The sequence below is a fragment of the Anguilla rostrata genome, chromosome 11 (assembly GCF_018555375.3).
Source record: "Anguilla rostrata isolate EN2019 chromosome 11, ASM1855537v3, whole genome shotgun sequence".
Lineage (NCBI taxonomy): Eukaryota > Metazoa > Chordata > Actinopteri > Anguilliformes > Anguillidae > Anguilla > Anguilla rostrata.
Window position 1 is genome coordinate 7467019 of NC_057943.1, and position 285078 is coordinate 7752096.

Here is a 285078-nt window from a genome sequence, read left to right on the forward strand (position 1 = left end):
GAGTCATGACCCTTGGAATCGCTCTAACTTTTTTAACACCCCCCCCCTCAATCCAATACAGTGCCCCTGCTGTGCCCCCCCCCCCATCTCTGCATGAGCCACCCCACCCTCTCTCCATTCTCCCCCCCCCCTACAGACATGTCGTAACTCCTCCTCTCCCACCGTATGGCCCAACTGTGCCCTGCACCCCATCCCTTCATCTCTCCTCCAGTCCTTCCATCCTAACATCCTCCTGTTTATGTCCTTCCAGGTGAACTCCTCCTTGTTCTCTAGATGAGTTCCTTCCACCCTCCTGAGCTATGTCGCCCCTACATGGGGCGACATAGCTCAGGAGGTAAGACCGATTGTCTGGCAGTCGGAGGGTTGCCGGTTCAAACCCCGCCCTGGGCATGTCGAAGTGTCCTTGAGCAAGACACCTAACCCCCAACTGCTAACTGCTCTGGCGAATGAGAGGCATCAATTGTAAAGCGCTTTGGATAAAAGCGCTATATAAATGCAGTCCATTTACCATTTACATGACGGATACGTAATGCTGTACACAAACAGAAAGACTACTGACTCACAGACCCATAAAACAAAGTTAGCCTATGAACTACGCCTCTCAGTCAAGCGTCCCAGATTTGGGGAAATTTCTGTGTTGAACGCTTATGGCCGGAGCTGGATATCTGTGGTCCTAAACCAGAATGAACCACGGGAAACACCTAATTGCAGACCAAGGGTGGGGTAGGGGGGTTAGGGGGGTGTTGCTGTTGGCTGTTGCCGTTGTTGTCGGCGATTGCAGACTGGGAAACTAGTGCAAGAACAATAGCACTGAAAAGGGAATTGCCATCCTGTGAAGATTACACTTTTGAAATGTCTTTTTTTTTAAAACAAACAAAAAATGTCTTTAAAAAAAAAAAAAAACTAAAAAAAAACACCATTTAAAACCTGAATTGTGTGGCTCGTGGATGGCTGTGGTGCTGCATAGAACGTTCATTGCCAGCAGCTGACTCTGTTTACAGTGCACAGAACAAATCTCCTGGTCCTCTTTCTTACTAAGGTTAACAATAACCACGGGCAAAACTAATAAAATACTCATTCCCACAATCAACACTGTTACATCCGCGTGCTGTATTGAATGAGACAGCCTTTTCATTACATCACATTACATTTGGCAGATGCTCTCATTCAAAGTGACGTACAGAACAAATGAATTGCAGTGCGTGTATAACTCTCACTTTTCAATACTGAATTGTGGACAAATATGTGCAGCTTCAAAGTAAACAAATAATTTGACCAGTTAGAAACTGGAGAACTGGGGGGAAATGCTTCTTATGTGGGGTGTCTCACAAGGTCTTTAGTCACCATTGCAACAACCCCCCCCTCCCTTTGTCTCACAACACACCCACAATAAACATTCTGTTCTTTCTCTGTTCTCCAAAGGAGATAGACATCTGTGGGTAGCCTTCCACTTTCTCCTTTTCAGTTTATCTCTTCTGAGGAAGAACAAACGCCCATTGTGTTGAATTGCTGTTGTAGGCCAGTGACAGGCACTAGTTTATAGACCCATCAGTTAATTGTGAATTCATGAATGTGTGTTTTTCCCATGAGATTTTTAAATTCACCGGGGAATATTGTTTTATTATTAATTAGCTTGTCTGGCTATTGCGTGTAGATATTTGTTAGGCTTGTTCTTGAGCAACATCAGTTGTTCAGTGCAACTGTCTCCTTACGGGTTTCAGTGTAAACAGTCTCTATGCTAATAGAGAGGCACTTCGTCACTCAAGCACTGATATGTGTGTGTGTGTGTGTGTGTGTGTGCATGTGTATACATTTGCATAAAAATGTCACAGCTCATTGATGAAATATTATGTATAGTATTACGTGCATTTTGAACCTTCATTTGACTGTAAAATTATGTACTTATTCTAGGTTTGATGTTAGAAAAGAAAAGCAAATGGATGTGCAACTGCGTGTAATGGAGGAAGTAAAACCTTATTAACCTGATCAGATTGAAGTCTAAAAAGAGTGGATTCATTTTCTGATATCATCCATTGATTGATATTCTTGAGTTCTTTTATTGGCTAAACCGTGATTAAACATATCTTCTTCCTCCTCTTGAATGAACAAAACTGATAAATGATAGGAAAAAAAAACAATGTTCATCAAATTATGGGACTTAAGATTACTTATTTTCCTTTACATCACAAATTTTAGAAGATATAACTTGGGTAGATCACTGTTTTCCAGTAATGTCTTTGAAACTATGATCATCAGTGGAGATGCTCAGTGGCCAACAATAGAGGATTGTGGTTGTACTGGGCGGCTCCCAGGTGTGAATGTGTATGAGTGTGAAGCAGGGCGTTCCTACGAAAGAGCATCTGTGCTCAGCGAACCTACCTTGAGCAAATAAAGGGTAAATAACAAAAATATATATATATATTTTAAGTGGAACAAATCTTATTTTCCTGTTTCCTGATGCAACTGTTGGCCTTGTACACATGTTGTAATCAAAACTTGAACCAAGACCAATTGATGTTATTTAGACTGTAGTTCCACTAAGGACGCTGAGTACATTAGGGTATTTCCAGATAAATAAATTAAATTAAATTAAATTAAATACTTTGTAATATTTCAAGCCGTTCAAATACAACTTAATTTACTTTCTGACCATTTCCAAATACACTAAATTAACTCTAATTTAAATAATGTGTCAAACTAATTTTATGGAAATGCATTTGAAAGCAATTTTAATATTGACCCAAGTGCGGTGGGGACATATAAAAACAAGTAAGTTAATCTGACTCGAAGTAATCATTAATCTGACTCGAAGTCAACAATCAGCCCATATATAATTGTATTTCAATTAGCGTATGTTGTAATGTCAACGTTATCAATTCATCGTGATGTGCATTGTCTTAGCAGACTGAACAAATTGATCAGGGAGGGGAACCACGTCGAGTGCCTAGGCTGGAGGGAAAGATAGCGCGATTACGCTGTTTTAGAAAGCATACATGCCTGTCCGTAATGTATTTAGCCCTGTGGTACAGGGGTCTTTGAGACATGGGCATGATGTTTATCATGAACAGTAGGCTACAACGTGAACAGTACAGAAAATATTTTCCCTCCGTCTTCTACATAAGAACTGCACCGTGGTCTCCCGGGCAACTGCTTTTCACTGCAACTATAACAACGGTGCAGACTTGAAATGGTAGAGCAGTCATTACTGTAGGCTACTGTTCTGTGAAACGACACACGCAAAGGCTGAGCTTAAACATCATCCCATTCGGTCACTGGTTTTCTTGGTGACTTTTTGTAACCTTTGGGCTACATGGTATCAGTCAGCACGAGCCTTGTGGCCAAGTCGTGGACAACCCTTATGAAGATTTTTTAAACAGTATGCAATTAGAAAATGATAATTTGTGGTGTTCTATGAGGTGAATTCTAACCGCAGCGTCTTCTCCACTTGCCTGAACACAGGGTTAGTAAACTGTGTCCACCACGCAGCCAAGCCTTCCCATAATAACATTACTGACGTCACCAAGCCATCGCTCCCGTAGGAGATACAGCTGCAAAACTGCGAGAGAGGGGTGATTGAAGGGAATTGCAAAGCGGCGGCGGTGGTGGCGGCAGCCATCTTAGATCCATCGCGCTTACCGAGCATTTATATTTGTATTTTCTTATTTTGTGTGAGAAATTGTTTTGTTACAGCTACAACTCGAGTTTTATTTTGTTTTGGTTCGTTCAAAAAGCAGCATGTATTTCCGACGGAATAAAATACCAGCATCCATTGTCGGACTGGTCCTTGGACTATTATGTTCGGTTCATACAGCTAAAGGTAAGCCGTCAAGCTTGCTATTTGTATTTATTGTCACCGCATTTCCTCTAATTATAACTCCGGGAATTATTGCGCTGCCTTTTTGTGGCTACCGTGCTTAGTGGTATATAGCCTAACCTCCTGTAATTATGAGTCCCGGAGATAGCGGAGGGATGCGTTCTCATCCAGCGCATGACATATGTAACAGCAAGCCACCGTAGCTACAATATAGTTCTGTGTCGTGCTAAGCAAACATAGCGTAGCTAACAAGTGTTTAACGTTGTAGGCTACACAGTAAATTTGGTCTGAATTGACGAGGTTAAACAGAACTTGTGTTGCTTTAAATCAGTTGCATTTTATAATCGTGTCGTATCTACTGTCTACACACTATGTATGAATGTACGGGCTTCATCAGTTGGAATCCGCATGTGTTTGTTTGTTTGTGCTGTGTGTTTGCCAGTTATTCTGCAGGATTGTCTCCACCCTTTCTTGCCAAACATTGCAAGTTACATTCTGTGCTTTACCTCCCTAAACGGTCTGCGTAGCACTCGTGACTGCTAATTTAAGGGTACATGAGCCATGTGTTCAAACCACTTCAAACAAGTGCACACGACGTGTAGGTTTTGTATTATCATGTCGTATCAATAAGACTTTTATGGGTTGATATTGTACATGTCCTGGACTTCCGACGGGTGTCAATTGCTTTAAGAATAGCTATGAGGCATGATGAATGAATTATCTTGGCTACGCATTGCAGAGCCGTCCACAAACACTGTTGATGTATAGGCTATTTAAACATGTTATGTGTCGCAGAGTTATAGATGGACTGAAATAAATATTGTGAGGACTTCCCTGTTTTCTCTTACGTGCATAAATTGTGGGCTGTTTAATTTTCAAGTCCAATATCAAAGTCCACTGTAACACTGACACACCTCAAACCTAGTAACTATCAAAATTGAATGGCGTTCTTGACGAAGTTACTGCAGTAGCTAATCGGACATGGTTGTTTTCTAATAATAGGCTATTGATGCTTATCTTAAAAACGGTGGAGAACAAATGCATTAAGCGTGCTACTTTTTTTTTTTTTAGGACACAGTGCTTTGAATGTGTAATTTTGATCTTTAATTTAGTTAGATTGCATGGGCTGTAACCTATGTAGCCTAGCACACACCGTTTTGATGCAATTTCACACAGGACGGGAAACTTAATTGTCCTTCACTGGCACACCCTTATTTCATCCGCAAAGTTTCTGATTTCCTTATGAAACAAACGTGGGAAGATGCCTGTAGGTCGTTCCTCTCTTAACGAGGAGCACGTCCCTTTAGGACGATACATTTCATACGAGATCGAATTGAGAATGTTGTCAAAGCGAGAAGTGTAATGTGTAATGTAGCCGCTCCTCCTGCTACTGTGCAAGAAACCTTGGTGATTCCAGGAGTCTTGCGTGTTATTTTGCACGCTGGACAGCTGAGCATGCTTGACAAATGAGTTTGCAGGTTGCTTTTACGTATTTAGTCAGTAATAATACTTTCATAGCCCTGTCGCTTGGATTCGGGTCCTGTAGCCTAGATTATGTAAACTGGACTGGAGTAGCCTAACTAAATGGCGTTGTTACAAACTTGGGGAAAGCAGGTCTCTTGCTTAAAGGCAGGTCAATTTATTTTTCTCCTTGAAAACCACAATATCCTTTAATTAGTTCGACGTCTTGATTTGTGCGTATTTTCCATTAGCTGTGGTGGTGCGCACAGTGTTGGCATTCAACACTTGCGTCAGATGGTGGTGCGTTAAAATGTATGGTAGCTAACGACAGACATCTGTGTAACAATGGCCTTTTTAACGAGATGAATGGTCACAAAAGATAAGGTAAACAATGCACGATGTGTCGGCTTTTAGCCTTTCTCATCACGTTAGCGTCTCCATCTTCATTCCCATCTTTCTGGATTGCACAGTGTGTGGTGGGAGGCTTTCAACGGACCCGTTCCGACCCTATCGTTCGCACCTTCAAAAGAGGGTACTCGTTCCAAATCACTTCTTCTGTCTTTCTCCACGGACGTTCGGATTCGAATATCAACCAATCATTTCTTTGTTTTGGTATTTTCCTTGGAAACCCCCCGGGAATTATCCACCAGGGTTTAACGGGCCATTCTTAAATCCTTGGATGTGTTCTAATTCTGTGGTATTGCGCAGTATTTAATGTATGAACATAATCCGTGTGCACAGGGACATATTCTGCCACAGGGTAGTAGTATCCAAAACAGTCAACAAAAAAAAAAAAAACACAACAGGCCCCGGTCAGTGAGGTGATACCCAAAGCTGACATTGTATGCTCTTGACTGGCAGTGGATATAACGGTGCTTTCTGAACACAGATTTGTGGGAACAATTAAGGTATTTGTCTGGGTGGGTGCCTGACACACAAAAGAGGAGGAAAACGTGCTGAACTCTTACTTGGGATCTGTTGCAAGGCAATAACAACAAACAAATACAGATCTGATTTCATTGGTGTGTTGTTTTTGCTCCGCTTCAGCTTTTGTAAAGTCTTCCTCCAATGTTTTCTTTTAACTGCCTTGTGTGTTTTTCATCAAAACAATTAATTCAGCTATTCAACTATTGCCTTGAACCCTTTCGTTTCACTCTTTAAGAAATTTGAGATTTGGCCTACCCTTTGCTGTTCATTCCAGAATATTCTTTGGATTGTGGAGAATTGGCATTTTTTGATTAACCGTCGCTCTTGACACCACAAATGACAAATTACTTTTTTTTTTTAAAACTTCTGACTGAGCAGCTCATCATTGTGGCACCTGGAGGGGTTGGGAACATTACGCAGATTCAGCTATACGTGTTCAAACCTGAATCAGATTCTGAAGACAACACTATATAGACCCCAAATTTAAAAAAAAAAATAAAAAAAAACTACTTACAGGTGTCAGTGTTAATTTACCTTATTGTACTGCCAACATTTAGCCTACTTCAGAGATTTGATTTCAGCAGGCCAGATGGGGACTTGTCTATTGACATGCAAGGGTGATCATATTGGCAGCCAACACTGTGTATTAATTAGCCTACATTCTACACGATTAACTCAACTATAATTATTACATGCTCGATATAATGGATTTTTGCTTGGATAGGAGATTTATTATGTCTTTAAATTGATTTTAGATTCATGCATTATCTAAAATTACCTGGCAGGCAGTCAGCTAATAATGTTTGCATTTGTGTGATAAATCAACAATAAGTCAGTCTGTAAAATCAGAACCTTGGCAAGGTCCATCGGGTTCTACGTCAGGTTTTAGAAGCAGTAAGTCTGCACGTCTTAATCCAAGTCTTATCTGGAAGGTTGGGTCCAGCCCAGTCTTTATTTATGAAGTTCATTCTCTTCTCTCAAGTTGTGGGTCATTTGGTAAGTATTGCAAAGAACCATAACTTGCCATGTTGCAACTGAACCACACAGCTTTTTTTCATAGCAATAATGGTAACACATTAGCAAGTTCAGCACTTGTGTCAGACTGGTTGTCATGTAAAAAGAGTAAAATTTGGTGGGCCGGTTTTCTCTATCATGCTAATGTGAAACCGGTACTAAATCCACCTTTCAAATCTTTTGGCTCAGTATTTTCAAAGCTCAAGTATTTTGCACAGTACATTATAACATGAGCACTATTAGGTCCAGTTGGTGCTGTTTGTTGCTGTGTCAGCAGAACAGGTGTGCTTGGCTGTTGCACCTGTTCACTTTCCCGCTGCTATCAGGAAAAGTAACACGTAAAAAAAAAACCCAAATTTGGGTGGGAGTTTCTTTCCCTTTTTTTAGGACTAATGGCCTCACCTGCTGCCAGTTGACCCTATCCTGTCCATCTGTCAATCATCTGACATCTAGGCCTATGTGCAAAAAAACGCAGTGATGACAAAATGGACCAATTGTCTCAAAAATGATATCACATAACTGCCGTTTTTGCTTCCTGTATTGTAAATGCATAAAACAAATACATCTGTATTCTTTGTCCTCAGATCTGGGCTAATTGAAGAATGTTCTGGGCTGTGTTCCAGTGTTGGGGGTGGCATGGGATTGGGATTGGTTTTCTATCTGGTTGACCTTTCCGAAGGAACATTCATAGTTCTGTCTTCACTGTGTGTATTTCCTGGTTGGGCTGTCTTGTCTCAGTTTCCTGCGGGGTCAGTTAGGAGCTCTTGCCAGTGATGAGCCTGAGGCCATCTAAAAGCCAGGCTACTTAATGTGTGAAAGGTATTAATGTGGTAACGGAAAGTATTGTATCTTAGCAAACCCATTTTGGAATCTGCTATGTTCACTAAAACTCTTTTTTAACTTACGACGGGGGTCTCCAGGATGCCTTTGAGCATGTGTGGGGGATCAAAACAGGTTGAAAACCTCTTGCATTAGGCTAAAGCCCTGCTTGATGATTTTCCAGGGTGTCGATGACTCTGCGGTGAACAGTCCTGCCTGCCGTTTTTGACTTGGCTGTGAAGTGATCGTGTCTTTGAAAAGCACGAGTGTGGGGAGGGTGTGCTTGATCCCACAGTCGGTTCAGACGAGATGCGTTTTGCTGCTTTTCTGGATTTTTCTCAGGTCCAAATAAAACATGAGACACTGTCAGGCCTGTCTTGTTGAGGCTTGTAGTTGGAGTAGATATAGTTGAATAATTGTTCAGATGTAACAGAGCTGAAAGACATAAAAGTTATAAGGTTTGCCTATAGCCAACAATGCAGCCTATAGCCAACAATAATTACACTTTTATTTTTTGCTCCTTTTGCTGTGAATTTAAAGAAAAACGATCATTTAACATCGCATTAATCTCAATTGTAGATCTATTTCCTTTCTAGTTTCTCTTTATTCACGGTGCTACATCATCTGCTGTCTGGTTATATTAGCCTAATATCACGTTTAATAGGCTTTTTTTGTGGAGGGTGGAAAATGTGCGCCGTTTAATTTTAATGCAGCGCGAGAGAAGGCTGCGCTTTAATTGAGCAGTTCGGCACGGCGCGCGGAAACGGCGGCGCGAGAAGCACTCGGCACAGCATGTGGTAGCCGGCTGAGAAACATCAGACGCGGGCTGAGGGTTTATGCGTTACCGCAGCCCACGGCAGATGGCAGATTTATGCGCGCCTTTGCGGTTCATAATTTATTGGAAATTGTTGTTCAATGCGAATGCTAAGTAATGAGGAAAAGGGACCGAAAGCTGTAGCAGCAGAGCCCTTGTCGGTTAATTCTCAGCATCGTTTTCTCAGAGGGTGATTCTAGGACCTTGCCTCCGCTTCTCTTCATGGTTTCCTGAAGTTTCCCCTAATAGGCAGTGTTTGCCAGACGCTAAGCGTACTGTGTCGACGGCGCACACAGAGCGACGCGTGTCGGTTATAGACTGATGTCTTCCGTCGGTGTGCTTCCTCGAAGCCAAACGCTGAGTCTATTTCTACCGACGCCTGCTGTGGATGTTTCTGAAGACACGCGGCGCGCGTCACGTCTTTGGCTGCCAGTTCTCAGCGGAGCTACTAGAATAAAACATTTGTGAGTCAATGTGGGGAAAACAGTGTAACAAGCTCCTCACAAACGGTTGGATAATGGAGCCTTCTCCATTTGCTATTCTCTTTCCTTGTACAGAACAATAGCCACTCTCATAAATCTAGGCACCGCACATTCTTTCTGGAAGAGAAAAAAATGGAAATAAGGTCCGATATATAGACCAGGCTTTTATTAAATATGCCACCTTTTTAAAGATTTCTTATACTGAGGACATGTCCTTTCTCTTACGTTGATGTGTACAGTTTTTTAAATTTTATTTTGATCCAGGTATTTCCGTCTTATGTAAGACTATGTTGTTCTTTGTTCCTGTGCAGGAAGACACTAAGAAATAACATGGCAGTCAGCCCTAGCTAATCATGACTTTCAGTGCGGGCCGTCTGGCGCACTCCACACTTCCCGTTGAAGCCTGGAAGATTTCAATCCCAAACGGCCTTTCCAGGTTTTAGAACAATGCTGTTTGGAAAGGGTAGTTCGGGTGCATCCTGGTAATTGTGAAAAAGATTTTGGGAAATGATTTTAGCATCTTGGGAGCACTGCCAGTCGTACAGAGCAAATCAATAGGCCGCTCTGTTCAGCAAGCAGAAATGTGTACCATCAGCTGGGGAGTTAAAAAGTTGGGGATGCATTTTCTTGTGCGAGTAAGCTTCAGGGATATCTTGTTTCAGAAGTTCTCCTCCTCCTGTGTTTTTGCTGTGTGGGGGGGGGTATTGTTGAGGATATTGTTTTCTACTCCGAGCCGTTTTGTTGTTTCGGAGAAGCACGGACATTTCTCGGCCGGATTCCTCCCTTCAAAAAACGAGTTTGTTCTGGGGCGTGTGACTTCCCTGACTCTGCATCAACTCTTTATTCGGTGCCCCATTTATTCACGGAGTCCAAACTTCGGGGGAACAAAGGGCTTTTTTTTTTCGGCCGGGAGACGGAGTGAGTCTATCACAATGAGCCACTGTGGCCCGGGGCACGAACACAGGAGCCCTGATCCCGTTTTGAGAAAAATCTTACAGTCCGCAGGAGTATGTAAAGGAGTCTTAACTGGGGGGAGTTTGTGCTGCTTTCCATTTTGTGGTGTAAAAGGTGAAGGGTGGGGATTTCCGTACACCTACTTCAGCAAGAGCTTTTTTTGGCTTGTTTTTAAAAAAAAAAAAATTTTCTGATTCCCCTTCTTGCCAGTGACTTGCCCTGACTGACTGGCGGAATTGTGGAGAGTCAGTGATCTGGCACAAATGGGTAATTTGACTGTGAATATGGAGTCTGTCTTTACTCAGGGGGGGGTGGGTGGGTTCTCAGTTATGTGGAACCGTCTGTCTATCTCCAAACACTGTTCCTTTTACGATATTAACAACATGACTTTAAAATTAAATATGAAAAGCAGAAACCAGTTTTGTGTTATGGAGGGAGTGAGTTTTGCCCCCCCCCCCTCCCCCCACTACTCTGAAAGCCTGAATGAAACTAAATCCCAAAAGTACGGAGTCTGATGAACATAAGCACTGGAATGCCCCGGGTGGCTAGTGAGAGCCTGCAGCATCATATTTGCATTATTGGACGAAAAAGGGACACCACTGTGGTTCATCGCTGCTCTCAGTTACAAAACTCTGAGGAGGTGGAATATCTGATTCATCTAGCAACTCAACTTTATGACACTGGCTGCATAGTGATAATGTTTTATAAGACACCCAGATAAGGCCAGTAACGGTTGGATTTATTACTTCTTAGAAAAAGCTCAGGCGGAACTCCTGCCCCCAAGCCCAGGCCCGCTCCCATCTAAACTACAACATTTATCATTCATGATAATGGGAAATGTTGATTAGTTAATATAATATTAGTTCTGTTTGTAACGAAACCCCTAGTCAGCTCCGCCTCCGGCTGCGTTCGTAGTGACGAGGGACTTGGGGGCACGGCCCTGTGCCTGCGGGGAGCCGAACGCGCCCGTCACCTGGAGCCAGCAGCGCAGTGCGTTACCCCCTCAGAGAGGCTGAGAGAGCGGGCCCTGTGTGTGTTTTTTTTTTTTACCCAGGATTACCCTGGCCTGGGCGGGACCCGCTCTCACTGGGCCTTTGTCTCCATTCACAGAGACTGTGTGTGTGAGTGTGTGTTGGTGTGTGTGTGTGTGTGTGTGTGTGAGTCACATTCAGCACCTCCCTGACCCCACCCCCCTCCCCCACTCCCCAGGGCGAAAACACATTTGCCCTGTTGTCTGAGTTTTGACTGCGCGGCGAGCAAACAAGCGTTTCCTTGAGCACGCAGTGCGCGTCTTTACCAGAGCGCCAATCAGCTGGGGGCAGCCGGGCCTGATGCCCTGCTGTTGGCTTTGCTTAAAGGATGGGGGGGTGGGGTGGGGGGGGGATTTATTAGGAAAGGGCCCGGGGTCCGTGTTTACCCAGACTCCTGGACTGCAGTCAACACAGCCAGTGAGGAGTGGCCCTTCATTACTGCCCTATAAACACAGGAGTGTGGCAGAGTTTGGCTGTGCTCTGAGCGAGCGTTTGCAATCAGATTGAGATTTTAAACCAAGCGTACAGCCAACTTCAGCTACTGCTAAAGTCCTGAACTGTGCAAATCTGATGGTCATTTATAATAGTGATCTCATTTATTCACTCTGTAATAATGCTTGTCCTGTCTGGTTGAGTAGCTGGTTGAGTTCCGCTGACTCACCCCACGCCCTGTGTGTGTCAGCTGGGAGGGGGCAGCACTGTTATTTGGGAAAGGCCGTGGCGGTCTAGTCTGATTAGATCCTGTCTGGGGCTTCACTGGCGCTGACCGGAAAACCGCGGTCATTCCCCCCGGTCCCATTCAGATCCGCCCGAGCCACGCAGAGTGGGAATGCCGATGGGAATGAGCACGGGAATGCCGACAGGAACGAGTGCTGGAATTATAATGGGAATGCCGGTGCAAATGAGCACGGCAAGTCTGATGGGTATTGTGTATGGGAATGCCATTGGGAATGAGCACGGGAATTCCGACGGGAATGTGTATGGGAATGAGCACGGGAATTCCGACGGGAATGTGCGACAGTATAAACACTTACAACCTCCTCTGGCTTTGGGATACCGCCATTCTTCTGCTTTTAAGAGCATGGCGATGTGTTGAGCACAACACACAGGGAGTGCTGTCGGAGAAAACGTTTGGGCTCGGTTTACAAGACCACACAGGCTAAGTGATTAGCGTTTAACATGCTAATGGAGCGGTGCGCTCCCTGGTCTGTGTGGAGGGTACATTACTGTGGGTGAAGTGGTGTGTATGGTGTTCACTCAGCACTGCATGCACTGAAGGGCATTAATGAGCCCTTCTGTGTGGGGCGGTGAGTCAGGGCTCTGAACAGAAGAGCTGGCACAGCACTGAATCGTGTGGATCTCCCCGTACCGCCCCCCCATACAGCCCCCCCCCCCCCAGACTGCTACAGGAGTCACTGCACACGCCCGCGCACTACCCGCTTCCAGCACCACTCTTCCCACACACACACACACACACACACACACACACACAAACACGTGCATGCGCACACACACACACGTACACACACATGCACATACACACACATGCACATACACACACACACCTGCACATGTACACACGTGCGCGTGCTGACACACACACACGTATCACTACCCCCTTCCAGCGCAGCCCTTCCCTTGTGAGCATCCGCCCCCTTCCCCCCCCCCCTCGCTGTGTGGCATTTGAAGCACTCTTTACCCGCCTCTGTTAAAACAACGAGAGCAGCAGACAGAGGGCGGGGCCACAGGGCCCCGGGGCATCAGCACGGCCCATTAAGATGCCCCGCCGCCCGCCCCCACGCCGCCGCCGTTCCGCCGTCGCTAGGCTGCGTTTACTCTGTATCCGTTTCCCAGCGCCGATGACCCCGGCGATAACCCGTGCACTCGCCCGGGGAGGCTGCTCCCAGTTAATGAGCCAATTGCCTTCAGTCTTCCCTTTCTTTCTCATCTTTTCTTTTTTTCTTCTCCCCCCCCTTGTCTCGTTTCCGGAGAGCTTCTGACCCCGCGGTCTGAGCCAGCGTGCGTCTCCTGAGGTGGTTTCCCGAAAAACCACATTCAGATCCACAGCCAGACGACGACAACAAAACAACAACAAAAAGAAAAAACAACAAAGCAAGAAATGAAAGCGTTTCAGCCCAGTAATCCGTGCAATTCTCCCTGATTGCTCCAAGCTGAATAGCAGCGCTTCCAGTATTCGTTTTGTTAAGGGAATGAGAAAAGGATGGGATATTGTTAGAAGCCTTTTGCTTTTTTTTTTTTTTTACCACAGCGGATGCGTGGATTCAGGATGGGCGCTGTTTGAGAAACGCGTTAGCTTCTCGCGGCTACCCCTGTGGCGAACTTTCACCTTTGGCTGTAAATTCTCCCTCTGATCTCTGTGCCCTTTCAGGGTAGCGTGTCACACACCTTTGGCCCTTGTTAAACTCAGACTCGTGACCTTTGTGAGAGAATGAGCGAGGGAGCATTACACTGAAGGATTAACCCTTTAAGGTATAAGATTACACTAGTGTGTGATTAGACTGTTCTGAACTGAATGTTCTAACGCTGATGTAACAATCTTGGCTGGTAACTGAAAGCAACGGAGTTCTGGAACACTGACTTAGAATTTTGAATAAGACACTTTTATTGCACCAGCGGTGTTGCCGATGCACATATTGAGCATTTGTTTTCCTTCATGTGTATATCAATTAGCTGTACAGGCGGCTAATTTTAATGCATTTTAGAGCATATATGCTCCTGATATGCATCACTTTGGGCGACCAAATCTCAGTGGTAACAAAGATGCAGTGCATGCTTTATCACTCTGAATTTGCTTTTATTTACCTAGGTTACCATCTCGTGATATCCAGTTTCTAGACGTATTGTTTAGTACGTTTACTGTACTGTAGTTGCACCATTCAGTGGTTTCGGTCACGGTAGCAGCATACAATGGGTCATTCTAAGGTTACATTCCAAAGCGCCACGATCTACCACCCCAGCCCCTTAATCCGCCAGGTCCTGGGATGACTGCTTGATGATGTCATAGCACATGATCAAAACGAGAGCCCTTGCTGAGGGCTTAAGAGGGTTTAAAGGAAAGAGTTCACCCAAAAATGGTGAAGTACTTTACTGTCTGCAGACGGTGCATTTGAATCCCTGCTTTATAAGGTAGCCTTCTGTAGCTTGTCCTGCCTCCTAGTTTCACTTTGCATAGGTTAGACCAGAGTAATGTTTACTGTGTGAACTGGACTTAATGTGTTTATGGCTATGCATATCTGTTACAAAATGAGTACTGTACCTTATCGGACCTGTGTTTTGTAGTTGTTCCAATGACCTTTGGTATGCACTTACTGTACATAGTTTTGGATTAAAGTTTCTGCCAAATAAATGTAATGTAATGAGGAAAAAATGTACATATTATTCCTGATAACGTACTGTGTACGAGCCGCTGTTTAATATGAAAAGTACACGTACGTCAGCATTGCTGCTCTCCGCGGGGTAATTAATTTTAATTAGTTTTTGATTTCAAAATCGATCCTGTGCGCTTGTGCGAGCGCGCGCTTGATATTTTCATCCCGCGGGAATGCTGAGATTGACGGAGATGGGATGCGTTTCCCTGGCTGTGTGAGGTCATGGGCACTGGCGTTCCGGATTGCCCGCGTGGGAATTCCCAGCTGGGAAGACCCGAGCCTGTTTACCTGCTCCGCGCCCGGGGTTCCGCAAAGAGGTGCTTTCCAAAACCGCGACTCCTCTCTGGAGACGTTTACACTGGCGCGTATCGCGCACTTCCGGGGCGGGGGGAGGGGGGGGGCGACCTAGCTCAGGAGGTAAGAGCGGTTGTCTGGCAGTCGGAGGGTTTGCCGGTTCGATCCCCCCGCCCTGGGCGTGTCGAAGTGTCCCTGAGCAAGACACCTGACCCCTATCTGCTCTGGTGAATGAGAGACAACAATTGTAAAGCGCTTTGGATAAAAGCGCTATATAAATGCAGTCCATTTACCGTTCCGCGCGAATGCCTCCCTCAGCGCTCACGGTTCCACCCCCATCCGTTATTATCGCTAATTTAGTTCTGCCCCGCAGCGATGCCGAGTCATTTTGGGCCGATGTGGTTCTGCGAGCGCCGCGATTCCTTACTGTCGAGCTCCGTTTGTTTTGTGCCTGTCAGTCGAAATTAATCCTTCAGCTGGCGGTGCATCAGCAGCCAGAAAAAAATCAGGAAAATTAGATAAATACAGCGTTGTCTGGACCGGCCAGGGCGGGCACCCGCGTCCCAACAGGATGACTTGCTGTTTTTGTTGATATTTGCTCATTTTTTCCCCACTGCCCCCCTGCCAATGAAGAAAATGCTGACTCTCAGCAAAAAGAGGTTAAGTAGCCTCTTGGAGCTATGCAGATGGTGCTTGAAGTCAGCGCTAGTAACAGGTGGTGCGTGGAGCCAGGAGAGAGCAGGCCCAATAAAGCACTGCTCGTATGGCTGCTAGCATGCACAGCTAACACGCACAGCTAGCATACACAGCTAGCCCGCACAGCTAACACGCACAGCTAGCGCACATAGCTAGCACGCACAGCTAGCACACATAGCTAGCATGCACTGCTAGCCCTGGCGTTTGACGCCCTGTACAGTCCCAGTGTGTTTGTTTCTACGCAGTGCTTAAAGACTGCGGACTGTTGAGTGACGCGCATGCGCGCAGGCGGATTCTGCCTCTTACAGGTAAACGTTTAATTAAGCGTCACGCCAGTGTGTTCTGTTGAGGGATAGACTGAGGGACAGATGGCCTTGTGGTGTTAAAGTGCTCAGTGTTGCGTGTCCTACACGCTACACGGCTGTTGTAACACGACTCAGTTCCCGCGTTCGACATATTGCCCTTTGCAACAGTAGATCAATGTGTTTTACCTGGTAATGTGTCCTCGGTGATTGTAATTGACCCGGTTTTATTTAAAAGGTTACGTGGTTGACAGTTGACAGACCACTGGTGGTGGTGGAGCCTGGATCTGGGCCATCCCAAACAGTCAGACCGCGCGGGGGTGGAAAGGCCCTCCGAAATTATTTTTAACCACATCACAGCTCCTTCTGGGTAATCTCATTGCCATCGCAGCTGAAAAAGCTCCACACTCTCTAAGCTTAATTGCCGGTTTAATAGTAATAGCAACGAGGAATTGGCATCCGGACGAAACGTAAATTGTTTTAAAGAGTTTCGAATGGTTTAACGAGCCGTTTCGGGGGAAAAGGAAAAAGGAGTAACGGCATTAGAGGAAATTAGTTTTAATTTTCATGTAATTGCCCTTCCCTTTCCTCCCTCCAGTCGGCGTAAAAGTAGACGTTTGTGTCTGTTTTATCGCCGTCTCTCGAACCGTGACAACGCCATGTTTCTTAGAGAGGCTCTGACAGTGATGTGTCACATTCACACATAAATATGTTATCTGTCATCTGTCATATAAATCTTATATTTAATTATTGATTTAAAATGACGATGTTGGGTTTCATAGTGAAAACGTTCCCAGTCTGCGTTATTCTGCGGTATTTTATTCTTGGCAGGGAGCGTGGTTGGCCTCTGTATTGAAATTCTTCCAGGTTGCTACTGCTGCTGTGGCTACTGCTGACTGTACTTCTGACAATGCAATTCCTTAGCTTATTCGTTTTGGTGCAGTTCTCTTAACTGTCTTTAGAATATAGCCTGTTTCTATGCCAAAAAAGAAAATATCTACAAATAAAAAAACGTGAGCATTCTGTTTTTGGCTTTTGACCGCGAAGCAGAACTTCCCACCCCCCATATTAAAGAATAAAATTCCATTTAAAAGAGTTTGTGTGTTAAATAAATGTCAGTTTTTACACATGCGTGCACAGTGAGCGGATTGTCTTGGTGGCTTGCCTGGCGTGGTTTCCAAAGGTGAACACTACACTGAGTCACCTGAGGTCTTACGCCTGGACGATTTACTGGCTTACAGGAAATGGACTCGGTTCATGTGTACATAGGCTGACGATAATGTGTTCATTGTTGGCTCTGAGTACTTGCGTTAAGTGCACCAGCTGACCTCTGTAATCCAGAGTATTAGGCCTACCTTAAAGCGGTCACATGACCTCTCCCCAACGGGGAGTGAGTCAGTTGCAGATACAGGATGTTGTACGCTGTTGAAACTGTATCCCAGGATCTTTGATTATCTGCATGGAGGAGCACAATATAAGGAGTACATGCATTTACACTTGGTGCACACGTTACATTAACTGTCATTTAGCTGAGGGATATCTATAGTGTAACTTACCAAGACTGACTTACAACGTGGAAGACCAGAAGTGCATTTGCCTGGTTTACATGAATCATAGCGTCACTCCCAGGGGTGTAGTGCTTGCAGTGTTTTTAGCTACTGTCACCTACAAAATGGCAGCCACCAGAAATAATTGTGACTCACCTTCGGAAGGTGTTGTGTTCCTTCTCGTCACCCCTGAAACAACTGTAGCCTCAGTGCGACGTAAACGAGAGCAAAGCCGGAGCACAGAGGTTGCCCGCTGTTAGCTGCTTAGCTAAGATTGTTCCTGTAAATGCTGTTTTTATTGTGATTTTTGACTTGTCTGAATCATCACCCAACCTTTTTATAATGGCCCGCTGGAACAATTAAAAAAAAGTAATTAATATCATTACCACCTAACACTGTGCAGTGATGTCATTTTTTTAAATGGATACCCACCCCTAGTGCCCTACCCTTGAATTTCCAAATATGGGCATTTGAAGCAACAGCTTCTAGTGTGAGAACTAAAAGAACACACGTAGTGTTCTATAAGAGCTGCTTTTGTAGGGTGCATGCACCACTGATATTTATTAATTGGAGTGCGCATCCAAACCATGTGCAATGAAATGGGCCATCATGCATAATGTATGATGCAAATATATAGCAAAGTTATGTTTTTCATTAATCTTTCATTTTGAGGTTTTTTTTTTTCTTCATTTCAAAAGGTGCAAGGGAGAAAATTCCCCTTGGGGTGAATATTATTGCATCTGCAGTGGAGGGTGAAGTTGTGAGGCTTCTGAAAATAAACCACAGAGACTGTGTTTGTGTGTGTGTGTGTGTGTGCGTGTGTGTTTGGAATGTGTGTGTGCGTGTGTGTGTGTGTTTGTCTGGCACGTGTGAGTGTGTGTGTGTGTGTGTGCCTGCTTGTCTGGCGGGTTTCGTGCTTCATGAATCACATACAGATTGTGCTTTATTTGCATTCTGTGACATAGAAATACATACTCTCTTATATGTAATGTAGAAAAGGTGATACTTGAACACGCATGAAGCGCATTGCATCACTTCAAACAGGGAGGGCACTTCTTCCAGAACATGAACATTATACCTCCTTATTCCTGAAATGTATAACAAGTTTCTGCCTTGCTCAACAATGAGCTAGGCCTATATTCAGCTGCAAAAGTGAGATTTTAAATAAAATCAGTGAATTATAAAAAATGTATGCAGATGACATACAGAGGATTAACACATCACACATCTTTTATTTCCTTGTGAACTTGTGAATGTTGTCCCCGGGGACACCGTGTAGTCAAGCGCTTTCCACCAGTGACTCTGTATGCTTCAGTTGTTATTATGAGTGTCTGTGGAAAGGTCAGGTAGGCTATTCATTCATACTCGAGCAAGCTACATTTCCAGCTTATATAAGGAATGAAACTAAACAAGCTGGGCTCATTGTACTTACCTCAGTCTCGGTGTGCTAATGTGTCATAAGGCAGTATGTATATAAACACCGTGTGACCAAAAGTATCTGGACACCCTATGGTCTACGGCCGTTTTTCATGGTTTGGGCTAGGTCCCTTTGTTCCAGCGAAGGCAAGTCTTAATGCAGTGACGTTCTTGACGATTCTGTGCTTCCAACTTTGTGGCGGCAGTTTGGGGGAAGGCCCTTTGCTGTTTCAGCATGACAGTGCACCTCGGGAACTCAGCGAGGTCCATACAGAAATGTTTTTGTTGAAATCGGTGTGGAAGAAATTTACTGGCCTGTACAAGGCCCTGACCTGAACCCCATCCAACACATTTGGGATCGATTGGAAAGCCAACTGCATGCCAGGCCTAATCGCCCAATCAGTGCTTGACCTAAATCACTAATGCTCTTCTGGCTGAATGGAAGCAAATCCCCACTGCAATGCTCCAATATTTAGTATAAAGCCTTCCCTGAAGAGTGGGAGTTGTTAGAGCAGCAAAGGGTGGACCAGCTACATATTAATGCCCATAATTTTGGATGAGATGTTGGATGTCGGATGTCAGGTGTCCACATACTTTTGGCCATATAGTGTATGTTGTGTGTCTAAAACCTAAGACAAGAAAAGATAGTGTTGCGCAAGATGGAGAGTGTGCACTACTGTGTTTTCTGGTGGTGTTATTCTGCACAATAGATAGCTAGATAAAATGAAACGGCTGCTGCAGCAGCATTATGTTGTCGAGTGGTTATTCTTCATCTCCTGAGAGATAGCCGTGATCATAAGGCTGACACACACAGCCTCGCACACAAATGATTCCAGAAAAATATTGTCTAGTGACTCACAAATACATTCATAACTGTACCGTTATTCTGTGAGAAGGATGGCTGCTTGACTAATGGTACTGTGGCATAATCCTCAGCGTGTAGGGTGGAATAACTAGACGTGCATTAAGGATGATACGGGCTGTTCTACATTTCACTGGTTCCTTCAGAGTGATATATCTGCTTTATATGACATATATACTTACGGAATGTGTATGTGCAGCAAGCCTGCACACATGCTGGATAACTACTCAGATATGCATCGACTTGGCAGCTGTTGCTACCGTTTACCTCTCATTAAATACCCATAATTCATAAAGTCCGTGAAGAATTTTGGCTGAATTTCAGCTACGTTGCCTTTAACAGCAAGGCGTATCGTTAGATTTTTTGTTTTCGACGGCTGTTGAAACGGTAGTTTACTTTATTGAAGTTTTATTTGTATTTATCTCTATCTCCCTCCCTCCCTCTCTCTCTCTCTCTCTCAGTTAATAAACACAAACCTTGGATCGAGACGACGTATCACGGCATCGTAACGGAAAACGATGACAAAGTGCTCCTGGACCCGCCTCTGATCGCCCTGGACAAAGACGCACCCCTGCAGTACGCGGGTAAGAGAGAGAGAGAGAGAGAGAGAGAGGAGTGTTTCTCTTTATTTCCAGAAAGCACATGTATCTATTGATTTCCCATCTTCATTGGCCCCGCCCCCCTCTTCTCTCCCCATGTCCCTACTCGGGACCGTGAGACCCAGCGAAGCAAGGCCTGCTTTTAACATTCTCAATGAATGGTTTACATCTTTACCTGATATAAATGCAGAAGTGTCTCTTAGGGGCTGAGCGGGTCAGGGACTTCAAACTCGGCCTTCCCCATGGTTGGCTAGATGAACTGATTTTATGACTGAGCAAAGGCTCCTGGGTATTGCGGTTTTCCGGACGCAATGCCCTTTTTGCTATGACAAAGACGAGGACGTGGGTGTTTTAAACTTGCACACAAAGAGCAGTCCGCCCATCTTCAGAGAAGCAAGATCACAAAAGCAGTCTCTCTTCCTCAGTGATCATTATTCTGCTGAAAATGCACTTCTGGCTATGTTTGGACTTGTGATTTAGGCCTATTTCCCCACATTGATCCTGTGCCTGTTTACAAAACAATCTCTAAAAAAGAAATTGCCTCAGCACACAGTTCTAAGTATGTAAAGTATGCTTCCTTCTCCTCTAATTATGTACGGCCCTAATCATGTATCGCAATGTAAGAGCACTTGCATGTGGAAACCTGTGGCAAAAATCTAACTGCATACCAGTATCATTTGGGGATACATATTGTTAAGGCTTTGACCACTTAAAAAAAAAGGTAATTAATGTGTTGCTCAAAGTTAAGGACAGAGTGCATTGTTCATTATGGTTATGAAGGAAAGCCTGGATGTGAATTACAAGCCAAAGGTATGTACATAAATGGGAAAACCTGTAGGGTTAGAATTTGTCCATATCTTTAGCCAATGGTCACATGTAGTGGGACGTGTTCTCCACGTGCTCAAGAGTATTTTTTTATTTTTTTTAAGTCTCCTGTGAGAGGAGCAGTTGTTTCCAAGCAGCAGCAGCTTTGAAATGTTTTTAATCGCTCAGATTTACTGTGGCTGTGGTTCAGAGGCTGGTGTGTGCAGCAGGGCCTGGTGGAGTCGGTTGGGTATGGAATGCACGTGCTCTTTCAAAAGCGTTCAGTGTTCTGTGTTCAGTGCCGGCAGTCTTTAATGTAAAAACCTGAACAGGTGCGCTACTGTTCCCTCTGTACCGCAATTCAGGGGCGTAACAGGAAACCATTAATGAGAAGGTTTTTTTTTTTGGCTACTGTATTTGAGAACTTGCTGCTCTAATGATATTTTATTTATCTTATTACTTTATCTTATTACTTAAACATAAAATCTCTTCTCCTCAATGAAAAGAGAAACCACAGCCACAGAAAATGCTGATAAAACGGAGCTTTTCAGTGTTCGAATTTCACTATTCTTTATTTTTAATGTGGAGACCGTGTACACGTGCTGTGTGTTGTGTGCCCCCCCCCCCGCCTGTGTAGAACAGGAGCAGCCAAGCTGAGCTGCAGTCCCTGCGATCCGGCTCCCCAGGGGAGCTTTTCCCAGCGTCACGTGTCACCCTGGGTGACTGTGGCCGCTGCACCGCCTCTCCCCGCACCCTATTGGCGCAGGCCCGGGTGCACTGACCAATCGCGCGCAGCCGACGGCAGAGCTAGGGCCGTATCGCGCGCGTGTCGCGTCGCCTTCGTTCGTCAGAGACGAGCCTCCGGGGGGGAACGCGGTCGCGTGTCACCGCGGCGACCGAGGAAGTCAGCGGGTCGCCGTGGCGACGCTCGTAAGAGGCTGAGGCGGGTCGCCGTGGCGACGCCCGTAAGCGGCTGAGGCAGGGCTGACCTAGACAGGACATCTGCCGAGGAGGCTCGCCGCACGAGGAGGATTATAACCCAGCCTCAATTATTTTATTTATTTTTTAAATAAAATACTCTGATATTATTTACATTTTTTGTTTTGTTGTCAGAATTGGAAGAGGCCAGTTTTTTTTTTACTACGGAAATAAATAAAATAACTGATCCATCATTTTTTTGTTTATTTTAGCTTCTTTAGCTTATTTGTTTTAGTTAGTTTAGTTTAGTTTATTAATGCATTTCACTGGAGATTTGATGCAGTGTAGTATAAAAAAAAAAATCAGCCAGTAGTCCTGGAGTTTGTCTGTGGGGCTGGAAAGGTGCGTCAGATCCAGCAGAATCCTGCTGCATTGTGAGGGGAAGCCAGGAGATAAAAATATAGCCGTGCTCAATGCTGCCTCACCAGAGCTGTTATATCGTACCGTACCACCCATCGGAGCTGCCTCTATATTTCACTCTTATTGCTTTTTAGTGGTACCCGAAGCACGCTGTCCCATTTTTCTTCCCGCAAGGATACGAGCTGGTACTGAATTCCCGTTTGTCCTTAAATTTGACTGACAACTGAACGCAAGCATTTCACTTTTGTCTTCACACAAGCTCAAACTTAAGTTTGGTTGGCTTGATTTAGTCAGTGATTGCATAACTAAGTAAATAAATAACTAAAACTGTGTCTGTGACGCAAAAAAAAAAGAGTGCATTTGCATTTTATTGGTAGTAGAAAAGTTAAGGACAGGTGTTGATTGAATCCAGGCCATAGCATTTCTCTCAGCTGTGAAGATTTTGCATTTCATTTCCTTTGTTTTGTATTGGCCAATGGCCTCTCCCTTGCTTTGAAGGTTTTTTTTTTTTATCACCTTGTTATGAGTGACCTGTGGTACGGGTGTGAATGCCAGTTTTATTACCGGGCTGGAGGACATGAATGGCTCTATATTTCCTGAAATGTGGTGGAACGGTGGCAGGTTCAGATCCCCCAGTGCAGTGCGCAAACACAAAATCATTTCATGGAGGAAAAGAGGACAGGTCATCCATTTTTAGACCGTAGACGGATGCAAATAACAAGTCACCCAAATGTTCTTTCCAAAAAAAAAAAAAAAGGACCAACATTCAAAATTTTTCCCAAACGAGGCTGCTGTCGGTTCCCTTGGCTTCCCTTGATGCAGTGCTTCTCTGTTATGAATGAGCGTGCTGTGGCTGGTAAATAATTAACATCTGTATTAAAGTGCGTTTTTCTTCAGATAAAATATTTACAACATTTACAGCAACACGGGCACCTCCTTTATCTGACCAATCGCATGGATGTTTTCTTTCTCTTTTCCTCTAACAAAAAAACTTAAATTTACTGAAATTTCTTTAATTTGGGTGTCAGCTTGACCTTTGGGTTCTGTTCCATCTTGAGGAAATGACAGTTACTGGAAAATGAATTGTGGGATACCGTGGTTTCTACTGAAAACTGTCATCTGCTGGAAGTAGGTGGGCGAGCAGATGTTTGGACAGCTAAGGTTCTGCTGAACCTCAAATCCTTCTGTTCTTTCAAGCGGAAGACTGTGGGCCGTTTCTTAACTGCTTTTGGATGTGTACGTTTCCATACATGTGTTACGCTCATAATTCTGCCCCCTTTAATGAACTCTACATTTCTCTTTTTCTCTTCCTCCCTCCCCCTCTCCCTTTCTCTCTCTCTGTGACTGACCTGGGTTTGTCTTCTCTTTCCTCTTGTAGACAGTTTTGAGGTGACCCTCACCAAAGAAGGTGATGACGGGTTCTTTCTCTGGTCTGGTACTATAGCTGTATTAACCCACTAACTCAAGGGCTTCGGCTCCTTACACAGAAGCTGCTGTCATGCTCTGCAATCTCTTCCCCGGTTTTTATTTTTGTTTCTTTTCATAATTTGTTTTTTATTTAACCTAATATTCTTTCTAAAAACAGCAACTGGATGAAAAAGGTGTGGCTTGAAGAGAAAATTCAACTTAGAAATATCCGTGCATTGTTGTTTGTGGAGCGTAGTGCTAGTTTAGCTCCTGTTTAACTGGTAGTGTACACTAAACACATGTGAGCATATGAACGCATACTTGCATGTATTTATGTTTTTTATGTTATGTGTCTGGGGAAAATATCAATTAAACAAATGCTAGAATGCTATTTTGCCACTATTTAGCTACTGAAGTAACCCCCCACCCACCCACCTAAAAAAAACAAAATATTTATATATAACATTGGTTATTAAGATTTAATTGCTTTTCGCACACTATTGTGCTCTCACTTTAGATACTTTATCGAGGTGATTAAGACTCATTATAGCGGCTCAGAAACTTTTTTTTTTTCATCAGCCGTAAAAGAGAAAATGTATAATTTTAGATGGAGTTCATGGTTTGCTAAACGTGCAACTGAACCACACGGAAGTTTAATGGACACAAATAATGTTTAAATGTCTGTATTTCCTGTGAGGAGTTTTTGCTTTTCATCGAAATGAAATATAATGGTTACCGAAACCGACTAATGTAGTAAATTTATTTATTTTTTGCCAGCAATTACTAATCTAAATCACAGCATGGCTGCAGATGTTATTTGATTTTGTTTTTTATGTGGGTGTCAGGAAAGGTGATATTTCTAACCCTAGTTCTCATCCAGTGTTTTCGTTAAATCCCCTCTGCTGTTCTGATACCGTCGTTTTTGTCTCTCTTTTTTTGAGGAGTGTGGAGAAACGGACGCCATTGCACAGGAAGACTTTGGTTACCTTGACATTAAGATATAGGCTAAGCAGTAGCAGTATTTGGTGTCGAGCAATAAGAAAGGGGTCGTTTTATTGTTATTTAAAAATTATTATTTCCATGCCAATGCAGAATTTCGTAACATAGCTCTACCTTGGTACTTCTGTGTATAACTTAGTGCTTCAACCTTGATTCTTTTTGGGGTTTTTAACCTTTTGAAAAGTAGGGTTTTTTTTCTTCATAATTCAGTGTTTTGGAGCTCCATTGCATTCAGTTACCAGTGATCAGCACTAGAATGTTCAGTTTAGAACATTGTAATCACGTCTTACAACTTAAACGATTAATATGTTGTTGCCCTTTCAAGAATAAGAGCAAAGTCCAGCGGCTCTTGGAAGCCTAATACTTATATGTTCCTGCATTTATGATATTTACTCATACTTTATTAGCATAGCTTGAATTTCTTATTTCCTTAGCTATGGTCATATCGAGTACTCCTGTGAAATGCCTCTCCACACGTTTTTTTTGGGTTTTTCCCTGCATGTCTGGATGCGATGTGAACAAGTGGCTTGGAAGGGACACTCAATCCCCCATTTTTTTAACCGTACTCCCTCCCCCCACCCCCGGCCCACTCTTCCTCCCCGTAGTACTCACCCGTGGTCCAACACAGTGCTCATGGCTTCTTCCACAGACCCTCACTGTTCCAACCCCTGGCTGCCAAAAAGTTTTGTTTTTATTATTTGTTTTTTTCCTCCCTCCAGTTGTGTGTATTTATCAATAAATCATTTTTCACTTGGCTGTTATGATTTTGATTGACGTTGTTTGACTGGGCGTCGTGCGGGGGGAAATAATGAATTAATTTCCCCCCCCCACGTGTGCGAATTTGTTCAGGTGAAATATGCGGCTTCAGGATTCACGGGCAGAACGTCCCGTTCGAGGCGGTGGTGCTGGACAAGTCCACGGGCGAGGGCGTGATTCGGGCCAAGGACCGGCTGGACTGCGAGCTGCAGAAGGAGCACACCTTCACCATCCAGGCCTACGACTGCGGGGAGGGCCCCGATGGAGAGAACATGAAGAAGTCCCACAAGTAAGCGGGGAACCTGCGTGCAAAAGGCATGCTAAACACGTCAAAACCGTCAGGAGTGGAGGGAACCTGCGTGTTAAACGCATGCTAAACCGCAGTCCGGAGTGTAGAGGACCTGCATGCCTAAAGCATAAAAACCACAGTCAGGAGTGTAGAGAACCTGCATGCTAAATGCATCAAAACCACAGACAGGAGTGTAGAGAACCTGCATGCTAAATGCATCAAAACCACAGACAGGAGTGTAGAGAACCTGCATGCTAAATGCATCAAAACCACAGTCAGGAGTGTAGAGAACCTGCATGCTAAATGCATCAAAACCACAGTCATGATTGTAGGGAACCTGCATGCTGATCGCATAAAAAGCACAGTCAGGAGTGTAGAGGACCTGCATGCCTAATGCATAAAAAGCACAGTCAGGAGTGTAGAGAACCTGCATGCCTAATGCATAAAAAGCACAGTCAGGAGTGTAGAGGACCTGCATGCCTAATGCATAAAAACCACAGTCAGGAGTGTAGAGGACCTGCATGCCTAATGCATCAAAACCACAGTCAGGAGTGTAGAGGACCTGCATGCCTAATGCATCAAAACCACAGTCAGGAGTGTAGAGGACCTGCATGCCTAATGCATAAAAAGCACAGTCAGGAGTGTAGAGGACCTGCATGCCTAATGCATAAAAAGCACAGTCAGGAGTGTAGATGACCTGCATGCCTAATGCATAAAAAGCGCAGTCAGGAGTGTAGAGAACCTGCATGCTAAATGCATCAAAACCACAGTCAGGAGTGTAGAGGACTGGCATGCCCAATGCATAAAAAGCACAGTCAGGAGTGTAGAGGACCTGCATGCCTAATGCATAAAAAGCACAGTCAGGAGTGTAGAGGACCTGCATGCCCAATGCATCAAAAGCACAGTCAGGAGTGTAGAGGACCTGCATGCCCAATGCATAAAAACCGCAGTCAGGAGTGTAGAGGACCTGCATGCCTAATGCATAAAAAGCACAGTCAGGAGTGTAGAGGACCTGCATGCCTAATGCATAAAAACCACAGTCATGATTGTAGGGAACCTGCATGCTGATCACATAAAAAGCGCAGTCATGAGCGTAGAGGACTTGAATGCTAAATGCGTCAAAACCATGGTCAGGAGTGTAGTAATTTGGTCAGCTCTAGCCTACTTGCAAACACCGTCTTGAGTTGCGCTTGATCCACTGAAAAGATGTAGCAAAGGATATACAAGTAGTTTTCAGTAATCATCCATTTCTCAGTAAGTGGTCTTAGTTTTAGTCATTTTAAGAGGGCCCGGGGTTCCATATCAGTGTTACAGTTGCCCTCCATTGTGTGGAATGAGTTCATTCCTGATCTGGAGTAATACTGCACTGAAAGAGAGGTTAAACATCATTTATTTTAAGGACTGTGAAACATCTGTTTTTGTTTTCTTTGCAAATTCCTTGAACGGTCCCAAAGCATTTTAAAATCCGGTTACGCTGAAGGGTCAGTTCTGAATGTATTAGAATGGACAGAGAGCCCATTACCGAGCCCCCTCTCCAGCACTGATTAGATTTGGGCCTGATCGTGGAGTGTGTGGCAGACCGTCCAGATCGCTCTACTTCAAGGTCAGCTAATCTGTGGGCCCGCCTTCCCCACAGGGGTCCTCTTAGCCAGAGGTCCGTCTGAGAGCATCGGGGCAGACCGAGGGGATGGAAATTAGCGGGAGGAAGACTAGATAAGCCGAGCGCCGTCCGGGCAATTAAATTAGCCTCGAGTGAACCCCGTTGTTAAAATAATTTTATCGTGCTTCGCCACCGCTTGATTGTATTCGCATGATAAAATCATTGGTTTTCATTAGTTTCAGTTTTTGGGTCTTCATCAGAGTTGTGGTGTGGTGAATCAGTATGCACATAGAGTTCTGAAAGAACAGGGCGACATAGCTCAGGAGGTAAGACCGATTGTCTGGCAGTCGGAGGGTTGCCGGTTCAAACCACGCCCTGGGCATGTCGAAGTGCCCTTGAGCAAGACACCTAACACCTAACTGCTCTGGCGAATGAGAGGCATCAATTGTAAAGCGCTTTGGATAAAAGCGCTATATAAATGCAGTCCATTTACCAGAACATTGGTCCATTCTTGTTTTGGAGTGGTTTTGCGTGCCCTGCCACGAAGAGGCAGGTTGTCTTTGCTCGGCTGACCGAGTCAGTGGCGCCCCTTGCTGAACCGGGTCGGCCCGTACAATGCGGTACTGCTTCTCTGTGAGCGACAGGGAGTTTCAAAACCCAGCTAGTGCACAATGGTCCCCACAATGTCCCAGGAATGTTTTTTTTCCAGTGTTATAACATTGCCACAACAGGGCAACAACATTCCGAGAACATTTTGTGTTGGCCCGGGGGATCCTTACCCCGTTTCTCCTGCTGTTTCGTATTTTGTCGTCGTTGACGGTATCTTCTCCTCTCTGACCCCCCCACCCACCCCCCCACCCCTTCAGGGCCACGGTCCACATCCAGGTGAACGATGTGAACGAGTACTCGCCGGTGTTCAAGGAGAAGTCGTACAAGGCGACGGTCGTGGAGGGGAAGCGCTACGACAGCATCCTGAAGGTGGAGGCCGTGGACGCCGACTGCTCCTTCCAGTTCAGCCAGATCTGCAGCTACGAGATCGTCACCCCCGACGTCCCGTTCACCATCGACAAGGACGGTGAGGCTCCGCCCAAAAGTCGCTGTCGCTCCCCTCGTCCCGCAGACCCCGCCGAAAAATACGTGGGAGTACATCAGAACTGTAGGCCGCTGTCATTCACCTCGTGAAGTGCTTCAGGATAATACCGAGCTCCCCAGACTAGAGACACAACACTGAATTATAAATATCCACCGTGATCACAGTGATCTGCATGAATGCTGGGACTTGTAGTTCTTATGCAACATGTTTAAGTGGCTCACTGTGTTTTTTTTTTTGCAGGCTACATCAAGAACACGGAGAAACTGAACTACAGCAAGGAGCGCATGTACAAGCTGACGGTCACGGCGTACGACTGTGGGACGAACCGGGCCTCTGAGGACGTCCTGGTCAAGATCAGCATCAAGCCCACCTGCAAACCTGGCTGGCAAGGTGACTGAAGGCCCCCCCCCCCCGCCGATCACCCCCTCCCCCAATTTTAGCTGCTCATTATAGGGGGCGAGCAGGGGCCATTTTGGAGGTTTATTTTGTCCTATGCTTTCCTCACAGTGTTGCTGTCTCATGAGCTAAAACATCACGAAAGCGATTGAGATCACATTACACACTAACCCTTTTGTTGTATATAAGGATGGATGCACTTTAAACCCTAAAGGCATCTTTAGAGACCAGCGGTATATTCACCAGATTAGCAAATTGAGTTTAATATGACTCCTGAGGGGAAAATGGGCTCCCCCCTCATCCCCCCCCCCCCCCCCACCCCACAGCTTCTGATATTGACGTGAAATTAAATGGAGGAAATTAATGTACCCCATGAGAGCACTGACCCAGTGAGACGCTTCCTACATAATTGGAAGTCATAAAACAGGGGTGGGGGGAAAAATCATAAATTCGTTTGGTAATTTGGCCGCCCAGCGCCGTTCGCAGAATGCAATCAGGGGCGTCTCCCAGAGGAAAGCTCTAACACACACGTATCAGTGGTTTGTTCAGTCTGAAGCTTCTGCTTACCAGTATAATCAAGGGGCAACCAATTGCTGTCCGACCTGCATAAATTACCAGTGATCTCTGCCAATCAGATTTCTGCTATTTCTGTTCTTCCTTTCTTTTGAAAGTATATTAATCTATAATAACATTAATAATTAATTTTATTTGTATAGTACCTTTTTCAGAGCCCAAGGCCTTGTAGCAAGGTTATAAACAAGGGAGAGTGTGTAGAGGAAGCAGAACGGATGCATTGGACAGTACTGCAGTGGAGCGTAAAGTATAAAGACAAAACCTACAAGCACACTGTCATCTAGGGCCTAGAGAATGTGTTGGTAGTCCTCCAGGCTTTGACGCATCACCATTTGGTACAGAAGACGAGACTGCCGATTTTTCTGTCCACAATGAACAAAATGAAAATGGATTAAAATGAAATATAATACAAATGTGTGAGTCTCTTTCTGGCTGGTAAGCCTTCAGTGAGTGAAATTTGAGTGGGGTGGTGTTATTGATGTATAAGCAATTCAGGACCAGCAGTAGTGAGTGACATTTAAATGTGCCGTTGGTGGAACGTACCACATTGTCTTCTGCTGGCTTTACTGCTGGGCATAGACCTGTTTGGGCTCAAACCCAGTGCTCTTCTGTTCCCCCCTACCCCCTCCCTCAGGGTGGAGTAAGCGAATGGAGTACGAGCCCGGCACGGGAAGTCTGGCCCTCTTTCCCAGCATGCACCTGGAGACCTGCGACGAACCAATCACGTCCATCCAGGCCACCGTGCAGCTGGAGACCAGCCACATCGGAAAGGGCTGCGACCGGGACACGTACTCTGAGAAGTCTCTGCACAGGCTGTGCGGTACGTCACTGAGGACACTGCAGTGCCCCCAGCCTCTGATATTCCCGCTAATATCGCTTAGCGTTTCATCCTCTAACATAACTTTGTAGAAAGCAGCCCTTACCCATACAAATACTGCACCATTTGAGTACATTTAATCCTGTCTTGCAGTTCAAAGTCTGTCTTAAGTGTTTTAGTCTTGAAATATAATTGTTTTCTTTCAAGTAGAGAACATTAGCTTGTTGTTACTTCTTGCTTGACAAGTTAAATCGTCTTACCCAATTGGCATGTCTTGAAATGAGTAAAACTGTCCCAGCTTATTGGTAATATGATTGTAGAAATAAGATTTTAAGACTAAATATAAGACTAAAATACTTGTTGAGGTTGACTTTTTTGTGGCTTTTGCAGTGTGTTTTTTCCCCTCTTCATTAGAGTTTAATAATTGATGTGATTGCATGTGCCTACCCTAGGTGCCAGCGGGGGCGCTGTGGAGCTGCTGCCGGCGCCCAGCGGCTCTGCCAACTGGACGGCGGGTCTGCCCACGGACAACGGGCACGACAGCGACCAGGTGTTCGAGCTGAACGGCACGCAGGCGGTGCGGGTGCCCGAGGGCGTGGTGCGGACCGGCCCGGGCGAGCCCTTCACCGTGTCCGTGTGGATGAGGCACGGCCCCGGCGCCCACCACAAGGAGGCGGTGCTGTGCAGCTCCGACAGGACGGGTATGCCGCCGCCACCGCCATGTCTGCATCTGCGTGCCATGCACCCCCCCGCGGGGGGTTGAGCTGAGCTTAGTGTGTGACTGTCTGTGAATGTCCAGCCTTGCACTGCGTGTGTGTGTGTGCCTGTTTGTGTGGCAAATGCGTGCATGTGCATGTTTGTGGGTGCATTGTTAAATATTAAGACTAGGTTTTCACAGACACTGTCTGCGTGTGCATGCGTGTGTGCGCGTGCACAAGTTATTTGTGTTATAGAGTAATTTCCAGTCAGGCTCCAGCGTAAAGTAAAAGATAGAATCACTCCAAGTTACTGATGATCCAGTGATGCTCCAGCTCAGTGAGGCTGGCCACTCCGTGGTTATGTAAGTAGGATTAGTACATGGTGTCAGTTTTATTTTAAAATGATTTTTTGTTTTTTTTTGTGCCTGACAGTAAGCAGCAGACTAATTCAGCTGTTAGGAGAATTAGGCTAAATCCAGTTTTTTATTTTCTGTTCTTCTGGTTGGCAGTTGGTTTGGGATAAAAAATGGTAAACAAAAAATGGCCCCAACAGGAGCCAGCTTCCAATTGGCTAAGAGTTTGGCTGCCTGTTACAGGTTAGGAAAAGGGCTGATAACATTTCAAGGATGCGGGCGACATAGCTCAGGAGGTAAGACTGATTGGCTGGCAGTCGGAGGGTTGCTGGTTCAAACCCCGCCCTGGGCGTGTCGAAGTGTCCTTGAGCAAGACACCTAACCCCTAACTGCTCTGGCGAATGAGAGGCATCAATTGTAAAGCGCTTTGGATAAAAGCGCTATATAAATGTAGTCCATTTACCATTTACCATGCGGTTAACAGTCTTGCCGTCACCTGAGTTTCTCCTGGATAAGATTGTTTCCCAGTAAAGTATCGTAATGTGACAGAGACACTGTGATGGCGTGGCCTCAGGGCTGTGTAATGCTGTACAGAACACTGCAGTAGAAACAGGGTTGTGTCTGTGACAGTATCTCAGGGAGAATCTGCGGTGCATTATGAACACCGTCACGCAAAGCTGAACCCCCGAAGGACGCTCGGGGAAGGGAGCGGTGTTTCCCATCATGCAGTTCTCTCTCTCGTTCTCCGCAGGGATGAATCGGCACCATTACTCTCTCTACGTGCACAACTGTCGCCTGGTGTTCCTGCTGCGCCAGGACCCGGCCGACTCGGAGAGCTACAAACCCGCCGAGTTCCACTGGAAGCTGGACCAGGTGAGTCCATCCCGGACCGGACCGGACCGGACCATTCGAGGGCCCGGCCTGCCAGGCCGCCCAACCCCTCCCCCCACCCCACACACAGCCCCCACTGTTCCTGGGGCTGGCCGTGAGTGCGGACTCCAGAAAATGGCCCCATCTCTGTGCCTGGCTGAGGAGAGCTCTTGGCTCTCTTGGGCTCGTGGACACCGTTCACTTTGGTTGCTTTTGTTCCTGTTCCTTCTCCACGCGGTACAGAGAGAAACTGGTCCTGGGAGAGAAAAAGAAAAAGTTTATTTCTTTGTGCTTGTGCTTATTGTTACAATAAGTATTTACACGTACAGAGAATAGTGTGTTCGCCTGCACTAGGAGAATCTGCAGGCACATCGGTGAATCAGACCGTAAGTGCCTTTTGGTTCTGCCCAAGGCTGAACGTAGAACGCTCACGCTTTGTGGTTTCAAAATAAAGCTTTGACTCCTGAGAGCACTTGTGTTTTTTATGGTTATTATGAGGCTCCGTTAACGTTGCCCAGAATGCATCCCAGCGGTCTGCGTGCGATGACTGTGTGGTCCACTGTGAGCCGTTAAACCTTGTTTTTGGGGGTTTTTTTCCTGGTTTTGTGAGTGCAGATGAGTTTTTAAATCTGTGACTCATCTGCTGTGCGTCTCCCCACAAGGTCTGTGACAAGGAGTGGCACCACTACGTGCTGAACGTGGAGTCCCCGACGGTGGCGCTGTTCGTGGACGGCGTCACCTACGAGCCCTTCCTGGTGACCGAGGACTACCCCCTGCACGGCTCCAACGCGGAGACCCAGCTCACTATCGGCGCCTGCTGGCAAGGTACGGTCACTGCACCCGTTCTTTCCCGCACCCGGCTGCTATTTCTCATTTTATGATATCGTACCAACCCTTTTTAAAATCCATCGTGGTTGAAATGATAACTGCTGAAAGTATGCACCATGTATAGTGCTGTGTCTGTGTATTATGAGAGGAATGAATAAGAAAACTATGCTTCAAAAATACTGTGTTAAAAGAGTATTCATGTAATTTTGTGGCGTCGTCGTAGGTAGGAATCTATGCTGGAAATCCTACACAGTAAATGTTCAGTGTTAAATCAACTATTGCCGAGTGCATCCGGTCCCTATTGGGGATTCTACATTAACACTACATTGAGAATTGAGTTAACACTACATTTTTACTGTGTAATGTCTCTCTTTCTTGGATTAGACATTAGAAGCTTTTCCAGCTTCCTCCGTACCTAATTGTGTGTGAATAATAGACAGAATTTTCTCTTCAGTTAATGAACCCCCTCCTCTCCTCTTCCCATGCTCTCTTGTCTTGCCTCTGCAGACGATTCAGGACATGACAATGACAATGAGACAGTCTCTGAAAGTGTGACAGGTTGCTGCAGTCTTTCCCTCATATCTGACTACAGAGTGTACATGCAGCTCATGATCATTGGCTGCCCTGGGGCGCTGTAGGCACCCTACATATGCTTATATGAATAACGTGTATTGGCATGATGCCGAACTGAAACGGCAGCTGTGTCCTCCACCTTGCCTGCTGAATGTGCTCCTCTTTCACCCCCACGGCTGTACCCCTCTTTTCTGTTTTTCTGTCACTTCTGTTGTCATCTCAGTTGATTGAGCCGTATTGCTGTGGTGTAAATGCACTAGTGCTACGCTATAGACTGGTTGTGGTTCAGATTTGAGCTATGAGGTAACGAGAACAACGTGAACTTTGAAGCCCAGATCTGGAACAGTCGCTTCAGTGTCTGCTGTGTGTGTGGTGCAGCTGAGCCTTAAGGGCTTTTTGGACCGCGTTTGGGGTCACATGACCGGGCACAGTAGACAGAATGGAATCCAAGAGAGCTGAGGGTTCTCTGGCTCAGTGTGGAAGAATGTGTCTTCAGGCATTCTGAGTTCCACAGTGCGGGGGCATTATTACGTATTATATTAAGTCATGTGATTAGGGGGTTTTCAACAGGGGAGTTGCCAGACCACGTTTAATGAGGCACGTGCCCCAGTAGTAATTTTCTGTGCCCCGGTACAATGATCAAAATAGTGACCACTATCTAACTAAGGTGGGGGGGAGGGACTTGTCAGTTGTTAACTGCAGGTGTTTGCCAGTGCGAGTCTGTGAGTGGATGTAAGGCAGTGTTATGAGTGCAAAAATGTGATTCTCAGGGATTGTGAGTGCTGGAGTGTGTCTTAGTAGGGCTCTAGAAATGCCCCTTTTTATCAATGTACTTGATAAAAAGCAGTGATAACCAACCCTGTTCCTTGAGATCTACCGTAGTGTAGGTTTTCATTTCAACCCTAATAAAGCACACCTTATCCAACAGCTAGAGATCTCCTTGAGCTGCTAATTAGCAGAATCAGATGTGCCAAATTAGGGTTGAAAATGAAAACCTACAGGGCGGTAGATCTCCAGGAACAGGGCCGGTTACCACTGGTGTAGAAGATGGCAGACTGTAAGTTTGAGTTCATGTGAAATGGGTGGGGGGAAAGGAGATGCTTAGTAGAGCAGGTTCTGTGGGGAAAAGACCCTCCCGCTCTCTAGCCAGGAGCAGTGGCTGAGTGGTAAATGTGTTTGCCTGTGGCTCGTCGTGACTTTCTTTTCTGAAAACCATCCTCCGGCAGACTGCATGCTGGGAAGGGCTCGCTGCGGCTCATCCGTCATTCTTGCACAGGCCTCCCCCCCGGGGCCTTGTAAGGGCAGCGGCTCTAACATGCATGGGCATTGGTCACATGGGCCGTCGGCATGGAAACTGCATGCTTGAGTCACTGAGACCGAAGGGCACACCTAAACCCGCGAGCGTTGCGATCCCTGCGCTGACTTGCGGTTCTCCCGTGCGACCCGTAGGGGGCAGCGCGCACATGTCGCAGTTCTTCCGGGGGAACCTGGCGGGCCTCATGATCCGCTCGGGGAAGCTGGAGACCAAGGAGGTGATCGACTGCCTGTACACCTGCAAGGAGGGGCTGGACGTGCAGCTGCCGCAGGAAGTGGCCACGGCTGTGAAGGTGGGCAAGGGGAGGCGGGGCCTGGGGACGTCGGGAGGGAAGGGGTGTGTGGGCGGCAGTGTAGCACAGTGGGTAAGGAACTGGGCTTGTAACCGAAACATCATAGGTTCCATTCCTGGGTAGGACACTGCCGTTGTACCCTTGAGCAAGGTACTTAACCTGCATTGCTTCAGTATATATCCAGCTGTATAAATGGATACAATGTAAATGCTATGTAGACGTTGTGTAAGTCCTTCTGGATAACATCGAATGCTAAATGCCTGTAATGTAATGTAATGTAATGTAACAGCTCTGGCGGGTGGGGACGGACGGTGCGCTTCAACGTGTTGTCTTTCTCTACGGCGGCAGGTGCAGTTCAGTCCCAGCCAGTCCTCTCTCACGCTGGAGGGGGACGACATCGAGAGCTTCGACAAGGTCATGCAGCACATCTCCTACCTCAACTCGCGGCAGTTCCCCACGCCCGGAATCCGCCACCTCCGCGTCACCACCACCGTCAAGTGCGTGCCTCCCCAAAACCATGTTAAAGTAGACTTTCTCTGCAAGGTCCCAGCAGAGCAGAACAGAGCAGGTAGCGGGTGTCCATAGACTGTTAATCAGTCAGTCAGGTGGCTTCTGGTGCCACAGGGCTAACTGGCCACCGATGCTCTTCATAAGCTTATATCTCTTTTACTTTTACCTGTATAACACAGTGCTCTCTGTGCTGCCCTCAGGTGTGGCAGTGCATTTGTGATGTTTTTTTAAATAAATGATGTGGAATCTTGACTGTGCTACAGTCGGTATCTCAGTCTGTACATAGCGCTGTACTGCTGTGGCCACAGGTGTATACTGGTCTCTGCCAGCAACTGTACAGGTCTATACTGGTTCCCTTTAGCCTTATGCTGTATTATATGTTGCACTGGATAAGACAGGCTGTTCATGTAAACCCCCCCACCCCACCCCCAGGTGCTTCAATGAGGAGACGTGCATCTCGGTGCCGGACGCGGAGGGGTACGTGATGGTCCTGCAGCCGGAGGAGCCCAAAATCAGCCTGAGCGGCATCGACCACTTCGCCCGCGCCGCCCCCGAGTTCCAGAGCGCCGAGGGCGTGACCCTGTTCCCCGAGCTGCGCATCGTCAGCACCATCACCCGCGAGGTGGAGGCCGAGGGCGAGGGCGAGGACGACCCCACAGGTAGGGCCCGGGGAGGGGGGGAGGGGGGGAGGGGGAGGGACCACTGGCAAGAGTACCACTACCCAGGGAGGGAGGGGAAGTGGGGGGCGACCCTACAGGTATGCCGGGGAGGGAGAGGGGGAACCCTACAGGTGACGATCCCACTGAGAAGAGACCCACACCCGCTGTGTCATCTGCTGATGAGACGTGGGATGCGAGAGGGAGGAGGTGGACAAGGACACATGGGGGGTGGAAGTAGCGGAGGGTGCAAGAAAGAAAGAGCGTCGAGACTGGAGAAGGGAGGGATGAGAGGGAAGCAGAGGGGAGGGTGGAGAAGAGGAATGGAGGGAGGGATGGGAGAAGGAGGGAGGGAGTGGGGAGAAAAAGAGGGAAGGAGTAGGGATAGGGTGGGAGGAAGGAGAGGTCTAATGAGACAGAGGGTTTGGTTGGCTCTTGCTAAGCTATTAAATGTTTCATGAGAAAATGGAAAATAGAGGATGTTTTTTTATTAGAACTGTATTTTACAATTGATTGGTTGGTAAACTTTATGGTCATTCATAATGCATTCGTCGATTTAGTTGAACTGAATGTACATGCTTATATTTAAATACTTATGAATCATTCTTTGTACACATCCTCTCTGCCTGTTAATTTTGATCAGCCTTTAATTACTAATAAATCACCTGTGGGCATTTATATGATACTCTGCTAAGAAAAATGTACATCCCAGTAGCTCTCTCTCTCTTTCTCTCTCTCTCTCTCTCTCTCTCTCTCTCTCTCTCTCTCTCTTTCTCTCTCACACACACACACACACACACACACACACACACACACATTTGCACACACTGCTTTGTACATATGCTGTTTCGCCTATTGGGTGAATAGGAATTCACCAGCAGCGAAGTAATTGGCATTGGATACAAGCACTGGACATCACTTTAAAAATGTCTACACTCTCAGCCGTGTCAGCGCTAATGTGAGGCTCCCTTTGGGGCCCTGTCCCGGTGCAGTGCAAGAGTCGGTGGTGTCGGAGGAGATCATGCACAACCTGGACGCGTGCGAGGTGACGGCTTTGGGTGAGGAGCTGGACGGCGAGCAGGAGAGCCTGGAGCTGGACCCGTCCCAGGCCCAGCAGCACACGCTGGAGATGAGCTCGTCCAGCACGGGCCTGGTGCTCTCAGGTGAGCCGCTCTGATACACGCACACACACACACACACACACGCACGCACGCACACACACGCACACACACACGCACGCACACACACACACACACACATACACACACACACACACACACAGACCCACACACTCACACACACACACACACATACACCTCCCCACACACACACAACACCCCTCCCCCACACACACACACACACACACACACAACCCCCACACACACAACACACACCCACCCCCCCCCCCACACACACACACACACACAACACCCACCACACCCACACACACACACACAGGTGAGCCCCTCTGAGACAACCACGGACATACTCATCCCCCCTCCCCCCCATACACACCACCACACACATCACTCCCCCCACACACACACACACACCCCCCCACACACACACACACACACACACACACACACCCCCCCCACACACACACACACACACACACACACACATACACCCCCCCCCACACACACACACACCAGGTCAGCCCCTCTGAGACACACGCACACACACACACACAGGCAGCCCCTCTGAGACATGGTGTTAGCCTTTTTTTACGGTTTGACCCATATTTATCCCCCCCCCTCCTCTCCCCGCAGGTGTTAACACCATGGCCAGCTACGAGCAGGTGCTGCAGCTGGTGCGCTACAGGAACTGGCACCCGGAGGCCCTCTTCGACAGGAAGTTCAAGCTGGTCTGCTCCGAGCTCAGCGGGCGCTACATCAGCAACGACTTCAAGGTGGAGGTACGAGAGAGACGCGGCCTGACCTGTGAGCCTCACGTACTGATCCAGCCAAAGAACAGAAAACACACACTCGCACGCACACTTGCACTCACACACACACACACACACACACACTTGTGTGCCTGCGCACTCACAAACTAGCACACACACGCACTCACACACACATACACACACTCGCACGCACACCCTCGCTGACTCACCGACCCTTCACACGAAGCAACGTCTGCTCCGCAGGCGCTCACAAACCTAGCACGCCACCGACCTCACACACCACAAGACAGAACACACACTCGCACGCACACTTGCACTCACACACACACACACACACACACACTTGTGTGCCTGCGCACTCACAAACTAGCACACACACGCACTCACACACACATACACACACTCGCACGCACACACACGCTCACACACACACACAAACACACAGAAGAGGAAGATTATGGTTTTTGTGTTTCATTGCTGTAAGGTCCTCATGGTGTTAAAAGCTCTTGCTGTGCTGGCCATTGCCCCTGTCTCTGTGCCTTTCATTAGACTGCCTGTAATTACAGCTTTGGGTGACACGGGTAAAATATTTTCCGCTCTAATGTCTAAAATGAGCTGTAGATTATACAGCAGTTTTCAGGACTTTTTCCTCCCGTGTGTGTGTGTGTGTGTGCGCGCGTTGCGTCTCAGGTGAACGTGATCCACACGGCCAATCCCGTGGAGCACGCCAACAACGCCATGATGCAGCCGCAGTTCACCAACCCCATGCAGCATGCGTCGGTGGACCTGACGGGACACAACCTGCTCAACGCGCACCAGGCCTCAGGTACGCATTCCTGCTGCCTGTCAATCAAGCCGTCAGGCGTCCTGCAGCACGTCAGTCACGCCACCGCCAAGAATTATTTTACATCATGCTTTGTTTATTTTAATTTTTTTTTTTAAACATTGCTTCCTGTGTACGCTAACCTTCTGACATGCCGTTTTTGTAGCTCAGAGTGAGCTGCAAGATTGTGAGATTCTCTCTAACTCCTCCCCCCTCTCTGACTCCTCCCCCTCTTTAACCCCTCCCCCTTCGCTCTCCAGTGGTGCCCAGCGCTGCCACCATCGTCATCGTGGTGTGCGTCAGCTTCCTGGTGTTCATGATCGTCCTGGGCGTGTTCCGCATCCGCTCGGCCCACCAGCACACCATGAGGGACCAGGAGAGCGGCAAGGAGAACGAGATGGACTGGGACGACTCCGCCCTCACCATCACCGTCAACCCCATGGAGGTACCGCCCAACTGCCCCCCGCCCCAGCCCCAGCCCCCCCAAAATATGTTAGACACTACCCATATGAGTATGAGAGGGGCCAGAACACCCAGCTCCATCTGAAGTGCACAGGAAATGTTCCCACTTCAAAATTGCATTTGCTTTGTGTTTTGTCCACTTATGTTTTTTTTTTTTTTTTCCCCCAAAATAAAAATATGGTAACCTGTATGTTGGTTATATATACAGTTGATTATTAATTACATTTTTTAAATTTATTTGAACGATACGTATAGTAGCACAAAACAAATGGATTTCTCAGACTGATATTACAATTTGTTCACAAAGATAGTAGCGTTCGGCCTAAAGAATGTATTTTTATTGTCTGCCTACCATAGTACAAAACACCCAGGACAAGATATATGCAGTGCTCTACTTCACAAGATTTGGCTCCTAATATTTTATACCAATTTTCCTGATGATGTAGCTGGGAAGAAATCTACTCATATTCAAAACAATGAGTATATTTACATAAGAATTCATGCTCTGTACTACCTGTCATATTTGAGATTTCAAAATCAATCATCTACACATTTGCAGGGACTTTTGCGTTTGCCTCAGGCTCCCATAATTCCTTGTGCAGTATTTTCCTGTCATGTCTATGAGATTTCAGTGAAATGCTGGATGGGAATTGTATTGTAATGCTGAATCAAAAAAAAGACCAGTTTTGAAATGAGCAGGACTGAATTTTTAGAAGGCGTGATTCAAAACCTATGTAAATGAACCGAGCTATATTTGGTTAGAATTCTGCCGCAGTAAACACAAGTAACAGCATAAGAACTGAACCAACTGCCGTTAATTTTACCGGGGTGGAGATTTTCAACTCGGATGCGATTATTTGTATTCTTGGAATACAGTTTAATTTCCAGCACAGTTTGAATTGATCTGTACGCCATTATTTTATGTCACTATGATTAGCACGAGTTGTAACGGAAGAGAGATCCTGTCTCATTACTTGAAAATGTACCCCCTGTGTTTTGTTTCGGTATCATTAACGCGTTGCATAAAATTACCAATATTCTTGTTTTTCTCGTTTCAGGCACAAATCCTATTCCCTCACGGGCCACCAGTTCCTTTGTTTTAGATCCTCATTAGTCTTATTTCTGTAGCTTGTAGATGCTCGTATCCACAGAGCTTTACAGTTATAGCTATGACAACATCCATTCTAGAGAGTATCAGTCATGTGAGTCATGTAAGACAAACATAGAATTAGTTTTATTGAAGCAAATATATATATATTTTTTGTGAATGAATTCATCAAGTGGCCAGGGACAAGTTCCATGTGGGCGATGTCTCTCTCTCATTATCCATATCCTTTCTTTCTCTTCTTGTTTGCTCTGTAGACATATGAAGACCAGCACAGCAGTGAGGATGATGAGGAGGAAGAGGAGGAGAGCGAGGATGGCGAAGAGGAAGATGACATCACCAGCGCAGAGTCGGAGAGCAGCGAGGATGAGGAGGGTGGTGAGCCCGAGGACCAGCAGGCGGCCAACAGACAGCAGCAGCTGGAGTGGGACGACTCCACCCTCACCTACTGACCCCGCCCCTCTCTCACGTGCACACACACACACACTGGCGCACACACACAAACACACACACAGGCCCATGCGTTCACACACACACACAGGCACTCACACAGGCGCGCAAACACACAGGCTCACACACAAACACACACACAGGCACATGCGTTCACACACGCACGCGCGCGCACACACACACACACACACACACACACACAGAGCACCGTTGGAGCATTCCATCTCCCTTCTACCGTTTCCTTCCTCTGCACCCGTGGTGTAAGACAGAAAATGGATAATGATCCTTAAAGTAAAATACAAATCCTGTCTTTGGCTCAATATGCTGCTTCAGCTTAACTTCTATTGGTCAAGGTTTCCCTGAGTCGTACAGTTCAATATTCACACAGTAGGGCAAGCACAGGATTCGATTTCAAGTGTATTTATTATTATTGTTTTTTTTTTTTTGGGGAGACGCCCAAGATTTGTGTATGTTTTTGGCTCTGTTGGGAAACACTTGCACTTTTTTTTATTTTCCAGCTGTAACCGTTCCAACTTGAGGTTTTTATGTATATAACGTGCAGATGAAATTCCGATTTTCTCAGCAGACAAAGATGAAAAGACGCTCTTTGGCTTTTTCTCCGTTTTGTTTGTTTTGGCTAGAGAGACACAGCCCTTCAGGCTGATTGCTTTCCCTTTTTTTGTTTTCCCCTCCTTTTTTTAGTGCATGAGTTAAAACTTGCAAAGGTCATGCGTATAGAGGAATAAATTACTTTTTAATATTTTGTAAATATGAGAGAAATTACGTTATTAGTGAATGTGGTAGTAAAGACCAAGCCTAGAAAAAATGGGTCCAGCATATGAAAACGAAGAATGCGGAACACACTTGAATATTTGCGTTTCAAAGGCTGTAGCATGTTTGGAAACAGGCGAACCTCTTCTGTTGTGCTTGTGTAAAACGTCTGCTTCGGAGGAGAGGAACTGAGGTTTCGGTGAACGTTTTTCATTCGATGCTTTTATTTGGGAAGGGGTTATTCGGGAAGGGGACAGGGGGTGTGGTGGCTGGTGGCCGGTGAAGTATCGTGGCTCCATGGGCTGTGCTTTGCTGGGCTTGCACAAGTATAAATGACTTAGGCAAACGTAAGGCTTTGCTCTGTATCATTTCCAACATAATTCTCTATTTGGCCAGTGGGGGTTTTTTGGGCTTTGAGAACAGTAACCCTCGGGTGATTAGGAGCTTGTTATTTATGGAGGTTTTGCTGTGTTGAGTGTTTCAGCATGGTAGTTTTTTTTTTTTTTTTTTTACTCCTGTAGTGCATAGATGACTCATGGGAATCCAACACAATCACTTCACTTCTCTTCACAAGACAGTGTGAATTGCGGTCACCTGCCACGTTTGAAACTTTAACAAAATCAAATCAAACCAAACGATGAGAACAGACTACTGAAGGAGGAGCTGGGCTTTGCAGGTAGTTGGTGCTTCACAGTGGCGCGATAAAATAAGCTCGGTTGCTGCCATTCTTTGAGATCGGTGAGGCAAGAACATTTTCAGTAACTCCACTGCAGAAGTCAATACTCGAGCAAGGTTGTCAGATCACAAGATTTGTTTTGTCTTGAAAGGAGCATGTATAAGATTAATTTTCTGAAGTGTTTCCATGTTATATTAAAATAATTCTTATGACACCTTTTTTCTTAAAGGTTTTTTCCAAGTTTTTTTTTTTTTTTGTGTGTAGTGAAGCGATCGTGGTGATAAAATAAATGTGCATGCAATTTCTTTTTTAAAAATGCTTAAGAAAATCAGCCATATACATTCTAAATTCAATCTTGGGTCTCATTAAAACTATGAATACTTCTGCAGTTTACCTCTAGATTGTATTGTACTGTACATGAAACTGTAGAGTTTTATTAAGATTTGTTTACATTTGGTAAACTTGTTTTTCTCCTGGTTAAGATAGTGGCAATGAATTGGTAAGAAATGGTCTATATTTCCCAAAAACAAGTTGCCGGTCACCCTTTCATTTGTTATCTGAAACTTGGATTGAGTGGCATTATTTACTCACAAAAATAACCGTAGAATTCCCAGGTCTTGTGGACGTCTGAATGAATGAGTCTTCAGCTTCCTAATGTCAGGTTTGCTGACTTATGTGAGAAGGAGACATGAGGAAGGATTATACAGCCAATGAGGGGTAAACACGACCCGAGAAACCTCAGATATTAAAGGTACACATTTACACGAAAGTGAAAATATCATAGGCTTGACCATAGAGATATTTTATTCTTGGGGATGTTTAAAGTACAAACTGACTCAAATTAAAATGATTTTTTTTTAGTGTTCATTACTGTATGTTAGGCAGTTTTTATGAGACTTTAATATAGAGTTGAGGGTCTGGTAAAGCAGTGACTTTGTGTCACCCAAACAACTCCAGTGAAATGCAAATAATAATAATGACAGAAATGAACTGGTGCAAAGTTTGGCCAGCGATTTCCCCTTCGATTTGAATGGGGCCCGTAGGGAGGCCCAGACTCCATGAGTGGCAGTTGGGAGTGCCTTTTGCCGATCTCAGCACATTTTAACGCAACTAACAAAACACACAAAGCCCATGCGGTTTCAGCTGCGGAAAACCTATTTTTTAATTATGAAAATGCTAGATTTTCCCTCCAGTGCGGGGGGATCGATTTTATTTCAGTTTTGTTGTAATGATCATTCTGGAAAAAAAATTGCTAGTTTTAATAAAAAGTGAAAGTTGAAATTGTCTTACATAGATGTATTGTGTTCATGTTGATGTATAGATGGTAGATCTTTCCATATGATATCATCTGTAGATATGTTGTCAAGTTTGCTAAAAAAAAAAAAAAAAAAAACTACTTCTGAAAGGCTGTACATTGTTAAAATTGCTATATGAAGCCAGTGTGGATTTGAGCTAATTGTATGGTCAGAAGTTGGTCTGAATAATTTGTTAAATTTTTTAGGTGCATTGCTTCATGCACTGAGGTGAAAGAGGCTTGTGTGGATGTATAAGAGCCAGTGGACATATCCCCATTCCTTCTCGCACAATCTCCATATAATTCATTCACTGAAAATATTTGTCATTTAATATCTCATTTTTGAGGACTTTACCGGCTGTTGTGAAGTTTACAGACGCTTACAGACATTTTTCTCTCCATTACTGGATCCAGTAGTGTCATTCCATTCGAAAACCTGGCAGACACCGAATGTTATAATGCAAATATTTTCATAAGCAATTGATTACAAATATGCATCTGTTTACCAGATACTAAATTGCGCTGCTTTTTAAAAAGTGCTTACTTTTGATGTAGATCTCCAATCTTGAATCTGCATGTTGATAATACTCCGACTCGTGAGTTCTTGTGGTAAAATAGTTGTGACCTTGTGTGTCCATATATTATGAGTCCGGTTCTCATCGCATACACTCATTGAGGTTAGGGGAATCTCGTCTTTTGCACAGTCGGATACCGACTCAGTGTAAATTCTGTGGCATTGTGCGGCAGAACTCGGAGGGGGGTTGTAGCTCTTTAAATATTGTGAACCAGTCTGTAAATATACTGCTGATTCTCAGATAATGTTGTTCTACACTATCCTTACAACTGTCCGTTTCGCCATTCGAAATGTCCGTGTTCACCATTTTGTTTTATTTAAGTTGTTTTTTTGCTGTAAAAGTGAAAGGAACGGTGGTCTGAGGGCTGCTGCAAGCCGCCTTTGTGATTGTTTGGGGCGGTACTCGCTTTTTCGTCTTAGCTTGTGGCTAAGTTGGTGCTCGCTCTCGAACAAAATAAAGGACGAAGAGTTGGAATTAAAAAAAGAAAGTCGATTTTGCCTTCTTAATTTGTGAAATGTATTATGGTGTCATGAAACATGTCCTCGTATGCTGTTTTAAGATCACCCTTGGGTGGGTTATGTAATGCCATAGGGTGACTTGCTGTGTGACGCAAGTTGTCGTTTTTTAACCAGTACAAAGAATTATTTTTGTGCCATTGATAACAGTGAAAGCAAGGCCTCTAAAATTTTAATTACCCCCAAGAAAGGGATGCAGTGAAGTTGGTCCACCACATGCTATGTGCTGCAGCGCCACCTGCTGGCTGTAGAATGCCACAATATTACAGGCATTGCATATATCACTAGTGCCATTTATTATAATTCTTTTCCACAAAGTTCTAATACAACTTTAAAACAAACAAAAAAAATCAACCATTTTTACAAAAAATGCAAAACACTTACCACAGCTTACATTCCATTAACATTTCATATTGTGAAATAAAACGAGTATACAAAGACAACGTTAACACTTCCAACAATTAGTACTGCAATATCACAAGTGTTCTACGCTTTATTTACCGAGAGAAACCCTGAAATTCCTCACAGCAGAACACTGTCAACAACAAACCCCGCCCACGCCGATGATCTTGACAGGGATGAGAGACTTCTCGAAGCTGCTCGTATTACAAAAAGCTACAAATTGGTTTTGCTTGTTAGCGAAGAGCTAAAATCTAAGACCATTGATTTGCCTTCTGATCTGCCTTGTGTAAATGATGACATTAATATCAAGTGCCCCATTATTAGAAGACTATTGGTGGCTTTTCTCATGGTGAAACTTGCCAATGCAACATGGCTGAGACTGTCTATCCTGGATATTTTCATTTGAAAGTGCTTGGATGTCAGGATTTTCCTCGTCCGATCTAGCTTTACATGAGCAAAAACTCGTATATACGGACTGTTCAGCAAATTCAAGCTTTGCAGACTTCAAATATGCACAATATTCTTTTGCACACGTTGCAATTACAAGTCCTTCGTGCTTCATCCTATCAATGTTGTCCAAATGTTTGCTTCACATTTACACTGATTTAACCGCGATTAAGGCATGAACGAACGTATTACTCATTTAACTGAAGACCACAGAAGTTCAAATAAAAAGGAATCCTACGGAAATGCCAATGTAGTACCATATTTACAAGCAAGATGTTTGTTACCGAGATAACGACAAGCACGTGGATGGAGGTTTTGAATGATCTCATCTTGCATAAAAACAACTTTCGTACAAGAAATGCAATGGATGAAAAATGACATGTAAACAATTTAATCTACTAAAACACTGCTTGGACCGACTGCCAACTGTGACATGATTAAATTATATGAGAGTAAGAGAAGTGTTCTCTTCCCTCAAAAGACGTTTAGCAGCAGCCTACGCAGTTAAGTGGGTGATCTTGGGAATGGAGAGGAGATTCAAGCTGCTCTCTATGTCTTGGTTTTCTCCACACCAGAGCAAGCCAAGGCCAAAATCTTGTCTTCTGATCCTGAGGAAGGAAGTGTGTCATAACTCCAGCAGTTATTTTGACAAGCACAACCACTTTTTTCAGGGGGGGTTCATATGTAACCCAACACAAATGAGGATAACAAATTATTAACTTTGGTTATAAGATGCTTCTATTGGGAAACTCCAAATGAAATGTGTTTTGATGCGTGTATGGATGACTTTTACATGCGTCAATAACACACTGATAATTTAAAAAAGGAGGAGAACCTCACCCAGGTCTGCGGTGACTTTCTCAAACTGGCTGAGGGTGGCGCTAGCGTTCGTTATGAGAAACGCCTCGTCCTCGGCTGTGAGCTGCGAACCCAGAAGAAGGAAAATCAGCATTTTGAATCAGGATTTCTCCAGAGAACCATAATATAACATGACCTGGGTCACTACAGAACTGGGACTTTTTTTTTTTTTTTAAATGCATCTTAAACCTAGCATTTGGGCAGCCTTAGATCCTTAGAATCTGATAGCAAAATGTTTTGACCATGATGACCACTTGTTGTATGCTATGGAAAACAAGGAGTCTGAATGCATGGTCAGAAAGCATTAACCGTAGATGAGCTCTAAATTTCTGTACTTCCATTGCCATTGGTGTTTTTAACCTCAAAAGGGGGGGAAGCATTTGTATGTAACGGAACCACACCTTTTTTTTTTTACAGCTCGGTGATCATCAAAGCTGTGAGCCAGTAAAACCGCCTGGGCAGTAATGCAAGCTGTCTGCGTGTGACGTGTGGGTGAACACCGTCCACGCTGCAGTGCGTATATCTTTCCCATCCGAGTCCATTCACTCTCCGCAGCTGCAGCGGCCCCCTCACCTTCTCGCCCAGCTTCCTCAGCGCCGTGAGAATTTCCACCTTCTGCTGGGTGTACACGTCCCTCTGGAGCTTCCCCACCATGACGTCGCGGTCCATCTGCGGCGAGAGAGACAGTCGCGCGTCACGAGCGCCGCGTCGCATTTTCGACCCTCGCCCGAGCGCTGCCACTCAAAAACAAATCTCTTCTCTTCCCCCCCCACAACCGGGCATGTGCAGTAAAGTTCCACCTTTAACACAGAGTCTCTGTCTCTCACTTTGGCTTTAAAAAAAAAAAACCCTCTCTATTTTTCCCATCCACGTGTTAATTCTAGCAACACCTATCACTGGGGTGTTATGGCTGGACCATTGCACTCTTGTTAATTGCAGCTTGAGATGCTGCTGATTTACGAATTAAGGTCTTTGTCTTTTTTTTGTGCAGTAATTGTAAGTTTCTCTGGGCGGTGTTATTGAAGCAAGATTACTGAGTTAGCTGGGTAGCTGCGCTGAGTATAACCCAGAACTGCTCTATTTACTTCAGTCCACGTTCTAGATTTAGGTGGGTTCAGGGCTTTTACTCAGTGCAGTTATCCAGCCAACTGAGTGACCCTGCTTTGTGACACAGGGCCCTGGATAAGGGCGTCAGACAAAGGTGTAAAATGAAAAAGGTAAACGTTTCCCGTCTCACCTCGGCCAGCCGGGTCCTCAGCTGCCCGGGCTGTTTCTTGGCGAAGAGTCGGATCACCTCGGGGGTCTTGAACGCCTGGCTAATGGCTGCCTGAATGGCCTAGGGAAGCCGGAGAATTAACACTACATTACATTACAGGCATTTAGCAAACACTCTTATCCAGAGCGACTTGCACAACGTTTACACAGCATTTACATTGCTTCCATTTATGCAGCTGGATATATATGCTGAAGCAATGCAGGTCAAGTACCTTGCTCAAGGGCACAACGACAGTGTCCTTTAGGTTGCAAGACCAGTTCCTAACCCGTTATACTACACTGCCGCCCAGAGCACTAAGCACCACCTCTCAGAACAAGCCACAGATCTTTATTCACAATTTAAAAAACGCACCACGGTACGAACGGCACAAAGGAGGTTGCATCTTATCAACATGGTTGGGCTACTGGGGGTAATGATAACGCACAAATATAATTGTCCTTTTTAAAAAAAAAATTTTTTTTTAAAATTATTACATAGATAAATCGTAATCTAAAAAATCATTTCTACCAGCTGCATTCCTCCAAGTTCATCCACCAGTGTCATGTTCCCAGACATGATCTTCTTCAGGGACTCATTGAACTCATTCAGCTGTTCCAGGGTCTCTTTTTTAGTCTCCTCGTACTCCTCCTCCTCCAGCTCGTCTCTGTGAATATCAGAGCAGGGATGCGTTGGCTGGGCGGAGGCACTCTCAACATTCCACAAAGGGGCTAAGAATTGGGGCGGGGCCAGGGGGCTATGGGGCTGTGGTTCATCAAACACTTCATAAACAAAAACTTTGGCCTATACCTTACCGTTATGGTCTCTGTGGAATCATTTGTGATAGTTCTTCCTTTTGAAAACACCCCAAAGATAAATTAGGATGACAGCGGCAATTAAGACCGTAAACTTGATTTACTCAGAGTTAAATTTATTCCAACATTACATAGTACAATTAAAATGCTGGCAGGCAGTTTAATTCGCAATTAAGATTGCACACCGTTGTTGCACTGATACCTTGGAATCATGCTCGCACAGCCAGGTGTTTCATTAATATGGTATATCGTTCCATTGTTTGTCGGGGACACATTGTTGCCGTCAGTACCAATGCCATTTACTACCGTTGGCAGTACGCTTTTTTGGCGATGGGATTAAGATGAATGAGCTACCTGCACTCTTCCAGGTCCTGAAGCTGCTGCATTAGTCTGTCGAGTTGCTCCTCCATGTTTTGTTTTAATTTAGTTGTTTCCGATTTCCCCCGGGAAGCCATGGCTACGCCCTAAAACGTAAGTATATTGTTATTCAGCAAGCTGCATATGGAGCCAAAAATGTGTCCTATCTTTCTGGCAAATTATCGAACTACATATCAATCTAGCTAGTTCCACAAACCACCGCATAGAAACGGTAGCAACCTAGTTAAATGCATGTTTACAGAAGAGCAGAGAAACCTGGTATTATTCACGAAGAAACGTTTTTATTAAAAAGACAACTTGACACACCCAGGTGAATAGCAATTTGGCCAGCACACTATCACTGGCTAATAATGTTAAAATTATTCTTAGTACAATTTCAATGCTCGCTTTAGCTAGACAAGTTAGCTGCGGCGACAGCACTAAGATAGCTATAATAGCTAGTTAGCTAAACTTATACAAGTCCTTGGTGGCTAGTTAGCTCCAAAACTTGTTTTTTTATTTAATTTTAATTCTTTTAATGGTTTACATTACATATTTCCTTACGGATAGTGCGTTCAGTATGGCAATCCAGCTGAACTGAAATGCCTCCCTTTCTCACCTTTTGGTTATGGTCAAGCAAATCTATTTTGCGATATCATCCCCTTCCGTGCTGTTTATTTATTATTTGGGATGTGCCTTTGACAAGGGGAACAATTTTTATGGTACACTGGTTTCCGGTTTGTGGTCCAATCAGAGGCATGTGTTAGTTTTTTTTTGGTCCAATCAGATACCGCTCAGTTCAAGCGACATCAAAGACACTCGATCTCTACAAAGATATTAAAGAATAAAATGATATTGTTGGGTCTGAACACGGATATAATGGTAAATTGGTAAATGGACTGCATTTATATAGCGCTTTTATCCAAAGCGCTTTACAATTGATACCTGTCATTCACCAGAGCATTTTAGGGGTTAGGTGTCTTGCTCAGGGACACTTCGACACGCCCTGGGTGGGGCTCGAATCTGCAACCCTCCGACTGCCAGACAACCACTCTTACCTCCTGAGCTATGTCGCCGCAATATAATGCTTATTATGGTATATATCTTCGCTCCCTGCAATATGATTTTGCCAGCCCCAATATTGGATTTTTTTTTCACATGTATTGAGCGCATTTCTATTTTGCCAATTAAAGTATCAGGAAATATAGTCCAGTCCTATTTAATTAGCAGTTATTTATGCTACGAGGTAACAGATTATTAAACATTCTCTTACACTTCAATTTTTAATAACACATTTCAGAAATAATAATTAATTAATGTAATCATTAAGTGACTTTTGTGCTATGGTATTGCTGACAGTTTCTGTGACAGAGAGCCAATGCGGCAATTAAAAGGAATATTGGCCAGAGCACTGTTTTGTGTTTACTTCATGCTTGGTTGGGCATTTTTTATCCACAGCACACGGCCTGTAGAGCATGGTCGGCAAAAAAGCTCCCTTATACACCATCATCATTAGTTCAAACAAGTATGTCTTGAGTTTGAAAGTCAGCATGTCGGTTATAAGTGTGTTCACATGTTCTCCAGGAAAACAAACAAGTTGCGTTTCCAGAGGAAAGCCACATGTTACAAAGCTCCTCGTGTGCTGGGGGTATTCAATCTGCATATACTGCGGAAACCACTGCATGTGATGAGCTCAAAACATGAGCAGAGCTTCTCAGTGAGGAGAAGATCATCAATAAGGGAGAACAAAGTGACAGAAGAGGTGTCCATTTTCTACCTGTGCAAGGACAGGTATGATGGTTCCCAAAAGCCTATGGCAACCCAAAGGATAAAATTCACACACACACACACACACACATGCATATGCATGCATGCACACACACACACACATGCATATATGCACACAGTCACGTGTGCACACACACACAGGCACATGCACACACACACACACACAGTCACACACGCGTGAACACACACGCGTGAACACACACACATTCACACACTCACACTCACACTCACACGCACGCACACACACACACATGCACGCACACACACACACACGCACACACAGTCACACACGCGTATGCACACACACACACACACACACTCACTCACACTCACTCACTCTCACACACACATTCACAATGCTCAGGCTTACATGCACTGTGTGTCATGTACCAAGGTAGAAGGGTGGGGACATCTGCAGTCACACCACCTGTAGACAAAATTATGCAACAGAAAAGCGTGTACCTTTTCTTCCCTGTACCTGAGTGCGTTTGCAGGGAGCAGAACGTCCTGGACAACTTTAGCATGACTGAGCAGCATTCCTCAGCAGGTGACAGATCAGGTACCCATCAATCTCACAGCCGTTAGACGGTTATGCAATTGAAATAAGATGAAAGTATCATGTCTGTGGGAAAGGGAAGTTAAAAGTGTAAAATACCACCTTGGAATTGAGTAGGTATATTAGACCAATTCTCAAATTACGATAAAAATAGAATAATATAAAATAAAATAATAATAATTGATCATTGAACAGAAATCACATATGTTTCAATTACTTTTGAATTACATTTGTATTTTTAATGTGGAGAGGAAATATTATAAGAAAAGGTTTATCTTAATTGTGTGAAATTTTCATCCTGAAAAATTTATTTCTGCTTATTTGTTTCACAGGGCATTTCTAAGAGCACCATTGTGAGTATGAGTCATTTAATTAATTAGCTGGACAGACCGTGGCAAGTGCATGAATGTTAGATTAAAAGGAAGACAAAGACTGTGAAGTGCATCATCATTGCATTTTCTATTAATTAAAGGCTATTTATGTTTACCTGTGTGCTGTGGCTTGTCTAGTCCTCATCTGCTAAAGATTGTTAATTTAAACATCAATGCAAGGATCCCACCCAAGTAGACCTGTGCTAAGATCAATCCTTTCACACATGATTTGATGAAATGGCTGAACCAATCATACTTGGAGACTCCTTTGATCCGCCTGGAATACACTTTCACACTGACTGATCAAATTTAGTCACAATGGGGAAGGAAGGCTGAGGGCTGTAACTTCTGTTCTATAGTTTGGGTCCCAGGTATACCTTCAAACACTGAAGCACTGATTACATTAATCTTCATAATCTTTCATCTGGGTCATGTCATGTAGATCAGCTATAGCATTTCAGAGCACAGTAATGTCCTATGCTATGCTTACTATTATTCTTACTATTATTTTTATGTTTATATTATTATTATTATTATTATTATTATTATTATTATTGCAGTGATCTTGAAGCCTGAAGGCAAAGGTCTGTCATTGTCAATATTTGGGCATCTTGTTTAGCAGATCACCTCAGACTAACACCTTTGTTAGTTAATCTCAGGATTAACATTATCACATTTCACACGAAGTCTTTGCTCAGCAAATTTGGGCAACACCCTGTCAAATATCAGACTAATTCTGTGTCAGGGGTCATCTCTGTCTTTAGAGGTAAATAAATGTGCACTTGCTGGGCTCTCATGCTGATATCTTGGTCTAAAGATGGACGGTGAAACAGCATATAACTAACGGCACATCAGCGCAGTGGTCTGTAGGCATGCTGCACCTTGAGAACCAAGGCAGGCTTCTTCCTTCCAGTAGCGTTATGCTACAGCGTCTAAACAGGTAAATAAATCATTCTGGGCAATGATTTACTTATGTAACTGACGGTTGACAGCACCCAGAGGCTAGAAAATGTTGTTTCTAAAAATGATGAGAAAAAAAAGAGGTAATTTACAAGTAGTGAGTTGCAAGGAAGAGGACACACCTGTCGCCCGGCTGATCGTTAGAGAAACAGCCGAGGGGTCAGAAAGAGTGCCAGAGTGAAGGGGCGGAGCTACGCCCTAGAGCACCGGCGAATGAGCTTCAGGCGAAAAGCCAACTCCGCCCCTTATCTGAGCTCCTTTTGTTTTAAAACAAAGTGGTCTGTGCTTCTCATGTCCATCTCACTCTGAGCACCTGGAAAGTTTGTTTTTCCCTCCGCCTGAGACATATAATACAATATATCCAGTCAGACCTGCCTGAGTATGCCTGGCATTATCTGTGGTAGCTGGGAAATGATCAGCAATATCAACTTTGATGGGTACATGATAGCACTGGGTGAGTATTTAAAATGTTGCTTCAATGGCAACCTAATTGAATTTGTGTGCGTGTGTGTGTGTGTGTGTGTGTGAGAGAGAGAGAGAGAGAGAGTGTGTGTATGTGCGTGTGTGTGTGTGTGTGTGAGAGACAGAGAGAGAGGGAGAGGGGGAAGACAGGGAGAGGTTTGTGTATGTTTTTGCTGCAGGTATACAGCAATGCGCTATTCAATACATGTAATCTCATTGGTTATTTATAAGTGAATATTTAATGAAACAGTACACTGCAACAGGGAATTAATTTTTGCCTCTTGCCCAAGCAATGAACAGAAATGGGCTAAATGAGCCTTTCTATTCTAGACAGGCGCCATTATATAAACTTATTTATGCACAAAAATGCTTCTTTTGCCTTTGTGTTTGTTTGATCTTTAGTGTGGGATCTGGCTCAGTTGACTTTTTTGATATGTGTTAATGTTTAATTCTGCCTCAAAGAAGTTCATAAACATGTCTTCAAAGCTTAGGCAAAACACGCCTGCGAATACATCAAGCGAAGCCACACAATTGAAATATTTATTGATCCAGTTTTTTTTTTTGGGGCCTGTGTGTCGAGAGGCTATACCACAACTGTAGGTTTCCAACCAAATGTAGTTCTGAGATGTCAGGCTTCAAAGCGGTCATGTCTGATATCACAGCATTACGTTACCTGATTTGAGCGGGGATTCACTGCGTACACAGTGCCGCAGGAATAAAGCCTGTTTGTCCCTGACTGTGACCCGTCCCTCCCCAGGAGTAGGAGCCCTCATGCGAAAGCTTGCCCTACAGCTGAAGCACAGGAAGGTGGTGGAGCAGGAGGGGGACGTCTACGTGGTGAAGACCCTCAGCACCTTCAGGAACTACACCCTCTCCTTCAGGCTGGACGAGGAGTTTCCGGAGTTCACCAAGGGTCTGGACGAGAGGCACTGCAAGGTACGGGACATGGGTTGGGGGGTGGGGGGGGGGGGGGGGGTAGAATGCAGGCCAAGGGGAACTGGATCATGCATTTTTTTAGCATATTTTGTATCCTAGCTATTTCCAAACCTTTTTTTGTTTGTTTTACAAATCTTCATTTTTCCCCAGTCAGTTCACCTCCCTGAATTTACACGGATTTCCACCCAGATTTAGTGTGTAAACCTGCCTGTGACCGCAGAATGAGTGTGTAATCCTGTGCTTTGCAGTCGCTGGTGTCCTGGGAGGGGAGCAGGCTGGTGTGCGTGCAGCAGGGGGAGAAGAAGGACCGCGGCTGGGCTCACTGGATAGAGGACAACCTGCTTCACCTGGTAAAGCACTGTTTCCACTGTGCATCGCTGTTGTTGTTGTTTATTTTTGGTTTTTTTTTACCATGCAACACAGCTCTGAATAGATTTTATTGTGCAATGCTCTCAATTGCCGTCAGCTGCTCCTCCGCAACAACAGTGATGCTATGCAGATCTCATCCCTTTCACTTTTCACTTAAATTTAACCCTTTGAAGAGCGGGGGGGTTTTTTGGAATGGTTTTTTTAATTATTATTATTATTTTTATTATAAGTTAATGTTCTAGAACTCCACTGCTTTCAGTCACCAACAGTGATTGTTACATCTGCATTACAATGTTCAGTTAAGAACATTCTAATCACATGTTTGTATTCTTACACCTTAATGGGTTAATGCCGTTATCCTCGTTCCCACTTTTCTTCCCTAGGAGTTGTACTGTGAAGGACAAGTATGCAAGCAAGTTTTCAAAAAGAACGTCTGAAGGCAAGAAGATGGCTGCCATTTCTTAAGGAGGAATTTTTAATAAAAAATTTTAAAAATCAGAAGGCTCCACACTTCGGAGTGAAGTACGGGAAGGATGGAATGAAGAGAAGAGTATAATGTTTTTCACACATTGCTCAACACCGTTTGAGTTTAAGAACAACATTCTTGCTGCATTCCCTGTGTGGCCTGCACAGATACATTCTTCATAAACAATCCTAGGGCTAGCATGCCTTACATGGATGTGTCTCTAAGGATCAGATAGTTGAGTGTTTAAATGAGTGGTATGTAACAACGTATACCACTAGAGGGCACTCTTAGAACACAAAAAAGAGAGATTACAGAAGGCCCCCCCTCATTTGTGATTAACCTTAAAGGTTATAAAATGTAAGGTATTTTTCCATTGTAAATGCAAAAGCCTGTATTTTGATTGTTTTCAATAATTTGAACAATGGTGCTATAGATGAAGTAAAAATTTGAGCAGTAGGCAAACCCTTATTGAAAAGAGTCTAATGACAATGTTGTATAAGAATGACTTGGATCCAGGGTTATCAGATTTTGGTTCGGTATGTATTTTTTTAATGCTTATGGTTACTCACTAAAGTGATACATCAGTGCTGTATTTGCATCCATCAAGTAGAATCTGCAGGAAAACATGAACAGTTGAAAGAAGTATTCTCAAATAATTAAAACTGGGGGATAATACCTGTAACGCACTAGAGTAATTCTTATGTATTCAGCTACTGTTTGTGGAAATTTTAACGTTTTTATTAATTTTGTGAGTTCCTAAAAACATTAATTTTATGACTTGCCCTATCATTTGATATGACTTAAAAGGGGACACAAACATGAAAAGAAATCCAAATGGTAGCTTTACCATGATATAATGAACTACATGAGACATCTTGATATGAAATATTCAAAATGTCTTACAAAATGCCAAATGTAAGCCTTTATTTTTTAAAAATTAAAAGATAAAAAGATTTAATTCTGATATTTTGCTGTATATTTTCTTGAGGCAAATTTACAATACAGTGCTGTTTAGCTGTTTCTCACACTGAGATACTGGAAGTGCAACTGTTTACTGATTTCAGAAAGAAGAATATAACATGAAGTGGATCTGGGAAGTGGACAAACGGCAATATGCTTGATCGTTGAATTGATCTCCAAATGAACAACCCAGTACTGCATATCTGTCTTCATATTGTAAGAACGCAAGCATGAAGTAGTGTATGTTTCACCCCACACGACCACTTGCATAAAATGCAAAAATGTGAAAATGTTTTTGCACTTTCTATAGCTTTAAGGAAGCGCATGGGTGGGGAGGGAACCTGCTTTGCATTACGGACTCCCAGGTATGTTTGAGTTGAGAGAGTCTTGTCTGCCGAGCTCTGAGATTCAGGCAGGCTAGCCATGTGCTCCAATAAATCAAGACTCGTCTTGAAGCAGTGCAGCAGCGAGTGTGTAAAAATGAGTTTTCTGACATTTACAGATTTACAGACCTCTTGGTAAAAGGCTGTGGAAGCTCATCTGGTGCAGTATTTATCGGCCGTTTTATATTTCAATGTCAGTAACCCAGAATGGCCCTGAGCTCCGATTATTTATTTATTTATTATTATTATTATTATTTTTTTTTTATTTATTTTTTTTGGGGGGGGGGGTGTTGTTAAAACGGTTAATATACAAACACGCAATCGTTGTCAAAGATAAAAATGCACACCGTTTTCCGTTAATGCATAATCATTAACCTATCAGACCTAATACAAATAATTAAGTAGTGCTTAGCTCTTTCTTTATTGGTAGCCCATGCGCAGCTGTGAAATTAAATTCCAGCTCGTTATTTCATTTAATGACAGACCGTACGTTTATATAACCAATTGCTGCAATCCCATGTGTTAATAGAAAAACGTTGGCTTTAATAGTTAATTACAATTAACGAAGTAGTTGTCTCAGATGTTTTAGGCTGTATGCGGCACGTGATAGCTTGGCCTTTCACAAATTAAATTCGGGCGGTTTTGTAGTGTAAAACCACTCTTTCGCGTTGGAGCTGCAAGCGTCTAAGTTTGAGGCTCTCGTTGCCAGCTGAGCGTGCTTCTACGTACACATCTGAGAGATAACATGCCTGTTAACTACAGCGGCACGTGGAATATGATCAGTAATGTCAACTTCGACGGATATATGGTAGCTATCGGTGAGGAACTTCGGTCCAACTCCAACGGGTTCAGTTTTATTAAAGTCGTACAACGCAGCGATTATTAAAGATTATTAAAATGCTTAGGCATCCATGGTTGAATTGGCACTGCAGTATCGCCGAAGAGCCGCTTTATAGCGTGTGTCCTCGGCCTAAAGTGCGCATTTCACATTGTTGTATCCACACAGGAGCAAGCTGGTGTTACACTGATTCTTTCACACCAGTTGCGTTAACCGTCTCTTTACATGTTATCACCGTACAGATATTGACTTTGCAACGCGGAAGCTTGCGGGCATGCTGAAGACCCAGAAAGTGATCGATCAAGATGGTGATTTATTTACTATGAAGACTGTTAGCACCTTTAGAAACTACCACTGCTCTTTCAACATCGGGGAGGAGTTTGAGGAGGTGACCAAAGGATTGGACAACAGGAAGTGCAAGGTAGGATGGTGATTTGTGCCACATCTGCCTACTTGCTGGCTTTTTAATCATAATTTCCACCCAAATGTGGCTGTCACTGAATTTACTTTTTTGAAAAGTCGAAGCCACTCATGTACAATAGCCTACATGCATTCTTTTCTATAAACCGCGTTTAACATTTTAAATGGTCTACACTTGTATTTAATGAGTCGTTTTGCCTTCAGTCTGTGGTGAACTGGGATGGAGAACGAATAGTGTGTGTGCAGAAGGGGGAGAAGAGAAATCGGGGCTGGACCCACTGGGTCAAAGGAGATCACCTCTACCTGGTACGGTGGATTTCTTTTTCTCCCTACTTGACTGGGAAGGAGCGGAAATGCTAGACAACTGTTTTGATTGGTTCTAAAAGCTTAGGTTTCATTTGAACTCCTAATAGGGTTTGGTTTTTAAACTGTTTTTCTGGCATTTCTTTTAAAGTTTAATTTCTGTCCATATGTTGCTATAATCTCATTTCTTTCTCTTCTCTCAAGGAGCTCTGTTGTGAAGGCCAAGTCTGCCAACAAATTTTTAAAAAGAATCCATGATTTTGCTGATTGCAGACAGAAAATCAATTGTATTTAACTTTTTTTTTTTTTTTTTTTTACTTTGAACATTTTGGCTTATGTTTTACAATTGTTTTGTTAGTGTCATGATTTAAATCCTCAAATACCAAACCGTTCATCCACAGCCCACTGAATGCAGTTTAGCGTCTGCACACACTTGTCTTCAAAGATGGCTTTTCATGAAAATTAAGTATGAAATCCCCTGTCAAAATTTTGCTCCTGCTATTTTCCCGTGTTCCGTAGATGCTGAATAAAGCACCTGTGATTGCATAAAACACTTGACCTATTTAATGAGCTGATTGGGTGGAGGGGAGGTGTTGGAAGAATGACACTTCATGAACACATTCAGGACTCTGCACTGGAAAATGGAAACATCCCCATTTAGTTGTCTGGCATATTGGTGATGCTCAACACCAATTTAATATTACAACAATATTACAGTATGTCCCTATTAGTTTGTCTGTATTGGCCCTCTTGGAGAAAATGACAAGATAAAAGCTGAACAATACAATTACACTGGTTAGCTGATGTGAGACCTTGACCTTGAGCAGTTTTGGGGTAAACCTTGCATTACAGGCATTTAGCAGACGCTCTTATCCAGAGCGACTTTCATTGTATCCAACGGAAGTGTCTTACCAGGGATTCAAACCTGAAACCTTTAGGTTACAAGACTAACTCCTTAACCATTATACTACACTACTGCCCCCAAAACAATTTTGTGGTTATACAAGCCTGCAAGGATGTCTCTCAAAGGGTCTAAACAGAGATGCACTAAGCTGGTTGACAAATCATCTGAGTTACTTATGTAATTTGGAGCATACAAGTGAAGCATTAATGGTGCCAATCGTCTTAGTGTGTGAGATGGAATAACAGGATTTATTTGACAGTAGGTTCTATGTAGCTTATCCTGTATGTTCTGCAAATGCTCTCAGAAGGAAGCTTACTCGAGATTAACATGGCAGAAGAGACTCATTGTCCATTCTATACAGACCTGTAGAATTTGCCTATAAATCTCGTCTTTTTAGTGTTGGTAGGTGGTTCTTTCACTAGATCTCACAAGCTCTGGTACAAGGTTCACCAAAGAATATGAAGTTGAAACTGGCATCTGATAGGGTGCACATCAGTGGTGATTCGGAGTGTAACCAGGACCTAATAAACACTGAGGTCGGCAGATTGGTTAGAGCTGGGGTGGGGATGGTAGGTTAGGACCTGGTATGCTCTTTATTTTCCCCTTGTAAATTTAACTGAGGATGCATTTTACAATGTAAATGCTGCACATGCTTCTAGATTAGGCTTAACTTTGAGCAAATATTAAATACCATTCATTTGCCGCCTAAGTGAATTGTAACCGGCGTTCTCACTAAAAAAATGAAATCAAATATAGGCTTTAGAAATGGACATGGGGGTTGGGGGGGAGGAAATACAATGGACGTGACTTCAGTGTCTGCAATGCTAGTTACGCCCTGGTGGTGGCCTAGGTCTGGGCCTCAGGCACTAATGAGAAATGGGGGCTCAATTGCAGATTGCTAACTCACAATTGTTTTTGTATACATTGTATTATATGTATACCCTCTATCTAAAAATAAAAAAACCTGAAAGCCTTAAAAACAGCCACAATTATGTGTTTTTTTTATTTATTTTTAATTGCAAGTATGTTAAAGGTGTGTGGTTTGTTTTGGCTTTACAACCCCATGCATAATTGCACATTTGTCTGAAATTCAACTTATTTTGTCCTTATCTGTCTGGAAAAAGTCTATAATCAAGTTCATTTGTAAGGAAACTTAAACGACGAAAGATTAAAATGAAAATGGCATCATTCAACCTAAACTGAAAGTAAATGGAAAATCCATAAGACCAAAAAGCGGTTGGAATAAGAATACTGAAAAACAAATCCATGATATAGATAATGCAATGCTGCATTTCCTTGACGACGACACTGTGCATTGTTTCGAGGAGAGGACATTCCAGGGGTGACCCTTATTAAAATGTGCACCATTTGCATACACCAGATTATTGGCTTTAGCCTGGTAAATCTTCCACATAACTGGTCATCGCAATGCCTTTTTAGTTGTGGTTCGCATCCATTTAATTTAATTTCAACTGATTTTTTTACATTAATACAAAGGAACATTAAGGGGAATCTGAAACTAGGTGTTTTATGATGCCGAACAACTTTCTGCAAAAGAACAGCTGGGAATTGACTGACCACCTTAGACTTTTGAAAACTGGGTCAGGTGACGGACTCTTAGCCGTCATGAAAGCAGTAGAAGACCTCCCACCTGTCCGTTATTCAGGTGGTAGTAAAACTCAATTTGGTCGTGTGCCCCTGTAGTGTTGCCTAAATTGGGAAGTCTCAGCCTGAGGACAGAAGTGCAGCTTGCGGGTCGGAACAGTTTCCCTGGCAACACGTAACTAACGGGTTCAACATGCCCGTCGACTTCAGTGGCACGTGGAACATGGTCAGCAACGACAATTTTGAAGGGTGGATGTCGGCAATCGGTGAGTACGTTGGTTTTTTTTATTTCTAAAGTTAGCTTTGCAATGGTCGTTTTAGGTTCAGGCACACAATGGTACGCAATAGAATAGCTTTTCTGGTTTTATTAAAAGCAACCAATGGCAATGCATTTGTTTGGTAAGCTAAATGACAGAACATCCAATGTTACAGTCTCCAGGTTTTGAGTTACAATGCTATTCAGTGATATAAACTGTCAGAAAATGTAAATTTCTTTATCATTCAGTTCAAGGTTATTTGATTCAATACGTCCAATAAGTAGAACAAAAATCTTTAGGGTGACCATGGGGAAAGAATATTTATTTTGCCCTTGAGTATATTCTTGAACTGTGAAATAAAAGCTACTGAATCATGGTTTTTGGAGATGCTGCACTTTCATTTTTATGCTGTGTGTAGGCCTGCCATAATGTTGGGGTGCCTTGATGCTGCTGTTGTTGTTTGTTGCTGCTTATTGCTGTTATTGTTGGTTGTGAGATGGATATCTGAAGATTGCTGTATGGCACACGAGGAATTTCCTAAAGGACTTGTCAATCAACACTAAATAAAATGTCCGGTATTAATTCAACACTAACATATATATTAGTCATAGGGACCACATGCACTCTTGGAGTACTTAAAAGTACTCTGTAAGAATTGATTTAACACCGAACATTTTACTGTGTACAGTCTTTGTTTAAGCAGTGAGAGTAAGCTTATTGTTTCAGGAGCAGTGACAGCTCTACTAGGGTTGATAGGTACAGTATCTGAAATGGGTTTGAGCCGTTCTGACACAGACGCGTCCTCGACTCAGGAATCGACTTTCCCACGCGGAAGATCGCCCGGCTACTGCGGCCGCAGAGGGTCATCGAGCAGAGCGGCGACGTCTTCACCATGAGGACCGTCAGCCCCTTCCGGAGCTACAGCTGCTCTTTCAAGATGGGGGAGGAGTTTGAGGAATTCACCAAGGGACTGGACAACAGGAGGATCAAAGTAAGGACGTACTCAGCCAGCGCGAACCCTCCTCTTCTCATCTGTGCCGTGGTTCTTTTCGTGCCAAAGGGGTGTGGCTGGCATGACCAATGTCATTTTCTCTCGAACAGTTTATTGATCGATAGATGGGAGATTTGAACAGGTTTTCCCTCAGTTTGAGTGTCATTGTAATATTAAAGTGAACAGGTTGTACAGTGGCATGGATGTGCTGAACTTCCTCTCTGCCCTCAGACTGTGGTGAACTGGGATGGTGACAGAATCGTGTGCGTTCAGAAGGGAGAGAAGGAGAACCGAGGCTGGACCCACTGGATTGAGGGAGATCGGCTGTACATGGTACAGTGTTTTTACTGTGCTTTTACTCTGCTTTTACCACACATTTACTCTGCTCTTACGCTGATTTTACTATGCTTTTACTCTGCTTCTATGCTGCTTTTACTTTGCTTTTACCACACATTTACCATGCCTTTACTCTGCTTCTATGCTGCTTTTACTCTGCTTTTATCACACATTTACCATGCTTTTCCTGTGATTTTACTCTGCTTTTACTATGCTTATACTCTGCTTTTACCATGCTTATGATTTTACCCTGCTTTTACCATGCTTATGCTTTTACTCTGCTTTTACTATGCCTATACTCTGCTTTCACTATGCTTATGCTTTTACTCTGCTTTTACTATGCTTTTACTCTGCTTTTACCATGCTTTTACCCTGTAGTACGATGTGGGTTGTCAAGGGTAAAATGAATAGATCATAGGATGTTCCGATCAGTACATTTACTATTGTGTGCGTGTATGTGTGTGTTTGTGTGCGTGCATGTGTGTGTGAGAGAGAGGTACACAACAAAGATGATTGTTGGATGTGTCATTTCTCTTTCTCCTGTTGCTTGATCTAGGAGCTTCGCTGTGAGGATCAAGTCTGCAGACAAGTTTATAGAAAGAGATGTTGATCTTGTAACAATTTTGTATAAAATATTGAAATGGTCAATGCAAGCACTTAATTATCTGCTATGTGAAAAAGCAAGTTATTAATTATTTTTTGTTTACAAACATGTACTTTTTAGCATTTTGTTTTTTAATCCCCATGTACAGTAAAAACATTATTTTACTTCACCTATGTAAAATGGGGCTGGTGGTTTAGTGTCCTTAGGAATTACAGGTAATAATAAACAATTTGAATAATTTTCTCTCACATTCGTCCAAGTCAAGCCCACAAAACAATCCTCTAACATACTCAGTAATCCAGGCTTGTTCTCTACAACATATACACATCTGTTTCCATGGAATTTTCCCAACTTGAATTTTACAGCAATACTGGCTACTAGGCTGTTAACTGGTGTGGCCACTAGAGGGCCCCCTTGCACCCTTTTCCTTATTTGAATTTAGACGCTATAATGAGAGCTTCTGGGATTGCTTACCACTGGACGGTTGTGTTGGTTTGTTCAAACGGATGGAGTTCTGTTTTGAGTTCTACATCCAGATATAGCTGTTCTGTACACATACAATATGTAGATGACAAGGGTGTTCAGCCATTGGCTTAACAAAATGTTTCGGAGTTTAGAGAAAAACCATTTTTCCTCAAACTGAATGAGTCCACTTTGGTAGTTTGTGGTAAGGAGGAAACTTATCTTCCGCGCGAGAGCAACAGCAACAATTAAACACATGATCATCGCCATATAAACACTTGACTGTGACAGAGCCAGTGACAAATCAATTTCAACTGAACCGGCAAAATTTGCGTTGTAGTCTAAATTGGGTAAAAAGGAAATGGAAATCCTTATTGAACCAAAGCTATTGTGCATAACTCCCATTGTATTAAAATAAACCTTATCAAATGAGTCAGATGTCTGAATGAGTACTAATTTTAAATCTTTTTTCCCCTGCTTTTTCTCCATATTTAGTTATTTTTGGTCTCAGGGTGATTCAGTGCAAAGCCTGCAGGTTTTAGTGGCCAGGCGTCCCTCCATGTTTAATTATTCCATATTTAGTGGACATTCCATATTAAAATTAACAACCCATGCTTATTCATGCATGGTTAAAAAAATAGACATGAATTATAATAGCGCACTGAATTTTCCCAGAATGCAATACACAAGAATGTTCTTCACCACCTTCTAATGAAGCTGGAACTACGGTAAACAAAGGATGTTTTCATGTAACGCCAGGGAAAAAAAGACTGCTTCTTGTGATGTCATCATCTGAGCGTCTCTTTATTTTTGCTTCCTCCCAACCCCTTTTAATAGGCGGTAGCACACTGGCCTAGTCAGTAGCTTGCTCATCAAACACGATAGCTCCTCTGTGATGCTATATGGAGCATGAGCAAACTTATTAAATCGTCAGGACATGAAACAGAATGTGTTGGATATGATGACGCAACTGGGATGGTGCGAAGTTGGGACTTCCCTCTCTTGTAGTGCTTTCCCCTGCCTGCGTTTATTAATGTGGCCTTATTAAAAATTAAAGCATGTCAAAATGCCGGTTGTATAACAGGAATAACGGGCAATGAATTCATCTGATTTCTGAGAGACAATTTTTTACATCTAGTCGTGGTAATGTTTCAAAATGGCCCCCTCAATGGTGCATTGGATCACCATTTGAGCATTTAAGTTGTGGTGTCATCATAGTCAATGCAGGGATTTCTTTTAACTACACATCATCACTTAAATTGAGGGCTGTAGATGTGATCTGCATTTTGTTTTGATTAATGCACAATTACACTTGAAGATAGAACATTGATGTATGTGTATTTTAAACTACATGTTTGACTCCAAATTAATTCATCGCTCCCTCTCTGAACAATTATTAAAAACAGGTCAGCTTGAGCGTGATTTAGCCGCTACCAAAATCAGCTCTGAGCCGAGCAGGTCTGCTTCTGGCTGCAGCGCAGAGCGCTTATCAAATACGCAACAGCTTTACAATGAAATGGAAAAGTAATAAAGGTTGGCTGTTGTCATCACATCTCTTCTGTTCATTCGAAACCAAAGTGGAGCGTATATTCCTCAGACTCATTTGTCTCCATGGAGATCATTACGGTGTGTCCATAGCAACATACGCTGTCCTTGAATCACCCTCTGTGTTTAATAATTCTGTCCTGTAGTAAATATGCTGTAGATGAAGCATATTATGCATGTAGATGTTCTATTTGCTATAAAATGCACTGGTTGATCTTGTATACACTTCAGATATATTCGCTGCTATGTGGTTGTTATGTGCATGGGGAATCACATTTTTTATGTAAATGTATATTATAGCAAAGTATGTATTTCTGTATATCCCTCCAATTTCCTAAGACACTTATTCCTGGTCAGGGAATACTGTATGTGAGCTGGAAAAGAGGTTGAAATAATAAGAAAGTTCTCAGAATGAAATGGGCAGTGGGTGGCATAGGGGTGGCACAGTGGCCAGAGCATGCCATGCATGCTCTGAGCAAGAGGCAGAAAAACACCCTGGACGGGTTGCCAATCCATTGCAGAGCCCACACACCATTCACTCACACACTCTTACCTACAGGCGATTTAGAGACTCCCATGAGCCCACTACATGTCTTTAGACTGTGGGAGGAAGCCGGAGTACCCAGGGGAAACCCACAGGGACACGGGGAGAGGGAAGAACATGGAAACAACTCCACACAGAATGGCCCCCGGTCAAGATTCAAACTCAGGACGTTCTTGCTGCTAGGCGACAGTTCTGCTGCTGTGCTGCCTGTTTCATTATATTAGAAACTGGGTAAAGTTTACTGACATAATGTAACATTATGGTATATTTGTTTATACAGACCTGTGAAATGCAAATGGATATAATGGAGAAATAATTTTTGTCAGTGTATTTGTCTGATATTTTTATTTTCTAATATTGCACTCCTTAATGAAACTTCGTTCAGTAATGTTTGCCATTGTTTCTTACTGAACTGTAGCTGTTGGCAATGGGTGGTTGATCGGTCGGTTTTGACTGGGGGATTTTTCACTGGTGCTGCAAATGACTACATTGGCTGGGTAAGGTAAGACAGATGCCACATTTGCTGTTGCCATGGCAATGAGTTCTGTCTGACTTACGATTTCCTCTTCGATCAAAATATCTATTATACAGTCACATACTCCCAGTTCTATTTATGATCATATATTGTGTTGCATTGACTGCTGTTGACGAGGCCGATTTAGGAAATGATGTAAGAGGAGCAGGAAACTGATTGGGAAATATGTTTTATTTTTGTGCTGATGAGAGCTATACACAGGTGGCAGGTGAGATTAGCTTCCACCTTCACTGAAAGGTGCTTTGAGGCTGTGAAAGGCATGATGTAAATCTGATCCATTCTCATAAACAAATGTATTTTCTGTTTAGATCATTTTTTCCGGGTTGACATTGATACATTAACTGCCTCACATGCCCTGTATCCTGATTGTATGGCCTTCATTTGTCACCTGACCATGGGGGGTCAGGTAAGGTAGCGGCTGTAATTCTGTGCCCAAAGTCCCCTAGTTCAGATCTCCCCAGCACTGCTCCACACTACAGTACACAGTGCTGACTGCCTCCCACATCAGCTGCAGTGTTCCTGGTGTATACTGTAGCTCACGCAGCGACATAGCTCAGGAGGTAAGAGTGGTTGTCTGGCAGTCAGAGGGTTGCCGGTTCGAACCGCGCCCTGGGCATGTCGAAGTGTCCCTGAGCAAGACACCTAACCCCTAATTGCTCCCAACGAGCTGATTGGTACCTTGCATGGCAGCCTTTCGCCGTTGGTGTGTGAGTGTGTGTGTGTGTGTGAATGGGTGAATGAGAGGCATCAATTGTAAAGCGCTTTGGATAAAAGCGCTATATAAATGCAGTCCATTTACCATTTATATATATATATGTCTACAGCATAGCAGTTATTTCCAATTTAGTTCATTGTTTTTGTTCTCCTCAAATAAGGACTACTTGTGAAGAAGTGATGTTTCTGTTACACTGTTCCAATGTATTGCGGATTGATTTGAGTTGATTGAAACTTTTGCTTTGATTTGATTTGTTTGCACTCATCATGTAAAAATTACAAAATAGAACAAATACACTTACTTAAAACAATACAAGGAGGACTACTGTAAAAAGTGAGATGTTAAAATGAGAAACAATTTGTAAAGTATTGAGTGCAAGGATTACCCATTAAGCCAGCAATAGCTGGCTCATTTTCAATGGGGTCCTAGACTGGACTATTGACATAACTAAATATACAACAAATATGCAAATCTAGATCTCTACATTTAAAAATGTCTACAGTACAAAGACACACATGTGCGCACACACACACACACACACACACACACAGAGCATCAACAACAACAGTCAACAAGGATCACTGGGCAAGAAGAAATCGCTTTAAACAATATTTAAATACATTCAGAGAACTGGTCGTTTTGATTGAGTCAGGAGGAACATTCCAATCTCGGATTCCAGTAAAATAAAATGTGGTTGACGCGATGCCTTTAATCTTGGGAACATCATAGTTGAATAGACTATGCCTAGTGAAGTAACTATGAACGGAAGATAAGAAACTTTTCTTTCTGTTTCCCAACGGTGACTGATATTGATTGGTTTAGGCCAGTCACCTGGTGATTTATGAAAGCCCTGTCCATATATGGGGTATTTAAAGCCCCCCCCCCTCCCTCCCATCAGTAGCCAATCGATGAAACAGAGAAGACCACCACAAACAAATGACCCATATCATTCTTTGATTGATATATGAATGTGCTCTCACTGCGCACACAGACAGTTGTGTGTTCTAAAGACTGAAGGCTATGGGTTTAGAAACGTCAGTTGTACAGCATGGACATGCGTCTGATAAGCCTGTCTATACCCACACCCAGTGGAAAAGAACCCTTTAAGTATAATTACAACTGAATGGTAGAAAATGCTGAATTGAAAGACAAAAAAATTCCATTCATTAAATTTTATACTCGTATAAATAAATGACAAATATATATATACAGTGGTGTCAAGGGTTAGGCCTTCTTAATCACGCGAGGAGCGATTATTTGTGGTTTCATAGCACAAGTGTGTGAAATTACCAGAAGATCATCAAAATTTACATGGCCCACTTGAGCTTTCATAATTTCCATCGTATATTCTGATGGAATAAGGGAAAATAAAATTAACAAGCAGCGCAATGCAAATGAAACCAATGGAGTGAAACTTTTACAGAACTAAAATCATTATTGCCACTGAGTGCTGATCAAAGATATTACAGAGGACTGGAATTCACCCCTTCTTCACTGCACTTGGATTTCAGCTTCAGTTGTGAGTGGCCAGGTCTTCATTAGGTACTCACATAAAGCTTAAATATAAATAAATAAACAGAGAATTATTTTTTGCTAAATCGAGTGATGTTTAAATGTGACCCAGCCGCTGGATTCCTTTTTTGACTGAAGTGGTCATTTCAAGCGCTATTTTTGATTATCTGCGGTAAATGTAGGTCACAGATAGTATGTATGATTGAATAAGCTTTGGTTAGCATGCAATGTCAATGCTCTTGTGCTGTTTTACCTATTTTGAGAGGGAATTAGTGGTGTGAATAAAGAATCATGTTATTCATTTAGATGCACATATGTATGTCTGTTGGCCTAACTGAAAGAACTTAAAAAGACACCAAAAATGAAATGATGACGCCAGATTGGAGCATGTGCATACACACATCTTTTGAGTAAAATAGTGTTATTTTATATTCTAGATCACCCTGGAATGAGATACAGATAAACATCCGTACTCCTATGTGATGCAATTTTTTAAGCCTAAAGTGACCATACGAAATAAGTTTTATTTTTTGCCGTACCTTTTTGGCTGCTTCAGAGTAGACAGAGACGAATGCCATTAAATTTGCGGGCGAATCATGATGGCGTGAGAACTTAAGCAACGGCTGTGTGGGGTCATAGCTTCGCATAAAGGATCGTTCTCCATCTGCCCCATCTGGTATTTCTGAAATAGACATTGCTACGGACAACACTCCTTTGATATAAAACAAGAATAAAATACAGGATTATATTATATAGCTAGTCATTTTATAAACTTTTTCCCCCCTACTTACTGAGATGAAATATTTTGTAGTTTTCAAAGAGGAAGCATTTTCCTCCCAAAAATATATTTTGTGGTGTGAAGCTTTGACAAGTGGTGTATGCTTCATCCAGCGATAGAACTTCATGTGTAATCGGCAGGTGGTTGTCCTGTCTCTAAAGACATCTTGGATTAGAAACGTGTGCGGTGAAGATGTAGGCAAACTAGGCTACTACAGATTTACCCTATATCATACCGCCACCGCCGAAATGCCATTTTGTAGAGAAAATAATCAAGAAATTCTACTGAAGCAGACCGTAGTCGCCGGGTAATTTCAACTGCAATACCACGCCGCTTCTGCCAGGAGGCGTAGCCTACTAGCACACTTTGGTGGAAGGCATTGTCCAGAAGCATCGATGACAGCCGTGCGAAGCAGTGAGAAATCCTGCAGTGATGCGTCACAATCGAGTACCTGCTCTTCCTCGATCTCCATTGGTGCACGACAGCCTTTGTTGAGATTAAGCCTGATTCCATTGGGCAGCCAATCTGACAGTCAGAACGGCGACGATCGACCTGACGTAATCGTCTCAGTAACCCCAGGCATTCCAACTCCTCTGCGTTTTTTGATGTTCATATATCTCAGCGTTTCGGCCAGGCGGGTTAAAAGTGTGTGCCTACGCGATCACGGGTGCAGTGGATGCCGTTCTACTGGAAAATGTAACACTGCTATGATGGGTGTTTTTGACAACAGCGGGATTTCTACATATTTCTTTGGTGGAATTCTCTGAGCAGTACTGACACTATATCGTCATTTTAGTTTACGCGGCTCACCGTTTTCTATGGTGTTTGGGTCGTCCGCCTGCGGATCTCCGTGAGTAAGTAAACAACTCTTTGGGGATGGTTGTTTTGCTGTATTGTGTGCGTATATTTGCGAAACAGGCATACCTTGTTTAGACATTGTTGTACTCGGTCATTGCATTCCGCTGATAACGAAGATAATACAGTAGCTAGCTAAGGGTTTTCGGGACGGTGATGGTGGGTCTTAAACAGGGCTATAGGAGATGCTAACGAGCTATCAAGATGAATACGTCCTGGATGTCGGAATTTATAGCAGCAGCCTTGATTTAAACAACATATCTGGTCGTCTAATTAAGATGCAGGATGGCTGAAAACAATTGGTTTCTCAAAGGGACATTTGTCCTGAGAAGTTTTTTTGAGAGCCATAAAGGACACTCTTAATCAAATGGAAACGGAAAAATATTCTTGCAAGCAGAATATTTCGAGAAATGAAGCGACAATGACCGCTGGCTAGCTAGCCTACAATGTAGCCTGCAGTTAAATTGGTAGGCTAAACACAACACGAAGTCACAGCGTTACCTTCTATTTTTTTTGTAACTCCGTTGTTGTTTCACAGAGCGACGTTGTTGCAAAATGTTTCAATAAATGTATCTTTAAAAGGAAACAAACACAGAAGCCTGTGTTACTAACAAGAGAACCGAGACCAGTCAGAATGCAGCTATAATGTTACGAGCCAGGCAGGGATGTTTACATCGTCCTCTTTAAAAATACCGGTAAATGGTTGTCCAGCTTGCTATATCAGTTAAAGCAATTCTTCGGGAAGATATCTGATATATTTAAATAATGATTGTGGACTTCACCACGTCGAACAAATATCGTTTATAGGTTCTTCCAACTGGCCAGTTTCTTTTCTGTCATTTTTTATGAATGCTAGGCTCCTCGTCACGATAGCTTATCGAAGTCGGTGTCTAGAATTTCATGGGCGTATGCCATAGTGAAGTGTTTTAGCTAGCTAGCTGCCGTAGACAGTTGAAAAGAACAACACGGGTCATCGGGTTGTGAAGTTCAATGCAACATTTTTGTTTTAAAAATGCACAAACAGTAAATGTAGCCTACAAACCAAGAAGTCATAAAGCGCATCAAACCGAAAAAGAAACCACCAGTGAATAGGCTACAGGAACTGTACAGGATGCGAACTAAAATCCTGCTTGTGGACTGTCTTGATTTATAGATTATATCTTACCATGGCATATTCTTGAACGTTTTTTTACGATCTTCCTATGATCTCTGCTAGGCGATACTGAATGCATTTTTTGTCAAAGTGGTTTGGTGTTACAGTACGGAGGAACACCAACAAGTTTTCATTATTCATACACCGCCGCAATTTGGTGGTGTTTGGCAAGTGAGACCACATGTTATTACAGCATAGCCTATCTACAGTTTTATGCTTTCGGGAAAACCCAAGTCCAAGGCATCAATTTTTAGGCATTCATAAGTTTCTGTTCAGAGTGATTGCGTAGTAAGCAGCCTGCCCGAAAAATCTAGTCTACGTTTTCACACAAACAACGCTTCTATTCGCTTTGACTGTACAGAAAATGAAACGGTCACCTTTCAGACCTCGATAACGCCATGTATTTTCATTAGATGTGAAAGAAGAGCTAACTGTGTGTGGGATGTACTGCTCAGGCCTACTGGTGTGTGCTCGTGTCCCTTTCCCCAGACCTAGAACTGAGACACTGACCAATTTAATTAAAAACACATCTCCATTTAACTCAGTTTAAGGTTGTTTGTGGTTATCCCCAAAATAATGATGAAGTGGGTAAAACCGAACGTACGCCAAATTGTTCGCCCTACATTCTACAATTGTGTTCGAAGTGGGGAAAAAAACTGACGTTAGTTCACACAAAGTCACGTGGTGTGTGGGCAGCAGTAAGATTTGTGAGTGTGACATCTGTCAAAAAAAAATTCTTTGCTTGTTTGGTGTTCTTTGTAACTTCTAGTTTATTTGTTTACACTATGCAAATAAAACGTCAAATGAATATTCTCATCTCAAGTATAATGCATAATATGATTATCCTATATTTTATGTAATGTATATAATACATATACTACATATTAAATGTGTGTGCCACTCTTAACCGTTTGATAAGTAGGTGTTTTGGAATTTTTTCAGAAGCTAAGCAAGTGTTCTAGAACTCCACTGCTTTCAGTTACCAGTAGTGATTGTTGCCTCAGCAATAGAATGTTGATGTTCTGTTAAGAACATTCTATAATCACATATTTGCCATCTTCCACCTTAAAGGGTTATTAACATTGCTTTTTTAAAAAAAAGCAAATGCTAGCTCAAAAGACTAACTGTTGTTTTTCTCTCTCTCTCTCTCTCTCTCTCAGGAACAAAACCCTGCCTGGACGGCGGAAAGCCATTGTGCAGAAACAAAAGCGGGAGAAGCCGCTGCAGCCGCGACCATGTCCGGGGCCTCTGTGAAAGTGGCGGTGAGAGTGCGGCCCTTCAACTCCAGGGAAACCGGCAAGGAGTCCAAGTGCATCATCCAGATGCAGGGCAACTCCACCAGTGAGTACCTACCGCCCTTCCCCCGGCTACTCCCGTCCTTGTGCCGTGTGCCGTTTCTGAGAGCGCTCAAAGATGGACGCGCACCTGTCTGTGCAGCGAAGCTGAGCCAAATGCGCTTCGGCCAGTGAAGCACAGGAAGTCGTTCAGAATTTGTCCAGAGGGGTTGATCACATAATGGTGTGTGTGTGCGTGTGTGTGTGTGTCCTGCGATAGATTGAAAGGCCTGTCCAGGGTGGATTCCTGCCTCTCGCCCAATGCATAGTAGGCTCCAAACCCCCCCCCCCCCCCTCAATGCCATGTGTCAGCGTGTGTCGTGTGGTAAATGTCTCCTCATCATTTCAGGAGGATTAGTAAACTCTGGTTGCCATGGGTCACCATCTGATTCACTGGAGGCTGATTGCACAGATGTGTGGTGTACTGTGTTTAGCCGTAGACCATGTGTACATGTTACATAACAGTGTTTCAATGACGAGCGCTCGTAGGGAAGACGTAACTGTAAATAAATATTACAGTGAGAATTCTAACGCTGGTCTGGCAATGGGCTTTGCTTGACCAGTGTTAAAATGCAATGTTTTTGGTTTGGCGAACAGTATTTTTGCTAAGTGGAAAATAATTGAGCGTTGGCATTTATGGGAAGTTGATTTGTACAGGAATAAAGGCTGTGTAAGTAAAACATCTTTCAGGTCTCATTTAAAACATCTTTACGCAGCTAATTGAACAACATATTTCTTGAGCATGAAGCGATGCGGCGTTTCAATCCAAGAGAGAAGAGAATTCCAAGGCGCTTGCCGGGGCCTTGATTAATCAGTATTCTGCTGTGGCTGTTAGTGATAAATTATACCCACCACCATAACAGTAGACGATGGGAATCGATGTTGGGAGATTTATTTTTATTTCTGTACGTGCTTTATATTCTGTTCCGGGGGTTTAGTGCTCTTTTACTGCAATAAATGCGCATATCCTTTAAAAAAAAAAAAAAAAAAGAACATATATGCAAACCACAAAACTACACGGAATCCTTTCCTAGGGTCCCGATGGCTGAACTGCTCCCGCGGTGGAATCCTGCCTGCTTCCTGCCTCCCCGGCTGGGCGGCAGTTAGCGCTGATTAAAATGCACCTTTGATATCGTACTACAGAAGGAGATAACGTGAGGGGGGGGGGGAGAAGCTCGCGTCCCCCCTCCGAGGGTCGGAATCGGATAGCCCGTGAGCTAATGGGTTATTTGTATGCGGTGATTCACCGCACCCGCCGGGCCAGCGCGCTGCAGTGAATCACCCGCGGGACGGTACAGAAGTGGGTTTCGCCAATCCCGCGAACAATCGCGCACACCGGCCGTAAGTTCTCTCTACCCATCAAGGTTGGCGGCGGTGGTTCTTATCGTGCTTCAGAGGTGAGCCGCGGGTCTGCTGCTGCAGCGTGGGGGTCTGCTGCTGGGTAAGCCTCCGTGGGGTTGGAGGGCGCTGAGCTTGCCACCGGCAGCCTCTGACGTGGTGTTCGATTTCTCCCGTTTGCAGTGATTCCGTATTTGAGGGGGATGCTCAAGTATACGTTTACGCGCGCGGAGAGCCAGATCCTTCCCAAGTGAGCTTCCTCAGGTTTCGTTTCAGAGCTCCGTCTGTTGTGTGATGGCCGGAGGGAGTGCGTTCTGTGCATTTATCCGTTTCGCTGATTTACATGCTTTTTGTATTGGCAAATCAAAATCCAATGGGTTGGGAAATGAGCTGGAATTCTTAACGTCCCTTAGCGACGTATTTCTCAGGCTTAACGTCAGCCTTATAGCGTCTTCACTATGAACAAATGGGGAAAGGTGTACTCCGACTGCACACAGAGAGATTCTCTATTGGTCATAATAGAGGTTCTCTGTTCTCCCTTCAGTACGTTAGATGGGCTAAATTGGCAGGCCCTGAGTTAGAGGTGCCTTTGTGTTGTTTTGCGGAGCCCGTGATTGGCTCATTATCAGGGCCCCAGAACACGATGGGTTTCCTCCCCTGTGCCCTCCTGAGTGGCAGCTGCTCGTGACCGTGGGGGGGGGTGGGGGGGGAGGAGTTTGGAGGGAACAGGCTCTGGTAGCCACGTCACCTGCGCAGGACATGGAGCAGACTGTACGCCTGGCAGCGTGCCCGTCCCGACCCCCGAAGGACGCCGTTGCAGATGGCACGGCGAGGGTGTTGCCATAATACCGCGCTGAGAGATGGCGGGCGCTGCCCGTGGCCCCTGCCGCCAATTCCGCCGCGGTAAACCCGGGCGCGCCGAGCTCGCCACCTTCGGGCTCCCGTCCTCTCGCTGCCTTCCCAGCCGACACGAAACGTTCTCGCAGCGCTGCTGTAATAACACTGGCAGAACGTTCCAGGAACATTGCGAGAACATTTCGTGTCAGTCGGGTTTATTTAGTGCGAAACCCCACGGGCTCCCGTACTCCGTGACAATCTCTGTGAAAGCGCTGTGATTGGTCGGCTTCAGCAGAGCGAGATGGGAAAATAGAAAATAAAATGATGTGTGTGTATATATGCATGTGGAGTCGGGATGGTGCCCTTTCCTTGTGTGCTCATGTGCTTCCTACCGCTGAGTCCATTAGTGTGCCTGGCAGGCACTCTGCTGCCATTAGAGACTATCCAGTGGAGCTGGGGTGGGGTGGATGAAGGGGGGGGGGAGGGAGGCGGGGGTGGATGAAGCTCAGGGGCAGCAGGGGCATCCCTTTGTTTCCTAATTGTGCTGGGCCGAGGCCCGGCGTTCCGGTGCGGTAGACAGAGAGCTGAGTTCTGGTGTTGTTAGACACTGAGCTCTGTCTCGTTGCGTTAGAGAGAGAGAGAGCTGAGTTCCGCTGTGTTAGAGAGCTGTGTTCCTGTGCAGCTGACAGAGAGCTGTGTCTCAGTGCGTTAGAGAGAGAGAGCTGTGTTCTGGTATTGTTAGACACTGAGCTGTGTTTCGGTACATTGGAGAGAGAGAGCTGTTTTACCCCTGTGTCAGACTGAGCGCTGTGTTCTGGTGCGTTAGAGAGAGAGCTGTTTTACCCCTGTGTTAGACTGAGTGCTGTGTTCTGGTGCGTTAGAGAGAGAGCTGTTTTACCCCTGTGTTAGACTGAGCGCTGTGTTCTGGTGCGTTAGAGAGAGAGCTGTTTTACCCCTGTGTTAGACTGAGCGCTGTGTTCTGGTGCGTTAGAGAGAGAGCTGTGTTACCCCTGTGTTAGACTGAGCGCTGTATTCTGGTGCGTTAGAGAGAGAGCTGTTTTACCCCTGTGTTAGACTGAGCGCTGTATTCTGGTGCGTTAGAGAGAGAGCTGTTTTACCCCTGTGTCAGACTGAGCGCTGTGTTCTGGTGCGTTAGAGAGAGAGCTGTTTTACCCCTGTGTTAGACTGAGCGCTGTGTTCTGGTGCGTTAGAGAGAGAGCTGTGTTACCCCTGTGTCAGACTGAGCGCTGTATTCTGGTGCGTTAGAGAGAGAGCTGTTTTACCCCTGTGTTAGACTGAGTGCTGTATTCTGGTGCGTTAGAGAGAGAGCTGTGTTACCCCTGTGTTAGACTGAGCGCTGTATTCTGTTGCGTTAGAGAGAGAGCTGTGTTACCCCTGTGTTAGACTGAGCACTGTGTTTCAGTGCGTTAGAGAGAGAGCTGTTTTACCCCTGTGTTAGACTGAGCGCTGTGTTCTGGTGTGTTAGAGAGAGAGCTGTGTTACCCCTGTGTCAGACTGAGCGCTGTATTCTGGTGCGTTAGAGAGAGAGCTGTGTTACCCCTGTGTCAGACTGAGCGCTGTGTTCTGGTGCGTTAGAGAGAGAACTGTTTTACCCCTGTGTTAGACTGAGCGCTGTATTCTGGTGCGTTAGAGAGAGAGAGCTGTGTCACCCCTGTGTTAGACTGAGCGCTGTGTTCTGGTGCGTTAGAGAGAGAGCTGTGTTACCCCTGTGTTAGACTGAGCGCTGTGTTCTGGTGCGTTAGAGAGAGAGCTGTGTTACCCCTGTGTTAGACTGAGCGCTGTGTTCTGGTGCGTTAGAGAGAGAGCTGTTTTACCCCTGTGTTAGACTGAGCGCTATATTCTGGTGCATTAGACTGCAAGGCTCCACACACTGCTGGAGCTCCTGGCCTGTGCTGCCGGTTGGCTGGGGGATTATCGATCCGGAGTTTTTGTGGCGGATCAGGTGTAATCTGTCAGTCTGTGAAAGGCCATCAGATTCAGCCCTGGCCCCTGTCGTGTGCTCCTTCAGGCATGAAATGAAGGTTATTGTGGGAATTTGTGTATCCCAGCCGTAGTTGTATGTGAAAAGAAATATGTTGGCGTTGGTTATGGTCATATTTTACGGACCCAAGCAGCACACACTTAATGTCTGTGACAGTGGTGGCCATGTTCTATAAACTAGACCCAGTGGTGCAGTGGTGATTTGTCATGTATCTCTGAATGCTTATTTTGAGCTGGGTACTCACCTCCCCTCCGCACCGTTTGTGAGGTCATGATTGAAATACAAAAGATAATACATTTTTTTCCCCCCTTGGATAATCCTCACATAATCTCTGTTCACACAGCCTCACATTTTAGTTGCGATGGTGGATGCACGTGGCCTTGATTGCAGATTGCAGTGCTCACGTATGGTAGTAGAGCTGGATTGCAGGAGGGGCTCTGGTGCGATGCTTCTACTGTTGTCTGGCATTAGGAGCCAGGAATGCACTGAAGGAGGGAGCGCAGGTCCGTAAGCTCGTCTGTCTCCAGGTCTGCCTCCGTCTGTCTCTCTCTCTCTGCAGCTGTAGCCTGCTTGTGCTGGGGCCGACAGGAGCAGGCTAATCTCACCGGCCTCATAGGGCCTCATAGGGCCTCATAGGGCCTCATAGGGTCTCATAGGGCCTCATAGGGCCTCATAGGGCCTCATAGGGCCTCATAGGGCCTCATAGGGCCTCATAGGGTCTCATAGGGCCTCATAGGGCCTCATAGGGCCTCATAGGGCCTCATAGGGCCTCATAGGGCCCCATAGGGCCTCACAGGGTCTCATAGGGCCTCATAGGGCCTCATAGGGCCTCATAGGGCCTCATAGGGCCTCATAGGGCCCTCGACGTTGGACTGGAATAACCCGGCTCTTCGTTTCCTGTTCTTCAGTTAAAGCGCAAATCGATGTGAAGTGTCCTCCTCACCGTGAGAACCAGAAGTCGAAGAAGGGAGCTGGACTATTATGGGATTCAATCAGCATTTTAAACTGAACTTATATGACGTGTGTGCATTTTTTAGTGCAAAAGAACGTTGGCATACACTCGCATCAAAACCCTTAACCAGGGCTAAGGAGAAATACTGAATTAATCCTACAAAAGAGAGCTAGGCTACAAGGGGTTTCAGTCAGCATGTTCACTTAATATGACTGCGTGTGCATTTTTTAATTCAAAAGAAGGTTGACGTACACTTGCGTCCATTGTGCACCAGAGAAAAAAGAGAAATGATGAATGAATCCAGGCGCAAAGGTGACATTGAGAAATGGCTGGAGATGGTGTTACAGCACGGGTAAAGCTGGGAATATTGTAGTGAAAAGTAGGATATACTGAAGAACAGAACTCTATGGTCCTTAAGACTGGTCGACACCATTCATTCTGCTTCCTCTTAATTTTCAGTATCTGAGCCGTGTGCAAACGCAGGAGAGTGCTCAGTGAATCTGTGGCTCATGTTTGATTTGTAGTGCGGTTGATTTTTTGCAGCCAGATGGGTTCAGTTTGAACAGCGGTGTCACAGCGCTGACTAGTAAACATGAGCAGTCGCACACGGTCTGTGAACTGCCTGCATAGACACTGAGTGCAGGCTGTCTCTCTGTCGGCAGTTAAAGGGGCCTAGCTGAGGCTGGTTTGACATGCACATCTTTTTCCACGTAAGCTTAGTGTGTAATGCACCTACGTGTATTGTTCTAAATGTACACATAGATGGGTATTTCATATATGGGTATATACACCATTTTCAAAGTTACATGTTGAATCCCCTGTAGAGACATCACCAAGACTCATCGCCTGTATTTCGACATATATTTCTTCAATATATGCACAAATGAATACCAAGAAAAAAACCCTGTAGATAAAATGTTTCCCTTTGACAGAAGCGATGCTGGTGGAAATTCACAGACCTGTTTGAGGAAAAATGGAGCTGATGTAAAGAGGAAGGGTGTCGTCATTTGTCCAATGGCTCGTGGTTGCGGTCTCGTGAGGACACGCCATAGTTGTAGAGAGGAAGAGGAAGAGCGAGGAAGGCGAGCAGACCGGCCAGAGCGGAGGTCAGGCCGGGGGGCGGGAGAGGCCGGGAGAGTCGATCTGAAGCAGCGCAGGGGCGGTCGGTCGTCCCGCCAGTGGAGAGATAGCACCTGAGAGAGAGAGAGAGAGAGAGAGAGAGAGATTGACCAGATTAGGGTGCGTAATCCCGGATGGCGTGCCGAGGTCACCCCGCTAATCCCCTCTGACCCTCCCCAGGTGCAGGGCCACGCGGTGGAGGTGTCGCGTGTTCCTCAGGCCAGATTAGGCGCTGTCCTCCTCCTTCATAAAGCACGGGCCCACGCTCCTCAGCTGCAGCCCGGAAGCCCAGGTTGATGGGTCATTAAGGGAACTGGGGCGTCGGCAAACAAACTTTAGACCGGCCCCGTGACCCCGCTGTCACGCCCCAGGGGGGGTAGTGATGTCCCCCAGAGAGGCAGTGATGATTAAAGAAATATCCGTCTTAATGGAAAACTGCAAGTGCTGGGCAGGTACAACCTAATGAGATGGAGTTATGAGAGAGATGTACCGGTGGGAGAAAGTAGCGTGGCCTCTTTGAAGAGCAGGCTTTTTGGAAATGAATATTTTTCCCCCCCAAAAATTCAGTGTTCTAGAAGTTCCACTGCTTTCAGTTGCCAGCAGTGATTGTGACATCAGCATTAGAACGCTCAGTGAATAACATTCTAATCACATATTTGTGATGTCACACTTTAAAGGGTGAATGGAGATGGTAGTATTGTAGTGAAAGCTGAAAGCCCTGTGTTATACAGGCTGTGGAAGCGGTTTTCGCGAGCGTTCTCCTCCGTTGTGTTGCCTCTCCCCTCAGCCGTCGCCGTTCCTCCTCTTGTTCCAGGAAGTCCCAGCTGAGCTGGAGGAGCGGAGGGATTGCATCATGCCTGGCAGCCCCCGCCTGCCGCCCCAGATCAATACAGCGCCTTGTGATGGAGGCCATTACAGGGGCGTGCATGCTCTCCATCCTGCTTTTGTTCTGCCTGAAAACACACACACACACATACACACACACACACACACACAGGCATGCTTGTCCACACACAACCCACACACGCGCACACGGACACACGGGCATGCTCGTACACACACGCTCCACGCACACACACACTTTGCACACGCTTGAACGCACATGCGCACACACAGACACATGCACACACACGCATGCACTTGCACACACGCGCACTCGCGCACGAACATGCGTGAACGCAGACACACACTCACACGCACGTAATGAGTCTTTGTCCTGCTGAAGTGGAGGAATGTCCTGAGCTATTTTTGTCCTTGAAGCACAGGCATCTGAATGACCTGCTGTATTGTAATGTAGATTTTTCTCATTTAAATGAATATGAGGTCTGGAGGAGGTGTTTTCAACTTTTGACAAGTGATATCAGTTATGATGTCACGATTTAGTGTTTAGTGATTCATAATAATACAGATCTACTTCATATTATTGAAGTAATGGTCATAAAAGGAAACTATTAGTAACAAGGTACAGGGCACAGCTGTGTGTTACTGTAATTTTCTTTGGAATAAAGGATGGCTGTCACAAATAATAGCAGTATCTGGCTAATATGAAACTGGTGAGGAAAGGGTATGCATGAGCATGGAGTCTCATTAAAACATCTTTGAGGTGGGTCTTCTAAGTGGTGTATTTCTTAAGCTCTTGTGTGTAGTGCAATTACAGGATGTGAACTACGTGTCCCAGAATACATCTGGATTGTGCCAGTGTCAACAATGGTCAGCTGACTCATGGGGGAGATGCACAGCTGCTTTACCCAGGGAGAGAGACCTTTATTGAGCAGGTTATGCCGCATGGCTTTGCTCAGTAACGCCCCCTGTGTTCAGTCTGGCTGTAGCGGTTGTGCAGTCATTGAGCTGCAGAGGGAAAAAGCTGTGGGCTGAATTCTGTGTTCTGTTCTGGAGGACACACGTACTGGGCCTCTCCCTCTGCCTACTGCTGCAACCATGCATTCAGGCAAGGACGTGTGTGTGTGTTTGTGTGTGTTTATCCGTGTGTCTAAGTGTATGTATGTGTATGAGAGACAGAGAGATGGTATATGTGTGTCTGAGTGTCTGTATATGTGTGAGAGCGACAGAGAGACAGACCTCCCTGACCATGTCCATCCAGCCCCCCCCCCGCCACCCAATCCCAGCCCAGTTAAGAGGACAAAGTATTTCGGCTGCCATGGCAACTTTCCGCTTGCGCGGTGCGGCGGAGTGGCCTCCCTTTTGCTGACCCTGCTCTGTGTGCAGAGCTCGGGCTAATCAGCTGCGTAAATTTCCACCACCGTCCAATTTGGCGCGTATCGATCGATTCTGCTCCGCTCCTCCCTCCAGATGGGCCCCGCAGATTAGCCCTGTTGGGGAGCAGAACCGTAGATCTGCGCTCTAAAACCCCCCCGTTTCCTCCCTGCAAATCCCTCGCTGCGATGGCTCTCGTCCCGGACTCTCCCCAGTTAATGCGCAGGGCTGCAGACACAGAGGGCCGGATTACAGTAATAATTATGGCCCTAATTCCCGTCCGCAACAGCGAGTGGCTTCGGCTGCGCCCTGAATGTGACCGAAACTGCGAGTCGCTGATAGTGATGGTCTGTGACCCTGTAATGCTGGATTAAAGCGGCACGTCCTCGTTCTCGTTCTCGGTCTCCCCCCCCCCCCCCCCGGGGTATCCGCGGGGAACATTAAAATGCGAGGAAGTTCGCGGCCCCACACAGACCCTGCGCGGAAAATTCATATCCCCTCAGCGGGAGATAAAGGGCTCGGCCTGCCCCCCCCCCTTCCCCCCCAAAAGGTTAAAGAGACAACTTTGTGTTTGTGTTGTAATGTAAGCAGTGCAGTGAAGGTGAATTGAGGAGAGAATCTATTGCCCAAGCGCCTCAAGTTGTGCAGCCACTAAAAAGCATCTAAGATTAGCTTTATCCGCCTGTCAGACACAGTAGACAGTAGTCCTTTGCACTATTTAAAGATATAAGAAGTGGCTCTTTTCCTTTGAACACATATAGTCTTTCCCCGTTCCCTCCAAAACGATCTGTAAGCTCATGAAGCTTTGTTAACTCAGATTCTTGAGAATTTAATAAAGAAATAAATAAAATAAAAAAAGTCATTTTGAGCAGAACTGATTTGTAGTCTCGGTTTGCTCTTTCTTCCGCCAGGTTTCTCTTCGGTTGAAGTGAGCGAACGAGGAGAATCCGTTCCACTGCAGCAGGTTTTATTTATCGATTCGGTGGGGCGCAGACAAACACCTCCTGAAGCATTTTAAATCACTTTCGCTCCTTTCCGCTCTGCAGTACGCCCCCCCTGTGGCTCTGGAGGGCTGCGTGTCTTGTGCAGCCTGTGCAGGTGGACCCCCAGGTGCAGGTAGACCAGAGAGGCTGTTTTTTACCTGCTGCCTTATACCCTTTCCCCCTGTGGTGGGGGGGGGGGGGGTTATTGTGGTCATTATTTGTGACCATTTTACCTGAGGGACACCAAGTCACAGTCCGCAGCCCTGAGGGACAGCGGGTCACGGTCCGCAGCCCTGAGGGACAGCGGGTCACGGTCCACAGCCGAACGGTCAGAATTTGATTCCAAATTATGGAGCGCACGTATCCTAAAGTGAGAGGTTTTACTCTGAATCGGACCGCTGACGCGCTAATTCACGTCGCCGCGGGACTGCGGCCTTCGCTGCGGACGTCGTTTTGAAGCGTAGCGCATCTCCACGCCGCATCGCTGCTCGACCGCATTTCTGCCCGGGCGGCGTGTGATCATGTATCCCGGCAACTGTTCTGCATCCTGTCAGCGGAAGCTTTTAAAGCCTCCTCTCGTCGCGTGTTGCATTTCGGAGCTCGCTCCCGACGAGGCCTCCCTGTCGGTGACTGGATGCTGTTCCCCGGCTCTTGGGCACTGACCTTAAATCATCCGCGTCCCTGGATTGGAGCGATCGGGGATGCGGAGGGGGAGGGGGAGGGGGAGGGGGGAGGGGGGAGGGGGCGGCACGTGGCTGCGTGCGCATGCGATCACGTGCGGTGGAGCGTGAGGCTGCATCGCAAAGCCCGCGGCCAGGAGCCCTGCGCTTTCTGCCCTGCCGCAGGAACGTCCAAGGAACGACGCGGCCCTCCCCCCCACCCCACGCAACCCCGCCCACCCCTGCCCCCTCCCACGTCAGGCCCACCCCAGGCCCACCGCTCTCTGCTCCTGTTTTGTTTTGGCTGTGTTGGTTGCTCCACTATTGGGTAAAAATAAACACACGTTCACTACAGAAACGGCTTGGTGTGCTTCTGTCTTGGCTGGCCATCAGACAGAATATCACTCCGAGCTGTATTAGCACAACTGGAGCGGAATGAGCATCAACGGCAAGAAGTCACGATCCCCTCCTCCATCTGTGTTACACACACAGTCACAGTCCCCTCCTCCATCTGTATTACACACACACTCACGATCCCCTCCTCCATCTGTATTACACACAGTCACAGTCCCCTCCTCCATCTGTACTACACACACAGTCCCCTCCTCCATCTGTATTACACACACAGTCCCCTCCTCCATCTGTATTACACACACAGTCACGGTCCCCTCCTCCATCTGTACTACACACACAGTCCCCTCCTCCATCTGTATTACACACACAGTCACGGTCCTCTCCTCCATCTGTATTACACACACAGTCCCCTCCTCCATCTGTACTACACACACAGTCCCCTCCTCCATCTGTATTACACACACAGTCACGGTCCCCTCCTCCATCTGTATTACACACAGTCACAGTCCCCTCCTCCATCTGTATTACACACACAGTCACAGTCCCCTCCTCCATCTGTATTACACACACAGTCACGATCCCTCCTCCATCTGTATTACACACACAGTCACGGTCCCCTCCTCCATCTGTATTACACACACAGTCACGGTCCCCTCCTCCATCTGTATTACACACACAGTCACGGTCCCCTCCTCCATCTGTATTACACACACAGTCACGGTCCCCTCCTCCATCTGTATTACACACACAGTCCCCTCCTCCATCTGTATTACACACACAGTCACGGTCCCCTCCTCCATCTGTATTACACACACAGTCACGGTCCCCTCCTCCATCTGTATTACACACACAGTCACTGTCCCCTCCTCCATCTGTATCACACACACAGTCACGGTCCCCTCCTCCATCTGTATTACACACACAGTCACGGTCCCCTCCTCCATCTGTATTACACACACACAGTCACAGTCCCCTCCTCCATCTGTATTACACACACAGTCACGGTCCCCTCCTCCATCTGTATTACACACACAGTCACGGTCCCCTCCTCCATCTGTATTACACACACAGTCACAGTCCCCTCCTCCATCTGTATTACACACACACAGTCACGGTCCCCTCCTCCATCTGTATTGCACACACAGTCCCAGTCCCCTCCTCCATCTGTATTACACACACAGTCACGGTCCCCTCCTCCATCTGTATTACACACACACAGTCACGGTCCCCTCCTCCATCTGTATTGCACACACAGTCCCAGTCCCCTCCTCCATCTGTATTACACACACAGTCACGGTCCCCTCCTCCATCTGTGTTACACACACAGTCCCCTCCTCCATCTGTGTTACACACACAGTCCCCTCCTCCATCTGTGTTACACACACAGTCCCCTCCTCCATCTGTGTTACACACACAGTCCCCTCCTCCATCTGTGTTACACACACAGTCCCCTCCTCCATCTGTATTACACACACAGTCCACTCCTCCATCTGTATTACACACAGTCACGGTCCCCTCCTCCATCTGTGTTAAACACACAGTCAAGGTCCCCTCCTCCATCTGTATTACACACACAGTCACGGTCCCCTCCTCCATCTGTACTACACACACAGTCACAATCCCCTCCTCCATCTGTATTACACACACAGTCACAGTCCCCTCCTCCATCTGTATTACACACACAGTCACGGTCCCCTCCTCCGTCTGTATTACAAGCAGCGTGAGTCACGTTTAAATACATGTTGTAAAACCCTTACCAATCTCTGCCGTTTAGGGTTTGGCAGGCGGTGTGTGTGTCGTGTACCGCGCGCTTTATTTCACTATTGAAATATTGGCTCCTGTTGACATTTGGATTTATATTTATGGGGGTGGGGGGGAACTGACTAAGTGTACTGTGCGGACCTGCAATTAACGGGAACAGCGAGAAGCGGGGTTTGATGGGAAATGGCGATCGGTGGAGGGACTGATCCCGGATCGCAAGTGACATCATTGAGAAGTGCGCTTGTAGCGTCACTGCTCGCAGTTTCAGGCTTGGCCGGGACGCAACTCTTGTTCTTCATTGAGAGCTGTTTGATACTAACAATGTGCTTCTTGCCATTTTGCTTAAATGAAGAGCGAAGTAATATAATAACATCATTGATTTTGAATTTGGTGTCTATTTTCCCCAGTAATTTGTTTAACTTGCCGTTTGAAACGCTAGCAAACTAAACGCACGGCAATACCGTTGCCTTCTCATTGCAGGGGTCCTGTATTTAGTAATGATCCTGATGTACAGAGTTGCATGGCACAGTTGCTTGCATTGTTTTCATGTCATTAAAGAACTGGTTTGCTTGGCGATTAGCAGTATCCCAAAGACAAAAAAATGGATAAATCCTAACCATGGCAATTCCATGTTTTTTCTTTTGGTGCCTAAAAGCCCTCCAAGCAAAATAAGTCACCTGTTAGTATTTTCACTGTTTTTACTGTAAAAGTGTGTATAAACACGAGCTGGCTTCACAAAGGCTCAATTCAGCGTCCTCAGTCTCCATCTCGGTAATGCAGGCAGCTGAGCACAATTGAATGGAGGGTTTGTTTTGTATGGAGACGAGAGATGAGAGTGTAAGGTGGGGGGGTTTGGGGGGGTTTGGGGGGGGTGGCTAACCTTTGGAAGTGCCTCTCCGTGGCTATGCTTCCCACAGTCACAGATGAATGTGTGCTTTCTGGAGCCGTCCTCAGCCCTTCCAGCAGCTCTCTCCCCCCCCCCCCCCAGCAGGCCCCCCTCCCCCCCGTGACGTCCATACTCCAGCCGTCATCCGCGGCGTGCTCCATGATCGCCTTCTGTTATTCATTATAATGGAAATGGCGAAAGTGCATTTTGTTAGGGAATAGTAATCTACTTGTGATGGAACTCTCGGGCCTGTCCCTTCTGTTGGCAGCGGTGACAGCGTAATTTAGCAAAATTACATTAAGTCTGTGCTGTGGAAATTCCCTCCGGCAAACGGTAATGCACACACACACACGCACACACACACAGGCAGACACACACACACACACACACACACACACACACACACAGGCAGACACACACACACACACACACACACAGGCAGACACACACACACACACACACACACGCACGCAAGCACAACAAAAACAATGGGCAGAAATTTGCTGCCTGGTACGGCTGCTGAGAAAGCCCTTTACTTGTTTATGTTTTTAGCAGCCTCTCCCATTCCCAGGATTGATCTCAGCCTGCAGAGCTCCTGTGATGCACAAACTCTTATAATACATTGCTGAGAACGCACAGGTTCCATACACAGACGTCCATGCTTTGGAGTTGTAAATTCGTTGTGTGGTTTGAAAACCAAAACATTACAAAAAGTATCAGCAGCATTCCCTGCCATAGATGCTGTTTTTCAGTTTTTTTCCTTTTGCCTGGTAAGACGCTCATTAGGGAAGAAAAGCCTGGGCAGCGTGCAGTGTCGTAAAGATTATATTACCCCTGTAATCAACAATCAGGAGTCACCCTCCCACGAGCTTTAATTGTGTACGTGGCTTTTTAAAGCCGATAATCACAGCCCCACTTCCGTCTCACTAAGGAAAAAACACGTGCGCGCTTCCGCATTTAACTAACGAGACTCTACGGTGCGAGTGTACACGCTGAACGGCGCCGAGGGCGTCGGAAACGCGATCGCCGCGCCGCGTAATCGCGGCCCGCGTCCGGGAGGAGGAGGTTCCGGAGGACGCCTGTCGTCCGGTTCCGCGTACGCTCCGTTCTCTCTCGCTCCACCGGCGTTTGTTCCGCCGTTCTCGGAGCGGTGCGGAGCGACTGCGCAAAAAAAAACGAAGAAAGGAAGTGTGAGTCTGCGAGTGCGCGGGGAGGGAGAGGGTGTTGCCAGCTCAAAGCCGCTGGACCGTGAGGCGTGTCAGAGGCAGTGCCTGTCACCTGCGCGTTAACCCATGCGGCTGTCTCGGCTGCTAAACGTCGCTGCACGTGTGCGTGTGTTGTATGGAAAATTTTATCTTGATGGCTCTACCAGTCATGTACAGTATAGTTGGGAATAACATGCTTTTGGTATCATTTAGAATGTTATGATTTTTTGTATTTGTCAGTGTTTTTTTATACATTCGGTTCTTTAAGCATTGCATATTTAAATGTTTTTTTATTTAAAACTCCAATAGAAATGCCTATAACAGTGATATTTTTTCTATATAGTATATCTAATGTACATGTGTGTGTATGTTGTATATGGGTATATGTAAGTACCCTAGAGAGAAGACGGTTTTATATATTTGCATTTTTTGCTTTTAAAATTCAAATGAAATGGTTCATGAAGCCAATAAAACATCAGAGTCCGTTCTGTTGACATTAGGAAGGCACACGCTGCTCTTCTGAGAGGCCGCTAACAAGCTCCAGTCACTTCAAAGTGCTGCCCTCCCGCTCGTTTGGAACATCAAGATGGCTGAATCTGCTGCATTATGAATTATGCGTTAAGCTGCAATGTCCCCAGATTGGAAACCGCCATTAATTCCTACATGGGTTTTTTTTTTTTTAATACCTCGTTACGTAACATTTCCCTTTGACCTGAACAGGAGGAACTCTCAGGCAGATTGGAAAACCGTGTTTCCACTTGAATGACATCAGCGCTTCTGTGTAACAGCGGTCAGATGCGGACCTGGCCCAGCATTACTGAAGGACACGGGAAGCTCCACATAAAATATTTTGTCATCATTATTCCTGAATGTTATGCCGACTCTGTGGTTCCACAACCCTGTTCCTGGAGGTCTACCGTCCTGTAGGTTTTCATTTCAACCCTCACAAAGCGCACCACATTCAACAGCTAGAACATAGCTTCCCAGCCCTGTTCCTGGAGATTTACCATCCTGTGGGTTTTCATTTCAACTTTAATCTGGCTCACCTGATTCAGCTAATTAGCAGCTCAGTGAGATCTCTAGCTGTTGAATGATGTGCGCTTTGTTTGAAGTGAAAAGCTTCATGGTAAATGGTAAATGGACTGCATTTATATAGCGCTTTTATCCAAAGCGCTTTACAATTGATGCCTCTCATTCGCCAGAGCAGTTAGAGGTTAGGGGTTAAGTGTCTTGCTCAAGGACACTTCGACATGCCCAGGGCGGGGTTTGAACCGGCAATCCTCCGACTGCCAGACAACCGGTCTTACCGACTGAGCTATACCGCCCTTCAGGACGGTAGATCTCCGGGAGCAGGGTTGGGAGCCGCTGTGCTGACTGCAGTGCCAGCAGCTCACTCTGTGTTCTTTCACAGAAGAAATCTCCCCGTTTCTCATGCTGATGAGAGTGTTGCTTGGGGCCTCTGTTGGCTCTATTGGATATTTTATAGCGTAAAAAAAAATTACTATCAAATTTATTAATTTGGGTGAATATTCATTTTATTTATGTAACGTTTATCAAGGCGTAAAGTGTAGGCGTAAGAAAATTGTTTTTAAGCAAAGCAGTGGACTAGCTGCAAGAAAACACGGCAGTATTTGCAACGGAACCTTTTTTCTTCTCAAAACGAAAACGCAGTCATCATCCACAGAGGAAGCCTGTGAGCTCAACCCTCCGGCTCTCTGGTGGTTTGCTTCGCTCTTATCTTCTCGCAGTCCTGATGTCACGAGTCGTCTGGCTGAAAATCGCGGCGGTGTTTCTGTTGCTGTTGGACTCCTTTTGTTCTTTCGTTGGCAGTGAGAGGTTTGTCAACAGCCAACGTGAATTTCTCCCCCAAACAGTCGGTCCGATTCCTTAGAGCTTTCCCTCAGTAAACATGTGCGTGGTTTACAATGTATACAAAACACTGGCACAACGAGATGACAGGCATCCAGGAATGAGAATGAGTTCCACCCTGCGCATTTGCCATTTGTTTGATCTGCGTGGCTTCCAGCCTGCCTGTGAGCAAACTTCAAGAACTTTCCAGGGAACCCAGTGGAATGTAGTGTCTGTTCTGGCCCTGTTCAACCAGCACTGGAGCAGTGTGTGTGTGTGTGTGTGTGTGCAGGTGTGTGTGTGTCAGTGTTCAGCTCAGGGCTCTATGTGTGTATATGTGTGTGTGTGTGTGCGTGTGTCAGTGTTGCGCTCTGGGCTCTGTGTGTGTGTGTGTGTGTGTGTGTGTGCGCGTGTGTCAGTGTTGCGCTTTGGGCTGTGTGTGTGTGTGTGTGTGTGTGTCTGTGTCAGTGTTCCGCTCAGGGCTCTGTGTGTGTTTGCCCTGTCAGAAAGGTCACGCCTCCAGAGATCTGCCCGTTCCTTCCTGTCACCGAGAGTCTGTCGCTATGCGTGCCGCCATCTGCCACCTGCCGCCGTATTAATAGTGGCTCCGGCTTCCCGGGGCAGATGGGAAGGGCGTTCCCTGCCCCCAGAGCGTCTCGTCCCGGGACCCCACTCCCCCTCTGAGTATCCTATAGGTCAGCAGCCTTTCAGGGCTTTTCCCCTCTGGCCCCCGTCTTCACTGCTTTCACTCTGGTCTCAAATCGCCCTTTTCAAAGATGGCCGCCAGAAATACAGGAAAGTAACAGTAGAAGCACAGGACACACCTGCCCTCAATTGGCCCCTACTACTGCGTATTACTGCCTGCGCTGACATAGTTCTGTTTTATAACCTTGTGTAGATAAGCCTCTTTCCCTGAGGTCTGTTTTTATTGTTGTCTTTGTTTTTCCTGATCTCGCTGTGATATCTTAACTTATCTTTACACGGAACTGTAAAAGAAGTGTGGTTATCACAGTAGGGGACTATTGTGGGTATATAAAGAATGTATATTTTAAACTGGAGATTTTTCTAGAATAGAAAGTTGGCCTATATTTCTTCTTCCGACGCATATGCTCCAATGGGCTTCCTTAAGTGTGGGAATAATTTCTCTAATGCAGTGACTCACCTAATCCTGGCACACTTAAGTAACGTGCTATTAAAGGCAAATTAGCTTACCGTTCACTGTAGGATTTTGCTCGCCCTGCATTCGAGTGGCACTGGCTGCTTAATCTGGAACTGGGAGGGAGACCGAAGGAGTGCTCTGCATTGGTGCATTTATGAATCCATGCTTAAGGGGAACTGGAGCTGAAGTTTGCCAGTCTCTGGTTGGGACGTTGCTGCTATGTCCCAGAGCAAAGTCTTAAACCTCAGGTGTTTCTGCAATCGCCCTGGTAATGAGGAAATAATGAAAAAGAAAATAAGAGAGTGTTCTGGTGAATCTGTAATCTCGGATCAGATTAGACTTTTCTTTAGAAGTGTTTAGAACACTTTTTTTTCAGTCAGGTTTTATGAGCACGCTGGCTACTTCTACGCTTTTATTTTTATTAATTTTTGAAACATATTATCCAGTCAGCATGTGCTCCTAAATTGGTAACTTTAGGAGGCACACTAATGCATCCCAATTTGTAGATGCGCCCCTGAATAATTTTTCCATTTATCACACAACGTTGTAGAGCGTTGTGGAGCCCTGGCTGTGCAGATGATGTGGCATCCGCTCTGGCTGGGACACGCTCAGCTGTTTTGTCAGTATGTCTGGCACCGGGTCAGCTGGACGTTTTCTCCGTGCTGAGCCATGGCCAGAGTTTACTCTGGGGTCTCGTGTTATAGTTCTCACCATGCAGCCTTGGACCCGCTCGCTGCCAGACTGGGGAGCAGTACTGAATCTAGAGCACAAATCAAACATGTAAGTGCTGGTGTCAGCTTGCTGCTCTCCCAGTATCTCTGAGTCTGAGTTTATTGGTGTACACCATGGCTCTATCCTGGGGGCATACCGATATCTATTACTCAGAGTAATCAATAGTTTCTCCCTTTGGATATTGCCTGAAAACTGCTTAGAATGCCTTATTGACAAGTGAATCTATCACTGATAGATCGTGGGTAAGTAGCACAGAATATTTGATGAACTGCAGCTTGTATGGGGACACATTTTTTATGTATTCTGTGACTAAAATGCTGGCTCACACTTCCTCCAGTACACTGTCCCTAGAGAAGCTATTATAATCCCTCTGCCCTCCAGTGCTGCTCTTATGGTAATTGCAATTTTGCATGGCTGTCATTTAAATGCCTGCAGAATGCAGTGGCTTTTCAGGCTTGCTTTTCAGTTGTTTTGTTTTCCCTCGCCCAAGTATTTGTGTGTGGCTAATGAAGCTGTTCCTTAAGGCTTTAGAGAGACATAGGCTAAGCTTTATGTGCCACTGAAGGGCCTGGTTTGGGTTCTACCAGGCAGGAAGACTGTTCCCTGTGGACCCCTTGTGAGAGAGGAACTGTTCTGCCAAAGCTCAGTATACTACAGGTGCTCTCAGTAGTCCACTTACTGTCCAAAAGCAGAGATAAAGCAGTGTAAAAGCATAAGCAGGGTAAAAGCAGAGTAAAAGCATAAGCAGAGAAAAAGCAGAGTAAAAGCAGGGTAAAAGCAGAGTAAAAGCATAAGCAGAGCAAAAGCAGAGCAAAAGCAGAGCAAAAGCAGAGTAAAAGCAGAGTAAAAGCAGGGTAAAAGCAGAGTAAAAGCATAAGCAGAGCAAAAGCAGAATAAAAGCAGGGTAAAAGCAGAGTAAACACAAAGTAAAAAATGCATAGAAGCAGAGTAAAGCATGGTAACAGTAAGCAACAGGTAAGCGAGTAAACCGAAACAGAGTAGCCATGGTAAAGCAGTAAAGCAGTACTAGTTCCTCACTGTCCAGATAAGGTAAACACGAACACACACTCACATCCAGCCATTCAGGAACAAACACACACACACACACACAGACATATACTCACATGCTCCCTCACACAGACACACACACACACACTCCATTGACACCCTTCTGTTTGACATGAAAATAAGTCTGACTCCTTCTCTGCCAGACTCCTCTGCCAGGGGTCCGTGGGGTTTACGCTCTGCGCAGTGAGCATATCCGATCTCAGAGTGCCGAGGTGGCTGGGTTTACTGCCGCACAGACCCCAGGCCTACAGCCCTTCAGTCTTTGCAGCGGCTCCACACAGCCGCCGCGCCGATTGGGAGTGCCGTTACCAAGGCCGCGTGTGAGTGTTGCTAGGGACCGGCTGGCCCGCGTGTGAAAAGCCTGGTGATTAGAGCAGCAGGGGGTTTCGCTGTCGCCACGGGAGCGGTCCTCCCTGTTCCCCGCCGAAGCTGGTGCTGCAGGTGAGGGGGGAGGGGGCGGAGCCACGTGTAGCGCACTCTACGCTGTCACTCAGCCGTCGACCAATGATCTGCGACTTTGAGCATTTGGGCCAGGGCTCTGTCGTAACGGGGGAAAATGGCACCTTAAATGCAAACCGCTCCTGACTACGGCTCAGAGGTGGGCTGTCATTTCCTGAGAAGGTGTCGCTCTGAAGGGCTTGAAGAGACCTTTAGAGGCAACTTGTGGTTTGAAATTCGATGTGCTACGGGCTCCGAGAGGTCAGAGGTCACTCGTGTTGTGTGAGCTGATCTAGGTGTCGGTCTGAACGTGAAGGCTTCCCAGAACTGAGCTCAATGGGGAGTGGGTTTTAGTGGCTTTGGTGTTCACCACTTCCAGGAAGCTGTGGAATAAAAGGTAGAGGCCTTGTGGGGCGGTTCCACTTCCTGTACTGCCTCTGTCCTTTCGCTCACTTGCCTGTTAAACGTGCAGCTCAGTTTGCACAGGTTCCAGTCCGCTCCAATGACAGCCAGTTGAATTATTAAAGAACATATGATGACCTATTGATATTGTTCTGTGTGGGGTATTACTTTCAGTTGCCAGGGCTTACAGTGCTATCTTCTACTCATTCTGCACCAGATGGGTTAAAGTGTATTTTACAGAATTTATGCTGTATTGGTGGATTTTCATCGAGAGGGATACGCTTCAGTTCAGAGAAGCTTGATTACTTGGATTCTGTTATTTTTTATAAAAGTATTGATTAGAAACTTGAATGATTCAGTCAAGTCTGACAGTTGTATCAGTTCAGCATTCCAAGGTTTGATATCCAGCATTACATGTGTAGCTGGCTTCTGTTATTTTAGCGAGGCAGCTGGTTGAACACAGCTGGTAAATTATTTACAGTATTTCTTATTACTGAAAAGGTTATTGCTTCAAAATAGGTTTTTGTGCTGGAGGAATAAATGGGAACCGAAACTCCATGTTCATTAGCTGGCATCCTGCTGGTGATGAAGTTGTCACGGTAACCAGCGTTCAGGTGCCAGCAGCTGTTGCCATGGAAGCAAAGGGCAGACTGAGTTCAGTAGATGCGGACACAAATCAAAAATAAATGAGTGGTTTTAATATTCAAGCTCTGCCTAGCAGTGGATATTTATATTTCAGAAGGAACTCCATGGCCAGGTGCCTCCTGAGGTTCATTCCCATTGGGAATTTTTTTTTTTTTTTTTCACCACTGTTTGAGTGTTTTTCTTCCCACTTGGGAGTTTTATTTATTTTTTTATTTTTATTTTTACCCCAGTTGCTCACTTTCCTTGGGTGTAGGCCTGTTTTTTCCCCACAATTTTCTTTTGTGTTCCCACTGCAATGCATCTTTGTGACAGTGTCTCTGTAAAAAGCGCCATACAAATAAAGTTGATTTGAGCCGAATTGAATACATTTTTGGCACGTAGTACAATGAGAACCAATTTCACATTTGACTCAACTCTCCGACTTTGAGCCATGCTGGCATATTTTGGATTTTAATCCGCACAGAATTATATAACATATCTTTTTTAACTCTAGAGTATACTGTGGTCTGGCCTGATGCCTGTGTACCTGATTATTGGAGGGTGTCTCTCCTTTTGAATAATTACTTTTGTTTGCTTAACGAGTGCATCAATATTGTATGAGTGTGTTATGGAAACATGGAGCGAGGCGTAGAGTATTCAGGATTCATTGAGCATTCATTAGTGGACTGGGCAAGGCGTTCACAGACTCTCACACTCGAAAAGATGAAGAACAAATGCAAACAACCTCTCCAAATCCAGGAAAAAAGCAAACACGCTTTCCCACTTTTCTGTTCCTCAGCATGCAAACATTGGCTGAATTTAAACCTGTCGGTGTTTGCATTCGGTGTCGGTGCCTGTGTAAGTAGGCTGAACTGAATTGACTCCAGGCTGTCCACAAGGGTTCCATCTCCATAAAATTTCCACAGGTGTATTGACCAGGACATAATGTCGATGGAATGCTCTTTGTGAATTCTCTGCATTTCTGTGTGTGCTTGCATGCCATTTATAGTAGAGCTAAAATGTTTGAGTCTTCACCAAGATATTCATGGAGGCAGTGAAGTTGTTGTAAGGCATGTGAACTTCAGGTATAGTAAACATTATACTGTGTACCAGACCTGGGTCAAATACTTATTTGTTTTGGATTCAAATACTTTTCTTGCCTGGTGTAATTGAGCCTGCCAATATGACCAGATGGTGGCATTTGCACTTTTTGAGAGTATTTCATTGGTTCCAATACACCAGACAAGATCAGTAAAGCGTAGAAAAGTATTTGAATCCAAAACAAATACGTATTTGACCCGGGTCTGCTGTGTACCTGGAACCCAGGTGTACCCTGTACCCAGGGTAATGCCAATCAATGCCTTGCTCAGTCGCTGGTGTGAGAGAGCTGGTGAATCCTTAACTCTCCACAGCTCGGTGAGTTAGGAGGTGATGTGTGTGGTTAACGTGTGAGTCGTCTGGCTTTGAACTAAATATCGAGCTCAGAGTCATTTGTACGGGCGTGAAGGAGAGCCATAGTCACGTAACGACTTGGTGATGTCGCTCACGTCAAAGCAGCTAGCCACAGTCGAGCGTTTGCCAGATGAAGAACAAACAAGTGTGACAGTCGTTATTTCGACTTGGGAGTATGCAGAGAAGGGTGGACAGAGCACAGTAAACAGAGCGAGAGAGGGAGGGAAAGAGAGAGGGAGAGCACGTGGGCTGCTGTGTCGTGAGGATGAGTCACCGCCGAAAGAGGAAGACACTCCCTCTTTGTGAACGGGTCTGTCTGAGCCAACTCTCCACCCTGCGTTCAGAGGCATGTTCGTCATCTCCCTGCCGAACATGGCTCAAAATGTGAGGGTGTGGGGGGGGGGGGGGGGGATTTTAAATAATTGCCAGAAAGAGCCCCCAGAGTAACAGTCTCTGGGGCCAGGTCCGGTTATGCAGGAGTTGAGCTCGGTGCTTCAGGAAGTAGAAAATGAAGAAGAAGAAGATGAAGAAGAGAGCTGAGGGTTTAAATGGCTAAATCTGTGGTTCGGGGACTGTCCCGTCCCTGGTCATGGCCCCAGTGTGTCAGTATGGGGGCTGTGTGTTTTTAAAGTCTCTGCTTTGCGCCCAGTCCTCATTGGCTCACCAGGCGGCCCATCTGTAGGCAGTGTGGATCCCCCCCCTCCCCCTTTGTTGTGGATGTTGCTATTCAGGCTTGCACAGGAGTGCAGAGAAACGTTTAAAAGCTACAGAAACTGCAGATTCAGTTGCACATTGTGCAGATTTCAGCCCTGTTTTTGATCTCTCTGGGTGTGGAGGAAAACATCTATACTCCCTTCTGTAAAGTCTATACTCTCAGTGTAGTTACTTTGTTGCCAGTCTGTTTACATTCCCTGCATGTTTGGTGGAACATGCTTTCAAATATCAACGCTCAAGGATTAACAGTATGCTAATCATCATGATGTACAGTATTTTAGATACCTGAACATGACACATGGCACTGATGGCCCATCATCTCCCCACAGTGTTAACTGCGGGGGGAGGGGGGGGGGGCTGAACATAATGCTGTAAGTGACTTTCTTTTTAGGCCATCGGCCTCTGCTTCCTCAATGGACACGACGTTAAATCTTGCCAAATTTAGCCCCCTTTCCTTGTCGAAAGGTCCTGAAAAGGAATTCCCAAGAACAAGCGGTGGACTGTGTGGGGCCTGCGGAGTGCTGGGATCGGCACAATAGCAACGCTGTTTACAAAAACCAAAATGGACGCCGGGAAGAATGTGTCCTAATCTGTATTCGTCGCGTGTCAGTGGCTGTTCGACGGCAGTCCTGCCCGCAATATAGCAGTGAAAACCTCTGTTGGTGAAACCTGTTTGAATTTCAGGGGTGGACTTCCTGCTGAGCGTTGTAACATACAAAGCCACGGTCTTGCATTTTCTCTTTCTCTCAGCTGGTGCTGTGTGCAGAGGAATTCTGGCTGCGCTCAGTGCATTCCGTATTCCACTGGAGAAAGGCCGTCCACATCTTGCATGTCCCCCCCCCCCCCCCCCCCGTGAGATTGAGAGTTGAGAAGAGGAAGTTTTGTCTCTCTTGCAAAGTCAGCTGATTGTTTGGCGGCGCAGTTGGAGGCTCCTGCTTCTTCGGCTCTTGTTTTGTTTTCGTTGCCAGGGAAGGCCAGGGGCTCGCTCGTCACTTCACCCGAGCCAGCCGCGTGCCCGACAGAGACCAGACCGGCCGAGGGGACAGTCAGTCAGTCAGTCAGTCAGTCAGTCAGTCAGTCAGTCAGTCAGTCAGTCAGTCAGTCAGTCAGTCAGTCAGTCAGTCAGTCAGTCAGTCAGTCAGTCAGTCAGTCAGTCAGTCAGTCTGTCTGTCTGTCTGTCTGTCTGTCTGTCGGCGGGGCTTCAGTGACAACCAGGCTATTAATATCTGCACATGCCCTCCATTCCTCCCAACATCCTACACCCTCATCCCCCCCTCCCCACCCCGACCCGGCGTCTATGGCTGGGATTAGCGGTCTGTTCGTGCGAAAAGTGGGGCATGTGTGCCAGTAAGCTGAGCTGGCAGTTTGGAGGTGGCATGGAATGTTGGGCACGGGTGGGGGGGGGGCATCCCACAGAAAGACGGATCCCTCTTTCTGAATGTTGGGCACGGGGTCGGGGCATCCCACAGAAAGACGGATCCCTCTTTCTGAATGTTGGGCACGGGGTCGGGGCATCCCACAGAAAGTGGGACCCCTCTTTCTGAAAGCATTCTGAACATCAAGCACAGAGGCACCGTCCCACAGAAAGAGGGTCCCCTATTTTTGTGGGATGGAAGGAGAAAGGGAGGGGGAGGGATGGGGAAGAACTGACACTCCAGGGCAACAGCAGGTGTCTGCACCCTATGCACCTCCATGGCGTTTGAATGGAGAGTGCCAGGCGGGCTCAGGGGGTATCGGATGGTCCTGAGGCGTCGGCAGGGATGGGTGATTGACAGATACTCAGGTGTCCTGGGGACACTGCCGACAGAAGCGTGGCTTCCTGTCTGTACTCAGATCTGCTGCGGAGTGTTGATTTCTGGGAGATTTCCTTTCACCTCACACTTCCTGTTTCCTCAGTCGCCCTAAATAGAAAAAGGTTGCTGCAGACACCGACTCTGGGTTGCCCCCCCCCCGTCTAATGCAAATTCCAAACGATTTTAAAAAGGGCTGGTGTTCCGTGTGAACAGTATGACAGAGTGGTTGGAATGCCAGACTTTAAACCTGAGGATCTTTGGCTCGAATCCTGTTTGTGCCGGTGAAAAGATTGATTTACCTGTTTGTAGACAGTGCAACCATGTACAGAGATTAAAAAAGAACTGCAGATACCGTATTTAAATCTACCGAGAAAATAAAAAATGAATAAAAACGAAATGTCTTTATCTGATCCTTGTTGAAAAGAACATATTTTTTTTCGAAACCATCATTTTTATTATCTGATTATAAGGCACATTGCAGGCATAAGTGGGGCATCCGCAGTCCTGCTCTTTCTCACGGAATGTTATCAGATGTGAATATAGTGAAACGGTGAAGACTGTCAGTTTAACACGATCATCATTTCTCTCCTTACAGCTATTTTGAACCCCAAAAATCCAAAGGAACCAGCAAAGTCCTTCAGCTTTGATTACTCCTACTGGTCACACACTTCGGTAAGATGGCTGCTTCTTATGGTCTTTGTGTATTTGTTCTTTTTATTTATATGGTAAACACAATGTTTTTTCTTTCAAGATATTCGTTCGCTTGAATGCTTCAGATCTTTTTGCAGTATGTAAGCATGATTGCACAGGAATAATGTGTGTGTTTCTGTGTGTGTGTGTTTGTGTGCCCGTGTCTATGTGCATGTGTGTGTGTGTGCGCGTCCGTGTTCGTGCGTCCATTCATGCGTGCGTGCGTGCGTGTGCGTGTGTGTGTGCATGTGTGTGTGCGTGTGTGTGTGTGTTTCTTACAGCCGGAAGACCCCTGCTTCGCCTCACAGTGCCTGGTTTACAATGACATTGGGAAGGAGATGCTGCAGCACGCCTTCGAGGGCTACAACGTCTGCATCTTCGCCTACGGCCAGACGGGGGCCGGAAAGTCCTACACCATGATGGGCAGGCAGGAGGAGGGGCAGGAGGGCATCATTCCCCAGGTACGCTAGCCAGGCTAACAGCATCTCTCCCATATTAGCTGCACAGGTACGCTGGCCAGGCTAACTGCATCCCTCCCACATTATCCACACATGTGCGCTAGCCAGGCTAACAGCATTGTTCCCACATTAGTCGCATAGGTATGCTCAGTAGGCTAAGAGATTCACTCCCACATCCGCACAGATACGCTAGCCAGGCTAACTGCGTTACTCCCACATTAGCCGCACAGGTACGCTAGCCAGGCTAACTGCGTTACTCCTACATTAGCCGCTCAGGTACGCTAGCCAGGCTAACAGCATCGTTCCCGCATTATCCGCTCAGGTACGCTAGCCAGGCTAACAGCATCGCTCCACTAGCGCATACCTACCGCTCTGTCGTACGCTCAGTAGTAGCCAGGCTAACTACATCGCTGTACCTAGCACAGTATGCTCGTTCCACACCGCTCACCGTGACCCTGCCGTGTCGAGTGCAGCGCTCCGATTTGGAGCCATGAGACGGGTTTTTGTGCCGCCAGTTTTCTGGCCTTGACCTCGGCAGCCCTTTTCAAATGCGCCGTTCGTGTTTGATATCGATCAGCATCTCCTCTCTGGTGAGTGTGCTTTAACTGTGCTGTGTTCTTCGTGCCCCCCCCCCCCATCCCGCCATCCCCCATCCCCCTATCCCCCATCCCCTATCCCCCATACAGCTCTGTGAAGACCTCTTTGAGAAAATCAATGACAACAACCAGGAGGAGCTCTCCTACTCTGTGGAGGTGAGTGTCTGACCTCTGCTGGAGTCTAGCCTCTCTCCGTGCCTGACGGTGTCTCGCGAACGAGCTGCATCGCCCCTTTGTAAAGTGACAGGGCTGCATTAGGCAACACTGCGAAGTATGTTACATGAACGCGTCATATAGGATTTACGTTGTTGGACATTGACCTTATTTCTAGCATCACTTACAGCTATCTCTCCAACGTCTAACTGGCTGAACTTGTTTTTGCATTCCTAAAGAAATCCATTCGAGGACAGCAGTTAGACTATTATGTACACACTGTCAGGGACGTTTACACTACACTAAAAGAAATTCAAACACTTTGTTATGTTAGGCATAATCTTCAGATATCTTATGTAATGATTACACATTTTATATTCTCTTCTGTAGTTCATTACATTACATTCTTCTCCATACTCCTGTAATACCGTATACAAAATGTAAATTACCCAAAATGCCATGTGTCCAGTTTGGATTAAGGGTGTTGTGGTGTTCTCATTCGGTATCCGTAGGTAGTGGCGGCCGTAGTGTGCAGTGTTGTTCAGAATCGCTCTGTTTCATAGGTCAGTTACATGGAGATCTACTGTGAGAGGGTGCGGGACTTGCTGAACCCCAAGAACAAAGGGAACCTGCGTGTGCGAGAGCACCCCCTGCTGGGGCCCTACGTGGAGGACCTGTCCAAGCTGGCCGTCACCTCCTACACGGACATCGCCGACCTGATGGACGCGGGGAACAAGGCCAGGTGAGCCTCCGAGGGCAGCCGAAACTCAAGGAGAGGTCTCAGTGGCGCCGCAGAACTGCCTGACCCTTCGAAGAGTAGGCTTTTTGGAATGTTCTAAGTCAGTGTTCTAGAACTGCTTTCAGTTACCAGCAGTGATTGTGACATCAGCATTAGAGTGTTCAGAGTGTTGAGAACATTCTAATCACATATTTGTGAGCTTACACTATGAAGGGTTAATAGGCACAAGGTACCCTTTTGGAGTGAGTAATGTGATGTAGATGTGACTGTTTGTCACTGTGGTGTCTGTTTGATTGGATAGTATAGCATATGGGGTTGTAATCTCTCTGGGTTGTGTGTGGAGGGAGTTGTAGTGCATTAGAGTGAATGTGAGTGTGTGTGTGTTTGTGTGTGTGTGTCTGGATGCGCATTTGCGTGCGGGTACATGGCACATATGCGCACGCCGGTTCCCTTGGGGAATCATGACACTGCTTTAATGTGCTCGAGCTGACTCAGTGCTTATGTCAGTAATACAGTATGGTGATGTTGCATACAGTACCCACGCTGCCTTGCTGCCTATCTGTCCCACTCAGCCCTGCACCCCTGACTGATGAGCAATTATTACAGTGTTTTGTGAGGGAGGGATTTTAGTCACTGGCATATTTCCTGTATGGCTCTGGCGCTTCTTTCTTTGGGCTTCATTCCTCTGACAACACCTTCTCATGCTGAGAACTCCCTCTGTAGAGCCGCCTGAATCCATGTGACACACCAATGGACTGACACAGCCTCGCACAGGAAAGGGGGCGGGGCTTGCACAACCAAGTCTTTCTAGTGGGTTTTCCTGTGACCTGAGTCTACGCAAAAATTGATAATAACAGTCTCAGTTAACCAGGCAAAAAGCAGAGTGAGCCGTGTGTGGTGAACAGTGTGTGGTGTGGGTGTTGTTCAGTGAGTGAGCGAGCTGTTGTTTTGGTAAGCGCCGTTGGTCAGCGATAATACCGCCAAGCACAGAACAGGCTCAACACGCTCAGGTCAGCAGGTGATATTTACCCAACAAACGCGCCAGGGCCCTGCTGTGTGTATTGATGGCAAATGCGGGGTGCGGTGAAATAACGCACCTCCTGTGCAGCGCTCGGGTATGTGCCTCTGTGGAGGAAACCCTACGCCCTGTTCCTAACCCTAACCCTACACTCTGTTCCTCACCCTAAACCCTGCGCCCTGTTCCTAACCCTAACCCTACACCCTGTTCCTAGCCCTAACCCTACGCCCTGTTCCTAACCCTAACCCTATGCCCTGTTTCTAACCCTAACCCTATGCCCTGTTCCTAACCCTAACCCTATGCCCTGTTACTAACCCTAACCCTACGCCCTGTTCCTAACTCTAACCCCGCACCCTGTTCCTCACCCTGAACCTTGCTCCCTGTTCCTCACCCTGAACCTTGCTCCCTGTTCCTAACCCTAAACCCTGCACCCTGTTCCTAACCCTAACCCTACGCCCTGTTCCTAACCCTAACCCTACGCCCTGTTCCTAGCCCTAACCCTACGCCCTGTTCCTCACTCTAAACCCTGCGCCCTGTTCCTAACCCTAACCCTACGCCCTGTTCCTAACCCTAACCCTACGCCCTGTTCCTAACCCTAAACCCTACGCCCTGTTCCTAACCCTAACCCCTCACCCTGTTCCTAACCCTAAACCCTACGCCCTGTTCCTAACCCTAACCCTACGCCCTGTTCCTAACCCTAACCGCCTGCTCTTCACAGGACCGTGGCCGCCACCAACATGAACGAGACCAGCAGCCGGTCCCACGCCGTCTTCACCATCGTCTTCACTCAGAGGAAGCACGACAGCGAGACCGACCTCTCCACGGAGAAGGTGAGGGAGTCCTGAGGGTCCCCACGTAAACACACTGTCCCACCATTACTGCAGTGCACTTAACATTCGTCCTTTCAAATGACCTAAATCACTTTTTTTTTTTTTTACAGAATATGTAGTCTAAACAAGACACGTGGACTCTGGTCTTTTTGAATTATGATTTTGTCAGTGACAGCCCGTCAAGAATTAATGCAGTGAAATCTTAATTTTATGCCGTGTGTGTGTTTGCGGGACATATATCTCTCTACGGAGAGCTTTCCTTATAAGCAAGAGAAATCGAGAAAACTACTTCACTTCAAAAGGCTGTAGTTCCATTCATATCCTGGGCTTCTCGAAGCTATCCTCCTCAATTTTATGCGCAAGATCAATAGGCCCGTAAATAGACTGCTCGAGCGAGAGTCCTCTTATTATTCACAAGCACCAGTTTAGAGCCCTACTAATCTTTGTTGTGTAGATGCCTTAATTGACTCATTGAGCCCATTATCGGCCCGTCCTAACGATATAACGATACGCGTGGCTCTGACGGTGGCGAGCGAGTGGTGTACACAGGCGATGGGCTTTGAAAAACAGGGGTCGAGATGAAAATGGCACTAGGGCAAGCGGCGGAAATATCAGGACTGATAGAAGCTGTCTTTCACATGCTTCAGGCCTGTAGGAAATGCAATTAAGGGACCAGCTAACACTAAACATTCTCACAATGTTTCTGCAATACATTACATTACATTACATTGCAGGCATTGAACAGACGCTCTTATCCAGAGCAACTTACACAACTTTATACGTAGCATTTGCATCGCATCCATTTATGCAGCTGGATATATGCTGAAGCAATGCAGGTTAAGTACCTTTGCTCAAGGGTACAACGGCAGTGTCCCACCCAGGAATCAAACCTATGACCTTTCAGTTACAAGCCCGGTTCCTTACCGACTGTGATGCACTACTGCCCCCCCCCCCCACACAATGCTGCAATGTAGTGAAAAATAAGTCTGTGTCAAGTGTTCTAAGTTTTGTCTGTTGTCCTTGTTTCAGGTCAGCAAAATCAGCCTGGTGGACCTGGCTGGCAGTGAACGAGCGGACTCCACAGGCGCTAAGGGGACCCGGCTAAAGGTACGACAGGCCCTGTTTGACCACACCCCTCTTTCTAGACTCTTGAGTGCACGTGTAGCACTTTCACAGACTTGTCCTCTGTCCCCATAAAGTAGGACTGTAAATGTGCCTTTAAATGTTTTTAAATGTTTTTATTCCCATGAATTATGATTACTGAAGTAAATTAGTTGTGCTTAAGTTGTATGATGCGAGGGTGTACTTGGCTACTGAAAAAGGCATAGAAAAAATACGTTACTTAACTGAAGTTTTTTTTTGTTTGTATTTTTTTTTGCATGCTTCTCAGCAATGACAGAAAGGTTATATAAGGTGTATTTGTAGACCCAGTCACTGAATACTGATGTTGTGTCATCTGCATTTCAGGAAGGGGCGAACATCAACAAATCACTGACCACACTGGGGAAGGTCATCTCTGCGCTGGCTGAGGTGGTAAGTGCTCTCTCAGGCTGGCGGAGATTCCCGGGGTGGGTGGGCGGAGGGGGGGGGGGGTCAGATCTGATTCCACGTGCTGGAGCTGTAATGTTGTCTGCTGTTCTGTTTTTCTCTCCTGAAAATGCTTTCCCCCCATCCCCAGGATAACTGTACCAGCAAGGTAAACCATCTCAGTGTTGAGCCAGTATTCATGGTTAGGCTTAACGCCCAACTTAACGCAAAATGTTCTTGCAATGTTGCTGCCATATATTGGCAGTGTTGTAACTTTCACAAAACTTTGCAGTAACGTGCAAGAACATTTTGTGTTAGTTGAGGTGAAGCCTGAACTTTCCCTTAACCCCCATGGATATATAGTTCAGCTGCTTCCATTAAACAGCTTACGTTTTTTTTTTCCTCGGTACCACCAATTACTGCAGGAACATCTACCTCATTACTCATTCCGTTTGTTTTTTGCAATCATTTCATTCATCAGGCAAACATGCTAATCCAAGGCCACCTGCATAATTTATAGCGTGAATCGATCCATCCTTTAAGTGCATAGTACTCCTTGCTGTGAGTGAAGGGAAATGGCTCTTTTTTTTAACACTGTGGTGATTGTGAATGTGCGATGCCTCTGAAACAGAGCAAGAAGAAGAAGAAGACCGACTTCATCCCGTACCGAGACTCCGTGCTGACATGGCTGCTTCGGGAAAATCTGGGTAAGGAGAAAACGAGCTTTCAGCCGTGAGCGCTGAGCGTGGAGTCCCGTTGACATTGACGCATGCTAGCCGTAAGACAAACTGCAGCCGCTCCAGAGCCTAACATTATGTACAGCACAACAGTGTCGGGGGAAGAAAGAAAAATACATATTCAATGTAATGGAACCGCTTTTCAGAAAACGTTTCGTTTTTTTTTTTTTTTCATGTCTTGACTGTTGTCAGCGAATCGTATTTCAGAGCGGTTACTGCTCCCCCTCCCTCTCGGCCACTCAGAGCTGTCAGAACGAATTATGCGCTCGCGCCGTAATATTTCACTTCGGCGCGAAGACGGGCGCCGCGGAGCTGCGAGCTCGCCAGCCGATCCGCGCCGCTCAATTATACGCCGGAGCTGAAGAAGAGCGTTCGGAAAGCCGACACGCTCGTATCGATTCTCCCCGCTTTGGCCTGCAGGGGATACTGTAGCGGGGGGGTTGAGGTGGAAGCAGCGTTTTTACTCTCAGTCGCGGCTGCGTTCAGAGGCTGTTTAGAGGCCGTGCGTTACTGCGGCTCCTCGGCCTTCCGGAAGGTTGTAGAACACGCTGCTTATGTAGCTCAGCGCTTGGTTTGGCTCGCCTCTACCTTTCAACCACCACCCCCCCCCCACGAGGACCGTTTCTTTAAACCTGCTGGAGTCCCAGGCAGGCAATAATTATACACTGGTTTCTCACACACTGAAAAAGGATTTGTTGTTGCTATAATTAGTCGTTGAAGACACGACGAAGTGAAATGAGCTGATGAATGAATTCAGGAGGAGCGTGGTTTGCCCCAGAATGGCCGGTTGTATGAATGATGGTGTGAGTAACCTCGTTTGTGGTGTTCCTCAGGTGGAAACTCCAGGACCGCCATGGTCGCCGCTCTCAGTCCCGCAGACATAAACTACGACGAGACCCTCAGCACACTGCGGTAACTGTGGAATATTTTTAACGAAATACCAATTCATCATCGCCGTGAAATTATTAATAATCATGAATGATGAGTCAATGTGGGTTAGTTGTGCCTTTTTGGCCTGTGAGATGCGATTTGAGCTTCTGTGGATGTATTCTTTCTGATTGGCTGGTAGCTCTCTTGTCCTGCGTGCGATTGGTCAGTGGTTGAGTCTTTCCTCCCGCCTCCGCAGATACGCAGACAGGGCCAAGCAGATCAAGTGTAACGCTGTCATCAACGAGGACCCCAACGCCAAGCTGGTGCGTGAGCTGAAGGACGAGGTCTTCCGTCTGAAGGACCTCCTGCGCGCGCAGGGGCTGGGAGACATCCTGGACAGTAAGTCGTTCCCACGGCAACTGCTGCTGGGGGGGGGGGGGGCGGAGTCACGCTGCGGTCAGTCAGGTGACCTGGGGCAGCCAATGAACTGCTCAGTCCCCCCCTCGAGCAGCATCACAGCAACACACTCCGTTTCACTGGACGCATATCACCATTCACCTCTTCTACCTGCCCTCTTCTGTGTGTCTGTGTGTTTCCCTGTTGAGCTCATTAATTCCATGTCCATGTCTTAATTAATTAGTGTTTCGTTTGCTGCTAATGCTAATCTGCTATCACATACACTCAGATCAGACGGGCATTTACGGTAAATGTTTCAATTTCATTGTCATTTAAAGAAACTCTTAGAAGTTAATAAGCTTACACTTATAATATACTTGATTATACTTAGTCGTTCTTTTGATTGTTGTAGAGTTGATGAGTACATGATGGATCAGACGAAGCACCACAAATTTTACAGATAATGCCGATATTTACAGATATTTGTTTTTGCATGTGCATGTTATTCAAATATAGCACTAATGCTAGCAGGTTCCAGGGGTAGCACAGTGTTCAAGATTCTCACTGATTCCATCAGAGCATCTAATGTGATCTGTACTGCAGTGTGAATTGGGTGTGAGGCATTTGCATTAACACATCTGTGGATAGCTGGATAAAAAAATATCTCCCTCTTTTTTCACATTCATCTTTCTGACGCACGCTTCTGTTGATTCATCTAACCCATATTTTACAACCTTATCAGAACTGTCCAGTCAGAACTGTCTAACCCACCCCACCGCCAGATCAGTACTAATTTGACCTCTGACCTTTGACCCTTCTCGTGTTCTCCTGCTTCCCTTCAGTCGATCCAATGGGGGATGATTGCCCAGGAAGTGAAAGCAAATGTGTGTATATGTACGGTGGTACTTGCACTCTCCTGCCCCGCCCTGCCCCTCCCCCCTCTCTCTCCTGATTGGCAGCTATTGCTTCCAGCCCCTTGAGCAAACCGCCCAGCTTTGCATGTTGGACTAACGCTAGAGCTAATGCCAAATCCAAGGCAGTCCCAGGCAAATAAGCGCTAGTCTGTGTGTGTGTGTGTGTGCTGTTTTACTGCACACGACTCTGAAAGTCCTGGGAACAGGGTGTAACAGGTGTATTTTCTCCAAGCACTTTCAAATTATAAGCTTTTTTTATGTGACTAATCTGGTAAGGACTATACAGAGCAAAAAATGCAGCCTCATATAGATACTCCTATAGTGCGTAGTTACTCATAGCTCATAAAATCAGGGGTACTCAAACCTTTTCCTTGAGGCCAGTAGTGCTGATGATTTCCATTCTTCCCCTCTAATCAGGACTGATTTGAACCTGGGACACCAGGTGAGTCAAATCTCTGGCCAATCAGGGCCATTAATCAATAAATGAACTATCAGGTAGAAAAGAAAACCAGCAGTACTACTGGCCTGATTTGAGTATCCCTGGCCTAAGTCTAGATCATGTGCAAACATACCAAAATACATGTTGTTTTCTTCCCTTTTTTCTGTTTTTTTTTCTCCTTCCACCCTTAACCCTTTTCCCACTCACCAGTGAAATTGTTTTTTTTGTCATTGATTATCCATTGCAGGTGACAATATTCATGACGTTAGATCGATACTAAGTTCTGAAATTGAAGCCGCTGGTTACAAGAGGAAAGGTGCATGTCTTTCCATTACTAGCTGCTGAGAATAGAACGCTGTACCTAGATGGTTGCTGTGCTGTGCTGTGCTCGGTCAGAATGCAGTAGCATATTCTACTCCTATTGGTCTGTTTCCAACCCCACCCCCAAGGTCCCACCCCCTAGCTCCCATCCCTTGTTCTGTGTCCCATCTTTTATTATTTTGTCTGCATTATCCAACAACACACCCTGACTGTAACCTTTGAAATATTTAAATCCTTTTAACCCTTTCAGGTGTAAGATCACTGATATCTGATTGGAATTTTCTTAACTGAACGTTCTAATGCTGATGTAACAATCACTACTATCACTTCTAGAAAATACATTTTTTTAAAACCTGCTCTTCAAAGGGTTAAAAAACAAAAGGCTGTATGAACATCTGTCTGGGAGTTCTTGATTTACACCAACAGAAATGAATTTGGCTGCTTTCAGACTATCAACCGTTGGGTTTTAGGGAGACTGAATCATTTTTATCCAATACGTTTTTATGGCAATATTATACACCATCGGACATCATATACTGCCACCCTGGTGATGAATATCAAACATCATACAGTGCTTGCATCATTTTTCAGTCGCCATTTTGAACCCGCAAGTGTGTCACTATATTTTTAAACCTACACGTCTCCAAGGAAATTGGTAAAGAAAACAGAAATACATTAGGCAGCCTCTCCCTAGTGATCTGAGCCCCGGTGAGAGATATTAGAGCACGTGCTCGCTCACCTGAAACGCCCCAGCGGCCGTTTTTATAGAAGCAGCCCCGGCGCCTGGGTGCCTAGCCTGCTGTAAATCAATGGAACCGGGACATTGAGAGAGAGAGAGAGAATGAGAGAGAGAGACAGAGAGAGAGAGAGAGACAGAGAGAGACAGAGAGAGACAGAGAGAGACAGAGAGAGACAGAGAGAGAGAGAATGTCTCTCCACATAACAAACCGAAATTGAAGGAAGGATCATGCTGCATGTGTTGCCCCCCCTCCCCCCCCTTCCCGGCTTTGCTTCCTCTTCTGCTCCCAGCCCCAGCTCCTGAGCCCAGTTTGTAGAGCAAAGGCGGTTTCCACACAGGTTCACGTCTCCGGTTCTCAAGCACAGCATGCAGCTTTTCAGTGTGATAAACGTTTTATTACGTACAATGCTATGTTCTAATTATACGTCAGGCAGTGTAACTTTACTCATTTAGGTTGAAGTGTCTCTCCTATTGTAGACTCTAGTGATTGTTGGGGCCCTTGGAAACAAATAGAACCAAGTGCGTCCCGCTGCAAACTCGTGTCGAAGCCCTGATTTCTGTGTGCTCGTCTTCCCCCGTCCCCTGCCTGCTGTGTGAAAACTGTCTCCTCTGTAGGTAGGCTTGTTTGTGTTGTGTGTCCCGTTGCAGTCCTTCACTGTGCGTTCTGTGTCTTACACTCGTCTTTCCTCCTTCTCTTTGTCTTCTCTCTTCCTCTTTTTTTTTGTCTCTACCTTTTTGTCTTTTCGTTATCGTTTTGTCACCCCCCACCCCCCCCCCCCCTTTTTTTGTCTCGTCTCTCCTCCGTCGTCAGACCTGAAAGACATACACAACAGTAAGCATAGGTACTTGCTAGCCTCAGAGAACCAACGGCCTGGCCATTTCTCCACAGCGCCCATCGGCTCGCTCACCGCCTCCCCGTCCTCGGGCCAGCTCGGCCAGGCCGGGCTGCAGTCCGTCACCAGCATCCAGGAGCGCATCATGTCCACGCCGGGAGGGGAGGAGGCCATCGAGCGGCTCAAGGTATCCCAGCATGCACCGTTTCTGTTTCGCCGCGACCCCGTCTATGGTTGGGTGGTCCCCTGTGGAGCCTAGGGGCTGTTACATGGATATCGGCCAATTTGGAAAGGGAACACTTCCACAGCCCTTGGTCCCAGCTTGTGTGATGTGATGAGGCATCCACAGTGCTGTATGCACTCCAGCTGTGTATGTTTTCATTAATGATAATTACTTCCTGGATAATAACTACACTGCACATGAAGGGGTTGTTGATACTGAAATAAACAGGATCACCACCAGCGTACAGTAGATGTCTATGCAATATCTAAAGAAGAGGAGGCTTCCCATTTGTCCGATTGATTGATTGTGGGTTGGAAGAGAGCATCATTCTGAAAAAATGAAGGGTTTTTGTTGAAAAGGTCTTGTGCTGCTTGGGCAGTAGCTTATTTTAATGGGCTTATTGGTTTTGCATGGGATTTCCACTGTATACCAAGTTCCATCCTTGGGTCAAGGCCAAATTTTCATGGCTAATATTTCTACATCTAGTTCTGCTCTGACACTCCACTCAGCCCCGCCCCCAGCCCCCCTGCTCCACCCAGCACTGAGGGTGGCACACCTGCTCCGTCCAGTCACTGGCGCTTTGACATCACGTTCCCGTGCGCACCCGAGTGCAGTGAACGGCATTGTGATTAGGGGGAGACTTAGTTTGTGGAAGGCCGTCGCCATGGTAACCATACAGCTCTCTCCACATTCCGGCCGTTGCCGTGGCTTTGTGGCAAAAGGGGGAGTCGCTTTGTGAGGCAAAACTGGGGCTTGTGTGCTATGAGCAAGCCACTGAGAGATCAGTTAGCAGGCTAGAATGTGTCTCTCTCTCAGCTGTGTGCAGTCTTACGACTTCTCTACAAGAGCAGGTTGAAAGCCTGTTGTGGCACCTATGGTAGATGTTCAGCGGAGAGTACTCTGAGTGTGACTGGAAAGAGCCATTTTCTGTGAAAGCAGTGGCTGTATTGTGGGGGTGGGGGGGGGGGGGGGGGGGCTGTGTTGTCTCTCCACTTCGCTCTGTTGTCGTCATGTCTCTCTCTCTGACTCGCTCGATCTTCATCCCCCCCCCCCCTTCACTGCGTAACCGAGAAACCACACAGACCGGCATCAACTAGCCAGTAGGAGCTGCGGTTGCTATGGAGACCCCTGCTGCCCGGGTGCTCTGTCAGTCACCCGATGACGTCCGCAACCGGCATCACGCAGACGTTGGGGTTGGGAGTGGGGGAGGGGGGGGCTATTGGACGAAAATAGAACCGGTCTTCGTGTACACTTGACGTGAAAAAAAGAGGAATAAGAACACGTTGTGCTTCTCCTCGGATTTATAAAGTTATTTTCCAGTTTAATTCCTGAAATAGCATCTGCTGTTATGCCCACTCAGAAGTTATTTAGTTGTGGATGTGTTTGATCTTGAGTTAGTCATCTCTGGTTTTGGGTACCTATGAAAGACACTTATGATTGCATGCAGCTAATTGAAGGCTGTCATTTTTGTCTGTAATACCAAGGCTGGACGTGGCAAAGGGAATCCAGTAATTACATCTCCTAATGATTTTATATGAATGTTCCTTTGGTTGGCTGGCTCCAAGTAAAGTATCCATAGGAACTCGATAAATAGGGCAAATGTCTGCGGTCTTTGCGTCAAGAAGCACGCGTGACATTTCCAGGTAACGTTCGCGAAGAAGCCACGAGAATCGCAGAATTAGTGCCTGTTTTCTGTGTTCAAAACGCAGGTCAAACAGCAGCATCTTCTAACACCTGATTAATTAAAGCACCTGTCTGAGGGGTGTGTAGCAGCTTCCCCTGCCCCAAACCGGGGTGGGTTGGGGAATCGGGACGTCCCGTGTGTATAGACGCACTCTCATGGTGCATGCGCTCATCAGCATGGAGGCTATCGCAGTGTAAATCCCCCTGGTTTTGCTGTTTGACCCGGCGAGTCGGGGAACAAAGTGCCTTTCTGTGCCCGCAGATGGGAGGGGTGTGGGCTGTTTGGATAAAGGTGTCCATTGACTTTGTGCGTGGAGTGGACAGATGGCTCAGTGGTAGGTCTCTGCGGAACAATGACACATCAGCACAATGGCATTGTGTTGGGCGGGGGCGTGGGGGTGAGGGCGGGGGGGTTCAGGGGCTCAGCCATGATCAGCCCCGCATTTAGGTCAGCGGGCTAAAACCCAGATGTTCAAGTCTGTTTTCTGTGGTGTGTGTATGTGTGCTTGTGTGTGTGTGTGGTTGGTATGCTTGTGTGTGTGTGTGTATGTGTGCTTGTGTGTGTGTGTGTGTGTGTGTGGTTCGTATGCTTGTGTGCGTGTGTGTGTGTGTGTGTGTGCGTGCGTGCGTGTGTGTTTTTTGTATGTGTGTGTGTGTGTGCTTGTGTGTGTGTGTGTGTGTGTGGTTGGTATGCTTGTGTGCGTGTGTGTGTGTGTGCGTGTGTGTTTTTTGTATGTGTGTGTGTGTGTGTATGTGTACTTGTGCGCGTGCTTGTTCTTGTGCATGTGTGTGTGTTTGTGTTTGATAGTGTGACTGTGAGTTTATCGTGGTTTGTACCCAAGCGTACATTATCAGCCATACGAAGTTAAGGGGCATAATTACCTACCCTGAATTCCAGCACTAAAGCCCATTCTGAAGAGAAGAAAATGGATTCTTTATAAATAACTCAATGGTTGTCAGCCAGCTTCTTTCTCGCTACAGCACGGTACTGTAGTGGCTTAGGAGATATTTTTAAGGCATTTCAATTAGCACATGAGGGCCTCACTACATCTCAAGAATGTAGTGCCATAAAAGGTTTGCAAAAACTCTCTTATTATCCTTTTCCAAAGGGCATCTTGGAATGAATGAACAGCAATTTATTATTTTTTGGTTATTTAATAGTATATATTTTTTTTAAACCAGAGCACAAGGCTAGGGTAGGCTGTCCTTTTGGCGCTACCTCAGCCTTAAGCAGAATTCCTTACACTTTGGACGTTTCTGAGTCTTTCATTAGAGAGACTCACCTGGAGATCCCCCCCCCCCCCCCCCCCCCGAGCTGAGAGAGGAGGGTCAGTGACCCAGTTTCCTGTGAACGCTGTAAGAAAGATGTTCCCTTCCAGGGGCGAGACAGCGTGTCCTGCTTCACTTCTATTGTAATCTTTGCCGGCTGCGTTATTCCCGCGAAAGAGAGGGATGCTGCATAACAAACAAAGTGCGGAGATGAGCGCAGGCAGGGGGTGGAGTCTAATCGGCATCACCTGCGTGGGCGGGTCCTTCAGTAAAGATTCGGTGTAGACCTACCCCCCCAGCCCCTCCCACAGGACTGAACGGGAGGCGGAGCCCTGATGACTGCTGGTTAATTATAGGAAGGCTTTACGGAACGTTCTGGCACCCTTGCTCGCCAGTGACACTTCATTTTCCCCAAAGGCTTTTGTGTGAGTGCTCAGCTGGCCATTTTGTCCTGGAGAACTTCGTTATGAAGCTATTATTTATTCACATAATTTTTTTTGCCAAATACAAATTCTCTCTTTGATGCCTTTGGGGGAGGCCCTTTATTGCTATGAGAACCAACATTGGCCAGCATTTCAGTAGCTGAGTGGTGTCTTTGGAGTGGGGTTCTGAGGGTATCATAATACAGCTGTGGGTTCTGATATTTCAGTATCATTGTCCTTAACCCTTTCAGGTTTACGACCACAAATGTGTGATTTGAATGTTCTCAGCTGAACATTTTAATGCTGATAAAACAAATCCCTGCTGGTAACTGAAAGCAGTGTTCTAGAACACGGACTTAGAATTTTGAAGGAAAGAAGCCCTTCAAAGGATTAGGCTGGTAAGCTCCTTGAGCTGCAGACATTGGTGTTTCCATTGCCTGGGCCTTGTGTGGGTGGCGCGTGAGTGATAAGTTGCGTGATGTCTCATATCTCCTCCTCCCCCCCCCCCCCCTTACCCTGCGCACAGGAATCGGAGAAGATCATCGCAGAGCTCAATGAGACCTGGGAGGAGAAGCTGAGGAAGACTGAGGCTATCCGCATGGAGAGGTTAGCAGGGGGATTGGGTGTCGGACGGGGGGGTGGAGGTCGTCTTCTGCGCCCTTCCCTTTGGGCGCGCTGTTGCCACGCAAGGGAGGAGGTTCCGGGTTCGAATCCCAGATCCTCTCTCTGGTGGTTGCATGTTCTCCGATTTCCTCCCGCAGTTGAAAGATATGTAGCTCAGGAAGTACGCAGGTCGCCATGACAAATTAAAATTTGTTCTCAATTGACCCTCCTGGTTAAATACAGTTCTTCTACACTCCAAACCCCCCACCCTGGAACACACACCTCGATGGGTTGTCTCTGTCAGTGTCCCCGTTTCCACTGATGTCAGGGGATAGAGTCCCTGCCTGTGTCTCTGCCTCCATTTTGCCCATGCCAGTTTCGCTGCTGTGCCCAGTAGTCACGCCCCCACGCTACGCTCTGCAGCGAAATGCACTCTAGCAGGGCTACTGGCCCAAAGTGACATTTTAAACAAAAGCCCCTTGTTCTAGAGCAGTCACAATGCATTCCCCTACTGTCGATTCTGAGGATCAGCGAATTTGCTCCAGAGAATATGTGGGTGAATCTGTGGACACGCAATTCATGAGTGTGCTACCTTACTGGCAGAGAAAGAAATCCGATTCATTAGCATGGCTGTTGTGTTGCAACAACAATCTCTGCAAGCTAATGAATCACAGAAAAGTCAATCCCTGAACTGTTAAATGGTAGCGTGAGAAAGCTGCAATTATGAATGTAGTAACAGTATCGCACCGAGTGACTCTTGGAAACTCTCCACATCTGCTTCCTGCTCCAGAGAGGCACTGCTGGCGGAGATGGGCGTGGCTATCCGTGAAGACGGAGGAACTCTGGGCGTGTTCTCGCCGAAAAAGGTAACATTGGTGCTTTATGACATCACAAAGAGTGTTTGTTTAGGGCTTTTGTCCTTCACCCACTGTGACCGTTATTTTTCCACTGGGAGCAGTGTGGAAGTTCTAGATGGCACATTGTCCCTGGACCGTGAAAACAAATAGAGAGTTGACAGTTACTCGTTTAAAACATTTTTTTTTGAGAAATTGTTCATTGTTTCTCTATTTTCAGTTGCTTTATCCCAGCCCTTTCTCCTCCTCATGTTTCCTCTCCTCCCCTCAGCATGCTCTTCTGTCATTTCATTGTTTTTCATTTATTATTCTTCTGTCCTCCATTCGCTGGTTTTTTCACCTCTCTTTATTAAAACGTCTCATTCAGATTTGCTCCGAACATCCGACCTCCTTGCTTGGCGAGGGGTTCGATTGTGTTCCCACTAACAAGGTTTGTGTGAAAAGTTAAACTCATGAGATTCCCAACTTATGGCAGGACGCAATGTCCTGTGATATGATAGCGTTATAATAATCCACTATGTGCCTGATGCAGTTTTCTTGGACATGCGCCCCCCCCCCCCCCTTTTAGTCAGATCTCAGTGGTGATGAGAGCCTGAAGTTGCATGCATCGACATGCAACATTTGAGCATGCCCATTAGATCTGGGGCAGTTGTGGACTTTATTGCTATCGAAATGTTAGCAATCCACGTGGAGAAATGTGTGCAGTGTATCTATTGTGTACGATGATAGTTCACCCGTGATCACAAGCTCACACACGTTCTCACATCCAGGAAAACTAGTTTCTGTCTCAAAGGTCTCTTTGTCTTAATTGAATCATTCCAATGCAGAAATATCTTTAAAAACAGCCATGGTTATGAGACACACTGAACTGTAAGGATTGCTCTATAAACCTTTATGGCGGGCCTGTTTAGAACCGTGATTTATATTTTGTTGACGTACACCATCTGCGAACAGCTCGGTTAATCGTTGCGGAAGATGATTCCCGCGGCGCGTGGAGCAGCTTTTTTTTTTTAGGGGGTGAACAGCGCCACCCGGAGACCGACTGTGGTCATAGCAGGCAGACGTCCGGCTCCTCTGTGCGCTGCTGGTCCTGCTCTTGCGTGAGCCGATCCAGGCCGCTGGAAATCCCGCGGCGTAGCTAAAGATTAGCGTACAGCGCTTTTAAAATCTCCCCTTCAGTTAGCTTCACTAAGAGCTGCTGTCCCACACACTGGCATATAACTGAGACCAACTGCCACTTGCTGTGGAAGAGTAGCGAAAAAATGGAAATATAAATGTATAAAAACAAAAATACACTGTGACACAATCCCTTGTGTGGGGTTGCAGTGCTTTTAAAATCTCCCCTTCAGTTAGCTTCACTAAGGGCTGCTGTCCCACACAACAAATGAGACCAACTTCCATTTGCTGTGGAAGAGTAGCGAAAAAATGAAAATATAAATAGATAAAAACAAAAATACACTGTGACACAATCCCTTGTGTGGGGTTGCAGTGCTTTTAAAATTTCCCCTTCAGTTAGCTTCACTAAGAGCTGCTGTCCCACACAAGGGAAAATAACTGAGACCACCTGCCATTTCCTGTGGAACAGTAGCTAAAAAATTATAATATAATATACAGAAAACAAAGATCAAATACGATAGTGTTAACATCAGCTTTTTTCAGTAATGCTGTCTTCTGCTGACCTGCCTGGTCTTAATACACAAAGCATTTTAAGGGAACTCATGAATTTAATGTCCCTTTTCACTAACAATGTTTTCTTTTTTTCTATGTTCTATGTGTTTTCCGTCTGACTCATTTTCTCTCTCCCCTTTTTTTTTCACTCTCTCCATTCACCCTCTCTCCCTCTCGCTCCGCTGCCTCTTCGCTGGTTAGCTTTTCATAGAGAGGCCCTGTGATCTCTATGCTGATTTTAACGGGGTATTTTCCCCGAAAAAGGTTGGTGTATTAGCAATAGACCAGGGGTCCTCAATCTTATCCAGAAGGGGCCGGTGTGGGTGCAGGCTTTTGTTCCAACCAAGCAGTTACACACCTGATTCTGCTAATCAAACACTAGAGTCTTCTTTGCAAAGGATCTTGATTAGTAGAATCAGGTGTGTAACTGCTTGGTTGGAACAAAAGCCTGCACCCACACCGGCCCTTTCTGGATAAGGACCCCTGCGATAGACATTTAGATGTCATTTAGGAGTCCCTGCTTGTCACTAATAATGGGGTGTAATTTTGTTCCAAATTCTGCTCCCTCGTGTGTAGAATACCTTGAAGAAAGATAATTTGATGTCACACCTAGTGCTAGATCTGATGGTATTTGGTTCCCTGTGGAATGGCTGTCTGTGACTTCCTTGCGTCTATTGTAGTTGTCCTTTCGTGTAGCATTTCAGACCTGAGTAGATTCGCCTTCGATGTGAAATTTGTGGGATCTCTGGCAGTTTGAAAGGTTTTTTTTCCCACTTTGACTCCAGTCCTGTTACAGAAGAGCTCTTTTCCTTTCTTCTCGTTCAACAGACTCCTCATCTAGTTAATCTGAACGAAGACCCACTGATGTCAGAATGTTTGCTTTACTACATAAAAGATGGGATCACAAGGTAGGGTGATCAGTTCTGGTTGTTGGATTGTTTTTCCAATTAACATTGATTCCTTCCTCCTTCAGCACAAAATGCGTGTTTCCCCACTGTGTTGAAATTAAGCAAATTTAGCGGTTTTACCCGAATTCAAATTTTATTTCCATCTGACATGCCATCAACAGTGTCTGGCACTCAGAAACCAACAAAACTACCGAGTGGCTCGACCTGTGCATTTTCTTCTGAAATTGTCTGCCTGGTGGTAAATCCACATGGATCTGCATCTTGGACAGATGACTAGTTTTGTGTGAAAGCAGAAATATTTTCAGGATTTGAAAAAAAAGAGAGGTGTTGCACCGGAAGATAATTGTGGCACTGTTGATGTCATCGTTAGTCACATGCATTGCCTTTAAGCCGTATTATAGGGTGAGATCTATATCGTAAGCCGAAAAGAGCCATCGTCTCAGAAACGGGTTTGTTTTGCGACTGCTGCTAAGCAGCTCAGTGAGTCTTGACCCCTGAAGGATTTAGGCTGAGCCAACTGAATTGCAGTCATCATGCGCCCTGTCTCTAACATGGCTGCCGTTCGTGAGTGTGACCACCACCCTTATTGCAGTCATGATGCGCTCTATCTCTAACATGGCTGCCAAACCTCAGATGGAAACACACCCTTATTGCAGCCATGATGCACTCTGTTTCTAACATGGCTGCCGTACGTGAGAGTGATGGCCATCCTTATTGCAGTCATGATGCGCTCTGTCTCTAACATGGCTGCCAAACCTCAGATGGAAACACACCCTTATTGCAGCCATGATGCACTCTGTTTCTAACATGGCTGCCGTACGTGAGAGTGACGGCCATCCTTATTGCAGTCATGATACGCTCTGTCTCCAACATGGCTGCCGTACGTCACAATGAACGCCACCCTTATTGCAGTCACGTCTCTAACATGGCCGCCGTGTCGCTGCAGGGTGGGGCTGGCGGACGCGGAGAGGAGGCAGGACATCGTCCTGAGTGGCGCCCACATCAGGGAGGAGCACTGCGTCTTCCGCAGCGAGAGGAACCTGAACGGAGACGGTGAGATGGAGAGCCCAAACTGTGCTCAGGGAGCTGGATCTCTGTGGCTCCCCCTGTTTCCCCCTCTTTACGCTCTATAGTTTTAAGCGAGCCCAAAGGAGAGAGTCTATCGGTGTAGTCTGACTTGGACATGGACATGTGCAATGACATAACTAAGTAATGGGGGGATTGTCTGGGATTGAGGGTGGTATTGATTGACCAGTAAAAGAGAATCCATGATTAACTGAGTTAAACATGATAAGCAGTATCATATGTAGATTTTACGCCGTATAGTAGATATTAGAGTCAGTAATCACTCAGTAACTGCTTGTTCTATTGCATCAGCACCTCTGGTTCTCTGGCTCAGTCCTCTTGTCTTCTCTCGTCTCCAGCTGTCGTGGTCTTGCTCATACCGTGTGAGGGGTCGGAGACGTACGTCAACGGCAAGCGCGTGGACTCGGCAGTCCAGCTTCGCTCTGGTGAGCGTTCCCACAATCCCCTTCACCAGCCCGGGGTAGTGGAGAGAAAGGCCCGGTTCTGTACTGTTAACTCTCGCGTGCTCACACCGGTGGCTGGACCGGTCTGCATGAGCCATTCGCCTCCACACTGTGCCGCCAAGCCGACGTTTTAGCGTTCGAGCGACGGACATTCTAAAAACCCTGTGGGCGTGTCCCCGCAGGCAACCGCATCATAATGGGCAAGAACCACGTGTTCCGGTTCAACCACCCGGAGCAGGCGCGGGCGGAGAGGGAGAAGACGCCGTCGGCGGAGACCCCCGTGGAGCCCGTGGACTGGACCTTCGCCCAGAGGGAGCTGCTGGAGAAGCAGGGCATCGACATGAAGCAGGAGATGGAGAAGAGGTAAAGAGGGGGGGAGGGGCCTGGGCCTATGGCTGCCCAAACTGCCACCGGGCACCCTGTTGGAAACTTAGGGTTGACACCCCTGAGCACTAAGGAGCAATATCGCTCTGCTTCCTTTAGATAAAGCCGTTTAGATACCCGAAATGCACCATTTTAAGGGTTCCCGTGATGTGATGATCACGCGTAACGTTACAGCCGATGTGTAAACTTCTTGTCCTTTCTTTCCCCCTCTCAGACTGACTGAAATGGAGATTTTGTACAAGAAGGAGAAGGAGGAGGCGGATCAGCTTCTCGAACAACAAAGATTGGTGAGCCCAGACATGATATTTTTAGCTGTAGGTTTTGGATTGGTGGGATGTTGTTGGAAAGCTTGTTGTTCAGTGGTTAAATAGAGTGCCTCCCAGGTCTGATATTTTGGGACTGGCAGTGTAGTGATACATCTTAAATGCTTGCCAAAGTTACCTCTTTATTTGTCAGCATGTTCCTTTTGAGTGTGAAATGAGTTTCTGCTGTTCTATTTTGTGGGGCATTGGTTTTTGGCAGATGGAAGAAGGGGGATATTTGAATGGAAGGGTTGATGTGCTATTTCATTTATGCACTTGAAGTTGTAGATATTTTTTTTAGCTGTAAGGTGTTTGTTTCCTGCTTGCACTGGTGGAAGTGCAGCCAGCACTAACACCGCACTTTGAGCTGTGACACAGACTGGTTTGTGTGTGATGAAGAACTTCTACTTCCAACGCATGTCTTGACTTCACACCTTTTGCATGGAAACCTACTCTTGACGGGGTTGAGACGGCCTGGTGGGTGAGGGGGTGGGGGTGGGGGTGGGGGGGGGTACATCATCTACCCCTTTAGGTTCCTGATATTGAAAAATGTCAGCTAGTTTGCCTGCAAAAGAATTATAGCTTCTGTAGTGTTTTCCACTTACTGTCCATACTTTCAGTTTTTCCTAGATTGTGAACTGAACTTTGCAAAAACAGCATCTGAGTATTTAAAAATTGTATCAAAATTTGAACGTAGATGAAAACGCAACTCTGTCCTCAATATTCAGCTACATCTCCATAGTGGATCTGGCGTATTGTTTGGCTCAAGAAATGCCATCAGTTTGCTGTTTTTTTGCCATTTTTAGTTCTTCTTTCACTGTGTTAGTCCAGCATGCTCTCTTAACCATGTCATTAGCACGCTACCCTTACTGTAGATTCTGTTTCTAGTGAAAGTTGCAATGATGACAAAATTGGCCTGAGACATTTCCTGTTTTGCCTCTGCCTCTTGTCTTGTGTTTGCGCAGCTCTGCAATGCAGTCGCTGAAACACGTGCTTAATGCATCGTGATTGCAGGGAGTCCTTCTTGCAGCTCTTGTAGCTTCATGGCTGCTGACAATGTGGTTTCTCATTGGTATCTTGCTCCTTGTGTTGGTCACAGTGTGTCGTCAGTGATGATGGGATTAATTTCCAACTGTTTCACCTGTTTCATTAGCAATAAGAGACACACACATATGCACTGCACACATTCCCTGATAATCCGCTCTTTGCATACTCAAAATGACATTAGAATTTTCTTTCTTTTTTTTGTTCCCCGTCCTAATTGTTCTAAGTGTTTTATTGCACTGCATATGGAAAAAGAATGAGAAACTGCATTTTCTCTTAACTAACTTCTTACAGTAGTGAGTGGATTCGTAGCTACCGACCGCTTTCCAGCCTGTACGTCTTTCTCTCTCTCTCTCTTTTCTGACTTCTTAGTAAATCTTCAGTAGTGCCTGTGCCTTCTAACTCACTGCTGATACTAAACTCTCAACCAAGCCTTCTCTGTCATGGACTTCAAATGGAGGAATGCTGAAAGGCAGCCACCTTTCCTGCATGCCATTGCCGCATGTCTGGGTGCAGACCTTAACGGGGAAAGCAGCGTATAAGAGGAGGAATTCATAAACGAGACATTAAAAGGACATTTGATCAATTTTTTTTGACAGAATGTAGTTATAAAAAGACAACGTGTTTTGCTTTTATCCTTTTTTTTTGTTGCACTAATATGCATCACTGGAACCTCTGTTGACCTTGTTCATTTTGCAGTTATAGAAGCAAACTGCTCATGCCATAAACTCAGATTATTAATTTGATAAAAGTAATGAAATGCCAGGACAGATTTCATGGGACCAAGCAATGTGACCAATCAAAACCAATTTTCTGTACCAAGGGCTGATTTGTTTCTGGATTTTGTGCCAACTTCTGTTCTTAATTATTTAATTAGCTCAGTCATATCTGACATTGATCTGACATTTGTATTAGCACCATCTACAGCTGCAGACTGCAAGTGTATCCTAAATATTTTACTATGCCCAAGTGCAGGAGTGAACCAGTGTGGTTTATAGAGCTGTCAGAAAACTAACGTAAAGGTAATTTGTTGGAACAAAACCAGCACACAGACTGGTCCTCCTGGACCATATTTGTGCACCCCTATTCTTTGCGGTTATAAAAGCAGCGAGCAAATAATTATGACCGATATTAACAAAATGGGCTTTTGTATTTTTATCAGTTGCTGTATTGTAGCAGGTTCACTTTTCCGCTTCTCTTGAAACGATTTGCATGCAGCCTCCTGGCTGATATGTTCAGTTAAAAAGCTCCAGAATTTAGTGACACAGTGACACTGTCCATGGTCTGGAATACAGTCCTATGAATCTCTACTGTAGATTCAGTGACACTGTCCATGGCCTGTAATACAGTCCTATGAATCTCTACTGTAGATTCAGTGACACTGTCCATGGTCTGGAATACAGCCCTATGAATCTCTACTGTAGATTCAGTGACACTGTCCATGGTCTGTAATACAGTCCTATGAATCTCTACTGTAGATTCAGTGACACTGTCCATGGCCTGGAATACAGCCCTATGAATCTCTACTGTAGATTCAGTGACACTGTCCATGGTCTGGAATGCAGCCCTTTGAATCTCTACTGTAGATTCAGTGACACTGTCCATGGCCTGTAATACAGTCCTATGAATCTCTACTGTAGATTCAGTGACACTGTCCATGGGCTGGAATACAGTCCTTTGAATCTCTACTATAGATTCAGTGACACTGTCTGTTGTCTGGAATACAGCCCTATGAATCTCTACTGTAGATTCAGTGACACTGTCTGTTGTCTGGAATGCAGCCCTTTGAATCTCTACTGTAGATTCAGTGACACTGTCCATGGTCTGTAATACAGCCCTATGAATCTCTACTGTAGATTCAGTGACACTGTCCGTTGTCTGGAATACAGTCCTATGAATCTCTACTGTAGATTCAGTAACACTGTCCATGGTCTGGAATACAGTCCTATGAATCTCTGCTCTAGATTCAGTGACACTGTCCATGGTCTGGAATACAGTCCTATGAATCTCTACTGTAGATTCAGTGACACTGTCCATGGTCTGGAATACAGTCCTATGAATCTCTACTGTAGATTCAGTGACATGGCCTAGAATACAGTCCTATGAATCTCTACTGTAGATTCAGTGACATGGCCTGGAATACAGTCCTATTAATCTCTACTGTAGATTCAGTGACACTGTCCATGGTCTGTAATACAGTCCTGTGAATCTCCTCTGGAGAACATGGCCAGAAGTCCACAGGGCAGCGTGCGCACAGCTGGCTACGGCCTCGCCCAGACCCAGGGGGGGTTTTGGATGCCAGGGTTTGCCCCGGCTCTGTGTAAGGGAAACAGCTGTGCCTGCAGTCTGACTGCATGTGACCTGTACCTCTCTGACACGATCACTGTTCTACTCAGAATGAAAAGTAAAAAAAAAAGACCTGAGCTGGGAAATGAAACGAGCGTGTGTTCTCTGAAAGTGCATTGCTTGGGTTCACCATGTATTTGCCCTTAAGATCGATGTTAATCTGACTTCATAGCATCCCAAGGAAATAGTGGTTCCTGTTGCATATTCTTTTTTCGATATCCATTCTTTTTAGAAAGGCAGTTTTTTTAATTTTATTTTTGATTTCCAGTTTTAATTTTTCCTTTTTGTTGGGTATTCTTTTTGTTTGTTTTTTTTTTTTTTTTTTTTGGTTTGTTTCTTGTATTTTCCTCAAGGACGGAGACTCTGACAGTGGCGATGACTCTGATAAGAGGTCTTGTGAGGAGAGCTGGAGACTGATCACCTCCCTGAGGGAGAAGCTGCCGCCCAGCAAGCTGCAGACCATTGTCAAAAAGTGCGGCCTGCCCAGCAGCGGGAAACGGCGGGAGCCAATCAAAATGTACCAGATCCCCCAGCGTCGGCGGGTCGCCAGGGACTCCAAGTGGGTCACGGTGTCGGACCTGAAGATCCAGGCGGTGAAGGAGATCTGCTACGAGGTGGCGCTGAACGACTTCCGCCACTCGCGGCAGGAGATCGAGGCCCTGGCCATCGTCAAGATGAAGGAGCTGTGCGCCGCCTACAGCAAGAAGGACCCCAGCGAGCGGGAGTCGTGGCGGGCGGTGGCCCGGGACGTCTGGGACACGGTCGGGGTCGGGGGGGACGAGCGCATCGAGGACATCCTCACCGCCGGCCGCGGCCTGGACAACATGGACGACCTCAAGGTGCACATCGACAAGCTGGAGGACATCCTGCAGGAGGTGAAGAAGCAGAACAGCACCAAGGACGAGGAGATCCGCGCCCTGACCAGCAAGATGCTCAAGATGGAGAAGGTCCTGCCCATGATGGGCGGCCCCGAGGGCCGGGACGGGGCCAGGGCGCCGGGGGCCCGGGAGAGCCGCCGGCTGCAGGGGGACCAGGAGGAGCGGGTGTCCCGGCTGATGGGGGACGACTCGTCGTTCCGGCGCGGCCGCGCCCGCTGGGTGAAGCAGGAGGAGGCGCGGCTGAGCAGCCTCCAGCAGCAGGAGGTCTCCCGGCAGCTCCGCCGGCGGGGCGGCCCCCACCGCTTCATACCGCCCGAGGACCGCAAGCCGCGCTTCCCCTTCCGGGGCGGCCCCGGGAACCGCAACTCCTGGGGCCCCGGCACCCACATCATCATCACCGACCAGCAGGTCATCGAGCTGAAGGTGCCCAAGGAGGCCCTGCTCGAGGAGGAGGAGGAGGAGGGGGAGGCGGCCTCGGCGGGGCCAGCGGACGGCGAGCGGCCCTGGGAGAAGATGGTCGCCGGTCTCCAAGGATACCCCTCGGTGCCCGGCCCTTCTGTGCAGCAGAAGGCCCTGGAGCCGGAGCCGGGGCCGGCCTACAGACAGGGCCTCAAGAGCCAGCAGCACCAGCACCAGGGACGAGGACGCAGTAACTCCCTCACCTGCAGCCAGCAGGTCTCCCCGAAGGCCCCCCGGCCTACGGGCGGCAAGCAGCAGACTGCCTCCCTGCCGCGCCGCAAGCGTCATCCGCCGCACCAGCAGCACCCTCAGTACCACCAGCTCAACGGCGCCCCCTGTGGTGAGGCGGGCCCCTCTCCCTGGCAGCACTACGCTCAAACTGGCCGACCCGGCCGTTGCGGCAACTTAGCGGCGCCGCCGAGGGTGCGCCGGCAGAATTCGGACCCCAGTCTGAAGGCCGGCCGGGAAACGTCCGTCTGAGGGCAATGGGGAACAGGCCTTTCGCCCCTCTTCACCAGAGCAGCTGAGCCTAAGGACAAAGAGCAGCTGTGGAAATGTGGCAGCCATGACTAATGCAAAGACTTGACTGATTGTCTGCATTCAAACTCCCTGTTCTGTTTTTTCTCTCCCACCCTTACAGTGTTTTTTTTTTTTTTTTTTTTTGGTTGATCCAAATTTTATTTTTTGATGTATTATGACAGTGCAGTTTACATTTTTATGACTGTAGCCCTCACCCTCCAAACCATTTCAGCTGAGTTTCATTGAAAGCCAGCACATAACATTTGCCCCTTTCAAGAAAACATATTTTACATCTTTTACATTATTAGGTATTATTATTATATTATTAGCATAAATCACTTTTAGTAGTACTAGGTTCATTGATGAAAAGTTGTGTCCTGTTCAGACTCCAGTATTTTGGATACATTTGGAAGTTGTGGACCAACTCAACAGGATATGCTTGGATAAGCTCTTAGGAATCATGGCAGGTCATGTTCATTTGTGTTATCTTCAGCGTGTCTGCCCTTTGCCCTTTTAAATGAGGAATTTATCTGTGGCCTTATCTTGAAGTAGGAAGCCAGGAGGATCGGCTGCCTTGTCCAGCGTTTTTGGGTCATAAACGTAAGCTGAAAACAGCCGTGAGTCACGGCCGAGCGAGTTTATGAATGGAAGGCCAGGGAGAGAGAGGCCCGTATTGTTAACAGGCCAATCATTCTTTGCGTTGGCAGTTGAGGTGGCAGTTGGAAGTGTCACACACTGATGCTCAGGCAGTCGTCATCAGTAAACACTGCGGTGTGAATCTTCTGGAACACTCTTTCATAACATTTTCAATTTGATGGCTGTGCATTTTTAGTCTAGTCAGAATATTGAATGCTGCCATGCTTATCAGTCTCCTCCTTCTCTTTCTATATTTTATTCTGTTCCTAACACCTGTTGCCTTTTAACCAAGTAAATCATGTCTGCAGAATGTATGGTGAAGAACTGAATCTTTAATAGCCTACTCCTAAAGCATAATTTACATGAGTATCAGCACAAAGTGATGCAATGAAATTTGTGTATTGCAAGTTTCTTGCATTTCACATATCACACAATGTATTTTTAATCAGTATTATTGAAGTTAATTAATATTTTTTATATATATATTTTGACAGCTTGTCCATACTTAAGTGTGAATTTACACATTTTAGATGTTTAGATGTTTTTAGATTTTGCTCACGGTGTTGAAGGTGGCACAGTGTTTAGATGAGTCACATCTGCTGCTGCTCGTATCAGATCTTCAGCCCTTTGGGCCTCAGGAGGGAACCATGCTGTTTCCATGGTGACGTGCCCGGTGTTCTAGAACGGTGCATTGTGGTTCCGCTCAGAACCTGCGAGATTGGAGTGACATTTACTTATTCGGGATCCCATTCCCTTGGAGCCCTTGTTCGCAGGACAGACTGTTCCAGGGAACCTAGACAACGTAGAGTTGCTATGGTTTCAAGACACTTTCTCTGAACACTTGGAGGGGGAGAAAACAAAAAAGGCATTGTGTCTGTAAGCCTCTGCATACGTTTTGAATTTTATTTCAACGTCAGATTTAACTTGGAGCTTGGATTTTGCTCTCAATTTCATAGTTTTATTCTACTTTATTCTATTCTATTCTACTCTACTTGCACGGTTTAATTCAGATACAAAATACATGTAAGACCCTTTAATGTAATGTGTATTGGGCACTAACTAACGTGGAATTATGTGGGTTACTCACTCAAGCACAGTCCTAGAACTAAAACCTAATCCCAAAACCTGACTGTTCATGTAACTCCATGAGCATATGTTTACATAGTAGTTACAATGAAGTATGCAATTACTGTGTAAATAACATCATATCAATAGTGTGACCCAATATGTTTGTATTTCTTTAAGTGTCTTTTTAATGGAGTTGCCATTGTTGTCACTCTGCTTTATTTCTGCTAAACTACGATGATTATTTCACTTTCAGACATTTGCTTGTCTGATCGATTACATGGCTATAAGTGCTTTATTGGAGGGGTAGATATTCAGGAGCTGGATGAAGCTGAAGAGAGCGTGTCGTGAGATCTCGGGGTTGCATGAGCAGCGCCCTGTATCAAATTTAACTGCAAGGTTAGAGACTGTAGGGGGTGGGAGCGTACTGAATATCATCTGTCACGTTTTGTTGTTTTATTTTGCCGCATCGCAGCGTGACACAAACCAAACGACGCTGATTGACTCCGAGGTTCTCTTCGGTCAGCTCGTCGTCGTGACTGAAAACATTTCAGTAAAATGCAAAAAAAAAATTCTCAGAGTCTTATGTTCTTATGCTGCTACAGTGCTGAACTCGTACACAGTTTGAAGTGAAATGGATGATATTATGATTTTTTTTGTTGACTGATAGAACAAATGCTTGAGGACACTGGCCTTGTGGTGCGCTCTCATGTCCGGTGTCGTATACTTAGACTGTTGTTTATGGAACTATCCCCAGCCTTATGGTGAGCCTGCCAGGCTTTTAAAGAGGGGAGGAGACATTTTGTTTTTGAGGATGGTCTGAATTTCTCACCAGTGTTTGTGTTTTCAGAATTTTATTTGTGCTTTAGTATCATTTCAGAAAATAAACCGCCTCTATCTGAAAGCAGCTTCTGTGGCTTCTGGGCTCTTTACTGATCAGTGGTCTCTTGAACTTTCTGAACTGTCGGCTAGCCAGTACAATCATGTGTAAAGTTTTTAAAAATGGCCGCATGTTTCCATAGGAACAAGTGCTATTTTGAGGACTCCAGCTGTGCCACATGTAAATGTGATGTGACATTTGAAACTCTTCCAATCCCTTTTTGCGCTTAAAAAAAACATTGTCACAAACTCTGTTTAGCCATGCAACACGGATTAAAACAAGACCAGGTTAAAACCTAGTATACGGCTGGACCTAACACATGTGATCCGGCCGACCAATGGTGTAACTTCATCACTCGGTCACAGATATTCGCGTTTGTGTTGCGGTCCAGCCAAAAATGAACTGCTACTTCTACATTTATTTTCAGAATGAATTCACAAGTCACCACAGTTCGTAAGATCTTACAGACATTAACATAACACCTGTTGTGTTAAGCCGGTAAGGAAATGGTCACAAAACTAAATTTCCCATCTCATATTTGTCGAAACAGTGCATATGTTTCCTGAGTGCACCTTTGAACGTCTGTTTTTCAAGAAATGGACGACTACCAACAAAAGTGTTAAAATGAGGCATTGCTTTTTCTGGAGTGTCCATTAGTATTTGGTAAATAGCGAGTGCTATTCATGGGCCATCTAATGCACTGAGGTGTGTGTGAATGGCTCCTATAAAAGCCTTTTTTTAGGGGAAAACGTGTAAATGACGCATTCACACCTCCACACTTTGTGTGGTGGCAGCAGCCCAAAGGCAGATGAATACATCTATTGCCTGTGCTTTAGCTTAGCATAGCTGCCAAGTTAATTTGTTCATGGGTTGATATTTTTTTTAAATTTGGGAGCAGTCAGTAATGCACGATATAGGATATGTATGTAGAGTACATTTGGATTCGCAGACCGAATAGCAGTTTAGGATTTTATCAACACTGTTGAATGATATTCACGCGTGATATCTGTATCTGTTACTGTCAGCATGATTCCAGGCTTCTGGTCTTCACAGAAGAGAACGGGGGTTGCAAAGCAATGCAGAAATGACCAAGACCCACTACGTTCTATTTTGGCTTTGTTTTTGACTGTAACCATGGCGATGGATGTCACCCTAGAGACCTGAAGTTTCACTTTGCCATTTTGTTTCTCGGGCAACGTACTGAACTCAAACAGTGGGCCTGTAGTGAATATTTGTGTTCTTGTATAGCAGGTGCTTGTTATGATCTATAATTTTTAAGTAAGATTTACTGAAATATCACTGAGCCGATTCTAGTTGTTTGTTCAGCATAAAATTAATTAAATGTGTGCTGAATATAGAACATGAAACTTAAAATTTAGCAAATGGGTGGGTAAATAATATTTGCTTCCCCTCTGCAGTATTGTGTGACCTTATATTTTGTGAAATATTGTGCCGTTAACAAGGTTTCCAGCCAATTGGGGCACAGTGTGAATTTGAACAAAAGTAGGTACTGCATTTAGAGTTTTCCCCTTTGGGAACAATGTACTGATGAGATGCCTATGAAGCCTGAACCGAATTGGAGGCTTTGTTGCTATTGTATCAAAAAGGATCCCAAAAAAGGGTCCAACGTATTTTTGTGTTACTAGTTTTGTGTTACTTTCGACACATTTTGTGTCAAAGTTACTACTTTTGTGTTACAAAATGCAATTTTTGTGTTACAAATGGAGAATTTTTGTACACCGACTACGTTGAAAGTAACACAAAATGTGTCGTCCATAACTAGACATGGAGGTGTGCTGAGAAATGACAAATTATATGTTCTTTTTAACGTCTCTTTTGAGAGTGTAGCTGCTGCGTGTGTTAGACCTTCTGAGAAATGTGTGCAAATGCCCAGGCAGTCATCACACCCTTTAATTTAGAATTAATTGCACAAAAAGGAAGCCCTAGTTACTGATGCAGAATCTCATGCTCTGGTATATCAGTGGTACTGGCAGCTATGGCTGAGGGCTCCCAGGTGAGTTCAGGTGTGCCTCAGTCACACAGGACAGAGCTGGAATTGCCCCTCGGAATGATCCGGAAGGTTCTCTGTGTTAGCCCACTGGAGAGGAGTTGTGGCTGGGGCAGGTTGTTGGTGATACAGGGACTTTACGGAGCTCCTCTGGCCCTGTGGTCGTGTGTGCTGATTTGGTGGTGTCTGTTGTCTCCTTGGTGATGTTGATGCGCAGGTGTGTGAGTGATAGGCGGTGTCTGTTGTCTCCTTGGTGATGTTGATGCGCAGGTGTGTGAGTGATAGGCGGTGTCTGTTGTCTCCTTGGTGATGTTGATGCGCAGGTGTGTGAGTGATGGCGGTGGTCTGTTGTCTCCTTGGTGATGTTGATGCGCAGGTGTGTGAGTGATAGGCGGTGTCTGTTGTCTCCTTGGTGATGTTGATGCGCAGGTGTGTGAGTGATAGGCGGTGTCTGTTGTCTCCTTGGTGATGTTGATGCGCAGGTGTGTGAGTGATAGGCGGTGTCTGTTGTCTCCTTGGTGATGTTGATGCGCAGGTGTATGAGAGCAAACTGCAGGAGCTGCAGAAGCAGGTGGAGACGCGCTCGCTGGCTGCCGAGACTCCCGATGAAGAGGAGGAGGAAGAGGAAGAAGAGGAAGGTAAATTCTCGTGCCTCTGTGTGGCCGTGAGAAAGCTTCAATCATTTAACACTTGGGGAGACTGTGTATCCACACTGTAAACCTTGTAGGGGAATCAAGATGATACCAAAAACAGGTAAAATGACCGTTAGCCCAGGAAGAAGCAGATCAAAAGTTTGTAGTAAAAACAGGAAGATTTATTACGCAGCCGGCTACGGGAACAACTCAGCAACTCAGGTAGTTCAACTCAGGTAGTTCAAAATAGTATTGGTGGGTGATCAGATTTATACAGTTTCCAGTAGACTGGTATTTGCATATTGTGGAATTATATTGTTAAAAGGGAGCACTGCCTCTGATTGGTGATAGAGGCTGTGCTTCCTTCCGATTGGACCATTCAAATTCAAATCCATCCTACCTATTCAAACAGGTACCATTCACATTGAAATTGAATACAACAGGGGGGCTCACCCCCTTCCCCCCCGGGGCCCAGCGGAAACTTCCCAAACGCAGAATACACAAAACTGTCTGTTTCCCAACAACCTCAAGAGTTCAACGTGCTCAAATGGTTTGAGGAAACTGATTACTTTGTATGTTTTGAGTTGGGAAACTTAAACTATTCAAGTATTCACTGGTTTTCAACTTTTAAGTTAAACTTTAAAAAATGTTTTTAATTTAGTTAAAATGAATAATGAAGACTTATAAAATCTACTCAATCTATTCATGTACTGGATTGATTGGTGTGTTGATTTTACATTGCCTTCCTTCATGGGAACACTTCTGTGTGTGTGTGTGTGAGCATTTGAGCATATGTGTGTGTGTTGTGTCTATGTGTGTGTGTCTGTGGTTGTGTTTATGTGTGTGAGTGTCTGTGTGCGTTTGTGTGTTTGCGCATGTCTCTGATGCCAGGCCCTTTATCCCCTCCCACAGTTCCATGGACGCAGCACGAGTTTGAGCTGGCGCAGTGGGCCTTCAGGAAGTGGAGGTACCACCAGTTCACCTCTCTCAGGGACCAGCTGTGGGGCAGCGCCGTGTACCTGAAGGAGGCCAATGCCATCAGCGTGGAGCTGAAGAAGAAGGTAAAGCTAAACCACTGCATGTAGCTCATGGGCTCGACTCACCAGTACAGCCTGGAGGGTGGACTTCTGGGATGTTGAGTTTTCCACACCCCGTTAAACTTTGATTCATGAGCCAGGCCTCCACATGGCCAGGGCCTCTGGAAGGAGCAGAAGAGAAGATACCAGACATGTTGCTCGGTAACGGTGATGTCAGCACCTGCTCTTGTGGAGCCCCTCGTTGATGCCGATAATAACATGGCGCATGTGGGGACATGTGCCCTGCGTTAGATTGGCGGCCTGTCCAGGGTGTATTCCTGCCTCTCGCCCAGTGCACGCTGGGATAGGCACCCTCCCTACCCCCCCCGCGACCCTGCCCAGGATTAGCGGGTGTAGCTAATGGATGGATGGATGGATGTGGGGACAGCTGTGTTACCGGTCCCCGCTGGTCTCATAATAAACCACCCCGATTTATCTTCTGATTATTTTCTTGTAAAGGTCCTGCGCGCAAGGTGAACGATCCTCCGTTCCTTCCCCCTTTTTTTGTCCTTATTTATCGCCGTTTTGTTCTGTGTTATATACGGCTTGTTCCTCAGCGCGAAGGACTTTGCCGGAGAAAACCTCGGTCCGCCGGAATTCTCGGCGCAAACGCGCCGTAAATTACAGGCGAGCCGATCGGATCCGCGTGACATTTAATCTGGTGATACAGCCCGCCGAGCCCGCAGAGAGCGGATGTTTTCGCCGTAAAATTCGGCAGCCGGGGGGCTCTCGTGCATTGTACACGGTGGGGATTACGTGTAATGCAGTGGAAGGGGACTGCTGTGGTTTGTATTGACGATCTCCCTGCTTTCCCCCCCCCCAACCGTCTTCCCTCTCCGCAGGTGCAGTTCCAGTTCGTTTTGCTGACGGACACCCTGTACTCCCCCCTGCCCCCCGAACTGCTGCCCCCGGAGCCGGAGAAGGAGCGCGACCCTCGCCCCTTCCCCCGCACGGTGGTGGCCGTGGAGGTGCAGGACCTGAAGAACGGGGCCACCCACTACTGGTCCCTGGAGAAGCTCAAGTAAGCTGGGGGGGGGGGGGTCCCCCTGTCTGTAATGGTGCCGGTGTAAATGGGGTTCCAGTGCTGTAAAGCCTCTTCAGAAGGGCTTTGCTGTTTTGACATCAGATTTGACAAGTCAAATACATATTTGTTTTGGATTCAGATACTTTTCTGGGCTTTGCTGAGCTTGTCAGGTGTATTGGGAACTATGAAATACTCTCAAAGTGAACCCTGACCGTGTCCCCTGCAGGCAGAGGCTGGACCAGATGAGGGAGATGTACGACCGTGCCGGGGAGATGACCCCATCCAGCCAGGAGGACAGCGAAGGAACCATGACCGGGAGCGACCCCTTCTACGACCGCTTCCACTGGTTCAAGCTGGTGGGGAGGTATGCCCCCCCCAAAAACGCACCACACTCACACAAAACCACACAACCATACATACACACACAACCACATAACCACTTATACATACACACACACTTGCATACAACAAACTCACACACACCCCAACATGCATATACACACACACATACACAAACAGAACCTCACACGCACTCACACACACAAGCAAACACACATACAGCCACACAAACCCTTCACTGCCTTCATACTCTTCCAAAAAGGAATTAGAAAAAAACATGGCTCACTCTGAAACTATCCTTGTTAGTCTTGTTTTTTTTGTTCTTATTTATTTTCGGAAGACGGAGAAAACCTCTTCCTGCCCGTTTCCTTGTAACCCTGGTAATGAGCCCTCCCCAGTGTGAGGTGTGAAAAGCGGTAGATGACTCAGAAACCCCCCCCCCCCCCACCCCGTTCATCGGGAGGAGCGTTAGACAGGAGGAAGAGCACAGAGAAAGGATCAGGAGAGGTGTGACTGCGCGGAGAATGGGATACGTGTGAGGGCCCCTCAGGATACAGCTTGTGTATGAATGAGCGAGAGGTTGAAAGAGGGGGAGGGTGTATTCACCTCATTCACACAGCACCTGTCCCCACTGTGGAGCTGCTGTTCTCAGTCCCATACCTCACTTCCTGTCCCTGCATCACGCGCCTCATCATTTTTTTATTTATTATTTGTTTGTTTGTTTATTTATTTATTTATTTATTTTTTGTTTACAGTTCTGTCATTTCAAATGTCTTTTTATCATTTACTTTTTTTCATTTTTGTAATTTTATTTTATTTTTTTAAAACTTTTTTTTGAATGTGTTCTCTGGTAATTATTTATTTACCTTTTTAATACGTTATATTCTGTTATGTATATGTTTGTTTTCATTTCATGTACATTATTGTCCATTCAGTTCCATTTGTTGTGTAAAATTGTGAACATTATGACTAACCCCTGTCGTATTCCCATATTCTTGTGTCTCTGTGTTCCAAGTATGTTGTGCAGCGACTTTTATGTCTGATTTGCTAGGCATGATAGTTGCAATGAATTCAGGCCTGTTACTGGGTTGGATATCCAGGGTGTGTGACTGCAGTTATCATTCCTTTGCCATTGCTTTTGCCTACATAGCAGGGCTTTGTGACGTCTCAGGTTAACTTGTGCCTTGTTTGGCCATTCTCGTCATCTGTGGACAAAGATAGAACAGCAAATGTTTTTTATGTGTCTTCTACATAAAGTTGCTGTACTGTGAAATTGCAGAAGAAACTTTTTATATGTTGTGCAAATGATCTGCACAACAGGCCTGAACTAGTACAGCAACACAGTAGGAAAAAGCCTGTTTTTTTTTTTTTTTTTTTGCTTTTAAAAGTATTTGTGTTTTGATGGCTATTGGGCTGAATTAGGTAAAATCAGTGTTGTGTCCTGGGTAGACCATTTCATGTGATTTTAACTTAAGATAGGGCTCTTCTTAATATGGCGTCCTGAGCACCTTGGGTGCTGTTCCTCTATTTTAAATGTTTCGGGCTCTCCTCCCTGATCCGGCCACACACATCCCCCCTTCCCCCCTCAGCTCCCCGATCTTCCAAGGCTGCGTGAACGAGCGTCTGGCGGACCGCACGCCCTCGCCCACCTTCTCCGCGGCGGACTCCGACATCACGGAGCTGGCGGACGAGCGGCAGAGCGAGATGGAGGACTTCCTGGACGACGAGGCCTTCGCGGACGACACCAGCTCCGACGCGGGCACCGAGGAGGGCTCGGACATCTTCAGCGACGGCCAGGACCCCTTCTACGACCGCTCGCCGTGGTTCATTTTGGTGGGAAGGTTGGTGAGGTCCCACTGGGGCGTGGAAAAGGGGGAGGAGACGTAGAGAGGGGGAGAGCTGGCTCCGGTGGATCTGTTCACCTGCGTGGTGGGGTCGTTCAGACCTGAACACTTTTGGGGCTGGGGCTGCTAGGCGAAATTCCCTGGCCCGGGACAAATTATATTAATATACAATTCCCAGGCCCAGGCAGTAATATTTACCACAAGTTCACAGAACATTGGGCCCCCCCCCCCCTCTTTAGGGCCCGGGACAGTGTACCCATTTGTCCCCCCCCTGACGGTGGCCCTGCTTTGGTGTGAACTCAGTGTTCTGTAATGTCCCGTGTGTATTACAGGGGACACGTGTCGATCCTTAGATTATATTTCTGGATTGGGCATACACCTCATAGGTTACAGGAGCATCAGTTAAGGACCCCGTCCTTTCTGTGGTGGGGGCGCGGACCAGTTCGGCAGCGGGTGGAGTTAAGAGCCAGCGCCCCGCCCTCCCTCCTCCAGCACCTCATACACACGTCCACCTGCCCCCTTCCGCCCGTTCCAACACCCCAAAATCACCAGCGTGCGCTGAATTAACCCCCATCTGTGAGCTCCATGCCTTTAACAGCAGCCAAATACGTGCCCCAATGCGTTTGCTTTTCATCTGTATTTGCTTTTCATTTTTTTTTTTAATGCATTTGATTTTACTCCTTTGTTCAGTTATCTATAAGACGCTTATTATTTTGTTTTGCCCACTTATGTGTGTGTATTATATTTTATTTATTTATTTTTTTTTACCTCCATAAATGTGTTTAGTTTGGTTTGTTGAATGTGTGTCACTGTTAGGAGGAGCTAAACGCGGAGCCTCTTCAGTCTGTCGGCGTGTCGCGCTGGAGGCGGGGTAAAGACGCAGGATCGATAGGCACCACATTAAGCCTGCCAGATTAATAAAGGAAACTGCGTCATTCCGTCTCCGGAGATTTGGCAGCACAGTGTGCTTCCTGCGGCTTTGGCTTTGAGATTTCCTGTGAGGGGGGGGGTGTGGATGTGCAGACGCAACCAATCACGTCGCACGGAACAGGGCGGCGAGGAGTGACAGTGTGAAACCAATCCCCAGGCTCATGCTGCTCCGCCTGGCCTCGGGCAGAAGAATCGATACACTACGAGAGAGAGAGGCTCTGTCTCGCACGCACTCCGTCTTTCAGCAGACCGAAGAGGCTTTTTCAAGCGCCTTTTTCATTTGCAGTGCTTTCATTTTATTAGCTACCATACCTTTAGTTTTATGTCTGCTTTTTATTTTGTTTTATTTTTTTTTACTGTTATTGTTTTCATTTTAGTTTATTGATTATTTGGGAGTATGTTCTGTTGCTCTCAGGAGGGATGGAGACCATCTGTTACAGTTTTAGCAGTTATCAGGTGTTCAGCTCAGTCTGTTATCTTCCTGTAGATTAGCTGTAAATTGTTCAAGTCATGAATATTGAGGTCTTTTCCTCTTTAAAATTAGTTTTTTGATCCCCCCTCAATATTAACCTTTTGTTTTGTTTTGTTGTTGGTTTGTTGTCAAGTCAATGTTCTAGAACACCATTGCTTTCAGTTACCAGTAGTGTTTGTGACATCAGCATTAGAATGTTAACAGTTAAGTACATTCTAACTACATATCTTACACCTTAAAGGGTTAAAGTGTATAAGAAGTGAAACGTGCAGCAACAGTAATTCGGTATTGGTTATAACCACTGGATTTAGGGGTGTGTTTGCTGATACTGGGACCAGTATAGTGTGTGCCTGGTGCTGTCTGGCGTGTGAAGACTGTCCATCGTTCTGCCTGTGCTGTGTTTACAGTGAAAGGGAACAGCATGGGCTCCAGGCTCGCTGAATCAGGGGATGGTGTGATGACTCTCGCTCTCTCTGTTCCCCTCTCTCCCGCCCCCTACAGGGCGTTTGTGTACCTGAGTAACCTGCTGTACCCCGTCCCCCTGGTGCATCGCGTGGCCATCGTGACGGAGAAGGGCGAGGTGCGGGGTTTCCTGCGCGTGGGGGTCCAGGCCATCGCAGGTTAGTGCCGCTCACCCCCCACACCCTAACCTCACACCTGCCGCTCCCATGGGACAGAGTCAGAGTGACAGAGGGACGCTCTTACAAAGGAAAGCATTGGGACAGGCTACTTCAAACCTCTGTATCTCCACTCATTTACACAGTTTTGCGGTGTCCAAACACCCCATGTCCACATGAAATAGAGTAAATGGTGTTTTTGGTATGACTGAAACCTGTCCAGACCCAAAGGAAATCATCTTGTGCCCACAGCATTACAGCGGTATACGCTGAAATAATTCAGAAATCCAGAATTTAATGAAAGCTTTTGTGGTTTTACACGGTCGGCATGGCGACCGGCACCATCTGTTGGTGCGCTTTGCGGAAAGTTCCCTGAGAACGAGGCTGTGAAACCCGTCCGCAGCATTGTCCTGCTTCCGGCCGAATTGAGTCTCGTTGCTTTTGTGTTGCCGTGCAGCTGACGAGGAGGCCCCCGACTACGGGTCGGGAGTGCGACAGTCTGGCACCGCCAAGATCTCCTTCGATGACGAGTACTTCAAAACGGTATGTTCTGTCCTCTGAGTCCGCGGAGTTTCTGTCTGTCAGAATGCACAGCACCAAACGGACTGATGTTTAAAGGGACAAGATAATGCAGCTGAAAATATTTTTCCCCCACAAAAGTCTTTCCCCTCTCAAACTGATATGGGAATTTGTAAAAGGCGCCACTATTGACTCTCCTTAGCAACATTTTTAAAGTTAACGTTTGTTAAAGCGGTTTATGAAATGAAATCTTGAGAAAAACACAGTAATTATTGACTGTTGCCAGGATTAGAGGTGTTCATGGTGGCTTTTCCCCCCTCTCTCTCCCCAGAGCGACTTCTCCACAGTGGCCTTGACCCGCTCCGGCCTCTCATTGGAGGAGCTGCGCTTTGTGGAGGGTCAAGGTCAAAGTTCGGAGGTCATCACACCCTCGGAGGAAATGAATAGAATTAACGAAATGGGTAGGCGGGAGCACGGGGGCCTCGCTGGGCCAGCTGTCCCATACTGCATTTCACCACAACGCCATTTCTCTGTGCCTCTGACCCAGGCCTCTTTTCAAGCGCTGAGTTTTATGAGCCCAACGTGAAAAGTGCGCAGGAGAATGGGGGCAGATGTTCCTATTCAGACTCGAAAGGGTCTCGCCCTCTAACATGTTTGATTATTCCCGTAATGAAATGGCAGAGACTTGATTATTCTCGTAATGACATGGCAGAGACGGGCCCTGCTGTGTGAACAGAGATGCACATTACCATCCCCATCACTGTGGCTTTTCCAGTGGCTACGGGTGCTGAACCTCAACTTGTCCTGGCTTTACCTCTGAACCTCTTCTGAGTTTAGTTTGTTCCATTTTATTATTTACTGAAGCGTTTTCCCTAATCCGTGCTTTAAGGAGCCGCATACAGTGCCCACACCTGATGAATTCCCTTATTTTCACTTCACTGCTCTACAGAACCAAACTGTATTACATTCTACAGAGGCTACAGATTTACTTTGCAGGATTTTCCCCCAAGTAATAACAGTGGAGGCACAGCAACACAGGTGAATTCATGACCACCTTCGCAAACAGAGAAAAATCTATTGAGTCTCAGACTCGGATCTCCATGGAAAGGGAAATAAGACGCAGTGGCACCACTGAGCAGAACTGGCATGGTGTAGTCATGCTCTCACCAGGTCAGGTGTAGGCTATAATGTGTGAACACCATGGCTCACCACTTCACACAGCCACACCTTACCCTCTGAGGCACTTCCCCCTCCACTAACTGTTTTCCCTGGGAGGAACCCTGCCTTGAGTCACTGAGATATTGTTGATTATGCCAAGTGCATGGGTGGCCGTTCAGTATTGTTGTAAGCACTTGTGGTTGTATGTACTGTGCCTTACACACACACTGTGCATGTCTGTAAGCGTTGTTGCTGTGGACATGCTGTGTTGTGATGGGTATGTAATCTGCCTCACACACACTGCACATGTCCGTATGTGTTGATGCTGTGGACCCGCTGTGTTGTGACCGGTTCTGGGCCCTGTCTGCAGATCTGAAGCGGGGCAACGCGGACCCCAAGGTGGGCCTGTCGGAGGGGCTGGGGGGGCACCTGGAGGTGGGCAGCATCTTCACCTTCCGCGTGACCGTGCTCCAGGCCAGCGGCATCCTGCCCGAGTACGCCGACATCTTCTGCCAGTTCAAGTGAGTCCCGCCCCCCCCCCCCCCCCTTTCCCAGACAGTTGCATCCACAGAAAAACCTCCACCGTGTGTTCGTCCTGCATCTCCACTCTCTGTTTTTCCACCTGCGCACTCTTCCCCTGTGTGTTTCTGTTAAACCTGCATATAAGGGGCGACATAGCTCAGGAGGTAAGACCGATTGTCTGGCAGTCGGAGGGTTGCCGGTTCAAACCCCGCCCTGGGCATGTCGAAGTGTCCTTGAGCAAGACACCTAACCCCTAACTGCTCTGCCAGAGGCATCAATTGTAAAGCACTTTGGATAAAAGCGCTATATAAATGCAGTCCATTTACATTTACATTATGCTGCTTTACGAGTCTGACTCCTTCTGTCCATCTGGCCGCCTGACGGTCTGTGTAAAGTCCCACAATGCCCTTTCCCCCCCCCAACAGCTTCCTCCATCGCCATGACGAAGCCTTCTCCACTGAGCCCCTGAAGAACACCGGGAAGGGCAGTCCGCTGGGCTTCTACCACGTGCAGAACGTGAGTGACCGGGTCCCTGGGACCGTACTGGAGAGAGAATGGTATTCTTAAAAAACACCCGCGTCCCCTCCTGTGCAGTCCCCCTGATTCTGTGACCAGGTCCCTGCGAACCGTACTGAGAGGGAACCACTAAAAAAATGCCCATGTCCTCTCCTGTCCAGTCCCCCTGATTCTGTGACCAGGTCCCTGCGAACCATACTGAGAGGGAACCATAAAAAAAAAAAAGCCCGCGTCCCCTCGTGTACAGTCCCTCCCCTCCTGTGCAGTTCCCCCCGATTCAGACTCCTGTTCAGGCAGAATGTGCTCAGCATTAGGCCTTTAGCCCAGTTCTCCATGAATAACGACAGTTCTGACAGGTCTCTCCCTGTACCGGTCTTGACGGTAGTACCGGGGGGAACTATGAATAATTGAACCTCATCTTGACTCCTCAGTAAATCCTTCCGATGGGCCATTTTTATAATGTGTGCAGTGTGTACTTACAGCAGAGTCTGATTTAGTAGGTGTGCATTAAAAACGTGTCAGACGGGGCATAATTTTGGCGGTACAAGCAGGCAAGCGAGAGCGCGCGTTGGCAGGGATGTGAGCGCGCCACGTGTCTCCTGTTGCTCATGGTGTCTTCCTGCGCAGATCGCGGTGGAGGTCACCGAGTCCTTCATCGAGTACATAAAGACCAAGCCCATCGTGTTCGAGGTGTTCGGACACTACCAGCAGCACCCTTTGCACCTGCACGGGCAGGACCTCATCAGGTGGGTGGAGCGGTTGCACCTGGAGCCAACTTTACTTAAAAACTACTTAAAAAAAAAAAAAAAAAAATCTCTAACCACCGACCTCTTTTTTTGTGTGTGCGCTAATGTTGTACTGTACAGCAGGAATATCCCTGGAACTGTGTTACTAAGGATGACGTCTTTTTTTCTGTTTTGTTTCCCAGGCCACCTCAGCCTTCCAGGAAATACTACCCCCCACCCATGCCCCTGTCAAAACCAGGTATAGCTCACGTTAATGACACTATTGCTTTGACATACAAGCTCAGACATCACTTTGAATTAAGTAGGCATTTTAATTATGTAATCAGTTTATCTGACATATGATCAAGTGACCATTGTGAATAATCTTAACTTTCAAAGTTTAGTTTCACCCGAACCCAACCCCACACCTGAGTGACTGCACTCTTACTTAACTGATGTTGTTTGTGTAATTAAACTGCCTACTTAATTTCTGAAGTTCTGTTTCTCTGTATTGTTATCTGGTTAAACATGAAGTTCTTTCTCGTGTTGTGGGTTACAACAGGATTTGTGACTGGAAGATTCCAGGAAATGAGTAACTTAACCACGCTCAAGCCCGACATGGGGTATAAGAACCAGAAGGGAGGCGCTCACTGAACTGTCGAAAACTAGACAAATCAGTTTTGTACATAAAATAAAAAGCCCTCAGTGGAAAAAAAAAAAAAAAAAAGTTTTTTTCTCCAGTTGCTAGCAGCGCATTGATCTGCAGCAGCAAACTTTGACCTCGACATAAAGCGGATGTGTTAAAGCGATCGGCCGGGGAGCGCTGACAGACTGTGTGAGGACAGCTGACCTCCTGATAGGTGGACTGAGCTCGGAGCTGCTTTAAGCCGGTTATGGGCCTGTAAACCCTGGCGCTAGCCGCGGCGTGGAGCCCAGCGCTAAGGCTGTGCGCGATGAGAACAGCAAACGCTGTTTGTCTTGGGGTCACCTGAAGATGAGGTGGTGACTCCACTGATGGAGTCATAGGTACAAGCATTCCCCCAGCCCTACTCACCCAGTTTATTTTAATTTTTCATGGCTGACATTTATGTAACTCCCTGCATGTTTTTTAACTGAATGAAGCCCATTCACGTGCTACACTGCAGTATTCTTGCATGCCTCATTTTCCACTTTTCTCTTTTTTTTCCCCCCCATCCTAATTTTCCGGTTCCCAACCTGCACGACCAAAACCCCCCACCCATCCCATCCCCTCCACTCCTTCCCGTCTGGCCCTCCTCTTTCCTTTCCTTCCACACACCTCCCCCGCCCCATCCTTTTTTGTTTCACATGAACCCCCCCCCCCCATAGACCACGCCAGAAAGATTGAGTTGATTAGGTACCTGATGAGCGGGTACGTTCACGGGCAGGTGCTGGACACGCTGTCCGAGCACGCCAACGCCCTGGCGTCCTCCGCCGTGGCTAGCCTCGAGGACGGCGCCGACCAGCCGGCGCACTTCCCCTTCCTGCCCGTGCCCACGGGTCCCGCCATGACCGTGCCCAGGCACCACGGTTGGTACCGCGGCCCCCGTAGAGATGCCCGTAGAGGAGTAGAGTCTGCCGATCCCTCCCGCCCGCCGTGCTTTGTGTGTCCCTGTCTTCAGAGCCTCAGCCAATCAGAGCTGCCTGGGGGAACTATAACCCCAGCCAATCAGAGCAGCCCTTCTATGACAGAGTCTAGCTGCCTGAAACACCCTGCAGACAGGGGAGGATTTTGTTCATGGGGTGGCGAGGGGGGACCTCCCTCTCACCAACGGTATTGGCCAATGATAATGCGCCATTTTATATGGAAAATTATTTTAGGTGGAAAATTTCCTACCCTACCGTACAAAATGTTCTCACAATGTTACTGGAACATTTTGTGTTAGTTGGGTACCAATAATAAATACTTACTTCTAACCTGTACATAATGGTGGTGCTTCTTCAGTTCATGAAAATCAATATATGGTGTGATTAAATGATTATTGAATTAGAAATTAATTAGCAATATAATGATTGTATTGTAATGAAAGCCACCCCTGATTGGGTGTTTAATTCTGAAGTGGTGTCATGTAGCTATGTGCTTTTATGAGAGCAACAGTAGATGGTAGATTGTAGATAGTTAGTATTAGATAGTAGATCTATGTTCTAGTGGTCTTTCTCCAAACAAGGTGCCTCTACATGAAGTTGGAACTCAAGTGAGTGCTCATGTCTGTAGTTTCCCTCAGCAGAACATTTTACTCAGTAAAACATATTGTAGAATAGAGGAAACAGTGATTTTGTAGTTTTAGTTTTGCTGAGTGGGGCTTTAAAATTAGCTTGTCTTTTTGATATTCTGTCTTGAGCAGTCGCTTTCCGTCTGGGCAGAATGCAGCAGCCTTCATCCCAGTGTGATGATATGCAGGAGCTGTAGAATGAAGACAGTGCGCTTGTAAATTATTGCTGTGCATTGCTTTGTTATTCTGCACTGGTTGGGTAAAGAGTCTGCTGAGTAAGCAATGTTTGCATCCGTTGTATTTCAGACAACAGAAACCTGACAGTTTAAAACTGCTGTAAGAGCCATAAAAAGCAATGCGGTACACAGCCACCTTCACAGAGAATAACAGAAAAGTGATCCCTCCTCATCCTAATGATAAATGGAAATCAAAGCAACGCATAATATTATTAATTCAGAGGCCAAAATCTCTACAGGATCGTAGGTTGTAAATGGTTTTAACCTTGAGGTTGCAGGTTTGATTCCCTGATAGGACACTGCCGTTGTACCCTTGAGCAAGGTACTTAACCTGCATTGCTTCAGTATATATCCAGCTGGATAAATGGATGCATTGTAAATGTTATGGATATAGGAGCCTCTGCTAAATGCCCGTAATGTAATGAATGAGAACGAGAAAGAATAAATGTGGAACAATGTGTGTGCTCAGGGCTGAAGGACGTTTGGGGACGCAGGTAGTGTTCTCAGACGGCCCCAGGGGCCCCTTGTTACGGACAGGTGTCACCTGCTTCGCTGTTTCTGCACGTGCTCATTACGTCGGGAGGCATCTGGTCCCGCGGAAACACCGGCAGAGGCAGGAGAGCCGGTCGTTAGTGCCAGGGCCTCGTTAGCAGCCTGTGGGAAAGGCCCATCAAACGGTATTGATTTTTGCCGAGCCGCTCCGCTGATCTCGCGGAAGATTAAAATGTAATAAGAGCGGCGGCGATGATTAGCTCTCCCGTCCCCATTAACTCTCACTTAACAATGTTTTCATTTATCAGAATCCTATTAAAGTCTAGTTAAATGCCACATTTTCCACATCTAATGGAATTTGCCTTTCGTTAATCCCCGTCACCTTTCTGCCCAGCCCCCCCCCCCCCGCCCCCCGCCACAGTAATCACTGCACGTTACACTGATGTAATTATGGCCCCATCTAACTTCTGAGCGGCTTAATGTCACTACAATCAAATGGAATACGCTGATAAGCAGAGCAGTCGAGTATGCAGAGAGTGTCTGTGTTAAACTCTTCCCAGAGTGCACCGGGTGCTCCCTGTCTTCATGGGTCTTTTCCTTGCTGGGGGCGGGGGGCCTGACGGCCTGGTTTTTGGCCGGAGTTGTTTTTCGCTGCGGTGTTGATTTGCGATTGTCTGTTTCCACAGTGCCGGCCACCAAACTGAACACCATCAGCAAGTCTAACCTGGGCCAGTGGGTCAGCAAGTACGACCTGCTGGTGTGGTTCGAGATCAGCGAGCTGGAGCCCACAGGAGAGTAAGTCTTTTCCCGGTCGGGGCCAGCTGAGGTCGCGACCCCAGAGTGGCCCAATCAAAGCTCTGCTTCAGGGGTCGTGACCCCTGAGTGGTCCTATCTAACCTCTGTGTCAGGTGCTGGTAAAAGCTCTTGCTAACATCCGCCATTTCTCCCTCAGGTACATCCCAGCAGTTGTGGACCACACCGGGGGCCTACCCTGCCATGGGACCTACCTTTTGCACCAGGTACACCAGCCACATCCCACACTGCCTCACAAGAAACGCTTCACAAACATTGAGTGTTTTTACTGGTACTAGAGTCATAAATAATGTCAATGTATTTCTTAACTTCATTGGCATGTTAACTTGGACTATTACTGAAGAACATAAGTAAAAAAATTAATTTGAAATGTTTGGGGTAAAGGAATACATTTCTGTGCTCTACGTCAGATTTTTCTTGGAGGTAAGTCACAGTAAGTGTGGTAGTAATTTGTCAGGTTGGTTCACCAGTACTTATGATTGAGGATGATATCCGCAGTATTAGTAGCAGTGGTGATTAAGCTCTGTAATACAGAGAACAGAGCACCAGTGACTGTGTGTGGTGTCTGGTGCGGCGCCATGCAGGGCTGTGTGTGATTGGGCGAGAGTGGCGCACAGGAAATGACACGGTTGCCTGGTTTGTGCCCTCCCCAGGGTATCCAGCGGCGGATCACGGTCACGCTGATCCACGAGAAGGGCAGCGAGCTGCACTGGAAGGACGTGCGGGAGCTGGTGGTCGGTGAGTGTCTCTCTGCAGAGCCATTTAGCCTGGCCTTGGCAGGAAGTCACGGACTACTGCACAGGAAGCATGCGAGTGGCCTCTTCAGTCAGACGCACTTAACATCAGTATGGGTTCCAGTTCAGTGGTACAGCACTCCAAAAACAACGTGCTTCAGATGGCTGTACTCGGAAAACACACTTATCCAGGTTCAATGATGTGTCAGATTCTGCACATAGACACTCAAATTCTATTGGGCCTGAACACAATTGTGTTACATTTAGGCTGACCAATGATAATATAAGTTCTTGTGGGTTTGATTCCCATCCAAATGATGGACTAAAAACAGTACCATTGTCTCTGAGCTTAGCACTAGCAGGGCAAATTTTATTTGGGTATGCTGTCCAGGGGGGCACTGGTACCTCAGTCTTTCTAACGGGACTGGGATGCTCGTGTTTGCCCCTCTCTGAATCACATTGCTGTGTCTTTTTTTCGGCATCAAGGTCGGATCAGGAACAAGCCGGAGGTGGACGACACTGCAGCCGATGCTGTCCTGTCCCTCAACATAATCTCAGCCAAAAACATCAAGTCATCTCACAACTCCAACAGGTACTGTCCAGAGACCCGGTCGCCCTTCACAAGGACGTTCACCCAGTGTAGTTCTGGAGCACGGCTGTATGCTCCAACTCTTATTTTTCTGACAGCGTCACTTTTGCTTTCTTTGTGAGTAGCTGACATTGAGAATGTTTTCAGTGCATCAAACTAATCAGGGGCCAGTTTCACCAATCACGATTACTGTGTTAGCTGGATAAAACCCGGAACCCTTCAAAATCTGGAACATGGACTGAAGTACACAATTCAGTAATCCTGATGCAGACCCCAGGTCTTGCTAGGAATCTCAGGGCTTGCCTTTTCCTCAAACTGTGGAGACACCTAGTGGTCAGAAACAGAACTTCCATAGAACATAATGCTTGTCAAATTTCAGCGCTTCATTTATAATAATCTAAAGTTTCCCAGTGTGCATTGTTTTGTTTGTTCATCTGTGTCCTGCTAGCGTCTATGTTCTCTCCTGCTTTGCATGTTTTCTGTTGCCTGTGTCCTGACTCCATTTTCCCATTTTCTCTCTTTTTGCCTTTTTTCTTCCTGCTGCTGCCGGATTCTTGGTTATTGGCAGACTTTGTCTTGATAAGGATATTGCTAGGTACCCATTATATGAGGGCATAAAGCTGTTTCTGAGTAAAGAGCTTTATGAGTCTTGTATGGCTTTGAAATCGCAAAGCTTAATTAAGTAGAATAACATTTGCTGTATTGCTATCTAAGTGACTGTTTTTAATTCTGTTCTGTGCCACTGTGTTCCTCCAAAATCTCTATTCCAACACTACGTGTTTTAACAACGCAACCCAAAACACAGGAGTCACTCACCCATTAACACATACACACACACACACACTTGCAGCACTGAAATGAATGACAGGACCTTCCTTATAACATCATTTTGGATGTTAAAAAAAGGCACTTATAAGGAAATGTATTAAAGTAGGTGTGGCCCCCACACAGGACCTGCCGCTCTTTTTTTATCCTTTATCTTGTTGATTCTGGGATCAGTTTTTCCATGGCAACTGTGCTTCACACTCACATATACATTGTGAGGCTACAGGCAGCCCATAGAGCTGGAAGTGGTGAGCAGGGGGCACTGTCCATGCGATGTAGCTCCTATGTCACAGATGACGGCTCGCCGTCTTGTTAAGCCACACCTATCATCTGCATATTCTGACCTCCCCAATGGCCACTTGGTCATAAGCAGACACTTACAGGTCCGACTTTGCGATGGTCATCGGACATTCCTTCCTGCTCCACTGCCCCGCGCCAGCTATAACATCAGCAAAAAAATTGCCTCTCATTGGAAATGAATGGAAGCGATGTAATCACCTGACAAATTGGCTTCTCGTTGGAGGATGTGTGGCTTCACCCCCTGTCTGGACGTACGGACTGGCAGGCCTGCGCGCTTGGTTTCTCTTCCCCTCAGAAACGGGCATTTTGACAGCCTAACAGCCTCTTCTCACTTCCTTGACGTCTGCTGAGGAGTAGTTTATCACCTGCCAGCTGTGTGTGTGCGGACGATGTCATTAATCCCGTCAAGGCCGACAGCCTCGCGCCTCCCGACGCCTGCGTGTTGTGCCAGAGAAGGCGCTACGCGTTCGCAGGGACGCGTCGGTGTTACGCGCTCAGCGCTTAGCGCTCCTGTGTTTGTTTGGGCGCTGGTACTGTTGAAAGTAATCTACTCAAGTGTTGTTGCCTTAGCGGTACAGAGCTGTCAATGGAGTTTCTGCAGACCTGTATAACAGCCCTTGGATATTCGTTCGTTATTGATGCCGTTACATTGAATGTTTTTCTCAATACGATCGACTGAAACATGGTAGTTGACATGCAGTGGTGATATAAGTAGAGCAGGGGTACTCAAATCTGGCCGTCGAGGGGACACCAGGTGAGTTAAACCTCTGGCCAACCAGTGGCATTAATCAATCAATGAACTATCAGGGAGGGAACAAAACCATCTGTACTACTGGCCTCAAGGGCCAGATTTGAGTATCTGAGTTTTAATAATAAACTTTTATGAGTTTTAGCATACACTAAACTGCAGTTACACAGTTGTGCTCTAGGGGGCAGTGGTGGGCTGCCCATCAGACACACTGTCATGCCTGTTTTCTCTCCTCAGGACTTTCTACCGGTTTGAGGCTGTGTGGGACAGCTCCTTGCACAACTCACTCCTTCTGAACCGTGTCACTCCCTACGGAGAGAAGATCTACATGACCTTGTCTGCCTATCTGGAGGTCAGCCTGGGCCACATGTCTGTTGTGTTCATTTGTGAGCGTTGGAATGATTGTTTTCTGTAGAATTAACTCTGACTGAGTGTGTGTGTGTGAGTATGTGTGATGGATGCAAAAGTGTGTGTGTGTGTGTGTGAGAGAGAGAGATACTAATGTGTGTGTGTGACAAAGATATTAAGGTGTGTGAGGAAGAGAGAGACAGAGATAGTGAGGTGAGTGTGTGTGTGTGAGAGAGAGAGAGAGAGGTAGTAAGGTGTGTGTGTGTGTGTGTGTGTGTGTGCGTGCGCGTCTGCCTGTGCGTCGGTGCGTGCGCTCACACAGTGTCTCCGCCCCACAGCTGGACCACTGCATCCAGCCCGCCATCATCACCAAAGACATCTGCATGGTGTTCTACTCCAGAGACGCCAAGATCTCCCCGCCTCGCTCCCTCCGGAGCCTGTTCGGCAGCGGCTACTCCAAGACCCCGGACTGGTGCGTGCCCCCTCACCGGGCCTCCTGCCTTCTGTCCCCCCCCTGACCGGCCTTGAGTTAGCCACTCCCATTTCCCACAATGCCTTTCTGCTCTGTCTTACAGCAACAGGGTGACGGGAATCTACGAGCTGAGCCTGTGCAAGATGGCTGACACAGGAAGCCCAGGTGAGTGTGCGTGTGTGTGTGTGCGTGTGTGTGTGTGGGTGTCTGTGTGCATGCATGCATGCATGCATATGTGCGTGTCTCTGCATTCGTGCGTGTGTCTGCACGCTTGTCTGTGTGTGTGTGTTAGTGTGTCTGTATGTCTATACATGTGTGTGTACTTCACCATTACTTTTTATGACTAAATGTTGTGAAGAGGGAGGACTTCCTGTGATGTCTTATGGGAGATGTAATTACACTAGAGTATATACCCTGTGGCTGTGCAGTCATAGCTGATAATCACCTGCTAGTGAAAGAAGCCAAAATCGTTGATTAATGACTACAGCCTCCGGCTCCTTATTTATTTTCTAGTGTTTCCAAATCCAAGCTGTAAAGGGAATGTATTATTGAGCCCAGGGTAATGTGTATACATCTGACCTAATAAGATCTATATATAGTATTGGGTCATATAGTATATAGTAAATTATGGTGTCTGATTTTGAAATGATAAATGACAGTTGCTGTGTGTGAGTTAGGTATGTTACTAAGATGTGTGTGTGCATGTGTGTGTGTGTGTCCCCCAGGCATGCAGCGACGGAGGAGGAAGGTGCTGGACACGTCTGTGGCGTACGTGAGGGGGGAGGAGAATTTGGCGGGTTGGAGGCCCAGGGGGGACAGTCTAATTCTGGAGCACCAGTGGGAGCTGGACAAGCTGGAGCAGCTGCATGAGGTAGGCACAGGGACACGCCCCCCCGTGGGCCTCTTCACCAATCAGATCCACCCAGCCCTCAGTGCACCCTCATCACTGAAGATGTAACCCAGGGGTAGGCAAACCAGGTCCTGGAGTGCCACAGATGGTCCTGGGTTTTGCTCCATCCAAACATATAACTACATGACTGAATTAATATGAATTAATCAGGCTTAATGATCGCAGTCACTCAGCGTTTCATCATTCACAATATTCTGACTGTTGTCATAGGATTTAACCCTTTTTCTTGGTTCTTCTGATCAGTGTCTTAAGAAAGCTGTTTTGAAGTCTCCTCTCACTCCTCTCTCCTCCTCTCTTTTCCCCCCTCGCTCTCTCTCTCTCTCTCTTTTTCCCCCTCGCTCTCTCTTTCTCTCCATCTCTCCCTCTCTCTCCCTCCCTCGCTCCGCCCGTCCCAGGTGGAGAAGACGCGCCACCTGCTGCTGCTGCGGGAGAAGCTGGGCGAGGCGGCGGCCAAGTCGCTGAGCGACTCGCTGTCCCCGAGCGCCAGCAGCGGCACGCTCAGCACCTCCACCAGCATCTCCTCCCAGATCTCCAGCGCCACCTTCGAGAGCGCCCTGACGCCCAGCGAGAGCAGCGGCTACGACTCGGCCGACATCGAGAGCCTGGTGGACCGCGAGAAGGAGCTGGCCACCAAGGTGGGGGGGGGGGGGGGGCGACGTGACAAGACGGGGAGGGAGGGGAATGGGGGTGTCTGGGGGGTCGGGGGCCGGCATCAAGAGCCTGGTGGACCGCGAGAAGAGCTGGCCACCAAGGTTGGGGGGGTCAGGGGTCTGGTGGCCACGAGAAGGAGCTGGGGACCAAGGTGGGGGACGGCTGGGGTGGGGAGGGAGTGGGGGTGTCTGGGGTCGGGGGCCAACACGAGAGCCTGGTGGACCATGAGAAGAGCTGCCACCAAGGTCGGGGGGGTGTCAGGGCGTCGGGTGGGGGTCAGGGCTGACATTGAAAGCCTGGTGGGCCACGAGAAGGAGCTGGGGACCAAGGCGGGGGGGTCGGGTCGTGGCAGGGGGGCTTTGGGGGGCCTCACTTCAGCCTGTAGGCCTGTCTCTCCAGCCTTTAGGTTAGTCTCTCCAGCCCATACTGACACCTGCTCTGAAGGGTTTCAAAGCGTCCACACTTAGGGTCTGATTTACTAAAAGGTTTTGCGCACGCTAAAGGTCTTAGTGAATCAGGCCCTTGGTGAACATGTTTTGAAGTTGTGGAGGAGGCCTAGCATGTATCAAAGCCTGGTGCATTCCAGCAGGATTTCAAGGTTTCTGTTTTTAGTGATCTACATCGTGTGTTCTGTAACGTAACGCTCTGCTCTTATTTTCCAGTGCCTGCGGCTCCTGACTCACACCTTCAACAGCGAGTACAGCCAACTGTGCAGCAGCATCAGCGACTGCAAGGTAAACGCAGGGGAAAGTGCCCCCTCTGTAGGGATACGCTATGTGTGCAGGACCCCCGTGCGATTGACCATGAGGTGTCTCCTTTTTCCCTGTGCTCCCCCAGCTGTCGGACATCTCCCCCATGGGGCGCGACCCGTCCGTGACCAGCCTGAGCAGCGCCACCCTCACCCCCTCCTCCACCTGCCCCTCCCTGGCCGAATCCCGCTGCAGCTCCATCGACCAGAAGTAAGGCCCCAATATAGACGTCTCTACCGCTGCCCGTTTATAAACTTGCTCAGGATTGTCCCACCTGGCTTGTAGCCAGAACTCCAGCAGCTGTTGACTGAAGAGAGACTCTGCAGTCTCTAATGAATGAGCTCTGTTGTGTTTTGTAGTTTATTCCAACGACTTTGAATAAAAGTGTCTGCCAAATAAATGTAATGTAATGAGTTCCAATCACCGTTTGAATCATTGAACCTTGAGAATTAACCTGATAGAACCTGTCTATCAATAATTCCTTGACAGAGAATTTGGTGTAAGTTATTGAGCAAGGGTACCCAAATCTGGGCCTCAAAGGTCAGTAGTACTACTGGGTTTTCTCGTCTCCCTGATAGTCCATAGTGCAATGATGTCACTGATTGGCAAGAGAATACACTCACCGAGTGCATCCAGTTTAAATCAGTCCCTGTCTAGAGGGGAGGAGAGAAAACCAGCAGCACTACTGCCCTCAAGGGCCAGATTTGAGTATCCCTGGTATAGTGAATGTCATCTTGGTTACCAGTGATATACTGTATCTGATGTGCTGTTCTAGTCTCAGTCTGTCTCCATTATGTGGATGAATGGTACATCCTGCAGGCATTCCCGGCTCATACCTCTCTCTCTAACTAGGACCCCCGAGGCGAACTCCCGCGCCACCAGCCCCTCCTGCTCGGACTACGAGAACTTCCCCATGGTGGCCAACGTGGAGACGTCCTACCTGGCCCGGGCCGGCAAGAACGAGTTCCTCAACCTGGTGCCCGACATCGAGGAGATGAGGCCCGGGTGAGCACTCCCGCTCATTATTATTCAAATTCCGGCGGCCATTTTTGCGCCAAACCGCTTACCGCCAGTGGTGGTGCCAAGGATAGGGGCTATATCCCCAGCATGAATCAGCATAGCACCAGCACAGCCTCCCTACGCAATTTCTTACAGCTTTACATTTTATAATAAACATGAATTATGATAACCTCCATGTGTTGAGCTAACTCTCCCTTAGTTTAACCTCCAGGGAGAAATTCTTGGTGTCGCTTTTTCTTACCACACGTAACTCATCATCATTCATCTTACTCCATATACTGACTCAGCCCTTGGGATTTTGCGGCCTGCTCAGCAGGTGAATCGCTATTGGCTAGGACAGGTCCAATCAGGTCACGGTATTGACTGTAGCTTGCTGTCTGCTCTCTCCTCACGAGCAGGTCGGTCGTGTCCAAGAAGGGCTACCTCAGCTTCATGGAGCCGCGCTCCAACTCCTGGGTGAAGCACTTCGTGGTGGTGCGCCGGCCGTACGTCTTCATCTACAACAACGACAAGGACCCCGTGGAGAGGGGCGTGCTCAACCTGTCCACGGCCCAGGTGGAGTACAGCGAGGACCAGCAGGCCATGCTCAAGGTGGGGCCCCGGAATCCCGACACCAGGCTCCACAAATTGGAACCTTAGAATGGAAGTATGCAATTAGAGGGTTCTCAGGCCATGTAATTTCTGGTGTAAACCAGGCTCATTAAAGTTTAATCTGTTTTGATGGCAGTGTGTCATAGCTAAAATTGCATGGTTGCAGATTCACCTGGGTGCTGTAACACAATGCGTTTTACTGGCATGAGTGTGAGTGTGTACACCCTACTTAAAAGGAGGTTGCCAGGTTTTTTTGAATGCGTTCAGTCGATATTTTGTGACTCCTGAACTTATTTTTTCTCAAAATCAGAGGATTCTATATATCTCAAGCGGAAGTTGGACTCCCTGATGACACATCCAGCTAAAGAATTAGCCTTCATTCCTGTCTTTTAATATATTTAATCCTTCAATAATTTAGCTCACTAGACTATACAATTTCAAGTTTGTCTTGGGTTGATCATTTTTTTGTCCTCTTCCAGTTACTTAACTTGCTGTTATTTGTGCTCGGTGGTTGTTATCTTTATGTTTAATAGCAATTTTTAAAAAAAGAAATGTGGACCTTGTTTCAGACTCCCAACACATTTGCTGTGTGCACAAAACATCGAGGAATACTTCTGCAAGCCAATAACGACAAAGACATGAATGACTGGCTGTATGCCTTCAACCCACTGCTGGCAGGAACCATAAGGTACGCTGCCCTGTACCTCAAAAAGGGGTCTGTCCATTTAACCGAATCTGCATGCTTTACGTCTTCGTCCACTCACATTACTGTTCACATTTTAGGCTCTTATCCAGAGTGACTTTTACACAGCTTATTTTCTTTGCATAGGATATGTTTATGGTTATGACCCATACTTACTGGAGAGTTTCAGGTTAAATTTCCTTTTGGCGAGGGTACAACGGTAGCGTCCCCCGTTTGGAACTGAACCTGCGACGTTAGAGTTGCATAGTCTGGTTCTGTAGAGCGTACATAGGACCTGGAGAGGGTAGGAGGGTCCAGGTGGTGAAGCCTAGGAAGTAACGGGAAACGGCTTCTACTGCACATGCTTGAGGGCAAAAGCACTTGCTGCCCATTGAATTCAATGTAAAAAAAAACTAAGGTGATTTAACAACCAAAGAAAACCTCATTGGTCAATTTTTTGTGATCATATATTTCATTATGTGTAGTGGTTTGTGAAACAAGAAGTGTTTTGGGGGAAATAATGATTAATTTTATGACATATTACATAGTTTTACGTTCCCCATTCATTTTAACGGGAGCTCCAATGATTTGCTGTCAGAATGCGCAGTACAGGCTGACTTTCGAGGCTTCGCAAGCTTAGGTTAGCTGAAGGCGCGCTTGTCTGTCTAGTTACAGTAGACGTGCATGTCGGTGGATAGACTGCAGGAAACGTTGTGTGATAGTCCTGCTGATACTGTGTGAATCCAGCCCCCTCATGTTGAGTTGGTTCTCCATCAGGTCCAAGCTGGCGAGGAGGCGATCCGGCATGTTGAAGAAGTGAGAGAGGCGTCTCGTCCCCCAGCGTAGGAAGCAGCGCTCCTGTTCTTCTCACAGAGCCTTTGAACATACCGAGTGTTAACTCTTACTAATCTTTGTGACTATTGACGGTTTTCTCTTGTACGTAGACCTGTGGCTTAAGTCTCCTCTCAAGCAACTTGAGCTCAAGTTCCTGAAAACCTGCGCCCACGACCCTACCCCAAACCTCTCCCCCTCTCTCCCTCTCTCGCCTAGCCTCTTGTGTTTTCTTCCAATTCGTCCCTTCCTTTTGTTTTCTTTTGTCATACCTAGTTGCATGTTGTAAAGCAGTCTGTGCATGATTCTTCAGAACAGTTCTCCTCTCCACGCACTTTGAGTTACTAAGTGTCTGTAAAAAAAAATTGTCCTTTATTCAGTGTTAAGTCAGGAACTTTTCTTGTGCCCGCATAGCAAGAGCAACAATCCTCAGGAGAAGGGCGGGTTTGCTTACAGATCTGACGCAAGCGTTAAAGGCGGGGTCCAGCAAATGCACGCTCAGTGAGCGTCGCCCGATTGCCAGCTGCAGGACAGTCAGCCTGTTTTTAACCGACGCCGAGAGGCGGCTTACAGACATGGACTTCTGTCCGTTAATGAACAGAATTTCCATCTGGTTTTTCAACGATGTATTATTACCGAAACAGGTCAAAATAGTTCTTTGAAAAAAATGTGTAATGGGTGTAACATGACTTTTCAACTAGGGATCCCTAAGCAAATTTGAAAAAAAAATTAAATATTAATGTAAATATAATATTAAATTTTAGCTCACTTGCAGTAATTATCAATATAAACCAAATTGCAAATAATGAGCTTGCTATAGCTAACACATACTTTATTTACATATGTGAGCTACAGCAACATCCTGTGCAGGTTACATGTTTGCCAAGAGGGGTGGGGTGGGGGGGGGGGTGTTCCTGTGGTCTGTGACCCTCTGGAGCAGGTCCTGGCTTAAAAAATGTAGAAACCCCCTTCGCTAGATGAACCACTGTGTCAAAAGAGGACAAAAGGTGATTGATTCCTTTCCCCTCTGTCTGGTACCTGTATGTACTGTTGAGTACTTTCTGTCAGTGCTGTGTAACATTAAATGACATTAAATGACACTATATTGATATAGTGTCCAGCATGAACGGTAACATTACAGAAAAAAAGGCATATTAAATTTGCCGAGTGAATCGTATGTTCTTTGACAGTTTTTAGGCATCCAGTGTAAGTTACTGACAGATTTGATGGCTGAAGAATATATAAAGATGTTTCTGTTTTGGTCAGAAAATGCATGATTGGCCAACAAATGGGCTTGTGTGGAAACATCTTATAGAATGCCCTTGCAGGATGAGATGGGAATTGAGGCTTTCTTCGTGAAGAAGGCTCTCCATTGCCCTGTCCTTGAATGCTCCAGCAGGCAGGACGCAGTGTGGACCAGTAACAGACTGGTGATCCTCCGGGGGGGGGGGGGCAAACTTAGTGATGGGATGCCTACACCTGTCCCTCAATACCTGGATTAAAGTGATCTGATGTGTCTGTTATGACCTTGTTAATTATTTGATGAAGGTACTCTTAACTGCAGTATGGTCATGAATCTCAGGTTCCTGATTCAGGCCGTCAGGCAGGCTATTACTGGTTCTCTTGGGTGCTGTAAGGTGATGTAGGGTAGGGCCAGATTCATACTCCGTTTTATGGCAGTTGGACATCAGCATTATGAAGATTATGCACCCTTGATGCTACCTTTTCTCTTAACCCTATTCATTCTGATTACGCCATCTTTTATTATTAACGTTTTTTGTACCTCCCATCATGTTGTTTTGCACAGACATGAATGCATGTGAAGGGTGGATCATGCCAGCTAACAATGCTCACGTTTGTGTTTTGCACATTTACGTTCTTGATTGTATGGAACAGATTGAAGTATCAAGGAACTGTGCAAGTAAAGCCTGGTATTTACATTTGCTGCTTGTGCAAGCACTGGTGGAACCTATGTTCAGATTTAACGGTGGGATTTCCGATATGTACTGTAGTGTGTCATGGGAGACAAAGGGATGAAAAATGCTCTGAATCTTTTTTTTTTCTTTCTTTTTTTAAATTATCAGATATTTATGAAACTCTTTGCTCTCACTGATCTAGCTCCTCTAACGGCATTAAATTTCTGAAGTGGAGAGGGAGTGACTGGCGTAACTGAGTGCGTCTCTTCTGCGAGGTCGTGTTACGGTGACGTTTTCTCATTGAAGTATGCAAACCAATGAGATGCAGGACCCCCTGGCCATCCAACCAGTAGGGGCCTGTGCTGAAACACAGTGGAAGGACGTAGTCTCTGTATAGGCTTTTGAAACCAAGGAACCAAAGGTCACTGTTGCTCCCGTTCCTCCCTCTGCATTCCACTGTAGAAGAGCCAAAATGGCTGCCCATGGAGGAGACTCTGTTTCCTTCCGTAGGCCCTTGGATTTCTGAGAACAGTTGAACAGGCACGGAATAAAAAAGATTCTTTGTCTCTGAGGTCAGCCAGCCTCAAGAGCAAAGACTGAACTTCAGATGGAATCTGTTGCATTTGTCACCCGATGTCTGTTAACTGTTTGAAGAAATCCACACTGCAAACTCCAAATCTTTTCGAAGGAAATCGTTTTATTACCTTCCTGCACAAGTTATTTGCACTGTTACTTTTTTTGTTACTATATGCACACATGGTTGAACTATGAAGTGTCTGAGGGAAAATGTACGGATCTATTAACTGTCAGTGCAGGTGTTCTTTTTGAGTTGCTTGTTTACTAAAGTTTAATTATCAGTTGTTTCATCGCTTGTATATATTAAGTTTGCATCTCTTTGCACACAGTGAAAGGGTATAAAACCAACTGGCCAATGAAGGTCATCACAGCATTTCAGCAATTCCACAAGAGGTTTGTGGCCAAAGGAAGTGCGTCTCAGATTTGTCACTGGAAGCATTTAAAGTTCCTGGGAGAAGGGGTTTTGATTCTGTACTATGTAGACTTGTATGCACACAAGAATAGCAGATACAAGTAAGAAAAGAATTATAATCCAAAAAAAGGCTTTTAATTCAGATAATTTTTATTCTAGTTCATTTTAGGCCATCTCATTTCTAGTGTAGTTTAAAATGAACTTGGTTCATCATTAAACGACAGACACTTCAGACATAATACAGTGATAGCCTGGTTCTGTGCTATATAATTATGTTGATGTAGGCCTATATTAGGTTTTTGGGTGTTGTTTTTTTTTTTTTTTTTAATCGGGTAGTACCTTTCAACATAATTTGAGACCAGCTATGGCTGAGGCTTTCAAAAAAGAGCAGCTTACCAGTTTATTAAGGACTTTTCACCCCCTCAATACTGTCCACCCTGCCTTTGAAGCAAAGCTAACACAAAAATGATACCACCTCCCTTCTGATAGGGACATGTCATTTTAAACTACCTGTTGACATTCCCTCTGTTGTCTTTAGTAGACAAAGCAAACATTAATACTGTACATTATTTGACAGATTGGCATCATTTTCATACTGATTTTGTAAATATATGTGTTGTATGGAGCTCAAATTAAAATGTAAATATGTTTCATGTATTTGTAATAATTATAATCCATTCGCTGTATAGCCTAGATGTGTCATGCAGATCTCTTAATTCTGTGTATGGTAATCTTGCACCATTGAACTGTTTAGTTTAGTGAATGAAGTAACAATAAAAGTACATCCAGTGCATTAGCAAAAAACTGCATATGTACAGTCTCTTTCTTTATGTATGAAGTAACTTTAATTGAGAGAAATATACTCTCAAAAGATGAACATGAGCAAGGCATCTGTGGAAAAAAATAAGAAATGACCAACTTTGCAATACAAGAGTGTGTGTTTGTGCGTTCTTTTGTGCTGCGTCCAAACATTATACACTTGAACAACTCCCCTTTTCCACAAATAAGTACAGTAACTGAATCGCCATAACTAAAAATTAACAAAATGCAAGCAGTTAAAATGCAATCAAGCCATAGTGTCCCTAATAGATAGCTGTATGCAGTGCTCTTGTGCCTGTGACTAATGACAATGACTACACACAATCCAGAGATTTATTTTCTTTGCATGCTGTGTAATGGCTATGAGTTATGTATGAGATAACGCTTCACCATAAGAATGAATACATCTGCTCCATCCTTGGTTGCAATATGGTTTTTCATGACTATAATTCATATATTTCGATAGCTGAATAGCTGTTGCCTTTGAACAATCCACAGTGATACAAGCCGCAAGTTTGTTTCTCAATGTGAATTTAGCATATTGTCTGCCAGGCGTCTCTTTATCCAAAATTTTATTAATAGGGACTAATTAGGCTACATTTTTCATAATAAGACTACTTATGTCAGACTAATTGTCGAGTTTAAGAATAACACTCTGTTTACTCTGATTTTCTGCCCTCTGGTAAGAAGTAGACTAAGTACTGACACTTTCACTAGGTATTGATGAGCGACACAGTACCTGAAAGCAACTGAATTTGAAGATTCAAACTATTTATTTGACAAAACCGTTTAATTGTTGACCACATTCAGGGGGTCCCTACTGCAAGACACCTACAATCACAGGCATATGTAGAGGTACCTCACGTATCTGTATTGCATGCTCCAAAATTTTTAACTCTCTCCATTAAGTTTGTTTTGTGATCAAGCAGAACAGTGTGTGGGTATTCATTTTTTCCCCCATAAAAGAATGGACGGAATTACTATTGACAATTTAACTGGGACACTGCAGTGGTCAGACTCTTAAAGTCAGATCTGGCAATATGGCCAGGATATGAAGAGTTCTACGCCACTTCCAGTTACTTCCAACTGGATGAATGACCACGTTGAGTCTGAAATATTTATTTAACCCCTGATCACGGGGATGGGACTACCATAATCACCACTATCAAAAACGGATATTGTATTTACTTGATCTACAGGAAAGACAACTCCCGCTCACCAACAGGACTTACAGCAACAGTCTGGTTTTCTCATGTCGCCCATCAGTTAATGCCTAATTCCAGCACTACAGTTTTCTAATGGTCAGGTTCCTGACGTTCCGTGCACGATATCACATTACAGGCATTTAGCAGACGCTCTTATCCACAGCGACTTACACATTGCATACATTTATACAGCTCGATATATACTGAAGAAATGCAGGTTAAGTACCTTGCTCAAGGGTACGGCTGCACTGTCCCACCCTGGAATCGTTACAAGACCAGTTCCTTGCCCTACACGACACTGCCGCCCCAAGTTCATACAATTTTTTATAAATAAATTTTCGATTGTTGCATTGCTTTAAAATGATGTATCTTTGTTAATCGATAACTTGTTATATAACCATCTAAATGCATAGTATGACCATTTTGCATGCATTTTTATACAGCTGAATAGCACTACCGTTTTTTTTCTGAAACAAACTCGCACTATAATAAGATTGTCGCCTGCTAACATGAATGTGTTAGTTACTTGTCCTCGCTACAATTTTTTGTTCTGCCGTGAGGTCCTGTGTGATGGATCAGACCATACAGTTCATTGGATCAGACCAGCCTTTGGAGCAGACGCATACATGAAGAGCAAACATGGCCTTTTAACTGGTTGGCGTTAGAACTATTGCTGACCTCCAAGTCAACCTCTAAGTAGTCACCCTACCAACCTAATTTTGCCAAGCTGCAGGAATGGCTAGAAAGTCATGTGGGAGGATAATTCTATGTACAACAAGGTTTTAAGTATCGTTGCTGTTACGGTCATATCTACAGTCCATAGACCGTATAGGTACAGTCATATACCGGTTTGCTCCGTAGATTTGAGCAACTAGCAAGGCATCACTAATCAATCGCATGTTGATGTTGCAACCATGACAGGGCCAGAATAGCATTGCGCTCTTTCATAATTTGTATTTATAAGTTATTAAACTAAATCGGAGATGATACCAAGTCAGATTCGTTAAAAATGCACAAGCATTCACGTTTTCCTTGAAATTAAGTTTGGATTGATTAAAGTGGTCTGTTTTAACGTCTTGAGGGAGGATAACACGAGATTAAGGAGTGACAGGAAGATTCAACCAATAAAACCTCGTCGTATCTCTGCTCAGAATTTCTGAACCAATGAGAAAATGGAGAGGCACGAGCTTCAGGCTATTTTACATTATGTCAGTGACAGCCCTGTGTCAGCAGTGAGGCAGACGTGAAGAGCTGCACCTTCGCTTGCGTTTATCCGTGGACGAGGAAGTTAGCTAAAGCAAATTCAGAAGTACCGATTGGCAGTATTTCTTTAAATCAAGGCCTTTAGCACACTCACAATTATGCCTGAGTAAGTATGATTGTTTCCCCCATGTTGATATTTTGTCTGTCTAGAAAAATCACCCCACTCGGCTAGCTCGCTAGCTAGCTAACATAACTATCCAGTCTAGCGTTTTCAAAAGTAACTTAACATTAGCACTATTTGATTAGTTGGCTTTCTCTTAAAAAAGTGACGGTTCCTGAGTGCTTTACGGTCGCTAGTTACTATTATTTAAGTTAGAAAACTGTTTGCATCTCTACTGATGTGTTAATGCAGCTTGCCTGGATTGTCCTAAGTCATTGAATCACATGTATTTCGCTTCCTCGTTATAGAATCTCTAGCTGGCTAATGTTAGCTATACAGCTACACTGTCATAATGAATGTCTCTTCTGACATTGTTTCAGTAACTCAGATTGTGTAGTCACTAATAATAAAAACTCAGTAATTTTGGCTGAGGCTTGTCTGAAAGCAGGTAGCTGTTTTACCTGGGATACACGATGTGGCACATAGCTAACTAACATAGTAATACCCGTTCTACAGAGGGTTACCTAAATGAACTAATTTGATCATTGTCATTAATCACGACCAAGTGTTTATGGATTTACTTAGATTATCAGATTGTATATCCCCTCGTATTAATGATCTCTTTGATTTATTGTAGTTCTCTTAAAAGTGTGAATTATGAGATTTTTTTCAGGTTGCAGGTCGTATATTTCTGTATATTTCCACAGAGCGGATATTGCCCTTATTGGCCTGGCAGTGATGGGGCAGAACCTGATTCTGAACATGAATGACCATGGCTTTGTGGTAAGTCTAAACATTTCTGAACCAGAGCAGGCATTTAATTTGAATTTTAAAGCTGGTTAGCTGCACCGGTAAACGCTGAGTTCCAGAAAGGAGCTTGTGACATCCTCAGCCCGGGCTGTTTTGCTGCCTCGTGTTCGTCTTTCTGATACTGAATCTTTTTTTGTTGTTGTCTCTGTCCATTGTCTGATTCTTATCGCTTCTCAGGTGTGCGCGTACAACAGGACGGTCTCGAAGGTGCACGACTTCCTGCAGAACGAGGCCAAAGGCACCAAGGTGGTGGGGGCGGAGTCTCTGGAGGACATGGTGTCCAAGCTGAAGACTCCGCGCCGTATCATTTTGCTGGTGAAGGCCGGCCAGGCTGTGGACGACTTCATTGACAAGCTCGTAAGTGAGAGGGGCTGGTCACCCAGCACCAGGGTCCATTTGTGAGCCTTCAGTTCGTGAAGCGTGGTTCCGTCCACATCGTATATGCGAGTCTCTCCTGACTTGCACTCCTGGGTGTTCTCTTTCCTGTTTGCTCAACAGGTTCCTCTTCTTCAACCTGGGGACATCATCATTGATGGTGGCAACTCTGAGTACAGAGACACAACTGTGAGTATGAGTACCCCACTGGGAGTATCTCAGTCATATTGCAATGTGCTGTAAAAAATAAGCAGGATTATATATGGCACTTGTACTTGGTATGTGGTGTACTTGTGCAGCGTATGCTCAGTCCTTAAATCCCAGTGTGTGCTGGTTTTGGTTACGGCCAATGTCTTGATCAAATAAGGTCACTGAAAACAAGTTTTTAAGTTCTCTTATTATTTATTTATATTGCAATTCAGTTGTGGTTGGAAGGAAAGGGCAGGGTCACAGGACTGAGTTTGTGAGCAATATATAATTTTCATAATTTTCATTTTCATAATTTCATAATTTAAATTTAAAATGAATTTTAACTGCAAATTTTAATGTCGTGTACTTCTGTCAATGCTGCTAAAAAATACATTTTGTTTTGGGAACCATATTTGTGAGAGTGTGTGGTCTTGCACAGTGCGGTGAGGATGTGTTTTTTTTGTATCTCCTGCGGTGCGTGCGTGCGTGCATGTGTGTGTGCATGTATGTGTGCATGTGTGTGTACGCACGCGTGTGTATGTGTGTGTATGTGTGCGTGTAGCGTCGGTGTAAGAGCCTGAAGGAGAAGAACCTGCTGTTTGTGGGCAGTGGGGTGAGCGGAGGAGAGGAAGGAGCGCGATACGGTCCCTCGCTCATGCCCGGGGGTCACAAAGAGGCCTGGTGAGTCTCCCTGCTCCACTCATCCCAAAATGTCCGCCTCTCCTTTATGGCTAAGGGACATTTCCAGTATTCTATGTAGTGATAAAATATTTAACCCAAGTACCATATTATGTGCAGACAATTGTTCAGCTGCATCAGAGGCGCACCATCAGAATAAACTTAACAAAAAAATCAGTGGGAACTACTGTTGTATGACATTTTCAGGAAACATATTTTTGTGTCCATATTTTTAAGGTAAATCTGCTATCAGGGCTTAAGTCCTGTTTTTCGTTGTTATCTTTTGCCATCCTGTGATGAGAGCTCCCATGATAATTTGATTGTCATGTAGCTAATTAGTTTGCAACTAGGCTGCGATTAGGTCTGTAATACAGTTACTGTCCTCCAGGCCACATATCAAGGATATTTTCCAAGGCATCGCGGCCAAGGTCGGAACAGGAGAGCCATGTTGTGACTGGGTGAGTGGGTGTATTGTTCCTCCAGGATAACCTTCTTTTTTTTGGTTGTCTGTTTACCTTGCACACTGTATAGACCCACTGCTGTTGTACAGTCATTGACTGATGGCCTGAATGCCCTGTGCAGGTGGGAGATGAGGGCGCGGGGCACTTTGTAAAGATGGTTCATAACGGAATCGAGTATGGAGACATGCAGCTGATCTGTGAGGCCTACCACCTGATGAAGGACGTCCTGTGCATGGATCACGATGAGATGGCACAGGTGGGTCTTCTGAATGGCCTTTGGTATGAGTGTGTGTGTGTGTGTGAGTGTTTTCATGTGTGAGTGGGTACATGCATGTGTCTGTGTGTGTTTTCATGTGTGAGTAGGTACATCCATGCATGCCTGTGTGTGTGTGTGGGTGAGAGAAAGAGAGAGAGGGAGGAAGGGATTATGTGAAAGTCTATAGCAGAAATGTGAATAGTAGTTTCAAGTTTCAGGATGGTTTCGAAACTTTGGCAATCCCCAGGCATTCACTGACTGGAACAAGACGGAGCTGGACTCCTTCCTCATAGAAATCACCGCCAACATTCTCAAGTACAAAGACTCAGACGGGACACCGCTGCTGCCCAAAATTCGGGACAGCGCGGGACAGAAGGGCACGGGGAAGTGGACGGCCATCTCCGCCCTGGAGTACGGCACCCCCGTCACCTTAATCGGTGAGGCTCATGCGTGTGTGTCTGTGTCTGGAGGGAAACTGAGCCAGGAGAACTCGCAACGCGGTGCGTAAATGTGATTTGGCAAGTGTCTTATGATGCACCAGCCTTTTCTCCTCAGAGCTTTGGCACCAGTCTGTTTGACTGAAATTATTCTTTTCGCACACTGTTCGATGAAGCCCATTTGTGGAGGGAGATCTCTTGGCCTAAGGAGATTTGAGAGATTTTCCTGCCACCTCTTCTTCTGATGTGACGTAAGAGGGATTTTCCCTTCTCTCCTGTACGCTGACCTTTCCGGCATCTCCTGAATGAACATGCCTGTGTCCCCTGATGCTCTTTGGCCAGGGGCAACCTGGCTGGAGCTTCCCTGACTGAGGCCACGCCCCTCACTGTAGGCAGGCCACGCCTCTTATCATTGGTGGGCCACACCCCTCACTGTAGGCAGGCCAGCCGGTCACTCACAGCACCTTTCTATAACTTTTTCCTCCGGCATGTTATTAACAGGAGAAAGAAACGCTTCATAGTCCCTCTGGTTTCGCTTCTGGGCAAACCAAATTCAGAAATGTCACATTTCTGTTTTGTTCCTGTTTTGGGAGGAAAACCAATTGCATAAAATTTTAAGCAATTGAGTCCTAGTTCTGCAAACTTTTTTATTTCGTTTTTTTTTTTTCTTTTTTTTTTCTTTCCTTTTTTTACTGGTACAGTAATCAACATTACTGTGAATGTCTCAGTGTTTCAATTGTTGTGTCTGTAGGATCTGCTTTGTTTGAGCAAGATCTGCCGAACACAAGAGACAGGCACTGGAATGAAAAGCAAGCAGAGGTTTGACAGAGGCTGGGCGTGATTGGTCAGGTGGAGACAGAGGCTGGGCGTGATTGGTCAGGCGGAGTCAGAGGAGGGTGGGAGTGGCCGTACTTTGTGCAGGGGTGGATTTCTGTTGTCAGTGGGCCGCATTCCATGTCGAGACTGTCGCCCGGGTTTGCTGGAATCAGCGTTTGCTCTTCCCTTCCTGTTGATTCAGTTCCGCCACGCTGCGCGTGTCAGTTTGCACAGTCATGCTTACCCAAGATTTCTGCACTCCTCTCCGATTTCTGCTTTTTCAAACAGAGCCAGGCCCCGCAGAGAGGGCGTTGGGGCCCGCGGTGTGCGTTTCCTCGTTCAGACGAGCGAGGTCGGCCCGTGTACTCGCGCCACGGTTGCGTAGCCCTCTGTAACTGTGCTCTCGTTGGCACGGTGCCACGTACCGCCTGGTTTTGGCAGTGGCCTTTTTTTTTTTTTTTTCTAAAAGGGAAATTGTGTTTAACATGCTGTACTGCATAATAAGAGGAAATCGTTGGAGATCGTTGCCTGATAAAACACAGAAATCTGGTATGCCTTCAATTTAAAGATTTTATAGCTGAACTTGTGTTTAATCAGTGTTTAATCTAACTCTGGAGGTGGGCCTTCTAGAGCAGGGATGTCAAATGCACGCTCTGGATGGCCAAAGAGGTTTCTGTGAATTATTTTCGTTTAGAAGCCAGTATAGGCCTTGGAAACGAGGTGTGTGGGCTCTTTGGCCAGTCGACACAAGTGCAGAAGCGTGGCAGAAACGCTCAGACAGCGTGCGCCTCCAGAACTGCCACCTGACGCCCTGCTGCGGCCTGTCGCCTGACATCCTCCTGACCCTCCTGACCTTTCCTAACCTCCCCCCTCCCTCAGGTGAGGCTGTGTTTGCCAGGTGCCTGTCCTCTTTGAAGGACGAGAGGGTTGAGGCCAGCAAGACCCTGAGCGGGCCCCACGGGGCCAAGTTCAGCGGCAACAAGGCTGCGTTCCTGGAGGACATCAGGAAGGTAGGCAGTGGCTTGGCGTGCCGTTTTTCAGTCTGAAAGGGGTGGCTGGGCTGTTTTCGCTCCAGGTGTTGGACTAAGCGGGTGCTCTGTGCTTTTCTCAGGCTCTCTACGCCTCCAAGATCATCTCCTACGCCCAGGGCTTCATGCTGCTCCGACAGGCCGCCAAAGAGTTCGGCTGGTCCCTCAACTACGGCGCCATCGCGCTGATGTGGAGAGGAGGCTGCATCATCCGCAGGTGAGAGTCCTGTGTGTGTGTGTGTGTGTGTGTGTGTGTGCGTGCGTGTGCCTGTGTGCGTGTGTGTGTGTGTGTGTGTGTGTGTGTGTGTGTGTGTGTGTGTGTGTGTGTGTGTGTGCTGTGTGTGTGTGTGTGTGTGTGCGTGCCTGTGCATGTTTGCATGTGTGTTTGCTAGGGTTACAAAGGGTCAGAAAATTTCCAGTAAATTCCCAGTAAACGACTTCCTGGAATTTCCCGGAAACTTTCTGAAATTCCCAGAAACTTTTCCCATGGAAAGCTTCCTTTCCTGAATATTGCTGAAATTGTGCGAACCCTAGTGTTTGGATCTCTGCTTGCCTAACTGCGCCTCAGTGTCACCCCCACATCACTGCTGTAGAGGCCTACCTCACTCATGCTTTTCTTCTTTGTTGTACATGCAGTGAAAATACATTTTTATCAAAACTTATTCTGGAGATGTTTCCTCTAGCACTCTGCAGTGGAGAGAGCATCTAGTGGTACATGAGCTATATCATTATTATATGATCTTTTTTTTTTTTTTTACACAAACATTTTTTTAAGAATATGCATTTATGACCTACTAGAACATCAATATAATAAGGCCCTCGGGGAAATGGTAGCGCTGTTTTTATCACAATAGATTCTTTATTCCTGTGGCCTCTAAACGGGTGAGAAAGTGATGAGGAAATGCAGATCGGGTTTCCAGATAAGTGCAAATTGACACAAGAATGAGGAAATGTTGGTTTGAGGTGGTATTGCCTAATTTCCTGAGGCTGCACCTACTGTGCCAACTTCCTTACACACACTTACACACACACTTGTAATATGTGCTGCTGTATGTATATATATCCAATATGTATCATGTAAATTATATTATTATATTATTTATACTGTATGTCTTGCATTGTGTCATCTGTAAATGTGAATGTAAATTCTGTGTACCTTTTGCTGCACAAGAATTTCCTGTAAAGCTTAACATTGATAACTTCGATTCAGTTTCTTCATAACTGTGAAAGCCAGCTGTAATAAAGCCTATTTGATTTTGTGCTCATTTTTTTCGTCTTTTGCGCAGTGTTTTCTTGGGAAAGATCAAGGAGGCTTTTGACCGGGATTCGGAGCTTCAGAGCCTCCTGCTGGACGGCTTCTTCAGCAACGCTGTGCAGAACTGCCAGGTACGGACTGAGCACGTGCAGACTGCCCCAGACTTCCCCAGACTGCCCCAGACTGCCCCAGACTCCCCCAGACTGCCCCAGACTCCCCCAGACTCCCCCAGACTCCCCCAGACTCCCCCAGACTCCCCCAGACCGCCCCAGACTGCCCTAGACTCCCCGACTCCCCCAACTCTCCAGACCGCCCCAAACCACCCCAAACTCCTCCAGACTCCTCCAGACTCCTCCAGACTCCTCCAGACTCCCAGACTGCCCCAGACTGCTCCTCAGCTGGGCCCTGGTGGACTTTCTCGTCACACCATGAAGGTCCTGGCCAGTTCAAACAGCCCAGCGTGTTTCCTCATCTTCAGGGAACATTTTCATTATCATTTTAATTTCATAATTGTTGGACTTTGATTTGTCGTTAAGCAATTGGTAGAATCTTCGTTTTGTAATGTGGGATATAAAACAAATATTTGGACGCCGTTTATTATATAGCATTGTGCTTAAGTGCACCCTGTGCTACTGTCCATAATGATCATATAACATAAATGACTAATTATTTGTAAAGGAGGAAAAAAAGAACATTTTTTGTAGAAATGTGTAAGGGGCTCCCCTCTCTGTGACGTTAGCAGCATTACTGACCCTGCTAAGTCGTATTATTGGTGTGAAGTTGTAGGAGATGCTTTATTTGTGCGTTATTCTCCCGCAGGACTCCTGGCGTCGAGTGGTGAGCGCTGGCGTCCAGCAGGGCATTCCCATGCCCTGCTTCAGCACGGCTCTGTCCTTCTACGACGGGTACAGGCACAACATGCTCCCCGCCAACCTGCTCCAGGTAAGGCCGCCCGTCCGCCGGGCGCGTCGCTAAGTATATCCCTGTAGCGTACCGCTAAGCCCTGGCATATGGTCATGGACTGAGCTTTGGACTGGGAGATTGCGGGTTTAAAGTCACAGGTGGTGTAACTTGTACAGAAATAGCTGTAACTGTAGCAGTAAGAGGTTACATAGTGTGTTTGTTTTAGGGAAACTCCCATACCCTGTTAGTTCATAGTAATTGTACTTTGCCAGGTTTAAAAATCGCTAAATAAACGGTTCTCGTGTGTGTGCCACACAGGCTCAGAGGGATTATTTTGGCGCGCACACCTATGAGCTTCTGTCGAACCCGGGGCACTTTATCCACACCAACTGGACCGGGCACGGAGGGAACGTCTCGTCCTCCTCCTACAACGCCTGAGGGTCGTCCCAGGAGCGCACGGGCAGACGAGGGCACGCGCACCCCGAGGGTCACAGCCGAAAAACACAAACGAGCAGCTGAGAGAGGCGAGAAGACATCACATTCCTTTTCTAAAAAAAGATAGAAAAAAACATATTTCCTTCACAACACACTAGAGACAGGCTAAAGCTACTATACTGTTTAATTTATGATGGAGTGAATAAAATCATAGCGTGTTTATACGTGTGTAAACATTTCTTTGTCCCCCTGTGACGCATTGAAGTCTAGAGGTAGGGCTTTTTTTGCTGCATTTACACAAGAAGGGGGGAGATTTCCCCGTTTCCCCTGAAACCACACTGGCTTCTGGTTGTTTATTTCTTATCATATGTGCCCCAGAGTTGAGTGTTAGTGTGAGATTAAGGTTAACTGTTGCACTATGCTAGGCTAAATAAAGATTTAAATCCCTTTTTAATTAGCTTTCGTCGTCTTCTTCTTAAGGCGTTGACTTAAAATAACGCGAAGCTCCTGTTATGTTTAGACACCGGTGTTTACCGTTACTTTCGTCATCCAAAACAGAATTTGTATGTCAACTGGTGGATTAATTTGAGAGTATATTTGCAATGACTACCTGTTGCCAGTAGAGGGCGTGCTTAGTCCTTGACTGGTTGCTGAAAGCCATAGCAAGAGGTGTCATGCATTCTTCTACTTCCTTACAGGAAATAGTATTGCACCTTTAAGGATGCAAGTTACCAGTTCACATGGATGTATACTTAAAATGCATTTGATTTCTATGGAAAAGTGAACCATCTCATTTAAGTTTTAGTTTAATACTAAAAGAAACTCTAGAAACAGTACTATCCCTACTGGAGGGGGAAAAATTCAAGTACTGTGTAAGAATAGAAATTTTTCATTAGATTTATGAAGTGCTGCAAACACTAAACACTGTGAGGGTGGAGGTGACTGCTTGTGAATAAAAATGCGAAAGGCCAAAGGTTTATGACATGTAATATTTGGCCAGTTTATGATATTATTAGTGTTCCCTCTCCACACTCTGAATTATGTGTCCTATATGGTTACAGAGAACTGCCCCTTCATCTTTTTGATTGGAGGAGGTCCCATCGTGTGGTTGTGTCCTTTCTGCCACACCCCCTAGCCCCCTTCAGTGTACCCTTAGCCAATCAGTGATCACCACTGAGAATAGGACAACAGTGCTGAGATAATGTTAAAGTGTGTTTTAAATGGAACGGAAGTATTTTTCCAAATTTTAACTTGAATTGCATTTACAGAATATCAATCTCTTCCAGCTGAGTGGACTCACTTATGGCTAATGTAATTTATGAGATTGATTGATTGATTCACCAGTAGTTCTGGACATTGTATATCAAGAAAGGGAAGATCCTGTGCCCGTTGTAATAGATTTATTTGTGTGTGTGTGTGTGTGTGTTGGATATGAGAAAAATCTCAAAACTCTGGAACAGTAGAATTGAGAGCTTTGAAATTTAACCCTGGGTTAGGCTCCAGCAACCCCCACAACCCTGACCTGGATAAGTGGGCATAGATAATGGATGGATGGATGGATGGAATTGTAAGAAAAATCTCAAATTAGAATCAAATTAGAACTGTCGTTATTTACTTCATATGATGGGTAATTCTTTTTCAAGTCAGATTAAATACCCATTTACTACAAATTAAAGGGAAAGTGTGTATTACAATAACTACAGTGTATATAAGTACAAGCCACTCACACAACCATGTTTTTTTTTTTTTTTTAAACGGAATTCATAATTTCGGAATGCAAAGGGAAGTACTTACGACTGTCAGTAACAATGGAAATATAAATGCACCTAAATTTACTGCGTGCAATCTCTGCTATTATGAGAAATCTTTGGAGGGGGTAAATGAGGAGTGTGTTTTAATGCAGCGTGAGCTCAGTCCCGTAGCAGCGCTGCTGTACATTAGCGGCCGCTCACCTGCTGCCTCACTGTCCGTCCCGCGTGCCGTTCTGAGATATAAACCTCGTAATAACCGCCTTCATGCGCGAGCTTCTTTTCTCCGAGCAATTAACGATGCACGTAACGACCTTACACGACCGCAGTACAAGCGAAGCTTTAATCGTGCAAGGTCGGCATTTATTCCGCAGTTGGTCAAAAATGAGGCCACAAAGATCGAACGTTTATGCATGAGTTGTCAAACATATGCTTTCCATGCATATACTTTTGAATTGTGTTATATTTCTCCATTCGGCTTTGCACTCTTTTAAGCACTCTATTTATTAGTGTAATATGTACCATGCCAGGATTCAATAAGCAGGTTTTTCATTACCTATAACTAACACAGAAGTCTGAAGTTAAGGATGCATTTAACCAGGGGTGGGTTAGGCTACTGATTATTGATTATATGATGATGGATTAATTTTATGTTTTCTTTAGTAAGTGCATATTCTTATACAGAATTTGTGCTTTAATACATGTATATGATCTTTTGCTAAATTGACAGATAGGCCTAAAATTGTGCATAATACATGGTTGGTATTGCTTTTAATATTACTAGCCCTATCTGTGTTTTTTGTATTAAGGGCTATTGAATATTACCGTATTATCAAATCAAATATAAAAATACAAAAGAATTCCAGGCACAGTAGGTGGAGCAAACACTTAGAGTGACAATGGAACGGACTTGCTGGATTTGAAGAAATAAGGATTGAAACTAACGTAAGAAAACTATTGAAAATTACTCTGAATTCAAGGGATTAACTGTAACGAAATTTAAATGAGGAAATTTTAAATATCACATTTTTAAAATATGTTTAATTTTGGAGTCGATGTAGTGAAACGCTGATTGGATACATCCCATATAGCCTGTACAGCAAATTAAACGCATGAAGAATCATACGTTTTACCGCGCTATTACGTAGAGAAAATCAGAATCAGAAATCAAAAATCCTGTAACCCTAATTATTTCATGTTTAAAATCCACAGCGCACCTGGAAGAGGCACCAGCCGAGGGTCGTGTGAATAAGGCATCTATTCACTGCACTGGCCCATTAACGAATGCAGCCCAAGATCACACACCTCAAACCTTTACATTGCAATTGCCACTGATTGACTTAGTATACAGTTAAAGTTGAAATATGTCTGTGAGCCTAACAAATATTTAATAGTTAATGAATTCTGAATATTTTTCTGCATACAATTTACATACATTTATATACATTTCTCTAACGAGTCAGTTTTTTTCCGAAGGGTCCACATGAAGATAAAAAGACTTCTAACTGCATCGGAAGCTCAGAGGTGGCAGTTGTTGCTTTTGAAGTACTAATGCAACATAAGGGGCAGGTTATTGTGTGCAAATTGGATAGAGGGTTTGTCATGAGTTTGTGAAGTAGGGAGGAAGTGCTGGACACCCCTGTGCTATATCTTCTGATCTTTTTGCATCCACAACATCAAGTTTGTGTTTTATTTCTTTTGAAGAACACTTGGATGCCTATTGGCTAAAATAGCACGCGTCCTTTTGCATAACTGCATTGATTCTTTGAACTGGTATTTAAAAACAGGAATATTTTAAAAGTGCTTAAGATGGAAAATCACTGTTGCCTCCGTTATTACCTTGCAGAGTGTTCATATGTGAAATGTCATACAAATACTCTGCTGTGATTGCTGTTTTCTCTATCGCCTGTTCTCTTGTTGCATCATTAGTCAAGATTGCCTAAAGTCTTTTTTTTATTGTAGCTTCTTTTAAAAGTCCAAGAAAAATTTGACATTTTAGATAGCGTACAATTTAAGCAACAAAATTAAGAGAAGTAATAATTGGTGTGACGATTGCATTGGAAGAGTTGAAATTATGCTCAAATTGAATAGCTATATTGCGGATGTGTGCATGAGTGCGTCGCATGTGGTGTGAAGTGATGGATATGGTCAGAATTAAATTTTCAGAGCGTAAAACAACTGGAAGAAAAACATACATTTCTATATTATGAAATGCATTCATTATGAGCGAGCCCGGAGAGAATCATTCTGGGGCACCCCTGGTGATGTCACGCACGACAGGGTCAGCGCACGGCAGACCCCTGCAAGTTTAATATGCAAATGCCACTAATGGCCCGTAACACGCTGCGTGCACGTTTGTGTATGAAATGAACAATTTTCCCCATTATCCACATATAGTCAGCGGGACATTTTTAGGCAATTCAAAGTTAGAACGTTACTATCTGCTACAGTGGCAGTGACCCAGCTGGGAGTCAAAGCTATACTTCCCCAGCGGCTATACCACTATTCATACCTGTATCTTATCAACCCGCTGTAGCTAAGCAGGGTTAGCATTGGTTATTTCTTGGTTGGGTCATTTCCTGGGGAAGCTAATGGTTTATTCAATAGGCAGTATGTTCCGTCTAATTGGTCATACCCGCAACATTCTGCATCCAAACGTTCAGTCCAGTCCTGTGTTGGTTAACATGTTCGGTAATATTTTATTGCTTTTGAATAGACTCGAAGTTGCTGCTGGAAGAGGTATTTTGGTGGGCCAGGAGGCGGCACCCTTCTTTTGGACTATGCAGGAAAACCACTGCCCTAGGGTATAGGGTTAAAAAATATGGCCCTCCAATCCAAATCCATCCCTGGATTTCTTTCCTCCCAGGGCATTAACTGAACAATTGGCGCTATTGATTGGCCAGGCTGTCTTTACACCTGACTCCCAGGTGAAGGGAGGATGGAAAACCATGATTTGATGATCCCTGTGCACTGTTGGAGGCTCTTTGGACGCCATTTTTGGATGTGACATCGTGAGGTCCTAAGAGGTCCTGGCTCTCTCTGGTCATTAAAATCCGATGCCACAAAATCCCATAGTACCTGGCACATAACTGTCTTTAAAGATTTGGATAAAACATGTTGCCGGACAGAAATGTCTCAAAAGTTTTTGGGTGAAGAACATAAAGATGTACAGTGTTGTCGAGGGACATCTTTTGTCAAATTAGTGTTGAGCACCCGGAAGCTCAATAACATCTTTGTTGCGGCCGTGTACAGATGCAGCCATCATTGAGATTTATTAAAAATAAAATGTAATCACATATTTGACAGCGGGGTCATCACTGGCAGACTCGGTGCTCACACAATGTCACAACCCACGTAGCCCAGTATTGCTGTTCCTACTTAGTGGCCTTGTTAATGCTCCTTCCCCCACACGCCCGTCATTTTGAATGCATGTTTTTGAATGCATGTGCGACCCGGTTTTTGAAGGCCCGCTCTTGCCCACGGTTTAATTATGCCACAGGAAAGAACATCTCTGCGATTAAAAGCTCCTTCAGAACAGAGCGTGTGGCATATCCCTAATGACTGCCAATGTCCTGTGGAGGATGCATTAGAACCTATAAGAATATAATAGCACTTTGCAGTGAATGATGATGTACCGCGGCTGACTCATCCTACTCCCCGCAGTGTACTATTCCGTTTGCACACGGACAGTTGATACTCTCTTCAGTTCTACCACTCGCTCCTCAATAATGCATGCCCAACCCGGAGGGGAGATCACCTGAGATCACTGAACCTCAACGTCTGACTAGGGTTTCCACCACCGAAAGAATGGTGGCAGTTATGTTGACTTTAGTTTATTCAAGTGCTCTTTACACTTGCAATTCAAAAAATGTTTTGAATGCTTTAAGGTGTGACCCAAGGAATTCCAGTTTAGAGGTTGCATTGCTCTTATTAATTGATTTTAAAAGGTAACCAAATATAACCCTTTTCTTGTTTTCTGTATTTGGTTGAGAGGTGGATTTATTCATATGCATTGCGTACATAGATTTTGAGTGATGTATAAGTATTAATACATCTGAACTGATGGTTAAACCGTACAAACTCACATCCTGGAACATCACAGCTAAAGTGTAAAGTAGAATATATTTCTCTGAACCTGTGTCCTGGAAATATAGTGTATTGCATAACCATTCTCCTTAGATTTGAGTTGATTATATTTGTGCCATTGTGTGTCAGAAGCCGTTTTGCGGAAACACAAGCACCACCGGTATATAAATGTTTATTTTTTAATCCCGATAAATATATGGGGATCAAATGTAAATCAGCTATGTGTAAATTAATTGAAATATCCAACGCGTGGTTTAAGGGGTTAATTGCAAACTGCTTAATTTTGCTAATTGCCTCAGTGCGTCAGAGCTCCTTGCGTGAGGGTCTATATATGTAGAGCCGGGTGTAGGAGAGGACTCCTGAGATTGTCTGCTGGGTGCACCATGAACCTGCTGGTGAGCTACTTCGTACCCCTAATCCTCATCTCATGGGGAGGTCAGCGCGCTGGGGCACTGCCCACAGGAGACAGACTGGCGCTGCTGGGCAATGGGGTAAGTGGGCACACGCGTTCTACTCTTGAACAGCAGGGCGTGATTCTGATTTACGAAAGAACAGAAATAGTCTTCTGAATCTGTCTATCAAAGTGGAAATTAGCTCATGCCAGTCTGATGTGGATACCAGATTTGAAAAGTTATTTTTATTTTCCAAAGTTATTTTAAAGGTTTGTTATCTATCTAGCATTCTGTACGAAATAATGGGAAGATTTGTGACCGTTTAAGTATAATGATTCAGTTGCAGCCAAACTCTGTGGTCACAAGTCACAGAAGAGTACTATGCAGACTGACATCAGGGGAGCTCATGTACATAATAAACCATGATTATCACTAATCCACTACTGCTTGGCTGCTACAATGATTAGTTCACTTAAGATGCCCTTGTGACTTGACAGAGTATGAAGATATTGAAGTGCAGTTACATTATCCATTAGAAGAAAAAAATGTTTTGTCACAAATCAGACCTTAGACAATTTCTATTTACAATAATAAACCTTAAATAAACTTTTTAACGTTTTAATTTTATGTTTATTAATATGAATTTATATATAATTTAGATAGATAGTATTTATAAATAACATTTAGGTTAATACGATACATATACAGACAACCTATTCAAGCTGGATAATATTTATTGAAGCAATTCAGATCATAAACCAAGTCAGACAAACAGCAAGAGCTCACTCAGCCATTAATCCTACAACCTTGCTAGTTATTTCTAGTTATGGGCAGAGGTGCAAAATGCAGGTTTAGAAAGTAAAAGTCCTCCCCAGTATTTTGTTTCAATCCCCTGGATTTGCTACTTAGCACAATTCAGCCAGGAGGTAGAAATGGTCGGAAGAAACACTTGGGAGTGCTTTCTGATCCCTGGACTTTCCACCTTTTGGTTAGGAGTTTCAGTTCCCTAATTACACATTGAGCTTTTTTTCATTTCAAATCAAGCGGTGTCATTTTATACAACCTTGACTGTAGATCTTATGGACATAGGGCTCATTGCCAGGGACTGTAGTTAATACAGAAGATTGCACCTCTGTTCCAGGCATTGGCTCAGGAGCACATAGACTTTCTGTTGAAGATGCTGTCGGGGCTGCCAGAACTCAGCGGTCAGGAGGAGGAGGAGGAACACACTGATTTGGACAGTGACCTGCAGCAGCAGCGGCGGGCCAAATTCAGGGAGAGGTCCCTCGTCGGACGGCCCGTCCCCCGTGAGCGCTCCCCCTGCAAGAACTTCTTCTGGAAGACCTTCTCCTCCTGCTAATGCCGCCCAAGATCCAGCCGCTGCCGCCGGTGCCACGCCGAGGGCCTGTTACGGCTGTCATCTCATCTCAGTGTGAATAAACTGCTAAACTGCGACTGTATGAGTAATGGCCATATGTTTGCGTGTGTGTGAGTATGCGTGTGTAAGCGGGCCTGTGATAGATTAGCAGCCTGCTCAGGGTGTATTCCTGCCTCTCGCCCAATGTGTGTTGGGATAGGCTCCAGCAACCCCCCCGCGCGACCCTGACCAACCAGGATAAGTGGGTATAGATAATGGATGGACGGATGGATGTGTGTACTTGTTTCAAATACATATTCCCTTCATATAAAATAGTTAAACATTTATACATGTTTCAAGATCACGCCTTCCTCCTCAGCCTGAATATTTTTATAATAAGCCATTTGTATTTATGGATAAGCATTTAGAGCATGCTTGTGTTCACGAGACAAAGCAAGGTAAATGCAGTACATTTTCATGTGTTATTTTATTATTAAATTAATATTCACATTTAAGCTGACTATTTTCACATTTACATTTAAGCTGACTATTTTTTTTTAACAATAGCCTTAAGTTAATTTACACTTTGTGAGATTTTTTTATTTAATTTACTTGGTGGTGGTGTTACAATCAAATATGAATTTTTTTTCATCATGTTTGCAAGAAGGCTGAACTTTGTTCAGGCAAAAAAAAAAAAAACTGGATTGTAATTTGCAACATGCTAAATTATTGTAAGATTTCCTTCAACATTCTGTATGACTTTTACTTTAGACTGCGCAAACTTATATTTACAAAATAAAGTAAAAGACAAAACCTTTGCAGTGCTAACTTTTAGCTAACTAGGTCTATATCTCAATGTATGAAATGTAATTACTTCACCATATTTTCCATAAATCTGGTAAATAAAATTCTGAAGGCTCCATGACAATAGATCGAGGCAAATCAAATCAAAATTTATTTATATAGTGCATTTCACAAACAATTGTCACAATACGCTTCACAGACAACCCTGGCCTAAACCCCTACAGGAGCAAGCCTAAAGCAACAGTGGAAAGGAAAAACTGTGACAGATGAGAAGAAACCTTTGAAGGAACCAGACTCAAGGGGGAACCCATCGTCTTCTGATCAGCTCAGGGTATACATTTAAATAACCAACACGGTCAGTCAGCCAACATTCACATTGATCAAATTAGTGGCAGCTAGGTGAAAATCCTAAAATGGCGGTTAAGATGAGGGGCGGGGCTGGGTGACGGCGGGGAGGGTGGAGGTGGTGACGAGAAAGGAGGCTGGACCGCAGCGTTGGGGGAGTCCAGACAACGATATTCTTGGGATTTGGGGCAAGAGCCTCGCTGGCAGCATGGGGAAGAAAACTGAATAGGCCATTAGGGATGTGCAGTTGAACAACAGGGAGTATAATAAAGTATCATTAAGGGGCATGAATTTGGGATTACAAAGTGGCCCAACCAGGAGTAATCTATAGCTGCATAGCTACTAGGACAGGGATTGAGCACCCATGCAGTCAAGAGAGGGAGACAACCATACCTCTCTGTCAAGAGCTAGCCCATGTAAAATGGGGTCACAGCTGATTGACAGGTGACAGTTAGAAAAGGATGCCAGCCCACAATACTCTATGGCTACAGGGTTCTCCCACCCTAACTCCAGACTGTAATTGATTGCAAGTCTGAGCATAAAGGTGCGTTTTTTTAAACCTAGATTTAAATAGGCACTTCTATGCTCAGGCTTATCATTTATACAATGACAGTAGATGACAATAAGCTACATTAAAGAATAACATTTAAGTTATAACCCCCAGTGAAATAACGTGTGGGAAAACAATGCAGGAAGTGCATCCTTTTTTAAATTGATACTTATAATTACGGATGGACTCGATGTTGTTCAGTAATGAGTCAACTAAAAAACCTGATAGAGGTCAAAACCCCGGAAGTGACCTTGAACGAGTGAGCTAGACCCAGGCAACACAGCGTGCAACACTGGAGGCCGACGAGGTATATACTGAAAATTATGAGAATTGACGGGGATCGACACGAGATTCAGATGTGGTCTGAGGAGAAATTGTGGTGTGTTGGACAGAGGTCTTGGTGAGTGAACTTTACGTAGCGACTTGAACTACAATGTAATGATAACATGGCAGGCCATTTTGTTATTTACATTTTCGTCGTTTTTTGTAGCTGTGTACCACCTTAGTGCTAGCTAGCTGCTCATTTTCCCTATATCCAGTTGGCGACGCGCTTAGCCAGAGCGAATTAGCTACAGTGCAAGCCAGACAGCGAATGTGCAAAAGTATTTTTATACAGTCTATGGTGCAACATCACTGAAGAATTACTAGTACTGAATGCAAGTTTACTTCAGCCATAATACAAATACAATACATAATAATACAATCAATGCTAATAATAGTAAAGCAAATTTGAAGTCTAGCTAGCTAAACCCATAGCATGCTATATCAGTCCTGAAGTAAATAACTACCTAACAAAAGTGCTAGTTTGAGCAAGCTGGCCGAGATTTTTTTTTTTTTATGTAAAAAATTTTTTAAGGGGGTGTGGCTTAATAAAAAAAATCAGTCCATTTCTAGCATTGCAGCCCACGAAAGTGTGTTTTTAAGACCCATTAACTTTTGGCTTCCCTCAGCTCTACACAATATTCCTCTTAACTTACAACAGTTGTAATCAGATAAAGATGCTTGGCACTATTAATTGCACAAGCTGGCAGCTCAATCCTCGGTTCTGTTTGAAAACAAGATGGCGTCGATCACAATTCGCATACTGTAGGGGAGAAGAGCGAGCAAGAGTACAATACTAAGAAACTGTATCAGGTTTTTATGTTGGGGACATTATGTCTTCATTAACATTAAAGTTCAGAGTTCACTATAGTTCACTATTTTCAATGGCGCTTCACTATTCAACTTGTGTGTGTATTTTATTTTGCATGTATAATTACTAGTCTACATTGAGCGAGTTATGTCAAAATATGGCCAAATGACGATATAATTGAATTTGAGTGGGCGTGGCGCATCACAAAATTGCTAATTCCAAAACGGTTTGACATTAAGTGATGAAACGTGGTATGTGCATTACCAGTTAGATCAAGACTCCGGCCTAAAGAGTTATCCCAATTCAACCACTTGGTGGCGCCATAGAGATCCAAATATTTACCAATTTAAAAAATCACTACAAACCACAGTTCCCTTGCAGAAGATGTGAAACTTCATACACTAACAAAATGCCTCATTAGGAACATATGTGCTTTATGGGTTGGTGCCATCTTAAATTGGCCACCACTTTGTATTATATTTGCTCATCAAGAGTTCTTCCTAAACCACTGAATGATCCTTATGAAACTCTGTATTTCCTTGAAGGTGTAACCCAACAATACAGTACCAGATTTGGTCGTGATTGTTCACTTGAAGGTACTATGATAGGCAGTTGAATTTGCAATTATTAAACAATTATAACTCCTGCATTCTTTGAACTACAAACTCATGTCAGTAAATGTCCTGCCTCACAAAGAACAAATTTGCCTCAAAGAACCCTAAGACCAACATATTCGATTTTTCACCAATTAGAATCTGCTGAAACCACTTAACAAGTGTGACAAAAATTAACAATTTGCATGAAATTTGGCGTTTTGCATCAACTCACATAACTTTACACAGGTATGATTTTTCTTGTAATTATGTCAAAATGTAGCTGACTTACTATCCAATGAATTTGCAGTGGGTGGAGCTTATCACAAAAACGCTAATGATCCAAGACCATTTCAGAGTTAGGAAAATTGGTATGGGCACCGACAGTAGGATCAAGACTCCAGGCCTGAATGCTTCCCAATCCAACCCCCTGGTGGTGCAATAGAGATCCAAATATGATGAAATATGCAAAAAATCACTGCTGCATCGGACATCAGTTTTTGTATGCAATGCAAGGTTTTAACATTGACATTAACCTTTGATACACACTGGTGACCTTCTTGTGTTTTTCAGTAGAAGGAAATTTAAATAGCATTAATTATAATTAATGTAAACGATCATATATAATTTTATGTGAATGTAGACGCAGTGTCCTCATCACAAGGACATCATTAAAAAACTTCCTGTTCAAAGACATTGCTTAGTTTCCATAGTTATCAGGTGCTACTAGTTAGAAATAACAAGGAGAAAATAAAAATGCACACAAAAACATGGTCCCGGTCTCAGGAGATAAAATTATTCTTTAGCTAGTCCAGCAATGTAAATCTCTTAATACAACACAAAAATTGCTATATAAATAAAAAAAACCCCAACATTTTAGATATTATGTAACATTTATCAAATATAACACTTTCAACAACTCAGAATGTAGGCCTATATTAGCAGTTAATTATATTATTACTAGCTCCTCATTGAGGGGGCTTGTGTACTGGTATTCAGACATTACCACTGAAATATTTTAAAATGCTTTGTAAATAACCATATTATAAATAAACAGGATAATATGTTACGGTAAGCTCATCAAAATACCCCACTGATTCAGGAAGGTAACCAGTGCATACCTGCCACATGTTCTGCCCTAATAATGCACATTATGACTAAACTTAATATTTAAAAAATGTAAAAATCATCTTGTGATGTAGAATGAAAACAGAGAAAATCATGCTGCAGTGTAGTGTGGGGGATGTACAGATTTTAAATCAGTGAAGACAGCTGTCACAATACCATGTATATAACCATGGGACAAAAATGGGAAACTCCAATAACGCTTTTGGTTTGTACTTTGAAATATTCAGTAATCATTATTAATTGCTCAAAATACGCCCATGGCCTATTGAACTCCTTCTCACTGAAATACCAGATGTGTGACTTATGAAGACTGCACAAGTGACATCTGTTTCATGCAAGCACAGAACAAACTTGAGCAAAACAAGAGTAAATATATTTTGAACATTTAAATTTACAAAAGAGCAGCATTTTCACCTCTCAACATGAGAACTTCCGCTTGTTATGAGTTTGACAGGAGTTACCATCTAGTATTATCAGGTGGACGCAACAGGCCTGTCAGCCAAACTAAAGGTTTACCATCTTGCTTTAGTTGAATTAGTACACAGATATCCACTTGTACAAGTGAATGATTCTTAATTAAAGGTAAAGATTCTTTAGACATTCCAGTCAAAAGGTCACTGGTGTGCCTCAAGGCTCATTTCTTGAGCACATGCTATTCCATTTGTTACTGCTGTAAATGATCGTTTTACGCATTATTTGCAAAAACATCTATTTTGTTTTTGCAAAAAATACACAGAACTGTGTATCAATAAAACCATAAATGCAAATTCTACAGGTGCAGAATTTGCAGTGTTTACTTTTTAACTTACTTTCACAAAGCCCTTTGACTAGAGGAATGCAATACTATACATTTATAAAGCTCATGTTAATCAAGCTAATAATATAGGCTATGCCTTAGAACAGCACACATTTAAATGTCAGACGGTACCAATTTTGGTAAATGATTGGGGAAAGCCTGTGCAAACTGGCTGACAGCAGTACCACTTGAAGCAGATCACTTGTGTACATTGCCATTGACTTGAAATCCATGGACACACTGACTTGAGGACACATTACTTCATATTCATCCAGATATGAAGGCGCTTTTTTTTAACACACAGTCCATCATCTTTATGTCACTTGGAGCACCTATATTTGGGTTTTCACAAATCATGATTAAAAAGTTAACAAGCTAACTTTGGTAAATATTAAAAACAAACAAAAATATTCTGAAATATATAGTATAGCCAGTCAGCTCTACAATCAGACTTTGTATGGTGTCCCATATGACTCTATGTCTCAGTTTATCAGGAAGATTGGAGTGTTCCCCAATTTTTTACTCTACCTCATCTGAGTTAATGAAATTATTTTTTAAGTCAAGTCATTACTTCACTTGTTATTCCTCTTGTGAACCAGTTTTTCTACTTTAATGGTAGCTCTGGAGCCAGGAGGACACACCCTTGAGATCTGTGATTTCCTATGTTAAAAGTTCCCGCTGTGTACAGAGAATAGGTTTTCACAAGCCAATGCCAGAATCTGGTTCATTTATTCAGTCACTGCAAGCACATCAACTTCATTGTCTTTCAGGGACCCAAAATTCCCCTTCACCATTATCGTTGAGTGCCTCTTTTCACACCATGCCGACTGACATGTCTGATGTCATGGATGCATGCTTGCTTTGTAAAACTGATTGTAAATCTCCCATTTTACACATAGCCATCTGAATTGAGTGGTCTGAAAATTCTTTCCTTAGCTGATCAATCAGATTTCAAAGTGCAACTGTAATAACGTCTTTAAAAAAAAAAAAGTCAGTTTCAATTAAGACATCCTAAAGAAACATTGTAGGTCTCCTGAAATCAGGATATTACTGCAATTTCATTTAGAAAGTGAAAATATGACAAATGTAGGATTCAAGTGAATGGGTGTCAAACTTGGAACGGCAGGCTACACACATGCTGGTTTTGGCTTCACCCAAGCTTAAGTGGTCAAAATGAATGCATGTAAACAAAATTATCCAAAAATCCAGCAATAACACTGAGCACAGGCCAGCTAGTGTCTCAACGTGATCCATAACTTTCAAAACAAGTAACATGATTCCAAATTAAGCAAATGATAGGTAGCTACCTGAGTGAAGCGCTTAACGCAAAACAAGCATGGTCGGCCCGCCAGAGCTAGTTTGGCACCCCCCTTCTGAACAGAACATGCAAATCCTTAGAATACAGACCCCCTTTAAAAGTCACAACTGGCAGCCCATTTGAACTACACATGACTTTCCCCCCCGACAGGTGGCTCTATCGAAAGCAGAGAACACCTGGGCTCAATTGTAAACACACGAGTCAGGTTTTGATTGGTTCTCTCTCGGTTGCCTTGACTCCAGAGGTATCTTTTCTTTATGTGCGGGAGGGGAGCCTCCCCCTTAATGTAAAGGTGTTTCAGCCCATTATTCAGTAAGTTAAAATGACTAAGGCCAATACAGAGGCTTCACCCGTAAGGTTGAGCCTGCGCTGTACGATTTGTCTCATTTTTCCACAGGTAGAACACAGAAATGCACCTGAGCCTATGATCGGTCTAATCAAAGCAAATTCTGATGCCACCCCATCACCCACAAACAAGGAATAAACAGGAAATCTAAAGTTAAGCAGCTGTACCACACTTCAGTTTTCACATTCAAAATGCTGAAGTACTGAAAGTAAAGCAAGAGATATGTATAGCTCTTGCTTGACTTTCTGAATACTATACTCCTGTATAACTTGCTTCGAATGTGCTCTTGACTTACTACAGGCTTAATCTACAATTTTAAAAATGCCAAATGTAGTCAATTCTACAATGGAGGCAAATTTGATGGAGAAAGGGAGGGGGGGAAAAAAAAAACAAATGATGAAAATTTTACAAGTTTATTTTACATTTCATATGACTAAAAGACTTGAGGAAATGTGATACATAGGTGATTTGATTCCTGGTGGCAGGTTTTATTAGCTGTGCATTGTCAATGTCCCCAACCCTGCGAAAGTGATACAAGTCATACAATTGCCCCACCCCCTCCCCCCTTCACAGCGCCAGCATAACAAGTAGAGTCCTACCAGTCCGAGTGGAAATATTTAACATTTTAACCACAATAATGGGCGAAATCTAAGCAGCTAAAATGGCAGGATCCACATACTGCTTTAGGAAAGAAAAAAAAATGAAAGATGTAAGTTTTTGCATTATAATTACAGAAATTGCTGTTGTGGGTCAAAGCATTTAAACACAAAATGCAAGTTTTTGTAGAGAGAAAACACAAGTCCTCTATTTGACAAGTATGCCAGAGTACACAGAAGTAAATTAACAGACCAAAGATTTAAAAAAAATCACTTTCATCTTTATACTTTAAGAGTCACTTGGAATGAGGGGGGGATGGATAATCGGCTATACAAGCGTTTCAAGAACAAGAATTCAGTATTTGGCCCTGCCTTGTTTACTGGTTTTTTTTTTCTCGTAAGGCATGAATGAATACCTCCTCCCTAATTTCCAATTGTCCATTTAAATTTTTTTTAAGAGATGAGTTCCCAGGGATCCCGTTACAGTGAAGTGAAGAAGTCCCTTTTCAGGTATAAGGCAATCGGCTGCGGCCCCCACTGTTAGCTTAGTGATGGGACCACCAACACTCCGCTGACTCCGGTCTTCAGCCTCCCGAAAACTGACTTCGCTCTGCGTTCAGATGTAAACCTGGGTCAGCGGTATCCGAGGGTCCCTACACATGCGAATTGAATAAGGATTTTTGCAGTTCAATTAATTTTTTTCCTTTTCATTTTCTTTTCTTTTTCTTTTTTTTAAATCCACAGATAAGATACAAAATAAAAAGTCACTATCAAATACATTACCTATTCAAATTAGTTTTATTTGGGTATTCCCTTTGATTCACAACATATAAAATTGCATTCAAAACACAACAAAAGCAACCTTTCTATAGGGAATCTTACACTTTCACCACATCACCCCCTCTTGAGACACACTGAGCTCACTTGCACCGCCTCACACGCCACCCCCCCCTCAAGCTCCCCCAGTGTCCTCATCACAGACGTCACCAGCATCAAATCACATGTTCACACTTACAGGTCGATAACAAGGAGGAAAATAAAGCACACGCCATACAGCATTCACATCAGATAATATAGCAAGAAAGGATACAAATATTCATATCGCTAAACATTCCACTACATTTGTTACTACTTTTAAGCTTGATCATTATACTAAACAGGGAGGGGGGGGAGAGGGGGTATGGGAAGAAGAGACCCCAGGGATCCCAAAGATAGTGAATGTCCTTCAGGTGATCAAACACTCGTACTTGCAAATGCCGCTCCCGTTCGTTCACACTCGCTCACCAAAGCCACAGGTTCTCTTCCCACATCTCGCAGTCATCTGGCGCTTTTTCATCATCATCATCGCACAACCAGTTCTTTCCATCACACTTGCGTTCGTTCATTTGTTCTCTCTCCGTTCGCTCATACTCTCATAGTCTCTCACTCCTGGCCATCAACAATCCCACTCAATGTTCACCAAAAGCGTTAAAACTTGCGATACAGTGCAGACAAAAGATTGGTTTTTGTTTTGTCATTTTTTTTTTTCCATGAAAAGTTGGATAAAAAGGCAACACCCACCGTCTAACACAGTAAATGCGGAGTGAAGCTGCGTTCTTTGATGGCAAAGCATTTACACATGGGGAGAAGGGAACTGAAACTGAGCTTGCTCGAACATTGCTGCCAACGAAGGGCTCCTTCCCGGGAAATTGGAAAAGAGGTGATGAACTGCAGAAGAGATTTTAATGAAGGCTTTTCCGTAAAACTTTTTTTTTTTTTTTCAAAAAAAGAAAACTGCAAACAACCTGCACACAAGGGTTAAACAAACTTCTCTTCCTAATTCATTGAAAATAATCATTACAAAGTGTGGTTGAGAGGGTATTTAAATTTTCAGTGATACTCATGCAAAATCTCTGAAATATCACCATTTACAACATGCATAAAGTATCAGGTGTTTCGCCACATAATGTGGATAAAGACCAGTAACACACAAAAACAAAAAAACAAACTACACAAATAGTGTTGTAGTTTTACCACCCTGACAATTATGCACTTCAACCACTGTACATTAACCTCGTACAGATTTAGTCAAATGTACCAGAACATTCAGCTTTCTTTTACAAAACCAAAGGCAAAAAAGTATTTCAAAAACAGAGGACGTTAGATATGACTAAAAACAAAAATACCTTTCAAAATACTTACCATATCATCTAGAAATGTGAACACTTCATACAAACAGACCTCTACATTCCCCAGCCAGAAGATTTGGACTCCATGCTGGAGCCAAATCCCGAACTGAACCCGCTAGTGGTCCCCGAATTGGAACCCGCGCCCCACCCCAAACTGGCCGCTGTGGTACTGCCGTAGTTGTTGTTGTTGGTAGAGCTAAGGGCCTGGCTCTGCTCGCGTATGGCGCTGGTCTGACCAGAGGCAGCAGTGGTAGAAGTGGTTGTCTGCCCTTGCTGGCTAGCCAGCATACCCATCATGCCCCAGCTACTCTGCAGGGCGGCCTGAGCGGCTGCCATCATCGCCGGGTTTAGGCTAAGGGCCCCGAAATTCACCCCGCTCCCCATGTTGTTGTTACCGCTATTCCCAAGCCCCCCACGACTACTCCCGAAACCCCCGGCCCCGAACCCTCCCGCCCCAAAGCGCCCCCCACGCTCCATCATTTGCCTACTATTATTGTGCTTAGGCTCTGCGTTGGAGATGTGCACGCTGACGCCCTTAATGATCAGGTCCTCTCCGCACAGGGACTGGGCAACCTGGGGATGAAGAACACAGAGTGCATGTGCGCACAGACAGACGCAAAAGGTTAGATTTGTCCATACCACAATATAGGGCTCTACAGTGCTCCCGTTTTAGGAGCGTTTGTTTCTGAAAACGTATTTGTGCCAACAGAAAAAGTAATCTAGGGGCACTCGTACTAATTGGGATGCATTGGTGTGCTCCAAAATGTTCCAAACTTAGGAGCACATGTGCTCCCAGGGGAAAACGCTAGCGTAGAACACCGCAGCACCTGAATTAGTAATGTGAACACACACACCTGGTCATCTGCAAAGGTGACGAAGGCGAAAGCCCTGAAGGGCTTGGGGATAAAGACGTCTGTGACTTCACCGTACTGCATGAAGAACTGCCGCAGTTCTTCTGCGGACATGTCTTCTGTGCACCGGCCAACAAAGACTTTTCTGCTTCTCATTGGCTCATCTGGACCTTGCTATTATTCCGAAATAAACAAAAAAAAGAGAATGATTAATTCTGTGTAGCTCAACACACCTCTCTGACTGCATGCAAAGAATACGACTCATAAACGGGTCCCGTTATAACCTAGCAACCATGCCTAAAAGAAAGTGATTACTTGGACCAAAGAACAGATGGATTCAGCACTGACAATCACAAACTCCCAGTTTGGGAAGTGATGTACCTTAGAGTTGGGAAGTTTACAGTCGCACCACCTGCCGTCAATCATGTGGCGCTGTGACATGACTTTCACTTGAGTTTCGTAGTCTGTAAACCGTACGAAGCCAAACCCTTTGGAATTCCCGGTCTTCACGTCTCTCTTAACCTGCGAGCAATTAAATGGAAAGGGGCGATCAAAATATAGCCACACATTAGGCACAACTTCATTCCAGTTACTGAAATTTCAAACTCAGAGCTGTATGCAAATACACAACAAGTTTAATTTTTAGTTTTAAAGCATAATTTCCAACAAATGTTGAGTTAATTGTTTAAATTCCGTTACCTGCACCATAATGACTTCTCCAAAGGTGCTAAAGTAGTCCTTAAGGTCTTGTTCCGACGTCTTCCAGGGCAAACCAAGGACAATCAAGTCTGAGGTCTTCTGGACACCCCTCTTTATCTTAACAGCAGATGCGGCATCGACCTCGTCCATCTTCCTTTTGTTATCTGAAATTTCAGCGAGCAGCCCTTAGAATTTTCATTCAGCAGATGTTCGGTTACCTTAGGTAGCTAAGGTTACATTTGTGATTAACAAACTTTGCTAAGAAGCTCGACTGAAGAGATTCTAAAACTTGCATTGGATAACTGAACAACCAAACGAATGTGCAAACGTCCAATGGTAAACTAATGAGGGTTTGCGAACCTTTGTTTACGGGCCAGCTAACGTTAACTACAAACAAATCTATCGCACACGGAAGCTATTTACCGGCTCGGATAACAAGGCCTAAACGTGGGATCTCAATCGGCTCCTATAGACGGCCGGAGCTAACTAGGATAATAAAAATAAAAACCTTTTTGCACGGTGATCAGTAGGCTAACAACCACCCGTAAAACAAATAGTTTTATTGCACAAATACTGTACCTTTAGGATAATTGACGACGTAGACCAGATTTCCCCAGTCATTCTCAGGGGCGTGCAGAATGCCTTCAACCAAGCGGACACCACGCATGCACTGAGAAACAGGACTCCGGTAGCGCAGGCCGCACGCTCCGGGGAACTGTGCTGCCACGGTAGATAGCAACACCGTGCCATCGTCCTCAGATGGGATCTCCATCGGCTCCTCATTTTCATCTTCCGCGACACGAATGTATAATTCTGCCATATTTGTTTGATTTGGGCAGTTAGAACCTCTTATACGATCTTATAGCTACGTCAGAGCTGCCTTTGATCGCTAACGTTAGCTCGCTAGCTGGAATTTTAGCTAGCGTAAGCTAATATTAGCAAATGATTATTGTTTTGCAAATTTTAGAAACGCCACGAACACACTTAAACAAAAGAGCAATAATTTGCAATCTACGAGGTAACGGCTTGCAGATCTACAACGTCCTTAGTCGAAAATCTATTTAGAGATAGCGGCCATAAGAAAAGGCCACAGACGCCGACCACGCTTGCAAAATGAATGGCTTCTTGTTTTCGCGCTCCTGCTTTACGATGCCACGTAGGTAACTGGGTCAGTATTTTTGGACCCAGTATGCTGTGGTTTAAAAAAAAATCGGCGTATTAAAGCGTTGCGTGATGGAATTCAACGCAGATAATTTTGGTATCTTTTCTCGAAGGTAAATTAAACAACGAACGTAATCTCCTACTCCTTTCTTCAACCAAACTTCCAAACAAAATGGCCGTTCGTGTGTCATTGAGCGAATTACATCATCGTGTTGGGCGGTCTCATTAGGGTTGAACAAGAAGGGGTGCGCGTAGTTAAATAACTCAATTGAGTGCTATTGATAATGATAAACGAAAGCACAGCATAACAGAAGTACTAATTTAAAAATGAATTTTCATGTGGCATATGCAAAAGCTATATCTGATTTAGTTTACACGATAGAATGTGCTAAAATTTCACAAGTGACATTTGTGGTACATTCAGAGAAGTCATCACGTGACCTGATAATCAAACGAAACTTCCCGCTTGCCGTCTTGAAAAGAATTCATTCATGCTGAACAAAGCGTGTTCTTGCCTTGCATTAAGAATAAGGTGCTTATTAGACATGTGGTGTCCTATGAAAACATATTAAAGCTCATTCAGATCTTATTAGTTATCCTAGCTCCCCGAGTCGAAGCAAACTGGCATCAACATGGTTAGAAGAAAAAATACACACAGCGGCCACTTTTATTTCATTGTCCCTTTTTACAGACCCATCTCAACAACAGTATGCTACAAAGCGGAGGCGCGGCGATTTACTTCCTTTCTGCATTCAGAAGCTTTAGCAATTGCACATTATGGAGCATATAGGAGCGAGGTCACATAGTAGGCTACCAACAATGGAAGTAAAGCGGCATTTGTCTATTTGCTACCCGTTGAATTATATACTTGAAATGCTTCACACTCCTGTGCAAATGTACAAGTGATGCCCCTTCAGTCATTGTGCGTTCATAAATAGGTACGATTGTGTTGTATTGCGTTTTTTGGCACATTTCCCTGTTAACCATGGCGTTAGAATGCTCTTATGAAGAATAGTGAATGTCTAGAGTATATAAACTAAAATAGTACCACAGTGTGTCCGTTTTATTCGGACACTGTAGATCAGTGATTTCCGATGTAGATATATTAAGGCCTGTTTCTTCTTCAAAATGTTGGTATTGAAAACGCATGCTGTTACTGGTATCTTTTAGTTGCGGTTAGTTTGAAAGGCACCTCTTAAGTGCTCACACAGTGTATCTCAACCTGGTTACATTAAATACCTCAGAACAAATGAGTTGTAGCTGTACTTAGTAACTGTGTTACTGTGCCAGTCTTGGCACTAAAAGTGGAGGAGATAAATTCAAAAGGGAGAATGGAGCTCAGCCCTTAACTTATCATGACAGATGTATATGCATATAGAACTGACAGAGGCCAGTTTTAGTGGTTTAGTAGAACTGGCTAGTTCTCAGGCTTTCAGCTCTCTTTAAATCACAAACCTCACCATAACAAAAGAGGACAGGTAAACTGGTCCAGTTGGGAGAATGATTAGTTGAGATTTGTGATTTAGTGCATTATAAAGCCTGTGCTGTGTCTGGGCTGTGGCTGTCCAGCATCTGGGCTGAGCAGGTCTGGCCTATGGAGCTGTACTGAGACTTTGGTGATATTTCATAAAAGATAGATGTATGGTAGGCTGACCACACATCAACCCCCCCCCCCCAAATAAAATTCTCCTTTTGCGTACCAAAGCAATCTGTGCAGGTGGGGTTTCTAAATTTATTAACATGTTTGATATGGTTTTGCTTGTTCTGTAGACCATATATACACAAGCAAATAGCCCTAGTATTATGTTCATAATGCTTGCCTGCCTCTGTCCTCTTTTTTTGAAATCCAATATATTTGGTCACCCTAATGCCGGGCTACTCAACGTCAGGTCCTGCGAGCTGCAGTGTCTACAGTTTTTTGCTCCAGCCGTGGACACTGAGAACGGCTGAGGCCGCAATTAAGGGCTGTTGCAAGATATTTGATATATTGAAGTATCTTTTTTTATTTTGAGTGCAGGCTACTTTTTTTTTCTTTTCCTAGCCACGGGCTAAACCATCTGATATCACCAATGCCTGAACAAAAGCATGGTTGGAGCTAATACCTACTGACACTGTGGCCTGCTGGACCTGGAGTTGAGTAGTGCTTGCAGTCTTAATGTATGGCAGAAACCGTGGAGCTGGACTTCCTGGGCCTTCTCACAGTTAGCACAGTTAGCATGCTATAAGGGAGTAGAGTTCTTAACATGTTCTGCTATTGAATCTTATTGACAGGAGCTTTTGTTTTGCTGGTGATCTCATAGTGGCCCTTATTTTTGGGATTGAATGCATTACACAATGTCAACAACTACATTTACTTTTTTTTAAAGAAGTATTAATTCTCCATTAGACAAAATGGCAGGTAATAAAATTGTCTGTGAAATGACAAAATTATTTTAAATGAAAAGAAATGTTCAATAACAGCAAGGGTTATTTAAGAGCAGGAAGCAGAGTACACTTTATAACAGCCCTGACAAAGGCAGCTTGCTGCTGAAACATTGGTGATAAAACCTTATTGTAGTGAACAGGGTGTGTGGCCATTCTTTATAAGTTTAACTTGCATGCCCTTTGGTCTGTACCTCACCAAAACAGGGTGTGTGTTTTTCTATTTAACATTTTATAGCAGCCAGGAGATTTCAAGAATTACTCTCCTGAGCTATACCAGTAAAACAACACTATACAGTATATATATGAAAACAATGGCTACCTTGGAAATAAGATATAGCATTCACATAAGAAATGCTTAAGTATTGAAAAGCAGGAAAAAATAAAAATATGCAAGCAAATAAAAATTTTTGAATTCCAGAAACTGAAGAGATTTCTAAACTATTAAAAATGGAGTAAATTGATAAATAAAGAAGTTCCTGAGGTTAGGTCTGTGATAAAATAATTTCCAATGCAAAAGACTGATTGAGGAAATATGCATCCTGTGCAAACTACTGGAATCTTCTTCCTTTTCTTACATAAAAAAAAAAACAATTATTTTTATAGCTGAAACTTTCTTGCATTTTTAATCTATGAATAGCTTTGCATGTTTTTGTTTTAACAAGAAGCAGACCTACATTTTGAATAAAATTAGTCATTATTATGGATACAGATCAAATGATCAGCTACCGGCTGCTACCTTGACTCTCACAATCTCATTAACATTGTGATCAGAGTTTGGAGGGGAGTTTTCACACCCCTCTGCGCCTCTTGTAGATTTTCACAGCTTTTTTGAAGAGCCTATGTAATGTCCTGTTCTCACTTCCACCTGCAGTCATATGTGATATTCTTAGACAAACACAGCTGACAGAAAATGCTTTTAAATTCCCCCCTGCTCCTCGCAGGTCTTGTCACAATGCTCAAAGAGGACGATGGATCCTAAAGCGATTTTCATAATTTTCATGTAAGTATATTCTTCTCCAGTCTATTTCAGATGCCATTTGGTGCCATTTTGTTGACTCCGTTTGCATTAGCTTGCTTCTCAGGGGGCTGTTACTGTACTCAATCAACACTAATGCCCATTAAAAAAAAATGCTTGTGGTCAAACGCTTCATTCTGACAGGCTGTAAATACAAGTTCCCTTCTGCATCAGACAGGATTTTCAAGACACAAATGTGTATTGCTTATGTGATATAGGACGGAGTGTAGCACAGTGGGTAAGGAACTAGACTTGTAACCGAAAGGTCGCAGGTTCGATTCCCAGGTAGGACACTGCCGTTGTACCCTTGAGCAAGGTACTTAACCGAAATTGCTTCAGTATATATCCAGCTGTATAAATGGATTCAATGTAAAATGCTATGTAAAAAAGTTGTGTAAGTCGCTCTGGATAAGAGCGTCTGCTAAATGCCTGTAATGTAATGTAATATATGCCAATATTGGAGTGCTAATGTTTGAGATGAAATGTGTCCAACACATCTACAGTGTTGGTAGACGTTGACGCCTAACTTCAACTAGTGATTTTGAAGCTTAACTTCAGCTAGTGAGTACACTGCTTATATTTTGTCTGTTTTTGTTTGGTTGTTTCTCTGTGAGCAGCATATCTTTCTCTGTTTCCCGTAGGCTCTTTGCGTTTCCAATCAGCGCACGTTATCTGACAGTTAAGAAGAGAGACCTGATAGGTGACTCGCCTCCAAATATAAAAGGTACTACATCTATGTCATTGCTATATTTTCAGTTAATCATTCTTTAAAAAGTGGTTTGTTCACTTAAACCGGAATATAATACATTGATTACATAAAATTAATTAAAAATTCTATTTAATTGAGTGTCACATGGAGACGAAGAGAGTATGGCATACTTATTGAAATGAAATAGACTTCGATAGAATTTCTTAGATTTTCAATATAACCAACCACTAAAATGTACAACAATAAATAGTGTGTAAAGTTTGAGATTTTAGTGAAGAAACCATTTAAAAGAAGGCAGGGAAGGAGTTTGTTGGCTGAATGATCAGGCTTGTGGAGGTTTCTGTGGTTGCTGACCGAGGCACAACTTCTCTCTCAGAGGGAGATGTGGAGTGCTTTTCTGAGTACATGGAACTCTGGATCCACAGAATGAGGATAGAAGGGCTGAGACTCTGGCTTTCCGGAACCCTGAGAATTCCAGGTGAGCCGTTCGGCTAAATAACAGTCCCTCACAAACACACAACGCTGCACACGCGGAGCGCCTGGGGGACTGCCGTCTGATCACCGACAGCCGGCCCGTTTGTTCTGTCGTTCTCTGTTTTCCAAATGTTTCGTCTCTCTCTCTCTCTCTCTCTCTCTGATGTTCCTTAGTCAGTCTGGTGTCCCTGGATCACCTGAACCTGCAGCTGTCTATCTGTGGATACTCACTGCACAGAGATCCAGAGAGAAACTACGTCTTCAGAGTCATGTACAGCGGCTGTTTTGTCCAGCTGGAGGTGAGATGGCTCTCTCTAACTGCATAGTTTCAATAGCTTCAAAGCTGTGTGTGCAGTGCACTTACCAATGGCACAGTGCAATGGCACAAGTAATATTCTAACCGTTGTATTTTATACAGAGAAAATGATATGTTTAAACTGTAATGCATTCTTAAAATATCCTTAACATGAATGATTAAAGACAGCATCGAGGGGTCCTTTTTTTTTTTTTTTTTTTACAAAGCATGTAAAGTTCAGTGGCCACAAAAATTAATGCAAAATGTGTAACTGACAAAAATACTTTGAGAGAAAATGAGCTTTTTTTGTTTATTTATCTTTTTTAGTATATTTGTTTATTCTTGAATGAGTCCAAATGATTGTTCTGGCTGAACCTAATATTCGATTGTGAACTTACGTGATCTGTGTATGGACAGAGTGTGAATGTGCAATGGTGAAGTACAGTAAGTTAATCACAGGACACTTCCTCTTGGATTTTTTTCTCAGCATGGCAACTATGTAATAGTGCTGAATTTGTCGAAGCGAATCAATAGGTTTGGAGGCCGAACCAGCAGCTTTGTCATGAAATGTCCAGAGGTTATTCCGCCTACTAGTGGTGAACACATTTACTGCGACCCCAACTTCATACAGGTTAGACCAAACCTATCATTTGCTGCTTTGATAAAGACGCAATACATGAGAAACTGTTGGATATTGCAATGTAAATATATATATTTTCCACAGGTAACCAGGCAAATTCCACTAGATAGCTGGAACAACAAGGTAAATTTGTATGAATGATATGTGAATTAATTTGAGGAGTTAATTCACTGATTGAAAAATTATTTTAAAAATGTATTTAATTAACTTAACTAAACTTAACAAATCATGTATTAATTCTGCTGGAATTCAAGCACCTTAGTGAAGTGCAATGCTGGGATTTGGTTCAGATCCCTCAGCTTGTTGTCTTACTGACGCTCCAGCTTATATAGCTGTGTCCATAGGTGTGTATATTCATGCATGCATGTTTGTGTGTGTGAGCGAGTATGTGTGTTTGTTTGTGCATCTTGTTAGAATGACACATGTGAGTTTTAGCTAGATGATTTGTAATCTGATGCACTGGCGCTATATTGTGTATCATGCAGCTCCAGTGGTCTCTGGCCCTGAGAGGGAAGCTGGTGGTGGCCCTGGAGGATGCCAGCCTGGTCAATCTGAGTGCTGAAATCAACGGCTCTGACATCACTGTGCAAGGAAGGAGAGACGTTATGACCTTAGAGGCGGTGAGGCACATCTCAAATTCTATTATGAACAGTGAGAACTTACATTATATTGTGGCACAAAACAGGTTTGGAGAAAATAGTTATAGAATTACCTTTTTGTTTTTCCCTTTCTTTTTTATTGATGCTTTTACTGTTTACAGTTGAATTGAGACAATTCAAAATACAAACTCAAAGGAAATATGAAAAGAGTGGTTAAAAAGAATTCCCTGGCATTATAATATCTTCGTCTGTGACAACAAACCTGTAACTATGTATTTTTGATAGATTTAAAATTTTCGCGCCCAATTCTCATTCAAGAATTTTCATTCAAATTTCCGCACTATGGAAAATTCTGGAATTGCACATGCGTGAGTAGATCATGCCATCTTGTGGCGTAAAAATAAATCGCAAGTGAAAATATATGCCGCTGTATTTCTCCCCCTAGCGGCATCAGGACGGTCATGAAAAATGGATGTCCATATACAATTTCCTGACCTGGCATCTGTACTGGAAAGTATTGCTCATAGTCATCTAAATTCACTCATCAATCAAGGGTGACACCAGAAAGCACTAGACAGTTATTTAGAAAGAGAAATTTCCACCCTATAAGGATACAATTGACCTATTTGCTACATACCTATTTTTTTGTAACTGATTGCGCATACAGTAATTTGGATTTTTCTGTAGAAATGAATCTTTTTTTGCAAGAACTATTTGACTGCATGTACATATGTCATGATGTTGTATTTACATACTTAGCATATGTTTTCTGGTTGATTTCTGTGTTTGACGACTTGTCGGATGAAACTGGAATTCTGGCCCTCAACTGTAGCGGTAACTACGCATACAGCATGGAAGCCAGCTGCCCCAGAGGTTCGTTTGTGCTGTAGCAATTAATCCTCTGGAAATTTTTACCGAGACATACAGGTGTGGGCCAAATGGTAATGGTAATGGACTGCATTTATATAGCGCTTATCCAAAGCGCTTACAATGTCGCTTATTGCAGAGCAGTTAGGGGTTAGGGGTTAGGTGTCTTGCTCAAGGACACTTCGACACGCCCAAATGAGCCTCAGACTCAGTGAACAGTCTTTATGTGCTTATGAACCAGACCTGTGAACCCAGAGAGGTTCGGTATGCTGTGCACACTGCTTTTGGGTGGCTGATCTACAGAAGATGCCCAAACTGTACATCTCTCCCTATTTGAAGTCTACAGCTGTGATGTCACTGTCACAGGATAGGTTTACTGCATGGTATTTACCCCTTTGTACCTCCCTGCCCAAAAAAGTGGCAAATTCCCAGCTCTGTGTAGGTATGGGATATGGCCCGCCAGCCCCTAATTTTGGGGATGGCATACCTGCGCCCCACCCCCCTGGTTGTGTTTACAGTGTCCGGCTCCCCGTCAGGAGAGACAGTGCTGCTCATCTTCAAGCGGCGTATGGGCCTGACGAAGCGCGGCGCTGAGAGAGAGGCCCTGTCCCTCAGCCACGTGTCCGTCAGCCGGACCGGCTCCTTCTCCGCGTCCGAGAGCGCGGACTTCGTCCGGCTCGCCGTCCCCACCGCCCACATCCTGCAGACCAAGGTCAGTGAGCCCACCGCCCACATCCTGCAGACCAAGGTCAGTGAGCCCAGAGCCCAGAGAGCCAGACTCATAAAGCAGGCTAACCGCGGACGCTCGTGACGCTAGCTGCTCTCGTAGCGGTCTGGCCGCCGTCGTTCCAAGCGCCATTGTGCCGTCTGCCTGCTTTTCCCCCCGCAGAACTGCACGGGTCCAGCAGGAGGCGCCCTGCTGCAGCCTTTCTTTAGCCTGTCCGTGGTGCTCACCTTTAACGAGACGCCTCACAAGGTGAACTGGAGCATCGACAACGTCTTTCCCTGCGGAGGTAAGTGTGTCCAGGAAGGTGTGTGTGTGTGTGTGCGCGCGCGTGTATGTGTGTGTGTGCGTGTTTGTGTGCGTGTGCATGTGCGTGCATGTTATATTGTATGTATATATGCATGTATGAATGCGCAGTTGTGTATGCGGATATTACAGTACTCGCACAAATTATGGAAGCACTGTATTTAAAAAGGAAGTTTAGTACTCTTAAAACTTTTGAAACTTTTATCCATGCAAAATATTGCATTAATCGTCAAACTTTGTTTTCATAACTTGTGCCAGTGCTGTATATACTGTATATGTACATGCATGTATGAATAAGTGAATGTGTATGTTCTGCTCATGTGCAAAGCTCATGCATGCCTGTGAAAATGTGTTTGGCTATATTTGGAGCCATCCTTCTATATTGCATGTGGCCCAGAGCATGCCCTTCTGGGTAGAAGCGAACCATTACAGAATTCTTCACTCCTGTTTCTCCATTCGTTAGTGTGGTTTTTTCACAGTTGTGTTATTCTCTGCAGTGCACAGTTTAGTGTTGTAATGAACTGGAGTGTTTCAGCATCAGCAGGCCCGTATCAAGCGGTGACGCAGACACAGGAAGAGCCCTCCTCAGTGCTGCAGTCTCCTCAGGCCTGGTCCAGCCCCCCAGCTGTCCCCAGCACTGTACACCCTGCCCTTTACCTGACACCTACGAGCCAAACACTGCCCACGGAGACTGTCACCATGGAGACGCCCTCTACTTCAGCACTGCTTCCACCTGGACAGGCTTTTGGAGTCACAGCCGTACCCACCCTGGTGGCCACAGAGGTGCTGCCAGGTGTTGCTCCCCAAATTACTCAGGGGAACGTGCGCCCTGTAACCTCAGTGAGTCCCACGATCCTTAGCTCAACACCCCCAGCCATCACCTGGGGCACAGTGCCACATGTGACTCCTGCAGGAACTGACCTTCGACCTCCCTCAGGGCTGGAGTCGGGACGTCCCGTAACTGAGCCTCATTCAGCGTCTCTTTGGATTGAGGAAGGGTTGCGGCCTACCACAAACCGTCCTGGCGCAGCAGGGGCCTTGAGCCCTGGGCGGGAGGCGACTTCAGATCCCCCACAATCCTCTGCTGGTCTCCACGGAGACAGCCTATCTGCCGGGCCCACAGAGAGCACGTCGTGGATGAGCGGCGGTGCGCTCTCTGTGCACTCTGTGTTCTCTCACATGGAAAAAATGGAAAATGGCACCGCTGAAGAACAGAACTCCACGTCTCTGAGCAACTCTGAGTCCACTGGGGATTACCCCTTAGAGGAACACTACCACACAGGAGAGCACAACCACACAGGGGAGCACAACCACACAGGAAGCACAAACACACAGCGGAGAGCACAGCCACACAGGGGAGCACAACCACACAGGGGAGCACAGCCACACAGAGGAGCACAGCCACACAGAGGAGCACAGCCACACAGGGGAGCACAACCACACAGGGGAGCACAGCCACACAGGGGAGCACAGCCACACAGGGGAGCACAACCACACAGGGGAGCACAGCCACACAGGAGAGCACAACCACACAGGGGAGCACAGCCACACAGGAGAAGCCACCAAGAGCCGCTACACGGAGCACGCCACCAGAGCTACAACAACGGAGAGCACACTACCAGGGACACGCCCACGGGGAGCACAACCACACAGAGCACACCACCAGCACCAGGGAGCACAGCTCAGGGGCCGCCTCGGAGGCCATGCCAAACAGGAGCAGACGCACCGCCAGTCACACGGGGAGCCACCCACAGCGGCCCTCGGGGCAGAGCTTCCCTGGGGAGCCGGCGCAGCCGCCACTACAGAGTAGCCGGCCAGCTCCAGCTGGCAGTCCGCGCCAGACAGGAGCGCTTCAGAACGCACCGCTCCGGGGGCGGAGGGGCGCGTTTCAGACGCCGGCGTCGCTCCCGTCGGCGCCTAAACGGCAGCGACAGCCGGAGAGCGAGCGCCCACCCGCCGGGCAGGCTGTCGCAGGAAGTCCGCGGCCAACAGGTCAACGGGACGGCACCCAAACACACTGTAATGCATCGGTTTATTGGTGCTGACCTGGAAGTAAACGGGCCATAAAAAGGAATGGAACCATAAAACGTTTAGCATACACTTAGGACAGACTGTACGGCAACCCGGCGGACAAAACGTGACAGCTTTTCCGTGAGATCTATGGAGCCGATTGCACTCGCGGAGCGCAGCACTCGCTGGACAGTCTAATACTGTGGCTACCAACTCTGTGCAAGCCGCAAGGACAGAGGCTGTCATAACATGATTTACAAATCCTTGCTAATGACCTGACCTGTTGTGCTAACAGGATGGCAGAAATTACTCTAACTTCACTTCAGTTCCAGAGAGGCGACTGGCAACTGTGCTGAAGCATAATAAATCTGTGTCACATTATGCAGATTAAACCATTCTTTCTTAATTGTTCACTCCCTACGTTTGTCCTCCAAAGTAATGTTTTGTATAAACTGCTCAAGAAAGATGAAAAGTCGTAACTTACACAATGCTGGTCAAAGCTTTAATGTACTCAGGTAAAATAAATGATAAAGTGTGTCCAGTTTTAAATGATATATTTCAGAAATAAATCTCTTATTTTGGAATTGTTCTTCTGTTCCTCATGCTTGTAGAAAACCTTAGTTAATAATTATATAGTCTCAAATGTAAAAGTAAATAAAATATGTTAAAATGTCACATTTATTATGACATGTAATATGCAGATAAATTTAATCGAGGACTTATGTCCTGCTTTGATTCCTTATATATGAGCAACTATAATTATTATTAGGCCTACTATAAATGTATATATTTATTATCCCATTCCTAAACCCAACACATCCAGCCTACTGTTAAATGGCCTACTACTGAAAGGTAATGATAGCATTAATAAATGACTGACGTGTAAAGAACAGAATATGAAGCTCAAGGTACTTTGGCACGTAATTAAAAATAAGATTTATTTTCAATTTAACATTATCCACCCGCGAACTTACTAATTGGTTACCGAAAAAATAACCAGTTATTTTGTTCTTTTTAAAGTGAACGAACGTGTTGCACTGTAACTGTCGGACGAACGAGGGCGCTGCATCTTACGTTTTCTCAGTCTTCAGTTTAGAAGTTGAGATTGCCCCCGGGAAGGTAAACAATTTTATCTGAAACATCTACATAACAGACCAAAGGAAACTGTTGTTTGGAAGTCTTTTGTTTGTTAATGAACGCTGGCTCAGGTAGCGTAGTTTTGTGATTCTGTCATGCACATTTTTCCAAGGAGTTGATTTTTAACCTGCCTGCGTCTGATAGCAAGAGGGCCAGTTATTTCGAACCCTTAGTGTCTTTGTGTATATATTTGAAAATGGGTGTCGGGGATGTACGTTAGGAGATAACACTTTTAAGGAAGTATTTCGTCTAATTTTAGCTGGGTAACATGCGCATTATAGTGTTAACTTCCAGAGACTAACAACAGTTTTCACATATTTGTATTAAACCGTGAGTTGTTTGAATTTCAGTCGTGCAATTGTTTCCAAAAAAAGAAAAAAAAAAAAAGAATAAACCAACAACAAAAATAAAACACGTTTATCCAGAATAGTTCATTTTCTTTATCATATCTATATTACAATACTCACTTCCCATCAGCCCTAACTTTTTAAAATAAGTATTAATTGAACTCATTGTCTTGTTTCGTCCGAAGAAAAGCAAAGCGGAAGCTCTTATGTTTTCCCACCGTATGTTGGTGTTTATTTTGTTTCACAGACAAGGTGGTTGGATGTGTTGCGTAAACAATAACCTCCAAGATGTGACAGAATAAAACAAAAGATTAATATTCATCTGTCATTTTTTTTTTTTTTTGGCGCAATCCTTTGATAGGTGGCCTATAGCCACAGCAAAACAATCAGCACAGGAAATGGGACTGGTCATGTGGCAGGCATGTATCAAAGCGCAGAACAGGGAGGCTTGTTAAAAACAATCCTAACCTCCGCGTGTCCGTGTTCAAAGTAGGCGATGGCTAATTTTCCACTCCAGCGCAATTTTCCATGCTTGACTAAATTCAATTAGATCATTGAAAGGGCAGGCTGTTTTGATGCAGATATTCGTTAAATTGAAAGGATAGCCTACTACTCAAAAAAGGCGGGTTTATAGTTTCTGTTTTATGTGATAATAATTGGAGACTGGGTTCTTTCGGCTCTCACAAGTTAATCTAGTGACTTTTTTCCCCCGTTCGATGTAATTGTAGTTATGAAATTTGCTAAGGGAAAAAAAACGGATTATTGCAGTGACAGCACTTGCTTAAAATCTTTTTATCCTGAACCAAATCAAACCAGCTTTAGCCACAGGGCCCTGAAAATACTCTAGACAAGATGAGAAAGTGTGCCTCAGAGCCAGGCATTATGTGAAATTATTTTGTGATTGCTACACAATATACTGATTATTAGTATAATTGGTCAAAAGGAAATTTATGCTTAAAGTTGTGCTTTTTTTTTGAGTCGGTGAAATATGTACTCACACCTTGAATTTTGTCAAGCTCTTAAATGCTATCTTTCTGACCGTTAGTGCTTCCTTTGTAACTCACGGTGTCTTGAAGTGAGGTTGCAGAGTTAAACGCATTCCGTTGCAAGATGCAAGGCAGAAATCTGAGGGCGACAGAAATCCTAAACATCCTCGAGCGCGTGTGCGGTATCTGGAGTGTGAACTTGTGCGGAGGAAGTACTCCCACTCTCCTGCTCGCCCCCTTTCATTCATGTGGCTCCCTCTAAGCCATTATATTATATGACAACTGTCAGTTTTTTTTTTTTTTTTTTTTTTACAAAGTAAAAAAAAAAAAATTCCTTTCATGCTTTTTTCTTTTTTTTCCCCCCGTTCTTGTTGCTCTGTTTTAAATTCATTCGAAGCATATGGGCCGCACATCTGCTGGATGCTGAAGACGGCCCCAGCCTTGCATCCCCCCCACCACCTCTCCCCGGCTTCCCGTGAAGCGATCCATACATGCGCCACTCATGGCGTCGCTCCCACACAACTGTTGTCTCTAATGATTGTCACCGGAGAAAGATAATTGTTATCACCTATGTAAATAGAGCGCTGCTTATCGTCTCTGATAGCGACAGATGACTTGGGGGGGGGGGGGGGGGTCTCTGTGGTGCCGTAGCTCGGTACTGCTTTGTCTCTTGGGACAGTTGCACCTAAAATGGCCGAGTTATTTATTCCGAGTTAGATCGTCAGTAGTTAAGTTGTGGGGGGTAAAAAAAAAGTAAACGAAAGATGATGCGAATTGTTTCTAAAAGCACGGTATCATGGTTCAAGTCAGTCTCCTTTGGAGACGTTCCCGGCCTAAAGCCTTCTCCTGATCCACGGCGCTGGGAAGCGTATTGCGTAGGTGGCTGATTGAATCTTTCCTCGGCACGCGGGGGTAGATATTGTGTCTGTAACACGCTGTGTTCTGTCGCCGTGCTTGTGGGCAGCAGTTCTGAGGGTAAGGCACCAGTTGCTGGAGGATTGGCTTCTGTGCGTAATGCGTCAGTGATGAACAGCTATCGATGTGCAGTCACTTGTCTACTTCCTCCTGACATCACAGCGTTCTTGGCGTGGGTACGTTTAACCCTTCACGGTGTACGATCACAAAACACGTGCTTGTGATGAATGTTCTTGTGATTTGAGGAAAATCCAACGTGGTTTCGATGTTGATGAAGAGTTGGCGAAGTTCATTGAAAGTATACAAGCGGTGGCAGAGGGACGGTGATGCGATTGAGCAAAACGTTCATGTACAACTGCCTCAAAGGGTTTTTGCGGGGTCAGTTTAACAACCTTGTCAGGCCCGGATGACGCTCAGTAGCCTTTTTCAGACGTCGCTTTCTGAGGTGGGAAACGGAAATGATGCGATTCAGAATAATGTGATTCGATTTAAGGAAGCCAGTGTCTGGCCTCCCTAAATCAATCAGTCTGCCAATCAATTGGGGGGGGGGATCTGCTGTTCCAGTGGCCTAGCCAGGAAACAGTCTATTGTGGTGTTAATCAAGTCTCCTTGTTTGGAATGGCTCTTCATCACCCACTCCCAGTCGCTGTTCTGTAATTGAGTACTGTGCCGATCGGTGGCGACATGTTGTCGCTTGTGCGTATGACCTGCAGTGTCTTTGTGATAACTATCTGGGTGGCAGGCATGGTGGATTTGCCAGAGTTTGAGTCTTGAGGGGATAGTCTCACTTAACTGAACGTCCTAATGCTGATGTCACAATCACCGCTGGTAACTGAAAGCAGTGGAGTTCTAGAACGCTGACTTTTTCCCCCCAAACGGGTGCACTTTTCCGGTGCACTTTTAAACAGCATGTGCCTCTCGTAGCATGAAATGGTGCGGGTGCAAGCTGGCATGTGCGCTGTGGATGTCTTCCGTACAGCCGTGTTCAAACAAACCCGACCCCCCCCCCTCCCGCAAACCACCACCTAGTGGTTTTTCCCCAGGTCTGTCTGTGCTCCAGAGCAGCTTTTGTTTGTTTATTTATTTGTTTTGGGGGGGGGTGGTGAGTTGTAGGTGGAAGCTGTGTGCCCTGCATAGGCGCAGAGGTTCTGCTCTGTCTCTGCATCTCGCTTTCGGGGTAATTACGGAATCGCGGGTCAACCACGCGTGTAACCACGGCTACGTCGCACGGTAGCAGATGCGCTCGTGGCATTGCGGAGGGGGCGAGCGTGAAGGTAAACAAAAACAGATGCAGCTTGGTTGCTAGGGACACCGGCCAAGCTCGCCCGTCCTAATTGTTCCCGTGCGTGCCGTGACTGGAGGGATGGAGCGGTTGGGATCGGGAGCTGTGCCACGCTTAAGAGATGCCCAGGGACCGGAGTGGGAATTTTATGAATGGTGCTCATTTGGGGAGGGGGTGAGGAAGGGAGTGCTGTCCCTATGCCCTCCTCCTCTTGCTTTCTTTTGGCAACCTGCGTCTCCTGCACAGGAGCGTAACTGTTTGTAGTATGCGGTCCGGCGGTGAACCGGATTGGTCGCGGCACCGCCGGCTGGTGGAGAGAGCACACGCGCCTGGGTTGCGTTAACCAATCAGCCCAGGTGCTTAAAGGTGTGTTCCTCTCCGCAGTTTGGGGACCGAGACCGGGAGCACACACCGAGAGAGAGCGTCTGTTTTGAGTTCCGTCTGACCGAGCACGCAGACGAGGAAAGAAACTGGTCAACTGAAAAGTTGGCCGGCTACGAGCGGCCTGCTGAGAAGCAGTCGCTGGGTTTTAGTATTATTTTAGTAGGTTGTTTCAGTTCATTGTTTTCGCCCGGAATCTGTGACGGGGATGGATGAAGATGTTTGTTTATTTCATTTTGTGTTTTAGTATGGGTGCTCTCTCTCTCTCTCTCTTCATGCGGCAACCAACAGTGCACACCCGAAACTGCCGCGTCTCCCTCTGTGGGGCGTCACACCGGCGTGTTCAAGATCAGGTTCTGCATTAGTGCTTTCACAAACTATGTGCATTTGCTTTTGAAATGAAAGAACGGTGGTTGTCAGTTGCCCGGGGTTAGGGTTACTGTTAGCCTCAATGCATAATGGCTGCTTTTCCACAGTTGCATCGCCAGGAAATCCCTGCTTTTAGTGGATGTACTTGGCATGGAAGATGTACAATTGATGAATTCTTCCTTGACAGGGACTTTTTTTTTTCTTGAGTGTTCTGAGATGATTTCTTGCTTGTGGAGCCTTGAAATATTTCAAGATGTGGAAACTTTGAATGACATCATAGTTCTGGTCATTTCATCCTTGTCGCCATCTTCCTCGTCAATACTGGTTCCCGTCAGCTCCTTCTTGACAGGCCTTGGCTTTGAGACTAAGCATCAGCACAAATGTCAATCCATTTTTACGATTTTAACCATAGTCTGGGGGAAGAAACCGAATGCTGACAAAAAAAAAAAAGAGCACTAAAAGAGTCAGTCAGGATCCGAGATCCATGGAAAGAAGCCATGGACCAGCAATCAAAACAAACTGGCAGCTCACAATCACGGGTCTCCACTGTTGCTGATTGAAGTGGTCAAACTCGAGTGTGGACGGTCATTGAATGACAGGGGTATCGTGTGCATTGTATTCTTCTTCCGGGCCAGTAGCAACCCCCCCTCCAAACCCCCCCCCCCCCATGTTTAAAGGAAGGGAAGTAGCTTGGATGCTAGCATCGGGCTGCTGTGGCGCACATGGCTCAGATGCACGTGAGCTGAACCCTCCGGCTCCGGCTCCGGCGTGTGCGTGTGCGTGTGCACGACAGCCCCGGAGGCAGGGTGGTCCCCCTCCGCCTGGTCCCCCCTCCGCGGCCTGCCGCCCAGATGAGACACCGGGGGGGGGGGGAGGGAGGCACTGAGCAACGCGAGCGGTATCCCGTCTCCTCCGCTTTTCCCGCCGAAACGCTCGGCGAGGCCCGCTCTCACCTCCCCGCGCGGGTTAATGACATCCAGGTTAACAAGATGCCTGGAGAGCCCTTTAAAAATAAAGCTCTGGGATCTCTTTTTATTATACGCTTTATGTCTGTAGCTTCTGTTGGCCTGGAGTGCTTTCAGTCCTCAGTCACACCCCCCCCCCCCTTTCCTCCCCCTCCTCTCCCTCACCCCACAACCCCTTGTGATGAAGCCAACTGCCAGCAGCATACTCTTTCTCTCTCTCTCCCTCCCTCCCTCTCTCTCTTTCTCTCTCTCTCTCTCTCTCTCTCATTAACTGCAACTGTCAGATCTTTCAGATGACGAGCAATTAAACCAGATAATAAACGCTCGCCATCAAGTCGTGTTTGCCGTTGACGTTGCTGCTGCTGTTGTTGTTGTTGTTGTTGTTGCTGCTGTCAAGTGGGGCTCCTTATGCCACCGGAGCGCTAACTAGTACTTCTGTAATGCGCTGGTAGCGGCATTAGTCTCTCGCAGTTCTCTGCCAACACTAACAAAGCCCTAACTGCTCGGCGTAAGGCAGCCACGAGGCTGATAATAAGGCGCGTTGAATGTTAACAATTAGATCTTAATCAGAGCCGGGCTGCGAAGCCTGCTCTTTTTCATCCCCCCGGCTTCGGAGAAACGCAAACAAAGCAGCGAGAACCGCCAAGATAAAACACTACTTCTGAATAATCATGTCACTCAGCGTCCCAACTGCCAAGCGGTCGGCCCGCTGCTCCTGCCGCCGCCGCGCCGATCGCGGAGAAGAGTCGCTGCGAAGACTCGCGACTTCTTTTTTTCCCCCACGACGCTAGCGGATGTCTACGCCGGGCGATGTGATGAGATGACTCTGTGATAGACACCGGTTACGGCCGTGGTCCGTGGTCACTTTTTAGACGGATTGACTGGCTTGGGCGCTGAGACTCTGTACCTGCTGTGTCATTTCCACCCCTTTCCTTACAGAAAAATCTGTTTGTCATTCTTTCTTCATTTGTAACGTGTTTGAGTTTGCATTCATGGATGAAGAGGAGGTGATTGTTAGAGGGTCTGTATTTAAAGGTGGCAGTGTTGCAGAGTAAAGTAAGACACGTACCTGTTACGCCAGTGTTTGACCATCAAATGAGTAAAAGATGACAGTTTAAGACTTCCAAGATGGTACCCTGCTGGTCATAGTCCAGCTAAGATCAGCTGGGACTTTGAGCTGGTTTAACATAACATAGCAGAAGATATATGATGAGAACAGGCCATTCAGCCCAACAATGCTCGCCACTTTCCTGACTAAATTGTACCGAGTGCTCTGATTACCTACAGACTAGATAGTATCTAAAGCCGTATCAAGCCTGGTCTTGAAAATCCCCAGAGTTTCTGCCTCTGCTATGTGACCTGGCAGGCTATTCTACCCATTTACCACACTCTGCGTGAAACAGATTTAGATGGTTTGAGTTTAAGATGGTTTGAGCTGTGCTTTTGCCATGTCTAGCTGGTCATATTGTAGCTGATCAAAGCTGGTGTCTGGCTGGACAAAGCTGGTTAAGCTGGTAGAGATAGCTTGTGGTCAAACTGGTGGACTTAGCTGACTGTAGGCTGGTCAGCTGGTGAACAGCTGGTTGACCAGCTAAAAGTGTCAGAGAAACGCAGATCTCACCAGCTTGACCAGTTTAAGCTGGTTTAAGCTGGAGTTTTCCAGGAGGGCACTCATTGTTTCCATGTAATACATCTCAATTTTGTGTGAACAGGGTGGCCTGTGCCTGGGGGCATTGTGATTTAGAAGCCTTTATGGGTCACAGGTTTTCCTTTTAGGATGTCCCTTACTTTGAGGCTGTGTCCTTTTGATGAGGGGCATGAAAACAAGTTTACAGCAGTGGAACGGTTCGCTTGACACAATGGCAAATATGTCACTGTATATATATCCATTACAGATCAGTACAGAGCTGCCAGGAAAGTGCACAAGCTTTAAATGGCCTGTTAAAAAAAGAACAAAACAAAAAAATGTAGAACATCAGATTCCCCCTCCCCCCCATTTCCATGGAAAAGTGTACGTACCTCTTGTTTTGAAACCGAATTTCCCTCAAAAACACTCCGAAAACTAAACAAAATTGACAATCTCTGGATTTATTGTCTTTTCGTCTTTTGTTTCGAGGAGCGGTGTTTCTGCCGTTGCCGTGGTAATGGCGGGACTATTTACTCTCTCCCCACTTTACTGTAACCTTCCCTTTCCTGCCCAAACAACAAAGGAAACTGTGGGTCAGGCCTTTTCCCCCCCTCTTCTATTATCTCTTAAATTCAGCCCCTGTGCATTTGTGTATATACACAGACAATACTAATGATCCATTTGAAGGTTTATTTTGAATTCCCTCGACGAAATGCATTCCTGTTCCTTCGCATCATCCTGTTGCTGCCCACCTTGAGGGCCTGCTATTGAAATTACTTCGCAGGGCAGACGAAAACACGAAGCTGTAGACTATAGGCTATCGCGTTCCAAGTTCAAAAGGCTCGGCGGCCTTTGTTGGCAGTTGCGAGAACCCCGTTGTCGTCTGTAATCGTCTGCTTTTGCTTGTGGATCGTGATGTAGATGTAAACAGCGTTTCCTTCTCAGTGGTGCGTGTGCTCGTCATGTGAAAACCGAGTGTGTTTTCCTTTTGGAGAGTGAGCACCCGGTGGCCCATTCATCTATCGAGATCGGTAAAACGATAGGATTGTGAAGGGAGTGCCGCAGAACAAACTTTTCTTGATTGATAGGGACATATATTTATATAAATTAGTCAGAATTAGTATACCGGAATATAATTTGGCAGTTTAACGTCATGTTACCTGCATGTATTATGAAAGCCATAGAGAGAAGCTCTGTTGTTAAATTTATTGGAAAAACCTGGGAGTTAGCCTACTTGCATCCCAAATGTTATGTGTTTGTTTTAAATGTTTTTTTTTTGTCTGGTATCAGAGCTGAAAGGCATGCTAAACTTCAGCGGTGGATGTGTGAATATGGAGTTTGGTGATTGGTCGATATCGGATGGGTCCGTGACAGGACTACTGTCGAAAGGTCAGCTGAGGCTCTGTTAGGGTTCGGGAACAGTGATTTACGTCAGAGAAACAAAAGGACTCGTGTGTGTGTGGAGCTGCTCAGCAGATGCACTGCAGGGAGTGTGGTTGTGGAGCACTTGTGTGGTCATTGCCGAGTTTCTCCTCTCTTCAAAAAAATGTGCGATGTATATTTTTGAGGTTTTTAACTTGAACGCTGAACTGAACTCCGCAAAGGTTCCAGCAGTCTGTCAAAAACAAGTCCTCACTTTGTTGGGAGCCTCAGGTACAGCGGTTTTGGGTCATGGTCCTCGTTTCCCTCTTTTGTGAGGCTCACATTTAAGTTTATGTTGTGTGTAGGTCCAGGTGAAGCTATGCAGGCAGCAGAATGTTTTAAAAAGACCCTTTTTCTCCCTTCAGCTGCGGATTAGCTGAACACGTGGGCGCTGTAGTGTGGGACTGTACTGGGCACTAGGTGGAGACAGAGAAGGGTTAGAGACCTTCAGCATCCCTCCTTCTCTCTGTCTCTCTCTCATTCTCCCCCTCTCTCTCTCTCTCTCCGTCATACACAGGGTTTTAAAAGTCTGTAAAGAGAAGAAACCTTTTTTTTTTTTTTACATACAGGTTTGTGTACAAACCTACAGATGAAATCAGAAATATTTACTGTTCTAAGGAGGTAGACATGGCCTTCAAGTGGTGACAGAATAACATAGAATTAGAGCAGTTAATTACAGGTCACAGACGCAGAATTAGGTGGCCAATACAAATGACAAATATGCCGGTGCTGCCCCTCCCTCTATAAATAGCTGGTGTTTAACACCAGGAAGATGCTAAAACACGGTCGCTGTGTGCCAGTTTGCTGAGTCCATGTAAACCAGCAGTGGTGAAAGGAGTATATAGCAAATTAGATGAACGAGGAAAAAAAGGTTGCAGCGCGAGGCGAGTAGAGAAGGGAACATGTCACAATTAAACGACTTAATGGGTGACGGTCCCCAGGTAGATCACATACAATTTACATCAAGTCGCTGTAATAAAGACTTGGTGAAACTTAACACCGAAATTCAATTAGAGTGTTGAATGCATAACCGAAGCCGTGAAAAATGCAGTCAAGGGGGGGGGGAGAAGGGGGGCCGTTTTTCATTTTTTTCCTGAACAAGCCCTGAGGCAAAACAGACCATTAAATTAATACATCCCACGTTTTTTTTTTTTCTTTTTCACTTGAGTATTTTTTATAAAGTTTCTGCTCATTGTCCTCACTAATGTAGTACAGTTTAATGCATTATATGCACTTGTGAAACATTAAGTGTCAATATTTCAGATTAAAAAAAACAAAACAGAGTGGATATTTTTTGATCTTTGTCTCATATGAAGGGAGGTAATTAAAAAGTAATTCATTAACAAATTAAACATGGTAAATAGCGGTTTACACAGGGTCAATAATTTTTTTTACTGCTCATAATGAATTATAGGGGTAATTATAGTGTAACAGGAGCCTTGAGGAGTACTGTAAAGTAAAAGGGACGGTGCTCAGTGCTGGGAGTGAGGCCAGGAATGACCTGTCTAAGGCAGCAGTGCACAGGAGGAACTCCTTATGCCCCTGACAGGAACTTTAAATACAGCAAAAAAATAACGACCACCTCTGAGCTTCAGTGGAAGCTTTTGTCTATTTGGTAGGAAATGTGGTAATTAAAATCTGGTGTGTGTGTGTGTGTGTGTGTGTGTGTCTGCACGCAGCTAGTGTCACTCATCTACAACTGACAGAAGTTTTTGCGTGCGTGTGCGTGTGTGTCTGTCTGCGTGTGTTTTTGTGTGTGTGAGAGAAGGAGTGTTTGTCTGTGTTGCAGGCTTTATTTACTTATGCAAGTTAATGATAATCCCCCCTAAAAATACATTAATTGGCTAAATAACATTGTGTTTTCATGTGAGGTGTAAATGTAAAACAGCCTTGGGTGCATATGTTCATATGGAGCTTGTTCCATATGTAGACATCACATGACCCTGGAGCGAGACTTGCATTGAGAAAGTAGCTCTGTTTTTCCATGCAGTGAATATATTAAAAAATGTCAGATTTCAGTGAGCCGTTGTGCAACTATAAAAACAAAACAGTCTACTTTTCAAAAAAATCTCTGAAAATACAAGCATCGAGAGCGACGCAAACGTGCAAGTTTGGGCAGAGAACGGGGGAGTTGTGTGTCTGGGAGGAAAGTCATCCATTATTTATTAAAAGTGATGAATGTACTCGACGCTTTTCCTTGTTTCAGCATGCATTTTTCCATTTGTCTCTTGTTACTAAATTTTTAAGTGTTTTTCCACATCGGATTGATGCTGCGTATAATTACTGACTTTGCACCAAAATCATATGTGACATGACTAGGGTGGCAAATTAGTGCATTTGAGGGTGGGGACGGCCACCTGGGAGAGAGACCGTGAGAGGGAACGAGGCTCTGGAAAGAGCGAGAGTCGTTTTAAATATTACATGCGCTCCCCCCTCCCCCGGAAAAGTGCCAAAATCATTTGAATTAACAGAAAAGATGCTTTAAAAACCTAATTGAAAAGTTTTAATTAATTTACTTATTTCTATTTAAAGGAGCCCGTCACGTCTCCCCAGGATGCTCTTCGGACGCAAAGCAAACGCGTTCAGACCGTTCTCCTCGTCAGATTAAAAAAAAAAAAAAGAAAAGGCAAAGGAGCAACAAGAAGAAAATGCTAAAGTGCTTATTTTTAATTTATTTTTTTTAAGGCAGACGGAATACTCGGCGCACTGCGCTGATTTTTTGCCGTTTGGAGGCTGAAATAATAGATGGGCGCGCTCATGTCTTTTTAATGGCGGCATGTTGTGCAGGAGGTAAACACGGCGTTCGTGTGTTTTCTCTCTCGCCGCGCTCGGCTTTCTCGCGGTGGCCGCGCGTAAAAAAGCGAGGCGCGGATGTAGGCCTGCGCGTCTCGCGTTGAAAAATGCAAAAATGCGGAGATGGGGAAATTCCGCTTTCCGGTGACGTCCGTGAAACCGACCCGCTCATCCGCGAGCTGCGTGCGCGCGGGTTCGACGCTGCGTGTCTTCAGCGCCGATGCCTGGGTGGCCTAACCTGCTAAAAGGTGTCTACTAGTGCCCGATGTAGCGAGGTTTCTGCAACCTGTGGAAGGTGTGATGCCCTTTCCCCCCCTCTTTGTCTGAAGTACCCTTTAATAACAGTGGCTTCTCATTTTTGGCTCTACATTTGCTAAGGCTGAATATCGTACAAAATACAAGGCCTGGACTTCACTTGCTCATGAATTGGTGGAAGGTCCCTGGCTACGTGGGTGTCGATGATCTTCAGGATCAGTGTGGACTGGCTGAGATTGCTCAGTGCATTCATCCTTTGATGCTTATATCCAGGTTCTGTGCTTGGCTGTTCATCCCCTCTTCAATGGGTGTGTTGCCCACGGTGATGTCACACCCCATGGGCGTGCTCCACTCAAGCACTTGAAATTTTGGCAGCCGAAAAAAAAAACAAAAAAAAAACACCACCGCATCTTAGTTCGTCACTGCTACAGACTCGGATTTGTTAATTTGTTTTAATTGGATGGGGGTTTTTTTTTGGAGAGGGGCTGATGTGTTTGTGTGCGGAAGACCAGGCATCTCGTGTGGGGCTGGCTGGTGAGGGATATTGCCTGGCGCTCATACATAATTGAGAGATCTTGAATGTCAGGCCTGTGGGAGCGAATGCGTGGAGAGCAGTGCCTCTCCTCTCCTCCTCTCCTCTCCTTGGAGCATGGAGTGTGGTTCCTCTCCTCTCCTCTCCTCTCCTCTACTCAGAGCGCAGTTCCTCTCCTCTCCTCTCCTCTCCTCTCCTCAGAGCGCAGTTCCTCTCCTCTCCTCTCCTCAGAGCGCACCTCCTCTCCTCTCCTCTCCTCAGAGCGCAGTTCCTCTCCTCTCCTCAGAGCGCAGTTCCTCTCCTCTCCTCTCCCTTCCTTGCCTCATCTCGAACTCTCTTCTCAGGCTGAGTTTCATTTCAATTTCCATTCCTTAGAGCGCAGTTCCTTTCTCTTCTCAGACGCTGCGTTCGTCTCTTTTACTCGTTTAGTCACCTCCTCAGGGTGCGGTTCCACTCCCCACTCTCCTCTCCTCTCCTCAGAGTGCAGTTCCTGTTCTCTCCTCTCCTCTCCTCTCCTCTCCTCTCCTCTCCTCAGAGTGCAGTTCCTCTCCTGTCCTCTCCTCAGAGCGCAGTTCCTGTCCTCTCTTCTCCTTTCCTCTCCTCAGAGCGCAGTTTCTCTCCTCTCCTCTCCGCGGGGCGCGGGTGTGGGCGCTGCAAAAACGACATACAGAAAACATCTCTGTGGCTCAGCCGGGTTTCTTGCATTTTACAATTTAAACGCATTTTCCAGTTAGAGCGGCTTCCTTTCTTTTACACGCGATCTGTTGGGCGTTTCAGGTAAGCACCTCGCTCGAGGGGGCAGTGCCAGCACCCCACCTGGCACCAGTTCTCTAACTGCAATGCTAATGCTCCCTGCAGTGCTTTGACCTGCCGACAGACTAGGCTCGCTCGCTGATTCGGTTTGACACTTTGACCCACACGTGTCTCTGGGGCTAGCACCACCTTCTGGTGGTTCTGAAGGGTTCAGCCATGTCGTCCAGTCCACCAGGCAGGCTGGAATTGTCGTTTGGCCGTGGTCCGAATGCCATCAACCTCTCAAAACCTTACGCAGTCACTCTGTAACAGAGTACCCTGCCACATAAATTACCTCCAGTAGACCCTATATAAAAGGCCTGGGATGTTCAGTACATGCACATTGGCACACACCCACGTGCTTGCACTTACACCCAAACGTGCACACCCAGTCAATCCCCCAAGTGCCCGTAAATTGCTGGAAATCACATATTGTTTGTGTTGTGTGACTTTTTCTGCCTCAGTGTCAAACTTTATTCCTCTTCCAGAGCAGTAGCTGGCTAACATGTGGCCACGTACATTAACTTTGAGGGTGAACCTCAGAATTCACCAAAAAAATACTAATTTATTATTTTTTTGATCCATGTCTTCTCTTGAACAGTGAGGTGAAGTGTTTGTCACACAAGTGCTCTTATCTTTCGACAGGGAAATGACACCACTTTCCCCCTCTTTCCCTCACTGCCTCCCCCTTTCTCCCATTCATCCTTTCTGCCTCACTCTCTCATCCTTTGTCCTCCTTTCCCCTCCTTTCTTCCTCACTCTCATCCTTTCTCCCTCACTTTTTTCCCCTTTCTCCCTCACTCTCTCATCCTTTCTCCCTCACTGTCTCTCCCCCTATCTGACTCACTGTCTCCCTTTCTCCCTCACTCCTCATGCTTTCACCCCCCTCTTTCGTCCCTGACTTTCTCCCCCTTCTTTCGTCCCTGACTTTCTCCCCCTTCTCTCCCTCACTTTCATCACTGACTGTCTCCCTCACTTCCTCCTCCTTTCTCCCTCACTCTCTCCCTCTTTCTCCCTCACTCCCTCATCCTCTCATCCTCTCATCCCTCCCCTGCGGAGGCTCGGGGGAAGAGGGCTCTTTTGGAACGGGGGGGAACCCGACTTTGTTACTGAGTGAGACGCAGGAGCGGACAGCGCGCCATTTATTTATTTCCTTTTGTGCGCCACTCCGGCTCAGAGATAAATGGAGGGCTGTCTCTCCAGCCGAGAGCCAGCTTTATATTTTTGACGTTTTCGTGTTTAATGTGTTGTATATTTTATACGGCCCATCTTTATCCCCCCCCACCCACCACCCCCATATCCCCCCACACCCCCCCCCCCCTTTCACCATTTTCCTTTAAAGCTCAAATGCAGTTATTGATGCTCTGGCTGCAGTGCATTATGCATTATTTGTTAGTAAGCACCATTTTTGCATACTGACGGTAACAAGAAAATGCATGTATGGAAATTCTAATATAAATTGACTTATGTTCAGGGCCCCGGTTTCTGCTCGCTAAGCTCTTCTGAGAATAATATATAGTTCCTTTATATTGCTAATCCTGTGGAACCAGCCTTAAAGACTCCAGCTTTATAAAGAATTTGTCTATGGAGACCTTTGGCTTTTAAAGACTTTTATCTTATATTACAGGGCTGACAGATTGCACCCCTTTCTATCGTTTTTATGTTTTCCTTTCCCAGCACTAAGAATAGGAAGAGTGGTATGATGAAGAGGGAGGGGACAATATTGATGAAGGAGAGGGACGGAGGGGAGGGGAAGGGAGGGGAAGGGTAGGGGGAGGAGGGGGGGGCTGTACTCTGTTGTAATGGAGCTACGCTGCTTTATAAAAGTGTAGTAATTTATGACAGCCCTTTCTCATTCAGCATGAACAGTTTTTATTATTTCAATCCCCCTATGAGCGGGAATGGAGTGGTTGAGAGTGGTGCAGGAGACGCGGGTCTGGCGCTGGGGCAGGAAGTGGGGCCAGAGTGCTGCGGGGGGCAGGGGCTGCCGGTCCCAAAATCCAGCGGGCATTGTCCAGCGGAGAGGGCCGGCGTAGGACCAGGTCAGTTCACCATGGGGCTACTATGCCTGGGGTACCACCAGGGACTTTGGGCCCCATGAAGAGATCTCACATTGGGCCCCAGCACCCCAGACAATCCAGTGTTCTAATATTTTTTGAGGGCCCCCTGTCAGTCAGGGCCCTTGGAATCGTCTTGACCCCCCCCCCCCCCCCCACAGGATCCATCACAACTCCATAAAAAAAAACACCCATGGTAGTTTAGTTTACATGTTAAAAAAAATAGAAGTATACAGTTGGACAGATCAAACTTTTGTATTTCAGCCTCGTATGTGCTGTGCTTTTGGTTTGTGCAGGGCAAGCACTTTGCCAGCGGTTTGCTTTCAAAGATCTAGTCAGGCCTGCACGAAGAAGAGAACGTGCAAGAGGGGGAAATCCAGCCAGACTGTTTTTGTGTGTAGTCCTGTTGGCACTGTCAACTTGGACACTGCTGTTCAGGTCTTGGTCTTGTCGGGTTCGCTTTGTGCATTGCCTGTCCAAGCTGACAAGCACGGTTACATCACTGACCAGTGCACCAGTAGGGTCACAGCCTCCTTTTGGTACGCAGTGCTGAGTGTGGCCTACAGTAAAAGTATATGGAGTGAGCTATGCGGTAATATTCATTTTAATAAAAAATTTAATAAAGGTTTTATTGGGCTGCAGCCTAAATTTGTGGGCCCCAATCAATACAGTTATACCGGGGTGACCCCCCCCCCCTCCAAGCCACAGCACAGGAACGGGGGTGCGGGGGGAGGGGGGCGAACAGAGAACAGCACCCTCATAAACAGTGATCTGTCCTGCCTCTGTGTCCCCAGCGCTCCCCCAGGGCCCTCGCCACCTCTCACCCGGCAACGGCTACTCCCCGATGAGTCGGGCCCGGCCCGTCGCCATGCCTACGGTGAGACGGTAAATGACACGTGTTGGAAAATAAGGAGCACGAAGCCTCTTGTTTGCCAGTAATCAAGGTGCCAGTTTGGCGTGCTGTTTAGGGAGCAGCTCGTGTAACCATGAGGTCATAGATTGCCTGCTCCCGCTGTCTTTGCCGCGCCGCTTCATCTGAACAGCCCCCGTAAGGAATTGGGCTGAAAATGCGTGTAACGCGTGGCCCTGCGTAACGTATGGATGCAGCCTTCGCAGTCTCACCCTTGGTAAAAAAAATATATATATTTGCTGAGCAAGTTAAAAAAAAACAACAAAACCCATAAATATGTTCAGAAGGTGGAGCAGCTCGCGGCGTTCGCTCACCTGCGCACCTGTACACATTCCGCCGTGCGCGTGTTTGCCTTTCCCCAGAAGCGGGGTTCTGTGTTTATTCTGCGTTCCGCGCGGCGCTGGAGCCGCGGCGGTTCGAGAGGGAGACGCGTCGTCTCTCTCTCCTCGTCCCCGTTTGCGATGCGTGAAAAAAAAGGTTTTTACTGCGCGCGCTTATAGACGGCCTCAAACAGAATCAGGCCTTTCCGATCTGTTTAAATGATTTTTAAAGGCGGACGGAGAGGCGGAAGCCCCTCTGATTTACGGTGTCTTTCTCTCCCTCTCTCTCTGGATTGATGTTGTGCCTTTTTTTATTTATTTTTATTTTTATAAACGTCCCGACCGTTTTACTGCATCATCTTGTTTCCAGAGACGTGGCTTCAGCCCAGTAAAGAGCCTTCTAACGTTCTCTGGATTTTCTATAAACAGAGGATGCAAAACTATTAAAACGGGCTTAATGTAAATTGCTTTTATTTTTGGTGTAATTACCCTGGAAATTAGCCATAGGCTGCCTCCTCCTGTTGGTTCTCTGTATCATGTATATATACAGATACCTTGAGAAAATATCAAAGTACAATAGAAAAACTGTTAATAGACTATACCAAAACTCAGGAATTATTATACAAATATGTATAATATGTACTTTCTTTTTCTCTTTTGTCTTTGAACAGATGCATTGCCCTTGCAGTCTATTTACCATTTACCCTTGAAATCTCTACACCTTTTTGTGCGTTCCTGAGAAGTGCTGTGTGTGAGAACATGGTCCCCCCCCCCTGCTGTATTTCTCCTGTTTAGTTTAATATCATGATGGGGGGGCGATATTGATTTGGTATTTGAACGGGGGAGGCCGGGGTCTGAAAGCACCGAAGCTCTTATTGGGTCGGACGGGCGGAAAAAGAGAGACGTTCATTTTAAGGAGATGTTACGAGCCGCCGGCTCGGAACGCCCTGACGCGGGTTCCGGACTGTCGTGAAGTTATCGTCGGGACGGGCGAGACGACTGCGTCCTTCTCTAACTATCGCGTGCGGGCGGCGCAGGGCCGCGCCGCGCCAGGCTGTAAAATGAACGATGTTTGTAAAACGGGACGTTTCCGCCCGGTCAGCACTTCCACGCAGAACGCTCCCCGGGTTTTATGTTCGTGTTCATAAGCTACTGGCCTAATGCACTCTGACACTCTGTTTTGATATCATTACTACATTATACTCACAATTTTTTGAGCGAAAAAATACAGTACTTAGAAAGTCGAAATTCATAAATAAATTTATGTCAAACTGCACTTAATATTGATTTTGTTAGTGTTCAGATTCAATAATAAGGTACCGGGTGCATGAATATTTAAATATAATCTTCATTTCTGCATCTCCTAATGGCTCCAGCTCCTCCACACTCAATTTAAACACAATTTAAAAACTATAATGTATTGAAAAATACTGGGATTTAGCAATAAATCAAGGGTAGAATACTATGGGCCTTTTATAAGATAGTTCAATATTAGCCCCCTGAGGGACTGGTACAATTAGATTCCTGTTTTTAAACTTCTCAATTATCCTCGTGCTATCATTTTATGTGAGAGTGTTTTCCCCCCCTCCTCTCTTCCTCTCCAACAATTTTCCCAGTAGAAATAGAGAAATGGCTAAATGCTGTCTGCATCGGGGAAGCCAGAACAAAAAGGGGTTAAAGTTCACATCCCTGGTAGTAAATTAAAGTCTTGGCCTCTGCACCTGTCATGGATTTTGTGAGTGGATGAAAAAAAATAAAATTAAAAATAAATACCCTGTACGGGGTGCTTTAATCCAATTTCCAAAATCAAACCTGAATGGGCTGTTGCAAAGCTCACCGATGATAAGTGCCAATGAATAAGGGGAAAAAAGTCACTGATTCCAAATCTTCCAAAGTCCCAGTTACAATCAAATCCAGTTCAAATAATTACAATTAAAAAGGACTCATGTCCTCATGGATTGTCTGTGTAACGAAGTTACAATGACTTATGTTTAGTTTTTGACCAGCTGAAAAAAAAAAATACAAATATGACTGAAAAATTAGAAAATGGGGCCTAGGCCACAGCAGTTGACTCTGTTAATGTTTATCATTAATTCTGGAATGCGATGCTATTCATTGTAACAAAAGGGCAAATGAGTCTTTGATTCAGCCTTATGGGCATCAGGGAGGTAGGCACCAGGAATAGGCAGTATTTCAGTTGTATGTAGGCTATTTGAAGAGTGTCACAGTGTATCTCTATTCATTTATTTTGGCTGGTTTGCTAGTCCCACAACTTCAAAAAAAGAAACATGCGCCAATTCACTGAATGCATACCGTTTTGTTTTAATTCTGTGATTCTGTTGTCATTTTGGTCTGCTTTTTAATTTTCTGCTTATAATTTGACACAATAGTATCAATGAATGTCTAACAAAATGAAATGAGATGTGTTTGTGGCCTTGAATTATTCATAATCACACCTCAGTTTTCCCAAAACCGTAATAACAAAGATTATCTTGGACTATTAACTTTGAATGGCTCTAAGATTATCTGGTACTACAGTTGTAATGGGAAACTAGGTCCTGATCAATATTGTTTCTCTTCCAAGACAACAGAGCCTTGTTTCATTACAGTTAGGGAATTTGTGTTTGGAGACTATTGTACATCCAAGCTTTACAAAACTTGGCAGGACATAAGGGGAGTTAGTGATGTACTGCAGAACTTTGCTATTTAACAAAGCCTCTCCCATTTAACCAGGATGGACAAATATTTATGCAGAAAACTAACTGGAACTTATCCAAAAAATGTTACATGAAAAAATGATGTGGCCCCATTCCCATTACAGCTAAACATAATGCTGTTTTAAAAAGTATTTTCAAAATACCAAACACTATTTTATTTTGATACATTTTTTGAAACTAGTGTTTTGTAGTTTATTTCTTAATACATTTGCCTCTGGGGTATTTCGAAATTTGTATCAAAATAAATGTTTTAATTTTTGTCTCAAAATGAACTTTAGATCTCTTACCAATCTCTGAAAGTTAGCAAAACGGGGCTAGGCGCGTCTTTCTCTTGTTTTTGTTTCGTTACATTGAATGGCGTCTAAATTGGATTTTGCATACGCACGAGCATGTGAAGCAGCACTGTAGGGCTGCCCAGGAGCAGCACGCGCTCTGAATTAACATGCGAGTAGAGAGAGACGACAGCTTCTCCGTGTTCCGTCAGCGGCCGCGCTCTGGCCACGTTTTCCTGCCATGTAGATTCATTAGCGGGACGCGTTTCTCGGCTGCGCGAGAGAAGGTGCTGAGAGGAGACGCGCGAGCGTTCCGGCACATTGCCGCGAGGCCGCACGACCGCGGCTCTGGATCGCACAGCGCGGAGGTCCGCGCTGGAGCAAATTTTTGCCGCGCTTGCCAAAGGGCTGTCCTTCAAAGCGATGGGGGGAAAAGCCGCCGCTCAGATGGGGGTTCACGCTGTCCAGGAAACAGCTGATTTTGTTTTGTAGTTGGACGTCCCTCCGCCAACATTAAAAGCCTGTCTCAGGCTATATGTGTCTCATTACCAATCGCACTATATTGTCATTTCATTTACGCGCTGAGGAAAAAAAAAAACCCTGCTTCAGCATTAATTATTGGCTTTATATGGGGTAAATTTATTAATCTCTCAGTCAGCTGTGTTGCACAGATGCATATGATTTATATTTTTTTTATTTGGAAGCGGGTGCGGGGGGGTTACAAGGTTTTCCATTTGAATTAAACACAGATGTCTAGTTGATGTATCTGTGAAGAGTAAGGAAACATGCAGAGACTCAGTGACCCTCCGCCAGAGGAAATCAGGCTACGGAAATAACACGACGGACCGCAGGAAGTGCTCCTCACATAACATGTTGAGTTGATAACGCAGAAGTGAAAGGCGATCGCTTTCATCGCATTTCTATTTCACGTAGTCACAGTGACAAGTTCAAAATATCAAAATATCTTAAAGTTGTTTTTTTTTTTTTTTTTTAGTTAACAGAATTAAATGTATTGCGTGGGATAGACTGAAATGTCTTTGTACTGAAATTCCAAAGTTCTGTGACGCAAAGTGTTCTATTGTGTAGATTGGTGAGGCTCAGTGGTTTTTTTTTTTTTTTTTTTTTTTGGTTTTTTTTATTTGCCCGAAATGTGTGTGGATGTGATACGATATGCACTTTGGGTGACTCCAGTCTCCAGCGATTAGCACAGAGCCCATTATGTAAAGGTGGCCCGGCTCTTGACTGCTAATGGGGTGCTTGTCTCGGTAAGTTATGGCCGTAGTCTTCTCTGCTCCAGGGTCACACATAAAGGCCCCCCTTTTTAATTTGAGGTCATCCACGGTCATTTCAAATGGCAGACGGTGGAATTGGAGGACTGCTCTGTCCCGGCGTACGCACTCGGGCCCCAAAACATGCCCGTTAACCGCGACGGGAAAATATCAAAATTATTTTTGATATGGCTAGCAGAAATTATTCTTTATTATGATTAAATTGTTTTATGAGCCACATGTAATCTAGCCTTTTTGTTTTGTTTTAAAATATCAGAACACTCATATAAAAGGGCTGTAGATGAATATACAATGGCTTAGTGGTAGCATGTGAAAAACTAGTACTGTTCATTTGTATTTATCAAGCTAGTGATCAAATGAATTTCTTAGGGTGGTTTTGATTACTGTATTGGATGGACCATGTAGAACCACAGCTGCAGTTTTAGCTGCAAAAAGAAATTGCTCAGACGCTTGAGGGAGAGACTGTTATATATAGCAGGCAAGGATGTATGTTTATAATTTTACATATTTGTTAATTTTCCATTACATATTCTACTTTATTAAGAAAACCATGGCATCTCCATTTATTCATTTCATGTTTTTACTTTAAAGAACCGACGTATTTATTTGTACAGCCGTGTAAGTTATGCTGCAGAACGAACATTGTCAGTATGTCATGTGAAATTCCGTACGAACAGTCAAAGCAGGCCTTTGAACCCGTGTTCAGATGCAGATGAGGCGTGTGCATCGTGTGAATGTTGTCATCATCACCCCCCCACCCCCCCTTTCTCTCTCTCGCACACATACACAGCCAGGCTACATGCAGATCAGTGCCTCTGACAAGTCGGTAGCATTACTTATTTCTGCTCCGTGGCATTAATGCACTCTGGTAGGCACAGGGCTTCTCTCACGATAATTACGTCTGTATTCCTGCAAAGTCCCTTAAAACGCAGGCGTGCGACGCCTGTCTGCAACCAAACATTGATTGCCGCCGTTGCGAAATCCTGATTGCTGAATTTTTGAGCAGTCCTTTGTGAGCCACTTCATTTTTCCTTTCTTGAGTAGATTATTAAAAATTGATAATTCTTTGTAATAGCCTCATTTCTGTCAGTTTTCATATTTTAATCTGGTTTTAAGGAAAACAAGCTACATTAATCAAATATGACAGAACACACTCCTAATGTAATCATGTAGGGAAATATGAATTGCAAATGCCTGGCTCTCCTCCCCCCCCCCCCCTCCACCCCCCAAACCCCCCCTCAAATGTACTTTCCATTAATGTTACAAAATAAAATAATCATGACCATTTTAAATAGAAATCAACTACATGGAATGCAATGGAATATTTAAAATCGGGTTTGTCGAAAACGGCTAAATGAGGAGGCGCTACATCAAAAAACGAGGAGGTGCGGCGTCGCGACCGGGCCCCCCCCCCCCCGGATCTGGGTCTCGGGGTAAATGGGAGGTGACACGCGCGCCGCACCGCGAGGAGGCCACGCCCCCCTGGCGCCGAACGGGACGGAACGCAAGTTTTCTTTGCGTTCGGGAACGGACAGAGGTCTCCTTCGCTTAAATGATTTTCCCGGGCCCCGGCTCCTCCCCGGCCAGCGATGAACGGGGGGGGACTCTCGTACGAGCGTATGCAGCCGGAGACGACGCGCCGCGCGGTGCGTGCTCGGTGCGTTCGGCATGCGTGTGTCAAAGACGGCACGGCCCCGGTGTTTATGGCCGGTGTTTTGCTGCTTGCCGAATGCGCGGCAAGATTCCGTGAGCCGGGGTGCTAAGAACGGAACTGTACTGAACATAAAAAAAAAACAAAAAAAACAAACATTAAAAACAACTGATTTCCAATGCCTGGAACATAACATGTTTCCATGTATGCATGCCCCTGATTTACAGTGTACTTGTTTATTTGATAAAAGCACACACATGCAAACGCACACGCAAACACTCACACACACACACAAACAAACAGTGTTAAAATGCATGTTTTGCATTGTTCAGCCTTCAGAATAGGCACTTTAAAAATATACATTTTGTGCGGTGGGGGGGGGGGCATGTTTTCCTGCATGAATGGCATTAACTGTAATTTACTCCACTGTCGAGATTTTTTTTTTTTATGAATCTTGCATGGAGTCTCTAAGCAAGCTATTCAGGAGAGTGGCTCGGTCCTTGCGCTCAGAAGACAATTGCTTTAACGGGGAGACGCACCTTTCACAACAAGTCAATATCTGAGCTCAGGGGGAGGGGAGCCATAATTAGATTCATTTGCTCCTCAGATCAATGTTTTCCAGGGGATGCGAGTTATAAAGTAGCGGGCCCGGGCATTAAAAAATCATAACCAAATAAGGAGGGCCTTTGAAGAAATACGCGCCGAAAGTTTAGCCGCGCTGCACTCTCTCTCTCCCGAACGGAAACGGGGCGGAAAAAAAAAGCGGATGAATATTTAAAGACGCGGGGAAGGAAAATGGGCGCAGTATAAAAGGAGCGGTTTTAAAGGGGGGGGGGGCCCCGACCTTGGCCCAGCCCGGAACAAAGGAACCCTTTAGAGGGTGCCCGGGCCACACTTAGAGAGGGGAAAAGCGGATAATTTGTTAATGTCACACACTTGTTGGAAATGGCAGATAAATGGATTTCGGCCATTATTTGGCCCGGGCCTAAGTGAGGCGGAGGAGGAAGAGCGGGGGCCCGGAGAGGACGAAGCTCCCGGTTATGACTGATAAGTGTCTGAAAGCTAATGAGGGCGGGAACGGGGCCAAGGTCGATGGCCGCCGGCGAGGTGTCCGCGTCGCCCGCGCCGTCCCCCCCGTCCCCCCCCCCCGCGAACATGGCGGAAATATACATCGAGCTTTTAACACCTTGAAATGTAGGGGAGACTGGAGTATGAAATATGGGCTTGTAATGGCTTTTTAATGACCGCCACAACCCCTCTCTCTCTCCCCCCCCCCCCCCCCCCCTTACCCCCCTCTCTCTCCGCCCCTCGTCCACCCCTCATTCCGGACTGAGATTAGAAATCGGGAGGTGAACCTTGATACTGCGACGTTAAGTGCTTGTAATGCGCCGCGTAACTTTGTTTGGCCGCCCCTGGTTGAAGACGGTTGGCCGCGCGCGCGGGAGAAAGGCGGGAAAAGGAGCTGATGCGTACGCCGCTCGGCGTCTCGTTGGCACGGCGATAACGGTGACGGATAGCGCGGCGACGTCCGGGGCGGACGGATGAGCTACGCTGACACATAACAAATAGGGGCCTTCAGTCCCGGCGATGGCGTCGGGCCTGATAGAGACCTGGGTTACATGAACATAGTCCTCTTTTATTTTTTATTTTTTTGGGTGGGTGACGGGGGGGAGGGGGGTTTCATTGTTCGGTGTTTACACATGCCTTCGCGTCGCATGCACTCTAGTGCCAACACTCTAACCCTACCTCCACCATCCCCCCCTCCCCCCCTCCCCCCCTCCCCAAACCCAGGCTAGTGACTGAATTTCACTTCATTAGGCCTCCCTTAATTGGTTTCCCACGAGTCTCAGATTAATCGAATAATCTCTAATACCGTTCACAATTAAATCAAACTGAAAAGTGCGTATGCGGGAGGGCCGAGTCGGGGCTCGTCACCGGCTGCCCTTCGGCGCCGTCGCTACGGAAGCCCGTCCGCTCTTCCGAGCGGTCCGTTAGCGGGTTAATCGAGGCGCGGTCGCCACGCGCCAGCTAAAACCAGGTAGCGCGGTTTTTGGGGGGAGGACGGTTCGTGGAGAGACGGCGGCTGCTTTCCGTGTTTTGAGTAGCGTCTCGGCCTCACGCCGCTGATCGCCTCGGTCAGGAGTCGCTCGGGTGCTGCCCCTGCGTCTGAGGCCCGGAGGTGGGTCGCGTCGCGTCGAGGGCGAACGGAAACAGGAAACAGGAAGCGGTCGCCGCGGTGCCCAGACATCGCTGCCGCCTCCCCCGGCACGTGGGCCTCGCCTCCTGTGTGCCGACGTGCTTAATGTCCTCTAAAGACCCATATTACACCCCAATTAGATGGCACTCTTGTTTCCTTACATCAAGGGCTTGACTCCGCTGGCTTGTCACCCTCCCTCGGCCCAATCAATTTCATTACTCCGGTTACGGCCCAGCTCGGGTTGGGGGGGGGGGGGGGTATGGGGTGGGGGGGGTGGGGGGAGAGCTGTGCCCTTAAACTTCAGCCCCCTTGCTCCGGTCGATCAATAGCCCCACGTCCCTGCCAAGCTTCCATTTAAAAGTTCATTTATTTCCAGCCGTCATATAAAACAAGACAGAGCATCGATGCGGTCCCACTTTGTTTTATTTGACTGACGATTTCCAACATGACACTCTGCTCCGCGAGGACGGACAGGTCTGGGGGGGGGGGCGTGTGGATTGCCGGTGGGCGGGACCACCGACCGGGTGGGGGGGGGGATTGGGGGGGGAGGCGACGCCATTGGCCCGTTTCCTGACTGGCGGCCTCAGGCTTTTCTGCTGTTGGCTGGTCTACGCTTGCCCGCTGAGTTTGGGCTTACTCAACAGGCACGTTGCCTTCCCTCCATTGTGACTCATCATTCAGTCTCGCTCCCTCCCTGTCCATCCACCCCTCCGTATAACGTCTCTTAACTCTGGCTCAGCATCTCTTTGTCTATTGTCTCCATAGCTCCGCTTTCTATCTAATTTTATTTGAATTATTTATTTTTATTACTTTTTTGTATTCTTCCTCTTTTGATTCTATTGAATCTTTGAAGTGTACTTACTGGACATTTCAGTCTGCTTTTTATGGGTAGTTGCAAGGAGGACAACTCAATAAAACATTTTTTATTTTTTTTTTAAATCTGTCTATCTATATCTTTTACCGATCTATTAATTCTGCTGATGCCGTCTTCTCCTGCGTGTGAGTGCCTGTGAACGATCTAAACGGCGACTGTAAAGTTGTGTTTTTTTTTACTGAAGCCATTTTATCGGCCTGTCCGGAGAACAGGAGCGGCATTCCGGCCCGGTATTCCCGAACCCCGTTCCGGAGGGCATTCCCCGCTGCCGCTCCCCTCCCGGCTGCAAGCCCTATAAAATATACGTGGACAGCTTAATGAGCAAAGCGAACCCTCCGCGCTTTTATTGGGACGGGCGTTTATCAGTTTAATTTGTTTTTAATTCCATTATTCTTATATTTATAATCGTAATTTATTGTTTCGGAGGGGTTAACCCACGGTTGCTTAAAATCAATATGGCGGCTTTAACAAGGGGGTCCTGCTTAAGGGTGAGAAGAGTTTGCCCGCAGTGCGGCGACAATGTGTGAACATGTTTGAGATCCATCTTTAAAATTGCTTTCAGCCAACTTTGATTTTAGTGTAAAATCTAAATGGTTTCTTACTGCGCCTGCTGAAGCCATTTTTACCAGAATATTCCGGTTCCTGTCTGGTGCCGTGTTCGAGACTGAGTGATTTGCCCACCTGTATTCTAATGGCCCTGCCTGTGAGTTTTGACTTCATTGCGAGTTGTTTTCTAAATTCCTAATTATTCCAGACAAGGGGAATTTCGCCGAGGCCAACGAAGTCCATTAACATTCTTCAGTTGCGAAAACAATTACAGCCGTCGTTTATAATTATCTCGTAAAAGGACTACACGCGGGCTGGCGTCTTGTCATGTGGAACGCAGGTCAAAGCTGATGTTTTCCGCTCTCAAGGAGAGCGAGACGTTATTTCGTCTGCGCGTGTGCGCGCGGAAAACTTTCGCACTCCGGTTTCGTGGAGTTTCCTGCCCGCGGAAGGTTACGCAGTCATTGCCTCTTAAAGGCCCTGCGGTTCAGATCATTTCTCATTTTAAATATTGGCGTACGATGGTGCCCTCCGATTTGCCTGTTTGATTGTGCCCAGTGCTTTTTTTTTTAACATGCTATGAGCTACTCATGTAACCAGACCCGGGTCTAAAAACGTATTTGTTTTGGATTTCAAATACTCTTCTGTGCTCTATTGATCTTGCCTGGCGTTGATTGAGCCTGCCAATATGACCAGAAGGAAGGGTTTGCACTTTTTTTGAGAGTATTTAATTGGTTCCAATACACCAGACAAGATCTAGTAAAGCGTAGAAAAGTATTTGAATCCAAAACAAATAGGTATTTGACCCGGGTCTGCCTGTTAACGCTGGCTGTGAACGCCACTGCTGCCGTCAGGACTTCGCGGAACGGAGGTGCTTTAGGGCGATATTCAAAAATGAGATGAGAGAGAGATAGATACCCATGGCCTGCCAAGATATGAGCTCAGTGCTTCGAAAGGAGTGCGGGCAGATCTCCCAGAATTCCAAGCTCTCCTCCATTACCCCGCACTATTAGTCGGTGGCCCCTCTCCCCGTGGGTTTCCGTTAAGTATAAACAGACTGCGAAGTTATCAGTTAATTAATTTAAGAGAATAATGGAAAAGAGCAGATTCTGTCTGTTCCATTACGGTAATATATGTAATGTCTACGGAGATGCCCGGCTTTCGTGGGCAATTACACGTGCAGCTCGGTTTAAAATTCATGGCGTGCCACAGAGGAGCACCTCATACTTTGGCGTAGCCTACTTTTTTTTTTCTTTTTTTAAACGCGGCCGTCCTCCTGGTTAGCTTCCAGTTTAATAAGTGAAACTCCAGCGGGTGGCAAGCGAGGTTTGGCGAGCGGTGGCTGGAAGGCGGAAGTGGAAACGGCGTTTATAAAAATCCGCCCGGGTTCTCTCCCAGAAAATTCCCGCTAACGAAACTCACGTTTTGTTTTTTTTTTCCCGGAACGGACCTGGGATCGGGTCCAGGCTTTGCCCGGCCTGCTGACCTCGCGCTGAGCATCGTGGGCAGCGGTGCGGCGGCGCGGCTCAGATCATTAGCAGGCTCCTGGCCGCCGCTCCGGGGGCGAAGCCGCCATCGGCTCGGGACCCGGTGTGTTTGTGGCGGCGGGTCAAAGGCGCCATTTTTAATCCGGCGACCAGGGGACGGACGCCTCGGCCTTTCTGGTTCACCGCTCCGTCGTCTCGTACCGCGCGGGCGTGGCCTCCCCGGCCGCCGAGACGCGTCGGGGGCTACGAAGCGAACGACGCAAACCCCCCCCCCCCCTTATTACAATTATCATTAATTATTAGATAACGTCCTTATCCTCCTCGTGCAATGTGTAGCAGCTTGGCTCAAAGCGTGGTGGTTGCCCTGTGATACCACACGAAAGGGGGGGGGGGTGGGGGGGGGGGGAGAGCCGGATATACCTGCGCCTCCTCTTATCTGCGGGCCCCCAGCGCGGGGGAGCCGGCGCTATCCAGCCGAAAGCGCGTCTAATTGGCTCGGCGATGGGTGATTGGATGATCGGTCCTGGGGAAGAGAGATGCGTGTCCTCCTTCAGGCGCCGTCGCCGTCGTCGTCGTCATCGGGGAGCGCCGGGGAACGCCGCCGTCGTCGTCGGGCCCCCGCGACCTTGACGGAAAAAGCGGCGGGATCTCCGGGAGAGGTCTCTTTTTTTTTTCTTCTTTTTTTTTCTTTTTTTGAGGCCCCGAATTGGGACCATCTTGTTTTAATCAGGGATTCTGGCTGTGGAGTGGAGTGGGGGGGGGGGGTGGGGGGGGAGGGGGGGGGATGGGGGGGGGCAGGGGGGGGGGGGGGGTGGGGGGAGCTGCGAGCCCTTGGCAGCCGGAGCTCAGCAGGCCGTGGCACCCGTACAAAATACACAAATATTTCCACTGTAATTACGTGTCAAGTTAAACAAGCAATCGAGGCGCGGGGCCGGACGCGCCGGAGAGAGGGAGAGAGAGAGAGAGAGAGGGCACGATGAAGTGGGGTCGGCCGGACCCCCAACAGGACCAAATTACCGTCTTAGAGTTTGATTTAGGCTTTGAATTCTGCTCCAGCCGTGTAATAGGCCAGATTGTAATTGCAAACACTCGGCATGCTGAGTAAGATCATGTGGTTTAAGGGGTTGGGGGGGGGGTTGGAGGGTGGAAGGGGGGTTTCTGGGTCGTTCTTTCTCAATGGAGGACGACTCCTTCAGTTCGCCAGATACACTTCAAAGGCTGGGTGGAAGGCCAAACAGCTAAGTAATTGTGAGATCATTGACTTGTCTTTTCTGCAGCTCCCTGGCGTATTTAAACCTACAGTGGCGTTCTGGCTGGGAAAAAAAAAAAAGAAACGGAATATTCCTCTTGCGCTGCCGTTAGACCTAGGCCTCGCTACAGCTGGACAGACAAATGTACGGGGCTGTACTAGGGCTCCCATTCTTGTGTGCTAACTGGGAAAAAGCTTTAGGAGCACGTCTATTGATTGGAAGTGCGTTGGTGTCCTCCTAAATTCTACAACTTATGAAAAAAATTGTCGGCATAGAGCTATGCAAAGGAGTGAATGCCACAACCAAGCACCTCGTTACATCATCAACACGAGACGAGGACGAAGGAAGGGATAGAGGTGTGCAGAGATATAGCTGTAGTAGTCCAGAGTTCCCTCTCTGCTGATTGGACGAGGTGGAACGTGTTGAAGGAACATGCCGTTGTCTTGGATAGCTGTTGAAATAAAGAAACCCTACTTAGGCAGTCTGGGGATAAGAAGAACATGGAGGTCTTATATCAGTAAAGACTCTCTTGGCTCTTGGCTCTGATGATGAAGATGGCTGCTCCTAATGCTAGACCTTGTCATCCCGCTTCTCTCTTGGGGGGCGGTGGAGGGAGGGGGGGGTGCATGGAAATATTCCCTGGGACTCTCCTGTTGTTTTTATTTCTCTCGCGTACGGAAAGCTGAGGAAAGGTAGCAAGGAAACAAACTGGCGTAAAAATCTGGTATCACGTTCCTCTGCCTGTTCCCCGTGAATGAAAAGTTTTGTGCTTTATCCTTTGTTGGCGTCAACAACAAACTAATTTACGGAGAAGGGCTAAATTTGGGGGTACACAAAACAGTGATGCTCGCCACTTCTACAAGTTGCCCTGGACAAGCGTGTCTGCTAAGCGACTGTAAAGCAACGTAGTGGCGACCGTACTTTGACCGAAATTTTGATGCCAGGGCTCGAAGAAGTTGTGAAATTAACCTCCATTCACCCACCCCCCACCACTTCACCACCCTTTTACCGCATCACTGCTATGTTTAGGGCGGAGTAGAGCCAGGCCGTGAGGCCTGTAAGGTTTGTGTGTGTGTGTGTGTGTGTGTGTGTGTTTGTGTGTGTGTGTGTGTCATGCGGTCCTGCTCAGGACTCCGCGGCGACTCTCATAATCAGTCGCCGCGGCGATCCCTTCATCCCCCCGCGCGCGTCGCGCTGCACGCTGAGGTGCCGCGCTCCCATATGGTCCGACATTTGTTTCGTGGCGGGAAAAAAAAAAGAAGAAGAAGAAGAAAAAAAAGACCTGCCTTCATAAGAGCCTTTGAGCACCTGCGCCATTCCTCTGAGTCCTTATGGTGCACTGTGTTGTTTTTTCCACAGCCGATTGGCCCCCCCCTTTCTTCAGGAAGTGCGCCCTGGGCTCCTTCCGTAGGCCCTCGGCAGGTGGGGGCGGTTGGGGGGGGGGGTGGGGGGGTAGGGTGGGATCTTGATAAATAAAGCAACCGGTAAACCGTGTTTTGATATTTTTATTGAAAGAAGAAGAAGAAGAAAAAAAGGGAAAGCAACAGTCTAAACAAGGTGATGACAAGTCGTGATTTCCCCCGTTCTTCTCTGTGCGTTTACAAAGAGACGATTTCCCCGGCTGAGGTCTCGGGCTGCCAAAAGGCTTTTGTCTGCGCTTTTTTGAAATCCTTTGTCGGAGATTTCTTCCGTCGAGCTTTCTGTAATCATATCTTCACGCGAGCTCACCCAGCTCCTGGTCTACGTGGAAAATATCTTTTAGCTTCGACAGAAGGGCTGATGTTCCCAGCTATGCTATTGAGGATAGCGCATCCTCATTCTCAGGTAATTTTTCTGTGCTCTGTGCGATGAACAGAGAGAGGTCTGTGAAAGAACATTCCCCCATAATGCCTTAGAACTCTTTGTATCACTTTCTTCTTTGTTTAAATCATTTTGAGCAAGCAGGGCTACATGCTTTCATCGTGAAGAAAAACAAGAAGAAGAAAATATTGCAGGGATTTGTGTGTGTGCTTTGTGTAAATGACAAGGCCTTCACATCACTACGTTTAACCTGCACATTCTTGCAAACAGATTGGTGTCGAAGGAAATGTCCTTTTGAAGTGGGTATTCCAAATGTTGGTATTTGTATTAAATCTAAACAGTAAATGTTGAGAAGTAAATGTTGATATATTTAAAAGGCCTCTTTATAAACCTTTTATAAGCATCTTTATGTTTGAATTCATAAGGCTAGAATATAAAGAAAGCGTGAAATGATAATAGTAGTAATAATAATAATAATAACCATCATCATCATCACATTTTTTAAAGAAAAAAGGATATGTTAAAAACACTGGCACACAGACTGTTACTGCATTTTGCAGGAATAGCATGTTATAAGAATTTCTTAATGTTACAGGTAAATATGAAAAATGCGTAGGTAAGTCTCCCTAGAAAACATATAGATTATTTCAAAGTTGATACATAGCTCTTTGTTGTTTTGTTTTAAATGTACTAATTAAATATCATTACAGGACTATGTCTAAAATGATCATAAATAGGCATTATTTTATAAAATGTTTACAGTTTAGAAACTTGAATCCGTAGGATCCAGTTCCATACCGACTCTGAGTGATGAAGTTATAGTTTGCCAGTAGGGGGCGCTTTAGCTATACATAATTCATACTTGCTGCCAGCAGAAAACAGTACCTTTTTAGTTTCAAAAACGAAACTTGTACCAAACGCATCTTGTACAAGCCATCAAAATATTTTGGCAGGTCCACTAAGCTGTTGAGTGAAAATTTAACCTTTTGAGGACTGCGCTATATACTGTTTTATATAAACGAAGCGTCTATTAGATATACTTTCTTGTCTAACCGATTGTTAAACAATGTTTTAAGCCCGTTCATGTTCGTAGAACATATATTATTTTTCCTAGCAACATTGAAGTAAACCGTATTCAAAGGCAGGGTAGCCTACATGAGGAGTCGTAATGTTTGCTTTACATTTTTCCGTTGGTGACAAAACATGTGCGATATTTTCCATTGAAAGCATGCCGTATTTCATGTAAAATTTTATTCTCTTGTTGTGCCGTTATGTTTGTATCAATATGTGCACATATTTCAACAAACATTAGCTAACACTTTTAAACGCCGCAGTTCATAAAACATGATCTCAGTACGCGCGTTCGCTCGTATTTATTCCACCCCCTGACAACCTAACTGAACATGGAGAAATTAATTGAAATGTGAGTGCAAGGTTGCGCAAGGTTATTGTGGGCTACTGGAAGCAATTAGTTAAAAATAAATATGCGTTGGAAAAGGAGGCATTTCTATGTAAATGCAGGCCCTAAATCTTAAACCCTTTTCAACAATTAATAGAACTGGCGCTTATGGCACAGCGCGGGGTCAGGGTCAAGGTGTGACTCGAATTTCGTTTCATTTTCACAAAGACAGACAGACGCCCTCCCTAATGATAGTCAATATTGTTAATGACAAAGAAAGGATCCTTTTAGGACACTAGACAGACGAACTGAAAACTTCCTCGTCTCTGCTTAAATTCGCAAAAAAGGAGAGTGACAGTGTATTTAGGTACACGATAATCCGCTGATTCGTAACCGTAGAATACTTTATCAATAGAGTGAAAAGGTAAGACCTCAAGGACTTTCGTGCCATTCTTTACCTGTATCATCTGAACCTATATAGATCCCGCAATGTCGTTTCTAAGAGCAAGGGTACAGAAGGAAATGCAAGTGACTCAAATAGTTTTCTCCTTGTGTTGTACCCATATCGGGACACGGAACATAAAATGAAACGTTGCGGAGATGTGAGACGTGTGAAGGGCTCACTGGACCGCGCCTTTCCTTTTTCTACATTAAGTCGTTCGGATTTAAATAACGCCGAGGTGATGTATTTAAATACAAGTCCTATTATTTTTATTGTTATTTTGCATTTCCCCGTTCCCTGCCTCGCATCTTTGGCTACCAGATGTGTCCCACATTGAAGAATTATTTCGCCTCCCCAGAGTCAAATAAATGCAATCAATATGAGTATTGCTCTCAGTCCTTGAAATATTACATTAATGTTCCATGTGGTGACATTTTAGCTGGAATTTTCAAATACATCATGAAGGCTCAAATTAATATTTATCAATGAGGGGTTTCATACTTTGTAAAGCAGGAGGATATTAGCACAGGCTCAAAGCCTGTAATTGTATCCTCCAAACAGAAATGTTACTGATAAACATTATAGCATTTTTTCTCCCTGATAGGGTGGTATCATCATGCTTTAGTTTTTGTACATTTATTCTTAATCTTTGTACATATTCTGCTATATTTATTTACGTTGCATGGCACCTATGAAAAATATATTTCATGTTTCTTTTAGGTGAGATAAATATAGTTATTTTGAACGGATGACATGTGAATATGTAATTAATGTATTTTCAGCTATGATCTATTTTGTCTAGATTTTAATATGTTTAAATTCGATCCCGATATTTTTTAAAGACATATTTTTATTTAAACATTCTGTGATATTTTCTCTTAAAACAAAATTTTAAATATCTTTTCTTTTCTTGTCTTAATTACTTAATCACTCAATAGTCCAATCTACATCGGGGTAATCGTGAAATAGATTATTTCTTAATTTATTCAGAATGTTTCGAGAACAGTGCAGATGTTGAAAATGGTGCATGACAGAACTGTCTCCCTTGAGTGAGAGGGGAAGGGAAGGCGAGGGAGGAGGTGGGATAACCGTAGACGTTGTAGCTTTAACGGTTTTCTTTAGCAATTGTTTATTCTCTTATATTAAACAAATTGTCCTTCCTGCTCATCTTCTATCGGTGCTGATCTAGGCAGATCGGGACAGGAAACTCTAAAAAGATCGATTTTTTCGACCTGTACTTGAACTCTCCTGTAAGATAAAGGCGGAATTCGCAATTGCGCTCTACCCAAATCAGGCAAAGGAGAAATGCATGTATTTTCGGGAGATCGTCATGCTTATACACTTGTATTGTCGTTCCTGTTTCTTTAAGGAGTTTGTTTCCTCCCATCTACCCAGAACTGTGAATTGCATTCTTTCATTTATAGATCTGCTTAAAATTATACTTGTCACTGAACCCAAATTTATGCCGCTATTGATCCCGAATGGAAAATATTAAACGATTTGGGGTTGATTTTTTGGTGACCCCAGGGTCAAGGAGATTGTAACGTTAGTGTTATTGAATTTATCACAAAGTCGCTCCCGTGCGCTTTCCTGACCTGCTCCGGCACACGTACTCTTCCCTTTGTTTTGTTTCACGCTGTTAGGTTTTGCTGAACCGCGTGAATGCAGCCTGTACTAAAGTATGGGAAGTGCGAATAAAACACTGCGCGCGCTGTGTCTACGTCTCGAATCGCACTCAACAGAAAATCTTCATTGCGGTGGGAAACGGCAATATTTTGGAGGGAAAGATCGGGGGCATAAAATATGTCATTTCCCCTTACACTCTTGTTATTTCCATATGCCTGACTTGGAAAATAATATCCAAGTAGTAGTTTGTTCCCTTCACAGATGTTCCTGATAGGTTTCCAGTCACAAAGCTGAGTGAAAATTCAAGCTAATATTACCCTCTGACTTGGCTGGCACTAAACTGGGAGCCTACAGTATATGTGAATGTAGAATATTTCTACCTCTTGTCTTATTTGTCTGAACTGCATGTGCAAATAATTCCAATGAAACTGTAAGAAATTTTTTACAAGTGTGTACATCTTATATCAGCATTGGATTCCATGAAATAATTCTTACGGTCCTTGTTGAAAATATGCTGCTGCAACAGTTGTGCCACTTAATTTCAATTGTATGAAAAAAAAAAAAAAAAACTGTCAGCAACATCCAATTGAGATGTGATGCAGTGATGACTCATTGCCATGTGACCACATGTAAGGTGTGTCCGTGTCTAAGGGAAGATGCAGGATGTCAGGGGATGTGGAAACGAGGGCCTTGGCTGTGCCTAAACGAGGCAGACAGATTAAGATCCCTGTCCCATTTGGCTTGGGCTGAGATATGTGCATTCGTTTTGAACGTTGTTTTGAGAATGAAGAGGCTGGAAGCAAGAAAGCAGACAGCAGACATACTGTGACACATTTATTTATTAACCTTCAGCATAACTATAACATCATTTTTTTTTCATAAAATTGCGGTAATGTAGCCTCCTTGCGGTCAAATCCGAAGTTGAAAATTTGGGAGTTATGTGGAATTCTGGGAGAGTGAAGGGCTGGGAAGATGAGGTGATAAATGCAGTCAAAATGGACACGCATCCACTGATTGCCAGGCGTTGGGAGAGATGCATCAAGAATGAATGGCATGTGAGTGCTTGGGTTGTGATGTTGATCTTTCTGCATGCTTCGATATCTTTCATTGACAACAACGAGCCCTACCTTAGCAATGGCCTTGGAGCACGGCCTCATTTTAACCGCTTCTCCTATTTGCACCCCTTTACTGAACTTGAATGGCATTACAAGCTCTTTATACGCAAGCAGCAGACACCCTTTGGACGAGGCTGGCTATGTAAGGCGCGCTGATTGATATATCGCGGCGTTATAAACCTGCGTTGCTATGTCATTATTCGAGCTCAGTTCCACATGAGCCTTCCCGCCTCGGCATTAAGTTGTCTGGGGGGGAGAGAGAGGGAGAGAGAGAGAGAGAGAGAGAGAGACGGCGCGGGGAGACAGGTGTTTGCTGCTCGACGGCGAGGGTTCCCCTGTGGCTCTCCGACGAAGAAAAAAAAGAAAACATCTGGAGAGCTTCTGTTCCGCCACTCCTCTCCCGTCCCCGCCGCGACCAGGCGGCGTTGCTAACAACGCGGCCTGCTTGTCGACGTGTGGCTCCCCCCCCCCCCCCCCCGTACCCCCCGTACCCCCATCGTCGGGCGAGGCACGGATTGGTGTCCGACATTCAGGCCTCGGCTGCGGCTGCCCTGTTGTGACATCACACACGGAGTGTTCCGTACGCGAGGGTAGAGAGAGTGGGAGGTTCCCGTGTTCCGATGGACAGGGAGGAAAAACCCCGCCCCTGCCCCAGGGTGAGTCAGTGCACTTGTACCTCCTGTCCATGTGGAGTGTTAAACGCTCTGGAAAGCAAAAAGCTTGCTTTTCCTCCGAACTTTCAAAAGCCCAAATGGCAAATTTGTCTGTTGTCAGAGAAATGCACGGCGTGGCCCGACCCATCCAATGGCTACAGTGCAGCTGGCAGCTTTAGCTTCCCAGCCAACAGTGAATCCCTATCAGGTAGTGGCTCTGGCCTTTTTTCCCGCTCAGGCAGTGAAGGGGGCTAAGTCACCTTCGCTGTCAGAGTCGCTGGCGAAGAAAGGGCAGCAGTTCACATGGGCAAGCGCGTAAGAATTAAGAATATCACACGTGGCCGTTGTGCAGAGCACAAGCCCTTCACCGGCCATTTTGCATTCATTCCCAAGCTGGTGAATAGATGTATTCCCAACAAATTAGACATACAATTATACACAAGCTTTACTGTTATTGTTAGAGCAGCTCCTATTTGTGTAAAACTCCCACTTCTTTTTTTTTTTTCTTCTTCCCCCAACTGTGTTGACTTTTTTTGCACCCCATTTCCCCATAACCGCTGTTAGTCCCTTCAGAAATCCACTACGTCAACAAAAGTTTGGCTTTTGAATGTGAAATGAAGATACTGGTCGATGGAGGTGTAATTATACGGCAATGAAAAAAAAAAAAAAGGCAAGAAAAAAAAAGATGGCACTTTTGCTCAAGGTGAACCAGCCCTTGAGGCAAATTCACGGTTTTCCCCGAGCCAAGCGACCCGCACAAAATCTGCATTCGATATCGCGTAATGACATCAGTCAAATAATCACACGCACGGCGCGGGCCCTTTCCCCAAGTCTACTCTTTTGGTGTTGGAATTGCTTTCTGATGGGGAAGAAAACATTAGGGTCTTGTAAAGGGGGGGAAAAAAAAAAAAGAAAGAAAAAAAAAAAAGGAAACCGTTTTGAATCTTAAAGCAATCTCTGTTTGTCGTCCGGAGCCGGGCGAAGTCAAAGGGAGTTTAAATCCACCGGAGCTCTGCGTTGGCGCGCGATTGAACGGCGGCCGCTCCTTCCCAAACAGCTCCCCCGCAGAAATAAAACAATATATAGAAATGTGTAATACCGGGATTTAATTTTCCCTCTACTATCCATTTATATAATATATGAAATGAACCCCAAATTAATTTGCACCGGGGGCCCGCCGCAGTAACAATGTAATCTCGGTGTTATAGCGGAGTTGCAAATGGATTTCTGTCTCTTGCAATTTTGCAGGAAGCACTCCGGGGGTCACCTTAAAAGATGTCGCCATTTTTTAAAGCCCCAAACTATCCGGCCCGGCCTGTCAGCCGGAGAGATCTTTCTGCAGTGCAATCTGTTTTGTGCCATCGATTCGTGGCGGTATTGCGTCCCCATCGTACGGGTTGCCTCTCGCGTCGGGGTTGGTATTGGCAGAGATGACTAATTTTATACCCAGATGTCCATAATAAAGCTCGGTGTATCTGCTTACTTGTGGAGCGCACCCTGATCCAGTATTTAAAACTTCCTGACCGGTGCGGAAAGATCTGAACCCTGCTAAATGTTAAAGGAACAAAATGTCATCCCTTGTCACTTTTAAGTGAAGCGGGGTGTGATGCCGCCAATGGAGAATCGCCAGCATCCGTGTGAAATGCCTCCATTTTGTTTCTTGAGTTTTCCGGTGGGTTTTTTTTTTTTCCCCTCCCTCTCTTCCGTGTAGTTAAAGAGCGAACGCGGGGACAATCAGCGGTAAGCAGGGCCCGGCCTATATCTGTGTAACGGCACTAAAGTGGAACGCGTTCGGTAGGAATCCAATACGCCGAACGCCGGCTGGTTGTTGTCGGCGAGATGAGGCGTTTATACAAAAACGATAGCCTCCGATTTGATAACCGAACAAACAAATACCGCGGCCCCTTCCCCGACGACGCTGCCAACATAAGCCAATTAAACACAAAATCACCAAAGTCAATCAAGCGTGCGAGAATGGGATGCACAGATGCAATCACAGCCATAAAGCGCATTACACGAGCACATATATCAGAGGCGCCGCGGCAGCAATGCAGGGGAAGAGGAGCGGGAAGGAGACGACTCTTTCAGAAAAGGCATTTTCGCGACAGACATTAAATTATTTATTTATTTATTTTTGGGTCCAAAGGAGCAATTCCTGTATCATTTATGTGATCACTTTTTTGCTTTGTCCTCTGGGGGGGGGGGGGGGGGGGGGGGTTTGTCTTATGCCCTTGTAATATATGAAGGCCATTAAAAAAAAAGAACCAAAAAGTGTCACAGAGGTGCAGGGGAGAGGGGGAGGAAAAAAAAAAGGCAGCAACTCGAACATTTCTAAACAGGAGGCTCATCTGACAGTTTAGCGTCACGGAGCACCTGTCAGGCCATCCGTCACCAGCCGAGGACCCTCCACTCCCATAATATTACCCCTTATACTGCAAATCCACTCCGCATTCCCAGAACTTTACATATGTCACATGATCTCACCCAAATACCCCTTGGGCCATAATTCAGTACCTAAATTTAGGCAATATATTAAGACCTCCCTCTGCCCCCCCTTGTCTCTGGCTCTCTCTGGATTTTTTTTTTTTTGAGAGCAAAGCACAGCATTTTAACCAAATTTGTACGCAAATTTGTACTTCACAGAGGTCATTTTTTTAAAAAAAAGAATAAATACAGGCTCTGATTACCCTGCCAGTTATTATTATTATTATTACTATTATTATTATTTTACAAAAACAGCTTTAATTAATAATGGTTTTAGGGATTTTATGTTTTTGAAGGAAAAGCAAGCGAATGAGTAAGATTTCAGATACTCTTAATGTTTTGATTTCTGCTTTTCATAATGCCCTGATTCAGGTCTAAGCAAGTGGCTTTCGACCAACTGTAATGACGTCCTTTTAGTGGAAAAGCTGCAGGCCTCAGATGGTTGGATGGGTTCATTCCACTGGTCACAGATCAGTGGCTGGGACCAGAATTAAAGTTTTAAGTAAAAAAAATAGAATTACAAACCAACCCCTCTTATGCCACTGAAACTTTATTGCAAGTACAGCCCTCCCACTCCCCCCCCCCACTTCTCACCCTCCCTGTAATGCTCCCCCCTCCCACCCTGCCGCCCCCCCACCCCCCAAGCAACCTGATCAGATGGCTTGTTAATTTCATCATTTTGGAGTTTTATGGATTTTCCAGTTGCTGCACTTTTCATAAACAAGCATTTCAGCTGACCTACCACCCCCCCACCCCCCCCCACCCCCCTCCCCTCCGCTGTTGGTTGTCAGCGTTTTCACCAGAGGAAGAATCCGGAGCTCTGGAAGTTTATAAATAAGCCTTCTATCAAGTTCCACAACAGGTGTGACCTCCCTCTGTCCTAAAACTGAACACTTTCATTCAGCGAAATTTAGATGGGGTGGGGGGGTGGGGTGGGGGGGCAGGGGAGGAGTAGAGGAGGGGGGAAAAAAATGGGAAGAAATAGTCTGAAGCCTCTTGAAGTTGCCCCGGTCTGCTTGTTTTTAATGCTGCGGTTTGTTTTAAAAAAAAAAACAAAAATGGGGGGTTTTTTGGGAGCCCGTCCCGCTTGCGCGCGGACACTTCCAGAAGCATAGTTTGACCCCCTAAATTATGACACCGTATTAGACATGCACCCGGTGCCAACATGGCAGCTGTACCGGGGACAGTCATGGAGGGTTCACGGATTCCGTATGAGAAAGGCTCCCCGAACCCCCCCCCCCCCTATCCACCATCCCACCCCCCCGGATAAAACTGAGAACGCTCAACCCCTACCAGGGGAGCTTGTGATATTTTGGTGGACTCTCAAGGATACATGTGGTTTCGTGCGCGTACCTTAAATACACTCCATATCAGTGTGCTGAATGTCACAGAACACCCGGCCACGCCCGCTCCTCCTCCTCCTCCTCCACACAGGGGCAGAGAGAAACGAATTTCGCGGGGGGACGGGGGGGGGTCGACGGGCGGGCTTCGGCGGCTCCTCCTGGAGGGACACAGTATGTTGACAATGAGTGTGGCGGGCCCCGGTGCTTTTTAGACCCGGGGTTACTGACAGCTTCATTATGTTGGGTTTAGGGTTGGGGGTGGAGGGGGGGGGGGGGGTACCAGCTGTAAGGGACGAAGCCCACGGCCGCACTACGTCTCTGATTACCAGACCACTACCCTTTCACTTTTGTTTTTTTTTTTTGGGTTCTGCCCCCAATCTCCCTTTCGCCCGATATTTCTGCCGGACGCTCGCGTTTAATTATTCATGCGCCCGCGCGTTTGTTTTCAAACAGGGCCCACTTGCAGCGGAAATATACGGTGCACGGAGAGCAGCGGCGGGGGAAATAACAGGCTTACTGAGACGGCGCTGGTCGCTTCGAACGGCGCAGCAGATCCTAACAGTAACAGTGAGGCTGGCCGGTTTGGGACGGTAGGCCTGTCCGTAGGCCCGAATGGGGGGCACTCTATCTGACAGCCATGAGGATAAATAGCGAGTCCAAGTCGGGATTACTTTCTATTATTGTTTACACCTGGTAGATTTATAGCGGTATAATTCATCCTGTAGAGCCATGTGTCTCTATGTCTATATAATGTTTCTCAATCACCCCAAACTGACAGTGTCAGAGGCCTGTGCTGTATACTCGTGGCCTGTGTTGTATACTCGTGGCCTGTGTTGTATACTCAAGGCCTGTGCTGTATACCCAAGGCCTGTGCTGTATACTCGAGGCCTGTGCTGTATACTCAAGGCCTGTGCTGTATACTCAAGGCCTGTGCTGTATACTCAAGGCCTGTGCTGTATACTCAAGGCCTGTGCTGTATACTCGAGGCCTGTGCTGTATACTCGAGGCCTGTGCTGTATATCCGAGGCCTGTGCTGTATACTCAAGGCCTGTGCTGTATACTCGTAGAAGGGCTGTTTGTCTTCCTCCGTGAGTCTCTTTGTCCACAGAGCTCTGCTCCAGTGAATGAGGCAGGTGAAGGGAGAATGGCGGCCGCTGTATTATTTTACGTTATTTTGATAAATTATTCACGCGTCTCCATTCCGCACGCGATGGCCTGACGTGGCACCCTTCGCCGCCGTTCTTGTGACGTCCTCATGGGCGCTGTGTTCTAGAACAACGCCAGCTGCCCACCGGGCTCCTCGACAGGCCTAAAATGTCGTGGTGGGATTTTTAACCAGCAAGAAGGAAAAAAGAAATTAAGGGAAATAATGAAAAATTAGTCTGTGCTAAAAGAAGAAATTAATAGAGCACATTAAAATGTGTCATAAATTATTGGCGTTTCTACAAGTAATGTAATCTGAAGGAGTTACACAATTATAAACACGGTTTCGGTTAAGATTCCTCTGCGGTTTTTTATAATCCGAATCGATATATAAGCATCGTACGTGAGAACATCTCATTTCACGTTTTTAGTGTTCTGTGTTTTGACTCTGGCATTGGGGTGTCAGAGAGTGATGTAGGGGGCATTGGAGGGGATCAGAAATTTTAACCACAGAAAAACCGTCTTCCCCCGTGTCGCGCGTTCTCTCGCGTGGCCCGATTAGCTTCGTTGTTAGCGGTCGAGCTCCTTCCTCCCGGTCTGGACCCTGTCATGGCGTGGTCTGCCGCGATGGCGCCGTGGTGAAGGTCCTGAACGCTAACGTCGGTGCCCGCTGTTAGTCCGGTAAAGCGACCTGCGCCGCGGCTGCTCTTCATAACGTGCTAAACAGGCCGCGGACGGCAAACCGACGATGCCCCCCCCCCCCACACCCCCCCGCGGGAGACAAAGAGTGTTTCCCGCTGATTGGGTTCGGCTGCAGGGGCGGGTGCTGCTGGCCGGGTGGGGCAGTGGGAGGGGTGCGCAGGTGGGCCCCGAGTTCAGGGGCTCTGAATGGGCGAGCAGCTGAGACAATACGGTCCCCCCCCCCCTTTTTTTTGGGGGGGGGGGGGAGGGACGTTTCTGCCCACGCGTGAAACCTCCTCTTTCTAAAAAAAAAATAATTTAAAAACGTTGAGTAAACTAGAACAAATGTAGGCAGTACTTGGGTAGACATTGTTCCTGCCCCCCCCCACACCTTTCCTGCCACCCCCCCACACACACACACCCCATTGAAGAGTGTCAGAAGCTTATAAATATTTCAGGTTTAGGTGTGCGTCGGGGCTGCCTCGCTCTATCTGGCGTCTGGTCCTCCAGACTTTGGAGAGCGAGACAGGTGCGGACACATGAAAGGGGATTTCGTTTCTAAACCAGCATTTTATTCCTTCTGTGCGCCCTCTCTGTGAGAAATTCTCATGTAATCATACACCCCGCTCCGTGAAAACCTCCAGAGTTGATCCTTCCAGACATATGGTTGGCTTTATCGTAGTAGAACTGGGGGAGTCGGTGTCGGGGGGGGCGGGGGGTGGGGGGGGGGGGATTTCTAGATTAATGACTGTTTTAAAAGTAGATCTTGCTTGTATTTTCAGGTTTAGCACTAAGCCAACAGTTGTTAGGTTTTGAGGGTATGTCTCAAAACCAGGACATGTACAGCAATCAATTAACACGTTGAGTCTAAAGCCTTATTTAGAACAGCTAATGCAAATGTTGCAGAAGTGTACATCACTCCCATAGGCAAGAAGAGCTTTAAATATATTAAATGAATATGCCTTCGTGCAGTTATTTTCATTACTTCACAAAAGGTAATTTATTCAATAGCATATTGCTATCACGCATGATGTACGTCAACACATGTTTCTGGCCTCCTTGATACTAAAAATGTGTTGGACTAGTGAAAGAGAACAGAGGGTAAGAGAAAAGACCAATCCAGTGTATTTTGTGTAGTGAGGTTAAAAGTCTGACTCAAGTGAATTAAATGTTTTAGGGGTTAGAGAAAGAAGCATTTCTCATTGACCTCATGTCAGTTATACCCTCAATCAACAAGAACTGTAAAAAAAATAAATAAAAATAAATCAAACTAGCATTCTGGGAAAATTAATGATAAACGACAGCATCTCTCTCTCCAGAACTGCCTCTTTTTTTAAAATTTTTTTTAAAATTTTCAGATGAATTTCTGCTGTCGCTCGAGTCGGCCACGGAAACGGAGTTCACCGAGTAACCGCTCCAGAGGCACTTCAGTCCGCCCGTGGAACGCCCAAACGCCGCCTTTTCCTCTTTGAGGTATACCCACTTATCTCCTGAAACCGTATACCGCTCTGTCCCCGATGCTAAATACCAGATACCAGGCGGGAGCCGGGGGGGCGGGGGGAGGGGAGTGGGGGGGGGGGGGGGGGCTTAATTGCCTTCTGAAAAAGAGATGCAACGCGAGAAGTGGCAAAGTTTTTTTTGATATTTTTATTTTTTTTAAAAAGATCCCCGCCAATATCCGAGCGGCCCGGCGGAAAAAAAAGGAAAAGGGCCCTTTTTTTGATACTTAGAGCGGGGCGTCTTTTGACATTGTCTCGTGACGGCTGTGTTAAAAGCGCTGTTTATTTTCATCATTAGAGGGTTTGTCTCGTCTCCTCGAAAGACGCCGGTCGAGGCTCGCGCTCTCTCTCTCTCTCTCTCTCTCTCTCTCTCTCTCTCTCTCTCTCCCCACGAGGCACTATGTCTTGTTTTCCAGTTTTTCCATCCCAGCCATCAAATGCCGCTCGCAACATAATGAGAGATGTGGCAATTAATTTTCTTTTAATCAAGGTCGAAATGAAGTAAATTGGTGCAGCTCCGTGAGCCCTCATTTTCTATTTTTGCAGTGATGCAAAACAAATACGATAAAATTATGGCCCTCCTCACCTTCTGTAATTAGAAAGCGTGAATGATCAGAGGCAGCTGATATGTGATATACACTACCTCCAACTCTCTCTCTCCTCTCTCCCTCTCTCCTCTCCCTCCCTCCGTCTCCCCTGAGATCAGATTTCAGCTCTTTTTAAACAGATGACCATGTTTTTTCCCCCCCTTGCTTTCTTAATTCTCTCTCTCTCTCTCTCTCTCTCTTTTTTTTCTCCTTTCTTTAGTTGGGTTACAGACAGAGGGAGCAGCTCGACGTGACATTGAGCGCTCTGTTGTTGTAATGCCTCTCCAATCTTATTAAAGACCACAACTGCAGAAGACCTTGCTGACTCCACACATTGCCATTAACTACGTTGTTTTTTTTTTCTTCTCTTTTTTTTTTTTTTCGGTTTCCTACGCGCTGATTAGGAATTTATTAAAATTAGATTTTAACTCTGCATCCTGCTATCTTATCATCGCTGTGTGTCTGGGCGACCGGCATTATTGGAAAACAGATTAATAAACACATGCACAATTTGGCTTATTATAAAAAAAAAAGAAAAAATCCTCTCCTAATTACATGTCTTTCAGCTGCAGAATACGTTTTATGAATCGCAGTGCTTATGAGTGAAGGAGCCTGTGTCGCATGTATAATACATGTGGTGTAATATTGTTTTAATTGGTCCCTTCATTTATGCACGCAAACAACATTTGGCGAAATTACGCTTTGAGAAAATACCGCCGATAACTCTCCCCCATTGTCGAGCGTTCTCAAACCAAATGGGCCCCTTTCTTTCTCCCCATTGTTCCCGAAAAGGTCTGTTTTTGTGCTGTTTTGATATAATGTGATTCCATAACGCGCGCTGATGGAGCCCGGGCTCTGCACCTTCATTTCCTGTGTAAGTGATTGAGGAAGTGGCCACCTACCTGTTATTGTGCACTAGTTAAGTACGTAAATAGATTAAGAAAACACATTGTTAGAAACTAAAAAAAAAAAAAAAAAAGAGAAAAAAAGAAACACACCCAGCAGGCTATGCTTTCTCTCTTTTTTTGCATGTGTGTGTGTGTGTGCTGTTTTTTGTTTTATTGTGTTTGTCGTAGCATGGCAACGCAGTTTTTATGGACATTGATTTATTAAATCGGTGATTTATTCGTAATGCCTGCCTGTGCTGCACAGTGGCTGCAGCGGGGGCCCCGGCTGTGTGCGACCCCCCCTGCGTTCGCTTGGCGTGGCGGAGAGAGAGTGAGGGCCTTCAGCGCTGCGTCGTCGGTCGCCCACGCTTCATGCCGCGCATCTCTTGCAGCGAATGCAGCGTGGTTGCAGCGAATGCAGCGAATGCAGCATGGTTGCAGCCAATGCAGTGTGGTTGCAGCGAATGCAGCGAATGCAATGAATGCAGCGTGGTTGCAGCCAATGCAGCGAATGCAGCGTGGTTGCAGCCAATGCAGTGTGGTTGCAGCGAATGCAGCGTGGTTGCAGCGTGGTTTCAGCGAATGCAACGAATGCAGCGTGGTTGCAGCCAATGCAGCGTGGTTGTAGCCAATGCAGTCTGGTTGCAGCGAATGCAGCATGGTTGCAGTGAATTCAGCGAATGCAGCGTGGTTGCAGCAAATGCAGCGAATGCAGCATGGTTGCAGCCAATGCAGCCTAGTTGCAGCGAATGCAGCGAATGCAGCGTGGTTGCAGCCAATGCAGCCTGGTTGCAGCAAATGCAGCGAATGCAGCGTGGTTGCAGCAAATGCAGCCTGGTCGCAGTGAATGCAGTGCGGTGCAGCCGTGGGCACGAGGTTGCATCGAGGGTGTCGAAATGCATGGAAAAGCATGCGCCGAGCGAGAGAGGCACTGTGGCCCAAAGTCAGCAGTGTAGGGTGAAAACAGCAACAGCTGCCCAATCTGTTATCCTGTACGCCTCACCCTCAGCCCCACAGACCCCCCAGCCCCTCTTCTGCACAACCCCCATTCCCCCCCCCACCCCCATTGCCCTTCATCCGTGCAGACCCCCCACCCCCAACCCCTCTTCAGCTCAACCCCCATTCCCCCCCCCCCCATCACCTTTCAAATTCACTACCCATTGACTGTGTGCACAGGCAGCTGCCAGCAGTGCTAACGTCCGTAGCCGGGACAGGCGCCTGCTTCTAAAGGACATTTGTACATGTCTTTATCTAATTAAGGTGAATGCCAGTCCCCTGCCCCTCGCATGCGATCTGACTGAACATCAAAGTCGACCTTGATCACGCTCTCGCCACTGGCAAACCCGGGCAACGTGTCTGCATTAAAGTTAATCGCGGGCGGGCGGGCAGACATGTTGACTGAAATGTCATTTTTATTGGTGGGGGGGAAAAAAAATTATCAGAAAATAAAGGCTTTTGGCATTTGACTCCTTAGCCTAACAATGAAATGTCATTTTTTCTGCCAATACGCATTACGTCTCTTCTTCAAATGAATTCAATGGGTTAAACTGTCACTGACATTGTCAGCCAAAGTTAAGGACAAATTGATTGAATATTGACCTTAATCTTCACCTTGAAAACAGTTGGGGGGGGGGGAAAGAAAAAAAACTACCAGTTTAGACGTAAAAAAAAGAAACATGGCTTCCTCAACTCAAATCAAGGGCCTCGCTGCGAATATTTACATTACTTATTGTTCTGGGAGCAGACTGACTACGAGAGCCGTTAAACATGGCGGAACACGCCCTTCTGACAATGTTTTTTCAGGAAGGACTGTAATAATCAGCCTGTTTTCCCCATCGCACGCTGGCCATCTTTCCCCCCTCGCCTCTCAGGGATTTCTATGAAAGGATGTCGGTCCGGGGAAGGACTGGGGTGCAGGGGACGTGTGTGGGAGTCCAGGCTTTTGCTGGGTATGGAGAAAGACTGGGGTGCAGGGGACGTGGGGCGTGTGTGGGAGTCCAAGGCCCGTGCTGGGTATGGAGTAAGACTGGGGTGCGGGGGACGTGTGTGGGAGTCCAAGGCCCGTGCTGGGTATGGAGTAAGACTGGGGTGCGGGGACGTGTTTGGGAGTTCAGGCCCATGCTGGGTATGGAGTAAGACTGGGGTGCGGGGACGTGTGTGGGAGTCCAAGGCCCGTGCTGGGTATGGAGTAAGACTGGGGTGCGGGGACGTGTGTGGGAGTCCAAGGCCCGTGCTGGGTATGGAGTAAGACTGGGATGCGGGGACGTGTGTGGGAGTCCAGGCCTGTGCTGGGTACGGAGTGGGGACAGAAGGTGGTTGGTGGAAAGGTGGTTGAGGATGATACACTCCACACCCTATTCTCCTGGTTATTAAAAGGGGCACGGTGCATTTACAGGGGCCTTCTGGTTTTAAGGAATGGGCTCGATTATAAACCCCTGTATCAGTGGGGCGTTTGGGGGTGACCCTAATACACCTGCAGGCCTTTTTGGAGTCAGTGAGCACGACAGTACAGAGGTGCTCCTGCACAGCACTGTAAAAAAACACAACGTCTGTAAAATTTACGGTAAGTGTAAAATTGCAGAGGTACAAAATTGTGAACAGTTGCTGGTATTTTGCCATAAAATTTACATTTTTGTTTTACAGTGCACTTTTACTATTTTTACCTCTTACCTGTGCAGCCACCTCCCTCAAAAACGACAGCACAATAAACGGTTGGTTTCGCTCTGGGAATAAGCCACTTTCCTGTTATTGACACTTCTTCGCTATTTACGTTGAGAGACAACAGCAACAGACTCCAAATGCAAATGCCACACCTAGAACTCTAGATCAACTGTAGAGCTTTTGTTAGCTTCCTTGTGCATGAACTAATGATGCAATGACACACAGCTGGCCCAGAGACAGCTGAGCAACCACTTGTCCGATTACTTTTGGTGCCCTGGATTTAAATACCCTCAAAATAAAGCTGACAGTCTGCACTTCAAACTCATATTCATTGTTTAATTTCAAATTCATGTGCTGGAGTACAGAGCTAAAACTAACAACAAAAAAAAAGAAAAATGGGGTCACTGTTCAAACACTATATACACCACATACACATGTATATAGTTTCTATTAAATGTTACTGTTATCCACAGTACAATCTAGAACTGTGTGCTTGTGGTTCTGCTATATTGGCCAATAAAATAAAGGATTACAGAAAAATGCTTACACCAAGTGCACAAATTATACTTTGCATTTGTTGGCCACGGATTTAAAATATAGCAGGTAATGGTCAAACAACTGCCAAAATAAAACAACCACCCAGATAATTCTGTTATACTCAGTATGTTAGACGGCGAATCTAGTCCTGGCAAATGTACGTGTGTATACAACATAAACTATTCATAGATGTATCGTAAAAATTATTAATGTTTGCTTGGCCATGTTTTAGAAGACACACCCTTTCTAGTGATAATGTTAAACCTGTCTATAGCAGTGTATGCCATACATACAATTTGTGTCCGCACAAGAATGTTTTGCTATTTAGTTTTTGTAGACGGTGTTCAGGAACAAGGTCTAGACGTCTGATTTCATTTTAAATAATGCCTCAGCGTGACAAAACCAGCAGGCTGTCATCTCTCACATAAGACCGTAGCAATGCCACTCCCACACTGACTCTGTCCCCCCCCCCATTTTAACTGACTTATATGTTTTTAATTAGAACGTTGTCACACCCTGACCCCTTACTGAACTGAATTTTTTTTTTTTGTGCGTAACCGAAATGTTGGTGACATTTTAAAAAGCTGTTTGTTGTTAAAAGCATTTTTCATACTACCTCAGCACCAACAGTTACACATCTGAGGCAACGACGCAGAGGAATGATTGTCGTAAACAAGGTCAAAACCTTGGAAGGCAAAGGATTATTAGGTTTTTGTCAGACCTAGTTTGTAACAGCAACTTTAAATCGCCACTCATTGGCTGATAGTAGTATCTAAAATAGGTGCATTTTTACCACTGGAAATATATAATTTGGTAAATAAACATAATAATTTGGCCAAACAGTCAAATATGGATTCAGTTATTTGAATTTAACTAAGGATTTCTTCCAGTCTTTTGTGCATTAAACATATTTTTTTCACTGAGATACAATCCAATCCAAAATAAATGTATATAGTGAATCCCCTTTAGAACCTCATAACAAGCAGAACTGAAAGTGTCAGCCAAGAAACAAGGATTTAGCAACAAAATTTAATTGAATCATGGTGGCAAAACTAGACGCGGTCTTATTTGCCTTATTGTAAAAATATGTATAAAACTGTATGAATTTTAAGATGAAGTGAAAATGTAAAAACAACCCTACAAACATGGTGCATTTACTGTCAATATGCAAAGAGCTTTGGGCTTCACAGTATAGTTTATAGAACTGCTGTTTTATTAAAAAAAGAATGGGGTGTGACATATAATTACTGAAGACTTTGCCAGAACCCCATCATTCCAGAGCACTGTGCTTTTAATGCAGAGACAAATTTGATTTTTTTTCCTTCTTCCCAATTTTTAAAACTGTGGTTAGAGCCACAGAGAGAGAGGAAAAAACTTTTTTTTTCCCACCTTGTAATTTCGACTGCTGACTTCCTTATGTTTTGCTTTGCAGTATGGTTTAGGTTTAGTTTATTGTACAGGGACAATGCACATTATTAACATTTCTGTAGTTAGCCACAAAGGCTAATTTTCATATGTAGTGGGAAAACATGCGAGCTCCAAGCAGAGAGGGTCCGAGCCAGCCGGGACTCGAACCCAAAACCTTCTTGCGAGGCACCAGTGCTAATCAAGAGTAATGTTTGCTGGTGATTTGAGGTATGATCTCTTTGGCCCCTGTTACAACTAATGTAACTCACTTTAGCGCATAAATTATCCTCAGTTGCATAGTAAATTGCTCAGTATGGATCAACTGGATTGCCAGCTAGCATTACTCTATAATGTTAAGCAGGATTTTTTGTAGATGCCCAAAAGGGAATTATTCATGGAGGAGCTGTACCAAAACCACTTAAATGCAAATACATAAATTCAGAATTATCCATTGTAATAAAACTTGTTTTCTGTACAAAGAACCTTTAGACTGTAAATATTTTTGCTGATTAGATGCTCCAAAACAAATATACTTATTACTTTTAAAATAAAATTAGAATTTATCAATTATAAAAAAAGTTTAATGCCATCTGTAAGGTGAATATCCACTGCTGTATCAGTGTACATTGCATAAACCCATTTGTTCCTCTGTTACTTGGGTTCAGTATAACGGTGCAAAAGTATTTCAGAGTTACCAATGCATGATGGGATTTGTATTCACTCCTTGTCCCTTTTATGTAGTACAGTGCTTTTTCCATTATCTCATACAGAGAAGGGGATTTACCTGTTATATTGATACAATGCATGTATTTGGGTAAGAGGCTCTTAAAAGCCATACGTGTGGATGTGAATGTACGCATTTGCTCCCTACAGTGCCCAAACTGGCACGGCAAATACATTTTACATCATAATTCACAGACAAGCTTTACGCTCTAACTCTGAAGACCTGAGGTCACTTCCAACGTTCTCATCTTTCTGGTCAAACAATTTTAGACCTGGTTCAAACCACTTTTCCTAAGAAGTCGAAGGTAATTAATTCATTCAGTTTATTTCCATTAATTCCAATTTGAGAAAAAAATGATTTAAAAAAAAATGCAATAAAATGCACTGATGGAAACTCCTGCAAATGAGTTTTTTTTTCCCCAGACGTGGTCTCTGAGATCACAGCCAACAAGTTCCGTCTTGATGTTGCGCTGTCTGACAGCCCTGCTGTGCTGAAACTAGGAATTAACAGTTTTGAGTTCAGGGGGACGGGTATGTTATTGTTCCCATGATTGTGCTTCCCACAGGAGGCCGGTAACTGTACCGTACACTGGGATGGTTATAAGTACTGAAACAGAACTGATCCTCTTAAGACAATGACTGGCCTTGTGTTCATAACAAAAAAAAAAGATGATAGGGGAGGAGGTGGTGGTTCTCTGCAGGTGAATAAATTAGTTACTTTTAAACAATAGATTACCAAATTAAATGAACCAGGTGCACAAAAAAATATCAGCCCAAGGTAAGAAAGTGGAGGCGCTCTTCTCTGCTTTTCTCCTCTTTTAAATTTGAATTCTGTTCTTTTGTTCTTTAGTCAGTACTGCTCTTTTAAAATTGACTAAAGAACAAAAAGGAAGTGAAAAAGAAGAGAGCCACATTTCTGGTGTTTTTATCCCACCCTCTTACCCGGGCCTTGTGTTCATAAATAAACGCAATGCTGGGACGTACAGTGCCAAGACATCTTTGGAGAAGCCTTTTAAACAAATACATTTTATGGATATTGCTGAGTTGCAGGTTAGCAAAGAAAAACCCCAGTGCAGGAGAAAGATATAAAAGTACCTTTTACCTGCCAGATCACAAATTTCATAGTAACCGTCAATTGCTGATCCAGTATGGAGAGCAGTAATCCATTTTCAGCTTCATTGCAGGTTCAGAAGCTCAACATGCTATTTGTTGTTGTAACCTGTAGTTTCAGTCCTCAGACACTCTTGCTGCACCAGGCATTGTACAATGCCCGGTGCCAAGCTAACACATTTGTACGTTCCATATTGGATGTTTTCATACATGTCATATTTGGCCCTCCTAACATCTACCACATTCCTATATGTGTGTTTTTCTAAAATTTGTTAGTTAATGGAACCTCATTGTAAACTGTTGCCGGTAATCACATAAAACAGCTTTTTCCACAAAGGGTTTAAAAGTGAGGAGAAAGGGCAAATGTCAGTGCAATGCTGTGTCCAAGTTCCAGGCTATTATGCTATGTTCTTATACTTTAAATATCTTATACTTCTTATATCTTATAATATCTTATGTCTTGTTCTTCTGCCTAGTTGGCTTTGCAGAGGTTAGGTCAGAATAGTGTTCACTGTGTGAACTAAACTGTGTTCTTGGCTAGAAACAGCTGTACAAACTAAGTATTGTATCTTATTGAACCTGTGTTTTGTAGTTGTCCATGACCCTGAAATGCACTTTTTGTACGTCACTTTGGATAAAAGCGTTTGCCAAATAAATGTAATGTGCTGTTATACATACACATATTTTATGTTATGTTTTTATACTTTAAATATCTTATACATACACATATTTTATGTTATGTTCTTACACGTATGTCTTATACGTGTTATGTTTTCATACATATTTGGGTTGCACCTATGTCATCACAGCAATAGGCGGGTTGAGCAGGAGTTGGGAGTTCACAGGTCCGTCCTCAAAGTGCAGGTTGGCTGAATTTGCACTCGCGTCTGTCTGGTGTTTATGCTTTCCGATCTTGTTTGATTCGAGCATTAAAGGGATGAACAAGACAGTGACAATTAAAACCAGCTACTCAGTCGAGACGGCAAGGCTGGTGACACTTAAAACGCCAAACCTGAAAGGGAAACAATGGCAGTAATTAAAAGGTATGTACGAGGAACAACTGCTGTGTCTGAAGCTATCAAAGAAAGAGTGCCGCTCTCCGCAAAATAATTAGTAATTAGGCAACGTTTCATCTACCACTTAAACTTTTGGATACGTGTGTACGATCGTGTTGAACAAAATGCAAAAGCATTGATTTGTACAGCACCGAGAGGTGTGAAGTTAACAATTGTTTATGTGTGTATGCGCTACATTTACAAAAGTATGAGGACACCTGAACATCACACCCCGTATGTACTTCTTGATCATCTCATTCCAAAACCATGTGCATTAATATGGAGTTGGGCCTCCTCTTTGCTGCTGTGACAGCCTCCACTCTTCTGGGAAGGCTTTCCAGTAGATTATGGAACATGGCTACAAGGATTCACTTCTATTCAGCCACAAGAGCATTAGTGAGTTTTGGCACCGATGTTGGTCATAAGGCCTAGCTTGCAGTCAGTGTTCAAATTGATCCCAAAGGTGTTGGATGGGGTAGAGGTCACGGCAGGCCAGTCAAGTTCTCCCCCCCCAACTCAGCCAATCATGTCTTTATGGACCTCCCTTTGGGCACAGGAGTATTGTCGTGCTGAAATAAGAAAGAGCCTTCCCCAAACTGTTTCCACAAAGTAAGAAGCACACAACTCCCTAGAATGTCGTTGTATGGTGTAGCATTAAGATTCCCCTTCACTGGAACTAAGGGGCCTAGCCCAAACCATGAAAAAAAGCCCCAGACCATTATTCCTCCTCCACCAAACTTCACGGGCAGGTAGTGTTCTCCTAGCATTTGCCGAGCCGAGATTCGTCTGTCAGACTGCCAGATAGTGAAGCGTGATTTCTCACTCCAGAGAGTGCGTTTCTGCTGCTCCAGAGACCAGTGGTGGTGTGCTTTACACCATTCCAGCGGCCGACACTTGGCATTGCGCATATCGATTTTAGGCTTGTGTACAGTTGCTTGGCCATGGAAGGAAACCCATTTCACGAAACTCTTAATGAACACTTCTTGTGCTGACGTTTCCAGGGGTAGTTTGGAACTCTGTAGTGAGTGTTGCAACCAAGGACAGATGATTTTTATGCGCAGCATGCTTCAGCACTTGGCAATCCCATTCTGTGAGCTTGTGAGGCCTACTGCTTCACGGCTGAGCTGTTGTTGCTCCAATACGTTTTCACTTCCCAACAGCAGCACTTACAGTTGACTGGGGCAGCTCGAGCAGGGCAGAAATTTAACAAACTCACTTGTTCAAAAGGTGGCACCCTATGACAGTGCCACGTTGAAAGTCGGTGAGCTCTTAAGCAGGGCCCATTCTACAGCCAATGTTTGTCTATGGAGATTGCATGGCTGTATCCTTGATTTTATGCATCTGTTAGCAATGGGTGTGGCTGAAATAACCAAAGCCACTAATTATTAATTATAAGGCGTGTCCACATACATTTGGCCACATAGTGTGTGTGTGTATATATATATATATATATATATATATATATATATATATGGATTAATGTATGACAATAAAGTGAATTAAACACTTACTGTGAATGGGCATTATCTAGTAATCCTTCAAAGACACTGCTTTTGAATTTAATTGTAAAAACACATTTGGAGAACATTGTGTTTGATACACCAGCGCCAGTAAATTGTTTTAATTTCTTTTGTAGGCCTGGCTTCTGCGGCGGCGGTCTTCTTTCTAGACGAGCAGCCCGCACGCGTTGAACTAAAATGTGTAATTTCCCTTCCTCCGGTTATATTTTGATTGCGTTACTTGCAAAGGTGAAGGCCATGTCGTGTGAAGGTTATCAAAACTTTTTTTTTTTTTTTTTAATTCCCAGGAAGAAATGACATTCGCGCTTGGTTCTTACGAAGTGCTTCTTTATTGTCGCTGCTAGAAGGCAAGTAATGCTGCTTATGGAACTACAGTGGAAGTATCTTTCCACGTTTTCATCTCTGTTCATGCACTGCCACCGAAAAGGACGCTCGCCGATCGATGTGGGGCGACTTCGCAAATGTAACAAAAGCACAGAAAGAGAACGGTGCAAAACATGAGATCTCAAGGCAGTACAATGTGCTGCGGGAGAAAAACAATGCTGAATGAATCAGGTGCGAAAGACAGTCACTTGAATGAAGGCTAGGAAGGGAATGAATGCAGGACTGACTCAACACTCTGGCCTAATTAACATTTATTTTACACTGTGGCTTATGATAAAAGTATATTTTTTTCTACACAAACACAAGCCCATTGACATTTAATTATGTTTGTACCGAAAAAGTAACACATCCTTTTATTTGTATGTCAAGGTTGTTATGGATTCTCTTTGCAACTGTACAATAGTCAAGACCCCACATGCAATGCAGAAAAAATCTAAATGGCTAATGGCAGAAGCAGCTCATTGCTTAATGCTCAGTGTCTTTTCATACCAAACCACAGGCCCCATTGCAATTATATTGCAGTGTCCAGCTCTGACACCAGAAGGTTGTGGGGTCAAACATTTAATACATGATTTTTGAGGGGTACAGTGTATTGGAGTAATGGACTGCCTGTGTATTAGTGTTCTTTTCACAGAGGGTACCTGTGTGACAGTTCGTTAGATAACGCAAAAAGCTCCAGCTCGGTGAACTTCCAAGGCTTGGACCCAGTTTCCCGCCCTGAAATATCAAGTCAAACCTGAACATGCAAATATTTGTGTTGTAAAATACAGTATGTATCGTAAAAGAGGAAAAGTGAGCTCTTTCCTAGTGCGTGTTCTATTATGTTACAGTTCATGTTACAGTGCCCCTCCTCAAAATCATTCATACCGTGGGATCATTGTCTTACTGAAAAACCCATTTGTGGCTAAGTTTCCGTTTGCTGGCAGGGGGAACTGGAGGGGGAATTTTGTGAAGCAGGATCACTGAGTTAGCTCGATAGCCCAACTACGCTGAGTAAATCCCGGAAGAGCTCTTTTTCCTTCATTCCATGTTACAGATTTGGGTTAGGGTTCCGGGTTTGACTCAGTACAGTTATCCAGCTAACTCAGCAATCCCGCTTTGTGAAACAGGGCCCAGGTTTTAACATCCTGGTACTTGCTGCAGTGCATGATTACATTGACCTTAACAAGGACCAGTAGTTGCAAGATAAGCTCACATCAAAGAGTTGCAACCATATTTTGCTGTAGGTATAAAGTCCTTTTATTATAAGCATCTTTCTTAGCCACTGTTGGTGTGCATGGTTTCAATTTTGTTTTTGGAACATAACACCCCATTCCAATCAAAGTTCGCCTTGCATCCTAAACCAGGCAGGTTTACCACTGTTTAGGTCTTTTTAAACTTTTCAGATATTGGCCTAATAGTGTAAAACGGAGTCTTAAGTTTTATGTTTATTCGTTTGCAATCATTTCCTGACTTATAGAAGTCAAAACCATTTAGTCTTGTTTCTCCTGAGGGTTCTTTGGCTTTCCCCATGGTGACGGACAACACGTTGGTGTTTTTAGGATTAAGGTTAGGGTTAGGGTTTTCATATACCCCAGTGAAACAGGATGCCGTGGGAGACCACAGTACATTTCCCGTAGACTAAGATTAATTTGAACAAGTGGAATATAAATGCAAATTTATTTTTGTTGGATTTTATTTCAATAATTATTTTGCGGTGTGAATAGTTTGTGTCATTTATTTTTGGGGGAAAAAAAATGTTTTACTTGTCAAACAAAATCTTTTTCTCTGAGCAATCATATTAGCATAAAACAATATTATTTCCCATTTTTTGTGGGAAATTAGACGTGCTGGTAATGAGAAACAGAGCTCATTAGCTATATTGTTTATTTTATACCGCATTCTTTGCCCATTTTTACGGAGGGCACTCTGTACACACAAAGTTAGAAGTAGTATTTCACATTTCACAAGGCTTTAAGCTTCTGTATAGGTGCAAATATCTATCTATCTATCTATTTATCTATCTATCTATATAATATATATATATATTATATATACACTGTATGTATAAAATATACATTGAAACAATGCTAATTGTTATTCAACTCAAACTACAACTGAAAAAAAGAGATGTGAAATCACTGCTTCGACCGTTTGAAATCAAGTGGTCTGGGCCTCAGACTACTGCTTTTATAACCTTGTCCTACCTTGTGATTAGCTTTTAATACCTCATAATTAGCGCTGGCGACGGCAGAGGAGTCAGGGGGCCGCGGGTTGGGTGGGAACGCCCTTGAGAGCGGTCCTAATGAATCAGCGGCGGACGATAAATGTACCGGATCATTACTGAATCAAGCGATCTGCAGAATAATCTATTGATTTTTGGTCTTTCTTACTTCTTTATTATTCCGTATCGCAGTATTGCAACATCAGGGGGAACCAATTGATTGATGCGCGGATTTTTCGCCCCCTCGCAACGAGCCCGACCAGCAGGGTCACGCTCAAGAGCTAAAATGCACACACACACACACACACTGAGCCTTGTGCTGCACACACACACACACACTGATCCTCGCGCTTCTTTGTCCGTGTCGAACAGAACCGATTTAGCCCAGTAGCCCGACAAGGGTTTTTTTTTTTTTTTTTTTTTTTTTGAAAGTGGATATAAATGGTGTGTATTCTAAATAAATCACCACGGTCTGCGTTTCGTCGCTTTCCTTCTTTAGGAGAGAGAGAGCGAGCGAGCGAGGGGCGAGCGTGAAGTAAACGTGTCCCCCCCAAATGCAGACGGCGGTTATCCTCCGGGCCTATTTAAACGAATGGATAAGGACACGCGGCTCCAGTGCGATGAGACGCGAACGCTGTGTACGTTTAGACGTGTTTGGCGGTGCTTGACTTGCATTGGCTGTACTCCCCCCTTGACCCCCCCCTTGCCCCCCCCCCCTACATTTTGGCTTAGCCTCTGACTGGTGCTGTGGACTTGTGCCTTTGCTAACATGCTGATCTTCACAGTTTCCTTGCTAAGGACTCTAAGCTAATAAAGAGAGCCCCAAACTCCCCTAGCCAACCTAGATGCTCTTATTAATGCACTTTATGTGCTTTATGTAATTCTATATCTATATTTAGGCAAAGACGTACCCCTTAACCCCCCCAGCAATTCGACGTGGACACCAGGAAGCTTTAACGGAGAGAGATGCTGAAAGTCCTGTCACAGTTTCCTGCTGCAGCTGGCCAGCACAGCTTCAAAACACCGTCAGCATACATCAACATTAAAATGCATTATTTGTAACAGCACCCAAATGGCAGTAATAGGACGGGGCTTTTTAAACTATAAACATAATTTTAATATTTATAAACGAGAACGAGAGATTCAAATGTGGATTTTAATCATCATTAATAGCGCATAGTGCTAAAGGGCTAAATATTTACTGATTGATATTGATACTGATTGATAAATATTTACTGAACTGGGGGGTTAGCATGATTTCAAGGGCCCTGACTGATGGGGGGGGGACCTCAAACAATTGTGCTGTAATTGTGCAGGGATGGGGTGTTGGGGCCCAGTGTGCACCCCCCAGCCCATTTTGTTTCCCCAAAATCCCTGGTGGCTCCCCTGCAACAGTTTACAGGTTGGCGAGGCATACCTCATACCAAAACAACACCTAAAAATTTCAGGGTTTCCCACGGAAAAAAAAGACAGTGACCACAGACTTGCGCTTCTCTCCGGCACTAACTTTTTAACCTTGACCTTGATGGACACCACATTACTTTCCTGTGTAAATTTGCACTCCCGCTAACTAATGATGAGCACTAGATGAATACTTCTAAGATGTAGAATTTCTGCAGTACACAAATATATTTTAAATAATTTTAAATTTAAGCCTTGCATCATATTGTCTTGTGTCTCAGGTAGCTAGCATATAGCTATGGTGTCTTTATATAACTATATGGTAAGCCATGGTACCACTGACTCAACTTAAACCAAAAAGACATTGATGTAGACAGCTAGAAAGTCACATCAACCCTGTTTAATTTATCTGGCTAGCTATGAGGCAAAATATAATTTCATTTAAGGACCAGCAAGGTAGGTTGTGTGCTTCTGATAGTTACAATTAAATTACTGAAATGTGCCTAGCCAGTCACATACTTCATCTTTGACCTCTACTGGTTGGCTCGCCACCTGGCTAACTAACTTGCTAACTACACTTCAGGTGTTTCATTGATAAAAAACAAAAAACACTGGACCAAGTTACGTGAACAAATATGCAAAAACATGTGCAGTTTAGTTGCAACTTGGCACTTTTATCAAGACTTCAGCTTGCAGACAGATTTTAGGAATTGCATTTTTACAGAGGTATAGAAATAGAGATGTCTGTTGTAGCAGTTCAGATGTAATGTCTGGGGGATAAAAAATACAAATATTTAGTAAAAAGGATTTTCAAATTTATTACCAAATTTCCACATGTCTGTAGTAGTTCTGAATATTGAGGAGCTGATTGTTTTTGGGGAGGTGCGAATGACTCTTAACTGGCTCCCCTGCAAACATCAGGGTGACTTGAGCTGGCCAGTGCGAGTTTATATACCCTCCTGGCTCAGACCCTATCCTGGGACCACGGGACTACCTGCCGCGTTAGTCGACTGTGCCATCGATCTCATTCCGGATTCTTTATTATGTAGAACAGAGCACATCACAAAAACTGCTAATTGGCAATAATCTGTTTGTCAATAGTTCACGAGACTGCAGAATTTAGATAAGGAAAAGTTCAAGTTTAAAACACATTATCATAGCTCTTCCATTCATCTGGGATTTGCTGCTGGAGTTGCCCCTCAAAGATGTCACATGCATGGAATAATTTGAACTTTGTAATTACGTGCGTGTGTGTGTGTGTGTGTGAGAGAGAGAGAGCGATAAAGATGGGCACAATAGAAGTATAATGGCTGTTTTGAAGTTTAGTTTACAAAGTGCAATTGTATAAATAATAGCTTTTACTAAACAAGATAACAGTGCAGTCCTTCTTATCAAGATATACTTGTAGTTAACACTAGAATATCAAAATTCAAAATACAACTGCTAAACTAAAGCACTAGTCTTCTCTTCATCTTTTAAGTACATTTTATGAGAATTCAGTACTCACTCACACAACAGTACCTTCAAATGAAATAAGCTGCTTTCTGAAATATACCTTACATTATTATTATTATTATTATTATTATTATTATTATTATTATTATTATTTTACGTTCAAATAAATGTGAAGAATTGTGCAGTTCTGTGAAGTATACATTTCAAATTTCAAAATAGCTACGTATATCTAAATATTATGTATATTTAATCATTTTGTTTAATTCAGAAGATGTTTTGTAATATATTCAAGGAAGGATTTAAAAAAAATGTATTCAGAATGCATATAAAAAACCCTCAGTGAATATATACAAATGCATTAACATATTTTTGTTTGGAGTTTAATCTATACCATAAATAACTAAAAAGGAGAAGAAAACGGCCAGTCTACCGATAAGCCACAGCTGAAACGCAAAAATTTCAGTTAAAGATACGGGTTCGGTGTCCAGAAGCGCGTGTTCCCTGTGACTTGGAGAAAAACCTGTCACACCGGAGAATCTTATCATGATTCCGTTCCAGCTTTTCCACTTCGCAGCTGCTAACTGAGAAATTCAATTAAGGATTCCTCTTCCCACTTTGAAGCGGTCTCCAGGGCAGATCTTCCGGGCGACTCGCCCCGTGTTAGAAATAGGAAAATACAATAATAAAACAAGAAAGACAGAAAAATGAGGCAACTTTGATCACGCATTCCCTCATAACGTCCATCCTAAACACACATTTCCCTTTAGTTGGAAAGTCATCGAAAGACACCGAAGTGCAGGTAAGACTTTTCATTTTCACCTCCAATACGTCTGTATTTCCAAACATATCACTTCGCTGAAAAGCTGAGCAACATCAAAGTGATTTCTTTCGGGGTTTCTGACTTTGATATAAGTAGCTCGCCTGTGACATTAAATATGTCCGGATCTGTCGCTATGACAGCGTGGATCAATCAGTTGACCAGTTTAACGGTGTACCCTTTACTCCAACGCCGCAAGGACCAGCGAGCGTACCAGAGCATGCGACCGACCCTGTAAATAAAGCGTCCGTGGCTAAAAATACCTGCCAGCACGTTCGCAGATATTGTTTTCATAACTTGTTAGAATATGTGGGCTTTGGAGATTATAACCAAAACGTAGGCTAAATAACGTCCATTCAACTTAACCACCTTTAAAACCCCAAGTTGCGACTGAAGTGCAACTTTCCTATGTAGCTTACTGGATCTAGCCTGTTTACGGCTGGGTTCGCTGCTGACATATCAAGATAGAAATTTCAGATGCGATATTTTAATCTTCGCTAACAAAAAGTGGGCTACTCTCTCGACGAGAAGAGCAGAACTTTGTTTTACATATAAGTTGGTAATTCGCTTTAAAATCAATTTTAAATTGTAGGGTTAGCTCGTTATAGGAAACGTTTAAAGAGCCTCCAAAACAGTCATTTTACAGTGTTTTATTTCGTGTAAATGTGATTTGCAACCTTACACCAATAAGTAAAGGTATCAAGTCAATGATAATACGTCTAATTGCAGCAAAGATGTTGAACTTTTGAGTTTTTCTAGAGGTGGGTTGTGTATAACAGGTGTTAACATGATCACTCGGGTGTGTGTGTGTATGTGCGCGAGAGTGAATGATAGAGAGGGGTTTCGTTTTGGCTTGCAACTTTGTGTTTTTTTTAAACAGGCATATAAGGTCAAACGATTAGAGCTGAAGAGTTACGCATGCAATAAAGACTGTAAACAAATGCGGAAGTTATTTTTATGATTGCAATTCAGTTTTTAACTTCCTTTGAAATGTCTGTCAGATTAACTGCACCGAATAAATTAAATTGTATCTAAAAGTTAAGTTAAATCATTTGCGAATAATAGGCCTAAACAAAAAATCTTAATTTAAAAGTAAAGCCTCCACCCTTTACATAAACATAAGCGCGGGCACCGTTTAGTTTTCGGTTACCAGTAACAATAACTCTTTGAAAACGGTGTATTGGGAAGGTACAGTAGCATCACGTACAGTTAATAGAGTTATTTAAGTAATCGATTTGCTAAATAAATGGTCATATCTGTGAACCAAGCAGTATATCTAAGCTACATGGTATTTGTTTGAGAAGTCTGCACAACTCGCTTTACTTTCAGTTTTAAAAGAGCATTCGAAAAGTTATCCTTTTTTAAGCACTCGGCAGGTTAACGTTCGTAATCAAATTTTCCGATATCATTTTCCCTTTGTTAAATTTATTAGTTATTTATTCTGTTGATAATCGGTTTCTGGTTTCTATGGCGACGTTAAACTGATCTCTTTGAGAAATTCAAACTCCATATGCCATAAAACGTTTAAAGAGACAATGACCTTTTCCACGAGGATCACTTCTTTATTTTTGTCCGAGATGAACCATTATTATGAGGCGTCAGTATTTTCAGGAGAGATGCTTGCATCATGTCAGTTTTCGACTACTCGCGTAAAATGCACAAGCTCCCATGTCTCAACGTCATTTGCTGCCTTTACACTTTTCCCTTGTAAAGCATTTGAACTTGCCAGTACCTTCTCTTATATTTTCTGGCTGAACAAGCATACGTTTTTTTTCTAAAAGTAGGCCGTAAATTCATGCGCAAACTATTGTAAACTATTGACCTTAAAAGAGACATGAGGATGGGCTATTATCTGTTTTGTTGCATATATTTGTGACGTCTTTGTTCTTGTCCAACTTGAAACAGCACTTGTCATTATCAATTGTTCATCGACAAGAAACTGAGTTGTTCAATCAAAGACTGCATGCACAATTAAATTAACACTTAGCCTTCACCAGTTTTGTGTTTAAATAACAAATGCAAATGACACATGGTTTGAGAATAGCCTATTTTTAAGTCCAGGTCCTGAAAGGCAGTGGCTTTATCTTAAAATTTCAGTTAGTGTATTTACAGGAAAACAAAAGGGCATGATCTGTAAACATATTGCCAAAAGAGAATGGCTAAACAACTTAATTATTTTGGAGGGATATGACATGATCCACGCTTATTTCTGCGTCTGCATATGCTCCTATTCTATACTTCCTTACATTACAGAAATGATAAAACCAGTTAAATGGAATAGCTGAATATTTTTGGAGGATTCCTGCCTTTTAGTTTTTGATAAGTTCAGGGAGCAGTGCATTTATAACGACGTGGTCATTTCCATAAACAAGCCTGTGTTAGTCACGTAATCGCTTTATGTATGTCTGTAATTTGCTGTTATTCATAATTGAGAGAATAGCAGCCAAGAAAAGATCACGGGCTCTTTAAACCCAGGAGTTTGCATATTCTCGCTGGATCTTTCTCCTTTGCTAATTATTGTGTTGTTTTCAGAGCAAATATGTCATATCCATGGCGACCAGGCAGGTTTATTGTCTTTCTGAAGCAATGGCTCACATAAGTAATTAATTACTCCTTTTCCTCCTCTCCTCTATCTTTGGTTAAACAGATCATTCAAGGAAAGTCATTTCTCATATTAGAAAATGCCAGTGATATTAGAAGACAAGGTAAATGTGAAAGATTTTTTTTTTTTCCCTCCGAGCATTAAAGGAAGTTGTCTGTTTCTAAAAATGTTTTTGTTTGCTGTAACAAATGATTCTTTTTTTAATACTCATTTGTCAGTGTTTACCAATATGTTTTTCTCTGGCTTGTTCCTCCTCGTGTTGAGTCCTTTTCATACCGTTCATCTTTTAAACGCATTGCTTTTTATGATCTAAGTATAGGAGTAGCGCAGTCAGAGCCAGGTACGCTGCCGCACGGTAGCTGCGTGTGTTTATTTGCATCTTTACCTAAAGGAGCAACAGTCTTTGCAGGTAGACATCTCGACGTCAAATCTTTGTTTCACGTACAATTTGGCCAGTGTGCTTTCCCTGAATTTGGAATGCAACATGCGTTCTAACAAATTCAAAGGTGAAGTAAATGAACAGGGGTTAATTCTTGTTTTTTCTTCTTCTTCTTTATTCTTAATTCTTGCTTGGTTTGACTAATGGATTTCAGATGCAGGTGTCCATATCGTATTTGCATCCATTCTTCACAATGATCCCTGTAGTACGATGTGTAGTGCTGCTGTAGTAGTGTGTTGGTAGCGGTGGGTTTTGAGTGAGAGGGGTCATCGGATGGGACGCCCTTGTTTTTCGTGTCCCGCGCTGGTCTCCAGGCCCTTGCTCTCGTCCCGTCTCTGTGTGTACCTGTGGAGTGTGCTGGCATGTGGACCGGTGTCCAGAGGTGTGTGTCCATTTGGACACCGGCCAGCTCCCACTGTTAGGCCAGTCTTACAGGTGTGCCCCCCCCCTCCTCTGTTCTCTCAGGGGCATTATGAGGTCCATCTGTCACCTAATTTCTTTTCCTCATCCTCTCAGTCCTTCTTTCTTTCTTTCTTTCTTTCTTTCTTTCTTCTATCTCTACTTATTCTCATTCATTCATTCATTCATTTCCCCCTCTCTGTTTCTCCATATGTTTTTTCCTGTGTGTGCCCCTTTGGACTTAAATCGTACATTTCAGTGCGTAAATAATTAAGCTTGATTGAAGAGCTGTTGTATTTTCATCCGGTGTACCACCACACAGGTTGCGCCTCTCGAAGATAAAAGGTATCTTTTGTACATGTAGATGATAATAGTAGTTTAAATTACAATGGTGGCTGGACGCAGTAATACTTAACCTGTGGTGTTTTGTTGACAGTGAGGATATACAAATGAATAATGCAATAGTACTATCAGTCCAAAAAGAAACAGGTTTACAAGCGCAGACATGCATGTATGCATGTATACATACATGTGCATGTGTATGTATGACATCTCTCTGCCGAACACACACACACACACTCCTGCGCATGCACGCAGAGACACATTGACATAAATGGTTCATTCTTTCATAGAGGAAGCTGGTTATACAAAAGGAAAAGAAACAAACAGACTTGCTTTGTGCAAATGCTGAAAAGTGTTTTAGAGCCTTTTAAATGGAAACTGGCACTTCGATATCTCCACCATGAGGATCTTCCTTTAAACTGAACCACAATAAATAAGCGAGATTGTGTAAAGCACCGTAGTTTTTATATTAGGTACACAATTAATGTTGGACCATCGAGATGAGGGGGTGGGTGTGGCAGGCCTTCAATTTTGAAGATGACAGTAGCCATGGTTAATTGACTTGACTCTTTTATTGGGCTAAATAAACAGTAAAATAGTGCCTCCTGTCTAGTTGTGAGTTCCACATACAAGGAAGTGATGAGATGTGATTAATTTCAAAAGCACAGAGTAAAACGGGTTTATTTATGATGCCTCCTGCACAAGGGTAACTCTCTTTGTGCTGTCAGGAATTTTATTTTTTTCCATTTTGTTTCGGACATATTGAGTTGTGTTGTAGGTCTTCAGTTTGGTCATAGATCCTGTTTTGAGCTGGTATTGGAGTGCTCCCCCCCCCCCAGCACTGTAACAGTGTATTTCATCTTTGAAGGAGTCAGGCAGGAACATGGCTAAGTAATTTTTCAGGTTGTTGTATTTTTTTTTCTCAGTGCAAGAGAGTGGTGTTGCCTGTAGCAGAGAAACTCCTTGGCTCCTGATGGATTGTTGAAATGCTTATTGGTTAACAAGCCTGTGGTTGACTCGGTTCCACAAATTGTCTGTACCCATCAGTCACAGCGACTCTGTGGCCCTTGTTCTGTAGCTGAATGGATGTCAAGATGCTCCTGCTACCTAAACCTCGCTCTTCTGGTTTCCCTCTGACTTCCTGACCTTGCCTTTGAACCCCAGTTCAGCAGAGGAACCCTACGGATGAATAATGTCAATGAATAATTTCACATTACCCATGATGTCTCGTATAGTGATGAAGAATTGGGGGAGGAGGGGGCGGGGGGCACACGTATTCACGGTGGATAAAATGGGCATGCAATATTCAGAGATTCAGAGTGTCACCTTTCAGCCCTGTTGTGTTAAATATACTGTTCTGAACACGACAAGCCTGCACCACGCTCATCTTTTTCTTTTCTTTTTTTTTTTTTTAATCATCGCTGTTATTATTTTTATTGTAGTGCTGGTGGAAATGTCCTTTTCACATGCTTGATCAACTAGTGTAGAAATCCAATATAATTGAGGTTCAAGGTGAATTGCATCCAAAGCATTTCCACATGACAGATTGGAGGAACATTCTAGAAGAAATTAAACAAACAGATCACCGCGAGAACACCATTAGAAGGTTTATTTGTGAGGCGCAAAATGCGTATTGATTTAGGCTTTTGATTATTATATGAAAATGGCCTTTTTGGTTATTTGTCCTAGGTCCTTTCAGAGAGAGCGAGAGAGAGAGAGACAGAGAAAGATAGGGAGAAGAGAGTGAGAGAGAGAGAGAGAGAGAGAGACATACTGGCTCTTTCAGAGCTCATTATCATTCTTAATAAGCCTTAAGGAATGAAGGAGCGTTGAGTGTAAATGCAAGGTAATCCTGGCACTGGCCAAGGTGATTGGAGAGGTAAGCAACTGCTGTCTGCTCCCAGCTAGCGTAAGCGCATGCTCCCGGCTAGCGTAAGCGCATGCTCCCGGCTAGCGTAAGCGCATACTGTCTGCTCCCAGCTAGCGTAAGCGCATGCTCCCGGCTAGCGTAAGCGCGTGCTCCCGGCTAGCGTAAGCGCGTGCTCCCGGCTAGCGTAAGCGCGTGCTCCCGGCTAGCGTAAGCGCGTGCTCCCGGCTAGCGTAAGCGCATGCTCCCGGCTAGCGTAAGCGCATGCTCCCGGCTAGCGTAAGCGCATGCTCCCGGCTAGCGTAAGCGCATGCTCCCGGCTAGCGTAAGCGCATGCTCCCGGCTAGCGTAAGCGCATGCTCCCAGCTAGCCCCTGTTGGACGTGGAGCCGAAGACTGGCCCACTGGAGTGGCAGAGTGGGTAGGGAGCTAAGGGATGAGTTGGTCCATTGAGGGAGGGCGTCTGGGTCGTCAACAGAATAAAAAGCATCTGCTTAATATGCCTTTTCGTGCGCGTTTTGTTGTATGCTAATATTATTAAAACGCTGAAATGGAAGCACTTTGGTTAAACTGTTAAAATGGTAATGTTTCAGCCTCGTTTGACTTCTGGATTGGCTTTTTTTTTGTTGCAGTTTAGCAGTAGTGATAATTTCTGTAAGACTTTTGCTGAAAGGTGGAAGATACTAGGAAAATAATCTCGGCTGTGGTGCACACGCCTCCGTCAAGCCCAGTCCCAGAGTTTGAAACAATCCTCTCTTCTTAGACCCGTACATCTCAAATTAATCAGGCCCTCAAAAAGCTGGATCCACTGCCATCCAATCTTCATAAGAATTCTCTTCTCCTCCCTGGAGCTCGGTGCCAGCCTGTTACGAATACGAGCTCGTGCATTAGCAGGACGCCTTTTGTGTTTTAAGGCTGCCCGGTTTTAAGTGGATGTAAACATCTGTGTTTAAAGAAAAATGCAATTAGGATCTTTAAAAAAAGAAAAAAAAAACGATCTGTAGACGTTGTACTCCTCCGGGCTGCGTTCCTGGGCCCCTTTGCTCCGCGTGCTGGCGTACGTTGCCGCTTGACGGTATTGCCTTCCTGGGCAGATTTTAATTTTGCGCGGATGATACACAGTTTTATGCATCAGCAGAGCCCTCTCAGTCATTAAGATAACAGTGCACCAACCCGGAAGGTCACGGAATTGGACAGAATAATAAAATACAATAACAATAACTAATCTGGTGACGATTGATATTGCGTTAACTCTTTTTTTTTAAAATTATTATTTTGGTTTGATTTTTTTTCTTCTTTCGAATGATGTATGAAACCATTCCTTGAATGTTGTTTTCCCAGCTTAGGGGTGAACACATGTTATAAAAGTTATAGAGTCTGGTGCTCATGGCAAGAATAAAATGGGCATTTGCAGTTCCCCACCCGCTCTTCTAAATACACTTCAACATGTATGAAACTGCTCTGTTTAGTGGCTGAACTAAAAAGAACGATTTTGACCATTTTACTCCTTTTCCAACTTCACATGGCTGGTTGTCCTTTAAATATTATGCTAATTTCACAGTAATAGTCCTAACCTATAAGACTTTAAATGGGCTGGCACCATTATACTTAAAGGAGTTCTTAATCCTCCAAAGCCTTTCTTTTTCCTCAAAGGTGCTGGTTTCTGTGTCGCAGAATATTATTTTTAAAATTCTTTCAAACTTTTTTTTTTGATCTTTGGTACTGTTGCTGTTTACTTTCATTTTGTTTTTAAACTGCCATCGTTTATCTGCCTGCCCTTCACTAGACTTCTATGCTTTGCTCAGTTTGGGTTGCAAGGCTGCCGTCATTCAAATTCATTTCTATTTTCTTTAAACAACAATAGCAACAGCAAAAAAAAAAAAAAACGAATACGTAAGATTAGCTCAGTTTTTGTTGAAAGTCTGTCGTCATTCAAATTAATTTTTATTCACTTTAAACAACAGTAGCAACAGCAAAAAAAAAAAAAAAAAAAACTAACATGCAAGGCTTCCATGCGGTGCATTGTGGGGTATCCATGGATCTGCGCTTATGTTTTTGTAGTACAGGGTCTTATTTTTAGCCTGCAATTATGCGTCGAGGAAACGTACCCTTATGTGGATTGGTTTGGTGAAAGTGTAAATCCCTCCAGATGGAATTTTCCACCCTTTTTTTTTTTTTATTTGTGCGTTACCTGATACAGACAGCGGCCGTTAAAATATGAATATGCACAGTAACAACCCGAGCAAATAAAAGAAGGATCTGTGCGTTTTGGAAATGAACTGCCCTTTGTCTCGTACGCAGTAATGTCATCTCCGTTCCACTCTGTCACGTAAAGATGATTTACCCTCAGACAGATGTTTGAAGCTTCCATCGAGGGCTTGTGCCCGTATCCTGGGTCTGTTTGTTTTATTTTTGTCCCCCCCCCCCCCCGCCCCATTCCCTTTTAAAAGGTTAGGAGAGAAATTTTGGATTTTGGAAATCTTAGATGTTTATAATCGGTCTTCCCTTCTTAATTGCTCGTGCGAGAAGAAGGAAAAACAGTGGTTGTTATTCTGCGTGCGCGTAAAGTGGAAAATTGCGGGGAAAGCGCGCGGAGGCTTTGGGTGGCGAAGGGTGTGCACCCGTTGCCGTGAGAGATGTTACATCAGTCCCAGGTACCCTTCAGATCATTCTGTTGCCTGCTCTCCGCTTTTCCCCCTGAGTCTCGGATGGCAACCTGTGCCCTGGACCCCCATCCTCCCCCCCCTCACCCGGGGGAGCCTGAGAGGCAGAAAGGCATCGCCATGGTGATCGGAACACAGAAACTCACACAGAGCAGCCCGTGGTGGCTGCCGCGCGCCGCGAGGTGAGAGCGAGCAAAATGTCACGGCAACAGGTTTTTGTTTTTTTCCCTTGTTTGTTTTTGGTTTTCGTGTTTTTTTTTTTTTTGTTCGTTTTTTTTTTTTTTTTTTTGAAACCTCAGTGCCCAGTGGGGTTTTCCCCTTCACTTCAGGCCCATCTGTACACCTGTCTGTGAAAATGATGCAATCAATGGGCCTTCCGCTCGCCTGTGTATCTCTGCTCTGCTTTCAACCTGAAGCATCTCGACGTGGGCTGCAGAACATCGATACAAAAAAGCAGCTCTATTACCTGACCTTTGCTGAGGCTCTTTTGTCTTTGTGACTTGAAAATACCTGCTTTTATAGGTAACTATTTTAACACTGAAAAACTATATTTAATATATGGAAACCTAAAAATTTTCATTTTGATTTTTTTTTGTTTTACCAAGAAGAAGATACTGTTCGGTAGGTGTTTAGTGGGGCTGAAATAGAATTTATGTGCGGAATCAGAGGGCGTCAGAGGAGTGATCTGAGCTGAAGGCGGATTTGGAATGGGAACGTACGAGTTGAGAAGTACAGTTTGTGAAATGGCTCCGTGGGGACTGGGCAGAGCTAAATCTCTCTTTCTCCCCTCTCACACGCGGTATCGGAGGGGAATCTCTCCACTAGGGGCAGCAGACCCCAGTTTAAAAGGCAGCCTCTTCCCTGGCTGTGTGAGATCGTCTCTCTCTCTCTCTCTCTCTCGCTCATCCTCCAAAGCCACGTCTCAGCGCTCAAGAGCCCCGCCCTTTCGAGGGCTCCCCAGAGACCGTGGAAGGCTCTTCTCAATTATAAAATAAAAAAATTAAAAGTTTTCTCTGTCGAGTATGTCAGGAAAATCACGTGTGTATTCGGATTTGTGGGGGGATTATGTTAGAAAGGTACAAACAAATCACTTTACTTCAGCCGTAGCTGTACATTGTCTACAAGTAGACTATGAACTGTGTATTGGTTTGCTTCTTTTGACCCTTCATTGATAGAGGTCATGGGTGAGTGTGGCAGTACGCAGTTCATCTCATTAAGCTTAAGCCTACATGAGACCTGCAGCAAGTTTTGGTACAGTACCAGTGACACACTGTGTGTGAGGTGTGTGTGAGGGTGTGGTGCTTTGTGTTGCAGTGTGAGGTTGTGGTGCTTGGTGTTGCACTGTGAGGCTGTGGTGCTTGGTGTTGCAGTGTGTGTGAGGCTGTAGTGCTTGGTGTTGCAGTGTGTGTGAGGCTGTAGTGCTTTGTGTTGCAGTGTGTGTGAGGTTGTGGTGCTTGGTGTTGCAGTGTGTGTGAGGCTGTAGTGCTTGGTGTTGCAGTGTGTGTGAGGTTGTGGTGGTTGGTGTTGCAGTGTGTGTGAGGCTGTGGTGCTTGGTGTTGCAGTGTGAGGTTGCAGTGTTTGGTGTTGCAGTGTGAGGCTGTGGTGCTTGGTGTTGCAGTGTGAGGTTGAGGTGTTTGGTGTTGCAGGGTGAGGCTGTGGTGCTTTGTGTTACAGTGTGTGTGTGAGGCTGTGGTGCTTGGTGCTGTAGTGTGTGTGAGGCTGTGGTGCTTGGTGTTGCAGTGTGTGTGAGGTTGTAGTGCTTGGTGTTGCATTGTGTGTGAGGCTGTGGTGCTTGGTGTTGTAGTGTGTGAGGTCGTGGTGCTTGGTGTTGCCGTGTGTGTGACGCTGTGGTGTTTTGTGTTGCAGTGTGAGGTTGTGGTGCTTGGTGTTGCAGTGTGAGGTTGCGGCGCTTGGTATTACAGTATGTGGGAGGGTGTGGTGCTTGGTGCTGCAGTGTGAGGCTGTGGTGCTTGGTGTTGCAGTGTGAGGCTGTGGTGCTTTGTGTTACAGTGTGTGTGAGGCTGTGGTGTTTGGTAGTACAGTGTGCGGCTGTGGTGCTTGGTGTTGCAGTGTGAGTCTGTGGTGTTTGGTGTTGCAGTGTGAGGCTGTGGTGCTGGGTTTTACAGTGTGTGTGAGGCTGTGGTGCTTGGTGCTTGCAGTGTGGGTGGTGTGTGCTGGGTTTGCAGTAGTGTGGGAGGCTTGGTGCTGAGTTGAGGCTTTGTGTTGCGGTGTGAGGCTGTGGTGCTGGGTCTCTCTCTCTGGTCGAGGCTGAAGGGTGGTGGCCTTGGGGTGGTCTGGCGGGGGAGGGCAGGAGGGGGCTGGAGGTTTTCGGGAGGAGACGTGGAGGGCTCCCCGTGACAGACACCGAGCCGCGTCCCGCCTGCGGGGCAGCAGGGGTCTGCGCCTCTGTCAGAGGTGAAGAGGGGTGGCATCAAACGCACGCCAACCCGTCTGGCACCGCTCTGGCCTCTGGGCTCCGGGCAGCCCTGCCGCTGGTGCTGCTGCCCCTTTGTGTGGGAGCCGTCACATCCTGTGTGTGCGTGTGCGTGTGTGTGTGTGTGTGTGTGTGTGTGTGAGTGTGTGAGTGTGTGTGTGTGTGGGTGTGTTGTGTGTGAGTGTGTGTGTGTGTGTGTGAGTGTGTGTGTGTGTGTGTAGTGTGTGTGTGTGTGAGAGAGTGTGTGTGTGTGTGCCTGCAATAGTGTGTGTGTGTGTGTGTGTGTGTCTGTGTCTGTGTCTGTGTCTGTGTCTGTGTGAGTGTGTGTGTGTGTGTGTGTGTGTGTGGAGTGTGTGTGTGGTGTGTGGTAGTGTGTGGTGTGTGTGTGTGTGTGTGTGTGGTGTGGAGTGTGTGTGTGTGTGTGTGTGTGGGTTGTGTGTGTGTGTGTAGTGTGTGGAGTGTGTGTGGTGTGTGTGTGTGGGTGTGTGTGTTGAGATGTGTGTGTGTGTATGTGTGTGAGTGTGTGTGTGCCTGTAATAGTGTGTGTGTGTGTGTGTGTGTGTGTGTATGTGTGTGTGTGTGTGTGTGTGTGTGTGCGAGTGTGTGTGTGTATGTGTGAGTGTGTGTGTCTCTTCCAGCTCAGCTGTGTGTGGAGATGTTTAGATTATAGCAGAGGGCTGGTGTGGTGCTGACATGTGCTGATTTAAAGGCTGGGGACAGTGGGAGGACGGAGACAGAAATTGCCCTTTTTTTTGATGTAGTCTTTGAGTCTAATGTTGACTTGTGCACTGAGTCACTCGGGTGTGCCTTGCCGTCCCGTGCCCGAAATTATCTTACGGAGCGAAGAACACCTGGCCAGCGACAACCACTTCTTTCGCAATTATGATTCTCGCCTTCTCTGGGAAGGAAAGGGCGACGAGGGTTCAAGATTGGCGCCTACGCCGGGGTGGTTGTGTGCAATTAAAAGGTTGATGTGGCATCTTTTTTTTTTTTTTTTTACAAAAATGACACCAGAAGAGAAAGTGGGGGGGGCTTGATTTTTTTATAACTGGTTCAAAGAGGTGTCTCTTTTGACTGGGGGGCCCCAAACACGGTACGGTCGGCCTCAATCAGCCCTCCTCGCTAATTCCACTTGAAAATTCCACTTGGGCTCGGCGAGTAAATAAATTTTTCAGCGTTTATTAGAATACGCCTTGCCAGAAGGGATTCCTCTCCCCTCCTCCTATAGCCACTCCAGTAATTAGCAAATTGATTAGGAGAACTTCAGCACACCTCCCTGGCTCTCGTCTCCTCCTTCCAGGACAATATCGCGGTGCCGTGGGACGGCGTAAATATTTTAAGGAGGGGAACCCTCGGTGAATCTCATTAATGGCTACGGGGTACGGCAGCTGTCTCCCTGCTCAAGGTCCCAGCCAATTTTCCTAAACTGTGATTAAAGAAAAAGTTTGGATTATTTAAGCGCGCCGCGTCCTGTGGGTGTGTGTGCGACACCGCGGAAAAAAGTCCTTGGTGAGTTTTTCTCTTTCGCCTGCTTCTCCCCCCCCCCACACCCCCCCCCCTCCCCACCCCACCCCCCCTTCCCCCTTTAGATCTATTAGTTTCAAATCACCAGAGCCAAAGAGCTTTGAAAGTAGTGGTCATTCTGGGATGCATTATACAAAATGTGACAAAGACCTCTCTTTTATGTACAAATGGTAATTAAATGTTTACCCCGTCCCATTGCTGCAGTGGGAAAGACTGGGTAGCAATTTGGCAGCTAATCAAATTGCATTTTAAATGGAGCCGTTTAAAGATGACTGCGTGCCACTCTCGGAAAGGCAAAACTGCTCAAATTAAGCTGGAATAAGACGTTCGGAGAGAGGAACAATGGAGCAAAGCCCACCTCCCAATTGTTTTATGCATTTATGTAAAACAGACAACTTAAGATATTTGATTTGCAGTTTTAATTAGTTAAAAGGAACACAGGTACACAATCAAGAATGATGTTTTTCCTAAATGGAAACAAGTTCTTTTTCCAATTTCTTTCAATTACGCTTTTCTCTCCGCGAAGTGTACTTTTTCACTTTGTCCTTACAATTTGACTAATTGAAGGAAAATGCTCAATCTAACTAGCAGGAGGCCCCTGATTGGTGAATGGGATGTGGCACTTTAGAAGCATTTTGCTGCTCTCTAATTCCAGATTAAAGTCGATCAGAAATGGCAAATTCTGCTCGGGAAAAAAGCTTTGTCAACAAACGCGTTCGCCCACAGCGTGCGGTGCTAAGGAGCTGTCCTTCCACATTTGGCATACATCATTAAATTCTCTGCAGCCAATCAAATCGCTCATCCCAACCCAACATTCCAGAACATATTAGTGACGTTTCGTTAGCGGAAAACAGATAACTGACAGACGAAATTCGGGGGGGGGGGGGGTGTTGTGGGGGGGTGACGTGGCCCGAGCTGTTTATCGGGGCCGAATGAGTGGAACGCGTGATTCTGAGGAAGTGAGATTTAAGTTACTGTCATCAGCGCCTGTCGTCCCCGGTAACGCTCTTCATCCTTCACCGCCCCCCGAGGACGGGGGGGAATCAGCGTTTTACTGTTCCATTCCATTCTTCTTTGGACGCCCATTTTTCCCTTATTTATGAATTCGCTACCCCCTCCGCAATCGAATACGGACCTGAAAAAACCCCACTACTGTAAGCCGGTCCATAAAGCCCTGTCTGTCGCTGGAGAAATGCCAAGTAATGCTTGACTTCCAGGTTTTTAAAAGCGTCCTTAATTGGCCTTCAGTTCTGAATCCAGATATATTTACAGGAATTAGGCCACGTTTCCTTCTGGTCTGGTAGTGCTGTTAAAACAAGCAGGATTATTACAGCATCGAGCTAACTTTTAAATGCCCTTTTAAAAATCTGTATTTTCAGGAATGAGTTGACGGAGCACAGATGATAAAAATGTATTTCTTTTTTGTTGTTGTTGCTATTCATGTCTTAAATATACTGTTAAGATCATAGAACTGATACTGATCATACTGAATGCTTAAAAAGGGAATTTATTTTCCTTTATACCAACGCAGTTGCTCAGAAAATAATCTTCATAATTTTTAACAAGTGACTTTAGATTATTTTCAAAAATATGTGCGGCACAATTTTTCACCCCATTCACACCTCCTAACAAATGTGTTGTTCAACCGCTGTTTGAAAATATGGTAAATTTGAAAGGTGTTAAGGGATTTGCTGGACATATTTTTCCAGTTCCTCCAATATTCAGACGGAGATGCCCAAAAGAACACCAGTCAACCACGTACAATTGTTTTTACTTCACCTTTAGCAAAGCCGGGTGGCAAAGAAAGGTGTATTTCTTCCCCCTGAGGCACATACGTTGTGAAAGACATTTCAAAACACTCCATAGTCATTATTATTTCAACATAGCAGTGCATTTTGTTTTGCCAGGTTAATCTGCTTTAATCGCAAAACTACCATCTCAAGCGTACTGCCAATAGGATTGTAATCCTACTGTACAATTCAATGGAAGTGTGTATGCCTGAAACAAGCTGTATTTTGATGATTCGACTAATACAGAAAGAGAGAAAGAAAGAAAGAAAGAAAGAAGGAGAAATAAAACAAAGAGTGCACAAAATATTAGCCTGCACAAAAATGAACCAGCAGGGTTGTCATGAGGTGGGGAAGGATGTTATTTGTCAGATTATAAACTCATTCCTATGTGTATTTGTGTCATTGTAGCGTTTAATACGTACAGAGCCGTGTGTAAATGTGTTGTGCTGTGGTGCTCTGCGGAAGGAAGAATCAGTGACAAATGAACGTGTTTGTGAGTATAAAAGTGCGTAATTAGTTCTGCTTACACGAGAGTCACTTTTTTATGACATAAGAAATTAGCTGTCACACATTGATTTTGACGTGTGTAAGCATTTCTATTACTCAGATGTGAGCCCAGGTATTGATAAACGTTCACCCTTAAATTACGCAGCGGTTGCATATTCAAATCGATAGATAAATTTATTCACGCGCAGACGCGCGGGGCTCGCTTGCATCCCGCCATTTAGGGAAATTAAACTTCAGTCTTCCCTCCCCGGCCGCCGACTGCGTTGGGCCCTCCTCTCTCGTTCTCCTTCCCCCCGTCCCTCACGGTCCTCCCCCTCTTGCGCGGCTGTGTAGGGGCGCACGCGCTCACTCTAAGGCCCGAATCAAGGGCCGGCAACGATGCGGGTACGGCCGCTGGACACGAACGAAGATTATCTTATTATTATTATATTATTAAGATTATCGTCTAATAAATATCTTCTTTTTTTTTTTTTTTTGTGCATGTATGCATGAGATACAGCATGTGGACCAGATTGCCTTCACTTGACGGTGCGGTCTAGCATATCTCAAATGATCCAAATGACGATATGATATGATATGACTCATACATGCACATAAAATTGGTTCCTGAGTGGCGCACTTGATAAAGAAACTCGCCGCGAGCATTGCAGATTATATTAAGATTACTGAGTGAGATCATCGTCTGTATTAGCAAGCTCTGTGGCCTTCGTTGGAGTTAGTGCGACGAGACACCGTTTGCATTGTCGTGCCGGCTGATTGGTCAGGAGCAGGGCAGCCTGGGTTCCATGTTTAATCGCTGTATTGGTTCCTTTGAAAACCGGCACACGTGCCCACAGAACTACCCGCCGTCGTCCGTGTGAGGGAGGTATGCCTCCCCTTTGAACGCTGCTAGCTCTCCTGCAGTACCGCGCAGTGTTGCCGCTTACATGCACACGTGCTAATGTGCGCGTTGTGCAAAGGCAGGGCGCCGTTTGTCCCATTGACGGCCCGCGATGACGAACTTCACTTTTTTGTTTTTCGGTTAAAGAGGAACGTGGGCCGACGCTCCCCGGGCATCCCGGGGGACGGCCGTGCCTTTGAGGCAGGCTCACACCTGAGAACAAAGAGCCAGGAGCCTGGTCTCGGCGAAAAAAGGCGGGGAACGTTCAGCCTGGGCCCGCGGCGGGGACATAAGGCTGTTTTACACCCCCTCGGGCGTGTCCGAAACCCCTGAAAGCAAACACCCCTGGGTCGGCTAGCCCCGTGTCGGGTGAGGGTGCGGGACAGGGCGGAGAAAGGGTGGGCAGGTGCGGCGCTGGGCACGGCTGCGGTCTGCGCTCGACATCAAAAGCGGAGTTTGAGGAAGGAAGTCGGTCGCGATAGTCATTGATTAGTGACCTCTGCCGCAGGCATTTCCCCCCCTCAGAGCGCCAGCCAGGAGCGGGGGGGGGCGCTTCTGAGCCAAACGGCAGACTGTCTGGAATGCAATTGATGTGCGAGGATGCGAGCGTCAGAATCCGGTTTAAAAGGCAGATCGGCACCTGTATCATGTTAATGCTTTATTTTTTATTGACTCTTTGGGCGGATGGAGAGTGCAATCCGTTAATGACTGTTCGGTGTGTAACCGTGGGGGCAATCTGGGTCAGTGAGATGTGTGCGCATCACTGGTAGCTGAGTAAATGAGGGAAAAAAAGGTTTTTTTTGTGCGTATGCCAGATTTTTTTATTTCCCTGAAAAAATACATTTGCATTATTTGTGTAATTTGAATATGCTTACTGCTGTTATTTTAAATGCATCTTAATGTCCCATCTCCCCCCCCCCCCTTGTGCAATTCAGTAAGGTCAAATCAGTCCACTAAAACTTGGCTTCCAATGAACATCTGTTTCGCAAAATGGTATTCATTTGAAGTCAGTGACATGCATTTTTTGGGTTCCGATTGGTCGATATCAACTCTGTAACGAGATTTTAACCCCACCCAGAATTCCGGCTTCTGGCATACTTGCACAGGGCACAGCCTGTCGGGGCAATAATGCAAGACCACTGAATCATAGTCTATGTTCAGACACCCAGTCATCCCTTTTGATGAATACTATCGCTATTGCATAACCCCCTGTGTTGAGCGTTGTTACAGTGTACACACGTAGTGATCTGAGAAGCTGGGCTGTGAAGCAATCGCTACCGTTTGTCATCCTACCTTTATATCAGTGGCAACAACTGCTGAGAACACACACGACTGCTCGGTACATTCTGTTTATGGCGAATAGGGCCCGGGAAGTGAACTTTATATGATGCAATGAAGTTGGACACAATACTTAGAAAGAGAAAAAAAAAAAAAAACGCATTTTAGAAAGAGTAAAAAAACAAAAAACAACAGCAATATTCTAGTACTAGGTAGGGAAACAATGTCAATCTGCTTGATTTAAAATAAATAAATAAATAAATAAATAAAAACACACACACACATGCAGTACTTAGTGCTGAATCCTAGTAGCCTGAAGACTGAACACTGAAGAGAATCACGTACAGCACTCACTTGAGAATAAAGTGACACATTTGATTAGTGCAGCCGTGTGCACACCAACTGAAAAAGCACATCTAAAGGCGGAGAAACAGAAAGACCAGCTTCCATTAAACGCGAACAGGTAGGCTACACGCCATTTAATAGCTCTTCTCTGTACTGGCAACATGGACGCGCAGTCACTAAAGACAGGCAGCTTTTCTGGAGTGGTCACAAATTTATGTGCGTGAATTGCCAGCCAAAAAAAAAAAAAAAACAAAAAGATTTTTCCTGAAAAGCATTATGACAGTCATTCGTAATCTGCGAGGGAAAGCAGTCTCATATCGTTTTTCATAAAATGAGCCCCAGGCCTGCATTTGGTTGTCAGTCAGGGTCAAGAACATGGCCGACGCTGGTACCCATCACACCTATTGCTGATATTTCCTTTCTACCTGTTATTGTTATGGTAAAGAAATGTAAAAAAAAAAAAAAAAAAAATTAATGGTTAAAAATTATTTTTTAAAACATGTGCTTAATTTTGTTATTGCCATATCGTGACAAAATGTCTTATTTGACTAGGGTGGAGGATTTGGTGGGTGTGTACCTGGGTGTGGTGCCAAGTTCTGTGGTTCTATGTCAACACAATCATTTGTTCAGTTAAAACAAGAATTAAACAAAAAAAAAAAAAAAAAAAAAACGTTAGTGGGATAAAGCCACAAGCGGGAGATCAAGCGTCGAGCCGAAACCTCCCCACTTTCGACTCGCTGTGAAAAAGCAGGTTTTAATGAACAAAGCAGCAAAACTCCTGAAATTTCACGACAAAAAAGCGTTCTTCCGCCATATGCGATTGATTTCATTTGAGAACGCCTCATTACTTTTACACCCAGGGAAATTAGCTCAGAGTTTTATTGGGAGTTTGGTGCTCTGAAACAGGCCCCCCTGTCAGTCTCCACTGAATCCGTGCTCCAAAACCCTCTACTGGTTGGCTTGTCCTTGCCCCCCCCCTCCCCCCGTGTCTATATTTGGGTTCTCTGATACTGTAATACGCACGAAGACTGACAGGAAAGACATGTGTTTCGGCTTTACTGAAGATCGTCAGTTCGTGTACAATTTACTTTCCCACAGTTCCAGTAGGGAGAGATCACATGCGTGCCAGTCATAGTAGCTCTTGGTGAGCGGGGGGGGGACGGACCTAGATCACCTGGATGTGGCTCCAGCTTATATTGTTTGGCCTCATTATTATTTTGTTTTTTTTACTGATGTGTCTTGGCTTTCTCCTTATTTGCACTGCAACAGGTTCAGTTAATTCTTGTAAAGTATAAATTACCATGTATTGTATGGTTTTAAGTTTTTATTGCCCAAGGACTAGAGGAATGCGTCAGCACATATCACAAATACGCATCACAGTTTGTCTTGTGGCACGTATTGGCAAATATTGCCCCTTAGCTAAAGTTCCTCAGGGGAAAGGCGAATGAATGGGTGATCAAGTGAATAAACAATTCAATTTATAGAGAAAGTAAGATCTTCTTTCAAAACTGTAGCTGGGTTTCTGTTTTAATATTGGAGCCCAAATGATGTACCACAAGTGTGCACTTTACATGTTTTAAAATATATTACATTTTGCCCGACCCCATCTTCATCTTTGGCCCATTTGGTTACTGCTCACCCAAATAGGATTAACATTCGTATGATTTCACATCGAGTAGAAATTCACAAATTCCCTTTTTTTAAATTAATAAATTAATAAAACACACAATAGGCAAATATTGGAAGAATGTGGGCACACACGTGTGTCAGGAAGGCGGCAGTTTAGGACGAGCAACTTTGAAGACTAGAATAAAAGGAGCCGGGCTCTAATTAATGAGCGGATCTCTCTGGGAGTTCCGGTCCCCACACTGCCGCTGATGGTATTAAAAAGTCTTTTTTTTTTTTTCAAAAAGTCTCTTTTTTTATTTATGGAAATAAATTTTAGCTGCTTAAACAATAGTCTAGCACCAGTTTTTAGAGGCAGCAGACTTTATCTTTTTTAATAAAACAAAAAAAAAAAAAAAAAAAACTGACTTGGAGAAAGTTTAATTAATAAGGGACTTAAAGCTTTGGGAAGAGGCGGGAGCAGGGTCTTTAAGGGGGTACTTATTTTTTCCATCTGGGCTATCCTCCAAAAAAACTAGTCAATTAGTGTCTTAAGCTGCAGAGACAAAAAACGTTATTAGTTCTAGCAAAAAGAATAATGGGTTTAAAAAGGTTGTGCTTGAGGGGTAGGCTTACGCCCGAGCCGGAGCCTAGGTCTTCTGAATATTTCATTTTTCCATAAGCGCCCAATGCCAGGCAGATTAAAGAGTTTTTTTTTCTCTTTTTTTTCGTCTTTCTGTTTTTTTAGTTTTGTTTTTGTTGTTGTTGTCGTCATGTAATAATAGATATTGTGAAAGTTGTTTTGGTCTGTAGTCATGAAATCAAGATAAGGCTAACATGGTGGGTGGTGTTTTTCTAACAGTCTTTTTTTATGTTTTTTTTTTTTTTTTTTTTTGTAAAAATCCAAACACAATTTCCCTGCTGGTCTCGCATCTTTTGGGCTGTGTGGTAGAGAGCCAGATACTTGTCATATTTGTTTCTGACTCATCGAAATGACAAAGCGGTTGACACTCGGAGCTTCAATAGCTTGAAACAGGGTACATTCAGTTCCCTCTCCACCCCTTTAATAGGAGTTCGTGAACTATGATGGAGAAATAAGCTGTGATAAAGGAGCTTTGAAATAACCTGTCTGTTTTGGCTCTCCCAAGTTCCAATTTGATTATATCCACATTTGCATAATTTGGTCCATCGGAAGTGCGAGATGGCTGACTCTTTGAGCCTCTTGTCTTTGCCCTCGTCTGGTTGGGGATTGTTTGTCCTCTGTGCAGAAGCATGGCAAGAACTCTTCAGGAGTCACCTCACAATACCTGTCTGCTTTCGTTAATTACGAGGCATCATGGGATGATCTGTAAGAAAGAAAAACCCAGAGAAAGCGTTTAGGTGGATGAGCCTTGAATTAACAAATCAACTGTAAAAGGGCCATTGATGTTACGCACTTTTAGTGCGCTCTTAATTCATTTCAAAAGGTACATTGTACTGTGGACTGCTGTTCATCAATTGATTGTGCGATTTAAGTATTCATCCTGGTTCTTTGGAGTAGTCTTCTTTTTTCCTCTTTTTTTAAATAATAGATTTTGTATCCATGATGAGAATCGCATTTGTGGTGACCAAAATAGCGAGATTAAAAGGGAGAACCCACAAGTTCTGCATTTGGCATAGAGTGCCGCTGGAATTGTGGTTCCTCAGCTTGCACACAAGAACAGTGCCATTAACCCTTTAATGGCGTGAGATCACAACTATGTGATTAGAATGTTCTCAACCGAACATTCTAATGCTGATGTGACAATCACTGCTGGTGACTGAAAGAACACTGAGTTCTAGAACACTTAGACTTAGAATTTTTGAGAAAAAAAAACATTCCAAAAACCTTCTTTTCAAAGGGTCGAAACCGCGGTTGGCGGTGTTGTTGCGCCACGCGCTATGACCACGCCCTCTTTTGTGCCATTTGGATATTATTTTTCCTGGGATTTTAAATGGGCCTGACACCGGGGCAGCGCGTGACACTGAGTAGCACACCACCTCACCTGCACTGTCAAATCCAGTTACGGGCGGAGAGGGGAAGGAATGGCTTCTCAGATCCCTGTTTTTATTAGCCATCAGTTTGACAGTGCCAAGATATACGGCGCAACGTTTATTGTAATGCATCTTAATGGACACTTTCGCATACAGCCGTTCTGGGGAAAACTGTCTCCCGCAGACTGCCTCTGTGCATTTCAAATAAAATATGTGCAGCCTTCAGGTGGGAATAGTGCTGTTGTAATGGCTGCATGCTAACTGGAGATGGGCCGGGTTCCTATGTAATGAACCCCTTACCTTGGAGATGGTCATTCGGGGGCGGGGGGGGGGGGGGTGGCATCTGTCTTACGAGGGAGTCACCGTGGCGTCCCGGATTAGATACGGGCTACGTGGCGATGTCATCATGCGCGACACCCCCAGCCCTACCCTGTCCGAAACCGCCAACGGAAAAAAAAAAAAAAAAAATAGCAGTGAATTCAGCAGGGGCAGTCTGCAGAGTACCAGTTCACAACGAGATCCTTGCGTAAGTGAAACGTGTCCCCTCGATGGGCTAAGCAGGCGCCACTCTCCCAAATAGAGTGCCTGTACTTGGTTATTGCACCTTAATTGCTTGCTTGCCAAACTAACCATATATTACTGCGCGTGCAGGCTCAGATCGGGCAAGATGAATTGGCTATTAATTAGAGTCGCGCCAAGAGGGCACCGGGGACAGACTACTCATGGCCGCGCAATCAGTGTCAACGGGGTCCTTTGCCGTTGCTCAGCCCGTGGCCCGCTCGAGGTCAGGAGGCTCGGCATTAAACTCCGGAAACCTTGACAGGACGCTGAACCGAAGACGCGGCCAGCCGGCCCTCTCCGAGCTCACCAATCGGCCTTCTCCAAGCTCACCAATCGGCCTTCTCCGAGCTCACTCACCAATCGGCCTTCTCCGAGCTCACTCACCAATCGGCCTTCTCGAGTCACTCACAATCGGCCTCTCCGAGCTCACTCACCAATCGGCCTTCTCCAAGCTCACCAATCGGCCTTCTCCGAGCTCACTCACCCATCGGCCTTCTCCGAGCTCACCAATCGGCCTTCTCCGAGCTCACCAATCGGCCTTCTCCGAGCTCACTCACCCATCGGCCTTCTCCGAGCTCACCAATCGGCCTTCTCCGAGCTCACCAATCGGCCTTCTCCGAGCTCACTCACCAATCGGCCTTCTACGAGCTCACTCACCAATCGGCCTTCTCCGAGCTCACTCACCAATCGGCCTTCTCCAAGCTCACCAATCGGCCTTCTCCGAGCTCACTCACCAATCGGCCTTCTCCAAGCTCACCAATCGGCCTTCTCCGAGCTCACTCACCAATCGGCCTTCTCCGAGCTCACTCACCAATCGGCCTTCTCCAAGCTCACTCACCAATCGGCCTCCTCCAAGCTCACCAATCGGCCTTCTCCGAGCTCACTCACCAATCGGCCTTCTCCAAGCTCACCAATCGGCCTTCTCCGAGCTCACTCACCAATCGGCCTTCTCCGAGCTCACTCACCAATCGGCCTTCTCCAAGCTCACTCACAATCGGCTCTCAAGCTCACAACGGCCTTCTCCAAGCTCACTCACCAATCGGCCTTCTCCAAGCTCACCAATCGGCCTTCTCCGAGCTCACTCACCAATCAGCCTTCTCCGAGCTCACTCACCAATCGGCCTCCTCCGAGCTCACCAATCGGCCTTCTCCGAGCTCACCAATCGGCCTTCTCCGAGCTCACTCACCAGTTGGCCTTCTCCGAGCTCACTCACCAATCGGCCCTCTCCGAGCTCACTCACCAATCGGCCCTTGCCAAGCTCACTCACCAATCGGCCTTCTCCAAGCTCACCAATCGGCCTCCTCCAAGCTCACCAATCGGCCTTCTCTGAGCTCACTCACCAATCGGCCTTCTCCGAGCTCACTCACCAGTTGGCCTTCTCTGAGCTCACCTATCGGCCTTCTCCGAGCTCAGAAGGAGAGCGGCAACTCTCGTTAGCGGCGTTCCGCTAGCCGTCGTTGGACGGAAAGACGGGATTATTTTTGTTTGAACCCCCCTCCCCGCACCCCCCCCCAAAAAAAGCCCCGTTTGATAAACGCTTCACCCCCCGGAACACTTTTGAACGAGAAAGTTAAAGCCGGAGATATCTGACACCAGGATGAATTGTGTGTCGGGGGGGGGGGGGGGGGGGGCTTGGGGGGTAATATTTGTCGGTTGGCCCGCTTGTTTCAGCAAGGAGCCTTCAGAATTAGCTTTCTATCACAATTAATTAGAATACCCTATAGGAGACGTTCCATCTTGCGCTCATCTGCGCGGCGCAGATAAATCAGGGGGAGAGGATATATGTCCCTTCATTGGCCGATGGCCGGTCTCCGCGGCAACCGCGCGGGCGACGCCGTCTCCGCGCGGGCGACTTTGCGGAGGAGTCCCCCCCCGCCATCACTCACCCCGATCGCTCAACACTCCCTTTATGACTCGTTTTGTTAAAAACCTCTTTTTTTAATGCAAGGTAGCAGGAGTTATGGCCCGTCTATGCAAATGAGGCAATTTTGACAGTTTGTTATTCATGTCGTTGCCTTTTTAAACACTTAAAGGGTGTAAATTCATCGCTGACAGGCCGCGTCGAAATTGCCACTAAATATTATTAAATATTTTAACAAGTTCCTTGTAAATATGCCTTAAATGTTTGAACGATAGGCAGGATGAAAAATGGCCTTGCATCAACTTATTAGAGGCAATAAAATGGCCGTGATTTACCGTGGACGTACAACAACTTGGGGCACCTCTTTTTTTTTTTTTTTTTGCTTATCCCATTTGCCTCCCCTGTCCTGATCCAAACAATAAACACCTTAAGCGTTGTGTTAAGCCCCACGGTTTTACTGGTCACGGAACACTGGTAGGGAAATGCCGGAACTGGCGGGTTCTTACGGCAAAACGTCAGTTCGGATACCGCGGCAGTTCCCCTGTTTTCAAGCCCCGCTCCGTTGTACCTTGTCTGTTTTTTTATTCTGATATCAGTTTGTGCTGTGAAAATGAAAGGGCAGAGGCCATTTTGTTTGTTATTACACGAGAGACATGCTGTCACCCGGGCTGTTGGTGCTGGGTGTGTGTGTGTGTGTGTGTGTGTGTGTGTGTGTGCGTGTTTGTGTGCACCAACATATTTCTCTTCATTTTCTCTTCGGTCGCTGGGAGGTCAGTAGATGTCCTGTTCAGAAACAAGAGACCGGAAATGTACTTTTTCCTCACGCGTGTGTTTGTCATGTAATCCCATTAAATATATCTCAGAACGCCCCCGCCCAAAAAAAAACAAAAGAACAAACACATTCATTAAATGAAAATAAATAAATAAAGAATTATTTGAATAAAATAGTGCGATAAAGGCTGAATGTCTCTAATCTAAGGCTAAATGCTTGCATGAGCGGTGTTTTCATTACAGAAACTGAAACAAACACTTACTGTAGCATTAGCACTGAAACAAACCGATAGCATTAGCACTGGAACAAACCAATAGCATTAGCACTGAAACAAACACTGAGCATTAGCACTGAAACAAACCGATAGCATTAGCACTGGAACAAACACTTAGCATTAGCACTGAAACGAACACTGGGCATTAGCACTGAAACAAACCGATAGCATTAGCACTGGAACAAACACTGAGCATTAGCACTGAAACAAACCGATAGCATTAGCACTGAAACAAACCGATAGCATTAGCACTGGAACAAACACTTAGCATTAGCACTGAAACAAACCGATAGCATTAGCACTGGAACAAACACTTAGCATTAGCACTGAAACAAACCGATAGCATTAGCACTGGAACAAACACTTAGCATTAGCACTGAAACGAACACTGAGCATTAGCCCTGAAACAAACACAGAGAATTAGCACTGAAACAAACACTTAGCAATAGCACTGAAACAAACACAGATCATTAGCACTGAAACAAACACTGAGCATTAGCCCTGAATCAAACACTTAGCATTGCCATGAGACTTTCATTGTTTACCCGTCAATCAGTACCCAGCCAGGCTACCTTTTACAGGCCAGAACCAGGACCCTCTTGGCTCTCCTTCAAAGCTGTCTGCCTTCTGCATCACAGAAAGGGCAATGTGCTCTATTCTGAACTCATAAACATTGGGACAACCTTCTGAACTTGTTTGTGTTATGCTTATTGAACAGGTCCTTCAAAACCCAGAGCTGTGCAAGCTAATTCATCGCCACGTCCTGTTTTTTTTTTGTTGTTTTATCGTCGGTAAAAATTGCTACACAGTAGACTAAAGTTTGAAAAACATAAAGTTTTTTTTTTTTTTTAAAACACCAACGAGTGAATTTGAATAGCAACAAATAAGATTTCCTTAATGTTTGAATGTGTTTGAACTTTTAAGTCTCATATCGCATTCACGCAAAGTCCTGATATCCACTGCCTGCCATTTGATGGCGGGGCCTAATTGGCCCGTGTCCTGTGTGGTTCCCTGTTTGATATCCAGTCATCATTTGGGCCAGGTGTTGTGCAGCCGCGGCGCTAGTCGAGCGCTAGCTATCGAGGCAGGCTGCCCTCAGCTGTCGCGTCCAGATGTTCAAGTAACGCTCCCTTCAGTAGTTCAGGCCAGTGGAGTTTTATTTGATGATCACACAAAGGCCAGTTTGTAATTTATTTTATTAAAAAAGCTGAAAAAAAAGAAAAAAAGAAGTACAGTTCCGCTTCTAAAAATAGTTGAAACGATGGCGCGGTGACATAAACGGGATTGCGGTCTGTGGCGCACGCCACAGTCATCGGCCACGGCTATGATTTTGAAGGAAAAAGGGGGGAAAAAATAAGAGGGACACAAAATGGAGGAAAACCCTCCACATGTCAATTAGGATAATGCTCTGGAGATCCTCTCAATTTCGCAGAAGGAGTCTAGAACGTTCTGGAACTGTGCGGTGCCCTTTTTTTTTTTGGGAACAGCACCAGGTTAAAAAAACGACCCATTTTGTGACACGGTTGGGATTAGTTTTTTTCCTCTAAACGAGCGAAACGCGGCCCAGATCAGTGCGGCGGTGCGCAGAAACAGAAGCCCCCCCCGTGGCCGCTGTGACGGTTGTGTGTTGATTTGTGTGTGTCTGTCGCCATTTTAACGGTCCCCGGAGGGAATTTAGGGTTCGGGGCTCCTGGGGCGTCTCTCTCCCCTCGTGGGTGTTTGGTGCTTCACCCGCGAGGAAGGAGCGGGGCGCCTTCGGGGAGCGCGGTCGCCGTGGCGGCCGAGCCGGGGAGCCCCCCGTTGTTCTCGGAGCCCCCCCCCCCCCCGCGCGCTCGCCGGCGCTGTCCGTACGCATCACTCTCGGCTGTGCGGTGTGACGTGACGTGACGGGCGCCTCGTCAGCACGGCGCAGAAAGGCCCGCTTTCCGCAGGCCTGGCAGAACACGAGCGTCCCCCCTCCCCCCCCCTCCGTCTGGGCTGGCTGTAACCTTGCCACCAGCGTGCGTGCGGGTGTGTGTGTGTGTGTGCTGTGTGTGTGTGTGTGTGTGTGTTGTGTGTGTGTGTGGTGTGTGTGTGCGTTTTGTGTGTGTGTGTGTGTGTGTGTGTGTGGGTTGTGCACGTGTATGTTGTGTGTGTGTGTTTCTTTTTACTCTAAAATCTTGAACAACGATCACTCAAGCCACACACAGAATGTACCCTGGGGAAAACAGGCCGATTAAAAAAAAAAAAAAGAAAAGAAAAGGAAAAGAGCCAGAGAGAGTGGATTCAGCACCGGGGGGGGGGGTGCGGATGAGCAGCGGAGGGGGGTGCGGGGCTAAAAGCCTGGACAGGTCCTTGGCCCGGCTCATTCGATTAGGCCGTCCCGTACGCAGGAAGTGCTGAAAGGCACGGAGATGGTATCGCCGCCGGAGCACGCCGCCCCCGGAGCTGCTCAGACGTCTGCCAGCTCCTCTTCCTCCAAAATGGCAGTTAAACACGCCGGGCCGCGCGGCGGTAAAATCGGATTTCGAGCGTCTCCCCCTCTCCCCGATAAACACCCCGGGCTCCTATTAGCAGGGGTTAAGTACGGGGGGACCGCTGTGATGGTATTCCTGCGGTCGCTCTTGTGCTCTGCACATGCAGTGTTTTTTTTTTGTTGAAAATTATTTATTTCCCTGACACCGCCATATGGTGCGACTGCAAGCGTCTCATCCAGCAGGGATGTGGTTAGGGAATACAGGAACATCGCGGTGATACTGCGTGAGCACCACAGCAAATATTTACTCGCAGGCCCTTGTGTAACCAGTGCTTATGTGTATTATTTTAACTGTTGACGGTAGAATAATGCAGACACTTTGAATCTTTCCACCATGGTTTTCCACGATGGAAAGAGTGAAGCCTCGGTCCTGGAATATGTTGCATTGTTGTAATGGGAAGAAAATGACATGGCTTGTTTTGCGAAGGTTTACATTGCAAATGCGCACACTCTGTCTGTGTTTCAGTACAGAGAGGAACTTGCATGTGCATCATTTTCTTGGGGGTGTGGGGGGGGGTGGGGGGCAGTGATGTGTCTGTGTTTGTACTCATGCGTGTTCACCAATGCGTGGAGAGCTCTGACGCTGTGGAACTGGTGTGGGAAGGCAGAGAGGCGGGGGGGAGGGGGGGGGGGATGGAGGGATGGAGAGAGATTGAGCAGAAGGCTCTGGTAGGCCCCTGGAAAAATGGGGTCCTGATCTTCCTGGAAATGCCACAATAAATCGCTTCGCCTCCCCAATGCATGGGTGATTAAATGTGCTCCTAAAATGCCCTGATTTGTGGGGGCACCTTGCCGATTTTATTTGCCACTGTTAACATTTTCATTCCTGCATTATGCATGCCGCTGTGGGGGCAAGGGGGCGGCCACAAACAAACGGCCCGAGGACGCCGCACAGGCAGGGGGGAGTGTACGGGAACGCCGGCCCCGCCCCCTGCCACTGTGACATCACAGCAGACCCACTCCACTCGGGGCCCGTGCTCTCCCGTCCACGGCGGGAAATCTGGAAAACGCATCGGGTTCCACAAACGTGGTGACTTCGGGATTGGTTCACAGCCGCTATGCGATGCGCTTTTGCACCAAAATTCATTAAGAAAAAATGACTTGCCTGACTCACAAGCCACTAAATGCCCGGTTTGGGTCAGAGAACCGCTGGAAATGGAAAGATGTTTTATTAGATCATTGCTTACAGCTGTTTCGTTTTGGAAGTAGATGGGTGGATGTTCGCCTGCGCTTATTTATGGGAATGGGTTGACAATTAATTATCTTGTGGATGTTTAATCATAGACAGGCATTAGGTGTAGTCATTTATTGCTTTAGAGTGGAGAGCCTGTAAGTTTTTTTTTTTAGTACATCTTTGTTTTTTGGTTTGTTTTTTTTCCCCTTACTGTATGATGCTGTGCAGTCCAGTCTCGGAGGCCTGTCTGTGTGATGGCTGATGTAGATGTGGTGTGAGGGGGGGGATCATGGCTGTGGAATATGAACTCAGGCTACGCTGGATAAGTGGGCACTGTAGCTGATGGAGAAATTATGCGGGTTTTTTTTTTTTTTTTTTTTCCCGTAGAAATTGACTCATTGCATTAGCCGCGGTTAATGAGTTCTGACCTGTCAAACGCAGGACAGCCTCATAATGAAGAACCTGCCGGAATCTCCCAGGAACTCTCCCGGCGCAGCGGGAGGAGAGACAGACAGCGAGGAGAGCGAGGAGAGCGAGGAGGGCGAAGAGCGAGGCGTGGCCCGCCCACCCGCTCTCTGCAGCTTTGTGGTTAAAAAAAAAAACGCTGGACGGGGAGGCGGTCGGCTTTTCTTACGCAACGTCGCTTTGTTTTGGCGTACGGAGCCGGTAAACGACGGAAGAGTCGAGAGGGCCTACCGATAGGCTTTCGCGTTCCCCGGCAACGAAACGTGCGGCGCTTTTAGGAAACCACATGCATGACTACTTTTTCTTGGCGATAGAGACGCGAGTCTCGTAGTTCTGTGATCCGCGTCGTGGCGTAATCGTAACTGTGTGTGAAAGACGTAACCAAACCTGTGTGAGAAATGGACCCAAAACCCCATATACAGTACAGACCCGTATCACGACGAAGCGGATAAACGCAAAAATAAAAAACTGCATTAGATGACGTGTTCATATTGTTGAGGGGGGTGGGGGGTGGGGTGGGGTAAAAATGTTGTCATCTAGTGTTGTGTTCTGCCGTGAAACATGCATTAGTATTCAAGACGTGTGTGGAATTTACCCTGGTCTCTAGCTGTTGCTCAATCAATCAAGTGTTTCGCAGGCTAGTATTTAGTGCTGTTTGCCTCGGTCTTTATTTATAGGATTAATAACTGTTATTGTATTGTAATAACAAGTTGCATGATGTAAAGCAGCACATTCCAGTGCGGGCTGCAGGGGAACCTTTCGAGAGACAAAATTGTAGTTTGGAAGCAACTGCTCCCCTACTTGACTGGGAGCTGGGACTCAGGATACAGCAGGGTACTATTCAGTTCTGCAAACACTTAAATAAATCTTTACACCAGGTAGGGCATTTGGTCTGCCTGCTACAGCGGTTGATCCTTCACATTCAATATCATTTGAGAGTGAGAATTATACATATTTCAATTTGAATGAAATATTTTGCTTTAATTTGCCGAGTGGCAATAATAAATAATAACAAAAAAAAACAACATGAATTTAGGTAAATGTCACTGTACTGTCATTGAAACGTGTTGCCTATGCCAG

At 45.3% G+C, this 285078-nt stretch overlaps 11 protein-coding genes and 1 long non-coding RNA gene across 43 annotated transcripts in view; 10 read left to right on the forward strand and 2 right to left on the reverse strand.

Annotated features, from left to right (window-relative positions):
• Positions 1–3542: 3542 nt before the first annotated feature.
• LOC135235367 (calsyntenin-1-like) lies at positions 3543–45145 on the forward strand. 4 transcript variants are annotated; one of them, XM_064300799.1, is made up of 19 exons: positions 3543–3817; positions 20284–20406; positions 23942–23971; positions 25819–26014; positions 28481–28689; positions 28948–29097; positions 30311–30496; positions 30946–31194; positions 32296–32417; positions 33077–33239; positions 33750–33800; positions 35265–35422; positions 35771–35919; positions 36365–36591; positions 37581–37751; positions 38361–38506; positions 39188–39323; positions 39581–39765; positions 41145–45145. In XM_064300799.1, the coding sequence occupies exons 1-19, from the start codon at positions 3736–3738 to the stop codon at positions 41337–41339; spliced, it is 2928 nt and encodes a 975-aa protein (XP_064156869.1). In that variant the 5' UTR covers positions 3543–3735; the 3' UTR covers positions 41340–45145. The 4 variants fall into 4 exon arrangements, with proteins under 4 accessions (XP_064156869.1, XP_064156871.1, XP_064156870.1 ...); XM_064300801.1 differs by lacking the exon at positions 33750–33800 and having other exon boundaries at positions 3544–3817; XM_064300800.1 differs by lacking the exon at positions 23942–23971 and having other exon boundaries at positions 3544–3817.
• Positions 45146–45447: 302 nt separating this feature from the next.
• On the reverse strand, positions 45448–49400 carry lzic (leucine zipper and CTNNBIP1 domain containing). The gene is made up of 6 exons (XM_064300803.1): positions 49297–49400; positions 48659–48794; positions 48113–48211; positions 47449–47544; positions 46858–46939; positions 45448–46625 (listed from the first exon to the last, which is right to left on the reverse strand). Exons 1-6 carry the CDS (start codon positions 49395–49397, stop codon positions 46567–46569), a joined length of 573 nt encoding a protein of 190 aa, XP_064156873.1. The 5' UTR covers positions 49398–49400; the 3' UTR covers positions 45448–46566.
• LOC135235369 (retinoid-binding protein 7-like) lies at positions 49273–56081 on the forward strand. Of its 6 annotated transcripts, none has more exons than XM_064300804.1 (9): positions 49290–49413; positions 50864–51090; positions 51571–51646; positions 51976–51996; positions 52832–52954; positions 53344–53428; positions 54194–54372; positions 54621–54722; positions 55125–56081. In XM_064300804.1, exons 6-9 carry the CDS (start codon positions 53356–53358, stop codon positions 55176–55178), a joined length of 408 nt encoding a protein of 135 aa, XP_064156874.1. In that variant the 5' UTR covers positions 49290–49413; positions 50864–51090; positions 51571–51646; positions 51976–51996; positions 52832–52954; positions 53344–53355; the 3' UTR covers positions 55179–56081. The 6 variants fall into 6 exon arrangements, with proteins under 6 accessions (XP_064156876.1, XP_064156878.1, XP_064156877.1 ...); XM_064300805.1 differs by having other exon boundaries at positions 51582–51646; XM_064300806.1 differs by lacking the exon at positions 50864–51090 and having other exon boundaries at positions 49273–49413.
• Positions 56082–57148: 1067 nt separating this feature from the next.
• LOC135235371 (retinoid-binding protein 7-like) lies at positions 57149–58662 on the forward strand. The gene is made up of 4 exons (XM_064300810.1): positions 57149–57368; positions 57631–57809; positions 58013–58114; positions 58316–58662. The coding sequence occupies exons 1-4, from the start codon at positions 57296–57298 to the stop codon at positions 58367–58369; spliced, it is 408 nt and encodes a 135-aa protein (XP_064156880.1). The 5' UTR covers positions 57149–57295; the 3' UTR covers positions 58370–58662.
• Positions 58663–60417: 1755 nt separating this feature from the next.
• On the forward strand, positions 60418–63702 carry LOC135235372 (retinoid-binding protein 7-like). The gene is made up of 4 exons (XM_064300812.1): positions 60418–60886; positions 61690–61868; positions 62100–62201; positions 62761–63702. The coding sequence occupies exons 1-4, from the start codon at positions 60814–60816 to the stop codon at positions 62812–62814; spliced, it is 408 nt and encodes a 135-aa protein (XP_064156882.1). The 5' UTR covers positions 60418–60813; the 3' UTR covers positions 62815–63702.
• Positions 63703–69438: 5736 nt separating this feature from the next.
• On the forward strand, positions 69439–155025 carry kif1b (kinesin family member 1B). 19 transcript variants are annotated; one of them, XM_064300813.1, is made up of 54 exons: positions 69448–69753; positions 72068–72248; positions 97377–97453; positions 97753–97932; positions 98616–98681; positions 99242–99420; positions 101154–101265; positions 102295–102372; positions 102733–102798; positions 102944–102961; positions 103424–103499; positions 104363–104441; positions 104656–104798; positions 105638–105679; positions 106396–106464; positions 108020–108228; positions 112165–112244; positions 113032–113107; positions 113463–113525; positions 114965–115027; positions 115592–115671; positions 116618–116724; positions 117096–117182; positions 117383–117563; positions 117799–117871; positions 128257–128359; positions 129266–129414; positions 130272–130450; positions 130680–130817; positions 132382–132633; positions 134540–134658; positions 135113–135198; positions 135506–135635; positions 136703–136853; positions 137280–137370; positions 137998–138116; positions 138299–138354; positions 139443–139643; positions 141741–141849; positions 142007–142073; positions 142521–142605; positions 143088–143193; positions 143759–143785; positions 145301–145415; positions 145750–145883; positions 145987–146048; positions 146609–146754; positions 147189–147428; positions 148107–148178; positions 148282–148403; positions 149046–149198; positions 149612–149804; positions 150374–150492; positions 151264–155025. In XM_064300813.1, exons 2-54 carry the CDS (start codon positions 72143–72145, stop codon positions 151304–151306), a joined length of 5877 nt encoding a protein of 1958 aa, XP_064156883.1. In that variant the 5' UTR covers positions 69448–69753; positions 72068–72142; the 3' UTR covers positions 151307–155025. The 19 variants fall into 19 exon arrangements, with proteins under 19 accessions (XP_064156904.1, XP_064156900.1, XP_064156883.1 ...); XM_064300816.1 differs by having other exon boundaries at positions 108098–108228; XM_064300815.1 differs by lacking the exon at positions 143759–143785.
• A 2427-nt stretch (positions 155026–157452) lies between these two features.
• pgd (phosphogluconate dehydrogenase) lies at positions 157453–165705 on the forward strand. The gene is made up of 13 exons (XM_064300835.1): positions 157453–157614; positions 158316–158391; positions 158596–158775; positions 158917–158982; positions 159545–159663; positions 160049–160118; positions 160243–160377; positions 160625–160814; positions 162510–162640; positions 162742–162875; positions 163945–164044; positions 164733–164855; positions 165135–165705. The coding sequence occupies exons 1-13, from the start codon at positions 157607–157609 to the stop codon at positions 165252–165254; spliced, it is 1452 nt and encodes a 483-aa protein (XP_064156905.1). The 5' UTR covers positions 157453–157606; the 3' UTR covers positions 165255–165705.
• A 148-nt stretch (positions 165706–165853) lies between these two features.
• On the forward strand, positions 165854–173360 carry sst6 (somatostatin 6). Its single transcript, XM_064300838.1, has 2 exons — positions 165854–171576; positions 172619–173360. Exons 1-2 carry the CDS (start codon positions 171469–171471, stop codon positions 172835–172837), a joined length of 327 nt encoding a protein of 108 aa, XP_064156908.1. The 5' UTR covers positions 165854–171468; the 3' UTR covers positions 172838–173360.
• Positions 173361–174785: 1425 nt separating this feature from the next.
• On the forward strand, positions 174786–191647 carry LOC135235051 (uncharacterized). The gene is made up of 9 exons (XM_064300249.1): positions 174786–174933; positions 188687–188745; positions 189402–189484; positions 189846–189947; positions 190118–190242; positions 190726–190869; positions 190963–191001; positions 191364–191498; positions 191639–191647. Exons 2-9 carry the CDS (start codon positions 188714–188716, stop codon positions 191645–191647), a joined length of 669 nt encoding a protein of 222 aa, XP_064156319.1. The 5' UTR covers positions 174786–174933; positions 188687–188713.
• On the reverse strand, positions 180246–185510 carry tardbpa (TAR DNA binding protein a). Of its 4 annotated transcripts, none has more exons than XR_010324366.1 (7): positions 184740–185506; positions 184161–184324; positions 183843–183983; positions 183465–183635; positions 183099–183183; positions 182003–182149; positions 180246–181052 (listed from the first exon to the last, which is right to left on the reverse strand). XR_010324366.1 is itself a non-coding variant. In XM_064300837.1 (6 exons), exons 1-6 carry the CDS (start codon positions 184978–184980, stop codon positions 182055–182057), a joined length of 897 nt encoding a protein of 298 aa, XP_064156907.1. In that variant the 5' UTR covers positions 184981–185506; the 3' UTR covers positions 181222–182054. The 4 variants fall into 4 exon arrangements, 2 of the variants coding, with proteins under 2 accessions (XP_064156907.1, XP_064156906.1); XR_010324365.1 differs by having other exon boundaries at positions 180246–181095; XM_064300837.1 differs by lacking the exon at positions 180246–181052 and having other exon boundaries at positions 181222–182149.
• A 4588-nt stretch (positions 191648–196235) lies between the features above and the next one.
• LOC135235377 (uncharacterized) lies at positions 196236–239922 on the forward strand. 2 transcript variants are annotated; one of them, XR_010324367.1, is made up of 3 exons: positions 196236–196503; positions 238802–238916; positions 239750–239922. It is a non-coding gene; the product is annotated as an uncharacterized LOC135235377 (long non-coding RNA). The 2 variants fall into 2 exon arrangements; XR_010324368.1 differs by lacking the exon at positions 196236–196503 and adding an exon at positions 236070–236186.
• Positions 239923–255446: 15524 nt separating this feature from the next.
• casz1 (castor zinc finger 1) overlaps positions 255447–285078 on the forward strand; it is a 253326-nt gene continuing 223694 nt past the window's right edge. Inside the window, exons 1-2 of one of the 2 annotated variants that reach the window (XM_064300842.1) lie at positions 255447–255671; positions 258337–258394. The gene's annotated coding sequence lies outside the window, so the exon portion shown is untranslated. The remainder of the gene's footprint in view (positions 255672–258336; positions 258395–285078) is intronic. The other variant, XM_064300843.1, reaches the window with a different exon arrangement.

What these genes read in the sequence shown, in the direction of transcription:
- LOC135235367 (XM_064300799.1), top strand. Translation starts at nt 3,736, where the DNA reads ATGTATTTCCGACGGAATAAAATACCAGCATCCATTGTCGGACTGGTC. An exon ending in CGCGTCACCACCACCGTCAA is followed by an intron (nt 35,920 to 36,364) that starts GTGCGTGCCTCC and finishes CCCCACCCCCAG; the next exon opens with GTGCTTCAATGAGGAGACGT. An exon ending in GGGCGAGGACGACCCCACAG is followed by an intron (nt 36,592 to 37,580) that starts GTAGGGCCCGGG and finishes GTCCCGGTGCAG; the next exon opens with TGCAAGAGTCGGTGGTGTCG.
- lzic (XM_064300803.1), bottom strand. Translation starts at nt 49,397, where the DNA reads ATGGCTTCCCGGGGGAAATCGGAAACAACTAAATTAAAACAAAACATG. An exon ending in AACTTGGAGGAATGCAGCTG is followed by an intron (nt 48,212 to 48,658) that starts GTAGAAATGATT and finishes CGGCTTCCCTAG; the next exon opens with GCCATTCAGGCAGCCATTAG. An exon ending in TGAGGACCCGGCTGGCCGAG is followed by an intron (nt 47,545 to 48,112) that starts GTGAGACGGGAA and finishes CTCTCGCCGCAG; the next exon opens with ATGGACCGCGACGTCATGGT.
- LOC135235369 (XM_064300806.1), top strand. Translation starts at nt 53,356, where the DNA reads ATGCCTGGCATTATCTGTGGTAGCTGGGAAATGATCAGCAATATCAAC. An exon ending in TGGACGAGAGGCACTGCAAG is followed by an intron (nt 54,373 to 54,620) that starts GTACGGGACATG and finishes TGTGCTTTGCAG; the next exon opens with TCGCTGGTGTCCTGGGAGGG. An exon ending in AGGACAACCTGCTTCACCTG is followed by an intron (nt 54,723 to 55,124) that starts GTAAAGCACTGT and finishes TTTCTTCCCTAG; the next exon opens with GAGTTGTACTGTGAAGGACA.
- LOC135235371 (XM_064300810.1), top strand. Translation starts at nt 57,296, where the DNA reads ATGCCTGTTAACTACAGCGGCACGTGGAATATGATCAGTAATGTCAAC. An exon ending in TGGACAACAGGAAGTGCAAG is followed by an intron (nt 57,810 to 58,012) that starts GTAGGATGGTGA and finishes TTTTGCCTTCAG; the next exon opens with TCTGTGGTGAACTGGGATGG. An exon ending in AAGGAGATCACCTCTACCTG is followed by an intron (nt 58,115 to 58,315) that starts GTACGGTGGATT and finishes TCTTCTCTCAAG; the next exon opens with GAGCTCTGTTGTGAAGGCCA.
- LOC135235372 (XM_064300812.1), top strand. Translation starts at nt 60,814, where the DNA reads ATGCCCGTCGACTTCAGTGGCACGTGGAACATGGTCAGCAACGACAAT. An exon ending in AGGGTGGATGTCGGCAATCG is followed by an intron (nt 60,887 to 61,689) that starts GTGAGTACGTTG and finishes TCCTCGACTCAG; the next exon opens with GAATCGACTTTCCCACGCGG. An exon ending in TGGACAACAGGAGGATCAAA is followed by an intron (nt 61,869 to 62,099) that starts GTAAGGACGTAC and finishes CTCTGCCCTCAG; the next exon opens with ACTGTGGTGAACTGGGATGG.
- kif1b (XM_064300813.1), top strand. Translation starts at nt 72,143, where the DNA reads ATGTCCGGGGCCTCTGTGAAAGTGGCGGTGAGAGTGCGGCCCTTCAAC. An exon ending in GAGACCCTCAGCACACTGCG is followed by an intron (nt 104,442 to 104,655) that starts GTAACTGTGGAA and finishes CCGCCTCCGCAG; the next exon opens with ATACGCAGACAGGGCCAAGC. An exon ending in GGAAGAGGAAGAAGAGGAAG is followed by an intron (nt 128,360 to 129,265) that starts GTAAATTCTCGT and finishes CCCCTCCCACAG; the next exon opens with TTCCATGGACGCAGCACGAG.
- pgd (XM_064300835.1), top strand. An exon ending in TGAATGACCATGGCTTTGTG is followed by an intron (nt 158,392 to 158,595) that starts GTAAGTCTAAAC and finishes ATCGCTTCTCAG; the next exon opens with GTGTGCGCGTACAACAGGAC. An exon ending in ACGCTGTGCAGAACTGCCAG is followed by an intron (nt 164,045 to 164,732) that starts GTACGGACTGAG and finishes ATTCTCCCGCAG; the next exon opens with GACTCCTGGCGTCGAGTGGT.
- sst6 (XM_064300838.1), top strand. Translation starts at nt 171,469, where the DNA reads ATGAACCTGCTGGTGAGCTACTTCGTACCCCTAATCCTCATCTCATGG. An exon ending in TGGCGCTGCTGGGCAATGGG is followed by an intron (nt 171,577 to 172,618) that starts GTAAGTGGGCAC and finishes CCTCTGTTCCAG; the next exon opens with GCATTGGCTCAGGAGCACAT.
- tardbpa (XM_064300836.1), bottom strand. Translation starts at nt 184,980, where the DNA reads ATGGCAGAATTATACATTCGTGTCGCGGAAGATGAAAATGAGGAGCCG. An exon ending in CGTCGTCAATTATCCTAAAG is followed by an intron (nt 184,325 to 184,739) that starts GTACAGTATTTG and finishes CTGAAATTTCAG; the next exon opens with ATAACAAAAGGAAGATGGAC. An exon ending in GAGAAGTCATTATGGTGCAG is followed by an intron (nt 183,984 to 184,160) that starts GTAACGGAATTT and finishes AATTGCTCGCAG; the next exon opens with GTTAAGAGAGACGTGAAGAC.
- LOC135235051 (XM_064300249.1), top strand. Translation starts at nt 188,714, where the DNA reads ATGGATCCTAAAGCGATTTTCATAATTTTCAT. An exon ending in GCTGTTTTGTCCAGCTGGAG is followed by an intron (nt 190,243 to 190,725) that starts GTGAGATGGCTC and finishes TTTTTTTCTCAG; the next exon opens with CATGGCAACTATGTAATAGT. An exon ending in GCGACCCCAACTTCATACAG is followed by an intron (nt 190,870 to 190,962) that starts GTTAGACCAAAC and finishes TATTTTCCACAG; the next exon opens with GTAACCAGGCAAATTCCACT.